We start from the raw sequence: 266,018 nt of genomic DNA, 5'->3' as shown, positions 1-266,018 counted from the left end.
GCAGAGAATACCTCAGTTTTTAAATCATTCTCGTCCAGGTGGACATGGGGCAATGAACCGTGTGGCAGAGACACTATCTTGTATGTGTGTGTGCCGTGTGTCCGTGGGGTCAGTTTCCCAAAGTGGGGCTCCTCGTTCACAGGGCAAATGCAGTTTGATTTTAGCTGACGTTTGGAGTTTGCCAGTCAGATTGGTACAAGAATCTTGCCATGGTTTAAGCTGCCTTTTTCTCATTCAGCTTTTTTTTGTCTGTTTGGTCATCTCTTCGTTCATGCCCTTCGCCCGTTTTTCTGTTGGATTGCTTCTTTTTAAAAAATGACTTATTAAGGCCTTTTGTGCTGTAAGCATTATTAGAAATGTGTTTTCCTAGTTTGTCACTGGTCTTTGATGCTCCCCTGGGGTGTGCTGGCCGTGCGTCTGTATTTTTCTCTAATGCCGTCTATCTGCTCCCTTCCAGTGCTTTCTGATTTGTAGAATATGAGGCGGGGAGTCCAACCTGACCTGTTTTTCGGATGGTTCTATCCTTGTCTGAATACAATTTACTAAAATCCCACGGGATTGATGGGCTGCTGTCTCCATGGGCTGACCCTTCTCGCGTGTTCTAAGCAGGGCAGTGAGTCGTGAGCTGCCGCTGCCCAGCCAGCACCCACCCAGCTCTCTCACGCAGCACGGCGCTCGTTAAAGAGGCAAGCGCTGGGTCTGGGGTTCCCTGGTGGCGCAGTGGTTGAGAATCCGCCTGCCAACACAGGGGACACGGGTTCGAGCCCTGGTCCGGGAAGATCCCACATGCTGTGGGGCAACTAAGCCTGTGCGCCACAACTACTGAACCTGTGCTCTAGAGCCTGCGAGCCACAACTACTGAGCCCACGTGCCACAACTACTGAAGACCGCGCGCCCAGAGCCCATGCTCCTCAACAAGAGAAGCCACCACAATGAGAAGCCCGCGCACCGCAACGAAGCGTAGCCCCTGCTCGCCACAACTAGAGAAAGCCCACACGCAGCAACGAAGACCCAATGCAGCCAGAAATAAAACAAATAAATAAATTTATAAAAAAAGAAAAGAAAAGAAAACGCTGGGTCCATCCCCCAACCCCTTCCCTCACTGTTGGACGTTTGGTGGATAAAGAATAGCACAAATTTTCCCACAGCTATTCTTCCACGTGATGAAGTGGTGACCAAAGCTGTTGGCAGTCTGTCCACTGATGCTTCTGGGATGTATACTGTGTGCCTGGTTTAGAGATACACACATGGTAAAGTGGTGACCAAAGCTGTTGGCAGTCTGTCCACTAATGCTTCTGGGATGTATACTGTGTGCCTGGTTTAGAGATACAGTTGTGACCAAATACTGCCCGTAACTTTGGGGGGCTCGCCAGCGAAGGGGGGTCAGGCCACAGTAGCAGACGCTCACCAAGGAGTCTGAGGGAACCTCGGGTCTGTGGAGTCAGAGGTCAAGATCCCTGTTGAGCGGTGGCGTTTGCTATGCTCTACTGTCTGGAGAGCAAAGCAGACAAGTATTGCTTTGATGTGGAGAGGTCCGGCTGGGGAGCAGTACCTCATTCTTGCACCCCAAACACCCTGCCCCTTGCCCGCTCCCAAGGCCAGTGCCTGGGGGCCCCTTCCCGCTTTTGTAGATTCCTGCGCCCCCAGTGGCTGAGTCCGGCTCACCCCCCAGCCCCCTTGCTCGGCACAGATGCAGTAACTGCAACGTGGTATCCTTGCCCTTTCGCAATAGTTATCACTGATTGAAATCTGGCCTCCACAGTCGGTTGGTGCCCCGCTGACTCGGATTCAGTCCAGCTGTTTCCATTTATAGGGCCTGGAGGCCGAATTCCATTCCAGCCTTATTTTTCCTGAACCGACCCTCCTGTAGTGACCCCAGAGAGCCAGCCCCTCGCCCCGCCTGGATCACTAGCTCACAGTGTGGCTTGGATAAGTCACTCCTGGGCCTGGACAGTCCCACCAGCTGGGCCCTGCGAGCAGCCGGTGGGGGTTTGTCCCCTCCGGGCCCCCAGCGGGGACAGTGCCGCCCTCCCCCGCCCACCCTCATCTTCACAGACAGAGCGGCCACAGGCGCGTCCAGCACCCCCGTCCTCAGGTGTCCTGGGGAGCCGAAGTGCTCGGGAAGAATTATCTGAGATAAAAGGTGGAATCTGATGGCAACTTTCCGGGACAAAAGGAAAAGAAACAGAAAGTCCAGAGCAAGCGGGGGAACAGGGTTGCCCGGCTCTCTGGCCTGGCTGCAGGGCTTCCCTCGGGAGGTGTGGGCGGCAGCCCAGCTCTTGGCTCCTGGAGAGAAGCCCCCCGATTGCCGGCCCCCACCCCCAGATCCCTGACACCCAGCCCGGGCTGGTCCATGCGGCGCCTCGGAGAGCCCGGCTCTGCGATGGCAGTGCCAGTGCAGGCTGGCCTCCGAGGCTTCCCGGGGTCTCAACAAGTTCTGTCCCCCATCGGGGGCTGCTCACCCCTCCCCTCTGTCATGCTGCTTTGCCCTTTTCCTGTCACATCTTCCTCCCATGAGAAGGACGTGTCAGGGGTCTCCTGGGCCTGGCATTTCCGTGTGACGCCCTCCTGCGTGGAGGGCAGGGCAGTGTCCCAGGGTGACCTCAGGGCACACAGCCCCCTCGTGCCCCTCCTGGATGAGGCACACGTCCCCGCGAGGGGGGTCCCTGCACTGGTCTCTGCACCGCCTGGTCTGAAGCTCCCCTGCCAGCTGGGTGACCTCTGCAGGGCATTTGGCACCCATGAGCCCATCTGTGAAATGGGGCACTAATTAGACCCGCCTCCAGAGGTGTGACCTCCAGGCCTGTGAATGTGACTGTGTTTGGGAAAATGCAGGTGTAATCAGGCTGGCACGGGCATCCCTGGGGGCCTGGCTGGTGGGGAGGGAGGGGGCGGGTGACTGGGTTTGTGGGGTGGGGGGAGGCCAGCCTTGCGAGGGGCTGCGGGGGGCGGGTAGCAGGGGAGGACTTGGGCTCTGACTGGACCTGCAAGCAGCCCTGGGGCGGGGCCCAAGTCCAGAGCCGCTCTGCCTCGTGTGGGCCCTTTCTCCCCCTGGCTGGCGTGGCCCGCAGCTGGCCCCTTGGCCTCCCGGTGCCCAGGGCAGGCGCAGGGCTCTAGGCTTTGTCTTCCTTGTCCGCCAGACTGCAAAGTGCATCCTGACCTGGCTGCTACCTCCTGAACGCTGTCCTTCACATTTTCCTAGAGAAAATCAGCCCGTGACCCTCAAAGCTCCAGGGACAGAAGTCCAGTTCTCTGAGTTTTCACTTGTTCACACATGACGCGACCATTACGTAGATGAGACATGACACGTCTCCCCCAGAAGCTTCCCTTGCGCCCTCACCAACCCACAGCCCCTCCCGACCATCCCACCACCCGGGTTACCCATCCCAGGACCCGGCACCCAGGGACCAAGGCTGAGTGTCCTTCTTCACGGCATTCAGCCATGTTGATGTGTGTCCACGGTTCCCGTTCATTCTGTGTCATACTGCACGCGTGGGCGCGCCGTAATCTGTGGGTCCGTTCGCCTAGGGGTGGAGGTGTCAGCTGCCCCCTGTGCTACGGTTGTGACCGCTTTGTTGCGATGCAGCTCGCGTGCTGTCTGCTATGCACTGCATGTTTATGCACATCCCCCCTACGCCTGACAAAGCGGGCTTGAGTCAGTAGGCCCTCTGCTGTCCTTAGGGTTTGGTCCAGACCCACTGAGGCCCGTGAGGCCCCTGCCGGCCTCTGCAGCTTTCTCTCTCCCACATCTCTGCTGTCCTCTGCCTAGAGCCTTCCTCCCTGGCCACCTGCCCTTCGAGATTCAGCTAGCTTGTCTCCTCCTCCAGGAAGCCTTCCTGTTCTGCAGTTTTGCCTGGCTGCCCTGCTGTCTGCCCTACCCACTGCCATCCAGGAACCTGCAGCTCCGAGCCATATGGCCTGGGTGCGTGCCGCCCGCGCCTCAGTTTCCAGGGCTGGGAAAGGGGGGCCACACCTGTGCTGCCCTCCGGACCCTCAGAGTATGCAGGGGGCTGCTCCACAGGCATGACCTCCGGGCAACACCACGTGGCCCGACCGGCCACCAGAGGGCAGCAGTGGAGGGGCGGGGGTGGGGACAGCTGCCAGGGCCACCTGGGGCCCATGTCACGGGGTGTGGGTCTGAGGACCACGGGAGGCCCTAGGGGGACCTGAGCCCCTGGCCTCACCCCCGAGCGTCCACCAGCCTCAGGCTGAGCTTGGGGCTCCCGGCCTGTTTCACAGACAGGACAGGGCGGCCCTCACACAGCGCTTAAGAGACCCTGAGCATTTTCACACGAGCGTCTCCTTCAAATCTAGAGGGTCCCTGTGCCGGGCACCATTCTCCCCATCCTACAGTTCAGGGAGGGAGGCGCCGGCCCCAGCGGGAGGCCCTCGCCTGCCTGCCCTGCCCTGGTTCAGCCCAGTGACTACCCTGCCCTGGGGCGCGGCGGCCGGGCCACGGCTTCCCTATTGCCATGCTGGACAGGGAGTGTAAACGGGCGGCACCCCAGGACGGGGGCCTCTGCAGGGACAGGGATCTGCTGAAGGAACAGCTGGCGGGGCCCCCAGACCTACCCACCTTGCGGAAGGCGCTCCCAGCCTCGGGATTGCCTGTGAGGCCCACAGGGAGGGTGGCCTGGCAGCCCCGGGCAGGGCCCTCGGGCACTGTCTAAATGTTCCTGGGATGTCTCATGCTCAAATACAGAAGCCCACCAGCCAACAGGAGACCCGGTGTCCCTCACAGGAGCTCATCCAGTGGCCACAGGCTCAGGAGGGGAGGAGCCCGGAGGCCAGCCTGGAGGAGGGAGCCCACTGGAGGCTGCCCCCACCCCTGTGCCCGCCTTTGCTTTGCCGCACACTCTGTGGTCCTGGCTTGTCCTGGAAGCTGAGGACACACCAGAGAGTGAGACAAACCAAACCTAGTGAGGATGGGGCCTCGGGGGCAACAAACGGGGAGTCCCTGCCCATCACACATCCTGCCAGACCGTGGCAAAGGCAAGACTAAGAATGTCAGCGAGCGTCACACAGCCTGTTTCTGACTGCGAGCCACGCGGCCTCTGTCTGAGCCTGGCAGCCCTTCCCAGGCCCCAGCAGCCACCCTGGGACAGATGGAGATGTCCCCCTGCCAGGCCCAGGTGCCGGCTCTGCGAGCTGGACCATGCTGGCCAGCGTTTGGGGGCCCAGGGCGCCCCAACCCCAGAAGGAAGGGCAGCCGGCCGTGGCGGTGTGCGCCCTTTGACCCCAGGCCTCCTGAGGAAACCTCTCTGAGGGGCGTCCCCCGGAGATCACTGCTGACTCACCCATCTGAACGTTATGTTCCCCAGGCCCAGCCTGACTAGGCGTGGTTTCTCTCTGGGGACTTTCAGAAGGACAGATGTGTCCCCCAGGGTCACAGGTGTGAAAGCAGGAAGGGTGCAGTGTAGTGGGCGTGGCTGCACACACTTGCCGGCAGTCCCTGGGCCCCCTCCCTTGGGGACTCCTGACCGGTCGGCTGCACGGTGGGGGTGGGGGGAGGGGGGAGCCTGAGCCTTCACGTAGGGTCTCACCTGGCAGCCCCGCGAACGGAGGGCCCTAAGGGGCCCAGACCCCCATCTCTGTGCAGAGCCCGCTTGAACCCTCTGTTTCTGGTCTAATTAACTTGAGTTTTCCATGTTAATGCGCGTGCCAACATTTTCAAGCAGCACAAAGAGTAACAACGCCAAAAGCAGAACTCTCCCTCCCACACCCTGCCCTCAGTGCCTCTGGCCCTCCGGCCGTCCGGCTATGCCAGGGCCCGGGCAGGCCCAGTGGGGAAGCTCTGCTCTCCAGCCTTGGTGCCCCAGAGTGGTGGAACTAGGGCGTCGCCCTCCAGGGAGGGGCTGCACCTGGCTGCCTCCCCCGGCCCAGGTCCGCAGTACCCGGGGGGCCACTCAGCCCTTCGCCACCCTGACCTGGCTCTCCTCCCGGGCCCTCCCCTCCCGGTGCCGTTCACCCCGCACCCGGGAAGGGGAGGGTCGAGGGAGTGGATTTCCTCCAGAGCCTCAGCAGGGGGCCTCCTAGCTCCGCAGCCTCTGCTTAGATCCCCACCCCCTCCTCACACTCTGGATCTCCTTGAACTTTGAGGTGGGGAGAGCCCCCGACCCGGGCCCCACGGCCACGTCCCCTTCCTCGCAGTTCTGGTATATGAGCTCATCACAGCACTGCCCCGACTAGGGGGCTGTCCCCACTCAGAGTCGGCGTCTGCGGCCCAGGAGGGGGCCAGGGCAGAGGGCAGGCGGGAGTGCGGCTGTGCACGCCCCACTGTGCCCCCGCCCGGGCTTCGGGGAGCCAGGGTGCGCCCAGCTGTGTGTGCCCTCCCCGGATGGCGATGGGACTGCCAGGTGCCTGCCAGTGCCGACCGAGCTCTTCCCCACCTCCCACGCTAACCGCAGAACCCTGAAACCAATTAGCGCAGCCAGCCCCCAGCTGGGCCGGGTCACCACCCAGACCTTCCCCTGGGTTTGGAAGTCCCGTGTCTCTGCCAGAGGACATTCCGATCCCTGACTGCTTCTGACGCTCCTGTAGCTGGGGATGTTACATACATAGAAACCAGGGCCCAGCCTCTGGGCCCCGCTGCGGCCGAGGATGCCTTCCAGCCCTGAGACACAGCGGTGTTCCCCCCAGCAGTGAGGGCGGTGGGCAGGGGTGGAACCCCGGGCCCTCAGGTGACAGGCTGCCCGCTGCCTGGGATGCTGTGCGCCAGGCGGGAGGGACCCGGGGCCCAGGTGTCCCCCGTGAGCCTCCTCCCCACAGCTCCTAACTCAGCCCTCCCACCGATGCCAGCAGCCTGCCGGAGGCGGCCCCCACCCCCGACCGCCCGGCCCGAGGCCCGAGGCCCAGCCCGAGGGTCAGAGGGCGCTGAGACCCGGTGGGCCGTGTGTGCCGGGCACGCCTGGCTCACGTGTCTGCGGAAACGCGGACCAGCTGACACGTGTGCGGCATTCGGCCCTCTGTCCCGTGCTCTGAGGTGTGTCGAGAAGGCCCCCGGGGGAGCTGCTGTTCTGTGTGAGGGAGGTGAGGCCGCCTGCGGAACTCAGGGGTAGATGGAACTTGAGAAAAACGGAAACAAAGCCCCAGGCCTCGCGGGGAGCCCGGCGCTGTGCTGTCCGGGCTGCAGGATGGCCGTCTCCTCCTGCCACCGCGGGCCGCCTGGGTCAGGGAGCTGTGGAGAAGCTGGTGGAGAAGCCACGAGCCTGAAGGCCACTTCCGGGGGCTGGGTGGACGGGGTGTCGTCCGTGAGGAAACTGGGCAGTAGGATCTGGGGGCAGAGGTCCCGGTGGTGGCTTCATGGCTGGGCGTGGAAGGTTGAGGGGCCTGGGGACAGCCCAACCCAGATGTAGCCGGGTCGTGTGCCAGGCTCTGTGGGTGGTCACGGGCCGAGGGCATGGCTGCCGGCCCCGAGGTGGGCATGGGGGCCGGGTGGGCACAATGACACAGATACAAGGGCGTCTGCAAGGCTAAGCATGTGTGTTGTGTGCTGCGTATGTGACAGGACAGGCCTGGTAAGAGTGTGTGTGTGTGTGAGTGTGTGATCACATCTTTGTACTTATGTCTGAGTGTGTGTCTGAGTGTGTGATCACATCTTTGTACTTACATCTGAGTGTTTGTGTGATCACATCTGTGTACTTATGTCTGAGTGTGTGTGTGTGTCACATCTTTGTACTTACGTCTGAGTGTGTGCACTTATATTTACATGCTAAGTATGTGTGTCTCTGTATGTGCACGTCTGCATCTCTGCATATGTGCTGATCACATGTACAAGTCTTCATGTGTGTACTTGTAAGCATGTGCTGTGTCTGCACACGCAGGTGTGGGACATGTCTGAGCATTCTCGTGTGCGATGTTCAGGTGCGTACGTGTGCAGGTATGGGGGTCACGGGTAGGTGTGTCTGCACGTTCTCTGTGTTGGTGTCTCTGGGGGCACAGGCGTCTGCACGCAGGTGGTTGTGCGTGTACACCTGTGTAACTGTGCATTGGATGTGGGTGTGCTCTGTAGCCTGGGTGGGTGTGTGGTTGGCTGTGTTGCACGTCTCTCTGTATGTTTGCTCACGCACATAGCGTGTGTATTCCTGAGGGATGTGGGCTGTGGACTCAGGCCCTCCGTGCTGCTCTGGGCTGTGCCGGGGCCTGGGCTCTGGTCCCTCCTGGCTGGTTGACAGCCCAGCCCACGTGGGTGGGGGCAGTTTCGGTGGACCCAATCTTGGTCCTGGGAGCTCGGGTGAGCGCCTGGCCTGCCGTGCAGGGGCCTCGGGTGTGTGAGGATGCAGCTGGGCCCTGACTGCTCCCCGGACGCGGAATCTGCCGCCTCTCTGTGGCTCTGGGCGAAACTGAACAGCACTGTTTAGTTTTTGAGTGTTTATTTTCCGGTGTTCCTTCTGTTTACGGCAAGTGACGTTGATGTTTCCAGTTAATAATATTATTCTCCTTATTTAAGTAAAAAGTGATAATGCTTTAAAGCAAACTATTAAGCGGCCCCGCTGAGAGCTGAGCTGGCTGCAAGCCTCGGGCGTCCTCCCAGGGACCCGCCGGGGAGAGCACGTGTCCTTGGCCGCCACCCATGTGGGGCTTCTCGTTACTAAGGCGACAGTGGGGTGCAGCCACCTCCAGGAGGCCGAGGCGGTTCGGCTTACTCACCCCATTTTACAGACCAGGACACTGGTCACCGGCAGTGGAAGAAGGACCAGCAGGTCAGCTCCCCGCCGCCGCACAATACGTCCTCGGCGGGCTCCCATCGCTCACGTTTCCGGGCCCGGCGGGGCCAGCTGGTCTCTGGCCCGCGGATCCGGCCTCAGCCAGGAGCTGGCAGGGGGGCCGGCGGTCAGCCAGCCGGCAGGGAGCTGGGCTGGTGGCTGTCTTCCCGACGGAGTGTCCAGCACAGGAGCCAGGCGGCAACATGGAAGTCACGCCTGCCGCCTTCTCTCTGCGCGTCAAGCCAAGTGTCCCCCCTCTTGGCGGACAATTAGGAGGGCGCATGGATGGAGACGTGGGGGCTGCTGGCTCCGGAAAACGCAGTTGGCCACACGGGAGTTTGAACCCAGGGTGGCCTGGTTTCCAAGCTCGTGCTCTTAACAAAGCCTGTTCCCACCTCCTGAGAGCCAGTCTCTGAAATCAAAGGACCTGGGCCAGGCCGTCGGGCCACGGCTCTGTCCCTGAGGCTCACGTCCCTGGGTGCCAGCTACCAGCACAAGAGGAAGAAACAGGAATTAGAAGCAGAAGCCCTGTGAGAATCCTCCATAGCGACACCCACTGCATCCTCGAGGTCAGAAGGTCGGCCTGGGATGGACATTTCCTCGCCATGTCTGTCAAGGTGGGAGGACTTGACTCAAGCAGAACCTGCTGTGTCAGAGAAAGGCAGGACCCTCAGCAGTCAGGTTCAGCCTGTCTCTGGGGATGAGAAGCGGGACGGACGTGGCCCCTTCGGGAACATGTACAGAGGGGGCGGCAGGTGGACAGGGGGCAGCCACCCAGCAGGAATCGGAGAGGAACTCGGTTCAGACGTCATGGGAGGGGGTGGGAGTGAGAAACGTGGCTGAAATCGGGCTTGTGGACGGCTGGATCGTGGACCAGCTGACCCCCAGCGCCCAAGTACCCAAACGCACAACCCTGGTTGGCCCACGGCCAGGCTGACTCTGGGGGAAAAGGCACCAGTGGGTCCTTCCCTAAAAGACCATTTGTTTTGAGAATCAGGGCTGCTATTGACATGGTCATGTTAGATGCTGACATTAAGGGCCCCCACTGTAATGGCGGCCCCCCCTTGAACCTGGGAGGCTGCCCGTGTATCCACAGGACAGCAGCCTCGCCACTGCTACATCCTTAATTATTACGTTTGAAGTGACAAAGACCTCCAGCTGGTTGAGGACAGCCTGCACATGCAACAAAAGGTCCAGATAAACAATGGAAAAAAAAAAAGGTCCAGAGGAAACAAAACTTCTCACTGATATCAGACAACATGGCTTCCGTAACAAGAACAAGGTGCAAAGGAAAAAAAAAACCCACCACCAACAGAAACACAAGAAAGCACTCTTGGGAGATTAAGTGTATAATTCCTGAAAGAAAACTTTGGATAAAAGTGCTCGAATTCAGAACTGAGGAAATTCATAGACTAAATTCAAAGAACAGAATTTCTATTCTATTCATAAATTCACAGAACAGAAACGCATAGAATAAAAGCACGAGGAAACCTAAAACAGGAGAGAAAAACACAAGAGACAAAAAGGATCAACGCGGGATGTCCAGCATCTGACTGAGCGCCGTGCCCAGGAGAGTGGGCAAAGAGGATGCAGGAGAGAAGGGATTCCAGGGCGTGTCCCGGGACCAGAGGCAGAGCTGGTGAATGTGGGTGCAGGGCGGTCGGATGAAACAGAGTCTCCAATGAGGCACGACACTGAGAAAGTGCAGAGCCCACGGAGAAAGAGGGGATTCAAGGAGATTGTGCAAGAAAGCAACACGCCGCCTACAAAGAACTGGGTTCCCGACAGCAGTGCGGTGCGGACGGCCCCAGAACGTTCACTTTCTGAGAGGAAACGGTTTATGACCCTGAACTGCATGGCCGGTAAAACTGCTGCTCAGTTATGAGGGCATAATAATGGCACGTGCAAACGCTCCAGGACTTGGAAATCCACTTCCCGCATACCCACTGCTAGCGGTGGTTTGGGGACCAGCTCTACCAAAAAGGACATAAACTGAAAGGCAGAGGGCTCAGGGCAGAAATCAAGTGGGAACCACAGACCCGAAGCCAGGGGCGGTGAGGTAGGAGGCCCAGAGCTTGGAAGATTGTGAGGACACGGTAACAGCACCCAGTGGAAGGAGAAAAAGACAACCAGAGACCCCAGACTCCAGAGCACACAGGTTCAAGGGTGATTTCGGGGGCCTGACCCGCGAGTCCATAGGGTGGCGATCCCAGCAGGAGGTACCACGGTGACTTGTGTTCCAGACAGACGCTGCGGCTGAGGAGCGTGAGCACTTACACAGCAGCCCGACCCTGCGCGCCCCGGCCAGCCGCAGGCTGTGAGTCACCGGAGAGGGTGTGGGACAGACGCTGCACGGCCCGAGCCCTCCTGGACGTGGACTTGGGCCCTCTGGGTGTCATGTTCCGGGGCCGTCGTCCTGGACATCCTCTCCTGTTTGAACAAGGGTGCACCCAGCCTTGAGTCTTCTCATGCTCGGGTCACCCTGGGAAGTGTGGTCACGCCCTCAGCTTAGCTCCTAGAAACGCCGGCCTCTGTCACCAACTTGCAAGAGAGTCCTGCAGCTGATGTCACGAAACCTAATGTGAATGGCCCGGTGAGACCAGCTGTGCGGAACCGCGGGGGGAGCTGGGACCAGAGGAAAGGTCAGATGTGGCCTTGACTCTATCTAAAAGTTCCACATTTCGTTCGTCATGGATTTTTTGGGGGGCCAGGAATTTTTGATTTTTAAAAATATTGCGTTAACATACTAGTTACCTCCATGACTGAGGTTCCTAGTGTCCCCGCTTTGAAATTTGCCCCCAAGACGGTGCCTCGCTCTCCCTGCCCTCGCCCGGCCCGGGCACCGGAGCTGCAGAGGTGGGAAGCTGGGGCCAAATCTCACCACAGGGAGGAGAGAGTCCGTAGGTGACATGCAGAGTGGATGGTGGGGGGCCCGTCCCTCGGTGACACGGCGACAACGAGAAAATAACACTGAGAGTCCCCCTCCCGCAGTGCAACTGGGCCGTGGGCCCCTCCACTTCCTTCCTTTCCAGTGGGCTGTTAAATGAATGAAGTATTACAGAGGAATGAGCAGAGAATTTAAAATCCTTTAAGCAATTAAATGAATTCTGAATTTAAAATGAAAAGAAGGTCAAAATTAAGTGTCTGGGAGATTTAAAGAGACAAACCCATGGAGCCCCCTGGGGAGGGTGGAAGGGGTAAAGGAGAACTTTACCCTGGCAGACCTGGAGGGCCCGCGTGCTCACAAAGGAGCAGTCAGTCTGCCGCGGGGACCCCTCAGCCACGGAAGCAGACACGTGGATCACACAGGATGCCACTATACCCAGGGAAATGGCCGAGGAAGCGCCGCAGACAAATGAGAAAGAAATCAGAACACATAGCTCAGGAGAGGAGGAGACAAAGTATACGAGACACAGCAAACCTAAGAAAATGTGTGGTTACATGTAAATGAGTGTCACGCCCCGTGGGCTGTACTCCAGTGTTAAGGAGTTTATATGTTGAAAGAGACACACAGACTTAAATACGACTGTTCAAAGTAGGAGGGAAGACACTAGCAAAGTAGCGACACGCAGAGGCACTTCCTAACCATGGTAGGAAAGGAATCAAAGTAACACGAAGAGCACGGCGGAAGCAAGAAACGGGAGGAGCACGGCCGGCCGTCGCTTGGCAAGTAGCGAGGCTAAGGGGGGATGCAGTGCTGTCACCGTCGTACTGGCTTAAACGGTCACATTTACAGACAGAGGCGCTCAGATGAGGTGAAGAAATAAAATACAGTTATATGCTCTTGCAACTTCCCTGGCGGTCAAGGGGTTAAGACTTCGCCTTCCAGCGCAGGGGGTGCTGGTCCCATCCCCAGTCCGGGAGCTAAGAGCCCACGAGCCTCGCAGCCGAAAAAGCAAAACGGAAAACAGAAGCAACATTGTAACAAATTCCACAAAGACCTTAAAAACGGTCCACATGAAAAAAAAAGGAAAATTAAAAAATATACAATTACATGCTCTTAAAAAAAGCCAACTCTGAAACAAAAACGATAAGGGGAAAAGGTTGAAAATACGTAGAGTCAAATGGAGCAGGCCGGTGTGAACAAGGGGGGACGTGTGCTCACAGCCATGTCCGAGAGGAGGGTTCCGGGGAGAAGCCCCCCAGCTGCAGACGGGCATCGCCCACCACAAAGCAGCAGCGTCGGGTCGCAGAGACAGGCCGGGGAGGTGGAGGGGGCTGGACACAGAGCACGGAGGACCGCCGAGGTGCTGGGGCCATGGGGACAGTGCGAAGGGCAGACGGGGTCCTGGCTCGGGGTGGCGGAGGGACACACTCGGCTTTAAAGCCCGTGTCCTGGCCCAGCACCTGCTGGGCCACGGTTCCCAGGCAGCGTGGGCAGAGTCCTGGATTCCTCACTCTTCAAGGGGGTCTTTTGTGCACAGAGTGGTGAAGAGGGTGGAATCCCAGGGCCTGGCACCGAGGATGCCCCTGTGGGGCAAGTCCTCGATGGGGTCTGGGGCCGGCGGCCTCGTCCCCGAGCATCTGGGTGGAGGACGCCCCGGAGCCCCTCCCCCCGGGGTGATGGTGGGTGGAGGGAGGGAAGGTAGACAGCTCCCCGCTCTGCGCAGTCTCCCCTGAGAGCTGCCGTTTCAACAGGAGGGAAACGGGGCTGGAGGCCCAGGCCCCGGGATGCAGAGCTAATGACGGCAGAGCCAGGGTTCGGACGTGACCCCTTCCCAGGCGGGAGGAAGGGCCTGGAGCTGGGCCCGTCCTGTCCTTGGGGCCAGGTCGGGGCTCGGGGAGGCCACCGGCCTGGGACCTGGGCTCCACAGGGCAGTTCTGCGTGAGGGTCCAAAGCCATCCAGGGACAGAGGTGCCAGGGAGCCCAGCGAGGGGGTAGGGTCTCCACAGCTCAGCTGCCCTGAGGATCCAGAGTGGGCTGGGGTCACCCAGGTGCCCAGCAGAACCCTGGATGCTGGCCCAGCCCTGGGGCCGGGATTCACGATTCACTGGGCCCGGCGCTGCCTGGGCATCGGGTTCTCAGAACCGTGCCCCCCACCCTCCAGCCCCTGCCTCCTCCGGGAGACCTGAGTGTGCGCCCCCAGCTCTAAGGAAATGCAAACGCTCTAAGCTTCCGACCCCAAGCCCCAGCATCCAACAGGCTCGGTCAGAAGCCTGCAGCCGGAGCGCGGGTCAGTGTGCAGACGCCCCCAGCACTGCAGTGGAGTGTGGCAGGAGTGCCCCTGCCGGGCTGTGCTCCACCTTGCAAGAAAAGTAACAAAAAACTACAGGCAAACAAAGGGATACATTCAAGTACGCAAAACTGAATCTCGTTTGTAGACCTCAGACACCGGGTCCTGGGGGCAGGACACAACAAACACTGGCGGCCCCTTTCCCTGCGCTCGCCCATCCTCTGCCCCACTTCTGGGCACCAGTCCCGCCCCTGGGGTTTTACCACACTTGGCCTGGCCCAGACAGCGACGCCCAGCCTCAGGGGCTAGGAACTCCCATGGATCCACCCTCGCGGGGAATGTGCTGATTACTGATAAACAGGGGAGGTCCTGGCAGCAATCACCTGGACCAAAGCCCTCTGTCTTGTGGCGCCCAGGAAGGCGGGTCAGGACACACGCACAGGAGCAGCAGGGGAGCGCATCCCTGGGGACCGCGCCATGTGGGCCAGCTGGTGGTTCTGGCCCCTGGTGGCCGTCTGCACTGCGGACCAGTTCCGGAACACAGCGGAGAGGATCATGCAGGGCACGCCTGTCATTGACGGGTAAGCAGCCCCCCATGTGACGGCCCCGGGGGTCCGGGCGGGGGGCGCTAGGGTCGAGGCTCATGTGCCCTTGACCTGAGACAGGAGCTGCCCTGTCTCCAATGGGACTCAGTTTCTCCAACTGCACTATGGCCTTTGCCCTTTGCTGGACTCAGTTTTTTTGTGGGCTCTCTCAGGGCCCCAGAGACTTCAGTACATGAGGGCCTGTGGGGAACGCGGCAGGAAGGAGGTGAATAGTGAGGCCCCCAAGGCCTCAGCATCTCCCGGGACAGCCCACAGCCTGGACCCCTGGGGGCTGGATCCCAGCTCAGAGTGGGGCTGGGGCTGGGGGCCGTTGGGGCCTGGCCCAGGGTCCTGTGTCACAGGAAGTGCAGGTGAGGGTGGTGTCTGCTGTGGCCCTTGGGGGACCCTCTCGTCAAGCCCACCCCTCGCTCCATCCACCTGGGGTGACCCCATCAGGCCTGTGCGCCCGGCTTGACCTCACCGAGGCATCTCACGCTTCAGTGCCCCAGACCAAGCTCCTGGGTGCCCACTCCCCCTGCCCCTCTTCCAGCCAAGACCCTGGTGACACCTTGTCACTCTCTCCCTGATGTCACAGCCAACCTGGCCGCGCCTGCCCCCTTCACTTACCCTCCACCCCCGCCCCTGTGCCTCTGACTGCCCCCTCCTGTCCCTGGCCTGAGGTCAGGTCTCCGCACTGCAGCCAGAGGAAGTCTTGGAGACACAAGTACCAGCCCCTGCCCTTCCAGCTCCAACTCCCACAGAGCTCAGAGCAGTAGCCGGAGTCCTTCCAGCGGCCCCCAGGGCCCCTCGATGCTGCAGGCAGGCCTGGCACTGCCCTTGCCGCTCCCGCCCCCAACTCCTCGGGGCTCTCCCAGCCCTGGGAAGGACGCCACCTGTACACACACACTCCCGCCCCACCTGCTCTTTCCCACCGGGTGCTGGGAAAGTTGGGGTACCCACTTGCCCAGGCTTTATGGGACAAAAGCTCTGCAAGAAAAGCAGAGAAAACAGGTGTCTCATCACATAAGACTGGCAGGGAAATGAGGGGCAGCCCTAGATAAGGAAGCAGCCATCAGGGGTCAGAGTGCACCCTTCCCTCCCTCCCTCAGTCCTCCCCTGGTCCCTCCCCTCCCCCTCCTTCCTGGACCTCCCATCCCCCTGCCTGCCTCTGAGGGTCCTCACATGGCTGGGTCTCCTCACAGGCATAGGAAGTTTGCTGCAGAGGCCGCTGTCCTTTGCTCGCATCCGGGAGGCCCTGCTGTCTGGCAGGTCTGGGCTCAGGGACCGGGCATCCCAGGTCAGCAAGGACAGGTAGAATATGCCAACAAAATGAATGTTCCTTCCTTCCGGGGGACTCAGGGTGGCTGGGCACACGGAGAGGGGCTCCGAGTTTAGGTGCTGGGAGCTGTCCAGATGTCCATGTGAGGGGTAAGATGGCTCAAAGAGCCCAGACAACCAGGAGTACTCAGGAAGCTGGGATTTGGGGAGCTGGGATTATCCAAAGTCTTAGAAGGCCAAGACTAGGCTGACAGAATCAAAACCAGTTAGTATTAGCTACTCCTGTGGGTAAGAGAGACCCAAATAAGTAGCTTCAACAACAGAGCAGTCTGGACGGAGTCCTGGCATGGCATTCCATAATGGTGTGGCCACCATTCCCACAGTTACCTCATGATTTAATACGGCTCCAGCCATCACATCTGTAAGCCGTAGCTGGCCTAAGTGTGTGTTTGGCTGTCGTTTCTAGCACTTCCCAGCACTCGGAATCCTCCCCTCTCCTCTTTGGGCAGGGTCCTCTGTCACAGCTGAGGATGCTACCCAGGCCACACAGATAAGGAGGGCAGATCCGTCAGCCTCCAGAACAGACTCCAAGATGTGGTGTTGACCTTAGCGCGGATACCTACAAAGGGAGGACAGGCTGAGGCGAGGAGGGAAGAGCAAAGCGGAGGCAGCTGGAGCGTGGGGCTGGATTTCCTAGAGGGGCAAAGGAGTGAAGTCCTGCTCAGCGCTGCCTTGGGGACAGTGACCAGGGCCAGCCCCCCCCCAACTCTGCAGTGAAGCAGTGACCTCGCCTCCCTGGAGCTCATCCACCCCTCAGTCAGCAAAGGCGTCCTGACCACCAGCCCATGCCCAGCAGTCAAACCTCACACCGGGGGCCATGGCCACCTTGCTGTGGAAGAGCCCACCCCAGGGGGCCGGACGACGTAGGCCGTCACGGCGTTAACATTGTCAGTGAGCCTCACAAGGCAGCCCCGTGTGTGTGTGTGTGTGTGTGTGTGTGTGTTACAGATGAGGAAACAGACACCGGGGAGGGAGCCAGGGCTGGGGGTGGGAACTAGGTGTGGGCGAGGGTCCTGGGGAGAGTGGGCATGGCTGCTGGGCTGGGGAGGAGGGGTGGATGGGAGGGCCCGCAGTGGGAGCAAAGCCCCCTCCGGGCTGTCCTCACAGCCCCCTTGTCACCAGGCTAGGCATCCGCTGGTCGGCTCCCTGCACGTCCCGGGCGTGTGTGCCCGTTGGCTGGTAAAGCCAGATGCCGACTGGTGGGCCAGGGCTGGGCCTGAGACTCTGAAATTCTAATCAGCTCCCAGGGGCCGAGGCCCGTGCCGGCACCTGGAGCTCATGGCTCCCAGCAGTCTCTCCCCTTGGGGCTGCTCCTGGATGCAGGGAGGAATGTGCCCCACGGGTCCTGCCCCGGAAGACCCCCAGCAGCTGTTGAGAGCCCTCCCTGTCCCCTGCCCCTCGTCCTGCCTGTCTAGTCCCCTCCTCCCCTCTCCCCGCACCTCACCTCCTCCTCCAATGCACTCACCGCCTACCAGCTCCTGGGAGAACTTCAGAGGGCCTGTCCTTTGGAAGCACAGAGGGATCTTCTTGGAAATGGTGCAGGACTGTCCCCAGGGACAGAGGCAGCAGAGGGCCTCTGGGGCCCCCAAATCCCACACTGGTGCCCTGCTCCCATGGCTGCCCCCCAGGGTAGGCCACGCCCCACACTTCCCCACCCTCTCCTTGCAGCAGAAGCATTTCATCTTTTTTTTTTTTTTTTTTGGCTGTACGCGGGCCTCTCACCGTTGTGGCCTCTCCCGTTGCGGAGCACAGGCTCCGGACGCGCAGGCTCAGCGGCCACGGCCCACGGGCCCAGCCGCTCCGCGGCACGTGGGATCTTCCAGGACCGGGGCACGAACCCGCGTCCCCTGCATCGGCAGGCGGACTCTCAACCACTGCGCCACCAGGGCAGCCCAGGATTTCATCTTTAATCTGTGAATCTCCCTCAGGCCTGCACTCAGCAGCCCCACGTCAACCAGCCTTGTTCGTGGAGATTGTTTCAACTCCAAGCTCCCCCTCCCTCCACGATTTTGAAGCCAAGCCGGCATCTGCCCTCCCTCTCCCCCCAGTGAAAGGCTCCGGGAGGGAAGACCTGTCCACTTAGGGCTCAGTTCAGTGGCCTGGCCTGGGGGTGCAGCCAGCTGAGAAGCTCACCTGTGCTCAGGTGTGCTCAGATGACAGCAGTCACCCTGCGACCTCCCTAGTCTTCAGCCCATGAGAAGAGGAGCTGGAGAAGGCACAGCCTGCCCGGGAGGCAGCTCGGGGGGCCCGGGTCCAAGGGGCCTCCTGACCTGCCCCTGACCCCTCCGCCTGGCCCCTCCAGGCACAATGACCTGCCCTGGCAACTGCTGAAACTGTTCAACAATCAGCTTCAGGACCCGAGGGCCAACCTGACCAGCCTGGCCCACACGCACACCAACATCCCCAAGCTGAGGGCTGGCTTTGTGGGTGCCCAGGTATGGTCGGGCCTGGAGCCTGAGGCGCTGGAGCCTATCGCCTCCTCTCTTGCTGCCCCTCCCTGGTGGCGGCGTACGGCCCCGGGCCCTTAGAGGGGGCTCCGATAGCCACTCAGGCTGTGGGGAGGGCTTCCGTGGCTAGAGGGAAGCCAGAGCTCGTGTGCCTGGGGCCCAGCTCCTGAGCTCCCAGCACCTCCCCCCGTGACCCCCCCAGTTCTGGTCTGCGTACACGCCCTGCGACACCCAGAACAAGGATGCCGTGAAGAGGACGCTGGAGCAGATCGACGTCATCCACCGCATGTGCCAGTTGTACCCCGAGACCTTCCTGTGTGTCACCGACAGCACAGGTGGGTGCCGGCGCCCACCAGCCCCGGTCCTGAGCAGGGGCTGCTGCACCGCTCTGCGGTTTGTTTCACGTGGAAGCCAGTCCCCACACCCGACACCCAGGCACACGTGTCGCCCGGTGCCCACTGCCCCTGGCCGGGCTCTCCTTGCAGGCATTCGGCGGGCCTTCCGGGAGGGAAAGGTGGCCAGTCTGGTCGGCGTGGAGGGCGGCCACTCCATCGACAGCAGCCTGGGCGTCCTGCGGGCGCTCTACCACCTGGGCATGCGGTACCTGACTCTCACCCACAGCTGCAACACGCCCTGGTGAGCAGCCCCGGGGGGCCGGCCGGGCGGGAGGGTCTCAGAGCAGGGACCGCCCCGGCACCTGTCTCTCCTCCTGAGGGTCCTGAGGTGGGTGGGCCCGGACAACCACTCTGCCCCTCGGGCGCCTGCCCTCTGCTCTCCCAGGGCCGACAACTGGCTGGTGGACACGGGAGAGGACGAGGCCCGCAGCCAAGGCCTGTCACTCTTTGGGCAGGTGAGTGGGGGGGCGGGGCCTTGGTCACCCTCAGAGGACCCGGCCTGTCACCTGTTTCCTCAACTGTGAGATGGGCCAGCAGGACGGGCCTGCCACTGGAACCCACTGGTCATTAGAGTGGCCTCCAGTCTTTCAGCCCCTGAAGGGCTTGTTGACACCTGGCCAGTGCCCTTCCCCACACCTGGACTTCCCAGGCGGCCGCCAGAAACCCCAGAAGGTCGTGTGAACCCAAGCGTGCACGGCACAGCCTGCCTGGTCCCAGGGTGCTGGCTGAGACCCTCCAGGCTGTGCGGGTCCCCTGAGCCCCGTCCCCCCTCAGAGTGTCGTGAAGGAGATGAACCGACTGGGCATCATCATCGACTTGGCCCACGCGTCCATGGCCACCATGAAGGCTGTGCTGCAGCTGTCCAAGGCCCCCGTGGTCTTCAGCCACTCCTCGGCCTACAGTGTGTGCCAGCACCGGCGCAACGTGCCCGACGACGTGCTCCAGCTGGTGGTGAGAGGCTGGGCCGGGGCCGTCCGCTCCTGGGCTGGCCCCCGCGGCCTGGCCGCCCTGCCCACGGTGCCGCCCTCTCTCCCGAGCAGAAGGAGACGGGCAGCCTGGTGATGGTGAACTTCTACACTGACTACGTTTCCTGCAGAGCGGAGGCCAACTTGTCCCAAGTGGCAGGTGGGCGGGGCTGAGCGGCCGGGGCTCCGGGCCGGGACCTCTCGCAGGGCCCTCACGTGCCGCCTCTCCGCAGATCACCTGGACCACATCAAGAAGGTGGCGGGGGCCGGAGCCGTGGGCTTGGGTGGGGACTACGATGGTGTGTCCAGGTGAGGCGACACCCCCTCCACGTGCTGTGAGGGGCGGGGTGGGGGCGCCCAGGCCCTGCCCCCCGGGATGCCGAGCCTGGCTTTCTCCACCCGCATCTCAGGCTTCCCTCGGGGCTTGAGGACGTGTCCAAGTATCCAGACCTAGCCGCCGAGCTGCTGAGGAGACAGTGGACCGAGGCAGAGGTCAAGGGTGTCCTGGCAGACAACCTGCTGAGGGTCTTCGAGGCGGTGGAGCAGGTGAGCGGCCCCGCAATCCCCGCGCCGCTGACCCCCTCCTGCCCTCAGGCAGGCAGCTGACCTGCATCTTTCCCCAGGCGCGCAGTCACACACAGGCTCCCGGCGAGGAGCCCATCCCCTTGGGCCAGCTGGAGGCCTCCTGCAGGACCAGCTACGGCTACTCAGGGGCCCCCAGCCTCCACCTCCAGCCGGGGGCCCTGCTGGCCTCCCTTGCACTCCTCGTCCTCTGCCCGTGTCGCCTCTGACACCCTGGGTGCTAGAACGGCAGCGACTCCCCGTGCGCTCACACTGGCCTGTCCTGGGCAGGCACCTGCGCTCCCCTGGGCGGCACAAAACACAGGCACGGCGGGACCCTCAATAAAGTCGCCGATCCTTTGAGTCTCGTGTCATCAGCACCCTGGACCTGGAGGGGGCTCCTGGCTGGACACCAGACACAGGAGTGCCTGAGTCCTGAAGGTCAGGGCCAGAGGGGTCAGGGTCTGAGAGGCTTTGCGTGGACGTTGCTGGAGGGTCTTTAAAATAACACACAGTCCAGGCTCCGGCTGCCACCTCCCCACGCACATCTGTACACAGGTGCGTGCACACACACAGGCACGCACACGTGTGCACACCTGCACCCCATATCCTCATACCGGTGCACACCCATGCTCTCACATATACACACCCACACACACACACGCTTGTGCCCACGGCCCACCCCTTGGGCCAGCCTCTCTTGGCAAACAGGAAAGCAAGGTCCGGAGCAGGGAGGAACCCAGCCCTGCAGGGTGTCCTCACACACCATGAACAAGGACTCTGCAGGGCAGGGCTCCGCCCAAGGGGGGCTCAGTAGCGTTGCCCCTGCCACCGGTCATCCGGTGCATGTGTCTTGAGATGAATAACTTGGTGACAGACCCTGGACAAGACCCCCAACGCATCCCTCCTGGCCCCTTTCCAGGCCAGAGCCCCTGAGGATGCCCCTCTGCGCTGTTACCCACTGGTGCCTGCCAGCCTGGGCCGTGGGAGCCAGCGAGGGCCTCTGGGCTGTGGCCCTGCCTTTCGCTCCCAGCAGGCACTCTCTCCAGGGATACCTAAAGCCACCAGCAGGGACACTGTGGGTATTTGCTGATCACTTAGGATCAGTTTAACGTTAAAGGAGAAGAAAGGGTTTCTGTCCTGAGTTGGCTGAACCCTGCCCAGCACGCCAGCCTGCCATGGCTGGCTGATTTATCAGGGCTGGAGGGCCCCCTGGTGGGCCGCAGGCGGGCACGCCTGAGTTTGCTAACTGGGAGGGATTTTCCCATAAGAAACGCTGTAATATTCGTCTGAAATAATCTTAACCACGTTAGAATCACACCCGAGGCCACACCTCACGTGTCATCCCCAGCATCTGGTTCTGGGGACCCGTCTGCTCACCCCTCATTCACCCTGGGAGACACAGGCCTGCAGGCCTTCCCTGGGGGGCCTGGTAAGGGGCTCCAGGGAGGCGGGTGCCACACCCGGGCCCACCCAGCAGCGTGGAGCCTGCTCAGGAGCCCCTGGAGGGCTGTCTCCCCAGGCAGGGCCCACATCAGCGATTCTCCAACCAGGCAACAAGCGGCCCCAGGCCCTGTTCAAACCCAGACGTGCTCGGAGGGGACAAGGGGGGCCCAGAGCCACAGGTGGTCACTCTGACAGGCGGGCTGGGCACAAGGGGCATGGACCCCACTATGGTTCCGACGCTACAACCCTGGCCACGGATCACACGCCCCAAAAACCTGGTCAAGACCATCCAGGCCGCGAAGCACCAGCGTGAAACACAAGGCAAATAATCTAACAGAGACGACACATCGAGGGGCCCAGCAAGGCCTGCGACAAACCCAGTCCTCTGGTGGGTAAGGGCGTCTCTCGGGGGTGGGGGCAGCCAGCAGTGCCGAAACTAGAACTTTGTGTGGGGAGCAGGGGCTGAGAACCTGAAAACGGGGTTTTCCCTGCCCAAGGAGTAACCCAGAGGGGGAGGCCTGACAAGTGCAAACCTGTGGTCCCCGTGCCCACGGGGCGTGTGTGTGTGTCGGTGTGTGTCCGGACATAGTTTCTGGTGCACACAGTGGGGTGCCCGGACGTAGTTCCCGTGAGCACAGAGGGGGGCCCACAGACGTGCTTCGTGTGAGCGGTGGGTTGTGGGGAAGGTGGCCGGACGTACTTTCTGGTGCACGTAGGGTGGTGCACCAACATGGTTCCGGCGCGCTGACGTGGCTCACGTGTCCAGAGAGGGGCGCACCGACGTGGTTTCCGGTGCACACAGCGGGGTGACCAGATGTGGTTCCCGTGAGTACAGAGGGGCGCCCGGTGGTAGTTTCTGGGGGCACACAGGGGTACGCACGGATGTAGTTTCTGGTGCACACAGCGGGGCACAGGGACTTGGTTTCTGGCGCACACATAGGTTGCCCGGAAGCGGTTTCTGGGGCACACGGGGTGGGGGGCGCCCGGACGCAGTTCCCACGAGCAAACCGGTGCAGACCCACTGGCCTCGAGACCGTCCCGGTCACGTAGAGAAATGGGAGGGCCTGTGCCACGTTCGGGGCTGGAGGGACCACAGGGTAATAATGTGAGGGCGGTTTCCTGATTTGGTCGGTTCTACGGTAACTAGGTTGACGCGAGGGAAGCTCCTACAGGGAAGTATACAGAAGTTGTGCACTTGGTTTGCAGCTGTTACATAAGTTTAAAAGTATTTCAAGGTAAAATCGTAGAGGAACTGTGGATCTGATTCGGCCTCACCGAGCAGGGCCTGGGAATCCCACTCCTCACAGCACCCCAGCTGCCCTCCTTCAGGAACCCGTCAGCCTCCTACTGGCGGGCTGGACCGCAAGCCGACCGTCCCCTTAAGGCCCCCACCCCACCCCAGGCCACTAAAGCAAAGATGGAGACAGTTCTCGGGCATCAACCTCTTTATTCACAACAGCATTTCAGGAAAAGGCAAACTTCGCCTGCTGCCCTTTGATGCAGTGTGGCCTCTGCCCCCAGCGGGCGTCTCCGTGGAGCTCTGCACCCCCTGGGGACCTTCTCTGAAGCCCCGGCACGTGGGAGCCCCAAGGGATGATGGCCAGGGAGTCAGGCGAGGTCGGCATCACAGAAGAAAAACCAGGTGGCTCCTGAAGCCCATTCTCTCCGGCCTCACACCACAGTCCAGCGCCCCAGGCGGCCCACAGCACAACTTCCTGTACAGAGCACCCAAGGGCTCCAAGTCCAGGAAGAATCAAACGCAGAGAGCCAGGGAAAGCTCTCCCACGTTTCTGTCCGTGACAGCCAGCGCTGTGAGGACAGACGGGCAGCCAGAGGCCTCTGGCCAGCGCCGACAAGCCGTGCTCTCCAGCTGGCGCTGGGGAGGGGCTCACACCAAACGCTCCCGATCTGCTTGCTCCTTCTGTTTGGCAAAAAAAAATCCCTGGAAGCTTCAGGAAAACGAAGTAAACTTCAGTAATTGGAGAAAACAGAAAAGTGCAGCCTGTCTGAAGCTCCCCTCAGGCCGGCCCGGCACGGCGTCAGAAGCACTGCCACTGCTGGCCCCACTGAGGGCGGCTCTTCCATCAGCTGCTCCAGCTTCAAGGTCAACAGCGTGAGCCCACAAGGCAGCGAGAGCCAGATGGGGGAGGCACCCCATCATTTATAGTGACAGGAGCAAAGCATCCCACCCAGGAGGGGGAGGCGCCTGCTCCTTGGCTGGGAGGGGCCTCAGCGTAGACTCCGGCTCCCTAGAGGAGAGTCCGCAGGGCCCGAGCCCTCCAGAGGCGCAGGGGAGAGAGGATGCAGACCCCCGGGGGCCCGCTGGACTGGGAGCTAGGCGCCTTACACTGGGGAGCCCGAGCGGGGCCCATGCAGCTGGCAGGACCAGGTTCTAAATGGAGTCGGGGGGCCTCCAGGGGTCCCTAGCAACAGCCTGCAGCCCTGACCCCCACTGGCTGACCACTCCCAGTGCATGTGCCATCACATGGAGTCTGAAAGCCCCCATAGCGACGTGGCAGCCACCAGCCAGTCCCTGGGGGTTTCTCAGTGGTGGTGGACGGAGGGGAGCCTGCAGATCGCCCAGCTGGTGGCCCGGAGTCACAGAAATTACCCACAGAAGTCAGAAGTTTGTGCAAACTCGCCCAGCCGGACACAGACCCACACCCGTGCTCAGAGAAGAGGCAGAGTCCCAGGCCTGGCAGGTGAGAGGGGCAGAGCAGTGGGGAGGGGGCAGAGGCGGCCTTCCCAGCCCTTCCCCTATGAGGCCGGGAGGGAGCACGCTGCCGCTGGGCTCCGCTAATTCCTCAGGGCGGCCAACCTGCAAAGGACAACAGGATTCCCTGAGGCCCCGGCAACAGCTCCACCCCGGCTTTCCCAGGCCCTTTTCCAGGCCGGCGTAGTCCTGTCCCCCGCCTTCTAGGGGGAGCTATAGACGGTGAGCAGGATCTGAACCCGGGGCGGGGACTGAGCTGCTCCTGGGCCTGCAGGCACCGAGGCCGGGGTTTCTGCGTCCCTCCCAAGCTCCCGCCCAGCACGCTGCCCGCCCAGCACAGGTGCCCCTGGCCCACCTCCGAGACAGCTGGTCCTCCTGGCTGCGCACGGAGCTCTCGCCCACGGCAGAGGCGCCCTCGGGCAGCTGGCTGAGCTGGTCCAGGACCTCTAGGCCATTCTCCTCGGCGATTTGCATGATGAGGCTGTCCACCTGCTCCTGTGGTGTGGTCAGCGTGGTGGCCGAGCTCATGGAGTCCTCCATCACCTGGGGGTCGTGTGCCGGGCGGTCAGGGCTTCCTGTGGCTCCCTCCCCCCGCCAGCCCCCTTGTGGCGCTCTCTCCAGCGCACTCCCTCTGGCGTGCTGGTCCTGGGGCACAGCTGCCTGCACGTGCACCCATCCCCGGCCCCAGGCCCCCCTCTCCCCTGCTGGACCTCTGCGGGCCGGTCTGGACTCCCCACGAGGAGCCAGGTTCCCGGGAGGGGAAGGGGCCACACGCCTGGCCGTCACCCGCACACCCGGGCCCTGGGCCGACGTACCGACGTGTGCACGTCCAGGTTCTGCACCTGCTGCTCAAATCTGTCCATCACCGCAGAGACCTTCTGCAGGTCCATGGTGCTGAGGGCCCGGTCCAGGGCTTTGGTCACCTGCGCCATGTTCTTGGTCACCTGGCAGAGGCGGGAGTGAGGAGGCAGGCAGGGCCCTCAGGGCCCCCGCACCCCCGCCCCCGGCATGGCACGTCCCCAGATGGCGCCGTCAATGGAAGGACGGACACTGGAGAGAGCCTTCGGGGTGCGTCTGCCGCTCTAGCACCGCCCTTACCGTAGGGAGGGAATGCCGGCCTGACCGCTTGCACCGGGCCACCCCCTCGACTCTGCCAGCAGGAGCCGGCCCCGGGCACGTGGCGCCCGGCCTAGCACTCACCCCCTTCATGGTCACGGCCGTCTGCACCTTGGAGGCCACGGCATCCACGCGGGACGCCATGCGGAGCCAGTTCACACCTTCGTTCTTCTTGCGAATGGCGTTCTCGGCGTACACCCGCGCACACTCCACATTCTTCTGCTGAAGGGCCTGAAATGCAGGGGGAAATGCCAGCTGGGGCCCGGCCCCGGCCAGTCCTGGGGCGCCGTCTGCAGCTGTGGGGCAGCCCCTTCTCAGCCTCTCTGCAGGTTTTCTCATCAGAAATGTCTCAGGAGTGAGGGTGTCCAGGGGCAGGGCCCCCAACCAGCCCTCAGAGAAAGTCAGACGAGAGAGCCGGGCTCAGGAAAACACGGCCACCTTTCCAGGCCTCTCCACTCCCACCGACACACTCAGCTGCCCTCACACGACAGCTCCGCCTGGAAGCAGCAGAGCTTGAAAAGCCAGCGCAGGCAATGCTGATTCCAAAGGAATCACGACTATGGCGGTGACGTGGCTTCAGACTGGGATGTCGGCTGCGTTCCCCTTCTGCCCTGGGAGCCTCAGTCTGGCTGAGGAGTCATCCAAACCCAGCACCCCAGGAGCTACTCTAGCCGCTAACCAGCTGTAAGAAAGCCCCCCACGGAGAGCACAGCAACCCCAGGAGCCTCCAGCCCTGCCCCGCCCCACAGAGGGGTTCGGCCTCTGCCCAGGCCCGAGGAGCACAGGACCCACAGGAGGAAAGGCCCGGCCCGGCGGCAGCGCCTGCACTCACCTTCTTCACCTTGGCCTGCTCCGCCTTGGAGTCCTTCTCCGCCTTCTTGGCCAGCTTCTCCAGCTGCTTTGCAGTGAACTGACGGACAGGAGGCTGGGTCACCACCCGGCCTACCCCCCATCCTGCTCCCCGCCCTCCTGGGCTGTAAGTTCGTTCCGAGGGTGGACATCACTGATCGCTCCCGACTGCTGCCTCTGCTGGACAATCCGCTGCCCACTAGGACGTCGGTGCCCGTCCGTGCGCTTGTGCCCCTCTACACAGCCCAGCTCCCAGTGGCCTCAGCCCCTCCTTCCACCAGCCTGAAGCACGACACACCGGCTCCCTGATCCACGGGTCAGCAGCTGGGGGCACACTGAGAAACTGCCCACAGGCCTTGGCCAGCGTCACACAGATGCTGCCACCGTAAACCCCTCCCTCTTTGACCGCCTTGGTGTCCAGGCCTCAGGCTAACGTCTCCCCTGCTCCCGTGGTCCAGCCTCTGTGCAGATCAACGCTTCCCTAACCTCAGGCTCACGGGCACAGGGCGCTCTCTCCAAAGTCATCCCCGATTCCCGGTCATCAGACACAGTTCTGAGGGGCCTTTAAATCAATGTCTGCAGCACCTGACTCGCTGACCATTTTTTCTTCCTGCACGGTCCAGTGCAGTAGCTACTAGACACACGTAGCTACTTAAATTACCTAAAATTAAGTGAAAGTAAAAATTCAGTCCCGCAAGCCACATTCCAGGTGTCTGATGGGGCCGGTGTCAGGCATCGCCATGTCGGGCTACCCTAGCCCGGCTCTGCGCCCAGAGCCCCACTCCTGCCCCACCCACACGGGGCCGCTCATGTCAGAGGCTCCGTGGCCTGCTCTGTCCTCTGCCTTCTGCGTCCAGGCTTGCCCAGCCCCCCGCCCACTGCCCTCCACACACAGCCTGAAGTACACACTGGGTCACCATCCACCACCTCTAAACAAAGTCCACCACTCTGGCCAGGTGCCCTGGGACCTGCTGCTCAGCTGCAGCAGGGACCGCCTGGCATGACCTCGCACACCCCAGCCCTGGTCAGTGGCCCTCCACAGGCCTCAGGTGACCAGAAGCTGGCAGGGAGAAGACTCAGATGACCCAAGGGAACAGCAGCCTTCCAGAGGCCAGTTTCCTAACTCTGGTCCTGTCAACACTGTTCTCTCGGCCAACGTCACTCACCGACCTGGGAGGGTCCCCAGCCCTCGGGCCCCTCCCACAGCCCTGGGTGCCCCCATGCACTTGGGACGTTTTGTTGTGGAAAAAAGCTTTCTTGTCTGTCCACCCCGACCAGCTACGTTCCTCAGGGAAAAGTCCAGATTTTCCTGACCTGGGAATCTGGCCTGGAGGCCCCACAGCAGAGGCAGTGCAGCTGCTACAGTCGGGGGCCGATGCCCGTCACTCCTCCCGTCCTTCGGAACCCACCATGGATGGGCACCTAGGAGGGCCCTACGGGAACTGGGGCAGGGGCTTGCCGACACCACCCCGGGCAGGGGGACTGCTCAGCTGCCCGGAATGCTCTCCTGCACGTGTTTCTGAAGGACTCGAGGCAACCGTTTTAAACGCCTCGTGGAACATTAAGGGACGCACACACGCGCGCGCTCATGAATGAGGCCAAATGATCTGCTTCCGCTCAGCCCGAGACAAGCTAGCACACCACCTCCCTGACCCCTCGGTCATCAGTCTGGCTGAGCACGATCCTGAGTGTGACTCACACCATCTGTCCCCACTGACAACCAGCAGGCCGGGATGGGGTGAAGGGCCACTCAGTACATACCTTCAGCTGCAACAGGGTATCTGCAAAGAGAGGAGATGGTTTGAGGATTTTAAGAAATGTGAGAAGCAACGCTCCTAACCAGCTGGTGGGGGCACTACGACCCTCCTGGACGTGAAGAGCTGGAACAGAACTGGGGCCTTCAAGGAGGCCTACTCACACCAGCTCTGCCCCTCCTTAGCCTCCCTGACTCTCCAATTCAGGAAAACACCAGGATAGTACCAGCTGACCTTAAGGGTTAGCGTGCGGGGGAATGTCATGGGTGCAGCGTGGGGCCCATGGTGAAAGCTCGAGATGGTCTGTAATCAGTGCAGCTTTCCAAAGGACCCTTGGGAGCCCCCCCCAATTTAACGAGGTTTAGTACTCGACAGTCTATTCTTTACGGATAAAACAGCACGGCGATGACTCTTACGCCATAAAAGAGCTGGCCCACAGAGACCGCTCTCCATGGGAGCTGCCATTTCTGAGCCATCGAATCAGGCTCAGGTGCCCCCGCCCTCAATGAGGAACTGGAGACCTGTGTGTGTTACTGGCTAAGTCCCTCGGTATCTGAACTTGCCCGAGCTCAAGAGCTCGGTAGATTCTCCTTCATCTTTAAACTATCTCAGTGTATATCCCACTCCTAAATTGGGGGAATGATTTCTGAAAGGGTGTACCACACTAGCCCGGAATGAAGAAACGAAGTCCTGCAACCAGAATCCAGGACCACAAAGGTATGTGAAGGCTCCCAGCTGCGAGCCCAGTGGAGCTCCGTGCAGCTCTCACCTGTCACTGCGGGCCCTAGTCAAGGCCAGAGCTGTCTGCATCTCTGGAGAAACAGGTGGCAGGCAGTGTGCTCACTGCCGGGAAAGCAAGGCTGGGCTGGGTGTGGCCCAGACTTGAGTGGGAAGCACAGACTCTGAAGGGCAAAACCTAACCCCGGAGAAAAGGGATACAGGCAAAACAATTCCCTGGAGAGCTGAAGCCGAGTGAGCTGTGAGGCGAAACCCAACGTGCGCGCGCGCACGCGTGGGGTGGGGGTATAGCTGTTCATCTTCTCCCTGAGGCAATCTGCATAGGATTTCCTTCATGACAATAACACTGCACAGCCTTTCTACCACACTAGCACTTAAATATCCTGGCAAATGTCGGTATCTTCATTTTATCACTGATGCTTCCTGTTCTGGAGGAGAGCAGGGCAGAGGGCCCTGAGGGGGTGCTGCAGGCAGTGGAGGACCAGGGCTCCTGGGGCCTGTGCCTGCACGGACTCCTCAACCTGTTTTCCCATCTGCAGAATGGGCGCATACGGTTCCTATCTCAAGAGCTGTTGTGCCTGTACGTAGTGAGGGCTTTCTGCCAGAGCTCTTATTTCTCTTAGCGGTGTTCTGGGGGCAGTGGTGCAACTGTCTCCTTTTCGGGTGCCCTCTGACCCGGCATCCCAGGGCCCCCAAAGGCCGATGTCCCTCACCAGTACCGCAGGGGCAGGTGGGGCAGGGGCAGACGGTGGCTGAGGAGGGCCGGGGAAGGGGGTCGGGGATCAGGGAAGGGGATCGGAGTCCTGGGTCGAGGCCCCGGGGTCGAGGTCGGGGTCCTGGGTCCCGGGGTATGGTGTCGGGGATCGTGGTCCCGGTGGAGACCCCGGGATCCGGTACCGGGGATCGGGGCCCAGGGTCCGGGATCGAGGCCAGGGGCACCCGCCTGAGCCCCGCCCACGGGAGAGGCGGCCCCGCCCCGCGCGGCCCCGGAGGGCGGCGGCCTCTCACCGTCCATGGCCGGTCCGGCAGCGGCAGCCCTGGCAGAGGCGGACGGACTGGATCTCCCGGCGGCGTCAACCGAACCGACCGGCGCGGGCTGGCGGGCTGGAGGGCAGGTACTGCCGGGTCGCTGCCGCTTCCGGCGGCCGGGAGCTCTCGCGAGAGGACGGTTCGGTATCGCGGGCGGTGGCGTTGCCGTGGCGACCGCGCGGGCCAAGGAGGCGGCGGCCGGGCCTTCTGTGAGTCAGTGGGCTGGGCTCCCACTGAGGTGCAGGGTCCGCGCCTGCGTCGCGGGGCAGTCACCTATGGGACTTTCCAAAAGCAAACACAAACTCCGAAAAGGTAAAGGGCCGCCGCCCCGCAGTCTCCACGGCGCGGCCCCGCCCCCACAAATCCTCCTGCGCCGGGTCCTCTCTGATGATCTTGCCTCGGGGACCTTTTCATCCGGGGAATATCCACGTGTAGGGAAATGGAGTGACCCAAGTCTTTCACGCTATCTTATTTCATTCCGGACCAAAGCAGGCGACTGAAGAAGGATGGAATCCTTTGCCCTAGACTCAGTAAAATATAGGTCTAATTAATTACCCATATATTTCAGGTGAGGAGCCAAAGTCGGGGCGCGCCTGTTCAATCCCAGAGGCTACGGAAAGGCCGGTGGACAGGCCTTCACAAGAGTCTGAGAAGCCTCTAGACACCAAGCCTGCAGAGAGCTTCCATGAGAAGAAAGGGGCAGCCAAGCGGCAGTGGCCTTCATCTGAAGTGGAAGGTAGGACACACCCAGGAGGGTACAGAACCTGAGGTGCGTTTGGGGATGGGGCGCACAGGAGCCTGTGGTGGGATGCTAGTAGCAGGGGGCGTGCCCTAACGGTGGAGGGGGTTTTAGGACCTTTAACATCAGAGTTCTAGTTGGAAGATGTAGTAAGTTTAGTCAAGGTTTAGGTGAGTTCCCACGTGGTAGATGCGGAACACACAGTCAAGAGGGCTAAGCAGTGCGCAGATCCCAAGCAGGCCTGCTGTCCTCCCGAGGGCTGGACGCCTTTGGCCCCAGTGTCGTTCCTTCGGCATTCCACAGACTGGGACAGAGCCTGGGAAGCTGCTCCCCTGCGGAGCACGGTCCCGTGGGAGCCCTCTGCCTGGCCACAGAGATCACGGAGGGGATAGGATGTTGGTGAAACAGCTGGGCAGAGTTACTCACCGTAACAGCCTTTGGGTGTGGGTCGGGGTTGAAGCCACAGAAGCAGCAGAATGTGAAGTTTTTCATCAGTTTTATCATGTCGGTCGTGGAGACGGAATTGTTAGGTATTAAACCAAGGGAGGAACGATGGGGTTTGTGTCTCCAGCACAGAGGCCTCTCACAGGCCCATTGCTGTAACTGGGTAGGAACCAGTGAGGCTGCGGCGGCGGGAATTGCCGAGTGATAGGGCGTGAGGGCAAAGCAGGGAGCCATGGCCGTGGGCTTCGGTGACTGTGAGGACGCATGGCCGGTGGGTCAGACAAGGAAGGGCAGGATGGATGCCCGCCTGGCAGGGGAGAGGAGCTGGGCACAGACAGCTTCAGACCGAGCCCCCTGAGGGTCACCAAGGGCAGGAAACGTTTGAGATGAGGGCGTTTGCCTTGGGGGCAAGGCCTGGACTTCAGATCCCAACTTAAGAGCCCTTACTTGAGGGCTGAAGAGTGCAGGAAGGGCCAGAGTCCTGGGGGGACGTTTGGAAAACTGCTACTAGTCTGTCGGGAGGCTTTTGGCTGTCAGTCACAGAAAAGCCATCCAGACACAGCTTTAGTGCTGAGGGGCTCGGTACCCCCCAAACAGAGGTGAGGTCAGAGGTAGGGCCCTCGGCGTGGCAGCATCACAGGCTGTGTGTCTACCCTCTGCCATCCTCTGTGTCCACGGTCCGCAGAGGGCTGGACGGCTCTTGGTGTTACACACGTGGGACTGCGTCTAGTTTGTGAGAGGCGTTACTTCTTGCTTCGTGTCAGCAAGGAGAATCTTCCCCCAGAAGCCTTGTGTGCCCGGTGTCTCCAGGATGGGCTGGACCTCTGCCAGCAAGGGAAGGTGTGGGCAGGGGACTCCACCAACAGTGTGTGTCATGCTCTCACTTCGGGGGTGGAGTGAGGATGGAGTTTCAAGAAAGCGAGTGGAGACTGCAGTCACAAGGAATGTGCCGCCCTGTGTACGACGCCCGAAAGCATGATGCGAGTGAAAGAAGCCAGATATAGATTCCTATTCCATTTATATGAAAAGTCCTGCAAAGGCAAATCCATATGGAGGGAAGCCTGGGCTAAGGGTGGGCACAGGGATCGGTCACAAGAGGGCACAAGGGCCCTTTTGAGGGTGATGGAAGTAGTCTCAAAACTGAATCAATGGTTGCCCAACTTTGAAAGTTTACTGAATTCCATTTAATTGCATGCTTTAAACAGGTAAATTTTGTGGTATTTAAATTGTACTGAAGAAAGCTGTTAAGAAAGGAGAACTAGCTGGCAGTGTTGAATGCTGCAGCGAGGTGGAGTAAACTCAGAGAAGACTGTCGACTGAGACCAGCAGCTGGTCTTGCTGGCCTTGCAGCGAGAGGCACTGGGAGTCGGGAGTGAGGACAGGACCTGGTCTGCCAGGAGCAACACCTCAAGTAGGGCAGGAGCATCTTCTCTTCCACATTCTGGTTTTAAAGCTGAGGAATTCCCCTATTAGATTTGGGAAAGTGACAACTTTCGGAAGTCACGTTTCTTTAAGTCATCCTAATGCCATAAAAGCCTCAGAGAAATAGAAAGGTCAACAAGTCAAAAATTCTGTGTGTTATACAATTTAAAAAGTAGGTTTTACCACTGTTGGGTAGAAATCAGAAAATGATTGCTGGGCTGGGGCCGGGGCAGGCTAGCTGACTGGAACAGGGCCCGTGGGAGCTTTGTGGGGTGGAGGAAAGTTCTGCATCTCGTTTGCGTGATGACACGGGTGCGTACAGTTGTGGAAAACTCTCCCGCTGAACAGTAAGGACCCTGCGTTTTGTCTAGTGTGAGTTATGCCGTGGACAACATGGAATACGCATGAGTCCTCGTCTCTTAGAGCCGCACCCGAAGTATTTTAAGGGCAAATGGACGTGCTGGGTGGGGATTTGCTGCCACGGGAAGGGGTGCACCTGTCTCTGCAGGTGCTACAGCCCCTCTCAGCCCACGGGTCCTGTGGTGTGACCTGGGGGTCTACGTCCCATCTCCAAATCTCTGAAGGCCTGACACTCTCCTGTAACCAGTGGAGTGGTGGAAGTGACTTGTGGGCTGGGCGGCCTGGCCGGGCTCACGGGGACGCTGGCTGTGCTGGGAGCCACTGTGCTGGGAAGTGCTCGGCTGCTGGGCAGGCCATAGGGGAGCCGCAGCCCGCGGTCCTGATCTCGCAGCCCGTCCAGCCCAGGTGCCGGGCTTGTGACGAGCTTGTCGTGACTCCAGCCCCAAGCTTGGAGTCTCCCTAGCCGAGCCACTGCACAGCACGTAGCAGCCCTGCGAGTGGACATCCACGTGTCCAGCCCAGCTGAGCCTTCAGACAGCATCTGACTGCAGCCCCTGGGAAACCACAGGTGACAACTGCAGTAGAACCTTTCCTGAATTCCTGAGCCATAAAACGGTAAGAAAATGGTGGTTTCAAGCTGCTGAGGTCTGGGGTGAGCCACTACTCAGCCGCAGTAACCAGCACACAGGGTAAGAGCTGGAGTGAGGTCAGCTTTGCCTGGGGTTTATGAGGACTTTGGCAGTTGGGCGATGAGTTGTATTGTACCATTCCCACTGCTTCTGTCTGTGCTTCAAATTTCGCATTACAGAATCCACAAACATACATTATACAGACCGAACACCACGAGCTGGCAGTCAGCCAATTCCAAAACGCTGCAGATTCTTCTGAAAAAAGAACTCTGATTTTTCTACAAATAAATGACTTGCAAAAAAGGTGGTGTCTTGGGCTTCCCTGGTGGCGCAGTGGTTGAGAGTCCGCCTGCCGATGCAGGGGACACGGGTTCGTGCCCTGGTCCGGGAGGATCCCACATGCCGCGGAGCGGCTGGGCCCGTGAGCCATGGCCGCTGAGCCTGCACGTCTGGAGCCTGTGCTCCGCAATGGGAGAGGCCACAGCGGTGAGAGGCCCGCGTACCGCAAAACAAAACAAAAGAAAGAAAAAAAAAACAAACAAAGACCATGGGCTGGGGGGCTTAAACAACAGACTTTGTTTCTCCTCGTTCTGGAGGCTGGGGAGGCCCTCAGTCTGGCTGTGCTCCTGTGAGAACCCCTCCCTGGCCCGCAGACAGCTGCCCGATTGCTGTGTCCTCACGTGGCCATGGCCTCATCTAAACCTGATTAATTCCCAAAGGCCCCACTTCTAAATACCAGCACACTGGGGACTAGGCCTTCAACATATGAATTCGGGGGACACAGACTTTCCGTCACAGCAGAGAGGGCTGTTAGAAGGGGCCTTGGGAGACCTATGAGCAAAAAGCCGTGCGTGTGTCTGGGCTGCGCCTTCTGGAGAAATCCAGTTGGGCAGTAGGTGATAACAAAGAATTGACGATAATACCCTGAGGTGTGAGGTGAGCATCCTCATCTGATTGAAGTACTGCATTTCTTGTTTGTGTGTGTGTTTGGTTTTTTATACAGCAGGTTCTTATTAGTCATCAGTTTTATACACATCAGTGTGTACATGTCAGTCCCAATCGCCCGTTTCAGCACACCACCATCCCCACCCCCCCGCAGCTTTCCCCCCTTGGTGTCCATACATTTGTTCTCTACATCTGTGTCTCAACTTCTGCCCTGCAAACCGGTTCATCTGTACCATTTTTCTAGGTTCCACATACATGCGTTAGTATACGATATTTGTTTTTCTCTTTCTGAAGAAGTACTGCATTTTTTTTTTTTTTTTGCGGTACACAGGCTTCTCACCGTTGTGGCCTCTCCTGTTGCGGAGCACAGGCTCCGGACGCGCAGGCTCAGCGGCCATGGCTCACGGGCCCAGCTGCTCCATGGCATGTGGGATCTTCTCGGACCAGGGCACAAACCCGCGTCCCCTGCATCAGCAGGTGGACTCTCAACAACTGCGCCACCAGGGAAGCCCGAAGTACTGCATTTTTAACTGTCAAAAAATATGCTGAAGAAAGCCAATTTCAAAAGGTCACATGCTGTACGATTTTATTCATGTAACATTCTCCAAATGACAAAATGATACAGATAAGAACAGACTAGGGACTGCCAGGGTTAGGGATGGCGGGGGCCGGGGGTGTGACTTTAAAGTATAGCATGAACGTGATCGTTGTGATGCTGGAGCAGTCCTGTGTCTGGATCGTGGTGGTGGTGACATGTGATCACATGGCACAGAACACACACTGTGCCACACGGAGCCTTATTTTTATTTTTTTATGTAACTTTTTAATATCATACTTGAGCTTTTTTTTTTTTTTTTTTTTTTTTTGGCAGTACGCGGGCCCTCTCACTGTTGTGGCCTCTCCCGCCGCGGAGCACAGGCTCTGGACGCGCAGGCCCAGCGGCCATGGCTCACGGGCCCAGCCGCTCCGCGGCATGTGGGATCTTCCCGGACCGGGGCACGAACCCGCGTCCCCTGCATCGGCAGGCGGACTCTCAACCACTGCGCCACCAGGGAAGCCCACGGAGCCTTATTCTACTGCAGTTACTTATGGTGCTACCACTGAGGGAGAATGGACGGAGGTACGGGGATCTCTCTGGACTACTTTTGCAACTTTCTCTGAATTTATAATATTAAAGTAAAATGTTTTAAAATACATCAGGGACTTCCCTGGTGGCACCGTGGTTAAGAATCCGCCTGCCAATGCGGGGGACATGGGTTCGTGCCCCGGTCTGGGAGGATCCCACACACCGCAGAGCAACTAAACCCGTGAGCCACAACTACTGAGCCTGCACTCTAGAGCCCGCGAGCTACAACTACTGAGCCTGCGAGCCACAACTACTGAGCCCGTGTGCCACAACTACTGAAGCCCACACTCCTAGAGCCTGTGCTCCACAACAAGAGAAGCCACTGCAATAAGAAGCCCACATAGTGCAACGAAGACTAGACCCCACTCCCCGCAACTAGACAAAGTCTGTGTGCAGCAAAGAAGACCCAATGCAGCCAAAAATAAATTTTTTAAAAAAGATGATTCTTTAAAAATAAATAAATAAATAAAAATACATCAGAAATTATAATAATTAAAATAACATGATTCCCATATAAGAATAGCAGGTCATTGAAATAGAAAACATGGACAAGAGTGTGTGTGTATGAACATTATGTATGTTTATATATAATCAGAATACAATACACCTGGCACCAAAAGTAAGTGGGAAAAGGAAGGATTATATAATAAATTGTGCTAGAAAAACGGTGTAACGTTTTAAGAGAAAACGTAAGCTGGATTGTAACCTCCTGCTATATGCTCTGATAAATTCCAGATGGTTTAAGAGTGGATATAAAAAGTGATTACATGTACATCAACTATACTTAAATTTTTTAAAAAGGTAGACTTACTATCAGCTGATACAGGTGACTCAAAGGGTAGAGGGAAAGAACGGCTAGAACCATCTTCCAGATGACAGTGTGTGGTCATCTAAAAAAAAATTTCCTTGCTGGAAAAAAAAGGTGGCTGCAAAAAATAAGACGTAAATTTTATTGATTCCTCAAAGCAAAGATATTACAGAGCAATGTTGAAGGATTTGCCTACATTAAAATGTAAAACATCTCCCTAAGCCCTCTATAAACAAATGTAAAACAAATGGTAAGCTCAAAAAGTATTTGCAACAAAAACGAGAGGCCAGAGAATAACACATGATAGACGGAGAGCCTGGACACACTGTTGGTGGAAGTCAGACTCCTTCCTGAAGGCAGTGTGGTAGCATGGAAGGCAGCATTCCAGAGCCCCATCACTGCCCTCTGAACAAGGCTGTAGGAGCCTCTCCCTTACATGTGGGCAGAGCCTGTGAGTAGGAATGGGCTGGGCTCCTGGGATCAGGGTAGTAACCCGTTGGTTTTTTTTTTTTTTTTTGGTACGCAGGCCTCTCAGTGTTGTGGCCTCTCCCGTCGCGGAGCACAGGCTCCGGATGCACAGGCTCAGCGGCCATGGCTCACGGGCCCAGCCGCTCCGCGGCATGTGGGATCCTCCCAGACCGGGGCACGAACCCGCGTCCCCTGCATCGGCAGGCGGACTCTCAACCACTGTGCCACCAGGGAAGCCCAACCCGTTGGTTTTGACTTAATCAAAATGGAGCTTCTCCTGAGCATGCCTGACCTCATCAGAGAAGCCTTTGAAAAAGGTGAAAGTGTCAGAGACGTGGCTGTGAAGAAGTCGGCTCCCATGATGTGAGAGCCGCCAGCCAGCAAGGAAAGGGGCTTCGTCCTTGGCACACAAAGAAAGGAACTCTGCCTACAACCTGAGTGGCCGTGGAAGGTCCCCAGGTCCAGATGAGGGCGCGGCCGGGCCGACAGCTGGATTGTAGCTTAGACTCCAGACACGTGGAGCCAGAGGTGATGTGTGCGCTGTTTTAAGTTGGCCACTAAAATAAGGTAACTTATTAGGCAGTAATTGAAAAATAGTACACGTCCTGTGTATTAAGAACCCTAAAAGGATTCATGTTTCTTATTTTATTTTTACTTTTTATATTTATTTATTTAATTTTTGTTTTTATTTTTGGCTGTGTCAGGTCTTAGTTGCGACACGCGGGATCTTCGCGGTGGCACGCGGGCTTCTCTCTAGTTGTGGTGCACGGGTTCCAGGGTGCATGGGCTCTGTAGTTTGCAGCACGTGGGCTTAGTTGCCCCGCGGCATGTGGGATCTTAGTTCCCCGACCAGGGATCGAACCCGCGTCCCCTGCATTGGAAGGCGGATTCTTTTTTTTTTTTTTTTGTCTTTTTTTTTTTAATTTTTAAAAAATTTATTTATTTAATTTTGGCTGTGTTGGGTCTTCGTTGCTGCGCACGGGCCATCTCCAGTTGCGGCGAGCGGGGGCTACTCTTCGCCGAGGTGCGCAGGCCTCTCACTGCGGTGGCTTCTCATGTTGTGGAGCACGGGCTCTAGTGGCGCTGGCTTCAGTAGTTGTGGCTCGTGGGCTCAGTAGTTGTGGCGCACGGGCTCAGCCGCTCTGCAGCATGTGGGATCTTCCCGGACCAGGGCTCGAACCCGTGTCCCCTGCACTGGCAGGCAGACCCCCAACCACTGCGCCACCAGGGAAGCCCAGAAGGCGGATTCTTTACCACTGGACCACCAGGGAAGTCCCAAAAGATTCATGTTTCTTTTTTTAAATAAATTTATTTTATTTATTTATATTTGGCTGTGTCGGGTCTTTGTTGCTGCGTGTGGGCTTCCTCTAGTTGCAGCGAGAGGGGGCTACTCTTCATTGCGGTGCGCAGGCTTCTCATTGCGGTGGCTTCTCTTGTTGCGGAGCATGGGCTCTAGGCGTGCGGGCTTCAGTAGTTGCAGCACGCAGGCTCAGTAGTTGTGGCTTACGGGCTCTAGAGCACAGGCTCAGTAGTTGTGGTGCATGGGCTTAGTTGCTCAACGTTATGTAGGATCTTCCCGGACCAGGGATTGAACCCGTGTCCCTTGCACTGGCAGGCAGACCCCCAACCACTGCGCCACCAGGGAAGCCCAGAAGGCAGATTCTTTACCACTGGACCACCAGGGAAGTCCCCAAAGATTCATGTTTCTAAATGAAGAAGCTTTAAACCTCTGAGGAAGATAAAAGGGAGTCTTGTTTTGGATTAGAAAGTCTCAGTAACATAAAGTTGTTAATTCTCCCTGATTCTAACAAATCAGTATGACCCCAAACAAAAGAGCACAGGTCGATTTGGGAGCCAGACCAAATTATCCCAAAGGTCACCTAAGAGGATAAAAATGTAAGAATGGCAGGAAACATCTGGAAAAGCAGAGGGATCGAGTCCTCTGACATGGAAGTGTCTCTCACAGTGGTGAACACGTAGCACAGCATGCGTGCATGGGGTCCCAGAGGAGTGCCATGTTGCAGACATGGGGGAAAGACGGAGGTTCCCCGAGTGCTGGGGCAACTCAGTCGACAACTGAGAAAACAAACAGTTAAACATGGAAAGTAAAACTATGAAAGTATGAAATGGAAATGAGTAAATGTTTTTATAAGTTTGGAGCAGGGGATGCCTTTTCCAGTCTGACAAACTCTAAAAGCCATTAAGGAATAGATGGATGAATCTGTTGCAGAAAGCGACAAAGGAAGCTAAAAGCCAGGGGCTACTTGCAGTATAAGTCACTAAGGGTGAATTTCCCAAATATAAAAAAGCTCACCAAAGAAAAAAAAACAGTCAATGTAGAAAATGCGGAATGACATGCATTCACAGGAGGATACGTGCCACGGGCCCATGAACGAGTGACAACGAGATGAGATGCTCAGCCTCCCCATGGCGAGGGTGCCCAAAGCTCAGGGAAGCTGGCGGTGACCGGTGACCAGCGGGGGCGGAGTCAGCACTTCCACTGTCAGTGTAACCTGGGAAAAGGTTTAGAAAAGTGAGAAGCAGGAGAGTGTGGAGGAAAGTTCTGCTGATAGCCTCCTAGAGGAAAGATAAATTTATATAATCTTTTGGCTGCACAGGGTCTTTTTTTAAATAAATGTATTTATCTTGTTTATTTATTTTTCACTGTGTTGGGTCCTCGTTGCTGCACGCAGGCTTCAGTAGTTGTGGCACAGGGGCTCAGTAGTTGCGGCACACAGGCTCTAGAGCACAGGCTCCGTAGTTGTGGCTCACGGGCTTAGTTGCTCCGCGGCATGTGGGATCTTCCCAGACCAGGACTCGAACCCGTGTCCCCTGCACTGGCAGGCGGATTCTTAACCACTGCGCCACCAGGGAAGTCCTGCACGGGGTCTTAGTTGAGGCACATGGGATCTTTGTTGTAGCATGTGAACACTTAGTTGCAGCATGTGGACTCTTAGTTGCAGCATGTGGGATCTAGTTCCCTGACCAGGGATTGAACCTGGGCCCCCTGCATCGGGAGCGTGGAGTCTTAGCCACTGGACCACCAGGCAAGTCCCAAAATTGATATAATCGTTATGGAAAACAGTTTGACAATATTTGCCAAAATTTTCCTAGTAACTTACCTGACAGATAAAGCTCCACAAGTGTATAAATACATAAATGCAGGAATGTTCATTGCAGCATTGTCCAAAGAAGAAAATTGGAAATGACCTAAATTATGTCCATCAAAGGGAGCTGGTTACGCACACGATGGGCCTCCGACAGTGAACTGCAGGCTGCCGTGGAGGAGGGGCCGCACCTGTGTGGATGTGGGGCTCAGCCTACTGCGTGGTCACTGCAACACTCAGCCTTGCACAGCGTGATCCCAGCTGCACATATGCATGTATGAAGTGTCCGCAAGGAGAAGCGTCATTCCATGTGCAGTCTCTAACCAACATGTATTATTTTTATTTTGAAATTATTTTTTTAACTTTATTTTTTATACAGCAGGTTCTTATTAGTTATCTATTTTATGCATATTAGTGTATATATGTCAATCCCAGTCTCCTAGCCCATCCCACCCCCATCACTTTCCCCCATTTAACCAACATGTATTATTTTTAAATTAAATATTCATAACCTTTTAAGTAGTCTTAACATATAAAAATGCTTGAACATTGAAAAAATGTTGAACATGAAAAAATGATCTCAATTTAAGTTAAATTCAAAAGGGACTTCCCTGGTGGCACAGTGGTTAAGAATCCGCCTGCCAACGCAGGGGACGCAGGTTCAAATCCTGGTCTGGGAAGATCCCACGTGCCACGGAGCAACTAAGCCCATGAGCCACAACTACTGAGCCTGTGTTCTACAGCCCGTGTGCCACAACTACTGAGCCTGTGTTCTACAGCCCGTGTGCCACCACTACTGAGCCCCTGTGCCACAACTACTGAAGCCTGCACGCCTAGAGCCCGTGCTCCGCAACAAGAGAAGCCACCGCAATGGGAAGCCCATGCACCGCAACGAAGAGTAGCCCCTGCTCACCACAACTAGAGAAAGCCCGCGTGCAGCAACAAAGACCCAACACAGCAAAAAATAAATTAAATAAATAAATTTTAAAAAATAAATTAAATCCAAAATACGACGAAATGCACATTTGGCTTAATGATAAAAATGAAAAGAAAGGATACTGTCAGTGCTCAGTGCAGGCCGTGGGCCATCGGCAGCGGGTTAGAACGACTGAAGCCATGCTTGCAGCGCTGAAGGTCGAGGTGGCTCTGGACCCGACTGCCTGGGACCCGGCGTCTCCCTCTCCCACCAGCCCTGGGCATGGGACTGAACCAACCCTCTGTGCCTCAGTTCCTCCGTCTGTAAAACGTAGGTCTTAAGAGGACCTACCTCAGAAACGTGCGGTGGTTATTCTAGGGCTCAGAGCAACGCCTAGCACGGGACGGGCACCTGCTCATCCCCCGTATAGCTGAGTTCCTGGGGTGTTCAGTGTTCTAATTCTGTGCAGTACACGTGTGTGCACACGGGGACACACAGGCCTGAACGGAGGGAGCAGGCCGGGAAGTGAGGCAGTGGAGGCAGTGAAGGGGCTTCTGCTTTTGTACTTTGTAACGTTTCACACGTCCCGTGTGTTCCTGGTAATCCTGACAAGTTTGAGAAAACGCTGTGGCGTCCATTTCTAGAGTGCCCTGCCTGATAAAGCTCTGTGCAGAGAATCCTTTGCACACTGTGTGTCTGAACCTTCACCTCTGGGGCAGACCCTGCCTTTCCCAGGTCTCGCTCCTGCGTCTGTCACCCTGGCTGCCCGGCAGCTCAGGCTTTCCACGGGGATGGTGCGGGTGTCTGTCCGTTCCCCTCCTGGAAGGAGGCCTCTAGGGTCACCACTGCGTGGCTGCGTTGCCGGTTGGTGTAAGCTTTGGAATGTTCACTTACGGTTTTGACTGCTTTCAACCTCACCCATTTCTTTTCCTGAGCCACGAACCTAATTGCTTTGCTCTGGCCCTAACACAGACATTGTCTGTTTTACAGAAGAGTTTTTCCACAGACTTATGAAATACCCGGATGTTTCCTTCCTTCTAGAGAAACCTGATGTAAATTCAGAAGAGAAGAAATTTGCCATCCCCCGGATTGTCATCACCACAGCCTCAAAAGAGACTCTGATCAGCTACGGTTCCACAGGAATGGAGGAGCAGAGGACCATTCGGGAAAGGGCTGAACCGGGCCCCTTCTACCGACACAGGAACCCCAGTACGGTAGACGCCTATAATTCACAGACCGAAGAATAAACAGGCACCCCAGTAGCTGCAGTCACTCCCTGTGCTCTGAGTCTCAGAGGTGATGGCAAAGGGCTGCAGGTGCCCCTTCAGTAAACAAGGCTCTCCCCAGCTTCTCCAAAGCCGCAGGCAGCTTGGCAGAGGGCAAGAGTGACTCTGGGGTCATCGGTGAAGAGATGACCCTGTCGGAGCTGTCTGGCTGTGCAGAGTGATGAACTGGTAGCAGGCAGCATCTCTTGCTGACTCTGGATGCGCATTAGAACCCTTCCTGTTCGCTTCTGAAGGAGCGTGGTGTAAGCACTCAGCAGTTACAGTGGAGGAGGTGTCCCCCACCCTTGAACAAAAGGTCGGACTCTGAGGATGAAACCTTAAGGTGGTTAGGTCCCAGAACAGGGAAGTGCACAGTCACCTTGGAGGGTCCAAGGGCTCCTAGCTTGAGTATTAGGGATGCAAGGTATTATAGGATCCAGAAGAAGAATGTGGATGCAGGAGTGGTGGCAGCCATGGCACTTAGAACTGTGGAAGTGGCTTTGTCAGAGTGCCCTGGGAGAAGGTGAGTTGAACTGACAACTTCCCCTCTTTCTGGCTGTGTTTGAGGGCTCCTGGTGGGGAGGGGCTGTTCAGGGGACCCCCAGCCTCAGCTGTCCATCCTCACCGGCAGCCCTTGGGTCAGAGTCCATTCTCCTCCGAGGTGGCTGGAGAGAGTGCCCTGCCCGTCCGAGCGCAAACGTTTAGTCTGATGACAGTATATGTCAGCTTCCTTCGTTCCTGGAACGATCAGCAGGCCGTACACATGGTCTGTCTATTGATGAGGGTCATATTCTTTAGTAGTAAACAGTACAAGTGACTTTCAATCCATAAGTTTTGGTATAACCCAAGAAAAAAGAAATCTCATCTTGACATTGTTTACTAACATATTATCAACATCCTTATTTGTATTTATTTAGTATGTTTATTTATGTATCCTGACTGCCATGACTAAATATTTATACAGAAAAATCAAGCCCATACAAAGGTGAATTTGAACCCATTGGGTCAGCATGCCTCGCCTTCTCTATAAAGTTTCTAGTAGCTGTTGCATTTCTATTATATGACCTAGAAACTGCCCTCCTCCTACCCCTGCCCTGAGCATCTCAAACAAATAATCCCCAAACTATGCTTGCCATGGCATTCATCCTAATCTCATTATTAGCCGTGAGCTTAGCTTATCAGAATTCAAAACCACCAGAATGAACTGAATGTGGTAATTAGTTTAAATACTTTTGACTCATGATTATTTAACTTCCTAATTATCAAACGCCCTGAACTTACATTCGCATCATTTTAGCATTTACAGTATAGTCCCCGTGACAGGAGAAGCTGCACCCCTCCTCCTACACGGGCCACTCACTGCCCTGCCTCGTTTTTCTCCTTAGCACGCCGTCTGCTTTACTTACCTCGTTTACCGCCTCCAGTTAGAATGTAAGGTCCGCCAGGGCAGAGCCTGACAGGGCCGAGCACGTACTGTGTGCTCAACACGGATGTGTTAGGTGACGCTTTGGTCCCACAGTCCCTCCGTCGCCGCGTCCTGTCAGTTCTTTAACAGCTCTCGGACGCGCCCTCTGCTCTTGGTCCCCACTGGCCCTGCCCGAGCCTCCTCCCTCCCTGGCTCCAGGTCAGCCCTCCAGTATCCCAGGGAGAGCTCTACAGCACAGCTCCCGCGGCCCCGCGGCCGCCACGGCCCCCGCAGCCACCCCGCAGGCCACTGCAGCCCCCCGGACTTCGGCCTCCTCCTCCGGCGGCCGTTACTCAGCGCCCCAGCGCGGTCACGTGCCCGCACTTAAAACTGAAGTAGGGTCTCCCTGGTGGCGCACTGGTTGAGAGTCCGCCTGCCGATGCAGGGGACGCGGGTTCGTGCCCCGGTCCGGGAAGATCCCACATGCCGCGGAGCGGCTGGGCCCGTGAGCCATGGCCGCTGAGCCTGCGCGTCCAGAGCCTGTGCTCCGCAACGGGAGAGGCCCCAACAGTGAGAGGCCCGCGTACCGCAAAACAAACAAACAAAAAACTAAAGTAAAGCTAGAACCTTGGTAGTTCGAGTGCATCGTAGGAGTTGAGGTCCTCGTGGGTGGGGTCGGGTCTTCGGGAGGTTTCCTTGGTAACCGTTGCTGAGGAGGGGACGCCCCGGAAGTAGGCCATGCGCTTGCTCCGAGGAATATCCGTCTGCGCCTGCGCACATGGGAAGTGGGGGGGGTGGGGTGGGGTGGGGTGGGGCTGAGCTCGGCATGGGGGAGCCGGAGCCGGAGCCGGAACAGATCCGTCTGAAGTGTATCCGTAAGGAAGGCTTCTTCACGGTGCCTCCAGAGCACAGGGTGCGACGACGGGCTGCTCGGGGTAGATGTGTCCTCGCCGGCGGCAGGGCGGAGCCGAAACGCACTGGGGCCCTCAGTGTCGCGCTAAAGCGCCAGGTTTCCGGCGAGAGCGGGAACGACAGTCCCAGAGCTCCTCGCGACAGGCGCGGAAGCTGGCGGCGGCCGCCCGGGACTCCGGTCCCGGCCGGTCCGCAGACCCCGGGGCGTGTGACGCCCGCGCGAGGGAAGGGCCGGCTCTCTGGCCTCCGGCCGCCTAGGCCAGAGCGCGCTGCGGCGCGGGCGTTTCTTAGCTTTGTGCCGGGGACGGGCGCCTTGTGTCCGGAGACAGTAGCCATGGGAAGAGTTGGAGGCGTGTCTCCCACCGGGCTGTGGGTGCACCGTGCGCGGGGCCCCACCTGTGACCCGGCAGCTTCGTTTGTGCCTTGCTCCGTGTGGGGCCTCTGCGTGTGTAACTGTCACTTAGTCTTTTCGGGGACCCTTTGTAGAGGTGAGGAGGGTGAAGCTTAGGGGCGTTGGGTGGTTTCTCCAAGGTAGACGGCTCGTGCAGGGGCAGGTGTGAACCCTGGCGGCGGATTGTTTTAAACACTTGCTGGTGCTCTGAGAGGCCGCCTCAGTGCCCAGTAAGGATCCTAACATACTGGCTGAGTGAGCGCAGGACCCCCCCCTTGAGCCGTCCGCCGCCGTCGTTCATCACCGAGACACGCAGCAGCTGCTCTCAGTGGGGAGTTAAGACATACCCGGACGAGGACAGTGCACAATAGTAGGTGCTGTGAGACGAAAGTGTCGGGATTTTTCAGAGAAAGAATGCTTTCAGCTGGGGGCCAGGAAGCAGTTTTGCAAAGCGGTAGCATTTCTGCTGGGCGGGTAAGTGTGAGTGCGTTTTGGACACGCAGAGACGAGGAGGGTTCTTGCCAGACCTGGGCAGCAGCAGGAGCAAAGTCCCGCGAAGCACAGAGCGCACAAGAAGCACCAGGGGGTCACGGGAGAGAGAGGACAACTAGGTTGAGCTGAAACCGTGGAAGGGCTTCAGTACAGGCCAGGTGACTCTGACTCCGTTCCCCAGGATGGCGGGCAAGATACATAGAGGCAGGGAGTCCAAAGAAGGGCTCTTAGAACTTGAACCTTGCCGCACGTGCTTCTCCGACCCAAGGGGAGGTGCTCATTGATTCTGCTACAACTGACGGTGTATTAGGGTACAGGCTCTCTGCTAGAATATGGAGACCCCAAAATACAGTGGCGTAAGTACAGGACTTTATGTCTGGCTCCCCTAACGCCTCACAGGTGGGCCAGGCACTCAGGTTTTCTCTTTGCTTCACTTGTGCCCCACCCAAATCCCAGCCTGCCTCAAGGGGCAGGAAGGTGTGAGCAGCAAGCAGCCTCCTTTGATTAAAAAGTTGCACTTGTCCCTTCTGCCCGCATCCCATTGGCCAGGATTTAGTCACATGGTCACACCCAGCTGCAAGGGAGGCTGGGAACTGTGGCCACCAGCTGGGTGGCTATGTGCCCCTGGGCAGTTTCATAACCCAAAGGAAGAAGTAATGTGTGGATGACTGAGACAGTTTTTGCCGCAGAAGTGTTTCCACTGTGCTTGGTAGATGCTTTGAGAAGTTCTTCAAGCTTTTTCCACGTCCAGAGCTTGCTTGTTTCTTTCTTTCTTTATTTATGGCCTCTCCCTGCAGCTTGTGGGATTTCAGTTCCCCCAGTCAGGGATTGAATCCAGGCCCCCGGCACTGAGAGTGCGCAGTTCTATCCAGTGGACTGCCGGAGAAAACCCCAGAGCATAATTTAGAGCGGTGCTGTTCAGGGGACTTTCTGTGATGGTGGAAATGTTCTGTTTTCTGAATCGTCCAGGATGGTCACCACAGCTGCGTGGGGCCATCGAGTGCTTCACATGGCTTATGCAGCTGAAGAAATGGACTTTTACTTTCATTTTAGTTAATTTTAACCAAATGTGGCTGGCAGTTCCTCCTTTTGGGCAGCACACATCTGGACCATGGAATTGAAAGGGAGTGGTTAGACCGTCTTTGATATCACATTCAAAGAGGCCAGCATCATCACCCCATTTTCTCACCTGCAAACCCAGGTGTGTGGTGACCTTTCTGTTTGGTGAGCAGGACACAAGCTGGCTTTTTGGTACCAATTGCGTGTCCATATCCATCTCTGGTGCCATTAGCTGCCGGATCCCCTCACCGCCAGCACCTCTCTCTTTCAGCTGGGACGGTGCCGGAGCGTGAAGGAGTTTGAGAAGCTGAACCGCATTGGGGAAGGCACCTACGGCATTGTGTGTGAGTGGCCACGGTGGGAGGCCTGGGCGCCCAGGGACTGTCCCAGCAGTAGCTGTGGCGGGGCTGGAAGGAGGGGACAGGTGACCTCTAATCCCTGGTGTAATTGCCGTAGATTTCACACCACTCCTGAATAAACACAAGCATCAGGTTGCTAACGTGTACCCGTGAGTAGAGGTAGCTGGTATAGCCAGAGCTGCATCCACAGTAGCTGGGACATTGGTGTGCGTCAGACTGCTACGGGTTTGGAAGATGCACAATTTAGCACAGTGCTTTGGGGAGCCAGCTTTGACAAAATAAGAGTTCCTTTTTCAAGATAAGCTACCTTATTTGCTGTTAGAACATAGTAACCACAGAGCACAAAGCAGTGATCTGCATACCAGCTCTAAGAAGGAAAACTTACAGGGAGCTTCTCACAACCAGGGGCCCTGTACCAGCTCAAGCCAGAGGACTCCCCAGGGAGCACATCTCGCAGGGTCGGGTGCTGCTTGCGAGGAGTGTGGACGGGCTGCCACAGGGTACCCAGCAGTCAAGGGGGAAAAGAAGGGAGCCCCTGTGGGGCAGGAGGCCACACGGTGGGGTCGGGCTTGGAGCCTATCCTGGAGGAGTTTCCATTGCAGACAGGGCCCGGGATACCCAAACGGATGAGATTGTTGCCCTGAAGAAAGTGCGAATGGACAAGGAGAAGGATGGTGAGCGCGGAGGGGCCGCCGGACCACTCTGAGCTCACGTGGGAGGGGGAGGAAGGTGTGAGTTGCCTGAGGCCCACCCCCGAGTCACGCCTGCTTTCCCAAGGGTGTCTGCATGATGGTCAAAGGAGGCTGATCTCTGGGGGCTGCAGCCTGGCCCCTGCCACACAGTCTAGGCCTCAGCCCCCCTAAGCCCTGTGCGGTTCATCCCCTTCACCCTCCCATTGGGTGACTGCCTCATCTTCTGTCTCAGCTCAGCGTCACCCCTCCACAGGGCTTTCCCACCCAAGACTGAGCCGGCAGCACCTGTGTGCTCCACGCCGCCCTGCCGACAGCCCCGTGGCTGCCTGTGCAGGCAGGGCTGTGCTGGGCGCACTGGGGGCCACCTGCCATGCACAGGGGTCAGTACAGGGTGCTGCTTGCATTTGATGAAGGAGGGAAGAGTTAAAGGTGCTGGTTAGGATGGCCTTGCTTCTCCCTGAAGTAGCAGGCAGAGCCCTGACAGCGGCGGGCATGGGGGTCCCTGAGAGGGGATGTAGACAGGGGTTGGGGGCTCACTGAGTAGCTGGCTGTCAGGGGTCCCTGTGTGCAGGGGAGCGTCACAGAGGCTGTCAGGGGTCCCTGTCTGCGGGGGAGGGGTCACAGAGGCTGTCAGGGGTCCCTGTCTGCAGGACTGGGCGTCACAGAGGCTGTCAGGGGTCCCTGTCTGCAGGACTGGGCGTCACAGAGGCTGTCAGGGGTCCCTGTCTGCAGGACTGGGCGTCACAGAGGCTGTCAGGGGTCCCTGTCTGCACGGGGGGGGGTCACAGAGGCTCTCAGGGGTCCCTGTCTGCAGGGGGCGGTCCCAGAGGCTGTCAGGGGTCCCTGTCTGCGGGGGGGGGTCACAGAGGCTGTCAGGGGTCCCTGTCTGCAGGACTGGGCGTCACAGAGGCTGTCAGGGGTCCCTGTCTGCGGGGGGGGGTCACAGAGGCTGTCAGGGGTCCCTGTCTGCAGGACTGGGCGTCACAGAGGCTGTCAGGGGTCCCTGTCTGCACGGGGGGGGTCACAGAGGCTGTCAGGGGTCCCTGTCTGCAGGGGGCGGTCCCAGAGGCTGTCAGGGGTCCCTGTCTGCAGGGGGCGGTCCCAGAGGCTGTCAGGGGGTCCTGACTGCAGGGGTGGGCTCGCTGAGGCCGCGCTGGGTTGCAGGGGTCCCCATCAGCAGCCTTCGGGAGATCACGCTTCTCCTTCGCCTCCGCCATCCGAACATCGTGGAGCTGAAGGAGGTGGTTGTGGGGAACCACCTGGAGAGGTGAGTGGGCCGCTTGCTGCCCCCGCATTGGGTCCTGCCCGCCCCTCCCTCTTACCCTTCCTGCTGCCCCAGGAGGGTCCCTTGGCCCACTTGGGAGGAGGTGGGAGGTGGCCTGCGTTTCCCCCTCTTCTTTTCAGCATCTTCCTGGTGATGGGTTACTGTGAGCAGGACCTGGCCAGCCTTCTGGAGAACATGCCGACACCCTTCTCTGAGGCGCAGGTTTGAGGCTGCGGGCTCTGGTGGCGGGCTTCCCACGTCCTTGCTCGGCGCACTGTGGCAGACGCAGGCTGCCCTGACCCTGCATCCTGGCCCTGTACAGGTCAAGTGCATCGTGCTGCAGGTGCTCCGGGGCCTCCAGTACTTGCACCGGAACTTCATCATCCACAGGTGGGCGGGGTTCACGGGCCTGGAAGGGGGCGGGGCCTCAGGAAACATTTTTCCAGAGGAGTGCTGGTTTGTGACATGGGGGAAGTGTGACTGCCAGTACTGACCCAGTGCCAGTTGACGTTGCCCAGTATCCAGGAGAGGAGCAGGCACAGCCTCGATGCAGTAGAGGTTCTGTGACTGCTCCTGGCGGATGGTCCAAGAGCAGATAATACCTGTTTTCTCCTCTGGGGGGCCGATGGTGTGAGCGAGTCAGGCTCTGAGAAGTGCTGCGTTGGAGAGAGCCTTACTGGAAGGCAGGCCAGGAAGGGCAGAGACTGGAGGGGCAGAGGGGAGGGTCTTGCAGGCCTGGGCAGGACCTTGCAGGCAGCAGTTCCGTGTGCCCTCGGTGGCTCGTATGGCCTGGGTGGGGATCAGACACAGCCCTGGAAGTCAGACCTGGGCTCAAGGCCGCCTCTGCCAGTTTCTCAGAAAGTTACTGAGAGCTCTCTCTGGTGTTCCCAGCTGCCAAATCGCCTTGCACTGCCTGCCCTCCTTATTTTTAAGAAGTGCAGGGACTTCATGGCGGTCCAGTGGTTTAGACTTTGCCTTCCAATGCAGGGGGTGCGGGTTCGATCGCTGGTCGGGGAGCTAAGATCCCACATGCCTCGCGGCCAGAAAATCCAAAGCATAAAAAAGAAGCAGTAGGGCTTCCCTGGTGGTGCAATGGTTGGGGGTCCGCCTGCTGATGCAGGGGACGTGGGTTCGTGCCCCGGTGCGGGAAGATCCCACATGCCGCGGAGCGGCTGGGCCCATGAACCATGGCCGCTGAGCCTGTGCGTCCGGAGCCTGTGCTCCGCAATGGGAGAGGCCACAGCAGTGAGAGGCCCGCGTACCGCAAAAAAAAAACCCAAAAAAACCCAGAAGCAATATTGTAACAAATTCAGTGAAGACTTTAAAAATAGTCCACATAAAAAAAATTAAAAAGTGCAAACAGGGGCTTCCTTGGTGGCGCAGTGGTTGAGAGTCCGCCTGCCGATGCAGGGGACACGGGTTCGTGCCCCGGTCCGGGAAGATCCCACATGCAGTGGAGCGGCTGGGCCCCTGAGCCATGGCCGCTGAGCCTGCGCGTCCGGAGCCTGTGCTCCGCAACGGGAGAGGCCACAACACTGAGAGGCCTGCGTACCAAAAAAAAAAAAAAAAAAAGCGCAAACAGGAGGAGACGTATGGGGAAATGTTCTAAGCATCACTGCGACGGACAGGAGGAGACGTATGGGGAAATGTTCTAAGCGTCACTGCGACGGTGACAGCCTCTTTCCCCACGCAGTTTCCTGGGAAGCACTGGTGGTCTCTTTTTGTCACAGGGATCTGAAGGTCTCCAACTTGCTCATGACGGATAAGGGCTGCGTGAAGACAGGTGGGTGCAGGTGCTGGCTCTTTGGTGGGGGCCTCCATGAGCGCCACCTCGACGGGGCGGCAGGCCGGTCCCGATAAGCACCTGCACGCTACAAGCTGGTTGCAAACGTCAGTGGACAGTCTTCACTGGGTGACACTCTCCCTCCCGTCTGTCCAGCGGACTTCGGCCTGGCCCGGGCCTATGGCATCCCGCTGAAGCCAATGACCCCCAAGGTGGTCACCCTCTGGTGAGTCCCTGGGGACCGTGGGAAGTGGGGGGGTCACGCTGAAGCTGCCCAAGGACCTTGGAGGATTTTAGGCTGTGGGGCTGCACACACTCAGAGGCTGGGTGTGGATGGCTCTGAGGCCGAGCAGGGCTGCCACCGGGAAGGACCTGCCCCGTCCAGACGGGGTGCTGCTCTGAGCTGCTCGGAAGGGGCGGTGTCTCCACCGACGGGAGGACAGAACAGTGCATGTCCTCTGTAATTATTTCTCACTCGACATTTTGAAGAACGGGGTTGTGCTTTAGGGCAGGATGCTTTCTGCCGTGTGTCACTCAGCCCCGACCTGTGTAGAACGGGCCAGCACAGGACACTGCTGCACGCGGGAGCCATCCAGTGACAGCAGCTGCTGCCTCGTGTGCTGTGTTTGTCGGGTTTAGTGGAAGGGACAGCCGAGCTGGGCTTCATGCTCCATTGTCCAGGCTGACTCTGGCTCTCAGGGCCGGTGGTGGCCGGTGGGTAGGCTGGTGCAGAGCCACGGTGCCTCGTGGAGGCCGGGCCAGAGGAGAGGAACTGCCAGACCCAAGGTGGGGGCTCCTGTTCGCAGGTACCGAGCCCCTGAACTGCTGCTGGGGACCACCACGCAGACCACCAGCATCGACATGTGGTGAGGGGTGGATGCACCCGGGGCCTTGGGCAGGGCGGGGTGGTCTTGTGGGAGCTGGCGGGGCAGGAGTGGGGCTGGGGTCTCGCCAGCCTCCCAACTCCCAGGAAGGTGGGCCTGCGCCTGGGGTCCCGAGAGGCAGTGTAAGACGGCTTCGGCGTTCACGGCTCCCATCACTGAGGACCCGCCCTTGTGGCCACTCAGAGAGGCCTGCTGGTGCCAGCTCACGTGGCCCGGGGGGAGAACCCAGTGGTCACCTGCCTTCCCGTCGTGGCCTCCTCCCAGCTCTGCCCCCGTCCTCTGACCCCAGCGCCCGGGAGCCGGGGCCCGGCGGAGTGGTGCTCTGCGGGGCCGGAGGAGCTGAGGCGAGGCCCCGTGCTCCCCTGCAGGGCCGTGGGCTGCATCCTGGCCGAGCTGCTGGCCCATAAGCCCCTTCTGCCCGGCGCTTCCGAGATCCACCAGGTGGACCTGATCGTACAGCTGCTGGGGACACCCAGTGAGAACATCTGGCCGGTGAGTGCCGGCCCTGCCCTCCCCTCTCCTGCCCCCTGCCGGCCGCCAGCCTGCAGCTGCCACTCCCCCTCCCCCACACAGGGCTTCTCCCAGCTGCCACTGGTGAGCCAGTACAGTCTGAGGAAGCAGCCCTACAACAACCTGAAGCACAAGTTCCCGTGGCTCTCGGAGGCCGGCCTGCGCCTGCTGAACCTTCTCTTCATGTACGACCCCAAGAAAAGGTGCTGACCCGGCCTGCGGGCGGGCAGGGGCGCCGTGACTGAGAGGGCCCCTCCCAGACATGCCTGTGAGGCCTGGGCCTCTGCCCGCCCAGGTCATGAAGCCCTTTCTGAGGCTCCTGTCGGTTTCTGGGCCCCCGGTCCCTACCTGCCACCCAGCTGTCTGCCGTGCGGGGCAGGTGTGAGGGAGATGGGCCAGGCCCCATGAACGGCAAGGCCTTCTCTCCAGGGCGACAGCTGGCGACTGCCTGGAGAGCTCCTACTTCAAGGAGAAGCCCCTGCGTGAGTCTCCCCCACCCCCTGGCCAGCGCTTGGCTGGGGTCCCTGTCCGGGCCGGGGCCGCTGTTGGGCAGGTGGGCAGTGGGGCCCGAGCAGGCACGGGCTGCTCGTGCCGCAGGAACCGCGTGCAGGGCCAGGAGGGGAGCAGAGGGAGGCGTGGGGGGCCCTCCCCATCCGGCGCTGAGCAGCCCCCTCCCTGCAGCCTGCGAGCCGGAGCTCATGCCCACTTTCCCCCACCACCGCAACAAGCGTGCTGCCCCGGCCACATCCTCAGGCGCTGAGAGCCAGAGCCGGCGCTGCAAGCCCTGAGGGCGGGGGCCCCTGCGGCCCGGCCTGTCCCTCGGCCAGGACCGACCAGCTGCTCCAGCTGACTGCACCGCTTCCTGCACCTCTGCCCACCGCTGCCCCAGAATGGCACCGTGTGGACATGGGGGATGCCGGTGGGTGCGTCCTGCAGGCCCAGACACCCTGCCGGGCGCCACCTGGTGGCTCTGTCATCTCATGGCTCTGCCATCTGGTGGCTGGGCTGGGTCCACCTGTTGCCAAGCCCTCAGACCCTCACTTCCCAGGAGGAAATTTGGCTGGGCCTATCTCAGGAGGTGTCTCTGGCTTGGGACAAGCAGACCCCACGTGGTCACTTTTGTCCCCACTTGATCCCCAGGGTCGGCCTAGGAAGGGAGAGGCTACAGTGACCCCCCCGCTGGGGCTGCAGGACTCAGAGTGGGAAGGAGGGGTGGGGTGTGGGGTGTCGCCAGCTTGGTGGACTAGGGTCTGGGCAGCTCTGAGCCCACCAGAGGGACAGCCCCTGGATTGGGGGCTGTGCCCTGTGCCCACTCCCCACTGAGGCTCCTGGGGAGGGACATGGTTGGGCCTCGGAGAGATAAACGCTTTCCTCACAGACACAGCTGGATCCAGCGTCCTTTAATGTACTTTGAGGTTGTGATTCGCGTGACAGGTGTGGGGGGAGGGGCCACACACAAGACTGGCCCCACCCCAGGCCCAGGTGGGCAGACCCACCCCCTCCAGCCCTGTGAGCGGGCTGGCGGCTGGCAGCTGGTGCATCTTCACCACGGGACCCAGGTGGGCTCTGGGGTGGGAGCCTTGGAGATCCCTCACCCTGCCTTCCGAAGCCGGACAGCAGGAAGATGTAGCAGGGAGGCTGCTGGGGTACTGATTGCTCAGAAGCCCCCACGCTCCACCCGGAAGTGGGGTGACAGCCTCTCGGGCTCCGTGGCTCCCCGTCTCCCGCCTGCTGTTCTCTGGAACTCTTGGGCACTCACTCTGGCTGGAGACTAGATCATTTCTCTTCTGTCCTTGGGTCCAGCTTCCCCGCCCAGCTCTGACTGGAGCCCATGGGGCTGGTCTCAGGCCAGCACTCAGCTCATTCAGTGCTGGTCTGTGACACCCATGGGGGACCAGGTCCCCTCAGCCGGGTCAGCCATGCACCTGGCAGAGCCCCTAGAATGGTCTTAGCAAAGCTCCAGGGCTCATGAGGTCACCTGAGCCCCCAAGGACACTCCTCTGTGGAGCACCCCTTTGGGCACTTGCAGGGAGCAGGTCAGGAGCTGCGGCGCTGGGGCCAGTGGTGGGGCCGGGGAGGGGTGGGAGAGGAGGGAGAGGGTGCTCCCTGGGGGCGGGCCGGCAGCTTTCCGAGGAAGACGGCCCCCACCTCTCACGTAGCGGGGTTGAGTCTCCATGCCCCCCTACCTGCTGCTGTGCTCAGCACCCCTGGGGGGCAGGAGGGGCAGGGTGGCCAGTGGCCCGGGTCTGAGGAGGGATGAGGCCCAGAAAAGCACCACGGAACATGTCTCCAGAAAGCCCTGGGCCTAGGGCCAGGCGGGCCTAGGGGCATCGTAGAGCAAGGTGTCCACCTGGGCTCGCTGCAGCCACAGGCGCCGCTGGTGGTTTCCGTGCAGGGCGCGCAAAGGGTGGCCCGGGCGGCAGGTGGCCAGGGTGGCACAGTGGGAAGTGTGCAGCTGGCGACACGTGTCACAGCAGAGGGTGGGGAGGGCGCCAGGGCCCAGGCAGCTGTGTGTCTGGTAGCCGGGGGGCTCGGGGACTCGGGGGGGGCTGGCCTGCTCAGGGGCTCCAGGGGCTTGGGGGGCGGCCAGGTCTCCGGGCCGACTGAGCAGCTCTTGGCGCAGTGAGAGGAGGGAGAAGGCCTCGGCCTCGGGCTCCTCCTCCGAGGCCGGGCTGCTGGCCTCAGCCTCCCAGGCCCCGCCCCCCACGCCCCACAGTCTGGCGCTCTGCTCCCAGAACAGAGGCTGGCAGGCTAGCTCCGAGGGGGGTGAGTCGGGGCCTGGCGAGGGTCCCCCGTATAGGCTGGTCTCATCTGAGCCCTCATCCTCCTGCAGGTCCCGGTACAGGTCCAGCCGGGCCTGGCACCGGGCCGGGGAGCCACGGGGGGGAACAGGTGGCGGCTCTTCTTCGCGGGCTAGTCGCTGCTGCAGCCAGGCCACGCAGGAGGCCACATCCGCGCTGGCCCGCCGTGCCTGCAGCAGCTCCTCGGCTGGCAGCATACTGGTGCCCAGCTGCGCCAGCACCTCGCCCAGGATCTCACACTCCAGCCGCAGGGCAAAGCAGCCCAGGGCCACCTGCACAAGCTGGCGGGCGGGGGGCAGGGCAGCCACCATAAGGCGGTGGTCGTCCCTGCGCACATAGCCCATCTTCTGGAAGCTCTGGATGAGGAGGTCCTCCGAGAGTGCGCCCTTCAGCACGTGCACGTAGCCCCCTGAGAAAGTCTGCAAGGGAGGGGGCCGGTCGGCGGCAGCCCACCCTCCCGCAGACCTGCCCCCGCCTCAGCTGCACTCCCTTGCTTTGGGGGCCACCATCCTCACCCCAGGGGGCGGCATGGCCCCAAGGCGGTCTGGGATGTGCTGAGGCTCCCTCCAGAGGAGCTGTTTAAAAACGTACATGCTGGGAGTTCCCTGGTGGTCTTGTGGTTAGGATTTGGCACTTTCACTGCTGGGGCCTGGGTTCAGTCCCCGGTCGGGGAACTGAGATCCCGCAGGCTGTGCGGCCAAAAACAAAAAAACCATAGATGCTCAGGGCCACCCCCAGAAACTGATCTCACTGGCTGAGGTAGGCCCAAGCATCACAATTTTTTAATCTAACACATTTCACCTGGGTCATAGAACAAACTAAATAAAGAGGCCCTGTTGAGAAATCTCGCTGCCCTCTGGGTCCCCTCCACCTCCTCTCACCTGTGGGGGTTTGCTACTTTAGTTTCCCGTGTACCTGCTGAGTGGTCATGCAAACACACAAAGAATACAGGTGCTTATTTGCTCTGAGCAGGTAGCCTCCTAAACGCCTCATTCTGAACTCTGCTTTTCCAGTTTCTGAGAGCTTTCCCTGACATGACAGAGGCCTAGCCATTCACTTCTCCAGCTGTGCAGCTTTCCACCACACGGATGGAACATCTGTAGTTTTTGGAGGCTCCAGGCTGCAAAGGAACTAGAAGCGTCCCTAGGATGGCGATAATGTGTCTCTCACGTGTCTACAGTTCCTTGATCCTGGGACCCTGTGAGTGTACCTTTGCTTACAGCTGATGAGAGTACCTCCACAGATGGGGTACTGCTGTAAGACTGTTCTCAGGGCTGGGCTTTCACCCCTCACAATGGACCTTGCGCTAGACTGTCCTCGTGTTTGCTTCATGGAGGAAGGAATGGATTCCAAAAGATTAGGTAACTTGCCCCAAGCCACAGAGCCGGCAGAAGCAGACCCCATCCAGGTCTGCCCAGTGCTGAAGCCCGTGAGCGTGTCAAGATCAGGCCTGTCTGTTCTGCTCTTGGCCCCCCATGGGGCTGCATCCTGCCCTCGTCTGAACGGATGAATGAAAGTCCTAGAACCTCAGAACAGCAGGTGTCCCAGTGGAGCAGTGGGCTCCACGGCTCACCTCACTGAGAGAGGCTGCTGCTGCCATGGCAACCAGTGGAGGCGGACGCCCACGTGCCCAGTGACATCATTACCTTCCCACTCTTCTGAATTAGCTCAGAGCACAAGACAGCCTGCCCCCTCCTGCCAGCCTGCAGCTCACCTGGAGGGGCCCGGCCGGCCCTGGGCCCAGCTCTACCCAGGCTGTGGGGTGAGCTAGGTACTAGTTTAGCCCGGCTCCACTAGGACATGCAGGGGCACCCCCACCCCTGCCTACTTCATAGGGGATAACCATGTCATCTTCCACAAATGGAGCCACAAATCTCTCCTGGAGAGATTAGGGTGACCCTGGAATGCCCAGTCCTTCCTGTGTGTCTGTCCTAGGATTTCTATGGTAACTGGGGCCACAAGGCTACTTTGGGGAGGGCAGTGATGCAAGCTTTAAGGACCAGGATCCCCCTCGGAAGGCAGGTATCCAAACGGGTGACCTCCACCCACCCCATGTTCTCAGCCCCAGGAGTACAAAGGGGAACCTCGGCCAAGAGATGCTCCAACACGCCCAGGACCCTTCAGCACACTGAGCTCTCTGAAACCTATCAGCCTCTGAGGACACGTGAAATCCCTTAGGCCCGACGGTAGCCACCGTCCCGATGGTAGCCAACTCCCAGTAGCCTGGGCAGAGGCCCCCACTCGGCTCGGCGCCCTACCTTGATGGTGGTGAACTCTTTCCTCCAAGGCAGCAGATACAGGTGCACGGCGGCTAACTCCAGCAGCTCGAAGGCGCGGGCCAGGCCGCGTAGCGCAGGGGCCAGGTCGGCGCGGCCCCACAGGCCATCGGTGAGTAGTGCCAGCGCGTCATCCTGCAGCGCCCCATGCAGGTCGAAGTCTTCCACCAGGATGTGCCAGAGCACGGCGCGTAGCGATGGGTCCCCGCACACGCCCGCGCGGCCGTGCCTAAGTTCGCGCTCCAGGCACAGACGGTAGTCCTCGGACAGCGAGCTGCTGCCCATGCTGGCGGGCGGGAATAGGGTATCAGGACGCAGAGGCCCCTCCCTGCCCGCTGCGCGCCTCCAGAGCCCTCGCCTGCATCCACAGGTCCCCCACCAACTGTGCGCCCCTGGTATCTACAGCACCCCCTTCCCTGGAGACGAACGCCACCTGAGTTTCCCTTCCCGAGCAGAGACCCCTTTGCCCAGCAGATCGTGCTGTGGGCCCGGAGGACGACAGCCCTACCTGTCTCTCACCAGCAGTCCCCGAGCGCCCGCTGCTCTGTTCGGGCCTCTCCAGCAGCACCTCGCTTCCGTCGGGCCGGCTCCACCCCTCGGCCGTGACGTTAGGGGCGGGGTCTCTTCGGGCACCGCCCCCTCCGCCAACGCGGACAGGGCGGGGCCTGGTGAGGGCCCGGGAGCACGAACTTCCACGGACTGCGGAGCCAAGGACAGGGGGCACACCGCGGACGCTCCCACCGAGGCGGGCGCCGACCTCCTGAGCTGGACCCTCGGGAGCGCCAGGGTGCCGAGGAAGCAGGTACCGTGGCTCTTCGTGCGCCTGCCGGGAGCGGGGACCGGACGCGGGGCGGGGCAATCTCCTGGGGGCGGGGCTACCCCAACAGGGACAGGACCCTTCTCGTTGCCTAGCGGGATTGACCAGATACGGGAGGGAGGGAGGGGTCGAGCCGCCCTCTGGCGGGGCCAGTGCTCCAGGTGGAAGCCGGCCGGGCGTTTCAGCGTCATTTAAAACTGCAACCTCAGGAGACTTTCCTGGCGGTCCAGTCGTTAGGACTCCGCGCTCCCACTGCTGGGGGCGCCGCACCCTCCTCCCCCCACCAAAAAAACCCAACAAATCAGCAACCCGGGCCTCTTTGAGGCGGCGTGAAGGCGCTTTTCTGCCTAGGTCAGAGTCGCTTCCAGGTGCCGGATCCGACGTTCTGCTCTGTATCCAGCCCTGCTTCTCCGCTCCTGCTCTGAGTGCTGTTTGCGTGGCCCCAGGTGTTTGCTGTTAACTGTTGTGTGCTACTCCAGGGAGCATGGCTCTGTCTCAGTGTGCCACTCGAACCTGAGCAGGTCTTTGCACCGTCCTCCCTTAGAGGAGTAGTCCCATAGAAGACCCGTTGAATGGAAGTGACGTTGCATGGCTTTCCAGGTTAAGTCATAAAACTGCCTTGCTGTCTTGAGACGCTCAATCTTGGGACCTAGCCACATACTGGGAGGAAAGCAGCTGCATGAAGGGGCCGAATAATGAAGGCTGAATAATGTCCAAACTCCATGGAACCCGGGAATGTGAACATATTTGGAAATAGGATCTTTGGAGCTATAATCAAGTTAAGACTAAGTCAGACTGGATTAGGGTGGACCCTAACCCCTGTCAGAATGACGTCTTTGTAAGGAGCAAGGTTACGTACTTCGGGAGGAGGCATATGATGGATGCAGAGGCTTGCAGCTACAGGCAGACACTGCAGGAGCCCCCGGAGCTGGACGAGGCAGGAAAGGGTTCTCGTCTAGCACTCTGCTGGGCCACGGCCCTGTGGACGCCTTGACTTCAGACTTCAGGACTTTGGGAGTAAATTTTTGTTGTTTTAAGCTCCCCAGTAGCTAGTTACAGGAAACGAATGCAGGCCTCCCACGCCACGGCTGTTCCCACAGCCGAGGCCCTCGCTGATGGCAGACGTGTAGACAGATCTCCAGATGACTCCAACCCCTTGATCTTGGGTCACCCCAACTTGGAAGCTGATTTAGCTGATGCTGCAGGTGGGGCAGAGACAAGATGTCCCCACTGAACCCTGCCGAGGTGGGAGTTTCACAAGCAAAGCAAATGGCTGTCGCATGTTTAAGCCAGTGAGTGGGCTGGCTTGTTACACAGCAGGGGGGCGGATTCCACACTGCCTCAGCGCCAGCTGCGTAGGGGTCCTCCTGTGACCCTGGGCTATAGCCGGGCGGAGCAGATGGGTGGCAGGGTCAGTTAATACCTACCTTGGCCAGGACCGCAGCTCCCTGGACCACCGCCCAGCACACTGCGCGGCTGGGTCCAGTCTCCCAGGCAACACCCCTCTCCTCCTCATCCAGATTTCTCATCTTCACCAGTTCAGCGCAAGGGAAGGTCTGTCTTGTAAGTGTTTTAATTTGCATTTCTTGATTTTAAAAATGACTTTAAACACCTCTTCTTATGCTGATGAGCTTTTTAAAGTTCTTCTGAAGACAGCCTGTTCACAGCCTTTGCTATTTTCCTGACTGGGGCTCCTGCCTTTTTCGTGTTGATCTGGAGGATTTTCTGTGTGAAGAATCCATCACTCACCGTCTTAGGAAAGGCTGTAGGCTGGGAGAGGCTGAAGGACTGGCCCAGAGCCAGCAGCAGGAAGGCCGTCTGATCAGCGCCTCCAGAGAGCTCCCCAAAGCCAGCAGGAGCGCCCACGGTCAGGCTTTGCTCCATCGTCCACCTGCTCTATGAAAGGGGGCTTAAAATCCCATCCTTGAGACCGCCAAGGCCTGGAGCAGGGGGTCATCCTCCCCAGGCTTCATGGCTGGCTGGGCCTCGTGTCCAGGACTGGGGGGCTTCCTTTGGAGAGGGCAGGGACTCAGGGACTGAGAGCTTTGAGGGCAGGGCAGGGTGAGCAGGCGGGTGCCTGCCTGTCGTTCCTGGGGTGCTGGTGGGCAGGGGACCCCTGCCCACAAAGGCTCCCGAAAGAGGCAGCTGCCCCCGGAACTCGGGTTGGCCTTCCCTTGGGGTCACATCCCCGGCCCCCTCTGGCCTCCGGAGTCAACGTGCTGGGCTCGAAGAGAGCTCTGCCACCGGGAGCTGTGGCCTGGAGAAGGCGTCTCCCCTTCTGTGCCTCACTTTCCTCACGAGGTTCCCGCACAGCCTTGGGACACTGCGTGCACAGAACACACAGTCAGGTCCAGCTGGGCCTTCCCCGGGGACCCACACGCTGCTCCCACACCACTTTCTGCCATGGTGACACATGCCGCCTGGGGCTGGGGCCGGGCCACCTGCATGTGTTCCCCACCTGGAGAGCAACATGACTCCTGGGAACCCTTCGGGAGGAGTGGTCCGGGCTCAGATCCTGCCCAGTGATGACCTCTGACCCTGCCAACCTGCTAGGCCCCCCAGAGTGTGTCCAGTGCTAGAAGGAGCAGCCCCACAGATCCCACTCCTGGGCAGAGGTCTGGGAGGTGGGCTGGGCTTGGCGATGGCCCCAGGGGCCTCTGGGACCCTCTGGCTCTGGCTGGTTGGCTGGGAGTGGCTGTGCTGCCCAGGCCTCCGCCCGGCCAGTGGGACGGGGAGCAGGTGAGCCGCGCTGACGGAGACACCAGTGACCTCTTTATTTCCAGCTGGGTCAGTGGTTGCCCAGGGGCCTGTAACAGTCAGGGTGGGCAGGTGGTGGGGCTCCTGGCAGGCGCCGACCCTTGGGTTCACACCGACCCTGAAGTGGCTGAGTGGGGGTGGGGATTCGCCAGCGGTCTCAGGATGTCCGTGCCCATTGCCAAGGGTGGGAGTGTGGCTCAGAGCTCCCACACATGGGCAGGTGCCCTGGGGACACCTGGGTCTTCAGGACAGAGTGATCAGTGACCAATAAACAGCACAGTCTAAACCCACCTGGGCCCCAGGCCTCTTGTGGGGTGACAGGCTCTCTTCTCAACTCAGACAAGAACCTGGCTCAGGGAGCTCCGCGTGTCACGGGGGACGGGAAGGGAGAGAAGCAGACCTGCCCTCGGTCAGGCCCATGGCCCCTCTGTCCTTGGGCTTGCGGGGCCTGCAGGGTGTCAGCGGACTGAGCCGTTGGAGTGTGCAGGCCCCAGGGGCGCCCAGTTTCCCTGCACGGGGCCTCTCACAGGTGGGGACAGGAAAGAGAAGGGCCTGGTTCCTGGGAGCTGACTCGGGTCAGCCCCATCCTATCCGGAGCAGAGGGGCCTCCTTGAGCCCTAGGGGCTGATGTCAGGCGGGGGCGAGAGCCCCACCTCGGCCAGCCCACCGCCCCATGCAGGTGCCTCTGGGCCAGTCCTTGGCCAGCCCGTCCTCTGCTACTTGCCCAGGGCCCGCCGGGGCAGCAGCTCCACGTAGCTCAGGGCGCTCTGCAGTGACGTCAGGCAGTAACCCTCCTCTCCGATCAGGTACCTGCACGGCGGTGGCACAAGCATCTGTCACTGGAGGGATGCAAGGAGACCCCGACATTCTGGAAGGGGCACCTGCCCTTGCGGGGCGGAACCTGGATGCTGAGGGCCCACGGGCTGTCAGGGCGCTGGGCTGGGGGACGGCCCACTCCCCAGGCAGACGCTGCTCAGGGGATGGCCCCCTGGCTCCTCTGGGCAGTGTGCTGGGTGAGGGGCAGGGAGAGGGGCCGTGGGCCCCGTGCATGGGTGGGAGCACGAGCTCAGCCCCCACGCTGGCCCGAGGCTCCCACCTCTCGTGGATGAACTCCTCCAGGGCTGCACACTCCGACACCAGCTGGGGGAGGCCACTCCTCAGCGCCACAAAGGACAGGATGGGCAGCAGGTCGTCGGCGCCACTGTTGGGGAGACGCAGAGCCGGCGAGGAGGCTCCAGGGACCGGGGGCGCTGCTCCGTCCCCACAGCCCTGAAGCCTCCCAGCTAGGTCCCTGGAGCAGCTTTGGGCTTGCTGGATGCTGTCCCCGTGCCTCTCCTGCCCACCGGCCTCAGGGGGCTGGGGGTGGGCTTGGGTCAGCGTGACAAAAGACCACCTGGGATCGCTGAGGCCATCCTGAACGGGGACCCTGTGCCGCAGAGCCCAGGGCTGGACCAGGGAGGCCCCACAGTGAAGCTCTCCCGTGAGCTGGCCCGAGCCCGGGGACGGGAGGACGGAGAGGATAGCCCGTGTCCCAGGCAGCCTGCTCACTCCTGGGATCAGGGTCACTCACGTGCCACTCCAGGTACCCCAGACCCTCCGCAAGAGGCACCTAAGTGAGGGAGGGAGGCCCTGAGGGATGCTCAAAACCCTGGCGAAGGGCCCACGGGCCAGTACTTTTGGCGAGGAGCACGGAAGCATACTGGTTTGAACCTGATGACCAACCAGGGACTCCTGCCCCCACCTCCCTGGGTGCCACACACCTGCAGGGACACACAGCGCCACCCCCCCCCCCCCCAGCTCCTTGGATGTCCTGAGGAGAGAGAGAGCGCTAGCGCGGGGTTGCAGCTGGGACTCGGAAGTGCTTTCAGTTCTGGGGCCCTTTCACCTGCTGCAACTTTTTCGGAGACCAGGTGGTACAATAGTGATGGTGGCCGGTGAGAGCCAGGTGGGTCCCCCGGCCTGACCCCGCAGCCCACCCAGCTGGCTGCAAGGACAGGTGCTTTCAGGGCGACCCCGGTCTCTGGCACAGGGTGAGGGTCGCCAGCCCCAGGTGGGCGCCAGGGCCAGGGCAGGCTGCTGGCTACAGGCTGGTGCAGGTGAGATAAGGCAGAACCCAGGTGGGGAAGACCCCTGCCCACCTCAGGAGGCTGGGGCAGGGGCAGTGCAGGAACCCCAGGCTGGGGCTCAGCACAGGGGACGGGCTCTTCCCCAGGACAGGACCGGGGCGGCTTCCCCAAGCATGCACCTGAGGGGGGCACACGCCACCGGGTTAGCGAGGGGCCGGACCGCGTCGTCAGCAGGGCTGGAGCCCGGGGTCTTTGGTGGAAATGGGCCACACTCTCCTCAAGGAGAAGCAGGGCCAGGCGCCGGGCGGGAACCCGAGGCGCCGGGGCCGGGGCCTGGGTGGCAGGGTGCCCGCTCCCCTGGCCTCTGAAGGCAGCCCCTCCCGCCCAGTCCCCACCACAGGCCGTGGCCTCCTGGGACTCACATGGCGGCGATGCCCGGCTGGGCCGCAGCCTCGCGAGCCCGGGAGTAGTCCTCCGCGCAGGCACAGGTGACCCGCAGGGCCCGCACTGCGTCGCAGAAGCCAGGCTTCGGGTGAGGGGCTGGGGACCTCGTCCCGGTACGGCCCCGGGCGCCGCCCCACCCCCATCGCGTGCAGGGCTGGGCAGAGCCTGGACCACCACCACTCATGTCCCACGGGACACACACCCCCCGGACTGGAGAAGGGCCTGCCGCTGAGGGCTGAAGGCGCAGACTCCAGTCGCCCTCCGGGACGGGACTCGACTCTGTCTCATCTGACTCCCTTCTCCCTTCCCTCCAACCAAACCGTCCCCCCTCACCAATGCACTCCAGCTTCTTCTGGGGGCAGCTCTCCAGGACCAGCAGCCCTAGCTCCTGGGCGGCAGCACAGTAGGGGTAGGCGCCGCCCGCCGTGGCCTCGGGGTCCCGGGGGAGGAGCTTGGTGGGGACGCCGACGGCCGCCGGGGGCGCGTTCCCGTACAGCTCCATGCTCCTGCTCAGGGCGGCCTCCCGCAGGCGGTGAACGCTCCTGGGGCAGAGAGGAGCCAGGCTCAGAGGCCCAGGGCCCCGCCCGGGAGGGGACAGGGGCGGCGCTGGGGAAAGCTGGCCACGCCCCGAGCCGTGGGAGGGTGCGCGTGGCACCGCCTGCACGCGCGCAACACCTGAGGGGACCTGGGAGGAAGGCAGCTCAGGGACGCACACGCGGCGGGGCCGTACCTGTACACGGCCAGCAGCAGGGGCCACAGCGGGGAGAAGAAGGGCTCCTCGATGCAGGCCAAGCAGCGGTCTTTGGAGGCGGCCGTGTTCAGGCCTTCAAAAGCCAGGAGGGTCAGCGAGAGCAGCCTGTCTGCCGGGAGCAGAGCCGGTACAGAGGCACTGTGGGGACAGCTGGGACCTCTAGCCCCGCTGGCAGCCCCTGGAGGCCTCTCCCACCCGCAGCCAACCTGGGGTGCCCAGGCAGGGTCCCCACCTGCCTGCCCCTCCCTGCCGCCCCAGAGCCAGCTTGGGATGGGCAGAGCCACAGGTAGCTTCCCGGCTCAGCAGGAGGGGCTCTGCCTGGCCCTGCCTCCCGCCACTTCTGAACGCTACGGCCCAGGTCGGTGCAGGGAGTCAGGGCCCTCATCCCTAGGGGGTCACAGGGTCATATGCAGCTCCGCCAGGGGGCCAAGGAGACAAGCCTGGAAGGGAGGGCATAAGACAGCTTCTTTCTGAAAAGGGTCTGTACCCCAAACTGGGGCACCCAGAGGAATGTCAGGAGCATATCTGAAGACAAGAAATCTGAGGTCCAGGGAGATGAAGGAACCCGCCCCCCACCAGGGAGGAAGGGGTGCTCACCCAGAGTCTCCCAGACAACACAGGCCCTGACTGCTGGGCCTCTCGCTGGTTCTCAGGAAACCCTCACAGCCTTCCTCCTTGGAAGGGACGTGAAGTCCCCTGCCACCCTGGGCTCCTTACGGAACACAAACTCGTTTCTCAAAATGGAAAAACTAAGATGAGCCGCCACCAGGCCGCACAGACCTAGAGCCCTGGGTTTGGAAGGGTGGGGGTCGGACCTAATGGGGCAGCTAGGACCACCTGGCAGCCAGAGGCCCTGACGGCAGACCCTCCCCCAAACCCAAGACTGAAATGGACCCGGCTGTCCTCCCTATGTGGCCCCGTGAGGAGACAGCCAGGGATGGAGGGAGACCCTGGCCACTGCCAGCCCCAGCTGCTCTCTGGGGCAGGGTGTGTGCCTCTCTGCTGAACTGGACACGTGGCCCCAGGGGAGGGCTCTGCAGAGCAGGGCCGGCCTGGATGCCACCCCACAGGAAGGCTCCGCTGGACTGGGCCCATCCCAGGCCTCTGACAAGCTTTCCGAGGACGTGGGCTTCGGACAGCGCAGTTCCCCCACCACCCACCCGGCCTGTGGCGCGGACCTCACCGATGGCGTCATGTATGTCCTGCACGGTGCCCTTCAGCTGCTCCAGCAACGGCTCCTTCCTCACCCCTGGGGGCTGGGGCTCAGGCTGCCCCCCAGGGCCCCGGCCCCTCCTCTCAGGAGTAGCCAAGAACTGTTCCAGGTCCCCGAAGGAGCTGTCGTTGCCCGGCAGGTCGGATGAAGTGTCCGCCAGGGGTGAGGGAGGCCCTGTGGGGCTGCCGTCTGCCCCTCTGTCCGGGTTGCCGGGGTGGGGTGGGGGGATGGGGGCGCTGGCGGAGGCGCCGTCTGTGGGCCTTTGGGCTGGGCTGGGCTCGGGGGGGGAGGGCATGCAGTAGAGGCTCTGAGAGGGCCGGAGCCGCCGGCTTCCAGGAGCCAGCAGCCCGTCGGCGTCGGGGGGCAGGGAACGGCAGCCCAGGGCCGAGGCAGCGCCCCTGCTCACGATGGGGTACAGCGCCCGGTACACGGCGCACTGGAGCTTCTTCAGGAGCTGCGAGATGGGGTGGTCGGGGACGCTGTGAGTAGGGGGAGAGGCAGTGTGTGAAGGCAGCCCCGTCGGGCTGGGGCTGCAGTCCCCTCGTTGGGTGACCCGGGGGCTGAGAAGGCCCGCCAGCCCTGCGAGGCCCTTACCCGACCCCCACCCAATGGCCACGTGGCCCTGCTGTGAGGGATTTCACAGAAGGGACGCATGGACTAGTCCTCTCGGCTGAATGTTGCTGGTAAGGCCTGTCCCGCCCCTCTGAGAAGCCAGGAGGCCCGTGAAAGGCCATCCGCGGACAGGAGACCCCGGGGTCACAGGCGGGGGCCTCCGAGAGAGCCAGCGTGGCCTGCTGCCCGTGCGGTCACCCCAGACTGCCTCGCTCCTCTCTCCTTCTTAATCCTTTCCTCCGCCATCAGCCTGCAGCCGGGGGAGGGGCCGACGCCCGGTACCTGAGCAGGTGGGAGACCAGGCTGGTCACCAGGGACAGGTCCCCTGGGCTCCTCTTGAGCTTGGCCTTCCAGCGCTTTGGCCAGTCCTGCAGGACAGGAGACCTTGGGGGAGAGCCCGCGGGAAGGCCCTCCCCCAAGCCGAGGCCGCGCCCAGGGGCCCAGGCCTCCCTGCGGACTCCCCGCCCCGCGCACTCACGTGGTCTTGCTCGTACTCGAGGATGGCGGCGTAGAGGGCCCGCTGCTCCCGGTCCTCGGGGGTCAGGGCAACCTGGCTGCAGAACCTCCTGGGAGAAAGGACAGGTCTGGGGGCCTCAGGGCTGGACAGGCGGGCGCGGGAGTCCCCACCTGGCCCCCCCAGTAGTCCCGGGACCGAAGGCGGAGATGCACCTGTTGGCGGCCTCCTGGAGTCGCAGCCGGCGCTCCTCCATCTTCCTCTGCAGCTGGGGCGGCAGAGTCAAGGCCCTTCTAACGCGGCGTGCACGAACCCCCCGGCGTCCCAGCGCCCTGCCGGACACGGGGCCCGTTGGGATGGGTGGGAGGAGGGGCTGGGCCAGAGGACAGGCCCACTCAGGGAGGGAAGGCAAGTCCTAGTCGACCTGAGGGGTGGAGAGGAGTCTGTGGGTGCTGGGAGGGGCAGGGTGGCCTGTGCAAAGGCCGGGAGGCGAGAGGAAGCGGGGCTGGGCAGGAACCACCCACTGAGGACAAGTGTCTCTGAAACTGGAGGAACTCTGTTTCCACACCTGAACCCTGGCATCTTTACTTCCCTGTCCCCTCCCTCAGCTGAAGCCTCTGCACACTAAGGATGGACAGAAAGGATACTGTCTTCTCCCGGGCTTTAGCGATCACCAGGTTCTCCATCATCTGCCGCTGCAGGGACAGGGTCTAGGACGGGAAGGATGGAATAAGGCCTACTGCCCCCACCGGCCTCACTCCAGACCCTCCTGGACTCCGCTCACCAGGGATGTCTTCTGCATGGCCTGGCTGGGGTCCAGACGGGCCATCCGGGCCTCATAGGCAGCCTTCAGCTTCTGATTCTGCAGGGAGGCCTCCTCCAGGGGTGTCAGCTCCCTGGAATGGTGACAAGCTGCTGTCCAGGCTCCAGGAAGCCCAGGAACGCTCTGGTCACCTGAGGTCCCTTCCTGGCCCCGCCCTGAGACCGGAAGGTGAGGAGGTGGTGATGGGGGCAGGCAGGAATGTAAAGGAGGGAGGAGGTCTGGGGTGGGCGGGAGACACCTGCCTCCCTGAAACATGGCCCTACTGCCTGGATTCCAGACCTTTATGCACACCAGTCACATGTGTTTATTAACAGCATGAAACTCTGTGAAGGCACCACGTGAGCCAAACAGCTAGATTAGTTTGCAACCCATGAAAGAGGGGTAGGGGTGGGGGGTGTTTCACAGCTACTTGGTAACAGCCACCAACAGCCCCCTCACCATCAAAACTTATGGTCCCACGTCTTCCTGCTTTCATGGGTGGGAGGAGGTAAGTCGTGGGGACACAAGACTATACTGAGATGGAAGTCTGGTGCCTGGCCCTGCCCCAGAACTGCACTTGGAGAGACAGGGTGTAGCTGTGGCTCAAGGCCTGGCAGCAGCAGCAGGAAGAGCCCATCCTCTTGCTTATCCTGCTGGGATTCTGGCATCTGTGTCTCAGTGTCTTTCACCAGTTCTAAAAAATTGCTTTCATCTCCTCAAGTAACGCTCCTCTCGCATTTTTTCTCATCTTTCTTTGGAATTCCAATAACCCCTTAGACCTTCCATGTCTTTTTGTGTGTGTGAGCCATGCAGGGTATCTTTTAACCTTTTATCCAGTTCTCTAATTCCGTCTTCAGCTGGGTCTACTCTGCTGTTTTAAACTTGTCCCCTTCTTTTTGTGTGCATGTGTGTATGTTTACAGGAGGATATAATTTGTTGTCGTTTCTGATTAGTGTTTAAAAATAATTTCAGTATTTTTGTTTCTACTTGGTTCTTATTTGGCCCCTATTATAAATTCTATTTGACCCCTATCATCATAAGTCAGATTTTATAGCTTCTTGTTCCCTGCAGGTATTTTCAAACTTGCTTTTTATTTCTCTAAATACAGAAAGCATGTTTGTATTATAATCTGTGTCTCATAACTCTATCTGAAGGCTTTGCAGGTCTGTTTCTGCTACCTCTCATTTACAGTTTCTTGATTCTTTCTGTGCTTGGTTATCTTTGACTATGTACCACTCATTTTATGAAAGTTGAAGGTGCTTTGCTCCAGAGACAATTTGCATTTGTTTCTGCCACGCACCAGGTATTTCCATTCTGGGATCCCTTCTGACTAAATCCACCATGGTTAGCTCACTTTGCCTCTAAACCCAGGCTTAGCCCACCTTCTGTTCTGACCCATCTTACTTCTTAGAGCTTTGTGACTCTACAGCCTGAAGCTTCTGGAAGATCTCAGGCGGCAGAAATGGAGAGAGCTTCCCTCCCTCATCTGAGTACACCCGGCGGTGTCGGCTGGTAGGAGAGGGGACGGGGGCAGCCACAGGCATGGCTGGCCTCAGGCATGTTTTCCCTGTAAGACATACGTAGCCAAGGGTCTGCACGGGGGCCTGACATTCCACAAAGGAGATGCAGACTTGGGACTTCCCTGGTGGCTCAGTGGTTAAGAATCCGCCTGCCAATGCAGGGGACACGGGTTTGAGCCCTGGTCCGGGAAGATCCCATGTGCTGTGGAGCAACTAAACCCATGTGCCATGACTACTGAGCCTGCGCTCTAAGGCCCGCGAGCCACAACTACTGAGCCTGTGTGCCTAGAGTCTGTGCTCCGCAACAAAGAGAAGCCACTGCAATGAGAAGTCCGCGCACTACAGCAAAGAGTAGCCCCCACCCACTGCAACTAGAGAAAGCGTGTGCACAGCAATGAAGACCCAACGTGGCCAAAAAATTAATTAATTAATTAAAAAAAAAAAGAGATGCAGACTTGGGGGGTGGGCTTTCTGCCGGACACCCACCAAGTTTGGCAGCTGTCGACTGGGCCCTCTCCAGACACTGCTCAGCCAGCTTCAGCATCTTCGAGGTGTCAGGGGTCACAGTCTCCCCGGCTTCTGGGGAGCAAGCGACAAGAAGGGTGGTCACCACCGCCTCTATCACTAGTCAGATTCTTGCTGGGATAGAAACAAAGGAGAGCCCACTTCCTCCTCATCTCTGACCATCTGCCCTGGGTTTACCTCCTGGCCCTGTGTGTGGCTGTCCTGTCCTCTCGCCTGGACCATCAGAGCCTTCTCTATAACTAACTGGGCCTTTTCTCCTCACTGGCGGCTTCACTTTAGTTACAGCCCCTCCTCCAGGTGGGCCCTGCAGTCAGCACGGCTGTTTCACAGAAACAGTTTCAAAACCCATCTCCCGCCCCCTGGCTGTGTCCAAGCTCACCCCTGGTGCAGCTAGAGGACTTCTGTTCTGCACTCCCTCTGGGAATCGCTCCTATCAGCAAACTCACGGTGTAGGAGCTGCCACCTGACACTCTCCCCTGGACCCCACCAGACCTGATCCACCCCCGCTCCCGTGACGGCCAGACCCTCACCACACCCTCGTTCAGCCACGTTGCTCCCATTGCAGTGGCCCTCACCCACTCAGTCCTGCCCTTCTCTGAGGGCTCCCTGACCTCGCAGGTCTCTCCTCTAGGACGACCCCTCGCGGCTGCTCCCACCGTGCCCTCCTCCCAGTGCCCAGAGCTCTGCTGAGCTCCCTAGCTCCCCAGGGTGGAGACTCCCACCTCTCCCTGACTACTGTCGGGCTGCTGGACACCTCGAGCAGAATGTGCTCCTGACAGAGCCCTCAATTCCTCCCTCATGTCTGCTCCTGCCACCTCCCGCACTGCCTCCTGTGCTCCCTGGCCCTCCCCCGCAACTCCGGGCAGCTCAGTGTCCGCTTAGAATGTCTGGTGAGGCCCATCTTTAGAGGACATGCCCCAAGCCCTTCACTCCTTCCACCTCCAGGCAGTCCCACCACTGCTGTCCTCACTGTGGGAGCCTCCTGGAGGATCTGCTCCCATGCCGGCCTCTCCCCACAAAGCCTCCACGAGCTTCACCTCGTGCCAGAACAACCCCAGGCCCATCCCAAGGGCCGGCCGGCCCCAACTGCACCTTCCCCTCTCCAGCCTGCCTACCCTTCTTGTGTCTGGAACCCTCTCCCTCAGGGCCTTTGCAGCGCCCTCTGCTGGGATGCTGCCCCCAGCCCTCAACCATCGTGCAGCTCACTCGTCCCTGGACTGAGGTTCAGCGTCCAGTCTTTGGTCACGTCCCAGCCCATCTCCATCCCCTCAGTCACGGCAGCCGGCCCTTCCTGCTCCCTGCTGCGCTCATGCTTACTGAGCGCTCAGCCGTCCACCTTCGACTAATGGCCCGGCAGGCAAGACACAGGACACCCCCAGGCCTGGGGCCCTGGGACCCATCAAAGGCTAAGCTGTCCACGGTCTGCCCGGCCTGGGAGGAGCTGTACCTTTGGAGGTCTCCACTTCTTCTAGCAGCACCTGGGAGATGTAGTGGACGCTCCTCAGGTATTCTGTATATGCCTCCTGTGCCCAGGGAAGAGAAATGGCAGCGGTCAGGCCAGTACAGGCGCATAATTCCATCATGCCTGCTCGGTGCCCTTGTGGAAACACAGGAACAGTGGTGCCTGCTTATCTGTGAGATACACCTGCAGTGGCCGAGCCGCTTCACTGGTAACTGCTCTGCTGGGGCATGGAGAGTACCCCTCTTCTCTAGACTTGAAGCTGGCATCACTGCCTTTCTCTCCAGTACAGGAAGGAACGGAGGTTCTCTGTCAGTGGGCCAGGGTAAGGAGCCTTGGCAGGTGCTGCCATTTTCCACTCTATGCAACAAGTTCTCTTCCTGTGTAACTCAGGGGCCATTCACTCAGTGGCTTTAGAAAAATATTTCTTGGAAGGTGAATCAGGGAGTGTGTTGTAAATCTCAGAATGACTTTCTGACTCGGATTCTGGGAAATCCTTTCCCGAACCCCAGAGTAAGTATTCCCTGGGCACGCAGCAGTCTGACACTAGAATGTCAGTATTTTCAAAAGGGTGACCCTGCCATCCTGTTCAGGGCTCCCTGATAGAGCTCAGGGCGTTTGGAACCATAGCATGGTGCTTTGCTTTTTGTTTGTTTCGCTGCATCCCAGTTCTCAAATTACCCACCTTTAAGTCTACACCTCAGATAAGGATAAAATGGGTTCCGGGAAGGATTTCTGACTTGTGGGGGCATTTGCTGCCCTAGGATCCCGACTTGGGGAAGGCAGCGGATGGAAGACCGGAATGCCTTTCGGAGGCACCCGCGGCCTCCTCCCCTCCTTGGGCGGCCCGGTGTGACTCAGCCGGCTTTTCCATGCGGTCGCCACCCTTAGGATTAACACCAGTTCTTGGAGACAAGCCACACCCCTCCCCCGCCGGCATTTCCTTCCAAACAAGCGCTGAAGGCGACTGGAAAGCCGCAGCTAACCTCTTACGGATACCGTCCCCTTCGGGAATCTGACTAAAGCTACAGGGCCCGCCCCCAAACTATACAAACGCACGGGATTGTCTGCCAGATACACTTTGGAGGGCTGCTTCACGGACCCTCCTGAGTCCCCTTCACAAATGAAAACACCTCTTCTCATATGCCCGACTTAATGAACAGACGGGAAAACTGAGGGCAGGAGCCCGCGGGAGCTGTCCAAGGTCACGGCCGAAGCCCGAGCCCGCGCCCCGGAGCCTTCGGAGAGGCCTGGAGGCGCCCACCCCGCAGCCCCGCCCTCGCCCACGCCCACCGGGCTGGCCGCGGGTCGGCTACCGCCCCCGCCTCGCCCCGCCCGCCTCACCCGGGGCCGGTTGCCGGTGTCCAGCTCGATGGCCCCGTTGGCCAGCTTCATGGCGCATTGAAGCGGTTTCACCGCGCCGTCCCCGACCGCAGCGGCCATGGCGCCGGCGGGGTAGGCCGTGGCGGCCGAGGGGCGGGGCGGGCGGCCCGGATACCGGAACGCGGCGTGCGCGGGCTCAGGTGCCGCCCGAGCCCCGGACCGCCGGAAAAGGCGGTACCGACGTGAGGCCACTTCCGGCAGCCCTGCCTCCCGACGCGCGGCGCGCTCCGCTCCTGGGGCCGAAGGGGCGGAGGTGGGGGGGACGGAACTCTGAAATAACCTCCTCCCGCAGTTGCCACGACAGTGTAAGTGCAACTACCGATGCCATCACTCCTTGTCGGTGACAGGTCAACCGCGTACGCCCCCGCCCCTTGCCCTCGTCGTGCCGTGCTGCCCTGCCCTCCTCACTCCGCCCCTCCCCTCCTCAGTCCGCTCCTCCCCTCGTTGCCCCGCCCCTCCTCGTACGCTTCTCCCATCCCCTCCTCCCTTTCTCGCCACTCCCCTCCCGCTGTCAATCCGTCCAATCCCTGTTTCCTCACCCTCCTCGCCCCCATCACTCGCCCCGCCCCTCCCTCCTCGCCCCGCCCCGCTGCCAGTGAGTCCTGCGGAGCCGAACGGCGGAGTCGAACTGAACGAGCGAGCACAGTCCAACCTAGCGGACGAGAGGCTCCGGGCAGAGCAACACCTAGCCCTGCCTCTTGGCCCGGCTAACCGAGCGGGGCCGAGCGGGGCCGAGCGGGGCCGAGCGAGGAGGAACGGGGCGGAGCGCCGGGCCGAGCAGGGCCGGGCGGGGCCGGGCGGAGCCGAGCGGGGCCGAACGGAATCGGACGGGGCGGAGCTCCGGGGCCGAGCTCAAGCCGCCGCCACAGCGATGAAGCGGGACCGGCTCGGGCGCTTCCTGTCGCCCGGGGTGTCCGGGCAGCGCGGGAGCTCCGGTGGCGGCAGCTGTGGCGGCGGCCGGCCCCGGGGCCGCCCGTCCCGCAGCGGTCCCGACGTGGCCGACGCGGCGGCTTTGGTGGCTGCGCGGCTGGGCTGGGGCCCGACGCGGGCCTGCGCGGACGCGGGCGAGGACGGCGCCGACGAGGCAGGTGGGTCCTGCCGTCCGGGCTCGAGGGGCGGCGGGCGGGGGCCCCTCGTGACCCCCCCGGCTCCCGGTGACTACCCAGCCCCCCATGAACACCCGTCTCTCCGCGACCACCCGGCCCCCGGGGAGCACCGGCCCCCCGAGACCACCCGCTCGCCCCCGCCCCCCGCGACAACCTGGCCCAGGGTGCCTTGGCTCCTCAGAAAGCGGACTAGGCCTCCCCGCCTGGAGGGAGCGAGGCGGTCTCCGCGGCGGACGCCGCAGCTGCGCGGGGTGATGTTTCGCAAGACAGCTGTTCCGACTCTGAGCTGGCGCCGACTCTGAGCTCGCTGAGTAACTAGTCCTCAAGTCCTGCCGTCTGTCGGGCAGGCCTGGGTTTCAGTCGTGGTCTTGCCCTGTGCTCTTCGGATAATGGCTTCATCTGGTCTGGGCCTCAGCTTCCTCTTCGTTAAAACAGAACCAAGAGGGTTTAAGAGGGTTAAGTGTAGGAGTGCCGGGGCCCCCTCCTGGCAGGCGGTATGGGCGTTAATATGCACTTTGCCTTCGTGTAATGCCTTTGCCCCCTCGAGGAGGACTTCACGCTTCTCTCATGTAGTCCTCCCCCGGGGCAGAGAGGGAGGTGGCATCATCTGCACTTGCAGACCGGAGACCCCCGGAGAAGCAGAGCATGGACGTGCTCTTTCAGTTCTGGTCGCAGGAGGGTGATGTGAAGAGGAATGAAGTTTCCAGCTTAGTTTATGAAGTGCCGTAGCTGTGGAGGCATTTATTTATTTACTCATACTTTCTTTTTTATTATTATTTTTTGGGGGGGGGATTTTTTGAGGTATAATTGGCACATAACATGATATTGGTTTCAGGTGTACTAGGTAACATCCATCACCACTTGTACTTAGAAGTTGTTTTCCCTTCTAAGTTCTCTAAGATGAGAACTTTTAGGATCTACTTTTAAGATCTCAGCAATTTTCAAATATACAACGCAGTATTGTGCTGAAGTATCTGTAGTTACCGTACTGTGTAGCACATGCCAGGACTTATAACTGGAAGTCGGTACCTTCTGACCACTTCATGCCTTTCACTCACCACCCCACTCCCCTTCTCTGGCAACCACTAATATGTTTTCTGTAACTATTAGTTCAGGATTTTTTCTTTCTTTGGATTCTACGTATTAGTAAGATCATATGGTATTCATCTTCCTCCATCTGACTTACTTCACTTGGTGTAATGCCATTAAGGTCCATCCATGTTGTTGGAAATGGCAGAATTTTCTCACCTTTTCGTGGCTGAGTAAATATTCCTTTGTGTATATGTACCACAGTTTCTTTAAACATTTACCCGTTGGTGGACACTTTGGTTGTTCCCATACCTTGGCAGTTATAAATAATGCTGCAGTGAGTACAGGGGTGCATATATCTTTTCAAGTTAGTGTTTTCATTTCCTTAGGATAAACACCCAGCACTGGAATTGCTGGACCGTGTAGTAGTTCTGTTTTTAACTTTTTGAGGAACCTCTATACTGTTTCCATAGTGGCTGCACCAATTTACATTCCCATCAACAGTGCGCAAGGGTTCACTTTTCTCCACACCCTCACGGACACTTGTTATTACTTGACTTTTTGGTGATGGCCATTCTGACAGTTGGGAGTGATATCTCATTGTGGTTTTAATTTGCATTTCTCTGATGATTAGTGATGTTGCGCACCTTTCCATGCACCTGTTGGTTATCTATGCCTTCTTTGGGAAGAGGTCTCTTCAGATCCTCTGCTCATTTTTAAAATCAGATTATTTGTGCTCTTATTATAGTGTTGTATGAGTTCTTTACATATTTTGATTATTAACCCCTTATCAGATACATGATTGGCAAACTGTTTTTCCTATTCAGTAGGTTGCCTTTTCATTTTGTTGGTGGTTTCCTTTGCTGTGCAGAAGCTTTTTAGTTTGACATAGGCCCATTTGTTTATTTTTGCTTTTGTTACCTTTGCTTTTGGTGTCAATCCAAAAAGTCATCTCCAAGACCCATGTCAAGGAGCTTACCTTTATGTTTTCTTCTATGAAGGAGTTTTATGCTTTCAGGTCTTTGAAACCTGTAATACATTTGAGTTTATCTTGAGTATGGTATAAGGTGGTGGTCTAGTTTCATTGTTTTGCATATGGCTGTCCAGTTTTCCCAACACCATTTTTTTTTGAATTTTATTTTTTTATACAGCAGGTTTTTATTAGTTATCCATTTTATACATATTAGTGTATATATGTCAATCCCAATCTCCCAGTCCCAGCACCATTTATTGAAGAGACTGTTCTTTCCCCATTGTATGTTCTTGGCTCATTTGTTGTAAACTAATTGGCTCTGTACACATGAATTTATTTCTGGGCTCTCTATTCTGTTTTATTAGCTTACATGTCTATTTTTATGTTAACACTGTACTGTTTTGATTACTGTAGCTTTGTAGTATAGTTTGAAGTCATGTCTCTGTGATCATGCCTCCATATAGTTTGAAATGTTGCCTCCAGCTTTGTTCTTGTTTCTCAGGATTGCTTTGGCTATTCATGGTTTGTTTTTTGTTTTTTTTTTTGGTTCCATATAAATTTTAAGATTTTTGTATTTTTGTGAAAAATACCAGTGGGATTTTGATAGGGGTTGCTTTAAATTTGTAGATGGCTTTGGGGAGTGTAAACATTTTAGCAATATTAATTCTCCCAACCCACGAGCATGGACTGTCTTTATTTGTGTTTTCAGTTTCTTTCTTCAGTGTCTTATAGTTGTCAGTGTACAGGTCTTTCACCTCCTTGGTTAAATTTATTCCTAAGGATTTTATTCTTTTTGACACAATTATAAATCCGGTTGTTTTCTTAATTTTTAATAGTTTGTGAGTATTTAAAAGTCAGCCGATTTTTGTATACTGATTTTATATTCTACAACCTCACTGACTTTGTTTATTCTAACAGTTTTTTTGGTGGGGTCTTACAGAGTTTTCTATATATAATATCATGTGCAAATAGAGGTTGTTTTACTTCTTTCTTTATGATTTGGGTGGTTTTTATTTTTCTTGTCTAATTGCTCTGGCCAGGACTTCCAGTACTATGTTGAATAAAAATGGTGAGAGTGGGCATCCTTGCTTTGTTCCTGGTCTTAGAGGAAAGCTTTTAGCTCTTCACCATTGAGTATGATGTTAGCTCTGGGCTTGTCATATATGGCTTTTATTATGTTGTGGTACTTTCTGTCTGTACACAATTTATTGAGGTTTTTATCGTGAATGGATGTTGAATTTTGTGAAACATTTCTTCTGCATTTATTGAGATGATTGTATGATTTTTATTTTTTACTTTGTTAATGTGTGTCACATGGATTGGTTTGGGGAGGTTGAGCCAGCCTTGCATCCCTGGAATAAATCCCAACTGATCATTGTGCATGATCTTTTATTTACTTATTTATTTATTTATTTAATTTATATATTTTTTGGTTGCATCGGGTCTTGGTTGTGGCACACGGGATCTTTCGTTGCGATGTGCGGGCTTCTCTCTAGTTGTGGCATGCAGGCTCCAGAGTGCATGGACTCTGTAGTTGTGGCACGTGGGCTTCAGAGCGTGTGGGCTCTGTAGTTGTGGCGCTGGGCTCAGTAGTTGTGGTGTGCGGGCTTAGTTGCCCCATGGCATGTGGGATCTTAGTTCCCCAACCAGGGATCAAACCCGTGTGCCCTGCATTGGAAGGCGGATTCTTAACCACTGGACCACCAGGGAAGTCTCCACGATCTTTTAAATTAATTGTTGAATTCAGTTTGCTGTTATTTTGTTGAAGATTTTTACATCTACGTTCATTAGGTATATTGGCCTGTAATTTTCTTTTCTTGTTGTGTCCTTGTCTGGTTTTAGTATCAGAGTAATACTGGCCTTGTTGGGCTTCCCTGGTGGCACAGCGGTTAAGAATCTGCCTGCCAAAGCAGGGGACACAGGTTTGAGCCCTGGTCCGGGAAGATCCCACAAGCTGCAGAGCAACTCAGCCCTTGTGCCACAACTACTGAGCCTGTGCTCTAGAGCCTGCAAGCCACAACTACTAAGGCCACGTGTCACAATTTCCGAAGCCCGTGTGCCTAGAGCCCGTGCACCGCAATGGAGAGCCGCCCCCGGCTCGCTGCAACTAGAGAAAGCCGTGCACAGCAACAAAGACCCAACAGAGCCAAAAAAAAAAAACAAACAAAAAACTGGTCTTGTTTTGGAGGCATTTAGAATTCTTTGAAAGGTTTTCTAGCCCAGAAGGCTCTCCACTGGCCATTCTCCCCAAAGGCTGTGTATTCGCCTCGGAGACCGGAGCCAGAGGCCTGCCTTTGGCCCAGACCTGCGCCTGTGTTTAAGGGGCATGTCTGGGTAGGCCCCGCTCCAGGAGCTGGGAGGCTGGCGGAGTGTGGGCCTCACCTCCCCTGGGAGCTGTCTTGCATGCCTGACTTCATGTTTCCTGTGCTTGCCCAGGAACGGCCCGGGCCCTGGCCATGGGGCACTGTCGCCTCTGTCACGGGAAGTTCTCCTCCCGGAGTCTCCGCAGCATCTCTGGCAGGGCGCCTGGGGAGAGCTCAGAAAGACCGGCCCCTGGGGACCGTGTTTTTGTCCGGGACTTCCAGCGCCTCCTGGGGGTGGCCGTCCACCAGGACCCGGCTCTGTCCCAGTTTGTCTGCAAGAACTGCCACACCCAGTTCTACCAGTGCCACGGCCTCCTCACGTCTTTCCTGCAGAGAGTCAACGTCCCCCCCACGGGCCGCCGGAAGCCTTGTGCAAAGTAGGCGCCCTCCCTCGTTCGCTGGGGGCGTGCAGGAGACCCCACAAGCGGGCCGCATGGGCACAGGGCGGCCCGGGTGGGAGCCTCCGCAAGGGGAGCCCATCATGGCGGGTGAGGCAGACGCTCGTGAGCACCAGTGCGACGGGTGTGTGGGCGGGGGGCCCAGCGGGCGGCCTCGGAGGAGAGGGCTCAGACTGCACGCGGAGCGGCGGGCCCACTCCTGCTCTCAGTGGGCGGCGCTGCTCCTTTGCAGGGTCGGTGTGCAGCCTCGGACGGGGGCGGAGGAGGGAGCGTGTGTGGGTGAGTGCACCCCCGGGGTGGGGCGCGGGGTGGGCGGGGTGGGAGGTGCGCGTGCTCACCGGCCATGGGCTGGCGTCTCTGCCTCTCCTCAGTGGACCTGATCGCTTCGAGCCCCCAGGGCCTGCGTGGCTTGGTGGGGTGGGTGCACGGACACGCGGCCGGCTGCGGGGCCCTGCCCAGCCTCCAGAGGACCCTGTCCTCCGAGTACTGTGGCATCGTCCGGGCCGTGTGGGGCTGTGACCGAGGGCACGACTACACCATGGACGCCGACTCCAGCTGCGGGGCCCTCTTGCTGGACGGCACCTTGGGCGTCAGGCGGACGTGGGACAAGGATTTGGCCCCAGGGCTCCCCCGGCATCGGGGGTCCAGCCCCAGCGGGGCTGCCCCTCAGAGCTCCCAGGGCAGAGCGATCGCCGCCGGGGCCGAGACCGAGACGCTGCCCAGCACGGACACAGCCCGGCCTCCTTCAGATGGCGACCCAGTGGGGCCTGGGCCAGGCCCCCCGCCTCAGCCAAGCCTCCCCCAAAGCGGGGCCCCAGGTAGGAGGCGCCTCTGGGCTGTCTGACCAGGATTCCTAGTCCTGGGCCAGGCAGAGCCCTCGACAGGAAGCGTGTGTTGGGGCGGTGGCTGCGGTGTCGTGCGTGGAGGGGCCAGGGTAATGCCGGGGGCCGCCTCACGGCCATCTGACAGCAGAGAGGCCGAGGACCCTGTTCCAGCGCTTTCTGTGACGGCACACTCGTCTGCCCTCCAGGCTTCCTCTAAGCCTGCATGGGCCCAGGGCACAGAGGGTGGAAGAGGACGGGGGCCTCGTGGGGCCCGACGGCGGTTGGTGTCTGAGGCTGTCCTGAGCCAGCTGCAGGTCACTCCCTGGGCCTCAGCCGGCGCCCAGTGGGACCAGTGTGGACAGGCTGCTCTGGGCGGCCCCTCCTTCGGGGCCCGATCCCACGGCACTGTGGGTTGGGCGCAGCTGTTCGCAGACGTCGTGTTCGGAGGGCCAGGCTGGCTTCCGACCGCGTCCCTCGGCCTCCATGTGGGCGCCTGTTGCCGTGTGGGCACCAGGCTGCCCCGTGTGCTGACCCTCAGCCACCGGACGGCTCAGAGTGAGGGCGACGCTGGTGTCGGAGGGGAGAGACTTGTGCTTCACGGTTCTTAGAACTGCTTGCGTTTCTAAACTGTGTGCCTGCAGTACTTGGATAACAGTGATTTTTTTAAATGTCCCAAAACATCCACAAAGTACAAGGCATCCCATCCCAAAGCGGCTGGATCCGAACCCCTGGGGAGGGGCTGGGCTTGCTGGTGTTGCTACTGTTGGCTGGACATGGGGGTGGCCCGGCGCTGGGGCCACCCCCATGTGCGGGATGGGTTTGGGAGGTGAGTGACTTGGAGGCAGGGGGACCCCAGGCTCCCCATCGTCCTTGCGGGGAGCACCCCTGGCTGTCTGGGGGTGACGGGTGACTGGAGTCTTGTTCTTTGTTTCTCAGGGCAGTTGGGTGAGAAGCAGGTTCCCTCTCCAACCTCGGATGATCGGGTAAAAGACGAGTTCAGTGACCTTTCTGAGGGGTGAGAGAAGAGCGGGTTTACATAGCCTAAAATTCCTCCTTGGAAACCAAGCGCCGCCATCCCGGGGCCGGCAGCCTGGGTCTCGGCCGGCCTCCCCGCTTTCTCTGTTGGGAGGAGGGGAGCGGCGGGGGGTGCTTCTAGGCTTCCGTTCCTGACTGGGGGCTCCTGGGTCCCCGGGGCACCGCAGACCTGATGGAGCTGCAGGGGGCCTGGCCAGGGTGGTATGGAAGTTACTCTGCTCAGATGGTCCTCTGGCTGGTCCTTTGCTGCTGCCGCTTGTCTCGCCCTCCAAGGCCTGAGTTTTGAGCCAACCCCAGACATTACTAGAACAGAAGCCAGCCTCTGGCCTCTATCATGATGTGCTGGTGACGTGGGGGTGGAGGCTTCCTACAGGAGGACAAACTTTCCTGGAAGGGGCACCTGTTTGCTCCTGGGGCCACCCCCCGGGCTCCAAGACCAAACCTTTCGGGATGGAGGCCGCACGCCAGCCAGCCTTCCCACCCTGCCCTGCGAGCTCTGGCTGGACTGCAGATGCACTCTTGTCCAAACAAGTAGAAGGACAGCGTGACTTTGGTGCCAGTGACGGATGACCCAGGTGCTGGAGGAACCCCACCGTGTGTGCCACAAACTCCCCCGGGGTCAGGAGGCCGTGGCTGTTCCGTAGCCACCAGCCAGCCTTGGGCCTTTCTCTGTGGGGAGTGTGGCAGCTGGGCTCTGTCCGCTGCCCAGCAGAGCCTGTGTAGTGACTCACACTTCAGGGTAAAGGTTACAGACGTACAGATGTTTTTTTGGCCTTTGTGACCTTTGAGATGACTGACAGCTGATCTCTCATCCTGGCAGGTGCTCACAGTTATGGGGGTGAGGTGACATTCTAAAAGCCCACTTCCTGAGAAGCCCGCCTCTTCTGAGGGTCTTCACCCCCTGCCTCGGGCCCCAGTAGAGAGGCTCTTTGGGAGATCGGGGTCCTGGTGTCATGATGAGAAGTGTGGCTTACACGGGATCGTCAGCTTGTGACCCTGGCTGGCGTGCCCTTGCTGTTAGGAGATGGGATTGGAGACTTGGGAATTTTAGGCCTTTTGAGGAGAGCTAAGACGTGCAGTGTGGGGATCCACAGGGTGCCTTTAGACAGGAAGTTTCACTGGCTCCGTCACCGGCCCCAGAGCTTTGCTAAAGGTTCTCTCTTCTCTCCTAGAGACTTCCTGAGTGAAGACGAAAATGATAAGAAGCAGAATACCCAGTCCTCAGACGAGTCCTTTGAGCCCTACCCAGAAAAGAAGTAAGGGGGACAGTGGTGCTGTAAGCTCGCGGGATGTGGGAGGTGTCCAGTGGGTGACTGGAGACGTGCGTCTGCCCTGGGGGGCAGCGGGGACTGGACGGAAGCTCGCTGCCCCCGTCTGCCTCGCTCAGCACATGCTTTCTGCTTCTCTGATGGCCTGACCTCCCAAGCTCGGCACAGTGTGGCTTCTGGGTGACCCGGGAGGACCTGCCCAGTTCAGCGCAGGGACCTGGCCTGGCGTCACCCTGGGGGGCAGCAGCCAGCTGTGCGAGGAGCCCTGGGGATGTGACCCCGCCACCCACCTGCGTCTGCTGTCGGCCCCACTTTCCCGGCTCATCATCTGCTCTCGGGTCCGCCTCTGGCTCTGATTGCCACACCACTTCCTCGTTGAGGCAGCCTGCCCCCTGCTCGGCTTTGTGTCCTCTCTCCATTAGAACACGGGGTCGTGGCAGAGAAGGCCGTTTTCACTTGTGTCACCCTGTGCCCAGGAACACCCCAAACACCTCCAGTTAGTAGATGCCCAGCCTGGGCCTCTGACGTGGAACAAAATCTCAGGAGCACCACACCATCAGCCGGGAAAGCACAAAACAAAACAGAGAAGCAAAAGCATGGCTTCCTTTTCTGCTTTAAGCTCCCGTGTGGGCAGTGTGGGTAGAGAGACAGGAGAGGAGGCGGCTCAGGAGATCCCAGTCAGCGTGTGGGGCTGGCTGAGTCACGAGCCCTCGAGCAGGCCTGAGTGGACACACGCTGCCTGGGGCCAAGGGGGGCGTCAGGCGGGCTAGGTTGGGGAGACCACACCTGCTTCCACGGTGCCGCCCGGGGCTGCGGCAGGAGCCCCCGCTCCCCACCCTGAACTCCACGAACCCACCTCTTACGTACTGCTGCCCAGCAGGCCTGGGGCCACTGGTGTGGGGACGGGGACACCTGCCGTGTCCCTGGGTTTCCAGGAGGCCCCTGGGAGGGCACACAGACACATGCTGTAGGACAGGACACACAAGGTATGTGTTCAGAGGCCTGTGGGAGGTGGGACTGGGCGGCAGTGGGCTGGCGGAAGCTCTGGGCTCAGCCCTGACGGCCTCAGGTGCCATGATGTGAGTGCCAGCTGACGTCCTAGGATGGGGCCTCTGAGCAGCCGTGGTCCATGTGACCTTGCAGCAGCCGTGCCTGTCGGGGTCCGCAGCCAGGCGGCAGGGGCCAGGGCTCCAGCAGGAAGCGGGAGAGAAGGAGCCTGAGCGGCGATGGGAAGGAAGGGCGCCGGCAGCCCCGAGTTGGGCGCTGTGAGCACGGTCCTCCTGCGTCTGCAGGGACCTCAACCCCTCGTCCTTCACGGACTCACCTGAGACACCTGTGGGCTCTCTGAAGCCTCCTGCTCTCAAGAAACGTGTAATCCTCTGCAAGCACTGGTTACGGTTCAGCTCTGACTGGGTGCCCAAGCCACACAGCAGAGGAGGAGGGTGGAGGCCAGGACCGTGGCCAGGCCGGAAGAGCAGTTATTAGACAAAAGGAGAAGCAGCCTGTACAGTTGTTGAGAAGGTTCTTGTTAATGCACTGTTTAAAGAGGAGGACAGCTGTTTATGTTTTTTATTTATTTATTTATTTTTGCTGTGTTGGGTCTTCGTTTCTGTGCGAGGGCTTTCTCTAGTTGTGGCAAGCGGGGACCACTCTTCGTCGCGGTGCGTGGGCCTCTCACTATTGCGGCCTCCCCTGCTGCGGAGCGCAGGCTCAGTAGTTGTGGCTCACGGGCCCAGCCGCTCTGTGGCACGCGGGATCCTCCCAAACCAGGGCTCGAACCCGTGTCCCCTGCATTAGCAGGCAGACTCTCAACCACTGCGCCTCCAGGGGAGCCCTGTTTATATTTTCAATTGTGGTAAAATATACGTAAGAACATATACTGTTTCACCATTTTTAAAACTCGGTGGCATTTAAGTGCTTTCACAGTGTTGTGCGACTGTCACCACTATTTCCAAACTTTTACTATCCCAAGTAGAAACTCTGTCCCCATGAAGCAACGACCTCCCCTCTCCTCCCCACAGGCCCTGGCAACTCCTAATCTAGGTATCCATTCTGGGGACTTCATACAAGTGCAATAACGTGTTATGTGTCCTTTTGCTACGGGCTTCTTCCACTTAGAATAATGTTTTTGAAATTCATCCATGTTGTGATGTGTCAGTTTGATTCCTTTCTATGACTTGAGTAATATTCTATTGTAAAGGGACTTCCCTGGCAGTCTCGTGGTTAAGACTGCACTCTTCCACTGCAGTGGGCATGGGTTTGATCCCTGGTCGGGGAACTAAGATCCTGCATGTGGCATGGTGTGGTCAAAAAAAAAAAAAAATTCTATCGTATGGATGGACCACGTTTTGTTGATCCATTCATCTGTCAATTTTGGTTGTTTATACTTTTTTTGGCTATTGTGAATCATGGTATAAAGACTGTTGTAACAAGTATCTGAGACCCTGTTTTCAATTCTTTGGGTCATATGGTACTTCGAACTTTTTGGGGAACTGCCATACAGTTTTCTACAGCAGCTGCACATTCTACATTTCCTACTAACAGTGTACAGGGGTTCTGATTTCTACACATCCTCACCAATATCTGTTATTTTCTGGGTGTGTGTGTGTTTTAATAGTCATCCTAATGGGTGTGAAGTGGTATCTCGTCATTTTGATTGGCATTTCCCTAGTGATGAGTGATGTAGAGCATCTTTTCACATGCTTGTATCTTCTTTGGAGAAATGTCTATTCAAGTCCTTTGCCCACTTTTTAATTGAGTTGTTTGCTTTTTTGCCATTGAGTTGTATATATTCTCCCTTTTTTCACTCTCTTCATAGTGCCCTTTGGTGCACAAAAAATTATTTTGAAGTCCAATTTACCTGTTTTTACTTTTGTTGGCTGTGCTTTTGGTGTCATATTTAAGAGAAACCATTCCCAAACCTAAGGTCCTAGAGGATTTACCCCTAAGAATTTTAGTTTTAGATCTTTGATCCATTTGAGTTAATTTCTACGTAGGGTGTGAGGTAGGGATCCAGCTCCATTCTTTTGTATGTGGATATTCGGTTGTCCCAGCACCTTTTGTTGAAAAGACTGTCCTTTCCCCCGTGAGTGGTCTTGGCACCTTTGTCAAATCAGTTGATTGTACTTGCAAGGGTTTATTTCTGGTCACTCAATTATTCAGTTGGTCTGTATGTCTGTCTTTTTGCCAGTACCACACAGTTTTGATTATTGTAGCTTTGTAGTAAATTTTGGAATCAGGAAGTTTGAACTCTCCAGTTTTGTTGTCTTTCAAAATTGTGTGGTTATTCAGTGTACCTTGAAATTCTATGTGAAAATTTGTTTTTTTTGTTGTTGTTGTTTTTGTAAAAAACACCATTGGGATTTTGATAGGGATTGAATGTATAGATTGCTTTGGGGGATAACTTCCATCTTTACAATCCATGGGTATGAGATATCTACTTATTTAGGTCTTTAACTTCTTTCAGCAGCATTTTGCAGTTTTCAGTGTACAAGTCTTTCACCTTGGTTAAGTTTATTCCTAAGTGTCTTATTCTTTTTGATGCTATTAAAAATGAATTGTTTTCTTAATTTCCTTTTTGGACTGTTCATTGTTAGTGTATAGAGATAGAACTGGTTTTTCTGTGTTGATTTTCTACCCTGCAATGTTGCTGAATTTATTTTTCTGTGTGGGTTCTTTAGGGTTTTCTACATATAAGATCATGACATCGTGAAGAGGTAATTTTCTTTCTTTTCTAATTTAGATGCCTTTTCTTTTTTTTTTTTTTTTTGCCTACTTGCTGTGGCTAGGACTTCCAGTGTTCTGTTGAGAAGTGGTGAAAATGAGCATCTTTGTCTTGTTCTTGCTTGGTCATCACCGCCAACAGCACGTGAGGCCCACCACCCCCTCTCTCTCTGTTCCTGATCTGAGGAAAAGCTTCCAGTCTTTGACCACCGAGCATGGTGTCAGCTGTGGGCTTGTTGCTATGGCCCTAGAAGTTTCCTTCTATTCCTGACAGATTTCCTTAAACTCCTGGATCTAGAAAGAAAAGTGTGCATGTATCTTTAAGTCTTTGAAGGACACCACAGGGCGGCGGGAAGTTACTGTGTCTGGCCTGGTCCTCTGGGGCCTGCGAGACTGGCTGAAATGCATGACCCCATGTGTGGAGGACAAGGTCCCCGCTGCCCAGGGGCTGTGGAGTGGGGGACGGCAGTGGGCGCAGAGCTCTCTCCTGGCTGCCGTGAGTCTCCCAGCAGGTTCCAGAAGAGTGGATCCTGATCTTTTCTAGCTTAACGATAGTTTTGTTGAGGGACTGACCCCCGAGTCTCCCCTGCCCCACCTTTTTCCATGCTGTCTCCAAAATTATGGTGTTGATATTTCAGACAGGGAGTGAAAGTTGTCATGAAGGCCCACTCCTGTGTCCCGAGGGGGCAGTGCAGCGCCTCCACCTCCCCGAAGAGCTGTTCTAGCTTTGGCGGCCAAGGGTCAATTTGAGGGCCAGCCAGTCAGCACGGGGACTGAAGCAGGTTAGCCCTGGAGGCCCGAGGAGACCCACCTCCCGCAGTGCATATGCAAACAATCAGAAACATCACTGACTGGTGTCCTTTTTCCCCCAGGATCTCTGGTAAGAAGAGTGAAAGCAAAGAAGCCAAGAAGTCAGAAGAACCAAAAATTCGAAAGAAACCTGGGCCCAAGCCGGGCTGGAAGGGCAAGCCGCGCTGTGAGAGGTGAGGGGCCGGGGCCACGCAGCCCGTCGGGGCCACGCAGCCCGTCGGGGCCGCAGCTCCACGTGTGCTCTGCATTGCAGGGAGGAGCTGCCCACCATCTACAAGTGTCCTCACCAGGGCTGCACGGCCGTGTACCGTGGGGCTGACGGCATGAAGGTGAGGGCCCCGGCCCGTGAGGATGGGGGGGAGGCTGGACAGGCCTGCAGTGCTGGGATCTGTTCCTCTGGGGAGAGGAGGGTGCTGAGCGGGGCCTGTGGGAGGGAGGCACGTGCTGTGACCAGGGGTGTCTGCCAGGCCGAGGCACTCAGGTCCCCGGTCCCTCCCGCAGAAGCACGTCAAGGAGCACCACGAGGAGGTCCGGGAGAGGCCCTGCCCGCACCCCGGCTGCAACAAGGTGTTCATGATCGACCGCTACCTGCAGCGCCACGTCAAGCTCATCCACACAGGTGCGTCCCCCCCACCCGCCCCCGTGGACAGGGCTGCCTCCTGGGAAACCGGCGCCGAAGAATCCTGGTGCCTCTCTGTGGGTTTACTGTCGTGTCTTTTTAAATCACTACTTTAAGAAGATGACGTGTGCTTTTTGGATTACAAGTGACCCGCATCCGTTGTAGAAACTGGGGGAGGAAGCACAGTGAAGACAGTGCCCTGCCCTGGTCATCACCACCACCAGCACGTGAGGCCCAGCGCCCCCTTCTCTCTCTGAACATGCGTTCATACCTTGGACTCTTACGTGCCTGGTGCGCGTCGTCGCTGCTTCTGCACAGAAGGCAGCTCTCCCAGACCGCACCCCCTTCTAGATAGATTTGTTCCATCTGTGTCTATGCCTAAGAGAGAGTTTTTCTTGTTTTGAACTTTGTAAAAATGAGTTACTTCACTCAGAATTGACCGTTTAATTGTTGGCGCACATTACTTGTTGGTTCCACAGCGAAACAGTTTTCCTTGTGTTTTTTTGCTCCAAGTGTTCTTGTCTGTGTCTCTAACAAACACAGTAATTCTCTTGGGTTGGGTCAAGCTGTTCTCAGTCTGGATGCCAGTGGTCGTGACCACAAGCAGTTTTTGTTTTTAACACAAAAGAGGTTAGATGTGTGCTATGGGGACGGTTGCCCCTAGTGAGGGAGGAGCCTGCCTGGGAGGCTGGTTCAGGTACTGGTAGATGAGCAGTGGGACGTGCAGTGACGTGGGGCAGGAAGCGTGTGGCAGCTGCCCCACTGGCACGGCCTGCAGTGGAACCACTGGCGTGGGGCGTGACGGTTCAAGTTCTGTTCAAGAGCGTTAAGATTGCCTTTGCAGTGGGTACCCCGCAGAGGGCCCAGCGTGGCGGTGGGTCTTAGAGTAGCAGCAGCTGTCATCAGTCATCTATGAAACCTTGCTCATTTGGCTTCCTCTAAAAATTTGTGCTCAAGGAAATCGGCCTAAAGGGCAAGAAAACAGGCTCCAGGTGAAATGTACACAGTAGCTGGAGAGGAAGCTGCAGCCAGGTGACAATTTCAGGCGACCCGGAGGGCTCTGTATCAGAGCTGTGGCACCTGTAAGGCACTTGGGCACCGAGGGGAGGGTGTCAGGGCCTGTGGTCACTGCCTCTCTGGTCCCCAGAGGTGAGGAACTATATCTGTGACGAGTGTGGGCAGACCTTCAAGCAGCGGAAGCACCTCCTGGTCCACCAAATGCGCCACTCAGGAGCCAAGCCCCTGCAGTAAGTGGGGTGGGGGGTTGGGGGGGGGGGTTCTCCCACCAGCGGTGCCCTGGCTCACCTGCCCCCGGCCCCCAGGTGCGAAGTCTGCGGGTTCCAGTGCCGGCAGCGGGCATCCCTGAAGTACCACATGACCAAGCACAAGGCCGAGACGGAGCTGGACTTTGCCTGCGACCAGTGTGGCCGGCGGTTCGAGAAGGCTCACAACCTCAACGTGCACATGTCCATGGTGCACCCCCTGACGCAGACCCCGGACAAGGCCCCGGAGCCCCCGCCTGGGCCCGCAGCGGGGCAGGCCGTGAAGGCTGAGCCTACCTGAGGGCACACCCGCCCCCGAGCTCAGTGGGCAGTGATGGGGGTTCAGGCCTGACGGCACAGCTCTGCACCCCGACGAGCCTCCACCCCGTGTGCTGGGTGGCAGGGGCTCAGCACACAGCTCACGGGGCCTTGTGGCTTCTGCTCTGGGACCGGCAGTTTCTTCTATAAACAGAGTGACTTGGGGCCAGAGGCAGACTTCAAAGAAATGATTCCTCTTCCCCGCTAATGCAGTCGAGGTTTGTAACCCACTTTTCAGGGCAACGGAGAGCTCCACGTTAACGCTTGTAATAAATTATTTACCGAGGAGTTGGGCTGTGCCCTGCACAGATCCTGTCAGAAGAGTCGGGGCTCCTGGTAGAGGTCAGGGTCCAGCATGGCCTGCTGCCTGCTGAGGAGGGCGGCACGCACTTCCGGGTCACAGTCCGCACTCGCACCCAGCAGCTGCAAGAAAGCCCGTGTGCTGGGCCCGTGCTGCTGCCCATGGCCCCCAAACACCCAGGGCCCGGGGAGATGCCAAGTGCTGGACGCTGCATGTTCGTTTTCCCGAAGGCGTTCAGCACCCTCACAGTGAACAGTGATGGGGACTTAAAGACAGACAGCAAGGCGAGCATCTGGGCATTACCTCTGCCACGTCTGAGAAGCTCCTTTTCGGGCACCGAGGTATCGACTGCAGCAGAAAAAGACGAGCGTTTGTAATCAGGCTTACGGGGTCGCCCTGGAGAGAAGACAGAGCCGCGGTCAGGGTGCCCACAGCTGCACGCTGCGCCAGGAGGGGCTGCACAGGCCCCCAAGAGCTGGCCGCCCGGGTCCGTCTGGAGACAGGCCTGGCCCTGCACCTGCCTGGGCCTGGAGGTCCCCACTGTGGGCCAGAGTCCAAACCGCACCAGTCTCCCCAGCCACGAAGAGGCCCACGAGCTTCAGGTACATGTTAACAGCAACGTGCAGGAAGGCGTCTTCCTGGAGGAGGGCATCCTTGTCAAAGTAGGACAGGAGGCTGAAAGCAGAGACGGATGTCAGGTGACCCGGCCCTCACTGACCTCACTGAGGCCGGTGCAGGCAGCAGAGGAGCAGCCTTTCCCATCTCAAGGGAGCCCCGCCGCCCCTCCCCTGACCAGCAGGCCCCGGGGGTTACCTGTAGAAGGCGACCGGCAGCAGCCTGACCTGGTGGTCGGGGGCCAGGCGGAGGAGGGTGCGCCCCAGGCCAGCATCTGCAACACAGAGGGGCTCCGTCAGCAACGCAGGTGCCTCCCTGCAGGGTCAGGGTCTTCACGGGCGTCGTGTGCCTGGTGACGCAGGGGTGATGTCCTCATGCTGCAGAGTAGAGCTTGGGGGCCGGGGTCCCTGGGATCCTCGATACTCCACTAAATTATTTTGCTTAAATGAGTCTGCATACTTACCAAGAACAGAAACTTGCAAAACTGAGTTTTCAAAGTGAGCCCCAAGGAGAGGCTCATGTTTAACCATCTGAAAGTTGCTTCTGAAGAGAAGGACTAAAGAACGGGGCCGCAGTCTGACCCTGCCGCCCCCTGTGCTCCCGGCAGAGGGCTGGGAACCAGGACAGACACAGGTCGGCCAGTCGGTCTCCGGATTTCTCACCCGTCTCCGTCAACTGAAAGAGCGGCAGCCAGGAAATCCTCTTCCTCTGCAGACACCCCAGGACCTCGGCACAGACGTCCAGAGGCTTCAGGGAGCCAGCGGCCTGTTACCCACAGGAGGAGGAGGAGAAGGACCCTAAGCTGACAAGTGCGCAAGGAAGAGGTGTCCACCTGGGGCCTCTGGACATAAGACACCAAGAGGCAGGCCAACAGCCTGGGGTTTTCTCTCCTGAGAAAGCCTTCGACACAAGGGTCCCAGGTGCACCCACCCCCACCCCCACCATGAGACCCTAACTCAGGAGGTCTCGGGGGAGACGGGGAGACCCATGGTTTCAAGTGCCCTGGGGGGTCGTACCAGCTGCTCGCTGCCCTGCCCACGGCGGCAGAGGGTCTGACCTACCTGTGGGGTCAGATGTGAAGAGAGCAGGCCCATCAAGGAAAAAAAAAACAGGAAAACCAACAGCTGCAAATAAAAACAGGTCCACTGACAACATAAAACTACCTGTGCTCCGTTCCCTTAAAGTAATTCTAAATGGGGAAAGAACACATTCCTCGTTAACTGAACAATTTACAGGCCTGGGTTATAAATCTCTCTTAAGTGGATCTCCAGAGAAAGAAAATTTTCCAGTCACTCTTAAAGAGAAAATTTAATGGGTTATAAACTATTACTGCTTGGGGACCTGTCTCTGCTGATCCCCCAGGCCAGAGCGTGAGGAGGTGACAGTGGCCTGGAGGCTCTGGAGCCGCTAAAATCCTTCCAGCAAAAACAACCTGAAAACTCTTAAAATAGACTCTCCCTGGTAGCTTCTTCCTTTAAATTATAATCACCAAAAACTCAGCTCAGCAGCTGTTCTCAGGCAGGTGGGTATGGCCTGAGCTACTGCGGGACCCTGGCTTTCACAGAACCAGGGGTTCAGCTGGGGGAGACACAGGGGAGCACGCCACAGCTCTGGGTAGGGGGCCCTGGGGGGTCCCACAGCTCCCAGTGGGGCCACCAGCCTGCCATCCGAGCAGCCCTCTGTCCACCCTTGGTCTTTGCCAGCAGCTAACTGGGGTGCGGGTGCCTGGAGGCTATGAGAAGGAAGGTCCCGCTGGACAGCTGACAGCCAGCCCTGACCCCCCAGCCCCGGGGGTTGCGTTGATAAACAGGCCGAATAAAAGCACTTGAGAATGAAATGTAAAGTACCCTTTTTATCAACAAACCTGAGAACCTAAGTCTTACTAAACCTACAAACCCAGTAAGTTTTTGCTTCCAAATAAAGTTACAAGCACCCCAAACTCTTGTCTGTCCTTGAAAAGCACAGTGTGGTTGGAACCCTGAGAACCAGTGAGGCTGCTGGGAAAGGACACGCAGGGAAAGGATGTCACTCTTACCTCCTCTCCTTGGCCGTCCAGCTGCCCCAGCTCCCGCCGGATGCTCTCCTTCCCGGCCCGTCGAATCATAAAGTGCAGGGCAGCCGCGCAGAGCCAGGCCGGGCCAGGTGTGGGGGGTGCCGCAAGGGGGGAGAGGACGCTGCCGCAGACGGAGGTGTGTGTCACCACAAGAGCCCCCCGCCCGTCACAGCGAGAACCCAAAGCGCACCCCCCCCCCCCGACCCCCGGCCTCCACAGGCTGGCCCTTGGCTGTCAACATGCCCCTCTGCCCCGGACACAGGAAGCGGTATGCCTGGAGGGGGCGCCCGGTCCCAGCAGCCTCAGCTTTGCAAGGAGTCCTCCCCCCAGAGTCTGCACCCGCCTTCTACTCAGCCCCCACTCCGACTGCACTGTGATGTTCACGGTTCTCCAGAAGGTTAAAACTGGGCCGAAAGTTAAAAATGGAATATAATGCAGTGATTTAAGAAAGTTCTCTGCTCTTTGCAGAATTAGACTCAGTGGGCAGACTTGGTTTCTTCGTTTTCTGAGATTTCAAGCATCCTTGACCCTTTGTGGGGGGGACACAGGTGCCTCGGATAAAAACGGGTCACAAAGGAAGATGTAGGGAGGCTGGATGGGGCCAGCAATCCCTGCTGTGACCTCCGAGGACAGCACCACTCGGATGTGCGAGGAGACGGGCAGGTGGACCCCGGATGCCAGTCTGACGGGAACGTGTCCGCTCGGCTCTGCTTCCCCCTTCCACACGTGGGCCTCACAGAGCCTCCCCAGGGCCCCCTCCAGCTCCCGAGACACCATGCACGTAACCCAGAGTGGGTCCCGCTGCCCGCACTCACCTCCCGGCAAAGTGCCGGGCCTCCTGCAGCCTCCGCAGCTCTGCAGGCAGCGGGCTCTGGGAGCATCTCCTCCAGCAGCGGTGAAGCTCGGGCTCCAGGTGCGGCCACCACAGCTCATGGGAGAGAACGGGCACCGACAGGTCAGTCCCCCCCCCTCACCAAGAAGATCGGGAAGCCTCGGGCGATGCTGGCGATCTGCGTGGGCAACGTCTGCCCGCAGGCCGACACCCCCAGAGCCTGTCTCCCGCTCATCAAGTGCTTCATAACCGCAAGGACAGCGTCTCATTTAAGGCCCAAAGCAGCTCCGTGAGGCGTGCTCATCCTCATCCGCGGAGGACGCAGGATGTGGACAGAGGATGGCCCGGTCCTTGGACGGCCCTGCTGAGCTGCAGAGCCGTGAGCCAGAGGCCACAGCCGCCCAGGGAGCCAGCAAGGAATGCGCTGTGTCCTCCCTCCCGACAAAACTGAGAAGGGGTGAGAAAGCCCGCGTGGGAGCCCCACCCGTGGAACGTCACGAGAAGGCCGGGCCAGCAGGGGCTGGGGCAGCAGCCGGACCAGCAGAGCAGCAGTCCCCGCTCAGCTCCAGTCAGCACAGAGCAAGTAGGAGTGTGACCGGCTCCGGGCACAGAGACTCCCGAGGAGCCCCACCCCAACTCCTGTGGTCTGTCCCAACTGCTCCTGGTGCAGCTTCCCCTGAATCACGCTGCCAGGAAGCCCTGGGCGGACCCCGGCTGCGCCAGGTCCAGGAACACCCCTGAAAAGATGGGGAGCCTACCAGAGCAGAGGTCAGAAGCAAGGGGCACTGGGTCTGGCAGGCAGTCAGGGTCAGGTCGGCTGCCAGGGAGGGGTCTCTGCTTCGTAAACAGGCGTTGAGGAGCCCCTGCGGGGAGACACGCCCGCACGCAGGGTTTGCACGCGGACCAGGGCCCCGGGAGCTGCCACGCACCAAGGGCCCAGCCCTGGGGTCTGAGTGAGCAGCGACGCTGGAGGGGCAGAGGGAAAGGAAATTACCCTGAAGAAGTGGGCCGTGATGTCGTGGGTCAGGGCGCCGTCGTGGGAGAAGTTTCTCTGCACAACGGTAGAGGCCAGTGAGGAAGCACGTGCAGGACAGGGCGGGCAGCTGCTGGGGGCTCCAGCACGTAAGGACACGCGGCAGGATGGTACCGCCACGGTCCACGGAGGGCTGGCTCCGTGTGGCTTCGCGTCCACCCCCGTGCCCGCCAGCCGTGGCGCAAACCCCGTGGGCCCAGGCGGGCGGGCCAGGTGCCGTCCCTGCCGTGTCCTCCCTGGCTGCCTTCACAGGCCGTTCTCAAGGCTCGAAGGGAAACAGCCTTTAGAACGAACTTAAAGAAAATCTCATTTCTGCTGCTTCCCCAGTTACCTTTTAAAGTTCCACACAAATGAACAGAACCTCAGGTCAAGCTCTAGTCACGTGTGCATTTCTAAAAAGCGGGAACCCATCTTTGGTGTAGAAGCCTGCTCCCTGCAGGGGAGCACTTATGCACGGCACCTCCCTGACCCTGACCGCGTGCAGGTCACAGGGATGTCACCCTTTGGAGCCCCTGACAAGAGCTGGGGCACCATCTGGCTTCCGTGCCCCCAAAAGAAACCGACGGAGGGGAGGCAAGGTGGGCAGGATGGTCTGCACATGCAGGGCCCAAGCTGGTCACCCTGGGGAAGGTTCCGTGAAGGAGTTGTGCTCCGGAGGACGAGGTTGCCCGGTCGCTAGCCTCGCAGGCCGGTGCCGAGCCAGGTGAAGGGCTCACCCGCAGCTCCGAGCGCCACGTCCTACCCTCAGAGACCCGGCGTGGGCAGGCAGGACATGCACTGAGGCGTTGGCTCCACGTGACCACGGATGCGCTGGTGAGTTTTACAGAGCCAGCCTGAGGTGCCCACGTAGCCCCTCAACCCCACAGCCCAGCTCACTTGCCCTGCGCCTACCAGCTCCGAGTTGACCAAGTGGAAGAAGTCATCGCAGTCAGGGGCGGCCAGCTGCTCCAAGCGGGGGCTGCCGACAAGCACGGAGGGGGGCAGGCCGAGGAGGATGCTGGGAGGCGGAAGGCATGGACAGTGACCCCGAGAGCTATGCTCGGAGCACAGCCAACCCTCCCAGCCCGCTCGGAACTGGCCCTGGTCTGCGGCCTGTTGCCCTGCTGGGCCGACGGACACTCACTGTGTGTCCCCAGACCAGGTGTGATGTTACACGATGGCCAAGGGCAGGGAGCAGCGTGTTAACCAACCAGTTCACGAGACCGGGAAGGACATCACGGCTCAGCCGTGATGCAGTGAGGACCCTGAGCGCACATTCCACACGAGGTCTTTGAACTGAGGGGTTTCTGAAGCCCAGGAGGAGAACTTTCACCCCCAGTTGCTTTCACACCTCTAGACCCTGCTCTCCAGGGGACCCAGGGAAGATGCCGTCCCAGGCTGGGGCGGGGGCCAGAGACGAGCGACTAGTGGGAAGAGACCCCAAAGTGAAGACAGACCCTGGGGCACCAGCCGTGTTACCGTTTGCACATGAGCAGCTCCTGCTGTCGCTGCAGGCGGCTGGCCACGTCCCACCCTCGAGCCAGGGCCTGGAGGCGTCTGCAGAAAACTCCAAAGAGGAAGTGGCCCCGGGGAGCAGCATGGCCGAGGCGCGCTGGGCCCTGCTCCAGGCCAGCAGCCATCTCCTGAAGAGAGCACGGCCAGAGGCAGAAACCCTGGGGCCTCTCACTCCCAGCAGGGCCCCGAGGTGGGGCCAGCGGAGTGAGTGCAACTAGCCTTTTCACTTGGAAATGACTGAACAACTGCAGGATTTTGCAAAAATGAAGAAAGAACAGTGCAAAGAACACCCTTCCCCAGACTCCCCATGGCTGACACTTCACCCGTTTATCACCTGCTCCCCTGTGCAGGTGGGGGGTGTGCACAGCCTGAGGGTGAATCACACAAGTGAGGCGCGGACACAGCCTGCAGGCACACGTGTGCTGTCTCACCCCCCAGATGCACAGCACCCGTCTCATCATCACCCCGTCATCTGTGACCCCAACCCCACGTCTCCCGCTGTGTCTGCCCTCACAGGTCACCTTCTTCCACGTTCAGTTATGACGGACGTGGAGGACAAAGGTCAAGATGACGGCTTGGGGGACTCGGGTCCTTTCTCTGTGGGATGCTTTACTCATTTTTAAGTACATTTTCCCAGTGCTCCAGACCACATCCTCCATGATTTCTCTTTCATTCCCCACATGTTCTAAAGTCAGGCACTTTTTTAAGAGTGACAGCGGGAACACCGAATCCTATTATACAGAATTGCACGTACTCTTCCAAAGTTACAGACCCCCAGTGCACACTGTGGACGAGGATGCAGGATGGGGCCTTGCTCTGCACTCTGACCCCAGAGTTCACGCTCAAGAGATCTGGGGAGAGCAGGATGCTGACAGAAACGCCCCTTTCACTTCAACGTGAGAAACACGGTTTCTGCACTCTCCTAAAAGTGCTCCTGCCTTGCTGCCAAGTGACCCGGGAGACGGGAGAGTCTCCCAGCCTCCGACATCTGCAAACTCCTGATCCTCGGCCAGGTGGAGGGTTATTTATGTCAATCCTCAGAGCCTGACCTCCCAACGCAGCACCAGGAGTTACAAAGCAGAGAACAGGAGTAGCAGCCACGCTGCTGCCAAAGTCAGTATCTTTACTTCCTGTTCTCAAATTTTAAACGTCCTAGAGCCTGGAGATGCTTCCCATATTACAGTTTTCGTTTCCGTGTTCCTGTGATGTTCACGGTGAGGTGAGTTCACAGAGCACGTGGCCTCTCTGGTCTAAGCCATTGTGTATGTGACTCAAGCTTTCGTTCTGGTCAGGTTCCTTAGGACTCACTGGATATTCATAATAAATATCTTAATAGCACGTGGCTTAAATGCAGTGGACACACTTGAGTTTTACATCTTCTAACTCACCTGCAATCTGGAAAAAATATCGCGATTTCCTGTGCAGCCACCAAGAACCAAATCAGAATTCTCTGAGTGATCATAACTCCTTGAACTGAAATGAAAACACAGTGAAAGCCTCCTAAGTGTCTCCTAACTGTGCTGGGCTGCCTGCTTCTCCTCCTGCCTCCAGAGTGGCCTGTGGTCACAGGGCCAGGACGTACCCGGAGACTGCAGGACACTCACGGTGTGCCAACAACAGCAAAAAGCCAGCAACCAACTCAAGCAACACATCAAAACAATTACATGCCACGACCAAGTGGGATTTATCCCAAGAATGCAAGGTTGGCTCAACATGCAAGAATCAATTAATGCAATAAACATATGAGTAGAATAAAAACCAAAAACCACACAGATAAAGCATTAAATTAAATGCTATACCCTTTCATGATTTAAAAACAAACAAACAAAAAAAAAAAAACTAGGAGTAAAAGGGACCTTCCTCAACCTGTCAAAGGGCATCTATGAAAAACCCTCAGTTCACACCGTACTTAATGATGAAAACTGTCCTCCTAAGATCAGGACCAGGACAACTGTCCGCTCATACCACTTCCAGTCAACACTGCCCTGTCAAGTTCTGGCCAGGACAATTCAGCAAATAAATAAATCAGTACAAATAAGGCATCCAGATTGGAAAAGAAAAAGTTAAACCATCTCTACTGGCAGATTTCAAGACCTTTCATATAGAAAATCCTAAAGAATTCACAATAAAAAACCATCAGAGCAAATAAGTGAAATTAAAGCAATGAGCCTATGGTGCTAAAAAGAATAAAATACTTAATAAATTTAATCAGGGAGATGCAAGAGTTGTGTGCTAAAAACTATAAGATATTGTTGAAAATATTAAAGATGACCTTAATAAATGGAAAGCCACCCCATGTTCATGGATAGGAAGATGGCAATGCTACCCAAACTGATCTACAGATACAATGCCGTCATTATCAGAATCTCATCTCATTTTGCAGAAAGTGATAAGTTGATTCTAAAATTCAGGTGGAAGTGCAAGGGACCCAGAATAGCCAAAAACAATCCTGAAAAAGGACAAAGTTGGAGGATTTCACATTTTCCAATTTTTAAAATTTATTTATTTTTGGCCATGGCACATGGCTCGTTGGAACTTGTTACCCGACCAGGGATTGAACCCAGGCCCTTAGCAGTGAAAGTGCAGAGTCCTAACCACTGGACCACCAAGAAATCCCCACATTTTCCAATTTTAAAACTTACTACAAAGCTATAGTAATCAAAATGGTGTGGTCCTGGCACAAGGATAGACATATAGGTAAGTAGAATAGAATCAGGAGTCCAGGAGTGAACTCTCACATGTATGGCTAATGGACTTTCCACAGGAGTTCCAAGACCATTCAACAGGGAAAGGGCAGTCTCTTCAACAAAAGGGGACAACTGGATATCCACATACAGAAGAATGGGGCCAGATCCCTACCTCACACCATATAAAAAATTAATGCAGAATGGATCAAAGGCCTAAAAATAAGAGCTAAATCTAAAAATAGATGAATAAGGCTTCTTCAAAATTTAAAACTTTTGTGCATCAAAGTACCCCTTCTAGGGAGTGAACCGATGACTCATGGAATGAAAGAAAATATCTGCAACTCATATATCTGGTAAGGACCAAGTATCTAGAGTATATAAAGAACTCTTATGACTCAATAAGCAAATAACCCAATTTTAAGTAGGCAAAGGATCTGATTAGACATTTGTCCAAAAAAGGTAACACAAATGGTCAACCAGCACGTGAAAAGATGCTCAACATCATAAGCCATCAGGGAAAAGCAAATCAAAACCATAATGAGGGGCTTCCCTGGTGGCGCAGTGGTTGAGAGTCCGCCTGCCGATGCAGGGGACACGGGTTCGTGTCCCGGTCCGGGAAGATCCCACATGCCGCGGAGCGGCTGGGCCCGTGAGCCATGGCCGCTGAGCCTGCACGTCCGGAGCCTGTGCTCCGCAACGAGAGAGGCCACAACAGTGAGAGGGCCGCAAACCGCAAAAAAAACCATAATGAGATAACACGACGTACCACCTCGACACAGCAACCACGAGGACGATGAGAAAAACAGGCCACGTCAGAAGGCCACACCTGGTACAGCCCATTTGGTACCAGGAACGCCTGCCTTTCATGGCAGGCAGTCCACGCCAGTGCTCCCTGCACTGTGGGTGACAACACTGGCGCCCACCACTTGCTTGACCTTTTATTCTCATCACATTTGCTAATAACCCTGATACCAGGAGACAAAGCAGAAAGACCAGGTCACTGCCACTGGCAAATCTATGCACAGAGAGAAAGCTGATTCCGGAAGCTTGCCTTTATCTCGAAAACCCAAACTTGCGATCAGGATATGTTCAACTGTGCTCTGTATAACACAAACTGGACTGAGAGAAATAAAAACGTTCTTAGAGCTACCAAAATCAAAAGACAGACTCTTCGGGGCACTAACATTCCTAACCTTTGGCAGAAGTCCATGAGCACGTCGACAAGCGTGGCACAGGCGACTTCCAGGTCTCCATCGCAGCCCCCGGTGGCAGAGGGCGCGGGGAGGAAGTGCTGGTGGATGGCCCACTGGTGGAAGTCCTGCCTGCAATGCAAATGCCAGGGTCTGTGCTGAGGGAGGCACGGGCCAGGGTCTGCTTCAGCCAGGGGTGACAGGGACTGCATGCAGGTCCACAGCTGCTGAGCTGGGGGTGGAGCGGGTGCCTGCACTGTCCCAGGTCCACCAGCAAAGCATCCACATATGGACCAGGCTCCGTGGTGCTGAAACCACAGCACAGACAGCCACCAACACTGCAGTCTGTTCCTGCAGGAATAACAGGACCCAAGCAGGACCTCCCCATGTGACCACGAGGGGCAGGGAGCGAGCCGCCAAAGCCTGTTTGGAACTGCAATCAGGAGACGGAAGGAGGCCCTGAACAGGACCCACACCATCAACACACAGTGACCTGAGGGTGAGTTAAGAAGGGGTCCTATGGAGCCGCAGGCCAGAAAACTAGTTCCTTCTTTCCCTCCTGGCAAGGAAGGAAGCGCACAGGAGGCAGGCCGCGCACAAACCTGAAAGGTGGAAGCGCCCACTGAGCTGGGAAAGGAAGCGGGTCATCCCTCCCATTGCCCATCACTGTCCTTCCTTATTCTACTTGTTCCGTCAGATTCTGACACCACGACACAGCACCCCCGTGTTCAGGGATGTCTCTAACCACTCCAAGTACGGTGGCTTGAGGACAGCCACCTCTGGCTTCTGCACCCCCTGACCCACCCCCAAACCCACGGCCCCTCAGCACCTGCTCGAGGCCAGGATAGCACAACTGACGTCTTGGCGGTCTCAGTCACCAGCCCCGGGACTCACATGGGTCTCAGACTCTGATTCGCTCACCCCTGGTGCCGCGCCTCAAAGCCAGCACTCAGCAAGGCGCTGCCCACCCTCCCCTCTGCTTCCCTGGCTGGCCGACACCAGCTGAGACCCTCCAGGGCTTCCCCACTGTGGCCCTCCCCAGGCGCAGCCTTCTCTGATCCTTGCCCGCCGGCACCAGCTCCCAAAGCCCCATCTGGTGTCTTCAGTGCCCTCTAATCCACCTTATTTATCACCCTGCCTGCCCCCAGGCTCACACAGGGCCCGGTTCTGCACAGTTCCTGTGAAGAACGGCTTAGGGGCGTTGGGGCAGAGTGCAAGTGGGAAGCCCTGTATGTGCCTCGTGTGCCCCATCTGTCTTGTTCACACTGCATCCCCAGCTTCTAGAACATTCTAGAAGTGTCTGGCAAACTGTAGGTCAATAAATGTTTCTCAAATAAAAGAATGAATAAAATTGTACTCATACACTTATGTTAAACTGAACATTAAACTGAGGATACAATGACAAAACTTAGACTTAAGACAGTGTAGAAAACTGTATTAACATTTTAAAGGGTAGATCCTTTCAACACTTACCTTTCTGTGTCTGAAAGAGAATCAACTTCAGGCTGAATTTCTAGTTCCAGCTGTAACCAGTCTCTGTAAGTCAACTGAGAGAGAAGGACCACGTGACCACCACAGCAAGGACAGAGCACAGAAGCCACAGGTTGGGGCTGTGACGCTGCCCTATCTCATATTAGCTGGAGATCTCCTGTGTGTCTGTCAGAAATATCGTCCTATGCCATCTCCCAGGGTTAGACTGGGAGGCTGGCACCAAGCCCAGATGAAGAATCAGTCATTTAACTCTGAACGTGAAGCTGACCAAAACTGTTCAAACTGGTATTTAAACTCAGTGCTCAACGCTGCTGCCTGGTCCTGGACAGCCCGCAGCATCTGCACAACAATCACTTTCTAGCTCACTGAGCTGTGCAAATGACCAAAAGATAAACTTGATGTGACAACATGCTTCCAACAGTCACAGCTCCAGGCGTCAACATAGACTAACCTCAAAACCTCACACCGCTGACACAGAGAAGGAAGGTCTAGTACATGTTGGGAATTAGGAGCAAGAGAAATATAAACTAAATGCACAAAATATAAAGTGTAGCCGTGTCTAGACACCATGTTGTATTTGAATAATTTTTGTGCCAATAAATGACATCAGAATTCAAAAACAAAAAAAACCTCACACTGTGTGTAACAACGTGTCTCAGGGACACGCATGCAGCACACGCAGTGTGTGTAAACGCCGGGGCTGCGCGGCACCAGCAGGGACGTGTGTGTAGACAGTGATCGAGGCACGGCTGCTCCTGCCTCGTTGCTCCTGGCATCAGGCAGATGGTCAGACCTACTCTCGCATGACTGATTATTAACAATAAAAGAGCTGAAAAACATATACAATAAAACGACACAACTTCTTCTCTAAAGACCAGAACAAGCAGGCAAACATCCAAGAAATAAATGAAAAGTTATGAAGAGGTGGCAGAAACAGTCACATGGGCACGTTGTCTGAGCGGCCAAGCTTCCGGTGACTGTGCTTGGAGACGCCCGGCCCCAGCTCACGGCCTGGCAGGCGTGTGTCAAATCTGACGATCCCAGGAGTGATTTCTGTCGGGTCAGGCCCGCCGCCCATGTCCTGCGCCCACGGAGCCCAGAGCGTGGAGGAGCAAAGCAGCGGAAGGGACAGTGGGACCTACATGGAGTCCCTCCTGCTTCAGCAGTTCCCGCAAGGTCCTCTGCTTCCACAGGCAGAGAGCGGCTCGCTGCCAGTCCACGGAGGGCAGGCACAGGGGCCGCCAGGGAGAGCTGGCCGGGTCTTCCCAAGAGGGAGGGTCTCGGGCCTCTGAGAACCATCTGAACATCATGAACTGGAACTGAAAAAAGACAGTGGCGTGTGTGCTGTGAGACTGAGGAAACACGCAGGGGCCTGGCTGTGCCCGGCTGGCAGCGAGGAGCCCCTGGTCTCGGTGGGCAGCCAGCCCTGACCACACATCTCTGAGCTGCCACGCCCTGCAGCCGCGCACGGCCGTCACGCGCGACCCGCGGGCACCGGCATTCTAAGAAGTGTGCTCACTGGCTACAGGAGATGCTCCCTCAGTGATGCACTGAGCCGCACATCTTTGCCTTAGGAGATCGCACCCCCACCCTCATGCTGACAGAGCCACAGGCTGCTCGAGGGGACCTCGGGGAGCTTGGGACACAGGGCGAGGACTTCCTCTTCTGGGCCGCTCCTCCGGATCTCTATCCCACACTTTAAAATGTCGGCACCTGGGACCGGGAGCACAGGGGCACCTGGACCCCAGGCTGCTCCTGACGCGGTGGAGCTCCCAGCAGCGCCCAGGAGCCCGACGCGGAGCCTGGAACTCTGAACCAGGCTCGAACCTCATGGGAGACGTGCCCTAAAGCTCTGCAGGCGCAGCAACACTGGTTCCCGCTGTGACGGCACCGCCGCCTTTGACGCTGAGGATTCTAACGTGCGGCTTCCCAGGCCGTCTTCAGAGGAAGCGCAGGGTGCTTCTTTAAATGCTGACACACTTTCTATGAACGTCAATCTTCTAACTTGCCTACTTCATAAATAAGGAGGGACATCTGTAGCTGTCACCTGCCAGCCCCTCCTCTTAACTCAGATGGAAGGAAAAGGCAGTGTTCAACCCAAGCAGACGGCAGGGTGGCGCCAGGAGACAAGTCTGCTACGAACGAGGCCGGTGCCGGGATGGAGGCGACACAGGCTTCAGGCCAGAAACCCGTACAAGACTGGAACTTACAGGAGAGCAGAAAAAGGAACCCACAAGACTCACCTTTTTTATAAGGCCTGGAGACAAACAGCTGTACGAGATGTCACGTGACTGGGAAGAAAACTTACACAAAGAATAAGAAATTGCCGCTGTACAAAATCTGAAAATAGAAAACAGATTATAACACAGAAATGGGATCCACGCAAAACAACAGGTGGAAGAAGAGCGTGAACTGCACAACGTGAACTGAGGGCCTCCCAGCCCGACGGCCGCTCGGCGCTCAGCCTCAGGCCCAGCCAGGCCGGCTCCTCCGAGCCCTCGGGAAGAGCCCCCAGTCAGGCCGTCTGGCCTGAGCTCTTTCCACGTTGACGAGAGACTCAGAAAACACATGAACACGCAGGCTCTGCACGTAAGGGCTTGCTTTCCCAGCGTGTCAAGAGCCACGGTCAGAACCAAGGGAATGAAGTGAGGAGGTGCAAGGTGGGTGTTCCCCGTGTGATTGCGTAAGGCTCTCGTTCATCTGCATGATGGCAAATTATTCACTGTTCCCGCCTAAAAGAACCTCAGAGCCAGAGTGAAGCGTGTCCGGTTTCCAACTCAGCCTCTGCCTGCCCATGGCGGGCTGTGACGTGTGGGAGGGAGAGGCTGCCGAGAACAGAGGTGACCATGAGGCCCAGAGAGTCAGGACTGTGGCGAGGAAGGGGCCCGACTCCCAGTGCGGACTTGTCAGTGGTGCTGCTGTGGATGGCGCGGACAGCTGGCGGGCACTGGTCCCAGGCCGCGTTCCTGTGCTCAGCTCTCCCTGTCTCTCCTAATGCCAGCTCAGTCCGTGAGCCGCGACCCTGGTCCCAACATCTCCCACCGGAGCCTCCGGCTTCCGTCCTGACCTCAGCAGCCACAGGAAGCCCTTCGGGCCTGAGTCACACGTGGACTCCCCAGGGCTCTGCCCATGGGATGGCCACTCTCACCCAACCCCCGCCCATCTCTCACAGCCGCCGACCCCAGGCTACGGGCTCCCTGCAACTCACCAGGTCCCGGGAGGGGGCCTAGCACGCAGTGTGCAGCGAGTGGATGAGCACGTAACTGGACGATGGTCTCAAAACCCTCTGGATGGGACAGCTGTGTGTGTAGAAACCTCCCCCAGAGAAAGCTGTTCACCACAGGGACCCCGGAACCTAACCTGAGGGACAGGTCCAGCCAGCTGCCGGCCACCTGACCTGGAGAAGGGCACCTGCAGCCCACTGTGAGCATCTTGAAAAGCAGGTAGCAAAGTAGGGTGATCTCACTTTTCTAACTGAAGATACCAACACACACATAAATACACCCAAGACAAGGTTCTGGAAGGGTACAGACCAACACGGTAAAGACTGGTCATCTGTAGAGCATGTGTGTCTGTGCTAATTTTGTCTGATGAACGTGTGTTACTTTTGACAAGAGGGACACTCACTTCAGACACAGGGCTGAGGACTCCTGGGTCCTACAGGGCAGGAGGATGTCGAAGAGCTCGGGGACGGGCAGGCCCCTGGCAGGGGTGGGAGGGCCCACATGCACCTCCGGGAGGGCAGACCTGGACTCGCCGAGGTGCACGGCCAGGGCAGCCAACCCCACCACATGTGAGGCACTCAGGCTCGGGCCCTAAAATAGGAAAGAAGAGTGGTTCAGGGACTTCCCTGGTAGTCCAGTGGCTAAAAACTCCGCGCTCCCAATGCAGGGGGCCAGGGTTCAATCCCTGGTCAGGGAACGAGATCCCACATGCCGCAAGTAAGAGCCCACATGCCGCAACTAAGAGCCCGCGTGCTTCAACTAAAGATCCCGCATGCCGCAACTAAAGATTCTGTGTGCTACAACTAAGAGCCCATGTGCCGCAACTAAAGAGCCTACACGCCGCAACTAAGAGCCCAGATGCCCCAATGAAGACCGGGCGCAGCCACATGCATACATACGTACATACGTAGATAAATACAGAAATATTTAAAAAGAAAAGAGGTTCAGCGTTGTGGGGGCTGGAGGAGGTGGCAGCCCTACCTGGTGATGGAGCAGTTGGCAGAGCCGGCTGAGCAGAGCCGGCAGGAGCCTGCGTCTGCACAGGGTCCTCACGAAGTGGGCGGCCCAGGGGCCCTGCCTGTGGGGACAGCCACAGAGAACAGTGGCAGCGGCCAGGCCTGGCCCTGCACTGCCCGCCTGGAGCCTGGTGGATGAGCAGTCAGGCACCAGAGACTGAAGAAAGAACCAGGCTGTTCCCCAACCAGGAGGGTCTCCTGTTGCGACGCTGACCGTCGCCACGCCCCTGCTGGATAAGTCAGCCCCCCCCCCCACCCAGGCCCTTCCCCAGCGCAGCACGAAGTCGGGGGGCAGGACCAGGGCCCCAGGCTCAGAGGTGGACCAGGAACGACGGCCACTCTCATCACGAGCACCCAGGCCACCCCAGGACAGCTCCAAACCACCCGGTGAGACCGCCTAGCCTCTACCTGTCTGGTGGGGCAACGCTGGAGGCCGCCATGAGGTTCTGACAGAAAGACGTCAGCAGGAGGTCCACGACCTGAGAGAGGAGAGGTCTCAGGGCCGCAAACCCACATCACAGCGTTTCCACCCTGGACGTACAGGGCCACAGTGGAGCTGACGAGACTGGAAAACGAGCCCCCATCCGGAGAAGAGGCTGCAAGGCCTCAGCACAGGAATCCCCAAACCCTGGGAGGGGCCCCCAGGGGTCATCACGGAGCTTCTCAGCAGAGAGCAGGGTCAGCAAACCTGCCCACAAAGGGCCACGAGCAGCCTCTGCCACAACTTCCTCCCAAACACAGAGTCTGTACGCAAACGGCAGCACCGGCCCGAAACCCTCAACTCACATGTGGTCTCCCTGGTGCCCCACACTCACCCTCTGCTCCCACGGCTGCAGCTTGGGGGCCCGGACGCTGAGCTGAACCGGGGCCCCCTCGAACTCGCTGTCATCCTCGCCGAGGCCCAGGGCGGAGCGGAGCTGTTCAGAGATCACTGCCATCTGAGCCAACAACGCTGCAAGGCAGGGACCGGCGCCATAAGCAGGGGCGCCACCCACCACCTCAGGGGCCACACTCTCAACTGACCCTGGGGCCGCTCTCGTCCCCGCCCGGCCAGCAGCGGAACCACTTTTCTGCAGTGCAGGTGGCCAGGCTTCTCCAAGGGGCTGGCATAGCTCTTCACGTCACCACAGCCCCTGTGTCTATACCCCGCGCCCCTCGCCCCTCGCCCGCCAGCCACCTCTGCACACACTGACGCCCGCTGCGGCCGCCCGGCCCGGCCTCAGCAGCTCTGCCAGCACAGGGACTCACAGGCCTGGCTGGCTGACCATCTTGCGGCAGCGCTGGGGCCCCACACAGGCCTCGACCTCCCCAAGAACCACGTACTGCAGGAGCAGAGTTTGGAAGGGTCACGCTGACCATGAGGGGACATCCTGGGCCCTCAGGACGACCACGGTGGAGGCAGAGCTAACAGTGCAGAGCTGGGGCTGCCGACCCTCCACCACAGGTGAAAATCTGTGCGTAACTTCTGACCCGAAGCTTAACTCCTCACAGCCTTCCGTGTATTTTGCATGTCATGTGAATCTACGTGTATTTTATGCATTCACGACATACCTAATTTTCTCAACATTTCTAGGCAATGTGGTTTATCTGAAATTTTTGCAATTGTCATTTATCTCAAAAAATTTTCCAGTATATTTACCGAAAATAATCTGCATATACTGAGTGGACCCACACAGTTAAAAACTGTGTTGCGGACTTCCCTGGTGGCGCAGTGGTTAAGAATCCGCCTGCCAATGCAGGGGACACGGGTTCAAGCCCTGTCCAGGAAGATCCCACATGCCGCGGAGCAACTAAGCCCCCGTGCGCCACAACTGCTGAGCCTGCGCTCTAGAGCCCGTGAGCCACAACTACTGAAGCCCGTGTGCCTAGAGCCCGTGCTCTGCAACAAGCAAAGTCACCGCGATGAGAAGCCCGTGCACCGCAACGAAGAGCAGCCCCCACTCGCCACAACTAGAGAAAGCCCACGGGCAGCAACGAAGACCCAGCGCAGCCAAAAATAAATTTAAAAAAACCGAACTGTGTTGTTCAAGGGTCAACTGTATTTCCTCCGTGAGACTCTCATAGGAATTAAATGAATTCATAATAAATAAACATCTACTGAAGTTACTAGGTAAAACATGCCTTATGTATTTTAGTTTCTGCATTTAGCATAGCAAAACTCTAAAAACACCGGAACCTAACATTTTACTTGTGGACCGCTATGGCCACTGAGCGCTTTGAACTGCTCACGCCTGTCCTCCAGGCCCCTCATAGGAAACAGTCCCAGAAGGAGAGGCCCAGTGCTGAAGAGCACAGCCACCCAGGCAGTAAAGGAAGGAGACAACGCAGCTTTCCTCCTCTATGTCTCCTGTCCCACCGAGACGCCAGGTAGCAGAATAACCATATTCTACCCAGACATTGGGACAGCCTGAGTGTCAGAAAGGAGGCACGCTCCACACCCACCAGGCCGTGGTCAGGTTCACTACCAGATGCTGAACTGCAGGGAAAATGCACTGACCACTGCCACTATGGGCAACAGAGCAGCCTCAAGCTCTGAGCACGTCAGGACTGGCCTGTGCACCCACGGGCACCCACTGCGGACGGCCCGACCCACAGCCCTGTCCTCACCGTCACGCTGGGTGGGATCTGTCACTGAGGCCCTGAGCTCTCGCAGGGCAGTTGTGAGCAGACCCAGCGGCTCCTCCTTACAGCTGGGCTCCACCTCCCTCTGCGAGGCTGCATCTGAGAGACAGGAGATAATTTTAACAATTAAACAGGTTAGATCAGATAGGAAGCACACGGAACTGACGCTGTCCCTGGCTTCTCCCTGCAGAGGGCACACAGAGGACTGGGGCCCTATGAGGAGGGAAGTGAAACGCTCTCCCTGGACGGCAGATGTTAATGTCCTATCAAAGTTAAAACATTCATAAGGAAGATTAAGAAAAACCATGGTTCTATACACACTATCGCCACAAGTGTAAAAAGCAGGTATGTAATGAACAAAGACCAAATGCATGTGGAGGGAGGCTGGGCGGGGAGAGCAGAATTATGTACAGATGATGGTTTAGTCCCTGTTTCTCAAACTTTTAAGTAACATTGTGATATTGTTTTTTACAACAGGATGTTAAAATCAGTATATTAGAGGTGATTACCAGTCCTCAACACACATTTAGCAGGTTTACTAAAAAATATTAGCCCTATGAGATACAGCATTAGGAAACATTCTAGAAGCCCCAAAAGCAGGACCATGGGGTTAGGAAAGGAGGGCAAGGCCTCACTCAACGGTGGACACAGCCCTACGGCCCCCTTGGCATCCTGTCTGCAAGATGTTTCGATACTGGTCCAAACAGGTGTGGGTCTCCCTGGCTGTCAGAAACCGTGGAAGATTGTGCAAGGAGGGTTCTGGCAGACAGAATTAGAAAACAGAGCTGCAGTTGCTCATGCAGCCTAACTGGCCCTGCAGGCATCAGAGGGATTGACCAGCAAACAGCTGCACCATTTCAACACCGACAGACCAGGCCCTGTCCGGATGGCGCCTCGTTCCTGGGGCGATGGGGTGCGGACAGCCTGCCCAGCTGCTCCAAGCAATGATGCACGCTTTCACACACTGGCCCAGGTCTACATCACTGTCCCCTAGAAGCAGAAAGATCCCCAACCGTCCAAACGGCCAAAGAGCCAAGGCAGACCCCCTACTAGGACACGGTGCAGAACAAGCACCACGGGCCTCGGGCCTGGCTGGTCACCTGACTTTAAAGCTCGAATTCAGGGCTTCCCTGGTGGCGCAGTGGTTGGGAGTCCGCCTGCCGATGCGGGGGACGCGGGTTCGTGCCCCGGTCCGGGAAGATCCCACACGCCGCGGAGCGGCTGGGCCCGTGAGCCATGGCCGCTGAGCCTGCGCGTCCGGAGCCTGTGCTCCGCAACGGGAGAGGCCACAGCAGTGAGAGGCCCGCGTGCCGCAAAGATGAGAAATGGTCAAGTGGATTTTGTGCTGCATGTGTGTTCAGGGAATGACATCACAGGCAGCCCTCCTGGTGTCACAGCTGTCCCAGGGCTGATGCTGGGCAGTCTCTGAAGCCACAGCTGTGACCAGACCCAGCATGACAGAAGCAGACCAGATGGACCAAGGTGCCACCGACACGTCTCGTGGTCAGGGAAGTGGAGGTGAGATGTGGGCACGTCTGGGGACCAAGCGACCCACTGACCTTACCTTCTGGCTTCTTCTCTCCGACAGTGGAGCAGGCTTGGCGGTAGGTGGAGTATAAGGAGGGGGGAATTTTATCTGCTCTGGATCAGAAGAAAACATTAAAATAGTCAACTATGACTCAAATTAATTCTCAAGCTTACAATCCCAAAGACTATCATAAAACAGAAATATGCAACAGAGTAAATCTAAACAAATTATACAACACCCCACAGCACGACCCTATGTTTAGGAAAAACATTGTCCATATGGACTTAAACGGTCCTGACTACTTCATACGTCCTATATAAACATCTCCCAACAGTGGGTTTTGTTGTGTAGTGAGATTATAAATGATTTTCACTTCTCTCATTCAAGTTTTGGTAATTCCCAAATTTTAAAGGTGAACTTATATTACTTTTAATGAAAAATGCTAACTAAGGAAAACATCCAATTAATGTCATTAAAAATACAAGTCCTGGGCTTCCCTGGTGGCGCAGTGGTTGAGGGTCCGCCTGCAGATGCAGGGGACGCGGGTTCGTGCCCCGGTCCGGGAAGATCCCACATGCCACGGAGTGGCTGGGCCCATGAGCCATGGCTGCTGAGCCTGCGTGTCCGGAGCCTGTGCTCCGCAACGGGAGAGGCCACAACAGTGAGAGGCCCGCGTACCGCAAAAAAAAAAAAAAAAAAAAAAAAAAAAAAAAATACAAGTCCTGTGATGAGGACATGGGGCATCTACAGGGCACGGACACGGCTGGCACATTGTCGTGGCACAGCAGTAAGTACAAGGACGAGAGCCACAGAGCATCACCCCCCCCCCCGCCATCAGTGCTGCAAACCGTGACAACGAGATTCAAGTAGAAGAACAGAGACGTAGCTATGGTCCAGAGTGAGAATCCACACTGGGACTGGAGGGAGGCAGGGAATCTGGCTGGAGACTAGGAACTGAGGGCACCACCCACTGCCCTGGGGACTGGAAAGCCTTCAGTTTAAAAAACAGAAACCAAAAAGAAGAAAAGAAAAAACAGAAACCAACGCAAATAAAAAGAAAGAACAAATTCAAGGAAACGGAGAAATTTACAGAAAAGAAACTGTCAGTCTTCACTTTTATTAGTATCTTCAGAGAGGTAAGACAAAACACTGCAGCTGTGAAACAAGAATGGACTGCTAGGGGCTTCCCTGGTGGCGCAGTGGTTAAGAATCTGCCTGCCAATGCAGTGGACATGGGTTCGAGCCCTGGTCTGGGAAGATCCCACGTGCCGTGGAGCAACTAAGCCCGTGCACCACAATTCCTGCACTCCAGAGCCCACAAGCCACAACTACTGAGCCCAACTGCCATAACTACTGCAGCCCGCACGCCTAGAGCCCATGCTCTGCAACAAGAGAAGCCACCACAGTGAGAAGCCCGCACACCACAACGAAGAGTAGCCCCCGCTCACCAGCAGAGAAAGCCTGCGTGCAGCAACAAAGACCCAACACAGCCTAAATAGATAAATTAATTAAATTAAAATTTTAGAAGAAGAATGGACTGCTGTACAAAGGAATATCTGATGACAGAAATGAAACACTCAGTAAAAGAACTTGCAGATAAACTTGAAGAAATCTCTCAGAAAGGAGAGGAAAAACAAAACAAAACAGATACGCAAAATAGGACAAAAGAGAAAAAAATCAGAAGACAATACAGGAGATCTAATATCTAAAACATAGCAGTTCTAAGAAGAAAAAGGACATAAAGAGGACACATCTGCAGTGAAATAAACCAAGTAGAAGAAATCAGCGTCTGGGATTTGCTTCAAAATAATCCAGAATGCTGGGTGGGTAAGTGAGTTTGAAGGCTACAGATGAAACAAGATTGCCCATTTATTGGTAACAGATCTGGGTGATAGATTCTATTCTGCTTTTCTGTCTTAAATTTTTCATAAAAAAAAAGGTTTTAAGTATCCAAGAAAATCCCTTAGTACTGAAGGATATCAATTTCCAGAGTAAAAAGCCCACCATGTGCCCAGCCCAGAAATAAAATTAGACCCACAATGAAATACACTGCTATAAAATTTCAGAACACAGGGAACAAAGAAAAGGCACTACAGGCCTCCAGAAAGAAAAACACAGATTCCCATGCAAAGAGTCAGAAACTGTAAGTTTCTAACATCTCAGTCGCAACAATGGAAGCTAGAAGTCAATGGAGTGACTCTTAACAATTTGAGGGAAAATAATTTCCAACTTAGATTTCTATACCCAAACTACCTATCAAATGTGAGGGCTAAATAAGGTGTCGAAAAATCTACCTCACACCCATCCTTTTGTAAGAAGCTTCAAAAGGGTGTTTTCCACCAAGACAAAGGAGTAAACCAAGAAAGAGGATGATCTCGGGCATAGAAAGGAGAAGCCAGCACAAGCCAGAGCAAAGGACGTCAGTCTCCAGGTGACGCTGAAGGAAGATACAAGGGTGACAGCAGTCTTAGAGGCATAACAAGCTAGTGGGTCAGAGTGAAGCAGGTCAGAAGGCTCTAGAAGAGATTTCCCAAAGATACAACCATTGGGATACTTGATTCTGAACAAGAGAACATTTAGACAACTGGTAGAGTTTCCAGTGAATCATGATATGTACAAGGAAAACTAAGATAAAACAAAGATAATTATAAACTCCAGAGAAAACAGAAAGTAACGATTCCTAATGATCAACTCGGAATACTGTTTAGATAGCCTTAAAAAACAGGGGTTTTTGTGGTTGTTTTTTTTTTTTGCGGTATGCAGGCCTCTCACTGTTGTGGCCCCTCCTGCCGCGGAGCACAGGCCCTGGACGCAGCCAGGCTCATGGGCCCAGCCGCTCCGCGGCATGTGGGATCCTCCCGGACCGGGGCACGAACCCATGTCCCCTGCATCGGCAGGCGGACTCTCAACCACTGCGCTACCAGGGAAGCCCTAAAAAGCAATTTTTCAAAACCAACACAGGAAGGGCAGCTATGTGTATTGGTAAAGGAAAGAAAACTAAAACAGAAAAATTAATACCAAAATAATAATGTTATATGGAGATTCGGGGCGAAATATCGAAAAATCAGTTGGGTTGAAAATGCTTGCTTCCAGAAAGAAAGTGAAGTGGGAGGGATGGGTGGGGAGTGGCTATTTCTCTCTCTCTTCTTTTAAAAAATAAATTTTTTTATTTTATCTTATTTTTGGCTGCATTGGGTCTTTGTTGCTGCACACGGGCTTTCTCTAGTTGTGGCGAGTGGGGGCTACTCTTCGTTGTGGTGAGCAGGCTTCTCATTGCAGTGGCTTCTCTTGTTGGGAGCACGGGCTCTAGGTGCTCAGGCTCAGTAGTTGTGGCACACAGGCTCAGTAGTTGTGGCTCGTGGGCTCTAGAGCGCAGGCTCAGTAGTTGTGGCGCACGGGCTTAGTTGCTCCGCGGCATGTGGGATCGTCCCAGACCAGGGCTAGAACCCATGTCTCCTGCATTGGCAGGCAGATTCTTAACCACTGCTCCACCAGGGAAGCCCCTGGCTATTTCTCTTAATAAACTTCATAGAAGTATCTGACTCTTTAATCTAACTTTAAAAAAAAAATTTATTCAAGTATAGCTGAATTACAATGTGTGTTAATTTCTGCTGTACAGCAAAGTGACCCAGTAATACATATATATATATTCTTTTTCATATTCTTTTCCAATATGGTTTATCACAGGATACTGAATATAGTTCCCTGTGCTATAAGTGGGACCTTGTTGTTTATCAATTCCATATATAATGGTTTGCATCTGCTAATCCCAAACTCCCACTCCATTCCTCCCCGTCCACACCCCTGCACTCCCCAGCAACAAGTCTGTTCTCTATGTCTGTGAGTCTGTCACTGTTTCATTTGTGTCATAGTTTAGATTCCACACATAAGTGATATCATATGGTATTTGTCTTTCTCTGTCTGACTTACTTCGCTTAGTATGATTATCTCCAGGTCCATCCATGTTGCTGCCAGGACTCTTTAATCTATACCTATATTTAACTCTGACAAAACTCGTTTTTAAAGATTAGAAATAAATATGTCAAAAAATTAGGGACTTCCCTGGTGACGCAGTGGTTGGGAATCCACCTACCAATGCACAGGACATGTGATCCCACATGCCGTGGATCAACTAAGCCCGTGAGCCACAACTACTGAGCCCATGTACCAAAACTACTGAAGCCCGCGCGCCTAGAGCCCATGCTCCTCAACAAGAGAAGCCACTGCAATAAGAAGCCCACGCACTGCAACAAAGAGTAGCCCCTGCTCTCCACAACTACAGATAGCCTGCGTGCAGCAACAAAGATCCAACGCAGCCAATAAAAAAAAAATTAAGAAGGCATACCATACAAATACCAAAAAAAAAAAAAGCCGGTTTTAATAGCAGACAAAACAGAAACTAAGGTAAAAAGCCTAACAGAGACATTACATAATAACAAAGGGAAAAACACCCAGCAAGAGAAGCCTGTATTTTAACAATTACAAACTTTCTTGCAACAAGACAAATCTGACAGAATTATAAGGAGAAACTGACAAAATCACAACCACCTCCACAATAAACTGATAAACCAAAGACACAGAAAACTATTCAGGATACAGAAAACTTGAGAATAAGCACAATTTAACAGACAGACCCTACAGTCCCAAACTGAAGGACATGTGTTGTTTTCAAGGATGCGCGGAATGTCTGCAAATTCCAAGCAAATTCTGAAAGGAAGTCTTGACTAGTAGAAAAAACTCCATATAAAGTGAATCATATTCTTTGTGAAACATGACATTAACATTGGAATTCAACAATAAAAACTCATGGGCAAACACCTAAATGTTTAAAATTTTTTAAAATTTACTTAAAACTAACTTACAAATTATGAGAAAATCATAGCACAATGGTTGAGTATTTATTTAGAACTGACCGACAGTGTAAGAACTACACATTGAAACTTTTGGAAGTTGGCTAAAGTGATATCTGGAGGTAAATTTATTAAAATATGCCTGTTTTAAAACACAAGTTATAAAACAATAAATTAAACCACCACTTTAAGAAGTTATAAAAGGAACAACATAGTAAACCCAAAGAAAACAAAAGGTAAATAATAAAGTTAAAATCTAAAAACAAATAGAAGATTTTTTTTAAAACAGCAGGGAGGGGCTTCCCTGGTGGCACAGCAGTTGAGAATCCGCCTGCCAATGCAGGGGACATGGGTTCGAGCCCTGGTCCGGGAGGATCGCACATGCCGCAGAGCAGCTAAACCCATGCACCACAACTACTGAGCCTGCGCTCTAGAGCCCGCAAGCCACAATTACTGAGCCTGTATGCCACAACTACTGAAGCCCGCGCACCTAGAGCCCACGCTCCACAACAAGAGAAGCCACCGCAATGAGAAGCCTGCGCACCGCAACGAAGAGTAGCCCTGGCTCGCCACAACCAGAGAAAAACCCATGTGCAGCAACGAAGACCCAACGCAGCCAAAAATAAATAAATTTATTTAAAAAAAAAAAAAACAGCAGGGAGGGGGTTTCTCTGGTGGCGCAGTGGTTAAGAATCCGCCTCCAATGCAGGGGACATGGGTTCGAGCCCTGGTCTGGGAGGATCCCACATGCCACAGAGCAGCTAAACCCATGCACCACAACTACTGAGCCTGAAGTCTAGAGCCCGCGAGCCACAACTACTGCAGCCCGTTTGCCTAGAGCCCGTGCTCTGCAGCAGGAGAGGCCACCTCAATGAGAAGCCCGCTCGCCGCAACTAGAGAAAAGCCCATGCACGGCAGCAAAGACCCAATGCAGCCAAAGATAAAAATAATAAAATAAATAAATTTATTAAAAAAACCCAAAACAGCAGGAAGGACACAATATTAAAAGCTGGTTATGTGATAAAATTAATAAAACAGACAAGTCTTTAAGTAATGAATGAGTCATAAAAAAAGGCAAAGTTAACACTAGCATGAAAACAATTTTAAGGGATGAAAAATACAGATGAGGTAGACAAATTTTTTAAATCACAATAGAATATCATGAAAATGATACATCAACAGATCTGCAAACTTAGATGAAATGGACAATTTTCTAGAAATATATATAAAAGCTAACAAGAGAATAAAAAACCTGACTAAACCAATAACCATTCAAGAAACTGAGTCAGCAGCCAAAAGTTTCGCCTCCACAAAAGACACCAGGAACAGATGATTTTGCAGCCAGATTTTACCAAACCTTAAGGGACACATGATCCCGGTGTGACAAACTATTTCAGGGGACAGGAAAGAGGGAAGGCTACCCGGTTTGTTCCATGAGGAACCAAATACCTTAATGGCAAAGCAGCCAAGGTGAGTGTAACAAAATGAGACACAGATGCCTGAACTCTAAATAAAGTATCAGTAAACCAAATTCAGCAGTTCATAAAACAAAAAACTGTTACCAATTAGGGGGTATTCCAGGAACGCAAAGACAGTGGAAAAACCTATCAATGTAATTATCACATAGCCGATGACAGGAGAACAGCACAATCATCTTAAGGGTTGCCAAAAAAAAAAAGCATGAATTCCTGCTAAAAGTCCTTAGCGAATTCACAGAGGGAACTCTTTTAATATGGTAAGGAGGATATATATATATATATATATATATATATATATATATATATATATATATATATATATAAATAAATGGTAAAACTCTAGAAGCAGTCCTGTTTCAGCCAGGAACAAGACGCGAGGCCAGCTTTCACTCCTACGATTGCTCATTATACTAAAATCCTACCCAATACAGTGACAAACACCGAGAGGCATAATAATCAGACAGGAGGAGGCAAACTTGATCTTGTGGACAGCGTGACTGCATAGAAAATCTCACCACCCACTGGGAGTAAGTTCAACAGTTAACGGAAACAAGGGCACCTACACCTCAGCAACAGCTGATGAAGAAGCCAGAAAAGAACATGCAGTTCACAACAAAAGCTAGGTACCGAGTAGCAAGGCTGACAACAATTTACAAGAGTTTTATAAAGAAAAAACACTAGTAAAAGACTTGAATAAACAAAGATGTACTGTGTTCCTGGAAGGAAAAACTCAGTACCATAATAAAGCCAAATACCTCAAGCTAACCTATAGAATCAATGAAACTGCACTCAAAATTTTGAAGCTTTCATGGAGATACAGCCAAGGGTGTTCACTGAAGCACCGCTAACAGAACATAAACGTGAAGTAACCCAAGGGTCCAACTCCAGGGTGGTGAGTGCATCTATTTATTCCGTAGGCATGTGGCCTGCACCCGGGGGGGTGCGACGTGGCAGTCTGCAGACACAACAGAACTCCACACAGCATTAAACAAACCAGAGCACACGACCAGCGGGGGGAGTGAAAATGCAAGTCACAGAACAACACACACTGCTATCAAATCCACTTTGAAAACACACAAGAGCACACTGTGTGGTGTGTTTGTGTGTGGACACGATTTACAGTTATAAACATATAAAACAAAGGATAAAAAATAGAGGAAAAATTTATGCACCAACTTCAGGATAATGATTTTCTTGGAGGAAAAGGGGAGGGGATCAGAGACCTGGGGTAAGATGTATCTGGACTATTTCAAGGAAAAAAGGAAAGATAGCAAAAATATTAATGCGAATGGGGCATAGGGGTGTTTTTTTACTGGTCTCTTTACTTTTGGAATATCTTATGCCAAAAACAAATAGAAGTAAGGATCCCAGAGAATGGCCTAATCATAAGATGAAAAAGCTTGTTTTTACTTTCTAGGCCCTTTATCTTTTCAATCTTCTCACAGGACCCATCACTTCCCATAAGACACTGGGAAACAGGGTTTATCGTTTTCTGTTTCTACCACCTCTCTGCTCCTGGAGGTCCTCAGTGTGAGCCGGGGGATGGGACCCCCGTTCTACACGTGGTCTCCACTCTCCCCAAATCATCACAGTGGAAGGTTTTCACCTCTCCCTTTTCCCTCTTTCCTTAAATTCTCCTCCTTTCCCAATGATTATGTAGCAAAAACACTATTTTCTTTAATTCCCAGACTAATCATCCTAAAAGTTCATTGAAAAATGCTAAGTTGTGATATTCAGAATCAAAGAAATTTTCTTTTTAACATTTTAACCGACTAATTTTGAGCCAACTTTTTATAAGTAAAGCATACATGTGACAAAACACATTTCTCTACAGAAGAGCCACAGCTCCTTGCGCTGTTAGCCCCCAGACGAGCCGCGCTGCCATGCATACCTCCTCAGGGACTCTATGAGAGCGGCCCGGGAATCAGGGACCCTCGGGAGCTGAGAGGGAAGACAGGACTTGGGTGAGACGCCAACAGGGACCCCGCTCTCTGCCGACCCAGCCCCACATTCACGGCGACGTGTACTGACCACTCGCGGTGTGAGCAGGGCGGGGAGAAAGTGGGACAGGTAGTAGGACCTCCGGAATATGCTGCAACAGAAAAGGCCAGGCTCAGGGGTGCCCCACCTCGACCAGAGGACCCTCAGTGAGGGCAATGACCGTCCAGGGCCGTCCCTGCAGGCCAGAGCGTGGGCCACGTGGTGTCACGTTTCAAGGCTATGACATTGTATCACGTTTTCAAGTTTTCTTTCCCACTGTTTTGGGATATTTCACACAAAGGGAACTCTGTGCTGGTGACCTGCACCCTGAGAGTCTGGAGGATTCCAGATGCACGGCCCTGGAACCTGGGTTCATCCGCGGCCACGAGGTCGACCGTGGGAGCTGGAAGCTGTGAGCGTTTCTCAGAGGCAAAGCCTTAAGAAAGCTACCCCACAGCTACCCCGTACTGGTAGCAACCAGAATTCAACGTGTTTTGGCGTCACACCAAATTCAACAAAATTTTGCTATTCAACTCCCTGTGCTGGCTTCACACGGTCACCGTTGAAGCATGAACAAGGAAAGTCATCGTGGCCACAGGGAGGGCCTGTCTGGTCCCTCTGAACAGTCTGTGCTGCGGGGCGCCTGGGCTTTCCGCAAGGGAGCTCATGTCACAGCAGGGGCTCAGCAGCACCTGCCCACCAGCCCTTCCGGCAGCGTAACCCCACCTGGCCTCCAGGACGGCGGCGGGAATCTTCCCCGTGTGTTCAAACACCATGATGGCCTTCTCAACATCCTGGGCCGCTTGGCAGCGGGGCTGGCTCCAAGTGGGGAGGACGGAAAAAAACAGAAGATTTAAAAGAAAAGGCAGGAGCAGAGCGGGGCCACGGTTCTGTGGTCAGGCGAGAGGCATGACAGAGCAAGCGGACATGCAGACAAATGCCCTGATACCAGCAAAACCACAAGGAGGGGTCAACTGCTGGCCCGGCCCCAGAGAGCTCAGCACCTCTAGGGAGCCACGGCCACCCCCAGGTTCCATGTGTCTGTGCACTCCACCCCGCTTCCTGCTGCCCTTCTGGGAAAGACAAGGATCCCAATGCAAGATTTTCAGGTGGGAAGGTGCCAAGACCTAATTTTTGAGATTTAAAAAAATTATGAAATGGCAACTTGTGAACAGCGATAAATCTTAAATAGAAAACTTAAAGTATTCGCCTAACAGTCCAACAGCAAGGGCTCTCCAGAGACTCGCAACTTTGAAGTAAGAGTGTCTTAGGAAAGCACACACACACCGCATATGGCCATCCGACATCTGGTCTACATAAATATAGTTCACACTTTTTTCTGTAATTCCTAGAAGAACATGACACCGCCCTTCCCCAACTGTTTTACAGACCACTTTGTCCGTGAAACCACGGGAAGGGGGACCTCCTGGAAGAAGCATCCCTGTAAAAGGTGACCCTCGCTGCTGCTCTGAAGAGTGTGGATACGACCGGACAAGCCCTGGAGCACAGCTCACCCCGGCTGCCGCACACGCACCAGGGCCCAGACAGAAAAGGCTCGGACACGCAGAGACGCTCAGCAACAAGCCCGGGACATTACCTCCGTGACGTCCCCAGCTGAAGACAAATCCTCATAGAGCCCCATGTTTTCTACAGAAACCTGCAAAGACACGGGCGCATGTGAGGACCCAGATAGGCACCGGCCTCCGTGGAGACAGAGGAGGGGCAGGCAGCAGGGGAGGCTGGGACTCGCCTTGAGGTCGGCCAGGCGCGTCCTGGCCAGCGCCACGTAGTCGGTGAGGAGGCTGCGGTACTTGCTGGGAACCAGTGGCGGGTGGAGGATGTGCACCTGCGGGCAGAGGGCGGAGCAGGTCCATCAGCCCGTCAGCTATCCTGACTTTCTGGGGGAGACACTCGTACTGACGGCAACAAAGTTGAAGAATTAGCCAAAGACTCCAGGGCCACAGCTGGAGGTGGGGCAGACGGAGTCCTGGGTGAGGGTCTCGGCACGGGGCCGGGAGGGGCGGCAGGGACTGAGATGCACGGGGAGACCAGACTCCAGGCTGCGTGAGTTACGTCACGTGTATTCTTTGAAATGAAATACGCATTTCTTAATTAAAGAAAGAAGGTGAGATTCATCTTCCAAGTGCCCTACCCCTCAAAGTGGATGCTGGTTATAGTCATCTGATTACAAAAGAAAGCTCAATGCAAGGCGCTTTCTAAATCATGAGACTAATGTACATGGTGATAAAGAACGTAAACTGGAGCGTGAAGTCTTCCACTCCCAGAAGGAACGTCCACAGCCACTGGGGGCAGATTCTTCCAGATACATAAAAATATATCATTTTTAAAAACCAACCATGGGACCCAGGGCACTCGCCGGCTTCGGTGTCCGTGGTATGGGGCCCCCTTTCTATGCAGGCACCAGGCCCCCTTTGCTCACTCACCAGCTCCTAGGACCACATGCAGCTGGTTTCTGGGCATTTACTATAAGAAACATGCCTCCCCAGGAGTGCACCAACACCCCAGGATGGCGTTTGCATTCTGTGACTGTCACTTGCGGGGCTTCCCTGAGCTGAACGTGCCGCCGGCCTCTCACCTGCAGGTACCGGGGGGCCTCAAAGGGCACGAGGTCAGACAGGAACTTGAAGAGGAAGACCAGCGCCTTCTTGCTGGAGCCGTGGAAGCCCCTTGCGCTCCCGAAGGTGGCCTGTGGGGAGAATGGGCATGAGGTGGGGGCGACGGGAGGACTTGCCGTGTGGTGGCCGTGGCTACACCCCGGCCTCAAAAACAGCAGAAAAAGGGAAGCAAAGCCATTTCAGTTCATTTTTCTTTAGGACGGCATGGCTGTGGCCTAGCTAAACAGATGGACTGAAAATTTATTTTAAAAATTAAAAATATATTGCTGGAGAAAATGGTAAATATGGTGCCTTTCTATGAACATTAGAGACAGGATTTGTTAACCACCCTGCGAGAGTCCCTTCCTCACAGGTGAATTCATTCCACTCCAGCTCCAAGCCCGTCTGAGCGGATGAGATCCCTGCAGGGGTGGGCCCTCAGGCAAAGTGCCCAGGCCACAGCAGGACAGTGGACTCTTATAGAACCCAGGGCACGCAGGGGTGCCTGGGGGTGCCCAGGGCAGGGAGGTTCTGAAGAGGTGTCGGCCCTGAATATGTCCCCATGAGCCTGCAGAGACCAGCACTCGCCTCATGCCAGCCACAAGAGGCCCACCTGCAACACCACGAGGCCCACGGAAGCTCCTCCTCCAAAGCACACCCTGTGGTTCTTCTTAACAATTGTGCTGTCTGACGACAGGCACAAAGTCATCAGAACGAGCACACAAGGCCGACACCACTGGACCTATGCTCGGAGCACCGAGTGGACTCTGGTAAGTCCCTCAGTGCCAGGACTGTGGACGCAGTCACTGAGTCCACGTGTGTCCAGCAGGAGCCCCTGGCCCGCTGTGTGGAGCTGGGGGAAGCGCGGGGCCGGGAGGGAGCTTCATTCCGTGAAAGAAAGAGCCACGCCCACCATCTCTACGGCACACCAGGCACAGAGCCCGGTGGATGCAGAGAGAGGCGGGCTCTCCAAAGAGGCCACAGCTACACCACCCAAAGCTTCTGCAAAGAACAGGGCTCGTAAACCCAAATCCACACACGCCCAGCCGTCAAAGCTGATGTCCCAAAGATGCCCCCCAGGCCCGGCCAGGTTCAGCAGCCTGGGAAGAGGGCAAACACGTGCAGGTGGAGGGAAACAGGGAAGAGAGGCGGGCGCTCCCCGACAGACGCGGCACCAATCACAGCGCAGCACACTGTGCAAGAAAAGGCAGCTGTGTTCGCTTTCACCCTTTCCTGCTGGATTTCACTCATTTTCTCGTGAGAGACGGCAGGAGGCTCAATGAGGCAGATGGGAATCTGAGCAGCCTCGGCAGAGCCGACCCCAGCGGGAGCGCAGGCGGCTCACCTGGAACCAGGCGGCATAGGACGGGAAGGCAGCTGGGCCCTCCAGCGCAGCCTGCCGTGCAACCAGGAACGCCAAGACCATGCTGTCCAGGTCACAGCTCTCGAACGCATGAGTCAGCAAACGCGACACCCAACCTAGGTGAGAACAGTGGCACGGCTGTGGACGGGGACTGGGGCGGGGGTGCGGGGGCAGGCAGGACAGTCCCCTCACCCAACACCGACCCCCAGGCCCTGGGTGGCGGCCCACACGCAGCCGAGCAGCGGGTACACGGGCAGGCCGACAGCAGAGGGCGGTCCAGAGGGCAACGGCTGGGTAGGCAGGAAGGGCTTCCATCCTCACTGAGCCAGACACAGCGATTCCGCCTGCAGGCTCGCCCCAACGCCGGTCCACGGATCACACGCACGCACACGCACGCACGGAACACAACGGGGCTCCCATCCCCGCGCACCATTAACGAGCTGCTGTGCGTCTGGCAAGCAGATCACCAGTGTGGACACGCAGGACAGCACGTGCTGCCAGTTCACCTCCTGTGTCTCCAGAACCTCTTGCAAGTGGCCCACCAGCTCCTCTGGGCTCAGGATCACGAAGAGCTGAAACCGAAGTGTCAAAGCTGGACCCCCACTCCCTCCCACTCCGCATCGGACCCAGCCTAGACTCGAGACGCCTGCCCTCCTGACCCCCACAGCCAGCAGTGGCTGCAGGGAGTTCTCATCTGAGGACAAGGTGCTTTGCCCAAGTGAAAAGTTCGGTCTCTGCACCCGGACGGCGGTCCAGCCATGGACGGCCGTGGCTGTGGCATCTCCTGGGACCCACAGAGCCCGTGCAGCAGGTCTTGGACCCCACCCTGTGCACTTACCCTACGGTACAGGCCACTGAGCAGAGGCGGGGTCCTTGCAAAGCTCCACTCTCTCTGCATCTGAACGGCGTCGGAAACTTCATTCAGGAGGAAATACACATAATGTCTCATCAGTAATCATCAAAAAGTTCAGTATCAATAAAGTACCTTGTTTTAATTTGCACTTTTCCAAATGTATGTGAACTTCACCATTTCCCCATTTTCCAGCCATTTTTTTATGTCATGAACTGTCTGTCTTTGGTAATCCTTGATCGTATTTGCTATAAACATCCTCCAACCCATCAGTTACACTTTAATTTTGCTGCTTTTAAACTTTCACTAAGAATAAGCAGTCAGTGAGGACGTGTTGAAAGGACACAGTTGGAAAGCACTCATCAGCCAGGCCAGGCCCTCCGGGAGAGCAGCAGCCTGTGCCGGGGGCTTCCGTGCACCCCTGGACACAGCACCACAGAGAAGGCACCATGAGGAGCCTCGCGGACCGCCCAGCCCTCACGGGACAGTGCGTCAGGCAGAAGATGACTCGGGTGTCGGACACCCTTCAGAAAGCCACGCACCCACAGAAAATGCTGACGTGAGCCGCAGAAACAGAACCTTGGAATTCACAGTACGAGCACTGTTTTAAAATCCTATTTAGAAAGACAGGAAGGGCTTCATATTAAAGGTATTCTACTTTGGCAATAATGGGTGACGCTTCTTTAATTCTAAACTTTCTTTACGGGAAAGTGTTGCTTTCAAATGAGAAGATATTTAATGACAAACGGACTATCCTCCCAGCATTAACATCCGTGGCCCGAGCTTCTGTCAAGGGAGGCACCCAGGGCACCAGGACCCACCTTTCAGCACAGGCTTGTGGGTGAGGATCTGGGTCAGAGTGTGACAGAAGAACCTCTTTGGAGACTCGGTTGAAATTATACTTCCATACATGTGTCCACTGAACACACCGAACCTGCAGAAGCAGCAGAGGATCTCAGGGGAGGAGACCCCTGCAGGTTTCCGCCACTCAACAGAGTCAGCACCTGACAGCGGCACCTCACACACGAGGAGCGGCTCGCTGGCAAAGCAGCCAGGGACCTGCAGGCCCCCGACTCCAGACCCCCAGCTCAGGCTCACAGGCTCACAGGCTGGCCCTGCCCACGCCTCCCCAGCCAGGCTGCCGTGCCACAGATGGAAATGGAATCCAGGGGAGCGTCGCTTCAACAGAACAGAATCAAAGGCAATGGAGCTGCTGTCACACGGAGAAGCTAGAAGGCCAGAGTGAGGTCACAGGAGGCTGGGCCTCGCAGGAGGTGACGGAGGCCACGGTGACGACCGCCAGTGGCTGGACCCAGGCCCAGCACAGTCGCAAAGCCTCAGTCTCCCCATCTGTGAAATGGGAACCAGAGGTGGCAGGGCCATGGTTCCCACTGAGCACCTGATCCTGCCCCGGCACATGGAGGCTCTCAACCCCACCCGGAGCCAAGGACGTCCTTCTCCCGACAGGAGAAGCAAGAAAAGGAGAGGGAGCAGGATGTCACTGACAGGTCAGGAGGGACAAAGGGAGACCGGGGCCGACAGCGGGCTGTCATGATCAGCCCCACCCGACCCCTCAGGGGAGAGAATCCGGGGCCCTAGCAGCCACGTGAACTGCCCATGTCACACGTGCAGTGCGGAGGCTCCAGGCAGGATGGCCACCCAGACTGGGAGGGGACGTCTGACTCTAAGTGCTGGCAACTAAATAAAAATCGTGAAAAGTCGTGATCTGACTCTCGGGACAAGTCTGAGCACGGACTCAGCACATCGTGAAAATGCATAAAACATAGAACAGAGCAGTGTTTTATATGCTGATGAGTAAAGTACTCACCCAGCAGGTTTGAGGACGATTAAAGTAATCGTGGAGAAGAGGTAATCAGCAGCAAAATAATGGAAAAATGGAAAGAGTGACAAAGCCTGGAAATGCTGGGAAATCTCCTGGGTTCCCAGGACAGAGCCAAGGTCCAGGTGGCCTCACCCCATGTTACTCTGAAGCAAACCCGACACCCCAACGTTCGGTCCCCAAGTACCTGGATGTGCCTCCACAGAACCAAGGAGAGCAAGCGGAGGGTCCTGCGGGGCAGGCATGACGGGCAAGGTCTCCCTGGCTGGGACCCCTCAGACCCCCTCCCCTCAGACCCGGAGGTGGCATGGTTCCCACAGGAAGGGCCTCATCTTCAGAGGACTTCTAGTGCTTTCCAGCTCCTGATGTCACCACAATGGCAAAGGATCACTGGGCCTTCAGGGGCGACCAGCATTCCTGGGACCACTCAGCTGGCAGGCCCACCCCCAGAACTTACCAGCAGCTCACTGCCTTGTGTGCTGCGGACCCCTCCTGTATCCCGGCCGCCAAAGCTTCAAGCGCGGCTGAGGCAGAAAAGAGACATCAGCACAGCATCACCGTCCATCATAAACAGCCCCGACCAACTGCTTCTGGGCAAGTCAGGTAATGGACACCTTGCCATCACAGGCCTCCTAGGCCCCCGAACCCCCCAACGCACAAGCCCTGCAAGATCCCAAGTGTCTCAGTGGTACCAGACTTAAGCCTTGAAAGTCAAGCACAATATGCAGGCAAGAAAACGCTTCCCTCATGAACCATTCAACTGGTCACCTCTGCTGCTCTGGAGATCAAGTGTGAAGCCACCAAAACTGACAGCAGGAGAGAAACAAGCAAGTTGGCGAGTTCAGACCCAATCACAACCGTGAAAGAGGCCTCCCCGGAGCAGCACTGAGCTGCAAAGGCGGCGAGCCACAGGAAGCCCTAAGCAGCAAGGGAGGCCATTTGCCACCCGGCCACAGAGCCACTCACAAGCCAGCATCCTCTCGAGAACAGCGCCGGCCGCCTGCGGGGACAGAACGCTGCAGTTACACAGGGGCACAAGCGAGCAAGCCGTCACCCCGAAGTGAAGCAAGACTCGGCTTCACAAAGAGCTCGTCTCCAGACCCCCCGGCACGGCCCAGGATCTGGGTCGCGGGGAGGGCTTTACCCTCCAGAGCTGTGGGGGAGAGGCCACCGCCCAGGCCCGTGCCCGTGTCCTCACATCTGCACTCAGGGAGCGCCCTGTGGCGACAGCAAAGCGCACTTCCCCGCATAGAGCTGACAACTACAGCGTGGGCCCCTCGTGTCGCAGCCGCTGCCCCACGAGGCCCGGTGTCCTCCCACCTGGGACATCCACTCCGGGCCCACGGTTCCTCTCACATCCACGTTCTTCTGGAATCCCCTCGAAACAAGCATTTGCACAAAATCTGAAACCCACAAAACCAAAGCATTTACATACACTGTGGTCTCTGAACAGCTGTGAATCACACAGACCACCAGCTTCAGAGGGGCCGGCAGAGTAAGGACCTGCATGGAGCTGAGGAGACACTGGCTCCTGGCCCCAGGGAGCCCACCGACCACACCACCGAACCCAGCCAAGGACAGCCTCTTCCCCGAGCCACACTCTATGCCAAAAGGAAACACAATCCATCAAGTTTATAGGAAGGATTTTCTCACTGAAAACAAAAAAGTATCTACTAAGGGTTTCACGTGGCCTTCCTCTCAGCCAATCTCCTACACCAACCATACAAGGACGGTTCTAGGGCTCGGAAGCATTACACTGTGGGAAATGAGGCAGGAAATGGACTCATAACTTCTGAAAAGATTACGACCAATGGCACTGAAATTAAAAAGATTTTGTCAAATTTCAATTTAAACTTAATCTGGGACCAGATTACAGGATTCAGGAATTGGAAATAATTCACATCACCAGGAAAGTTTTAGGAAAAAGGAATGCACCTTTTGCAAAGGAAAACAGTCCACAAGCCAACTAACTGTAGGGAACCCCTCCCATCTAGGTTTCCGTTTACTTGTGGACTGCATTCCTTCGGTATGTGTGACGGCGGGCCTGCTGACTCGGAGAGAAAGGGAAGGTGACAGAAGAACAGGGTGTGGCGCTGCCCAGGCGTCCACAGCAGGGCAGGCCTGCTCACCCACAGTCCCCACATTCAAATAAGGATTCCTGCCCAAGCTCCCACTTTGCTTCTCCCGGGCACCTTGTAAAACTACCGCCTAGAATTGAGCCGTGGAAAGCCAGTGGCCACCAAACAAGCACTGGTGCCTTCTGCTGTGCTCTCTCCTGCTCGCTTGTGACCTGGACGGAGGACGGCCCATCCCCAGCTCCCTGGGATATGTAAATAACCCATCTGTGACCCTACGTCCTTTGCGCATTGTCTAGGAACTGCGTCTTCAGTCAAATCAGCCCTGGACTCTCGCTTCCCCAAAGTGGGAGCTGGGATGCCGGGGGAGCCACCTGCCTCTGCTAGCAGGTCACAGGTGCACATCCTTAACACACCAGCTCCGGCCCAACCCACCGGGTCAACAAGCTGACATTTCCACAACTCAAGTTCAATGCAAACCCACAACGACAGGTATGGACTGCAATGCCTTCCTGTTGGAGTGTGTCGGCCGCTCTGCTTCCCACAGATCGTCACAGCAGAAAGCGTTCCCACTGGTCTAAAGCAATTGTACCCAGGAACCCACCTCTGCCGTGAACTTACCAGCAAGCATAGCCCTGGCGACGTCGGCGTGCTGACAGGGTGCCTCTGTCTGCTCACACAGCAGGCGCAGGTCCCTGGAGAGCCAGGCCACCACGGCCTGAGAGTCGGCATGGCTGGGGGCACAAGCACACAGTTCACCTGACCCCATTATTCCACTTTCTTTCACACTCACTCCACTGACAGCGAGCTAGCGACTACCTCAGCCTTCCCGTCCCAAGCCACAACAGGGCCAGCAGATGTACAAGGGGCATCAGGAATGGCTGCCACTGATGTTAAAAATCATCCCTTTTGGGCTTCCCTGGTGGCGCAGGGGTTGAGAGTCCGCCTGCTGATGCGGGGGACGCGGGTTCGTGCCCCGGTCCGGGAAGATCCCACATGCCGCAGAGCGGCTGGGCCCCTGAGCCATGGCCGCTGAGCCTGCGCTCTACAACGGGAGAGGCCACGGTGGTGAGAGGCCCGCGTACCGCAAAAAAAAAAAAAAAAAAAAAAATCACTTTTTTCAAATAGTTTATTTATTTGGAGTAGCTTACTATTCTTGGGAGAAAAAAGAAATTTCAGTAATAATAAATAGCGAGAGTAGCGATAATGGGCTCTAGACGTCAGCAGTGCAGCAGCCCTGCAGGACAGTCCTTGTCTGGGCGCAGAGCGGGGTGGGGGAGCCCTCACCTGTCACATTTGTATTTCCCTGGAGAATAAGGGTGATGAGCATCTTTTCACGTGCTTGGCTATTTGTAAGTCTTCTTTAGAGAAATGTCTACTGAAATCCTTTGTCCATTTTTTAATTGGATTATTTTTCTTCTTGTTGAAGTTTAAGAATTCTTTTATTCTAGATACTAGGTTCTTATCAGATATGTGATTTGCAAACAATTTCTATGCATTGTCTTTTCATTGTTTCGATAGGGCCGACACACTAAAGTTTTAAAACTTGATGAAGCCTAAATGACCTATTTTTTCTTTTGTTGCATGAGTTTTCGGTGTCATATCCAAGAAACCCCTGCCTGACCCAAGGTCATGTAGATTTACCCTCAGATCTTCTTCTAGGAGGTTTATGGTTTTAGCCCTCAGGTTTAGGTCTCTGATGCACTGAGTTAGTTGCCATCTGTAGTGTGAAGTAGAGTCCAACACCACTCTTTTGCATGTAGATGTCCAGTGGTTCCAGCACCATTGTTGAAAAGACCGTTTTTCCCCATTAAATGGTCTTAGCACCGTTGTCAAAAATGAACTGACCATAAATGTGTGAGTTTACATCTGGATCCTCAATCCTACTGTTTATCTATATGTCAATCCTTATGCCAGGACTGCACTTTCTTGATAATTACAGTCTTGTAGTAAGCTCTAAAAACCGGATGTGTGGGGAATTCCCCGGCATCCCAGTGGTTAGGACTCCACACTTCTACTGCAGGGAGCACAGGTTTGATCCCTGGTCGGGGAACTAAGATCCTGCATGCCTCACGGCATGGGCAAAAATAATTAACTAATTAATTAAAATAAAAACAGGATGTGTGGGGCTTCCATGGTGGCGCAGTGGTTGAGAGTCCACCTGCCGATGCACGGGACACGGGTTCGAGCTCCGGCCCGGGAAGATCCCACATGCCGCGGAGCAACTAAGCCCGTGAGCCACTACTACCGAGCCTGCGCTCTAGAGCCCACAGGCCACAACTACTGAGCCCAAGTGCCATAACTACTGCAGCCCGCACACCTAGAGCCCATGCTCTGCAACGAAAAGCCACCACAATGAGAAGCATGCACACAGCAACGAAGAGTAGCCCCGCTCACCGCAACTAAAGAAAGGCCTCACGCAGCAACGAAGACCCAATGCAGCCAAAGATGAAAATAAATAAATAAATTTATTAAAAACAAAAAAAAAGTCTATTGCTTAATTCCCAATATTATGGATTTCCCAAAACTTCTTGTTGATTCTATGCAGTTCTTTTGTGACTTGAGAACACGCCGTGTATGGTTTCAACCCTTGTAAACTTACTCCAGCCTGGCTTATGGCCTGAAGCGGGTGGCCTCCCCTGGTGCTGGGCACCGCCGGGTGGGGCGCTCCGCGGGCACCAGCTGCGAATGCTGCTCTCTCTCGTCTCCGGTCGTTGCTGGTCTGAGCAGGTGATCCACCCCTTACTGAAAGTGGGGGACTGAAGGCTCCAATGACCACAGTTGAAAGTCCATCTCTCCCTCCAATTGTCAGGTTTTGCTTCATATATCTGGAGCCCTGACATCAGGCATGTATGCTGGGAGATACGGTTTTCACGTAGTCAAACTGATCAATCTTCCACGACTTCTGGATGTGACCCACGTGTCATGCTGCCACCGGTTTCAATACAACATTTTCAACTGTGCTTGACAGTCCCCCAAACTAGACATTGTCTGTTTTCCCTGACCAGAGAATAAACACGTAAAGCTCCAGCCTTCTGTCGACCAGGGGAGGACTGACTGCCTGGCTGCCTAGAGCAGAGAAGACAATCCACCTCCAGCTCCATTTGCTCCTCATGTGTGTTCTCAGTCAGCTCATCCTGAGCCCCCCTCCCCTTCACCCCCTCACCCAGAGGCACCCGGCGCCATCGCACCGCCTGCTCACTTGCTAAGTCGTTCACCACCCGTCCCTCCGCCTCCTGCTTCTCCTCCCCTAGACTCTCCCAACCTTATGGGGTTATTCCTTTTATAAAACCCCCTTTCTGACTGTTGGTGGGATTTCAGGAGGTAAGAGTTGCACACATTCTATCACCCATATTTACCTAAATGTCTCTTTTTTAGCTTTTAAAAATATCTTATCGCACTGTACATCTTATACAAAGAAAACATTACCAAGTCTGTGCATGATGAAGACTTCAGTTATAACAAACGTTCTCTTTAAATAATAAAGCAACTGCTTCTCTAGGTGATTTTTGGTTTTACATATAAATAAATCATACTAGATTAGAAAAAAATAAATCATGTAATATTAATTAAATTTCATGTTACATAAAATTTTAATTTTTAACTTAAATGTTTGATTTACTTTAATGGTAAATAATCACTGGTATACCTTTCCAGCAGCTCTTGGAGGCTTACAATGTTTTGAACATGAAGGCGCCACACAGCTTCAAGCAGCAAAGAATTCTGCAGAAAATGACAGGAACTATGAGTCAGTCCTTCACGCACACACTTTCCTACAAGACGTTCAGCCTGTGTGCTTCAGCACGTGCTCTCCTGAAAACCAAGCCTCTCAACACTCACATCCCCACCTTCATCCTGCCCCCCGCCACTGCAACCAGGTTCAGGCTCAGGCTTGCTCTCTGCCCAGCCTCTAGCTTAGTCCACCTCCAGGCCTTTCTCCACTATGGCCAACACAAGATTCCAAAATGTAACTGGCCAGGCCAATCTCTCCTCTTCTTTAGAACCCTTTCTGTGGCTCCTCCCAGCTTTCAGGACAAAGTTCAGACTCTCGTCTGTCCTCCCAGGGAGGCCCTCCAGGCTATAGCACTGATGTGCCCACCCCCTCGAACAAGGAGCCCCCGTCGGACTCGGCCCCAACACCCACAGTGCCCTCCTCTTCACCCAGGAACTCATGCCTCACACCCCACGCAACTTCCTTCCAGGAAGCCCTTCCTAACCACCCAATCAGCCATGGCCGCCCACTCTTCTCTGCTACCTGCAAACATCAGGGCCATTTAGCTAGTTACCAACGGGCGCAGGGGCCATACCAACGCCTGATAGTCAACCGAGCTCTACACTGTATGCTGGATAAAAGGGGGGAAAAAAAACCATGAATGCACCATCATCTTGGTTTTCTTCTTTCCTTCTCCTATATACTTAACTGATCTCATTTAGTAACTAAGCAATAGCTTGAAGTGTTCAAAAATCAGTACATCAACTACACTCCAACATAAAATTAAAATTAAAAAAAAATCTGTAGGCCTACTGAATTCAAAATGTTTCAAAACAGAACAGATGAGGGAATTCCCTGGCAGTTCAGCAGTTAAGACTCCACTTGCTCCCAATGCAGGGGGCCCGGGTTCAATCCCTGATAGGGGAAATAAGATCCCCAAAGCCACACAGCACGGCCAAAAAAAAAAGAAGGATTTTAAATCACATTTTTCTAGTTTACTATGCTACCCTGGGAAATCGTTCATCATAATATACCTAAGAAAGCAAAGCATGATGTTTCTGTGCATAGTCTATTCTAATAAATACTACTAATGATGGGTGAATACTGACAAATATGGTGACTGATGGTCCTGCTTTCCCATCCACAGAGGCACCCCAGTCTCTGTAATTCATGCGATGCTTGCTGGGATTCCTAACAAAGCCTGGGGATTTTACTGGCTCCACCAAAATCAACAGAACACTGCTTGAAAACCCTAGAGTCGGAGTTACAGTCTCAACTTTACCTGTACTTTCCATAATTCTTGACAGAAGGAAAGACGGGAGAACATGCTTTGTGCTAATAAATTCTGCGCGATCTCAAACAAGGAAGACAGTTTCTTCTGAAAAGAGAGATTAAATCTTTTCTAAGAAACAGTATTAAATGTCCAACTTTCCCAAACAGCTGAATAGCAACTCGTGCTGTGTCTTACCCTCTGGTCCGGCGTCAGCAGCACCTTGGGAGGGGGCACCGCATCTGCCTCACAGACCCGCACGAGGCCAGAGGCCACCACCTGGCTGCACAGGACGGCCGCTGGAACACCCAGCTGCGCGGCTCGGTCGCGCAAAGCAGAGCCTTAAAGATGAGACAAAACACAGACACACACAACAAAATGTACAACTGAAGTAGTACATTGGTACATTGGTTACATTGGTTACATTGGTACATTGGTTAAATGCCTTCTCCGAAGCTCTAGCACCACAGCAAATTGCCTTTTGAAGGGGAGAAGAGATCTGGGGGGAAACATGAGGTATGAAAGTAAGACAACTTCAGTCTGATTGAAGAAGCTCACGAGAATCAGGGCAGCACCTGAAGCCCATGGTTGCAGACACACATCTGTGCGTTTTGTATGACAAAAACAAGGGAGCTTGGCAGATACATTCTGACCAAGAACTTTAGCAACTCTTTCCAAAGGAGCACAATAAATTGAGAACTTTTAACAAATTTCAGTTTTTTATAGTTACCACTCCCACAACCGTACGATGATGTTTGACTGGACACGGGTCTGGCTTCCTGATGCCAGCCACACACATGGCGGGCATCGCATGCCACGGATGTGCCGGTCCCTGGGCTGCCAGGTGGAAGCTGGGCCCACAGGCAGCCACCTGCCCCCTGAGGACCAGCCCCTGGTCTGCACTCAATAGAGAGAAATGCTGCGCAGCCTGGAAATACATGATGCCACCAGAAAACTGTTTCCTAGCTTATTTGACTTCCAAAACTAATTTAAAGAAACCAGGAAACTGTATCACATGCCCATTACCTTCAAGGCTTTGAAACACAGACCACTACAGAAGTGAAAACACGTGCAACAGTTGTAAAGGTTCCAAGTGACAGTACTAGATACTATCCACCACTGTGGTCAAGAAATAACTCACGAAAAAAAAAAAAAAAAAAGAAATAACTCACGGCAGAAATGTAGAAAATGCTCATTTCTAGCCATTCATTTCCAATTTGTGCCCATGGGAAAGTTTATTCCTGTTTTTATTTACAAGGCTTTTATTTTTATACAAATACCAATACGTATGGTAGCCACCACCTTCAGCAGGAGAAACTGAAAAATTCACGAGTTGCAAGTCTACTTATATTTCTGTGGTCAAGGTGAAGAGCTTCTTATCTAAGTTCTTATGCTCTGATCCAAAAGTCCACACAAGAGAGTGTGTGGATGAGCTGGCTCCCTGCACCGTGCACAGTCTGTGAAATCCACGTACAATTCCGGCCGAGAGAAGCAGCACTGTGGCCTTCAGGGATCAGCTGCCGACGTAAGCCTGGGGTATAGGGTTCTCAGAGTAGCAATTGAAAACAAATGAGTGAATTAGTTAATACAGTCGTCCCTCAGTATTCCAGGGGGGACTGCTTCCAGGGCCACCCGTGGATACCAAAATCCGCAGGTGCTCAAGTTCCTTACACAAGATGGCGTACTGTTTGTATATAACCTACACACATCCTCAAGGACACTTTAAATCATCTCTAGATTACTTATAATACCTAAAGCAATGTAAATGCTGTGGAAATAGTTGCTGGCACACAGCAAATTCAAGTTTTGCTTTTTGGAACTTTGTGGAATTCTTTTCCCCCCTGAGTATTTCCATCCAAGGTTGGTTTAATCCACAGATGTGGGACCCATGGATACAGAGGGCCGACTGCATCTTTCTGAAATGACAGTCATTACATAATAAAAATGTGAAAGACCAGAAAATAACTTATTTTTGTTATTCCCACAGAACTCTCCCTGTCTCGTATTCTCAAAGTGGGGTGGGGGACCTAGAAACAGACAAGCAGACCTCGATTTATCGCACTTTGTAGACATTGCCTCTTTTTACAAACTGAAGGTCTGTAAGCACCCAGCAAGTCCATCAGCACCACTTTTCCAACAGCACTCGCTCACTTGGTGTCTCTGTGTCACATTTTGGTAATTCTCACAATATCTCAAGCTTTTTCATTATTATCACATTTGTCATGTTATCTGTGATGCGTGATCTCCGATGTTGCCACTGTAACTGTTTTGGGGCATCACTAACTACACGCACAGATGATGGTGAACTTAACCCACTAGCATCCTGTGTGCGCTGACTGCTCCACCTCTCGGCCGCTCCCCTGTCTCGCTCCGTCTCTCGGGCCTCCCTCTTCCCTGAGACACAATACTGAAATTAGGCCAATTAATAACCCTACAGTGGCCTCTAAGTGTTCCAGTGAAACGAAGAGTTGCACATCTCTCACTTTAACTCAAAAGCTAGAAATGACTTAGCGAGGAAGGCATGTCGAAAGCTGAGACAGACCTAAAGCCCCTTGCACCAAACAGTTAGCCAAGCTGCGAAGCCAAAGGAGAAGTTCTTAAGGAAATTAAAAGTGCTACTTCAGTGAACACGTGAATGATAAGGAAGCCAAACAGGCTTATTGCTGATATGGAAAAAGTCTGAGTGGTCTGGACAGAAGATCACACCAGCCAGAACATTCCCTTCAGCCAAAGCCTGATCCAGGGCCAGGCCCTAACTCTCTTCAATTCTGTGAGGGATGCGAGAGGGGAGGAAGCCACAGAAGCAAAGTCTGAAGCCAGGAGGAGTTGGTTCATGAGGTTGAAGGACAGAAGCCATCTCCACAGCACGAAAGTGCCAGGTGAAGCAGCAGGTGCTGATGGAGAAGCTGCAGCAAGTCCTCCAGAAGCTCTAGCTCAGATCATCCATGAAGGGGACTACACTGAATCACAGATTTTCAATGGAGAGGAAACAGCCTTCTACTGGAAGAAGACGCCGTCCAGGACTTTCATAGCCAGAGAGGAGAAGTCAGTGCCTGGCTGCAAGGAAGAGGCTGACTCTCCTGTTAGGGGCTAATGCAGCTGGAGACTAAGTGGAAGCCAATTCTCATTTACCATCTGAAAATCCTTGGGCGCTTAAGAATTATGGTAAATCAACTGTGCCTGTGCTCTAAAAAAATGGAAAAACAAACCGGTATGACAGTACATCTGTTGACAACATGGTTTAGTGACTATCTTAAGCCCACCGTTGAGACCTACTTCTCAGAAAAAGAAGAGTCCTTTCAACTGCTAGTTGACAATGCACCTGGTCACCCGAGAGCTCTGTTGGAGATGGGCAATGAGATTCATGCTGTTTTCATGGCTGCTGACATAACAGCCATCCTGCAGCCCATGGATCAAGGAAGAATTTCAACTTTCTACTCTTATCATTTAAATAATACACTTCGTAAGGCTATAGCTACCATAGACGGGAACTGCTCTGGTGAATCTGGGCAAAGTGAATTGATGGCCTTCTGGAAAGGATTCACCATTCTAGATGCCATTAAGAACTTAAGAACATTTGTGATTCATGGGAAGGATATATCAAAATCAAAATGTTGACATTAACAGGAATTTGGAAGAAGTTGATTGCAGCCATCACGGATGACTTTGAGGGGTTCAAAAATTCAGTGAGGGAAGTAACTACAGATGTAGAGGACATAGTAAGAGAGCTAGAATTAAAAGTGGAGGCTGAACACCATTTACAATAACCCAAGCAATGTAAGTGCCCATCAACAGGTGAATGGGTAAAGAAGATGTGGTACATACACTCAATGGAATATGACTCAGTCATAAAAAAGAATGAAATAACGCCACTTGCAACAACATGGATGCACCTAAAGATTATCAAAGTAAGTGAAGTAAGTCAGACAAATGCGGTATGATATCACTTACGTGTGGAATCTAAAAAATTGATACAAATGAACCATTTACAAAACAGAAACGGACTCACAGACATAGAAAACTTACGGTTACCAAAGGGGAAAGGGGGGCAGGGTGGGATAAATTAGGAGTTTGGGATTAAAATACACACACTACTATATATAAAACAGATAAACCGGGACTTCTCTGGCAGGCCGGTGGTTAAGATTTTGCCTTCCAATGCAGGGGATGAGGGTTCAATCACTGGTTGGGGAGATAAGATTCCACATGCCTTGGGGCCAAAAAACCAAAACATAATACAGAAAAAATACTGTAACAAATTCAAGAAAGACTTCAAAAATCATCCACGTCAGGGACTTCCCTGGTGGCACAATGGTTAAGAATCCACCTGACAATGCAGGGGACATGGGTTCGAGCCCTGGTCCAGGAAGATCCCACATGCCACGGAGCAACTAAGCCCGTGCACCACAACTACTGAGCCTGCACTGTAGAGCCTGTGAGCCACAACTACTGAGCCTGCGTGCCACAACTACTGAAGCCCATGCACCTAGAGCCCATGTTCTGCAACAAGAGAAGCCACCGCAATGAAAAGCCCGCACACCGCAACAAAGAGTAGCCCCGGCTCACCGCATCTAGAGAAAGCCCACGTGCTGCAACGAAGACCCAATGCAGCCAAAAATAAATACATAAAAATAAATTTAATTTAAAAAAATGGTCCACATCAAAAAATCTTAAACAAAAATCAAAAAAACACAGATAAACAACAAGGACCTACTGTATAGCACAGGGAACTATACTGGATGTCTTGTAATACCCTATAATGGAAAAGAATCTGAAAAAGTGTATCGAGAGAGAGGGAGAGAGAGCGCGCGCTATCTATATGTGTATAACTGAATCACTTTATTATACACCTGAAGCATTGTTAAGTCAACTATACTTCAATTTAAAAAATTACAAAAATTGAAAAAAAAAGTAGGGCCTGAAGAAGTGACTGAATTGCTGCAACCTCATGATAAAATTTGAAGGATGAGGAGTTGCGTCTCGTGTCTGAGCAAAGGATGTGGTTTCTTGAGATTGAACATACTCCTTATGAAGATGCCAGGAAGACTGTTGAAATGACAACAAAGGATTTAGACTATTACATAAACTTAATTGATAAAGCAGCAGCAGGGTTTGAAAAGACTGACTCCAGTTTTGAAAGTTCTACTGTGGGTAAAATGCTATCAGCCGGCATTGCAGGCTACAGAGAGAGGATTTGTGAAAGGAAGATACAGCAGACTTCATTGCTGTAATGTTTTAAGAAAAGGCCACAGCCCCCCAGCCTTCAGCAACCTCCACTCTGGTCAGTCAGCAGCCATCAACACTGAGGGAAGACCCTCCACCAGCAAAAAGATTACGAATCTCTGAAGGCTTAGATGATGGTTAGCATTTTTAGCCATAAAGTAGTTTTTTTTTTTTAAGGTTTTTTGTTTTTTATTTTATTTATTTATTTTTGGCTGCATTGGGTCTTTGCCGCTGTGCGCAGGCTTCCTCTAGTTGCAGAAAGCAGGGGTTACTCTTCATTGCGGTGCACGGGCCTCTCATTGTGGTGTCCTCTCCCGTTGCGGAGCACGGGCTCTAGAGCGCAGGCTCAGCAGTCATGGCGCACGGGCCTAGATGCTCCACGGCATGTGGGATCTTCCTGGACCAGGGCTCGAACCCATGTCCCCTGCATTGGCAGGCAGATTCCCAACCACTGCGCCACCAGGGAAGCCCCAATAAAGCAGTTTTTCGAATTTTAATAATAGAGCATTTTTTAATTAAGGTATGTACATTTTTTAAGACAATGCTGTTGTACACTTAGTAGACTACAGTATTTATTGTGTAAACATGAAGTTTATATGCATCAGGAAACCGAAACATTCGTGGGACTCGCTTTCCTGCAATATCCGCTTTCTAGCAGTGGTATGAACCCAAACCACGGTCTCCCCAGGTCAGCCTGTATCTCTGGCTGCCTGCTGCACTTCCCTACCCAGCAGAGCCTGTTCTCACCACTTCCAGAAACGAGGGGCATGTTTCTGTCCCGTTTTTCCAAGGGTAACTTTGGTTCCTACTGCTTCTGAGTCCGATGCTGAGTCACTGTTTTTAAACAAGAGCCCCATAACAAACCTCCAGCAAGTCACAAACGCTTGTGGCTGGTGCCCGCACATATAAGCAGAAAACCACGACCTGGGGGAATCTACACATCTGCTTGTTACAAGCAAAGCAAAGCCACTTTACGTACAGCAAAAACTAACACAACATTGTAAAGCAACTATACTGCAATAAAACTGTTTTTAAAAAGTCACTTTACATAAAGCTCTTCCGTAACTCAATCTGTTGAGAAAATGAAGCTCTAACTTACCTATCAATGAACTGGAAAGGTCAATGTGGGCCCCAGGACCATCATAATCAATCAACCGGCTGAGACACAGCTGTTTACCGGGAGGACCTTCTACCTAGAAACCAAACACCAAGCACTCCATTTTAAAATTCAAGCCACGTCCTGAAAACACCCAGAGCGTCCACAGTGCTTGCCTGCTGCGCTATTCCCAAATATTCCGAGGGAAAGCAGCATTTTAAAAGGTGAAACTTACTGAAGCCTGTGAGAGCTACCAGATTCCTCTCCGGACTGTCTCACCTCCAAATAGATGCGTGCTCCCGGTTACCTTTCTCACCTGGACAGCAAACTTAGTGCGTGCTTCTCCCAGATGCTCGCGAGGCTTGCCAGGTGTCTCTCATGAAGATGCTCGGCTGGGCTCAAAATCCCCAAACCCAAATGTGCTGGCAAAGGCGAAACCAACTTCCACTCACCTCCAGCACAAGGTCACCCAGGTTCAGGTGGCTCCTCAGGAGGCGCAGAGCCGACTCCCTGACCTTCTGCTCACCTTCGGGACCCAATTTCTGCCTCTTCACCCTTCCCGCTAGGGGGGAGAATCAGTTTCAAAAAATTACAGCATTCTTTAAAAACTCAAGCAAGGAGACACCGCGACGCCCTGTACCCCTGCAGGTGACGCACCCGGGAATGTCACTTCCATGGGATTCCTGTCAAAACCACACAAGCTTAATCTAATCCTGAGACACATCCAACTGAGGGACACTCCTCCAAACATCCAGGTCGGGAAGACCCAGGAACTGTCACCCTCTGGAGGAGACCAAGTTGACGGGAGTAACTGCCACGCGGGAGACTGGTCAGAGAAAGGGCATTATGGGGAAAACTGGTGAAACCCGAGTAAAGTGTAGTATCGCTGGCAGGATGGTACCAACGCTCGTTTCCTGGGATTGATCCTTTCAAAGAGGTTACGCGACGCTGGGGCTACGCGGGGCTGAACAGTTACTGTCATCCAGGCTACTGGGGGCGGGGGGCAGTGAATCTTAACTCCCTACCTTCTGGAAACACCCCTCTTGGCCACTCGTTGGACAGAGTGGACAGAGGGCTGCCAGGAGGGGACAGCTTGGGGTGGGCGTGGGGGAGGAGGAGGGCGGGGGGATTGAGGCGGGACGGGCGGGGATGAGGTGGGGACAGGCCGGGCGCCGGGATTGGGGGGGACGGGCGGGGGTCGGCGTGAGGCGGGGACAGGCCGGGAGTCGGGGGTGAGCGGGGGACGGGCCGGGGGTCAGGGTGGGGGGGGACGGGCGGGGGTCGAGGTGAGGGGGGGACGGGCGGGGGTCGAGGTGGGGGGGACGGGCGGGGGTCGAGGTGGGGGGGGACGGGCGGGGGTCAGGGTGGGGGGGGACGGGCGGGGGTCGAGGTCAGCGGGGGACGGGCAGGGGTCGAGGTGAGGGGGGGACGGGAGGGGGTCGAGGTGAGGGGGGGACGGGCCGCGATCGGGCGCAGTGGGGGGGGACGGGGACGGGCCGAAGGAGGCTGGGGCAGGAAGGGGTCTTGGGGCCCCGCGCCCACCTACCCAGCAGCTCGACCCAGGCCCGCCTGCAGCCCCCGTGCCCCGGGTCCGAGGCAGCGCCCCGCGCCTGGGAGGCCGACATGTCGCGAACGAGCCACGGGCGACGTCTCTCGGCTTCTGGCCCGCGTTTCCTCCCCATTGGCCGCGGACAGGCGCGCGCGCCCATTGGCTGCCAGCTGCCCGGCCGCACCCTTCAGGGCGGAGCCTCGGTAGCCATCTTGGTGGCGCCGCACGGCGGCCATCTTGGTGGTGGCGGGAGCGCGGTATGACTGACGCCTGGGCGAGGTAGGTAGCACTGACGTTGGAGGTTTGCGGTGCTGATTCAAACGGCGTCACGGGCGAGAAAACTGTGCCATCCCTTGTGCGTTAGTCCTGTCGAGATGACCCAGAGCTGGGCATGAAGAAGCAATCCGACAAACCCAAATCCAGGGAGACGCTAAAACCGCGCTGCCAGCTGGAAACCGTGTAGGACGAGTCTGCGCCCTCGTCTCCCGCGGAACCCGGGGCGGCGGTGTTACTGCGGAGCTGAGGCTTGCTCTGCCTTGACTTCAATTAAGTGTAAACGAGAGGCCGCCTGGTGGACAGCGCCGCTCACCCCGGCCGAGCACAGCCAGGGGTCGCACCCACAGGGGTCACACCCACAGGGGTCACACACAGGAAGTCCTTTCCAGCCCCTCTCCCCTCTCTGGAGGATGAGGGGGAAGGAGGGCTGAAAATCCCAGGCTTGTAAGCATGGCTTGGCCTTTCTGGCCTTCAGCCTCTGTGCCGGAGCCAACCAGGAGCCCACCCAGTGTCCACCTGTTAGAGAAAAAGATGCTCCTAGCATTCTTCCCACTTAGGAATTTACAGGGGTTTCACGGGGTCTGTGCCACGATAGGCACAGAGACCGACATGCATTTCTGTTATCTCACAATCACTGTGCAGCCCCGTGTCTCAGTGTCCGGGTTTTCACACAACATGGTCCCATCGGCCGTGAAGACCTTGCGGGTGCAGGATGCCCTCAAAGAGCACCACTGCCACCTCCTGAACTGCTTCCACGTGGCTGGAAACTCCAAGTTTTCAAGTTTGCATGCACGCCATGACCACCCTGCATAACTGCCGCTGCCCAACCCAGGTTGGGGGCTGCTAAACTTGCGTAAACAAGGGTCCACTGGAGGTGGCCCTGCTAGACAGCACGTGGCCCTTGGGGATTGCAAAAAGCGGCCACGAGTCCTCCCCCCCATCTCCGTCCCTTCCGTTTGGGCTGGTAATGACACAGGAGTGACGTAACACAAACAGGAGTTTGAAAAGAGATGGTGCTGAGAGCCAGGTACCTCCAAGGAACACACGTGAGCGAGCCGCCTGCTGAGGACCACCCACGTGGAGGAGAGGTGGCCGCCCAGCCAGCAGTCCCATGCCCTGGCCAGCAGCCTGCCTGCTGCCAGACCTGGAAATTAGGCCATCACAGGCCGTCCAGCTGCTGACTACCCAGCAGTGAGGTAAACAAGGGGAAGAGGCTGGCTGAGACCAGAGCTGCCAGAGACCACACGACTGCACACTAAGCAGCAGCTTAGGAGGGGAGGGGAGTACCCACGTGGTCTTGTAAGCGCTGTGAAGCCCTCGACCTCCGCACCAAGGGAGCAGGGCCCTGGCGGGTGCACATCACGAGCTATGCAGCTGGTTGAAAAGAGACTGTAGGGAGGCAAAGGCAGGGCACAGAGGCCAGGGGGATGGCCTCAGGCCATTATTGGGCAACGGACAGGGGGCGTGACCAGCGCGGGGGTCATGAGATGGAGAGAAGTGATGAGCTCGGTTCCTACTTCGAAGGTTGATCTGCCAGGTGAGGAAGAAGTGCAGAGTTTTCTAACCCGAGCCATTGGGAGGGCAGAGATACACACCATACAAACATACATCATATACACATACACGTGCATCACACACACATATACATACACACACCATACATGCCTCATACATACACACATACAAACATACATCATATACACATGCATCTCACACACATATATACCATACATACACACACCATAATGCATCATACATACACACATACAAACATGCATCATACACACATATATACCATACATACACACACCATACACACACGCATCATACACATGCATCATATACACATGCATCGTACACACGTCATACACACACATACACACATCATGCATACATCAGATACACATGCACGTATCATTCGCACATGTCATATGCACACATACATTGCACCCACATGCATCATACAAACACACATCATATGCATACATACACTGTACACACACATCATGTACATACATCCACATATCATATACCCATGCATACATCATATATACACGTGCATCATATACGTACACACACGCCTCACCTGAGAGGTGGAGACACTGGGAGGACGGTTTGAGAGGCAATAACAGGAGGGGCTCAGAGTTCAAACGTGAGTGTGTCAGATTCAAGATGCCAGACCCCTGGATGGGGCTGCCAGGGGAAGTAGGTCGTAGAAGCTTCAACACCCACGTACGTACATACACCCACACACGCGTACACACGCCCCAGGCACACCAGAGCTATCCCTCCTGCCCATCATCTCAGTCCTCATCCTTCTGCTTCAAAGAACGATGAAAAGCAGCTATTTGAAGCACATCGAACATGCCATTGTCATGACCTGCGTGCCTCCTGTGCCGGGTGAGACCTTCTATCAGAAATCAGCCATAGCTCAGTGTTTCCAAAACATCGCTCGTGCATGTGCCTTCCCAGCGTCCACTGATAATCAGCATTATTTAGGGACTATTTTCCGTTACATTTAATCACTTCTTAAAAACCAAAATCTAATTTAAAAGAAAACTGTATGTGCCAATATAAATGGAAATACATTATTCTCCTGTATCATAAACTAAATATGAAACAACTTGAAGAAATCTGTTTAAAATTTGCCTTTGTTTCACCTGAAATCACCTCGCGAATTTAACTTGCATCTAGGATGTGGAAAGCTTCAAAGACCATCGCTGAGGCTGGATTGGGACAACAGAAAACACCGCTCCCATCACCACCAAGCTAACAAGTGCTGAGTGATAGTAACAGCAGCCACCACTCCGGGTGAGGCCAAAGTGTGCAGAGACAAGGAAGGCTGTAAGCGGAGAGTGGGCAGCTGCACTGAGAAAACCCCTCAGCAGCATCCCTCATCCCCACCATAAGCACAGGGCAGGGCTGAAGGAGTCTCGTGTGGAAGGTGGCCACAGCACACTGAAACACAGATCCAGCTCCACTCCAGACCAGACTGACTCACCCCCCAACCCCACTAATGACCGAGCAGAGAAGGAGGCATGAACACTACCTCAGACTCTCCTGTCCCACACACAATGTTGGGCATGCAATCAAAAATTACGAGACAGACAAAAGAAGCAAGAGAAAAAAAATCAACCCATCCCTAAAAGGCAAGGTAGGTAACAGAACCAAACCCAGATGTGGCCCAGATGTTGGAACAGTCACACAGGGAATTTTAAGTAACTATGGTTCATATGCTAAAGTCTCTGGTGGAAAAGGTGGGCAACGTGCATGAAGGAATGAGGAGATTCAGCAGACACGTGAAAAGTATGAGAGAGAAAAACATGGTCACAGAGATAAAGAGTGCCTTCAATGGCTCATCAGTGGGCTCAACACAGGTGAGGAGAAATAAAAATTACTCTAACAGGAAAACAAAGAGGAACTTAAGAAAAAAAAAGAGCACCGGGCTTCCCTGGTGGCGCAGTGGTTGAGAGTCCGCCTGCCGATGCAGGGGACACGGGTTCGTGCCCCGGTCCGGGAGGATCCCACATGCCGCGGAGTGGCTAGGCCCATGAGCCATGGCCGCTGAGCCTGCGCGTCCAGAGCCTGCGCTCCGCAGTGGGAGAGGCCACAACAGTGAGAGGCCGCGTGCCGCAAAAAAAAAAAAAAAAAAAAGCACCTAAGAGCTGTGGGATACTACCAAATGGTATAACATACATGTCATAGGACTCCCGAAAAAAGAAGAAAGAGAAAACAATGCAGAAAAAGTATTTGCGAGGTAATGGCCAAGAATGTTCCCAAAATAATGAGACAGCAAACACCAGATCTAAGAAGTTCAGAAGACACAAAACAGGATAAACATGGGATGAAACACACACACACACACACACACACACACACACACACACACACACACACACACGGACACACGCACCCCATATTCAAACTGCTGAAACCAAAGAAATAGAGTCCTGAAGGCAGCTAGAAAACAAAGGTGCCTTAAATGCAGAATAACAAAGATAAGAATTACAGCAGGTTCCTCTTGAGAAACTATGCAAACAGAAGACAACAAAGTGACATATATAAAGGGTTGGGGGGGGAAATCAACCCACATTTCTATACCTAGCAAAGACATCTTTTTAAAAATAAAAAGCAAAATAAAGACTTTTCAGACGTGAACAAGTTTATCACCAGACCTGCCTTAGAATAAATATTCAAGAAAGCTCTCCAGTCAGAAGGAATGTATCAGACGCCTGGATCTACACACAAACGAATACATTGAAGGTAAATATAAATCACTCTAAAAGGTAATTGTCTGTTTCAAGCAAAAACAGTAGCACTGAATTGCAGGTTTATTGCGTATGTAAAAATAAAATGTATGCCAGTGCTAGCCCAGAGGATTGGACACAAGAACTGGAAGTGAACAGTTGTAAGGGTCATGGAACGTATCAATTGTGGCAGTGGTTATATGACTGTGTTTGTCAAAAATCATTAACATATACATTAAAAGGGGTGAATTTTACTGTCTGTACGTTATACTTCAATTAAAAATTTAACTCTCATGGGGGAATCACTGAAGATGGCAGAGCAGGAAGACCCTGAACTCACCTCCTCCCAAAGGCACTCCAAAATTACAACTATTTACAGAGCAGCTATTGATGAAAAAGACTGAGCCACTAGAAAACATCTTCCACGACTAAGACATAAAGAAGGAACTTCAACGAGATGGGTAGTCACGCGGGGTTGTGGGTTAGCCAAGACCCACATCCCCAGGTGGGCAACCCACAAACGGGAGGATAATTACAACTGCAGAGGTTCTCCCTAAGGAGCAAGGGAGCCCCACATCGGGCTCCCCAGTCCAAGGGTCTATACCAGGAAGACAAAACCCCAGAGCATTTGGCTTTGAAGGCCAGCAGGGCTTATTCTGGGAGAGCCAGAGGGCAGTGGGAAAGAGAGGCTCCACTCTTAAAGAGCTCACACAAAACCTCGCACGCTCCAGGATCCAGGGCAGAAGCTGTAATTTGAAAGGAGCCTGGGTCAGACCCACTGGCTGATCTTGGAGAGCCTCACGCAGAGGCGGGAGGCACCTACAGCTCACCCAGGGGACACAGACCGCTGGCTGCGGTCACTGTGGGAGCTCATTCTACCATGTAGGCTCTGGTGCTGGTAGATGCCATTGTGGAATCCTCCTCTAGCTTATTAGCCTCAGGACCCAGCCCCACCTGGGCCCACCAGCCCGTAGGAATCAATACTGGCCAAGCAGCTATCTAGGCAGGGACGCGGCTCCATCCACCAGCAGACAGGCTGCCTTATGACCCCGAACCCACAGCCGCCCCTGGACACATCCCTGCCCACCAGAAAGCCCAGGACTTGGCCCCGCATACCAGTGCACGAGCACTAGACCTTATACCCCAAAGCCCTGCAGCTGGAGAGCCTGGGACCCAGCTCCACCCACCAGTGGGCGGGCACCAGCTCCGGAATCCCCTGGGCCCAGGCCCCGCCCACCAGTGAGCCTGCTCTAGACTGTGGACCAGCCTCGCCCATCAGTAGGCAGACAGCGGCCCCGGGACAACTGCGGCCCCACAGCCGGCCTTGGTAGGCTCGAGCCCAGCTCTGAGACACCTTAGGCCCCTCAGCTAGCCACCTAGGACCCAGCCCCACTGTGCAGCAGGCACAAGCTTCGGGACATCCCCGGACCCCGCAGCCAGCTGGGTCAGGAACTGGCCCCATCTATCAGCAGCCCGACACCACCTCTGGGACCCCTGGGCCCTGCAGCCAGACCTCAGAGCCTGGCTCTGTCCGCCAGTGGGCCTGCACTAGCCCCAGGACCTGGCTTCACCCATCAGTAGGTGAAGCCCCGGGGTCTCCTGGACCCTGCCCCTGCCCGCCAGTGAGCCGGCACTAGACCCAGGTTCCGCACCCAGCCACCTCGTGACCCAGCCCCGCCAAACACTCATTGGTGAGATTTCCAAACATAAAATGGTCTTTATGCGAATTGATAGTTCTTTTCTAGTAAGCTATTCCATGCGGGTAGCTTGTATTTGACAATTTATAACACTGATCAGACAAGGGTAGGGAGATGTTTACGTCACAGAACAAGGTGATTTTAGGCAGTGTTCTCAGTGTGTCCAGACTAGCAGTAGCCTCAGCATCACCCAGGTTTTGTTAGACATGCAAATTTTCGGGCCACACCTCAGACCAAATGAGACAGAAAATAACCCGGGAAGGGTTCCAGACACCTAGGTCTCAACAAGACTTCCTGTGGATTCCGATGCATGCTAAAGTGTCAGAGCCATTGCTCTAGGAATATAAAATAATTGTGATGATCTGCAATGGTTAACACAAAATAAATTTTACCCGAATGGTCAGGGTCATCACTAAAAATGTGCTGTTGCTTTGTGAATGAGGAAAGGTCAGGTTTATTTCATTCACTGCTATACCCCTATCAGTTAGAACACCGTCCAGCATTCAGAAATGCATTGATAAATACTAGTTGAGTTAAATAATTTTTTAAAAGAATCTGTTGTTCAACTTCACTCCAATAAGAGAAATGCAAATTAAGCCATTTTTCACACATCAAAGATACAAAAGTTTGATCACACCCTGCCTCAAGGGAGCTTAGGGAAATAAAGACCCTCAAACATTACTAGTGGGAGTGTATAGTGTGCAGCCTCTGTGAAGGGCGGTTTGATAATATTTATTAAAATGACAGATTTGTATATCCTTTGCCCCAGCAAGTCCATTTCTTAGAATTTATACTGCACAAGTATCAGCTGTGCTCTTACACTGTCCAAGATACTTGGGGCAGCAGTAATTAAGCCAACAAAATCTATGCCCTCACAAAGCACTGCGTACAAAGTTATCCATTCAAGACTGGAAAAAACCTATTCCCCCTGCCCCCTCCGCCCCCGGCGGGGATATGCAGCTGTACAGAGAACGCAGAAGCTCTTCACATGCCGATACGAACCATTCCCCACCCCCCACCCCCACTGATGAGTAAATACGCAGAGCACAGGACAGGGTGTATGATGTGCTGACCTCGGGGACATGTGTGTCTGAAACAAGCATATGACTAGAAGTTCTAGAAGGATAAACAAAAAGCCAGACACAGTGACTACCCCTGGGGCCAGTGTCTGGTGGAAGATTTTGCAGTTTATACCTTTTTGTACTTTTGAACATCGATCCATGTAAAATTAGCCAACAGCAATTTACACAGTTATTTCTACAATCTTACCAAGTTCAGGCCCCAGCAAGCATTTGAGGCTCACCCCCCCATCCAAGATCACATGTCAGCTCTGAGGTAAAGCTTGCTTCACTCCAGTCTGTGCAGCGGAAGACATGGTACGACAGAGAAGTTGATACAGCAGCTAGTGTGTGTGTATATTTGGAAAACGTTTGATTCCTTTTTAACTTCCCTGCATTACCTGTTCAAAACATTGTTGACCTAAAACAATGAAACGGCCAGTTATTTTACCAGCAAAATGGGTTTACTCAGGAATAGCAAAGAATTGCAATTCAGGACATGCAATCTATGGCGAACCCCAGGCAAGTCCAGAGGACAAAGCAGAGGAACTTCTTTTATAGAGGAGAGAAAGGCGTTTGGGGAGAGGATGTTGTAAACAAAGGGTCCATTGGAGGAAACTGGGACTTGGAAGTGTAGTGGCTTTTCATTGGCTGAGCTGTGGTGGTGTCTCATTGGCTGGGCTGTTGCGGGCAGGGAGAAATTCTTCCTTCCCCTGATGGGTAGGAAAGTAATAAGCTTCTTCCTCTTGGGTCTGTAGTTGAGGTGGGGTTGTAGGGCGTGAGTGTTACCCCTTCTGGCCTCCCGACTCCATTTTAAATGAGGCTTCTGTTAATTTTCACAACATAAATACAACTGCAAATGACCGCCAATGTCATCAATGGGGAGCAAACAGTGTTCTCGAGTATTTTCTCGGCTCCTGATCGGGAATCCGGGGTAAGCATGTAAGTACTCCTCGTTCCCTCCTTCACAGGACAGCCCTGTCTGCCTCCCCTCCTCTTCCCATCATCTTGTGGGATTTCCTCTCATCACCTGGGCTTAGCTGAGCTCTGGGTCCCCGCCTCTTCTCCTGTCTCCACCTCTTCCTAATACCAGCCTAGAAATCCTGCAGCCATGCCAGTCCCAGAGCCCTTTCCCCAGAGCTGTACTGGGCTCCCTTTTAGAGATCAAGCACAGCCTGGGCCTATCTGGCATCCCTGGGGATTCATGGGCTCTATCATTATCCCAAAATAATCCTAAAGCACAAAACCACAGCCTCTCGAGTTTCAGCTTTTCCTCCCGGACCCCTGAGCCCTGCCTCGCTGCAAGGATCGTGACAAAGACAGCATTCAGGGACCTCTGAGTCGTGGACACAAGGGCCTCGTTGCTCACAGCGTTCAGTGTGCAGGTCCCTTGGGAGAAGCCGACCTGTTTTTCAAGCTGAAGTGGAATTCAGTGCAGGCTGAGAGCCTCTGCCTTCCCCTCACAGCAGGTGAAGTGGTTCTACCTGTGTCTAGGGGAGTCCAAGGGCCTTTCATCTCAAATTGTCTTTGATGTTTAACCCAATCGCTCATACGCCTGACTCACTCTGACCTTTGTCTCAAAACCCTCAGCGTGCTCTCAGTGTGGTACCTTGGACCCTAGAGCCCTACACCCTCCCTTCCTGCAATCAGGTAACTATATTCCACAGGGCACCTGGGCTTCCAGTCCTAAATTATCTTTTTAGCTTCCAGGGGCCAAAAATTAGGATCCTTTAGTTTCTGTGTCCGCAAAGATGCTCAGAGGTATAATTCCTGGAGATCTGAATCTCTGGCCAATGGCAGTCATGAGCCAACCACCCCTCTGATTGCACTGCCCTGGCATGGACATGATCTCTAATTCCCTCAAAGCATCAAACACAGAGCATGGGAAAACACCAACATAACCAGTGGGGTTATGTAGCCACCTGTAGCCCTTCCCCGACTGCAGAGACTGTGTTTCCTCGTGGCTGTTTCCCCCTGAGAGACTGGTGGATCCTTGGGAGGACCTGGGAAGGTTTTTCACTGGTCTTTCCCAGGCATAAGACATTAACGCCCAGTGCTCAGCAAATACGTGTGAATGAACAGCCTACACTGTAAGATGAATGTTTGGGGAGTGTGTTTGCTAATGCGATAACTTGAGAGTGATTCTCCAACTCCAAGCACAGCCTCCCTTCCCCGGGCCTTCCTCGTGTACTGGAAATGAAGGCTAAAGGACGTGGCTTCAGGAGTGGTCTATTGATGATCCCGTCGTGTAGAAATGACCTGGATCCAACGCTTTCCAGGTTGGGTCCATGACTGACCATCAATTTCTATCACGTTTCTCTGTTGAGACTCTGAACAGCTGGAAATAGCCTGTTTCATTTCTAAACTCCAAGGGGCAACTTCAAGTCATGGAAGAACTAACATCTCTTTGACGCTGATGTTCTGTGTTGCGTACTTGGCAGACAAAGACCTCCACATATTAACCTGAGAGCCACTTCCCACTGGGATAAACCCCATGCCTACTTTTGTGTGTATGTGTGTGTGTGGCCCCGCCCACGGCATGCAGGATCTTAGTTTCCTGACCAGGGATTGAACCCGTGCCCCCTGCATTGGGAGTGCAGAGTCTTCACCACTGGACGGCCAGGGAAGTCCCCCCGTTCCCATTTTAACCAGGCATCGTCTGCTCTCCCTCAGTGTGTGGAGCCCAGACAGCTATCAATTTACCCACACCAGTTCCTCATGGCAGAGCCCTCAGTCTGATTTAAAATATTGACTCGGCTTTTTAAAGTATGGCTGTGCCTGGGCTGTACTCCACCCCAGGAAGGAAGTGATTACCTTGACTCTGACTTGTGACCAATGGGTGGAACTTGTCGCTATACCCAGAGCTTCTAGCAACCAGATCAGAGCCTGCTGCATCTGGTCACTCGAGTCATGGGCCCCTTTGATCAGTTTTGGTTTGGTGAATTCACTTCCTTTCCCTTTATTGACTTAGATGCCACTCTCGGGCTCCCAATCTAAGAGCTTGAAACCCCTCTCACTGCCACCACCACCTGCAGGCTGTTACTTCTCACCTTATGTCCATTTCTAGATCTCATCTAGGACATTTTTGGGAGATGTATGAATAAATGACCTGGCAGGGAAAAACGAAATGGTTTCTAGGAGCATCTAGGGGGCCGACGGATGCTTCTGCTTCATTATTTGCTTGTGGCTAGAGGGACAAACCTTCAGATACCAAGAGATATGGAAGTAGAGCCTACCTAACTTAAAGTTTTTTTTAGTAAAACCCCAGTGTTCTAAATCTTGCTGGCTGAAGTGCACAGGGATCCCTGAGAAAACAATTAATGCCAGATCAGAAAGGGTATCATACGTTACACAGGTGACCTCAGGGCCCCTGCATCAGGCAGGTGCGAGTCATCACTATGCCATCTACAAACTGACACTTGCCATCTACCTCTCCGAGGATTAAATCATGAGGTGCTTCAGCTGCTGAACTTCAACACCCCCTGAAAGGAGTTCGGGGTGGAAATCAGGAAAGAGGCCCTCTGGGCACTGGGAAAGACTGGCACAACAGTCCTTCAGATAGCCAGATATTTTCACAAGAAGATTTTATGAGCCCAATTCTTGCATCTCCTTGTATCTAGAAAAGCACTAAAATCATTAATGGTGACATCTGCTCCTCGTGACCTGCAGCAACTCTCTGCAAAAAAATGGGCTTGGGGCTTCCCTGGTGGCGCAGTGGTTGAGAGTCCACCTGCCGATGCAGGGGACGCGGGTTCGTGCCCCGGTCCGGGAAGATCCCACATGCCGCAGAGCGGCTGGGCCCGTGAGCCATGGCCGCTGAGCCTGCACATCTGGAGCCTGTGCTCCGCAACGGGAGAGGCCACAACAGTGAGAGGCCCGCGTACCGCAAAAAAAAAAAAAAAAAAGGGGGCTTGACTGTACATACCCCTGTTCACCAAAATCATGTATATACTGACCCCCCCCCCGCTACCCCTTTGGAGCAGTTGCTCAGAGCTCTCTGAAATGCTGTCTCCCGGGCTATAGTCCTCATTTTGCCCCAAATAAAACTTAACTCACAACTCTCACGTTGTGCATTTCTTTTAGTCAAGAACTAGGTCCTTACCAAGGCCCGTGGTCATCAACTGAGATCCTAAAACCGTCTGGTCAGTAAGGGAAACCTGAGGCCCTTTGAAGAACAAGGAAGGTACTTCTGGCTACAACCCAACCCGCTTCCAATTAGAGTATACCACCTTCCGCTCTGGGGCCAGGGTGCCCCTCCTGAGATGCTCCCACCACCAGGAGTCAGAGGGGTAGCTCGGCCTACAGTAGGAGCAGTGACCCTAACTTCGGTGAGCTGGTAATGTTTCAAGTGGAAGTCTTTATCCCCACGGAATCTGAAAGCAAAAAGCACCCCTTGCGTGGGCCCATCAGGAACCACCACGTGGGGGAGGACAGCTCTGCGTATCACACATCCCTGGCACTGTGTTGTGAGTTAGGGCCTTTCCTAACCACTGTGTGGGAACTCCCCACTGTGGGTTTCTCGCTGTCGCTCATCTAAGACAGACCCGGAGATTCTCCCTTCCGTCTACTGACAACAATGGATGGGGGTACCAGAGTGGGTAAACATTAGGCGGGAAGATTGACCTGAGTCCCAGGTGCCTGCGGTTCACTCCGGAGACTGCAAGCCCCAGGCTCCAACTTTCCATCTGCAAAGTGAGAGCGCTGCTGCGATTTTGGGCTGCATAAACGCCGAGGGCCAGGAAGGCCCTGAAAGTGTCCGGCTGCTGAACACCAAAACTTTTGATACAATTCATCTTTACCAAACTCCTTTTTGTTGGAAGATTAAAATTCCAGATGCGGTTATCTGACAGTAAGGAATTCCCAGGGAACTTTCAAGTTCCAAGTTCCACCTCAGACCTGAAAATATCGCCAGCATGGAGAAATTTCCAGGAATCTGCACGACATCAGCTCCCCAGGGGATCCAGGGTCGGACCCTTGCCTTTTTGCCTCTTACTTCCCAGGGCCGTTTGGCCGTGTTATTCTGACCCGGTACAGCCAGGGCTGAATAGGCCTCGCCTGAGGCTGTGAGCCGGTGCCGCCTCCCGCGCACGGCGAGAGGCCAGCCGGGTACGAAGCGCTGCTCCACCGCCGGTGAACTGCGCCTCTGCGCATGTTCCACGGAGACACCGGGGCTCTTAACGCTGCCGCGTGTCCCCGCTGGAAAGGGACGCCTATTAAGTGCTTCCTACTCGGGTCTTTCTGCCTCTCATCACCCTGAGTGGTGGCTCCTGAGGTCACTCTGCCAGCCGGCTCTGCGGCACCGTCTGCTCCTCCTGCAGTCACGGGCCTCCCGGCTCTGCCGCAGCCCAGAGTCCAACGTGCCGGGGCCCCACTATTACCGCGGTGGGTCTTGGTCTGGATGCTGGCCTGGCACGCGTGTGAGAGCCTGGCGTGGGTTCGCGGGCAGGGCGACGAGAACCGCGTCTCAGTACGCGCCTCCCTCCAAGCGTCCCTCTGCGGGTCCCGGCTCTGCACACCGCCCCCCGTCCCTTCCACCTTCCTCACCGCGCCCCCTCCCCCGGACCCTCCCCCCAGCAACCGGATCCCGGCTTCTCCACCCCCTCCCACCTGCCTCACCCTCTCCACAGGCCTCCCCGCCGCCCCTCCCGCCCCTCCCCGCCCCTCCCCTCCCCGCCCCTCCCCTCCCCTCCCCTCCCCGCCCCTCCCCTCCCCCTCCCCCGCCCCTCCCCTACCCCTCCTCCCCTCCCCTTCCCTCCCCCTCCTCTCCCAGGCCTCACCTGCGGCCGCTCGCGCTGGGCGGGGCCCGACGATGACAAAGCAGCGGCTGGCGGCGCGGGATCCGCCCCCCGCGCTTCTCGGGCGCGTCGGCCCTGGCGCGGCTGTTATGGAAACGGGCTGGGCGCGCAGGCGGCGATGATGGGGCGGCCATGGCCCGGGCCGGCAGCTCCAGCGGCAACGCGGCAGCGGGCGAGCGGGCCGGGGGCGCTGGGCGGCCAGAACCGTGGGAGCTGTCCCTGGAGGAGGTGCTGAAGGCGTACGAGCAGCCCATCAACGAGGAGCAGGCGTGGGCCGTGTGCTTCCAGTGCTGTCGCGGGCTGCGGGGCGCGCCGGGCGGCCGGCGGCGCATCCGGGACACAGCGGACATCCTCCTGCGCAGGGACGGCTCGGTCAGCGCGCAGCGGGAGCCCGGCGCGGCTGGTGAGGCCGGTGGCTGGGGGCGGTGTCCGCTCGCGGGGAGGGGCTGAGACCCTCCCTCCCTTTGCTGGACCTGGACCCGGACCCGGCGCCCCGCTTCTGGCGCCTTCCCTCTCTGGACCCGCCGACCTCTCCCATTTCCGCGCCCTCCCTCTGCCGCACTGGGGGCCCCTCCTCCGCCTTCTCTCTCTACGAGACTGGAAGGCCCTCCTTCCTCCTCTCCCCTTTCTGGATTGGGAGGCCCCAGCAACTCTCCGCTGGGACGCGGACCTCCGCCCCTTGCCCCTGCTTTTCCTCTTTCCCTCTGCTAGACATAAAAGTCACTCTCTCGACCTGGGAACCTCACCCCCCCTTTTCCTGGATTCCCCCCACCTGAAACCCATCTTAACGTCAGGGCCCGCTGCTGGCTGGAGAGGAGGGAGGGGGCTTTGGCTCCTTGCCTGAGGCCCTTCAGCAGGGAGACTGGACTCTGCCCCTCCTACCGCGGTTCTCCCCACCTGGGCTGCTTCCTTTTTCCTCTGGGGGTCTGCAACCCTCAGACCTTCCCACCCAGTGACTGGTGGTGTGGATCCTTGTTGGACTGGTAGGTACAGGACAGGCGCTTAGGCACGAAAGGAAACACGTTTTCCTCGGGCTCGTTTTCCGTGGGTATGAGGATTTAACAGAGAATGTGTAAAATTTGGGAACAACTTGCTTAGTGTTCTGCTGTGAACCATGAACGGGAACCAACAATGAAGCCCTTGAAAGGTACTTGAAGTCTATGGAGAATGATGAGTTTAAGTGATTTGTAGCCTCTTTAAGAAAAAAGTTTTCTTCCTGGAGAAGCAGAGTGCTGGGACGGAGCATATGACGATATTACCCCCCAAAGTGATACCCTTGGGGAAGCACACAGGCCAGCTGTGTGTGCTGGAGGGGGTGGGTTTGCAGAAATCCATGGGCAAACTCATGGAGGTCTGGGAAGGACCAGGGCAAAGCTAGCCAGAAGCGACAGCTCCTTTGGTAACAGGGAGGGGTCCGCGGAACCTCTCCCACCCACTACGACCGACACTATTTCTCCACAAGCTCCTTCTCATCTCTGAACCCTGCTCCCACCTCCCTTAACACCTCAGCTGTGTGACACTTGAGAGTTGCTCTATTTTCCACAAAAACACTTACTTGACAGGAGAAAATAATAAGAGCTGGACCCAAACAGTACTGTTCCCATTTTACAGTCGGGTAAGCTGAGGCTCAGGCTTACCCATAGTCACACAGGAAGCGGCAGGATTTGGATTTAGCCCTGATTCTCTCAATGCCTGTGTCCACTGTCTTCAAAGGCTGGGCTGAGAGCACGATACAGGATGGCCTCTCGTCATCGGGGGGGCCCTGGAGTCTGCATATTCACCAAGAGCTTTTCTCGTAAAGCTGTATGTCCTCCTTAAAAGACCTTCCCTGTGGCCCTCCTCATCCCTGAAGGCACACAGTGTAACCCAGGGGGTGGCTTCTGGCACCGCAGAGCAGTACAGGACTATAATGGGCCTGCCTGGTCTGACCCTCTGATTTTAAAGATGGGGAAACTGAGGCACAGAGTGGTAAGTGGTTTGCCACCAGTCAGGTGCAGAGCTGAGGGGTCCCTGCATCTCTGACTGTGGGGTCAGTACTCTCCACAGTGGACCACAAGGGCCATCCTCGGGTGCAGCGGTCATCTGGTTCTGTCCACTTCTCCAGCCCCGGCGATGTGTCAGCCCCTTCTTCCTGGTCCCTGCAGGCCCAGCGGCGCTTGTGCTGCCTTCATACAGGTCGACTGGAAATCCAAGGCTGCGCTTCAAAGCTCACGTGTGGCCACTCTCCACTGACCTGTATGGGGACGTCCCAGCCCACGACACAGAGGGGCCCAATTTCATTTTCCCTTAGACAGGATCTTTGGTTTCTGTCCATAAACACGTCTTGTAAAGGTGGATGAGGTTTTTGACTTGCTGCCTCTTTAAAGGTTAAGAAAAATAGATTACCCTGAACTTTCTCTTCTGTCCCTGTTGAGCTTTTGTGAATCAGCTGAAACTTTAGACCAGCTGTCTCCCTAAGGTAGCTAACCCAGCGTTTCTCTGGGACTTGAGTGATTACTGGATTCACTGAAAGATGCGTGTTTATCTCGTGCTGTAATCGCAGTTGAGAAGAAGGTTCCCATCCTCCCTCAGGAAGTTCTGGTAAATGTAGGCATTAAGTCAACGTTTAAAATAACTTTAAAGAAAGCAACAACCAGGGACTTCCCTGGCGGTCCAGAGGTTGAGACTCTGTGCTTCCACTGCAGGGGGAGCAGGTTTGACCCCTGGTCAGGGAACTAAGATCGCACATGCTGCGTGGCCAAAAAGAAGAAAAAAGGAAAGACATCAACAACCAAACTAAACCTGACTTGCGGGGGGCCGGAGGTGTGGAGGAGTACTATTACTTTAGCATAGGAGTGGGAATACTTCCCACTTCCAGCTAAGCAGGGGAAGCTTACTCGAGTAAACTTCCTAGTCGGCAAGTCTGAAGACTTCTTCATAACTGCTTGGAAGCCCCCTTTTTCAAGTGGGAAAATGGAAAAACATGTTAACAGTGAAGTTATTTTTTTTTAATATTTTTTAAATTAATTAATTTACGGCTGCATTGGGTCTTCGTTGCTGCACGCGGGCTTTCATTGCGGTGGCTTCTTTCTTCGCGGAGCACGGGCTCCATGTGCGTGGGTTTCAGTATTTGTGGCTCGCGGGCTCAGTAGCTGTGGCTCGCGGGCTCTAGAGCGCAGGCTCCGTAGTTGTGGCACACGGGCTTAGCCGCTCCGCGACATGTGGGATCTTCCCAGACCAGGGCTCGAACCCGTCCCCTGCCTTAGCAGGCGGATCCTTAACCACTGCGCCACCAGGGAAGCCCTAACAGTGAAGTTATTTTTAAGAGGCCATTATTAAAACCTCCTGATGGGGAAGGGTGTTTTGTTTTGTTTTTAAATTGAGGCAAGAAAGTCCATCAGGCATCTCTGCAGTGCGTGTGCTGACCGTCCTCTGAGGCAAAGCCCGTTCATGCAGCGTGGCCAGTGGTCAGTGGTCCTGGGACACTTTCAGTGGCATTTGTCTGCCTGATGCCTCCAGGGCAGGCCCGCCAGGACACTGCCTGCTCCAAAGCATCTCTCGGCTGTCACCTTGCCTGAGACCTCCCATCCTCCCAGCCGACATTTGCGGGGAAACAGCATACTTTTCTCCAGGCACCAGGCTCTCCACCGTGAAAACCCCCTTGGGCAGGTGGAGGGTGGGCGCAGGGTGTCGATGGGGTTCCTTTCACCTCCGGCCTTCTCTACTCTGCTTACGCTAATTTACACATTGCCCTGCTTTTCTGGGGGTTTTTCTTGTCAGTTTTGATGCTGGAATTTTTCACAGGCCCCTCTCTTCACGCTTGGGTGCTCATGCGACCTGTCCGCCAGGTCACACCTGCCCCTGCACCCCTCTTCCCACTCTGCCCTTTCCTGCCTGTAGTTCTGAGGCCACTGGCCCTTCCAGGCCCGCCCCCCTGACACCAAGCACCGGGCCCTGTCTCCAGGGTGAAGCTTCCCCCGTGCAGCCCACCGCTGCCTAGAGGCGAGGCCTTCCCAGTTCACCTCGCGTGCAGCCCTGAGTGCCAAACACCGAGACCATTTAGTTTGTCCTGTGTTGGACCTCGGCACCCCTGTGTCATGAGCTTCATGGGGCCCGGTTCTCTATCTACCTCTTTACCTCCAGCCCAGTAGGTGGAGAAGTAGCAGTGCTGGGGCCCCCACTTCTCCTGCATAAACTGGGCTGAGAGTGGCACATGCCCAGGGAGTGGGGAGGACTCATGAGGGAACATCAGTATGGAGCCCACATCACCCTGGGCCCAGGGATCTGTGCACACAGACACAGAGACACATGTGCTGCTGTTTCTGCGCTGCTGTCACTGTGTGTGTACGTGGGGCCGTCTGTGCTCACTGGAGATGCCCCTTCCCACGCCTCCTGGCCCAGCACGTCCCTTCCCAGGAGCTGAAGGGGGACCCCTGGTGTTCCAGGCAACCCTGCGTGTCCTGTGGGCTCCGGGCCCTCAAGGTGGACTTGCTGGGCCTCACTGGGAGATCGCCTCCTGAGTGACCAGGGACTGTCTTTATAGCTTGCCTATATATTTTTTTAAAATTGTATTTATTTTTGGCTGCGTTGGGTCTTCGTTGCTCTGCGCGGGCTTTCTCTAGTTGCGGCGAGCGGGGGCTACTCTTCGTTGCGGCGCGCGGGCTTCTCATTGCGGTAGCTCCTCTTGTTGCGGAGCACGGGCTGTAGGCACGCAGGCTTCGTTAGTTGTGGCACGTGGGCTCAGTAGATGTGGCTCGTGGGCTTTAGAGTGCAGGCTCAGTAGTTGTAGCGCAGGCTCAGTAGTTGTGGTGCACGGGCTTAGCTGCTCTGCAGCATGTGGGATCTTCCCAGACCAGGGCTCAAACCCATGTCCCCTGCATTGGCAGGCAGGTTCTTAACCACGGCACCACCAGGGAAGTCCCACCTGTGTCTTTTTAAGTGGCTCTCCACACAGATGGACATACAGGTGAGGGCTGAGTGTCCAGCAGTGAGAGGAGAGTAGGGGCTGGCTGGAAAGATGAAATCCTGCTTCCGAGGAGAGCATACTTCGCTGAATCTCCTCCTGGCAGCCAGAGTGTTTCTGGTTGAAACATTTTCTTTGAACCAGGTCCTTCCCGTATGGCTTTTGTCTCCTGCTTCTTGACCCCCCCCACCAAAGCTACCACGCACCCTTGCTGTCACGCAGGGTCCTCCTGGGCCCTTTGCCCCCACCAAAGCTTGACCCCCCCACCAAAGCTACCATGCACCCTTGCTGTCACGCAGCGGTCCTCCTGGGCCCTTTGCTCCTGTGGGGTCACACAGTTAAGATATGGTCCGGGATGCAGCGGCTCCACCTTGCCATCCTGGGAGACGGGGAGCGAGGGAAGCACTGCTGTGAGCCCATCCTACAGACGAGAACACTGAGGCTCAGGAAGCAAAGCAGCCATGCAGTCACCCTCGGGGAGAGGTGGGGACGGCGCTGGCAAGTAGACTCAGCCTTAGCTTGCGTCCACCCCTGCCTGACCTCGGGAAGTTACTTAGGCCTCTGGGTGCCTCAGTTTCATTCTCTGTGCAGTGGGGCTTTGATAGCAACTGCCCCAGAGGCCATGTGGATGTTTGGGGAGCCTTGGGGCATACCTGGCCCCGGAGGCACTGGCTTGTGGGCTGTGATCCCGGTCCCCTGTGCACCTCCCCAGACACAGCTAGGGAAGCAGCTCCTGCAAGTTCACGTGCTGGGCCCAGAGCAGGACTGCGGGAGTCAGGGGCCTGGGTGCTGCTCCACTGCACAGTTCTTGATGGGAAACATCCTCCGCTGCAGAGAACACCAAGCACCCCCTTCAGAAAATGGGGCCGAGGGCTGAAGGCACTGCATGGGGCAGGTGGGCGTGCGTGCGTGCGTGCGTGCGTGCGTGTGCAGGCGCGGGCAGGGTGTGACTGTGTGAGCTGGTGTGCTTGTAGATAGCATGGAGATTTAGTCTCACCTCTGAGCAAGGATTACCTCACAGGAAGGCAGTCCCTCGACAAGCTGTGTTCCCTGTTGGGACACCTGTGAGATGCCTATGCCTGGGGTCCCATGACAAATGACCCCACGGTACGCTCAGCCCACCCGGCCCTTTGCCAGTTCTGCCCCATGCTTCTAGGAGAGGCTTCAGGTCTTTGGGGTCCCTGGGGGACCCGTGTGCCCTGGAGGCTTCGCTCATGGGGTATGCAGCCCAGCCTCTCTGCCACTGTAGGGCCCCACTCCTGCTACCCAGGTCTTCATGCAGAAGGGGTCCTTGGTCCCCGGGACAGCATCAACGGTTCAGTGCCAGGGCCACGCTGTGGGGGCCGAGGTATTAGTGTGGCTCCCACAAACGGAGCACTGGGCACTGGTTACTCTGGTCCCAGGACGTGGCCATCTAAGCAGATATGCCAGTGAGTGTCAGATGCTAGGGTTTCGCTGCGATCCTGTTAGACTCCTGGGAGGGAGTTTGGCCTCCGGGTACGGCCCAGTCAAGGAGGAGGTGGCTTGGAGTTGGCACCCCTGTAACTGGGCAGATGGGCCTGTCCTGAGCCCAGGGCGCCTGAGCACAGGGTGCCCACCACTGTGTCAGCTCCGCCCGGAAGCCCCAGCTCCACCTTTTGTTAGCTGTGTGGTCTTGGTAAATCTCTGTATCTCTCTGAGCTCCAGTTTCCTCCTCTGTAAAGAGGGAGGCGTGGCGCCAGCCTCCACGAGGAGTCTGTGCCGGCTGCAGCCACGGTAAGTCATCTGCTAGCTCTGCAGCAAAGCGCTGGGCACGGAACCACCGTGGGGCCCCCCAGTCCTTGCGACTTAAAATACAACTGGGCTGGTGAACACTCACCTTCCAGACTGTGCTGGGTTGTGATGGGCGCTGAGGGTTGGCTGCCCCCTGCCCCCTTGAAATCAGGGAAACTCGGGGCCCTGGCACCTCCAGGAAGCACCTTTGTCAAGTGTGATCCCTCGCACCTTCCATGGCCGCCGTTCACAGCTACAGGCTTTTACTGACCATCCAACACCTGTATACGGCCAGCTGCTCGCTGGGAGTTAATGCTCACTGTTGCACTAACTCCACTGATGCTGGGCTGCAGTGTCTGCCATTATTTAATGGACCAGCCCGACACAAACGCCCTTTGTCTTTGGCGATCTTCCTGCCTTTTGATGGCGGTTTGAAAATATTTGCAGAGTCAGCAGGTTTGCTTAGCAGAGAATTTCACGGTTTGGGTTTTTTTTGTTTTTTTTTTTGCGGTATGCGGGCCTCTCTGTTGTGGCCTCTCCCGTTGCGGAGCACAGGCTCCAGACGCGCACGCTCAGCGGCCATGGCTCACTGGGCTCACATGGGCCCAGCTGCTCCGTGGCATGTGGGATCTTCCCGGACCGGGGCACGAACCCGTGTCCCCTGCATCGGCAGGCGGACTCTCAACCACTGCGCCACCAGGGAAGCCCAACGGTTTGTGTTTTTTTTCCACCTCAATTTAAGGCAGCTAAACTTCATAGCCTAACACAGTTCTGCGTGCCTTATTCAAGGAAGGTGGTGGAAGGAGGTGGGTTTTCTGTGTCTCGTCCAGCCTGGCCTCTTGGGAGGCCCGGGGGTGGCTCAGGGAGTGACTGGAGCATAGATTCTGGGGTCCCCCAGCCTGGCCACAGCTGGCACCACCACTTACTAGCTGTGACAACTTGGGGCAAACGAGCTTACTCCCTTGGGCCTCTGTTTCCTCATCTGTGAAATGGGTACGAGAACCATCTACCTCCTGGGCTGTATACCGGTTACACAACTGAGTACTTGTAAACATGCCAACTCAGTGCCATGTTTAACGATAAACCTAATAAAATACTTAGAGCCCAGTTCAGCACCTGGGTTTCGTCCCAGGGACTCTGAGTCTCTGGCAGAGACAGTCTGCGGAGAAATCCCCAGAGGTGGTGGCCAGACGCCAGCTGACCCAGCGCAGCTGTCGGGAACTCTGGAGCAAGGCCTGCCCTTTCCACTGCGTCTGGGTTTCTCATCTAGCTCTGATTTGGGGGTGTGCGGCTTCCGACCGTGAGGGCTTTCCCTGGGCCTGGCTGACCCGAGCTGGCCCCTGGCTACTTCCTCTCTCCCCTTTCACTCGTGCCCCCAGCCTTGCTTCCCGAGGGGGCAGGATGGACTCCGTGGCCCTGTTGGCTGCCCTCTCCGAGTGGTCGCTGTGCAGGGCGAGCAGGGGCTGTCTTTGCCAGCCGCCCCTCCGCCCCTGGGGCAGGGCTGCACGGCTCGCCTGGTGTCCAGCCGGGAGCTGGGCCTTGTTGGTGTCCGTCCAGTGACTGACGGCTCAGCTTTCTGGTTTCTGATGGAGACCTTGGGCGATGCGCTGTGTGCTCCTGGTGGGGGGCCAGTGGGGGGTGGGGGCCGGCCCCGTGTGTCGGGTCCCAGGGCCGCTGACGCTGGTCCCGACTGCCTCTTCTTTCCCCTTGCAGAGTCCACAGCGATGGTGTCACCGGCCAGCTCGGAAGCCCAGGTACTTTAAAAACAAACTCTACACGTTAAAAGTTAGGTGTCTTGTATAACGCACTTAAAGTTATACAGTTGTTCCCATGAGGCAGGACGCAGATAAATGCTCAGTGGCTTAGTGGAAGGGCTTGATAGGGAGATTGAGCCCAGAGGGCAGGCGGTGATGGGGGAGCCCGCCAGGGTGGTGTGGACGCGGTGGGCCCGAGGTTCAGGGGGAGTGATGTACCTCCCTCCCTCTCCCCTGCGACCCCCGGGCTCCTGGAGGGGCCTCACACTGACCCGAGGGAGGAGGAAGGGCAAAGGTGATGTGGTCTCCGGGGCCCCCTGGTCACAGAGTGTTGGACAGGAATTGGGTCTGGGGGACAAACAGGAAAAGCAGCCCACAACCAATGTCCCGGAGCCCCCATCCAACCCAGAACGCAAACCTCACCGGCAGGACCTCTTCCTGTGTCTCCCGTCCCATCCGCCCGCCCGCAGGTAATTGAATTTGATGTTTATCATCCTCCTGCCTTATGAAAACCAGTTTTGTGCAAGTACATATTTATATATTAAACACAGTGTTAGAGCAAGGGTGTGGGCACAGGCCAAACGAGGCTGTGTGGTTCGCTGTGTAGAATGCAGAGACAATAAAACCATCCCCAAGTCTTCTGACATTTGCCCGTCGCCCCATGCTGGCCATTCTTAATAATGTCAGTGATAAGATACCCCTCTGGCTGGGGTGGGTGCCCTGCTGTTTACACAGCATGGATTTCCCGTAGGATTGCCGTGAACTCTGTGCTATACAGTTTTCTGGAATTTGAGGGGGAAAAACCCAGCCATGCGTTTCCAAGAACCGATTTCACTGCTTGCCGGCTCCTGCTGCCGGGGCTGCCCTGCTGCCCGCAGGCCTCGAATAGACTTGTGTTCACGACCTCCCGCTCCAAAGGAGGCCTCTTGTTAGCAGTTTTGAAACTATTTACAAGGAACTCTGTATGTAGGGGTCTAGTCTGCACCGTTCTGCCTGGAGCCTCATCAATCAGCCTGAGAGCCCCACCCGAGGAAGTGGGGCAGGGCAGTCTCCCATGCGGTTTGCCTAGATTCTCACACTGGCCCTTCGGTTACTCGGGCCGGTCCCTGGGGCTGGCCCACTGGGCCTGCGGGTGCCTGGTTCCCACGCTGCCCGGGCAGGCGGGGTTCAGGGTTCTGAGGCTCTTGGCTGGCTGCCCAGGTTTTTCCTTATGGGGAAGCCGGTGGTCTTTGCCTCTGAGAAGCTTTTAAGGAGCAGCTATCAGATAAGAGACTGCAGTGGAGTTAACCCTTCCACTGATGTGATGCCGCACGGGCCTGCGACCAGGACCACGGGGGAGGCTGGGTGGGTGGCCGGCTGTGCTGCGCTGGAGCAGGGGAGCTTTGCTGCCTACCCCACCCATGGGGCACAGGGGCCTCCCTCGGAGAGACCGAGTCAGGGCCACCCCTGTGGTTGGCGGGGGCTGTGAGGTCCCCCCGGGGGGGTGGGAGTGGAGTTCACTCCCCCCTACCATCTCCTTCCTGGCCCCTACCTCTGAGCCAAGAAAGGACCGCTGGAAACTTGTGTAAAGTGGGGCCCTCGCCCACCCAGCGGTCCTGAGGGGCATCCAGGCGCTTTCTGGAGATCCCACTGCCGCAGGGACTGCACCAGCCACGGCCTGGCCCTTCGGTCACCTGTCAGATGTGGCCGGCCTTCGGCCTTTGGGCCTCTGACTCATGGTTCTAGGGCGCGACTTGGAGCTAGGTCTGACGCTCGCCTCCTGAGGCAGAGATAAGACATCTCCAGGCTGGGAGTGTTGTTGACTTTTGCTGGAACTTTTCTCCCACTGGGCCCTTGCTCTTCCCACGCGTCCAGTGTCCCGAGCCAGGCTTACGCCCCTAGGCCCCCTCCAGGCTCAGGGTGTCTTCGGAGGCGTTTCTGCAGGACAGGGAAGGCCTGTTCTCGTGCCCTGTCCCCTGCACAGCACTGACACTCGCGCCTGTCCTTCAGCTCTGCTCCAGCCCACTCCCTTGGGGCCCAGGGGGGTAGGATCTCAGGAAAGAAGAGGAGAGGCCAGAAGGGCCCCGGAGGCCAGGTGGCCCGCACGTGCCTGGTGAGGGTGCAGCTCTGTCCGTGGCACAAGGTCTGGGCACCGGCTGCAGGCCAACCCGACCCCCAGGCCAGCGCGGCCATCCTGTGCCGTTCTGTGTCTCTGCCCCACCTGTGAAACCAGAGGTTACCTCAAGGCTTGTGGCAAGGTTGAGTGGCAAAGAGCTGTTGTCATCTTGGCATGTGTGTATGTTCTGCATCATTGTCCTCAAGGGAAACCACGAAAGCAGTTTCAAACACAAAAACAAAGTGCGGTGCACACTGGATGCAGCTTCCTTAGTCTTTTTTTTTTTTTTTTTTTTAAGGATTTATTTATTTATTTTTGGCTGCGTTGGGTCTTCGTTGCTGCGCGTGGGCTTTCTCTAGTTGCGGCGAGCGGGAGCTACTCTTCGTTGCAGTGCACATGATTCTCACTGTGGTGGCTTCTCGTTGTGGAGCACGGGCTCTAGGCGCACGGACTTCAGTAGTTGTGGCATGCGGGCTCAGTAGTTGTGGCTCGCGGGCTTAGCTGCTCCGCGGCATGTGGGATCTTCCCGGACCAGGGCTCGAACCCGTGTCCCCTGCATTGGCAGGCGGATTCTTAACCACTGCGCCACCAGAGAAGTCCAGCTTCCTCATTCTTATTTCTTAGGCTCAGCTGCGCCACTGGCTGGCGTGGAACTGCTTTCCCCTTGGTGCCTCCCTGTCGAGCAGACCCGCGTCCCAGGGCCACTGTGGGGTGCACACGGCACTGGGACAGATGACTGTCTTCCACAGAACCTGGCTTCCTAGATGTTAATGGCAGTCTGTGAAAACAGGGTTCCCCACCAAGTAAAATTGAAAGCAGAGTGGAGAGGTCTCTCTACCGCAGGACTCATGTTTCTAATATGCTAATCCACTTTTTAAAAAACTTATTATGGGGCTTCCCTGCTGGCACAGTGGTTAAGAGTCCGCCTGCCAATGCAGGGGACACAGGTTCATGCCCTGGTCTGGGAAGATCCCACATGCCGTGGAGCAGCTAAAGCTCGCGAGCCACAACTACTGAGCCCACGTGCCACAACTATTGAGCCCATGTGCCACAACTACTGAAGCCCGCGTGCCTAGAGCCCGTGCTCTGCAACAAGAGAAGCTGGCACAGTGAGAAGCCCGCGCAACGTGACTAAGAGTAGCCCCCACTCGCCGCAACTAGAGAAAGCCTGCGCGCAGCAACAAGGACCCAACGCAGCCAAAAATTAATTGATTAATTAATTAAAAAAAACTTATTATGGAGAAAGAATTTCAAGCATATACAAAGCCAGCAGAATAGCATGGTGGGCCCCCCGCAGCTAAGGACACACCTGTTCCCTGCGGGCCCCGCCCCTTCCCACCCCACCCTGGTGACCCCACCCTGCTCCCCGTCCTCAGGTACAATTACTTTTTAGGTTTTTCTTTTTCAGGTTAAATTTACATACACTGAAATTTACATGCAGCTTAAAATACTGAAGGGAGGGGATCTTGCTTTTTGTGAGTTCCAGTGTCAAACTTTATCGAATAAGCTAGTCTTTCTCTTCTGATTTAAAATATACTGTTACAGCATATGAAAAGCTAATGTTTCACTAGGTTGCCTGTCTTTTTTTAAACAAAGCCGTTGGGGTAACTCACATTTGGTGAGTTCTGACCAACGTGTATACCATGTAAGCGACACTGTACTCAAGAACACAGACCTTTTCCAACGTTCCTATGCTGCTGCAACCTCCACCCCCCATGCCGGCTGGGAGCCGTGGGCCTGCCCTTGGGGACTGTAGATTTGTATGCGGAGCCCAGCAGCCTGGAGTTCTGGCTCTGGGCTGTGCACGGGGGTCAGGGCTCCACACGGCTGCCCAGCTCACGACTAGCGTGGATACACGTTTTTCCTCTCTCTTGGTTCAATTCCCCAGAGAGGAGCTGCAGTCCCGTGGCAAAAGCGTGTTGGATTACAAGAACTTGCCACACGGTTTTCCACAGTGGCTGTGCTGCACGGGGAGCACCCTGTTCCCCGTTTGGGTGACCCTGGGCGCATCCCCAGGGAGGACAGCTGCTGTTCCATTTCACCATTAGAAGCCGCGCGGTGGTGACCTTCTCCTGCGGCAGCTGGGACCCCGGCCCGCCGCCGGCCCCCTACCGGCACCCCTCCAGTTCGTGTGTGCCCTCCCTGCCTGTTTGTGACCGCGGGCCCCTGTCCCGCAGGTGGTTCAGTCGCTGGGCTTCGCCATCTACCGCGCGCTGGACTGGGGGCTGGCGGAGCACGTGGAGCGCGAGCTCAGCCCGCAGCTGGAGCGGCTCATCGACCTCATGGCCAACAGCGACTGCGACGACGATGGCGGTGGCGGGGCAGCCGACGAGGGCTACGGGGCCCCCGAGGAGGAGGAGGAGGCCGAGGGCGGCCCCCGCGCCGTGCGCACGTTCACACAGGCCATGCGCCTGTGCGCCGCGCGCCTGACCGAGCCCCGGGGCGCTCAGACCCACTACCAGGCCGTGTGCCGCGCACTCTTCGTGGAGACGCTGGAGCTGCGTGCCTTCCTCGCCAGGGTCCGGGAGGCCAAGGAAGTGAGTGGAGACTGGGCGACGCCCAGGCCGTAGGGACCAAGGACATGGGAGCGCCTAGCAGGGGCTGAGGGCGAGGCAGACGGGGCACGTGGGGGCGGGTGGAGCAAGGGGTGGGGCCGTGAAGGCGCCTCCACCCGCAGAGGCGGGGCCAGGAGGGCGGGGCCAGGCTGTCCCTCCCCAGTCCCTGCCTCCTTCCCTGTGTCCCTCTGTCCGTCCACAGGGGGTGGAACTCCTCGGCTCGCAGCTCGCTCTGTGTGGGAGTGCCCTGAACGCTTTGTAGGTTTTAGCTTAACCCGCACACCTCCTGCGTACCCGGTTTTGCACAGGAGGGACCTGAGGCTCAGAAACTTATATAAGTGGCACCTTTGCCACGTGACCTCACTCCTGTTGCCTCTAAGTTAGTTATTAACTTCTCGGATCCCCATGTTTGCATCTGCAAAAGGGGCTGTGCCTCCTGCCTCCGGCTCACCTGCCCAGGTGATGGTTCCTTCCGAAAATAGGGTGCAGAGGGCGGCCCAGGACCCATGCAGAGGTGCCAGCGTGCTGGAGCTTTGGGGAGGTGGGCAGTTCAGTGAGAGGACAGTCGCCCAGGTGTTTGCCCTGCTGGTGACAGTCTGCTGTTCCCCTCTGCCTCCCTCCGTGGTTATCACCCTTTTTCCGGATGAGCAGTTGGAAAGCCTCTGAGAGGCTGTGTCCTTGCCCCACGCCACAGCTAGTACAGAGCAGAGGGGGCCTGACCCGGCTCCCAGCTGGCCTTCTCCCGGGGCTGCTCTGCTTCTTCGTGGTCTCAAAGTCACAGGAGGTGACAGTCTCCGCCCCAGCTCTCCCAGCCTCTCCCTTGGCAGGAACTGAGGTGTTTCCTTGAAACGGGGGTCACAGCCCACAGGGACCCCTGCCTTCCACCAGCATTTCACAGATGAGAAAAAGCAGAGATTTTTGGAGAGGTCGGGAGGTATTTTTGGAATTAACTGCTGCTGGTCCCTGATTCCACCCTGGCCCTTTGTGGGCACGTGTCTCTCGTTTCCTCTGACCAGGAAGCGTTCCTGCACAGCTCCTCTGGCTCTGAGCTCGAGCAGGCTCTCAGGGTTGTTTTGATCGATGGGCCTGGGACCCAGCGCAGGACAATTCAGATGCTCCTTGAGCCACTTGGCCCTCATCTACAGCCCAATCGTAGCCCAAGGGGGGGTGGCCCCTCTGCACAGCCTGTGCCTCCGAAGCCCCATCCCCCTTCTTCCCTCCCCACGCTTCCCCGGCATCTCAGAGATGTCCTTCCAGTGCTCTCATTGTGGATGGTCCTAATGCTTTTCTGTCACCTGTCCTGTTGCTGAGGTCAATTCCTTACCCAAGCAATAAAAGCTCTTTGTTTTAGGAGCAAACAGCTCTAGACTTCAAGCAGTTGACCCAAGAGAAGTCTGGGAAATTGGAGGAGGTGGTGAGAGGGAGGCTGTTGGTGGGGCGCAGCTGGGCTGGCATTTGGGGCAGAAACAGCCTACTCAGGGGGCAGGTAGAGATACTCCAGGAATGACAGGAGACCCACCTTCCTGCCCTTTGCAGAGACCGCCAGGTCACACGCAGGTCTATTTTTAGAATCACACACCTTGTGCTTCTCAGAGACTTGGCAGAGTTTTCTAGAGCGTCCAAAGCAGTTTGGCAAGTGGCTTGGGGTGAAAGCCAGGGTAACCGGTTCTGTCTGATTTGGGGGATGGGGAGGGCGAGGCTGTGCGCCAAAGGCAGCTGCTTCTCCAGGGAGGAAGATTGGAGGAAGAAAGGCAGCTGCTGCGAAGATCAGGGCAGCGAACCTAGCAGCTTCTTCCCAGATTCTCAGCACAGAACAGCTGCCCCACGATCCCCGGCATCCTTCTGGGGCCTCACCGTGATGGCAGCATTTTCCCCAGGCCGTGAAGTCCATCCCTGTGACTGTTTGCCTTGGCCTGCTGAGTAACTCACCCTCTCGGCTGTCCACCCACCCATCCAACTACCCATTTATTGATTCATTTATTCATTCAACCAATGTTTAAGACCTAGCACGTGTCTCACACAGTGCTAGGAGCCAGAAACACTAAGATAAAAAAACAAAAGCAAAAACAGAAATCGTGGTTCTGGCCTCATGGAGCCAACCATTCAGACAACAATCAAAGCAGCAGATAGAGGTACAACTGCAGATGGGATCCTGTGCAGAGAAGCGGCCGAGGGTGCCCCATGAGGGTGGGTGTGCGTGGGGCCCGGGGGCCCTGTGAGCTGAGGCCTGAAGCCCTCAGTGGGGGGGATCAGTGAGGGAAGGGGGCAGATTCTACTGCAGCCAGGAGGTACTGTGGGTGCTACGTGGAGGTTGTGCTTTCTCCCCTGCCCTTGCCTGGGAGATGCGGCCACAGATAGCCAGTGGGACTCCAGTGTTCCCGTGGGGCTCCAAGGCTGATGGCCTGGTTCCCCCAGATATCTTTCTGAGCCCCAAAGCCTTGTCCAAAATGCCCACTTGTCCCTTTTGTAGCTGGTGGACCAGTAGCCCATGTGGGAGACAGGCCAGCAGGGCCCACATCCCCACAGCTGCTCTTCTCCCCTTTCTCCTGGACTTACAGATGCTGCAGAAGCTTCGGGAGGATGAGCCGCAGTCAGAAAAGCCCCTGATGGAGCTCGACAGCCTGGGGCGCACGGACTGGGTAAGACGTGGCCCCCGCTGGCCGGGGGCACAGCCCGGGAGCCCTGCCCGGGGCTAAGGGCCATTTTCATCTTCTCGGGGCCCCAGGCCCGACTCTGGGTCCAGCTCATGCGGGAGCTGCGCCACGGAGTGAAGCTGAAGAAGGTGCAGGAGCAGGAGTTCAACTCCCTGCCCACAGAGTTCCAGCTCACCCCCTTCGAGATGCTGATGCAGGACATCCGCGCCAGGAACTACAAGCTGCGCAAGGTCATGGTGCGCCCCTCAAGGTCATGGTGGGCCCCTCAAGGTCATGGTGGGCCTCTCTAGGCCATGGTGTGCCCCTCAAGGTCATGGTGGGCCCCTCAAGGTCATGGTGGGCCTCTCTAGGTCATGGTGGGCCCTTCAAGGTCATGGTGGGCCTCTGAAGGTCATGGTGGGTCTCTCTAGGTCATGGTGGGCCTCTCAAGGTCATGGTGGGCTACTCAAGGTCATGGTAGGCCGTGTTGAAGGGGGTCCACGTTCAGCCCCCCTCTGCTCGCTGGAGCCCCTGCTTGGTGTGCTGGCCACTGAACTGGGGCAGACGTGGCCCGGAGTCACGTGGTGCATGGTCCTTTCAGGGACACAGTGTGACAAGGGCAGGGAGAAGGGGACCAGGGGCAGGAGCTGAGGCTGCCGGATTGTCGCATTTAACGCTCACATAGCCCCTGCTGTGTGCCAGCATCGCTGAGAATCTTAAACGTGCGAGTTAATTTCATCGTCATGACAACCCTTTGAGCTGGTGCCACTAACCCCCATTTCCACATGAAGAATCTGAGATGCAGGGAAAGCCTGTGGTCAGGCCTTGAAGGCCACGGCCGCACAGCCACTGAGAAGGAGGCTGGAGTGAGGCCCAGGCGCTGCCCATGGCTGCATGAGCCCCTCTCAAGGCCACAGCCCTGGCAGGTGGGCCCTTAGCCTTGCTGCCCTCACCCCACACACAGGTCAACGGGGACATCCCTCCCAGGGTGAAGAAGGATGCCCACGAACTTATCCTGGACTTCATCCGCTCCCGGCCTCCGCTGAAGCAGGTACCGGCTCCCTTGGGGCGTTTGGAAGGTTGGTTCTGGGGCGCTCACTGCCCCAGGAGCACACAGGGCCTCCATGTCCGACCTTGTGATGCCGTGGGCTCCGGATTCCTCATGCAGGGTTCCTCCCCAGCTTGGGAGTCGGCCCCCACCTGGCGCTGCCACACCCCCTGCAGGTCTCAGAGAGAAGGCTTCGCCCCTTACCCCAGAAACAGAGAACGCTGCATGAGAAGATCCTGGAGGAGATCAAGCAGGAACGCAGGCTGCGCCCCGTGGAGGACAGGCACTGGGATGGGCGTGGTGAGCGGGGTGAGCACGGGACACCCCCTCCTCTGCCCCTTGCCTCCCCTCCACCCCCCAACCCGTCCTGTCCTGTCCTGCCTTACCTGCTGCCTGCCCCAGGGTTCGGCTCTCTGCCCTGCATCCTCAACGCCTGCTCTGGGGACGTCAAGTCCACTTCCTGCATCAACCTGTCCATCACGGATGCCGGGAGCAGTGCCCAGCGCCAGCGGCCCCGGGTCCTGCTCAAGGCGCCCACATTGGCTGAGATGGAGGAGATGAACATATCCGAGGTCAGAGCCCACGGGTTCCTGAAGAGAGACTGAGGAGGAGGGGGGGAGGGGGAGGAGGAGGGGAGGAGGGAGGGGGCAAGGACACAGCCAGCGTCCATCCGGCGTCCAGCTCTGTGGGGCGCGCCCTGCTTTGAAGCCGGTGTCCTGCTGTGGGGCTGGGTCTGCCCTGGGGGCAAGCATGGCCGGGCTCAGGACCCTTTCCCATCTTGGCGGCTCAGAAGGGTCACTGGGACGGTGGCCTTGGACCACTGTGGCCTCTGCACAGAAAGGTCTAAAGCAGAGTGCTCCGTCCTCCTGGGGCTGGGAAGCTGGGCAGCCCCCCTCAGAGGTGAAAAGCCAGCATGTCCCAGCGGGGCTCTGCATCCTGGCTGCTGCCCTCTGAGCCCAGAGACCAGGGTGGTGGCCACGTCCACGGGCCCCACCTGCCCCCCAGACCTGCCCTCCCAGGACTTTCCAGGAGCCGCAGACCAGGGTGTGGTTTTTGAGGCACCCGCCTCCCCCTGGCCTGGGCAGTGTGTAGTGGAGGCCCCTGTGCCTGACACCTTGGTCCAAGGACCGGCAGGAGGCGCTGGCGGGCAGAGAGGTCAGGGAGGTGCCAGCTGGCGTGTTCGCAGGAGGAAGAGTCGCCGTGTGGGGAGGTGACACTGAGGCGAGACCGCTCTTTCTCGGAGCACGACCTGGCCCAGCTCCGGAGCGAGGTGACCTCTGGCCTACAGCCCCCTGGAGGCCTGGAATGGGCTCGGCCGCGTGCGGACAGCGTGCAGTCCTGGACGCCCAGCGCCCAGGAGCCAGGTGGGTGCTGCCCTCCCTTCCCTGGGCACCCTCCTGCGGGCGCCCTTTGCCCCTGCCCGGTCCCAGCGGCTTCAGAGGGTACAGGGAGCTCACACCTGCAGGAAGGGTATTTATCACCCCAGGCAGCCATCCCCCACCTTTTGAAACTTTATTAAATTAGTAATACATACTCATTGTAAAACTTTAAAAAAAAGTTCCCGTCATTCTATTACCTAGGGATAATTGCCGTTGACATATTGGTGTATAGAAAGAAAGCTGGATGGATGGACGATTGACAGATCCTTCTAGTGTTTCTGTCAATGGAGACGTGCCCACAGAGTAGCACACACCACTCTGGAGCCTGACCAGTGCCCTGGGTTTTGTCACGAGCCCCGCCCTTTCCCCATCGGTCAGCATGCAGGACGGTACGGTTCTGCTGGCCATGCAGGGTTAGTTGGTCCCCTCCGTGGTGAAGGCTGGGCCCCACCAAGTTCCCCGGGTCACAGGGTTGCCACCCTGCCCAGTGCCTCCCACCAGGCATGGCCAGGCCCTTCTCTCCCCTCAGGGTCACCTTGAGCCCCTGTGTTGCTTTCTGGCCCCTCTCGGGATGGTCTCATGTGGTGGCTATGACTCACTCCTGGTGTGAAGAGGTCCAGGCCAGGCATTCCGTACCTCACTGTACCCCCATGGTGGAGGTGGACCCCCTCTTACCCCTCCGACCCTCTCTGCCCCTCTGGGTCTCCAGGCAAAGGGTGGTGAGGGGCGCTGACCAAGGCTGCCACGGCCCCATCATGGGGCTCAGATACGGGCCCCTCTGGCCTGCCGCACTGCATAGGCCCTCGATGTGGGTGATGTGTCCTCTACTAGACCCCTCACCCCCAGAAAACCACCGCACCATCACCTCCTGCTGCCTGGAGGGCCATCTCCCCCTTCCCTGGGCACAGCTGTCCAACGCCAGAACACCTGCAGGTTGTCCTGACAGCCCCCGGCTCTTCTACCAGGTTCTGTCAGCGTCCAGTCCCGGCATGACCCCAGCTCCCCGCCACGCAGTGACCTGGGCTCAGTCGAGGACAGGCCTGGGGCCTCCGAGTGGCTGGTGAGTGACGAAGGCGCGGTGGTCCAAGGTGGCTGTGTTGGGCTGGTGTGCCAGCTGGGCTCAGGAGGGGTGAGGGCTCCCCTCAGTGGTGTGCGGGCTCCGCGCTCCAGCCACCCAACCTGGGCAGGTTGGGCTTTGCTGCCGCCCCCTGGACCTTCTGGGTACTGCGGCCCCCGGGGCCGGAGAGGGGCCTTGCTAAGGGGACAGCCCAGTTCCACCTCTGGGGGCTCAGGACAGGTGAGAAGCCCATCGCCCTGTGCCTGGAAGGCAGCCTGGTGACACTGGAGAGCACTTTCTCAGGTCTTGACTCTGTGCCGCTCCCTCTCGGCGCCTCCGTTTCATTGGCTGTGAATTTTGTCTGACTTTTCATTGTGAAGAGCTAACAGTGGCTGACGTTTTGAGGTCCCCACTTGGACCTGAACCCTGGTGCATGATTTTATCAAATGCGATGAGAACAGTGAGGTGCCTGGGGGGCCACAGGGCACCTTGCTGATGCTTTGAGAGACGGAGTTCTGTGCTAAGAACACAGGACTGTTCCCCTGGGGGCTAGGACAGGGTGTACTCATCATGGCGGCCCAAAGGGCCGGGCGCTTATGACGAGGTGGACAGGTGCAACCACCTGACTGGCAGACCCGGAGTCGCAGTGGATGGTTGGCGCTGGGAGGGAGGTGGGAGCGGGGGAGGGTTCCAGGAGGAAGGGCAGTGGGCATTGGGACTCTGGCTGGCTCTGACTGGCCTGGTGTTGGCAGGTGGGGAGCAAGGCTGGAGGCAGATGCTTCAGGTCTGGGAGCACTGCGGACGAAGGTGGGATGGGCTGAAGGGTTACGTGTGCAACGAGGCCATCGACGGGCTGGGGGTTGGCCGGTGGGGTGGGCGGGGCCAGGTCAGAGAAGCCTTGCCTGTAGCCATGCACAGAGAAGTCCCAGGGAGCGGTATGGCTCCCTGGCGTGGCCGAGCTGAGGAGCGGGGCGTTTTATGGAGCTGCTGGGCTTGGTGGACCGAGGCCAGGGAGGTGCCAGGGTCCTCCGGGAAGAGGGGAACTTATGGAGATGCCCTGAGAGCCTGAGACCGGCCCCTCGGGCCTCCTGCCATAGGAGTTCAGCCACCCCGTGGAGAGCCTGGCTCTGACGGTGGAGGAGGTGATGGACGTGCGCCGTGTGCTGGTGAAGGCCGAGATGGAGAAGTTCCTGCAGAATAAGGAGCTCTTCAGCAGTCTGAAGAAGGGGAAGGTGAGGGGCCCGGGGTTGGGGCAGGCGAGGGCAGGACCGGGCCTGGCGAGTTCTGGACAAAACTGGGCTCTAACCAGGGCTTTCCATACAGATTTGCTGCTGCTGCCGGACCAAGTTCCCACTGTTCTCCTGGCCGTCCACCTGTCTCTTTTGCAAGAGGTGAGTGAGCCTTCTGAATGCACCTTGGCTGTGAATTAACATGGGAAGGAGGGGTAAGAAGCCTCTAGGCTTCTGTCTAGTAGAGCTTCCTGCGATTCTGAGGACGATCTGTCAGGCACTGAGTTGTGCAAGGAAGGGACAGAATTTTTTATCTAATCGTAACAGCTGAGCAGCCCCCACTTTCAGCCAAGGTGGGGTAACAGGAAGCAGAACAGGCATCTTCCGCATGAAACAGCCAAAAAGAAAGAAAAAAAACCCTCAAAGACATGAAACACTGGTTCTCAAGACATCGGGTATCAAGCAACCAACGGGAAGCAGACAGGGTGAGCTCTATCCTAGGACGGCTTCAACTCTGGACTCGGAGCCTATTCAGCTCCTGGGGTGGAGGAGCTAAAGCTGAGAACGAGGGCACCCGGGCAGCTAGTGTTCTCCCCTCTGGAGAGAGTCCTCCAGGAAGCAGGTCTCAAGAGACCTGCAGAAGGTCCCCCTTGAGTGTTCAGAGTTCTGATCAGCACATACACGCAAGGAAATTACTGAGGGTTTGGAAGGAATCATCTTGAAGCACAGATTGGCAAACTCCAGCCCATGAGCTAAATCTGGCCCACTGCCTATTTTATAAATAAAGTTTTTTTGGAACACAGCCACACCCATCTGTTTATTATTCATTTAGTCACACCTAAAATGTTGACTATCTGAGCTTTTACAGGAAAAGTTGACTGACCCTGTCCTAAGGGTTTAAAGGAACAGTACCAGGAATAGTGTCTATTCCCACCAGCCATGGTGGAAAGTTGTGATTCATGGCTGCTGAGTGGAATACACAGGAAGGTCTTGCCTCATTAGCGAGAATAAGTGCCCCTAGACTGAGCACTGCTCCAGAACTAACAAATCACAAAAGCAAGACCAGAAAGGACCAAACTATTCCCAAGTATCCTGACGGCTTCCCAGAGTAGAACTCAAGAATAGGAATAAAAATATATCCAGCAGCCAGCAAGATAAAACGCCTGGCATCCAATCAAACATTACCAGGCATGTCAAGAAGCAGGGGAACATGACCCATGACCCACATCACCCAGAACTGACACACATTTTAGGGTTAGCAGATAAGGACATTGGAAGGTTTTTTGTTTTTGTTTTTTTGGCCACACCGCACAGCATGCGGGATTTGAGTTCCCCAACCAGAGATTGAACCCCGCGCCCCCTGCAGTGGAAGTGCGGAGTCTTAACCACTGGACCACCAGGGAAGTCCTGTGGACATTAAAAGTTTTGAACTGCATTTCATATGCTGCCAAAGTTAAAGACATGGAAAAGGTAAAGGAGAGACAAATCGAACCTCTAGACATGAAAGCTGGAATGTTTGGGATGAAAATTACACTGGATGATTTATAGCAGGTTAGACATTCAGAGGAATGTGCAGAAGAAAAGATTAGTTAACTTGAAGACCTAGCAATAGAAACTATCCAAAACAAAATTATCCAAAACAAAAACACTGAGAGAAAAAATAATTTGAAAATGAAAAATGTGTTGGCAAGCTGTGGGATAACATTAAGAAGCCTAATATAGGTGTAATTAAAGTTCCCAAAGATGTGGGGGCAGAAAAAGTATTTGAAGAAATAACAGCTAAAAAGGTGTTCCAAATTTGATGAAAAATATAAACCTACAAGAAACTCAGTGAACCCCAAGCACAAGAAATATGAATAAAATCACACCAAGACACATAATAATTAAATTGATCAAAACCGGTGATAAAGAGAAATTCCTAAAGTCAGTCAGCAAATAAAGACATGTTATGTACAGAGAAAGAGAAAGATGACTGCAGGTTCCTCATCAAAACATTGCAGGCAAGATGTCAGTGGAACAACATCTTTAAGGTACTGAAAGAAGAAGAAAAAAAAAACGGTCAATCTAGAATTCTGTACCCAGCAAGAGGCAAAAGTAAAGATTTCCAGAAATACAGAAGCCAAAAAAATTCTTCACCAGCAGACCCACACTGGAACAAATGTTAAATGAGGTCTGCCACGTAGATGGAAAGTGACACCAGATGGAGACCTGAATGTACACAAAGCAATAAGAGCACTAGGAACAGCAACTCCTAACATATAAGATTATCTTCTTATACCTCTTTAAAAGGTAAACCAATATCCAGCACCCAACAAGGTAAAATTCAGTGTCCATCATCCAATCAAAGATTACCAGGCATGCAAATAATTAATAAAAATGTATTTTGGGGGTTATCACATATCTGTAAGTAAAAAAATATAACAGTAGCATTAAGACCAGAGATGGAGGACTGTAAGTATGCTGTTATAAGTTTTTATATGAGATGGTAAAATATTACTTGAAGGAAGACTGTGATAAGTTAAAGACTATCCTATGAGCCCAAAAGCAACCACTGGAATGGCTTGTATGTCAACAAAGAAGATAAAATGGAATCATAAAAAACACTCAATACAGAAAGCATAAACAGGAAAAGGGAACAAAGAACAAATAGGACAAAAAGAAAACAAATCACAAGATGATAGACTTAAACTCAATTATATCAACAATTACATTAAACGTAAATGGTGTAAACAATCCAATTAAAAGGCAGAGTTTCTCGGATTGAATAAAGAAAGCGAGACAATCTGCTGTCTACAAGACATGTAATTTCTTTTTAATTTAATTTTATTTTTTGGTTACGCTGCACGGCTTGCAGGATCTTAGTTCCCCGACCAGGGATCAAACCCAAGCCCCCTGCAAACCCAAGCATGGAGTCCTAACCACTGTACCGCCATGGAATTCCCAAGACATGTACATTAAATAAAAGTCACAAACTGGTTGGAGGGAGGTGGGTGGAGAAAGATACACCACACCAACATTAGTCTAAAGAAAGCTTGACTTGATATATTAATATGATACAAAGTAGACTATGGAGTAAAGAGTATTATCAGAGTTAAAGGAGTTCATTTCATAACACTAAAAGGAGGAAATAATCCTGAACATTTTCCACACCTAGCAAGAGATTCAATATACATGGAACAAAACATTGACAGACTGCAAGGAAAAATAGCTAAATCCATGCTTATAGTTAGAGATACGAAACCCTAAGGGTCTAGGAGGTTTGCATGACACTACCACCAACTTGATCTAAGCGACATTTAGAGAAACTAGCCCGAACAGTGCGATGTATGTTCTTATCAAGTGCACATGGAACGTGCACCAAAATTGACTATTCTGGGTCAAAAAACAAGTCTCAAAAATGCGGAAGGATTCATATCATACAAAGTATGTTTCCTGACCACAGTAAAATAAAATCAAACTACTACAGAGGTTTGTTGATGGCGAATTAATTATGGGACATCCATGCAAGAGTGCATGGTCCCTTGTTTTAAAAAATGAATTTGGGCAATTTGTACTGATGTGGAGAAGAGCCCTGGTGTATCTTTATACGATAGTACACATGATACCCCATTTCATTTACTGTATTTTTACTTTAAATGTATGTTTTTGTTAATTTATGCTTAGATATGGAGAATGGAAACTGCTGATAGGAGGGATCGTCTCTAGGATGGGCTTTACAGGAGAGGACTCGTGTCTAAACTAAAATTCTCTCTAGTGTTTGAATTTTTACAACAAGAAGGCATTTACTTTTGAAATCACGTATGGGAAATAAACACTGTTAATCACTGCTTAAAGATGGGCATCTCACTTGAGGGCCCTCTGGCTCTGACAGTGCTTGTGGAGAGAGGGGTCAGGTACCCTCCACTCCAGACCAGATGCTCCCCAGCAACAGCGAGGAGGGGCAGAAGTATTTTGGGTGCAGAGCTGAGTAAAAAGAAAAGCAAGATTTGGGAGTAAAATGAAAGTAAAGCACTGACGTGGCCAGGGGTCAGGCGGGAGGCAGTGACAGCCTGGCCTCGCCTGTGTGCCGGGCGGGTGCTGGATCCCTCACAGCTGACACTGCAAACCCTCTTCTTTTCTCTCCAGAGCTGTCTGCAGTTCCTGCAGCATAAAGGTGAGGACCACCTGGGGTCAGAGCGAGGGCCCACATCTCAGGTGTCCTGCGGCCCGACCGGGCCTGTCCGGGGGTGGGCAGAGGCTCTGCTGTCTCCTGTCGGGTGATCCCTGCTCACTACTCACCTCTTCAGCTCCTTCCTCCAGAGCGATCCACTTCTACACTTCCCAAAACTGCAGTTTTTAAAGCCCCTTGTAAATGGTCCCTTTTTTTAAAAATTAAATATTCTGTGTTAGTAGGCCAGTGCCAGGAGACCCGTCTCTTTCTCTAAAAGTCCTCCTTCTGACACCCCAAATTCCTTGAGTGTTTTTGGAAAGGCTCATTTTATAGCAGCTTGGGGTGTCTGCATACACGCAGGTGTGCACAGAGGTAAAGGATAATATTTGGAAGGATGTCACCCCTTTACACCTCGTCCCAGAAACAATCATCTGTTTGAGGGATTTTTACCACCACTATTTTCAAGCCCTTACTTTTCATGCTGCCACTTGGCTGTAGAGAGACCACCTCGTCAGTGTTAAGTGCTGATTACATACAGGCCGCAATGCTCCATCTTGTGTGTTGGCAGCTGCTCGGGGGGACCAGGGTGCCTGGAGTGTCTCTCTGTGTTGCAGATGAAGATGCCGTCTAAGAAGTTTGCACACATTCCCGTGTACACGCTGGGCTTCGAGAGTCCTCAGAGGGTGTCAACCGCCAAAGTCACGCTGGCACAGAGAAGAGACGCCTTCCAGTGCGTGCCTGCCCTTGGTGACGTCCCTGTGGTGGGCAGGTGTCACAGTCACCTGGAAGCTGGGCGGGGGCCTGTGTGCTGGGGTGGGGTGGGGCTGAGAGGTCAGAGCCCAGGACCCAAATTCCTCCCAAGGAAGAGCTGCTGCGGGATGGACTTTGCTCTGCCTGATGTGGGCGCGGGGGGATGTGGAGACTCGGGAGGACCCCTGACGGCCCCGTCCTGCCCCAGACCCCTGCAGGGGCCCCACTGGCGGAGTGTGGAGGAGGAGTTCCCGCACATCTACACCCACGGCTGCGTCCTGAAGGACGTCTGCAGCGACTGCACCGGCTTCGTGGCGGACGTGGTGCGCTCCAGCCGCAGGAGTGTGGACGCCCTCAACACCACGCCCCGCCGCGCCCGCCAGACCCAGTCCCTCTACGTCCCGAACACCTGGACACTCAACCTCAAGTGATGGTCGTGGCCCCCTGGCCGCCTGGTCCGAGGCTTTTCGGGGTGCCCGGGTGGCCATGCTTCTGGGGAGGAGCCAGGCTAGTCCTGGACCAGGCGGAGAAGCCCCCGTCCTGGGGCACAGCGGCCCCCGGCCCTCGTGACGTGCATGTACATATATACATATACAGATACGTTTATATAATATATACACACAGCATATATATTTATATTCATGCTTCCTGGCCCCAGAGTTCATTTGGGGTCAGACTCACTCCAGGACCCTCCCTGGGGGAGACTGTTTCCTCTCAGGATTCCTTGAGCAGAGCGGGGGTGCGGTGGGGGTGGGGCGGATGGGAACAGGTCTTCTCACTCAGATGCAGAGGGGGCACGTGGGCATACAGCAGAGGGGCTCTGGGGAAGAAGGTCCTACCCGCACGTTTTCTTTTCCGGCAGCTTCCCCTCCCTGGGTGGATGTCCAGGCCGGGACAGGGGTCCTTGGTCCCCAGGGGGCTTGGAGCACCCCCCTCGCACCTGTGCTCTCCTAGCAGGGCCGTGGGCTGTGGAGGCACCTGGGAAACCTCTGAGTGGGCTAGGATTCCCCTGTTGGGCATCCCAGCCCTCCATGTGGAAGGTCTAAGGCCAAGCTCACTCCCGGCCCCCACCTGACATCCGTACCCTGGCCATCTGCCACGCAGCCAGTATCGCTGGCCTCCCGCACTCAGAGGTGCAGGGATGGTGCTGGCCTGGGGGCCCTGGCGATGCTGGCGGTCCTGGTACGGGAAGGAGCTCTGTAAATTGTACACAAGGCCACTCCTGGCCGAATAAATGTGGTCTCACAGTCTCCTGGCCGGGGTGTGCACTGAGAGCTCTGCAGTTGCTGGGGTGGGCCTGTGCTCCAAGGGCGGACACTGGGCTCTGAGGGGCCACCTGCCGCCTGGTGCCGTCATGACACGAGCGTGCTCAGGCCCACTCCATGATCTGGCCATCTTGGTCCTACAGCCGACAAGGGCTGTGTGTGTCTGTGTGACAGCCGCACAGCCTGCTGCCTGTCACCTCCCAGCCTGGGGACCCTTTGGCCTCATCCGCCACATCTCTACTCCTGTTCTCCAGGCAAAGGGTTCCCTCAGGGCCGGCAGGTTTGGGGGAAACGTGTGGGTGAGCACCCGGGTGCTCTGCCCACAAGGACGGGGGCTTCTGTTGTCACCCCCATCTTACAGATGAGGAAACTGAGGCTCAAAGAGGTGAGGGAATTTGGCCACAGATGCACAGCTTGCCCAGGATCTTCAGCCAGGCCTATCGGATGCCAGGCTCTAAGGCCTGGCACACAGATATGGGCCCGGAGGAGGCCCCAAGGGACAGAACTTGTAACAGACGGGCCTACGGGTGAGATGCTTTCTTCAGCTAGGGTCCAGGACCCTCAATAACAATTAGAGCAGCCAGGAGAAACAGCCCGTTCCCAGCACTTGTTCTGAGTACTTCATGGGCAGGCAGTATTGTTATCCCCATTTTAAAATGAGAAAACTGGCACAGAGAGGGTAAAGAATTGTCCCCGGTCACACAACCAGCAAGGAGAAAGCACTTCCAAGGGCAGATAACCCTGCAGGTGCGGAAACAGGGCAGGTGACACTAGCAGGGCCATGCTCCCAATAGGGGGAGACCCAGGTTCTAATCCTCACAGGAACACCTTGAAATGAAAGCCCATCGGAAAACAGAATAAACCCCATTCTGGGGCAGCTGGGCTAAGCCAGGAGGGCCCACATGGCTCCAGGGTGAGGTCAGGAGGGAGGGTCCTGCTGTCCTGGCTGCTGGGGCTCACCTCCCGCCGACCCCAGGCGCAGAAAGCTGTAGTGCTGGCCCAGGGAACCCAGCCCTGCCTCCACTCACCTAATTTAGATCCTGACAGGTGGAGGTCGCCCGCTCTAGAACTGTTTACAACCAAGCTTCTCGCTGAGGAACAGGCCTTCGGGAGCCCAGGGAAAGGCTCATGTTCAGAGCTGCCTGTTCAAGGAAGGCACCCCTCACAACCCCCCGGCTGCCAACTTAACAGACGGCAGGGCAGGAAGCAGCTCCTGGTGACACTCTCCTCGTTTCCATCCACAGGTGAGGAGATAAGCCTACATAAGCTGGTCACACCTTGGAACAGCAGTGACACAGAATCTATTTAACAACTAGCCTGATCCCTGAACAATCAGAGTTTTTAGGAGGATGGTGCCCTGGAGATCCTGTATGTGCTGAGCGTGAGGCTTAGTGGCTGGATTGTGTGTGTGTGTGTGTGTGTGTGTGTGTGTGTGTGTGTGTGTGTGTGTGTGAGGCAGCAGCCACGTGCCAGCCAGCGTGAAGCAGTTCAAGATCCCGGTGACCAGTATGGCTGCCAGGCCAGCAGTGCGAGCACTGGCACACACACCTGATTCCCTTCTGGGGCTGTGCCAGCAGCCTTCCTCATCTCAGCTCTGGAACCACAGACACAAAGGCAGACCCACATTCTACCTGGGCCATTTCCTTACTCTCTGAGTCCCAGTTTCTTTACCTATAAAGGTGAGGACGTCTACCTTCCACGGCCAGGTAAGAACTCAGGACAGGGCTTGGCGCCACAGTGAGGGTCGTCCGCGACCCTCCTCCGTCTGGGTGGGAGGGCCCCTTCCCCACACCAGACCATCCTGCCCTAGCAGGGGTTCTCAATCTGCCTGTACACTCTAAACTCCTGAAGACCTTTTTTTAAAAATGTCAATGCTAGACCCCACATTGGAATTTCTAGGGATGAGTCCTCGACCTTCACTGTAAAAATCCCCCCAGGAGATGACGACACACGGTAACGGTGGCGAGCCTCCACCTTAGACCACGGATTCCCACACCTAGATGTACAGGAAAATCACCTGGGACGCACTAATGACAAAAAGCAAACGCCCAGGGCGTACCCTAAGGGTCGGTTTCAGCCTGCCGTGGGAGGGGGGTCGAGATCCGCAGCTTTGGGAAGCTCCTCGGCTTGGACGCGCCTACTTTTGATGAGGACAGAACTGCCTCGCCGGCAGCCCCTGGAGGCGGCCTGCAGCGGCTGGGCGCACCCCTCCGCGACCCGCCCCCAGCTGCCGCCTGGCCCCGCCCCCGCCCCGCCCCCGCCCCGCCCCCGTCCCCGCCCCGCCGGCCCGCACTCGCTACTGGAGGCTCGGAGCCCCGCGCCTTCCAAACGTGTCTCGCTGGCGCGCCTCCAGAAAACCCGAAGACACCGCCCAAATCGCGCGAGAACTCGCACGGAAGTCCCTGCGCCTTCTTTGATGCCACCGCAGACAGAGAGGAAGTTCCGGAAGGCCGCAGCGCGCAGACGCGACACGCCAGACTCGCGCCACCGCGCCTTAAGTGCGCAGGCGCGCTGTCGGCTCTCTTTTCCGCTCTTCCTTCTGCCAGTCTCTAGACGTCAGCGGCTGTTGGGTCCTATGTCGCGCCGGGCCCTCCGGAGGCTGAGGGGGGAACAGCGCGGCCAGGAGCCCCTTGGGCCCGGCGCCCTGCAGTTTGTCCTCCACGATGACGATGATGTGGAAGAAGAAGGCCCAAAGCGGGGGCCCGGTGGCCGGCGCCCCCGGGGCCCAGGGAAGGAGGGCGTCCGAGTCAACAACCGGTTCGAGTTGGTGAGGCGTCGGGCTGCCCGGGGTGGGGGCCCGGGGTGGGGGCCCGGGGTGGGGGCCCGGGGTGGGGGCCCGGGGTGGGGGCGGCATGCGAGGAGGGTCCGTGACGTCACGGGGCGGGGCGACTGGGGTCTGGGCTGCAGTGGGGGCGGGGCGAAAGGAGTGGGCGGTGGCCTGAGGCCGGGGGCGTGGCTACGTTGGCTTTGGGCTGCGGTGGGGGGCGGGGCCATACGTCCGGGGGCGGGGTAAGTGGGGTCCTGGCTGCAGCTGGGTGGGCGGGGCCTGCCGTCTGTGGGCGGGGCCTCAGCTCAGTGGGCGAGGCTTCGCTCCCAGGGTCTGGGGTCGCCAACCCTCATTTCAGGGTTAAGTGTCTCCCTCGCGGTGCCGTCGCAGGGCCTTCGCAAACGATCTCGGTTGCTCCTCACAACCCAGGACTCGGTGCCTCGCTCTTGCCCATCGCTGCGTCCCCGTAGCAGGTGTCTGGCACAGAGAAATAACGCCAACCCCCCCCACACCCCCGTCTCCGTAGCGCTGGCCTCAGTCTGTAATTTTGCACGTGCTCGTTCTCGCTCCCTTGACCGCCCCGAGCGGCAGGTAGCGTGTCTGCTTTGCGCACCGTGTGTCCCCAGCACCGTGCGCCCGGCGCACACTAGGGCGCGACCGCGGTTGCCGAGTGATTGGAGGAGTACCAGTAGGTGTGAAGATCGTGGAGAACACCAGCTGCCGTCTGTAAGGTCTGTTAGTCTGGCAACCGCTCCCAACTTCACAGGAAGTTGGCAGGTTAGGGGCCCATCCTAAGACTGGGGCGTGTGGGCTGCCAGTCTGGTAGCTTGGTTTAGAGATTGTCCACGTTCCTCCAAGGTAAGAGGCAGCCTCACCCTGTAGTTTCTGCTGGAAGCGGGACCAAGTCCGTCTTCAAATTCTCCAGACTATCCCGCCACCTCTTCAGAGCCTCCCCGCTCCCTTGTTTCTTGCCATTTCTTTGTTTTTAATTTTTTATTATGGAAAATTTCAAACACATGCAAAAATAGAGCAGTACAAGTAACCTTCACGGGCCCCCACCCAGCTTCCACGGCTCTCCACACATGGGCGGTTTTTCCCCAGTGCTCCCATCACATCATTTATCCCTAGGTTTTCCAGTCTTTTTTTTTTTTTTTTTTTTCCAGTACGCAGGCCTCTCACTGTTGTGGCCTCTCTCGTTGCGGATCACAGGCTCCGGACGCGCAGGCTCAGCTGCCATGGCTCACGGGCCCAGCCGCACCGCGGCATGTGGGATCTTCCCGGACCGGGGCACGAACCCGCGTCCCCCACATCGGCAGGCGGACTCTCAACCACTGCGCCACCAGGGAAGCCCTCCAGTCATTTTTTGACTTCTTTCAAAACCCTCAAGGCTTCTTTCCATCCCACTTGTTAACAGGCTGAAATGGGTTTGTGCTGAAGTTGGCTGTTTTCCTTGACCGTCTGTCAAGTGTACTTTCTCCTTATTCTGACATCCTCCAGGTTTAGTCTTCTTTTTTTCTCAGTCTTAAACAATGGTAACTCATTTGGAAAACGTTCACACGTTCCAGGCCCTGCTGCGATGTCATGTGTCTTATGGTCTGGGAAGGTCATGTTGTCCCCATTGTACAAATGAGGTAGTAAGTGACACCCACAGTGAAATCCAGGTTCTGGGCTCTTTTTTTTTTTTTTTAGTAAATTTATTTACGTATTTATTTTTGGCTGCGTTGGGTCTTTGTAGCTGTGCGCGGGCTTTCTCTAGTTGCAGCGAGCGGGGGCTACTTTTCATTGCAGTGCATGGGCTTCTCATCGTGGTGGCTTCTCTCATTGCGGAGCATGGGCTCTAGGCACGTGGGCTTCAGTAGTTGTGGCACACAGGCTCAGTAGTTGTGGCTCACGGGCTCTAGAGCACAGGCTCAGTAGTTGTGGTGCACGGGCTTAGTTGCTCTGCGGCACGTGGGATCTTCCCAGACCAGAGCTCAAACCCGTGTCCCCTGCATTGGCAGGCGGGTTCTTAACCACTGCGCCGCTGAGGAAGTCCCTAAAATTGTACTCTTAACCATGCCCAGGTGTTTGTCTCTGAAGCAAAGTTAGCGTTCCTTTTGAAGAAGAAAGGAGGATAGATGGACAGTGGGCCAGGGTGAGGGGATAGATGAAAAAAAAAAAAAAAAGCAGGTGCTTCTGTGTGTGAATAGAGAGAAAAGGTGCTTTTCTGGACTCCCTGTGGTATCGGTCAGGTCAGAGGGACCCAACAGCTGCCCCTGCTGAGTGCTGTGCTGTGCGTATCCTCTTCTGCTCTCCGGCAGGACCCTGGTGTTGCACAGACCTCCATCGTAGTCTGTGGATTCAAACGCCATCTTTACATCATCTCCTTTAGGTGTCTCGCAGACATCTCAGGCTCAGTGTGTCCAGACTTTAACTGCCCTCTCTGCCTCCTCCAGCCTTTCCTGTCTGTCGAGGGCAGCTCCACTCTTCCTCTTGCCAAGGCCAGCAGCCTGGAATATACCCCTGACCTTTTTCTCTCACACACCACATGCAAACCCTGGTGAAGTCGTGGGCGGCTGCAGGTGTAGCACCTGCGGTGTGGCCGTTGCCTCTGCCTGGATACTTCTGACCCTGTCCCGCTCGTCCTCTTGGCCTCTGCAGCCTGTCTGGGTGCAGCAGCCACAAGGATCCTGTTAGGCCCACATCTGCTCTCAGCCCTCCTTTCTCACAGCCCCCCAGGGCCCGGATCGCCCGCCTCATGTCTCCCCGATCTTGCCCGCTCTGCTCCAGCCACAGGCCTGGAACGCAGGTCTCCCCGCTGTCCCCTCTACCCGGAACACCCCATGTTCCTGTGTTGCTTCCCCCGCTCAGGCTTCGCTCAGATGTCACCTTCTGAGTCTTGCTTACCCTCCCCAGCGATTTAAAGTTACAGCCCCTCTCCCCGTTCTTCTGATCTTTCTCCTTTTTCTCTGGAAGTTATCACAGAACAAACCCTACAAGTTACCGACGTGTTCTTTTTATCTCGTGCTGCTTGGCCCCCACTGCCGGAGAGTATCAGCTGTGTGAGAACAGAGACTTTGTTGTTCCCTCGCGTATCCCCACCCCCGGAACAGTGTCTGTTCTCGTAGGTGTGCGGAGAGGTCGCGGCATGAGTCAGTGTTTCCTCTGAGGACAGAGTGTGAGTGAGCGTCTGCACACGGGCTTTGCATCCCAGCTCCGCCTCTTCTTACCTGTGAGAACTTGGACAGGGTTCCTAGCATACACGTCGGCTCCCCTGTTTCCTGGGGATGATGTTACTTACCTCATGGGGTTGTCACGAAGAGTCAGTGAACTAACGTGTACAGCCCTTAGCCCATGCCAGGCGCACAGTACTCAGCAAATGTTGATATTACATCGTGTTGACAGCCAAGAACTTCAATAGAAACGTGTGACTCTAAGTGGATTAGAGGCGTTTCTAGGGGCTGGTACACCCCTCTCCCCCTGGGGAGTGGGAAGACACCCTTCTGTGACTTAATGGCTGGGACTGTCCTCTTTGCTGGCTCTTGGGTGAGTTTCCTTGGCCTTAGATTAGAAATCATCTTTCCTACCTCATCCAGACTGGTTTTTGAAAATCGGTTTTATTGAAATATAATTTATATGTAATAAATGCACCTGTTTTAAGGGTATAGTTTGAGTTTTGCAGCATAACGTACTGTGCAACTGTTAAAAATGGTGTTGTAAAATAGAATTTATTAGTGTTTTGGGGTCAGGGACCACTTTGACAATCTGATAGAAAACCACATAAGCTTTTAAAAACTATCAGGATTTATTCTATATCATTGAAAAGTTTTAGCGAGGAAGATTGTTCTTCTCTGAAGATTACATGTTTATGTCTCTCTGTTTTCATGTACAATATAGTGGCCAGTCTCTGAAATAAATCTAGATTGGAAGAAATCTAAATTGTGTAATTAAATAAAAGCAAACTTGTTCCGAAGTAAAAGCGTCATTGATGAGGTTGCTCTTGTTTGACTGGAATAAGAACTGGACGTTGTTTGGTGACCGTCGACTCGCAGACATGGGTCATCTTCATGTTTGATGCCCAGTTCTGCTGGCAGCAGCAGCCAGACCCTGGATTCACATTCACAAACGCATTTGGTAACAGGTGGTATTGGAACCCCTGTAGATTTTTTCACTGCTCAAGGGCACATTTGGTCGTGGATTACAATAATGTTCTAAGATTCTTCAGGTTAGCTTCACGTCACATCACTTCTTTTGTCCTCAAGTCTGTGAGAAAAGCTTTAGCAGAGGTGGCCTCATCCATGGCAGTTTCTACCTACTGAAAGATGGTAGAAAGATGAGGCTTTGTCATCCCCGACTGCACGCCAGAGAAGAACTTCCTCAGTAATGTAAAGTTTTAATGTTTTCCCTCTTTTAATAGGAAAAATAACTTTTTTTTTCCAGTAGCACTCTTAGGGGCCCTAAAACGAAAGATGTTTTTCGTTTTGTTTTGTCTTTTTCGGCCGCACCGTGTGACTTGTGGGATCTTAGTTCCCCGACCAGGGATCAAACCCCGGGCCCAGCAGTGAAAGTGCCGCGTCATAACCACTGGGCCGCCAGGGAAGTCCCCGAAAGGCTTATTTTTACAGAGCCAAAAACAATCTCTCAGTAAACCAAGCAGTGGATGAATGGAAACAAAAGTAAGATTTCAGCTTCTAGCCGTGGCAGAATAACTGGTACTCGAGCCGCCTTCTTGCCCTGAATAACTATCAAACTAGCAAAATGCATGAGTGAACTGTTTGCAGACATTAGACCACAAGCACTGCAGGTCCGAGGTCCCCTAGCCCCCTGTGCTGGCTTTCTGACTGGAGACACTCTCCAGAGATGAGCACAGGGAGGCTGGCCCAGCAGATCGTGGAGCTCATGCTGAGCCAGGGAGCAGGTCAGATGTGGGGTGTGTAGAAGTGGCTGGAGTTAAGGGGGAGGGTGCTGGAGAGAAGGAGTTCCGGAAGCCTGCTCGGAGTCTTGGGCTCGATACTAAGGTGTACGGGGCCAAAATGATAAATAAGTAAATTTATTTTAAAAAATTATAAAAAAATCGTAATACAGTACCCCTGTGCACCCACCAGTATGGCCAAAATGAGAGCAGCTCAAGGCTGCTGGGGCCAGCAGCTTTGGCGGGGGATGAAATTGTCCGACCGTTGGAAACAGGCCTGGCAATTCAGCATAAACCTGACGCCTCACACCCCAGCAACCACTTGTGAACACTTACCCAGAAGACTTCACAAATCTTCACAGCAGCTTAATCCACAGTAACCCCAAAACGGAAACAAAAGACTCCCAGTGGATAAACTTTATGTGGTAGAATCCATGCAAAGGAATACTGGTCACCAGGAACCAGGAGCTAACGCCTAATACAAGAGCGGGACAAGCCTCAGAAGCCGTACACTCCAGAAGACACTGACCGTGCGGGCACGGCGTCCTGGGACAGGCAAAGTCACAGTGGTGAAAACCCTAGGGTTCGCCAGCATCGGCAGGAGGCTTAGCTGGGGGTGGAATGAGGCCTGTATTTCTGGCATAACAGGAGAGTTTTGTCTCTTGATAAGAGTATAGGTTACACAGCTCTGCCAAAACTTGCCCTGTACATTCATTTCAAGAGTTGTCAATTGTACCACAGTTTGGTTTTGTTTTTTAAAGAAAAAGCTTCCTACCCCCCAACAGAGATCCAGCCCCTCCCCCCGTCCTCACCGAAGTGTTCATGGTGCCTTGTCCTGGGGATTCCAGAGAGCACACAGGCAGCAGACACGACCCTCTGGAAATAGGGACCCGTTGGGACCTCAAAACTGATGACCATGGCAGCTCCTGGATTGCAAGTCAGATCGACGTCAGGACGCTGGACAGCTTGGGTAGCAGCGTGGGTGGCAGCGAATCGTGCTTCTTCCCAGAGCTCTTGCCAAAGCTCCGCAGGATCCTGCGTGCAAGAGTCAGAGTTTTGCTGTCCGTTGAAGTTGACCTTGGCGTGGAGCTCCTTATAAACTGGGATTTCTGGAAACACCTCAAGCTTCCACAGGGGGCTCAAAAATGAGAATTTTTTTTTTAAGGATGTGAGCATGACTTAATAAAAGTAAAGCAGTCCCGGGCTTCCCTGGGAGGCGCCACCAGTGCTGAATGCTGGACAAAGCGTGGGGCTGTTCCTCCGGGACCCCTGCTGTGGAAAAGAGCCGTCCGCGGGGCCCTCACTGCAGCTCCTCCCTTCGCACCGAGGTCCACGGCGGGGCCTGGCCTCACGGTGCTGTCCCCATCGCGGTCTGCGTGGTGCTGTCGTTACAGAAAAAGATCTGTGAATTTGCTAGACAAGCAGGCGTCACACAGCCCTGAGCTTCATCCTTGCCGCGTGGGAACCTCCGCTGGTGAAGATGCGAAACCAGGGAGCACAGACGTGCATGCGTCCCTTCCCTTGAGACTAACGTCAGAGCCCCGGGCCCCGCGGGGACAGGCATTGGCCAGTCGCTGAGGACTTCGCCCCAGTTTTTTGTTTGTTTGTTTGTTTTGCGGTACGCGGGCCTCTCACTGTTGTGGCCTCTCCCGTTGCGGAGCACAGGCTCCGGACGCGCAGGCTCAGCGGCCATGGCTCACGGGCCCAGCCGCTCCGCAGCATGTGGGATCTTCCCGGACCGGGGCACGAACCCGTGTCCCCTGCATTGGCAGGCGGACTCGCAACCACTGCGCCACTAGGGAAGCCCCCCAGTTTTGTTTGGAAATCATCTCAGGGTTCTGGGGTTTAGAGTGGATTTTATTTTTATTTTTTTAGCTTTATATTTTTCGGATGTTCTGAATCTTTTATGTAGTTTTTAAAATTTATTTTTGGACCTCGGTGAACCAGGTTGCATCCCTCTGATCTGGCCCGTGAAGCGTGGTGTTGGTACTGCGTGTCGCCTCCTTTGTTTGCTGATTCATTTACTAGCAGAAGGGCCAGAACTTGTCCCGTGACTTGTCCCTGCCCCGTCTCCTCCAGAGCGAGGGTGTGAGTCTCCTGGGACCTTCCTTTCTGCATCGTGTTCCTGAGGCCTGCGTGTGCACACGAGCGTGGTTCATCCCTGTTCACCACTGTCTAAGGCTCCCCTGATGGATGCGTTACCATTCTTGTTACTGAGTATCTCCTGGGCCTTGTCTTCCCCCAGGCACTGGTCCTGTCTGCTGGTGTAGAACAGCTGGCCGGAGTCCAGGTGGGAGGAGGGAAGAGTGAGGCATTAGCTGAGCGTGTGTGTTTACTCTGGGGTGGTGCTTGGTAGGGGGAGAAGTTGTCCCGTGTGGGATTCCTCATCATGTCACCCTGAGGACAGATCCCGTAGCCACACAGCGCCCCAGTGTTCTCTGGGACCATGACTGAAGTGGCCCTGGCCCCGCGCTGCTGAGAGGGGAGCGTCGTGGCCACTGGGCTACTGGACATCTGTGGTCCTCCCTCTACAACCTCAGCGACCTGGAAGGTGCCCGCCCACCTTTCCCTGCAACACGCGTGCATCTGAGAGTCACCTTTTCATTTGTGACTAGGACGCACCCGTAATGCCCTTGCTCCCCCGTCTGTGTTTCCAGATAAACATCGAGGACCTCGAGGAGGTGCCCGGGGTGAACGGGGACAGGACCGACTGTCTGCTCATTGACGCCGCAGCATCGGGGAACAAAAGGAGGGCCCAGCGTGGACACTCAGAGTCCAAGAAGGATGGCGACGTGACGGACGCGGCGGTTCCCCCCGAGCAGGTGCAGCTCCCCCTACACACCCCGTTGGCATTCTCTGAGGGCCATTTTGTGAATTGCCCGGCTGCCCCCAGACTTCCTTGGGAGCCCTTATCAGATTGGCTTGGAGTCCTCAAGACTGGGGGCGGCTGGCGAGGGGCCACAGTCCGGGTCCCCTAGACACGTCTCCCTGGCACGAGGCCTGCCCCCTCTGTTTTGGGAGAGTGCCCTTCTGCCCAGGTTGGGTGTGTTCTTTGCGACTGTGTGTCTGCAGCTCGGGCCGGGTGGACCAGGGCCCTTGGTGGGTGCCCTTGAAGAGACACATAGGCCAGGTCAGGGTTGGGTGTGGCTCCTGAGCAGCACGGTGAGGAAGGGGGTCCCTGTAGGAGGCTCTTTGTCACTCACCCAGCAAGTGCTCACTGCGAGCCAGTCTGTGCCCCCCAGGGACCTCTGGTGCAGCTGGGCCCTCGACTGGTCTTGGGGTGCCGGGGGGCTTCCTCGAGGACCTTCACACTGATGGAAGGTGGTGGCCGGGGGAAGGCACGAGCGGTCTTGAGGTGGGGGGACTGCAGGTGTGGCGGCCTGCGGTGCGGAGCCCTGGGCTCCAGGCCGGCTGAGTGTGGCAGAGAGTGGTTGACACGGTGACGGGTGAGAGCGGAGGGCAGGTGGGCGGAGGGTCCAGACCCCGTGAGTGGTCAGGGAGACCTCAGAAAGGTGGGGGCCAGCCAGAGTCAGGGAGACCAGTGGGAGGTGTCAGCTGCTGGAGAGAAGTGGATGTGTTCATAGGACATTCAGAAGGTGGACGGCAGGGCGGTGGGCCTGTTGCTCTGTCTTCCTGCAGCTGGCTGTCCCTCTGCAGCTGGCTGCTCTAGTTCTTGGATTTAAGATGTCATTGTGTCTTTCCGTTGACCGAAATGAGCTTCTTTTGTCAGTCTAATACAAGTGGCAAACTCCGCAAGAAGAAAAGGAAACAGAAAAATAAGAAAAACGCTGCAGGAGAAAGCTCGGTATGTGTGGCTGGTGGATTTGCTCTCTGTGTTCTTTTCGGAATGTTTCTTGAGGTGGTGTTGAAAACATTTCGTTTTTTCTTGATATTTTATTTGACTCATTCAGAGGTCAGGGGAAGTTACCAAATTTGTTCCCTTTGATCCTTGAGGGTTAGAGCCCATCTCCGTGCTTTCCATTTTCTAGCAAACGTCTGAAATGATGCTCTTCCGTTGGCAGAGTCCCTTCCTGGTCTGTGATTCTGACTGTTCCTCTTACGAAGCATCTCTTCTTTTTTCTAAATGTACGTGCAGTACAGGGTGTTCAGATTGGACTGTCTTTCAGGAAGGAAACACAATATAATACTTGTTCTTTGTAAGAGTAAATCTTGCTATTGATGGTTACTTATAAAGTCAGTAAGTCAGTGTGGTAGTGAACATGTCATTTGGGGACTTGCAGGAGAATGGGCTGGAGGACATCGACCGCATCCTGGAGAGGATTGAGGATGCCAGCGGCTCCAGCCGCCCAGGCCCGCCCCCACTGAGTGCCAAGAAGCATGTCCTGTACGTGGAGCACAGGTGTGGCTTCGCCGAGTGAGGAGCGCTCGTCTTCGGGGACAGAGGGGAGGGGACGGGGCAGCCCTGACCTTCCAGGACCTTTCTCTAGCTCTGCGTGTCTGGGAACGTTCTTTCTTGAGCTGCATTAAAGCTGCCATTCGGGGGTGAATTTTCCACCTCCTGTTCCTGTAGGTGCTTAATGAAACCCTGTCCCTACCGCAGACTGTTGCCAGCATTCAAAATCAGCCACCTTCCTTCCTAAGGCAGTGAAGACCCCTCGATCTCGTGCCCGGGCTCACGCTGCTCTGACTCGGCCTGGCGAGTGGTGGCCGGTCTTGGCCACGGGCCGTGTGGTTGCAGAGAAATCAGGCCTGCTGGAGAGCCGCTCTCCATGCTGGGTCCTTATGTGACTTTCTGACATTCTCAGGATCGTTGTTAACACACTCAATTTCATTTTTCTCTGTAAAATTTTCAATTCTCTAGACACTTGAATCCAGACACGGAACTGAAAAGGTATTTTGGTGCCCGAGCCGTCCTGGGGGAGCAGAGGTAAGACCAACACTGCTGTGTTCTCAGCTGAGGGAAGGGAAGGGAGGGTGTTTACAGCCACAGTGAGAAAGGAAGCCCACGGGACCCGAAGGGGAGTCGAGGAGAAGTCACGTGGCCTTGTCTGTGGGTGTCGGGCTCCATCACGCACCGCCTGCTCTCCCCCGCGAGTCCTAGTTTTACAAAGATTCTGAAGTTTGAGCTTCTGGCCTTGAAATCTTAGCCAGATTCATTTTTGCTTTTCAGTTGAGAGCAATACCGATGTGGGGTTTGGGTTTTGCGATAAGTTTGACCTTCGTGCACGTGAGTTCTGGTGGCTGGTGCCGTGCAATCAGCGCCGCGGGAGCGTCCGGGGCATGGGGATCCCAGACCTCCCGTGGGAAGGGGGCTCTTCTGCCTGGGCTGCTCCCTCGCAGGGCCCAGCCCCGACTGTGGAGCTTTCCCTCGGCAGAGGCTTATGAAAAAGAGCTGCTTATTCAAGCAGTTCCGAGCCGCCACCCTTGCCTCCCACAGATAACCCTTCAAGGCTGTTTGCTGCGCCTCCTGGGCCCCGTGCACATGTCTTGTTTCCTGGGGCCGTAGGGTTCTTCTATCTCTCACACGCCTGGTTTGCAGGCTGGGTCCTGAGCACCATTTACCCTGCACTGCTGTGCCAGCAGCAGCAGCGCCAGCAGCATGGGGGGAGCAGGCGCCCTGGGCACAGGTGTCGGGGTGCACTTGGCTGCAGTGCCTGCTGGCTCTTAGCGTGAGGGTGCCCGGGAGGGGTGTCACCCGCTGCCCCCCGTCTGCGTGCTGCTTCCTCCTCGGATCCTTGGCAGGTGTAGGAGGCTTTCAAGTCTGTCATAATGTGAAGACGAAGAATAGTCTCCATGTGTTTGTGTTTTTGGTCTTTTTTGAATTGGGGTGTAGTTGTTTTACACTGTTGTATAGTCTCCACGTGTTTGACTTCCGTTGTTGTGTTGTTTGGGCCGTGCCGGGCGGCATGAGGGATCTTGGCCCCTCAGCCAGGGGTTGGGCCCATGCCCCCTGCGGTGGAAGTGCAGGGCCTTAACCGCTGGGCCGCCGGGGAAGCCCCTGGCTTCTATTTGTCTGGCTTTGAGTGAGGCTGGGGAGTCTCCGTGCCACTCGCCCACCCTGCCCTTGTGCCTCTCACTGCATTTGCTGTGTGACTTGCTTTTATGTTTGCTGTAAATTTGCTCGGGACACAAGGGTCTCTGGCTTTGTCTTCTTCTTTGGAATATTAATGAAAAACACTTTAACTCAAAATGTTCCCCTTTTTTACCTGTATTGCCCTGGGCTGGACCTTGCACCCCAACCCGCCCTCGCTTCCTTCGCATCTGCCTGGTCTGTCTATACATGTTCGCCTGGTCTTATTTCTGTGCATATTACACTTATTACTAGTAGTTAGTTCATCGTAACTGCACTTACTGTTTTTCGCAGTGTTACTATAGTTGTTATTTATCATGTTTCCTTCCTTAAACAATGAAGTCCTGTGCATGGGCTACCTTGAGAAGCCGTGGTCCCTCCTCGTCCCCTCGGGATCTCCAGGTGCCGTGTGTGCTGCTCTCTGCCGGGTCCTCCCATCTGGACCTCCTCTGCCACTGGTGTCTGCTCCCCCGTTGGTGCCCCACCTCCCAGTGGCAGCCTCTTCTGCATGGACGGCTCACTGCAGGGCTGGACCATCCCTGGGATTCCAGACAGGACAGTTCTGAGCATCCAGTTAACTCTCCTTTTTTTCACAATTACCAATTACCCAGAATCATCCCACATTTTAGTTTCCTTCAGATTTTGACCATGGTTTTCTTGAAGAGTTGTTTTTTCTCCTGCAGTTTTTTACTTTTATTTCATCCCATTCCTAACACAATCCAGATTTTTACTCAATTTTTTTCTTAATGAAATAGTTCATATTATCAAAAAAGGTATACAGTGTAATATACATGGGTCCACTTGGCCACTACTCAGCTCAAGAAATAAAGCATCAGTGATAGAGCAGAAAGCCCTCGGTGTGACCACGGCTGTGGGGAGGGGCTCGCACCTGCAGCAGAGACCCCCGAATGAGAGAGCCGCGGCACCGAGCCTGGGGGAGGGAGCTGGGCCGGCCCCGCTGCCCGCTCGTGCTCCTGTGTCTGGCTGGCTTTCTTCCAGAAGTGTGTGGGTGTTTGCTGCTGATGCCCCATCTCCGTTGCTTGTCGGGGTGGGGCCTCCTGAGAGGGCAGATGAGAAGGGCCCTCTGCCCCGCGCAGCCGCATTGTCCATGGGAAGGCAGCTCATTTGTGTCCGCGGGTCACCGCCGGCTCGCTCTCACCTTGTCGTCTTCACGTTAGGTTCTCACCTTCTGTTTCTTTTCTCCCTTTCCTAATGTTTTGCTGGACTACGGGTTTCCTGTTTTTCTTCCCTCTTCCGTGGTGGTTTGGTTGATCGGATCGCAGTCTGCCGTCTCGTCCGGCAGGGTGACGGCCGTTGTCAAGGCGGTTTGCGTTCTGTCCTTGTCCTGCCCTTGCCCGCAAGGGTCCGGCAGCACGGAGGTAAAGCCGTACCCTGTTTCTCCTCAGGCCGCGGCAGAGACAGCGCGTGTACCCCAAGTGTACGTGGCTGACCACCCCTAAGAGCGCCTGGCCCCGGTACACCAAACCAGGTGAGGGCGCGGGGCTGCAGGGCCACGCCTCTGCGTGTGCAGAGCCAGCGTGCGTGTGTGCGGCCGAGGGCCCTGCGTGGGGCTGGGGGGAGCCCCCTGTCTGGGCACAGACCCCACCCGCCGTGTGTTTTCCTGGCCACGTGCAGTCCGCGTTGCTCCACCTTCTTCCTTTGTGCTGTGGCTCCTACGCCATAGGAAGCAATCGAGTTCGTTTGTAAACGGTGACATTTTATATGTTGTTGCAAACTGGAGAGTGATTTAATAATTAATAATTTAAAGAAAATTACCATTCGTTTAATAATTTAAATTAGTAATTTAAAGAAAACCAGCAGCAGTGCAGAAGGGTTTGGGTGCAGGGTCATGCCCTGCCGGGGGGGCTTGGCTGTGTGGCATCCAGGATCAGGGGGCCCCGGGGCCTGGGATGCCCTGCGAGACCCCCTGTGCTCAGCGAGGACACGGGAAGCCATGGCCCTAGTGGGCATCTCACCCTCCTTCTCCTTCACTCCCATGTTCCCAGCAGCGGCCCCTGAGCACAGGCAGAGAGAGGGGCTCATTGCCACGGGGTCCTGTAGGGCTGCCCCTTTAGGAGGGTGTCGCCAGGGGCGTCCGGGACCCTGACCGGTCTCCTGAAGGTGACGAAGGGAGATGAAGTTGTCAGGCTCCTGAGAAGACCCTGGACCCCGTCCACCCAGAGTCAGCGCAAGAAGCAGAGAGAGGACGTCGTGGCTTAGCAGTCCCTGTCGTCTCGAGGCCTGGCAGCGGCCCCTGCGCCCTGTCGCACGCCCGCCTGCATCATGGCTCTAAGCAGACAGTGTCTGGGGCTGACCGGATGGGGTGGGGGAGGCGGGCTGTGCGTGTCCCCTCCCTGTTGTCCTGGGATGTCGCTGCTCCGTCCACGCTCCTGGGGGGAGGCACGTCTTCACAGGAAAGGTGTAGAGGCGCGTGTTGCTGGTGTGGCCCAAGCTGCGGGCAGTCCGCCCTGGGCATCCTGACGCAGGCACCCCCCACCACCCCAGGTCTGTCGATGCGGCTGCTAGAGTCTAGGAAAGGCCGCTCAGCCTTCGCCTTTGAGCACAGTGAAGAGTACCAGCAGACGCAGCACAGGTTCCTGGCCGCCGTGGAGTCCATGGAGCCCAACAACATGGTGGTGCGCGGGCACCCTGTGGGGTCGTGGAGGCGCGGCGCGAGCCGAGCTGCCGGAGGTGGGGCCGGGGCCTTCCTGGGCCTCGTCCCATCAGCTTCCTCCTGCCTCACAGGTCCTGCTGCAGACCAGCCCCTATCACGTGGACTCGCTCCTGCAACTCAGTGACGCCTGCCGCTTCCAGGAGGACCAGGAGATGGCGCGGGACCTCGTGGGTAAGGCCTAGCGGGCGGCCCCACCTCAGCTGTTGGGGATGTGGTGGGTTTGCCAGGATGTTCTTTAAGTAACAGCTTTATTGAGATAAAATTCATCTACCGTGAAATTCGCCCCTTTAGAGCCTACAGTTCCTTGGGTTTTAGTATATGCAGACTCGTACAGCCTCATCCGTGTTGCTTCTGGGTCACTTCCACCATGTGCGAAAGAAACCCGCCTCCCCTAGCCCCTGGCAACCGCCGGTCCGCCCTCTGTCTCCGGACTTTCCTGTAAATGGAATCACGACACACGTCTCCATCTGGCTTCTGTCATTTACCGTGATGTTCTCAGTGTTCACCTGTGTGAGCCGTGTGTCAGGACGTCATTCCTTTTGTGAGGATGTATGGTCCACGTCTCGTGGCCTGTTTCCACCCTCGGCTCCTGAAGATCAGCCCCTGGGGGTGCGTGGGCTTCAGGGGAGGCATGTGGTTCCTCCGGCCGGAGCGGGCGTGGCCAGGTCACACCTCTGTGGTTGACGTGATCCCCGTGGGCACGTCCTCGCCCGTCACTTTCCAACTCCTAGTCTCGTGGCCACCTCCCTTCTGGAGCTTTCCTCAGGAGCCACAGAGGACGGGTTTGCAGCCACCGCGCAGAGGCTGACAGCCGCCCCGTGTCTGTCACCTGCAGAGCGCGCGCTGTACAGCATGGAGTGTGCCTTCCACCCCTTGTTCAGCCTCACCAGCGGGACCTGCCGGCTGGACTACCGCAGGCCCGAGAACAGGTGAGCCGGCCACCCAGCGTTCACAGGCGCACACCATCTTCCCTCGCGAGTGTGTCGTAGGCGTCACAGGTGATGTGGGTGCTAGGGTGGGCGCACGGGGGGCAGGTGCCACGGGACTGTCCACGAGGGGTCCCGCTGGGGTCCCAGGGCTTCGTGCTGTGTTTAAAGCTTAAATGCAGGAGGGCTGGACCTGAGGGTGGACGGATCAGGCTGGCCTGGGGTTTAAATTTGTCCACGTTAGGAGGGAGCCTCGCCAGCCACCTCACCGCCATGGGACCTGTAGTCGTGTTTCCTTGCGTGTTTGGACTCAGTCCGCAGCCCACGCGTTTGGGATCCTCGGGAACGCCTTGCGGGCAGCAGCGTGAACACAGCCCCACCGTGTTCCTGTCACGCACGCCCGTGGGACCCTCTTCCTGCAGACTCTCTTGCCCCGAAGCCCCTGTTCTCAGCAGCGCAGGCCTGAGCGGATACCGCGGCCTCACTGCTGACCTCAGCCTCTAGCCTCTCACCCACCGCCTGCTCCTCAGGGCCTTGCGGGCCTGGGCACGCTCTCCACTCCGGGCGCCCCCACCCCCCCCACCCCCCGTGGTCTCCGGCCATCCTGGGTCGTGTCCCTTGTAGGATGTGTTCTCCGGCTTGGGGGCTGTCGTGGGCCCCAGGGCACAGTGACCCCCACTGCACAGATTGTCTGCAGGGTGTGTGGGGTCTGAATTTTCTCTCTTGCTTCTAGTTGTGTGAGCTTTGTCTCTCCAATGAAATTCTTAGTTCTTTGCGATGCTATAAAATACTAACGTTCCCAGGCATTAACAGGGCAGGGAGCCATTGATCAAAACGGCAGTCCACCAGGATAAATCTAGATGGTCGATACAGCAGCAGATTCTAACTCTCTTCCCTTAAAGGATAGTTTTTTAAAAAAATGCCCAAGAAGATGCAGATCTCCACGAACAAATAGGCTTGGTTTTTTGCCCGTGCACACACATGTGACCGCAAACAACAAGCAGAGTCACCTTCTCTGCAGACAGGACCCTGGCGAACGTTCACGCTGATTAGGCCACACGGGAAATGCCGGCGAAGCCCGCGGGCAGAGGGTGGACGCAGTGCCGGACGAGGCGCCAGGCGACGTGCTCTGCTGCCTGCCGTGCTCTCATTGACGAGGAACTGTCTTGGGTCTAGGAGCTTCTACCTGGCCCTCTACAAGCAGATGAGCTTCCTGGAGAAGCGGGGCTGCCCACGCACGGCGCTGGAGTACTGCAAGCTCATCCTCAGGTAGGGCTGCCGCCCGCGCCCCTCCCTCCCGGGCCACGGCCTGTGGGCGTCCGCACCCGCCCACTGTGGGTTCTGTCTCCCTCTGCTCGCCGTGCTGCCTCCGGAAGCCTTGAGCCGGACGAGGACCCCCTGTGCATGCTGCTGCTGCTCGACCACCTGGCCTTAAGGGCACGGAGCTATGAGTACCTGATCCGCCTCTTCCAGGAGTGGGAGGTGGGTGTGAGCACACACCAGGCCGGGCAGGGACGCCAGGGGAGGGTCCTGGGCAGACCCCAGGGGGCCTGCCTTGCCGCCTGCTTGCACGTGAGCGCAGGTGTGCAGAGGGAGCCGTGAGGTGGGGGAGGCCACCGCGGCTCGACCCCTGGACGCGTTGGTGCGCGTGAGGTCTGAGACGGGCAGGAGGCAGGCCATCGGCTGTCTCGTTAATAACCTGCATTTCGCATCCTGGTGGTGCTGTTTTAGATACGCGGGTTATAGATGATGTAGGAATGTGCATTTCACCGGTTTTCTTCTTAATCTGGCTGCTGTAAGATGAAGGCTGGCGCTGTGCTCCCGTTGGGTGGCACCGTCTCGGGGACACGTCTAGCGGGGGCGGGGCGAGGAGGGGACAGCCTTTTATTTATTCTGTGCTTGAATTTCTTCACGGCACGTGTTGGCGTGTAGTTGAAAGACAGCTACGTAAATTATTTTGAATTCTGGATCATGTGGCCTGGTTGGGTGAGGATTCCCCAGTGCGGGGTCTAGTTCACACAGGTTCCTGGAGTTCACAGAAATGCAGCTGCTGGGCGCCGCCCACGGTGGGGCTGCAGCAGGACGTCTGGGGGACGGGGGGGGGGGGGGGGGGGGGGGTTTGGGCGGAGGTTACAGAAGTCTCCAGAGACCGTGCTGTCACGTGACAGAGCATCGTGTCGTGTGCATCTGCGATGTAGGCGTGGGGAGGGAGGCAAGAGCAGACGTGGAGGTGGGCCAGCCCCACCCCCCAGAGGACCCCGGCCCCTGCCTGACGCTGAGCCGTTGGAAGGTGGGCGTCCGCTCTTCCCGCCCACCTGGCCTGGGTCTGGCCGCACACCCCCAGGTCCTTTTATCTGCCTTCTGTGCCCGGAGAAGGGGGGCCGCTCACCCAGGGGCATCCGGGCGCCCGTGAGCTCTGCCTTTCCCGTCTGCACGCCTTGAGACGCCCAAACCCCTTGTAGGCTCATCGGAACCTGTCCCAGCTCCCAAATTTTGCCTTCTCCGTGCCGCTGGCGTATTTCCTGCTGAGCCAGCAGGCAGACCTCCCCGGCCAGGAGCCGAGCTCTGCGAGGGAGAAGGCCTCTCTCTTGATCCAGCAGGCGCTTATCATGTTCCCTGGAGGTGGGTGTGTCCCCGCAGCCCCCCGCGGGCACGGATGGGTCCCAGCGCTTGTCCCAAGCTCTTGGGAAGATGCATTTTCCAGCGGGGCCTTCAGGCGCTAACTTTGCTGTCAGAGCACCTGGAGGTTTTAGGGTGTCCTTAGATATTAACAGTTCAAGTAAAACTTACCACCTGAAGTAGACGCATTTTCTCTGGCGGTGGGCTGGGTGTGAGAGAAAACGGGGCCAGGAGGGGCCAAGTCAGCAAAGTGGGTGTCTGTCCTCGTCCTCGAGTCCCAGTTCTCACTGGGGTGAGGAGCTCAGAGTTAGGTTCGTCCTGGGTCCTCTCGGGTGACCTGCTGGTTAACATGGGCCCCTAAAGTTGTGGGTGTGTGGACGGGAAGAGGGCTCACGGCCCCTGTGCTGGGCGACATTCTCAAAGGGTCTGTGACCTGAGAGAGGAGCCCACTGCCCTCTCAGGCCCTGGTGGGGCTGGGGTCAGGACCGCGTGCAGCTCCGCAGGGGCTGGGCCGTGCAGCTTGGGCCCTCGGGCTTCATCCCTGGTGGTGAGCCTCCCTGTGGGCAGCCGGGGTGACGCCTGGTCGCTCGGGGCTCCCGGCAGACAGCGTCCTCAGCCAGCCCCTCCCTATCATCTCAGCTGGGCTCCATCCACACAGGGGCTGCGTGTCCGGCTCTGAGCCATGTTGGCCCTTCCCGACGAGGCCCCTGACGGGGTGTTAAGGCCCTGCACGGGGGGCTGTGGCCGCCAGCAGGGCCTGCTCGCCAACCCAGAGTCTACCTCCATCATCCAGGAAGCTCCCTGTCAGGCCCGTGGCTTTTAGTGGAGCCCGTCCCTGGGAGAGCGTTGGGGCAGGGGTTCTCTATGATGAGAGCATCCAGTGCACGTGCTCAGGGCTCCTGCGTGAGTCCCCTCGGGTGCAGGTGGGGCCGCAGGGCAGCGGGACGGACAGCCCTCCGTGGCGGCAGGGGCCCCTGGGCTGGTGTGGGAGAGCGGCCTCCCCTGCCCCTCAGCCCTGGCCTTGCGGGCGTGACGGTCCTGCTTCCCCCGCAGTGCTCATGCCTCTGCTCGAGTACTGCAGCGTGCGCCCCGACGCCACCGTGGCCGCACACCGCTTCTTCGGACCTGACGCCGAGATAAGGTACAGACTGGTGGGCGCCCTGGGCAGGGGGCGGGCCTGGGTGGCGGGACTGTCCTCCCTGCAGGGGCTCTGGGGCCCTGGCCATGTGGGCATCAGCCTGGCCTGTTGGACACAGCGGGGGCACTGGGGCTGTAACGTCCTTGCAGCCGTGAGTGTGGTTCAGACGCCTGTATTGGCACCTGCTGCCTTTTAAAATTTCTCATAAAACGTGAAGAAAAATGTGGGACTTGGGAGCCAGCCACCTCAAGCCCGGTCAGGAAACCGGGGCGGGCTCTCCGGTGTCTGTGCGCACGGGTGTTTGCGTTCTCCTCGTGTTTAGATTTTGATCGAGGAACTTGTTCTTAGTAAGGACGCTGCACAGAAGCAAATGCCTGTGTGCCCTGCCTCGGGGTCCCTTTCCCTTGTCGGCAGCCCCCTCTGGGCAGCCTCTTTCCCCTCCAGGTCGCCAGCACGCCCTGGATGCCCACAGGCACCGGCGGGCGCGTGGAGCCTGGGCCCGTGGGGGTCTCACAGGCCCCACTGCCCACAGCCAGCCCCCCGCCCTGAGCCAGCTGGTAAGCCTGTACCTCGGGAGGTCCCACTTCCTCTGGAAGGAGCCGGCCACCATGAGCTGGCTGGAGGAGAACGTGCACGAGGTCCTGCAGGCGGTGGACGCCGGGGACCCTGCCGTGGAGGCGTGTGAGAACAGGTGAGCCTGGGGCCGGGGTGTGGGCACTGCTCTCAGGACCAGGCCCATCTTGCGGGCGGCGCAGGGCTGTGGCCGCCTCCACCACTGCCCCTCGTCTCCCTGGGCCCTAGGCGCAAGGTGCTGTACCAGCGTGCACCCAGAAACATCCACCGCCACGTGGTCCTGTCGGAGATCAAGGAAGCCATTGCCGCCCTACCTCCGGTAAGGGAGCAGGCTGGACTCGGGCTTCTTCCTGCCGGCAGCTCTGCCCCCGGGTTGGGGTCACGGGCAGAGGCCCCTCCCCTCACAGACACTCGCGTTCTGAGAGGCAGAGCTGAGCCTGCAGCTTTCCGTGACCTTATGGGGCTCAGAGCGGTGACCTGGTGACTCGGAGCCCCGAGGCCAGTAGCTGGCAACCTGGGAGTGAGGCCCTGACATTTTGCAGGGCGGTCACAGCACGTGTGAGCGGAGGTCCTGTGGTTCCCACGCCCGCGCCGGTCCCTGGGCTCATCCCAGTCCTCTGAGCGGGCCGGATGAGCGTCCTGCTGGAGGAGGGGCCCTTCTCCCCCTCGCCCAGGCTTTTAGTACGGGGAACGCAGCCTCGCAAACAAGGGCCGTTCCGTCAGACCGTTCCCACTCCCAGCAGAAAGGCCTGGTGCAGAGTGGAATCGGCTGAAAGTCGCCCCTCTGCTCTCTGCCTTTCTGAAGGATGTGAGCACGCAGTCTGTGCTGGGCTATGACCCTTTGCCTCCCTTGGACACCATCTACTCCTACGTCAGACCAGAGAGGTACTTCCTGCCCTGCTCCTTTGCCCACACGGCTCCGAGGTCAGTGCTGGGGCTCGGGGGGGTCTTGCTGCCTCAGAGTCCAGCCCTCAGAGAATATGGTGATCTGGGGTCACGGATCAGCTGTTGCAGGCCATGTGTTTTCACTTATTTGTCCAGCTAAGGCCATTCCTCTGTCAGGTTCGGGAGCAGGTGGTGGGGATAGGGTAGGAAGCAGTTGTAGAATCCGGCAACACATGTAAAATCAGAACTGCAGTAAGAATCTGCGAGGAAACAGCGGGTGAGCCTGACATGTGAAAGGCGGCTGGTGTCCAGCAGGAGCCTCAGCCTGTGCGGAGGCCCCGCCAGGGACGAGTGTCTGGCAGTCAGGCCGGGACGCAGAAGGCCCCGAGGCCCAGCCAGGAGAGCAGGGGCGGGCACCGCGGTGCCGAGTCTGCAGGCTGCCTTCAGAATTGGCTCATACGAATGCTTTCTTCCCCCTTTCCTTCCGGCCTTTAAAGCGTTACGTTAAGTAATTGCTTTACTTCACGTAGAGCCCGTGGTCACAGAGTCACCGACCTGGGAGAGTCACAGACAGACTTTCTCGTTTCCAGGCTTCAGGCGGACGTACTTTGTAGAATGAAGTCCTTTTTATTCTCTGCTGAATTATAAAAGTTAAGAGTGCGCATTCACGGGGAAATATAGTCCCCAGTTAAATTCTCAACAGGTTAAGATGAAAATTATTAATGATCAGTGTCTGTGGCTTCAACACCAAGCTGACGTGCTGGGCGTGGTCACACTGAGGATGGCTGGGTGCTGTGCTGGCTCCAGGCGCCCGGAAAGTCCAGGAGGGCCCCCCCCACCCCCGACGCATGCCCTAGAATCTTCTCTCCACTCCTCAGCTCTGAGCGAAGGACACTTTGAAACAGCTTTTCTCAAGAGCGAGTGGGGCTTGGCTGCAGCGGCCCCACTCTCCACTCAACTGGCCACGTTCCGAAGGCCAGCCCCATGCTGGACCCCCTGCACCTCGGGCCTGAGCCATCCCCCTGCCGCCCCCACCCCCTCTCTCTCCAGCCGCCGTGGGGGCTGCCCACGTGGCCCCGCCAGGGCCTTTCTGACCGTCCTGACTCCCCTTCCAGGCTCAGCCCTGTCAGCCATGGAAACACCATTGCCCTCTTCTTCCGCTCCTTGTTGCCGAACTACACCGTGGAGGTACGTGGAGCCCAGCACGTGGGGGCCGCCAGCCTGAGACCGGGTGTCGGGTCCCGGGGCGGGGGGCTGGGCGGGGGCTCGTCCTGGCAGGCGCGGCTCAGATGAGTCTCTTTGCCGCAGGGGGAGCGGCCAGAGGACGGAGGGGCCGGGGGTCCACACCTTGACCAGGGCTTGAACAGGCTGATGCTGGCCTTGCGGGACATGATGGCCAACTTCCACTTCCACGACTTGGAGGTGCCGCGCGAGGACCACCTCGAGGGCGACGAGTGGGACTGAGGCACGGGCGGGGCCCCAGCGCTGTGCAGTTATGTTCCTGATTGTGTGCTGGTCGGATCGGCCAGGTCCCCGACCTAGAAGTGCTGCTGTGTTGTCCACCTGCCTCTGCTGTTCTATAAACGTGAACGGGTTGCGCTCTGCCCGGCGTGAGCTCTTCCTTCCCGGCGCTGCGGTCGGCGCCCCCAGATCCTCACACCCCCCAAGGCTCCCCCGGAGTGTGCCCCGCGGCCACTCACGGCAGAGCCCCAACCCTGGGCAGGACCTCCCCGCCGCTGCGCTGCTGGCCCGGGGCATCGCAGAGCCAGAATCCATGCTCGCTTCAGTGAGCGCCGTCGGTGGGGAGGCTGAGAGGTGTGTTTTGGAAAGAACGCTCGTCTTGGCAGCTCTGGGGGGTGTACGTGGCAGAGACTGGGGGGCACTTGATCCAGGGGTGAACGGACCGCAGGCTGGGGAGGGTGAAGGGGTGGGACCTGGTGCTCTTGAGTGACAGCTCAGAACCACACGGGCTGCCTGTGACTAAGGATCCTGTTTGGTTCTGGAATGACCCAGGCCACCAAGGTTGTGAGCCCCACGTGCTACCCTGTGCACTGGGCACCCTCCCAGCCCTGACCTCCACCCACAGAGGCTGCCCGTGTGCTCCAGGGTGCGTTTGGGGCCCCAGGCCGGTCAGCGTGGCAGGAAGTGTGACCCAGCCATCTCCAACGTGCACCCAAGTCCTGGTCCGTCGGCCCATCTTCCAGGAAGTCTGTGGCATCCTGATCGTGATGTGGGGTCACCTACTGCAGAGGCCTGTGAGGTCATCCTTCCAGCTGTTCCCGAGTCGGGGGCGCCTCTGTGCCTTGAACACCCGTGGCAAGGACAGGGCCCTGCAGACGTGGTTACCCCTCCCACCATCCACAGCCAGCTCGGAGACCGAGCCTGCCCTAGAACCACATGGTCCCCACCAGGGTGGCCTGTGATGAACTTCAGCAAGTAAGACAGTTTGCTGGGTGTCTTCTGGGAAGGGGATTGATCTCTGAAAATTACAGGCAAGCAAGGGGAGCTTGGCGCCCTACCTCTTCCAACCTTAAATACATTTAGGTGAGGGTGTGATGTGTGGCGCTACGGCAGCCATCTTGCAACCAGGAATCCAACTTTAAAATGAAGAGCCAGTGTCCTGGGGATAGTGAAGCAGAGGCTGGGCCCAGGAGGTGATGAAACTGCTCACCCCCCAGGCCTGGTGCCCACCCAGTGCTCTGTCGTGCTGCTCCGTCTAATGGGGGTGAGAAGACAGCCAAGGCCCTCACATCTAGGCACCTGCTGTAAAGGCTCAGCTGACCACTCAGGCCTTGTGCTGCTCGTGCATTGCTGATGGGTTGTGCTCTTTCCCATCAAGTCACACCCCACCTCAGGTCTTCAGCATGGGCACCAAAGGGTGGGCACAAAGGCCCCTCCTTTCCCTGCGTTAAAGGAAACTAGACAACCCTGGAACCCAGACCCTATGACCCAGCTCTGGGCTAGGTCTTCCTGAGATCTCTCCGTGGTGAGGGGAGGGGGCAGGGGCGCTGGCTGCACTCCCCGTGGCTGCTGTGAGGGGACCCCCATCGGGGGACCCCCATGAAGACAGGCCTACCCGGTGTGGCCGTGGCTAGACAGGGGCGCCCCTCGGCTCTGCAGGCAGAAGCTCCTCAGGCTCCAGCTCCCACGAGCTCCCTCACATGGTGAGCCTTCGTGTGCTGCGGGCCTGACCCTGTTCTGGTGCTGGGGACCCAGCACTGAGACAGTTCCTGCTCTCACAGCCTCATGAGTGGTCGGCACGTGGTCTCATGTGGTATGTCCTCTGAGGAGGTGGCCGTCCCCCCCCACCTGTCTCTGGCCAGTCCTCGCTTGCTTTCTTCCGGGGGCACTGGAGGTCGAGTGGGTAGGACTGGCTGCAGGGTTAGCTGTGGTTTCACGTGGCCGTTTCCCAGGACTGTGACCAATCGCAGCTCAGCTGTACCTGCTGTCCCCCTCCCTCGGGGTGAGAACCAAACAGGGAGTCTCGAGGCCTCCCCAGGAAGAGGGCTGTGGTCTCATGGCAAAGGCCGCCCAGTTCTCCTGGCCTTTGAAGTCTCAGGCTGGGGGCGCTGGGTCTGGGGAGGCGCAGCAATCTCAAAGGCCTCATTTATGGAGCCGTGATGACATGTAAGCTAGAGGCAGGACACTGCTCGCCCGGCGGCCAGGGAGTCCTGGGACTCACGTGACAGAGACACCAGGGTTCAGGGCAGCGATGCCAGCACTGCCCCCACCGTGGCTCTGCCTCATGGTCCTGCCCTGGGACCCTTTGCTCCCTTTGGGGTTCTCCACCAGGACGTGGGGCGCCCTGGTTCCTGTGGAGCCCAGGCGAGGCCCTTCCTTCCACCCTCCTCTACGTGGCGGGTGGGGGACTCGTGCACGGCCAGAAACAGGCAAACGGGTCCACCAGGGTGTAAAACGGTTTGGCGGAATCTACCGAAGCTGAAGGTGTGCCTCTGACCATGCGGTCCCACCCGTGTGTTACCCAGCAGCAGTGTCTGTGACAGACGGGGGCCACCCAAGCGCCCACGTGACCTGCGCGTTAACGACCGCTGCGTGCGTCCGGGAGGGTGCCTCAGTGCTGAGTGAGGAAGGGTCCGGAGTCCACGCGTATCAGGTTCCAAAACAGGCAAAGTTAACCGATGGTCGGGGCCGGGAGGACACCCCGGAGGGTCTGGTGCAGTCGGTGTTTGATTGATTGGGTGCTGCATTCCCGGCTGTATTTGGATGCGGTGTGCACCAACCTGCATGTTTATGATTCGTGTACTCTCATGTACGACGCGCTTCAATAAATAGCACCAACAGAGGCAAAGGGGGAAAGGGCCGTGTGAGTCGTCAAGGGCAGGGAAGGGAGCTGACGCTGGTGAGCAGGTGCGCCCTCCCCCGTCTGCTGAGGGGCACAGGACGGACCCAAACAGGAACATCACAGCCCAGCGCCTTCAAAGCACCAGACCCTCGGCCGGCCTCTGACTTCCCCCACCCGTGAGGGGCCGGCCCTGAGGTCCATGCCCACCCCGCCCTCAGAGGAGGCTTTGTCGTCAGCACCGGGCACTCTTTAGTGACAGAGTGCTGGCTCGGCTGCGGTGACCTTTTGCAGAGGCAGTGGGGGCCGTCGGGGGAGGTCTGGCAGCTCTGTCCCCGCCCCTGCCCCGGGAGGAGCTGGAGCGCAGGAAGCGGCTGGGGGTCCTTGGGGCAGGACCGCCTTCAGTCCGCGTTTAACGTGGGGCAGGCTGGTGTGTGTGCATGCGTGTGTGTGTGTGTGTGTGTGTGTGTGTGTGTGCGCGCATGTGCGTGTGTGTGTTCCTGAGGCAGGATCCGACGGCTTCAGGGAGGAGGTGGTGGTCTTGCATCGGGCCTGGAAGAGGGCTGGAAGTCTCCGAGGCAGGTCCGGAGCGGGACCCCCGCGCCCGCGACACCTGGAGGGGAGGTGGGCTGAGCACAGCGCGGCTGGCCAGACTGCAGTGGTCTGAGCGCCAAGCTGCCGGGACAGGCCCGGATGGAGCTGCGCCATCTAGCGGCAGCCCTCACGCTGCAGCCCGGGCACACGCCCGTCGCGGTGCCGCCCTCAGGGGGAGGGGCTCTGCGGAAGACTTTAAAGGTCCTGAGAAAGGCAGGCGGTCTCGTAGGACCGAAGGTAGCAAGAGGGCTAGAAATGTCCGGATCTGGGCGACCGCGCCTCCAGGGAAGAGGGGAGGTGGACTGAGGACCAGGACAGAGACACTGAGCCCGCAAGGCTGGCAACTGGGAGCTTGGGGTCCTGGCTGGGAAGTGACGACTAGTGGAGAGGCCCGGGGCCGTGCCTGGGCCGACATTTGTCCAGCCCCGGAGGACGGAGTGTGAGGGGCCTCCCGGTGGAGCCATGAGCTGGGCGGGACCCTGAGAGCAAGGACCCCTTCCTGCTCCCTGGCAGGACGATGCCTGTGCTCGGCCCCCAGAGGCAGCTGCTGAGTCCCCTCAACTCCACGTCCCCAGCCACCCCCCGCCTCGGGCTGGCCACCAACCAGACGGGGCCCCAGTGCCTGGAGGTGTCCGTTCCCGAAGGGCTGTTCCTCAGCTTGGGGCTGGTGAGTCTCGTGGAGAACATGCTGGTGGTGGCTGCCATCATGAAGAACCGCAACCTGCACTCGCCCATGTACTACTTCATCTGCTGCCTGGCCGCGTCCGACCTGCTTGTGAGCATCAGCAACGTGCTGGAGACGGCCGTCATGCTGCTGCTGGAGGCCGGCGCCCTGGCCCCTCGGGCCGCCGTGGTGCAGCAGCTGGACGACGTCATTGATGTGCTCATCTGCAGCTCCATGGTGTCCAGCCTCTGCTTCCTGGGCGCCATCGCCGTGGACCGCTACATCTCCATCTTCTACGCCCTGCGGTACCACAGCCTCGTGACATTGCCCAGGGCGTGGCGGGCCATCGCGGCCATCTGGGTGGCCAGCATCCTCGCCAGCACCCTCTTCATCGCCTACTACAACCACGCGGCCGTCCTGCTCTGTCTCGTGAGCTTCTTCGTAGCCATGCTGGTGCTCATGGCGGTGCTGTACGTCCACATGCTGGCCCGGGCGTGCCAGCATGCCCGGGGCATTGCCCGGCTCCACAAGAGGCAGCGCTCCACCCAGCAGGGCTTCGGCCTCAAGGGCGCAGCCACCCTCACCATCCTGCTGGGCACCTTCTTCCTCTGCTGGGGCCCCTTCTTCCTCCACCTCTTGCTCATCGTCCTCTGCCCTCAACACCCCACCTGTGTCTGCATCTTCAAGAACTTCAACCTCTTCCTCACCCTCATCATCTGCAACGCCATTGTGGACCCTCTCATCTATGCCTTCCGCAGCCAGGAGCTCCGGAAGACGCTCCAAGAGGTGCTGCAGGGCTCCTGGTGAGCTGCTGGGCAGAGGGAGGAGGTGCTGTCGTGTGGCCCAAGCCCTGGGTGGCCGGGGCGGTCCCTTGGCGGAGAGGACGGGCTAGGCCATCGCTGAAGGTGTGGCTGCACAGACCTTCTGGGGCCCGGGAGGGGAATGGCCCGAAGCTCCAGGAGGAGATGTGGGGGATGGGTGAGGCTGGGAGACTGCGGGGCACGGCCCCCCCGTCCACTGGGATGTGCAGGGTGGTGGCAAAAGCTGTCGGCAGCACTGCTCCAAGGACTTTGTGACCAGCAAGGAGGAAGGCGTGGAGCCACCGTGGAGGGTGGGGCTTCTCTCTTCCAAGGCTCAGTGGTGACCGAGAGCCAGGGCTCAGCCCATCTGTCGACACCGCACGCCCCCGGCGGACAGTGCCGGCCAACACCTGCTCTGGGTGAAGCGGGGGCCATCGGCCTGAACTGGGGACCAGTACCCAGGCTCCTGGGCCAGGAAGCAGCCTGGTAATAAATTCTATGCTTGGTGCAGCCTCCTTGCCATCTGTCTTGCCTCCTTCCAGAAGCTGCTTGAAGCTTGAGGTGGAGGAGTGGGGGCGGGGCTGAGGGGGGAAGGAAGGAAGGAAGTCCCAGGAGCCAGCCAGCAACCGTGGCTGGGCTGCCCAGGTGAGGAAACCACAGCCCCACCTGGGGGAGAGCGCGGGAACCTGGCCGCACCCACCCGATCCTGTGCCTTTGCTTTCTCTGGGGTGCAAACCCCCGCCCAGAGCAACTGGAGTAAGGGCAGCAGCTCCCCTGCCCCCAGCCACCACCATGGTGACAAGACCCCAGCACTTGCCAGGCGCCCTCAACTGCAGCACAAGCAGGACCACAGTGACCCATGTGTGACCCTGGCCAGAACGTGGCCCTCTCTTGGCCCAGTCCTGCAGCCCCTCGTCCGTATCCCTGCCTCATCCAGCGGCAGGGTGGCCTGGAGGCTGGGGTCTGCTCTCTTCCAAGTGCTGCCCTTCTGGGAGGAGGGTCAGGGCTCCACCAGCCCTGGGGGGGGGTGAGGCAAGGCCCCCCAGAAGGCCGTGAGGCTGTCCAGGGGCTACAGGGGTGTCCAAGCCCCAGGGGAGTGGGCCTCTGCGGTGGACTGTGCTGACTGATGCTGGGAGCCCTTGGGTCCTCCCTCTGCTGCAGCCCTGGGCTGAGTTCCCACCTGCTTCCTCCACAGACACAGCATACATTCGACCCCCTTCCTGGTACAGGCTCAGTGGAGGAACAGTGATGGTATCAGCCAACTCCAAGGCAGGTCTAGTAATGCCTGCAGCCCCTGCCGCCCCCTGGCCAGCCACCCGAGCCCTGTCCCGGCCAGTTCCTGCCCGCCCACCACTGGCAGCTCCAGCCCTGACTGCTGACCTCGGGGCTGGGAGCTGGTTCCCAGCAGGGCCGGCTTTTGCTGGGAGACGGGATGATGAGTCAGCCTCGAGCAGGGCACCAGAGCCCTCTGGGGATGGAGGGGGAGCTGGCCTGGCCCGATGCCACCCTGCAGGGCGGCAGGGCTGGTGATGGGTCCTGGTCAACGGGATGCAAAGCTTCTTCCTTTGCTCAACAGGGAGGCGCAGCCAGCTCCAGGGAAGAGCCAAATGCTCCCCAGGACCCCCTGAACGGGGACAGGGAGGGGCCCCAGGCGGCTGGAAGCCAACCACAGAAAGCCACATCATGGACGTGTTGTGAGGGAGGGCGTCTCTCGAGAACAAAAGGCCCATTTCTAGACTTGCCAAACTGGGGAAGCTGCAAGAGGAGAAAGAGAGGGGCGCGCACACAGCTACACCACACAAGCAGTGTGACCGCACACACAGGAACAGGTCCGCACGCTGTGGCTGAGACCCTTCCTGAGGATTTTGTTACTGAAATATCAGGAGGACTTGATGATAGGCGGTTTCACTCTAACGTCTGACCCCAGCAGACTGCTAGGCCAGTGGGTCGTCCAGCCTCTGAACTGCGTGTCCACTTCACCGCCTCCCTTCTCTCCCTTATGCGCACACCATCTCCCTACGTAGCTCCCCCAGCCCACCGAATTTCCTTAGCCTCACTTGGACCAAGACTCCAGGGGTACAGGTGACATCAGGGAGAGTGAGTCAGACAGAAACCACTGCCCTCCCCCCACCCCACCCCCAGTCAGTTCTGTGCCTGGCTTGTTTGTCTTTCTGACAATTCCTGACACCGATGTTCACTGAGCAGCAGCTACATGCCAGGTGCTGTGCCTGGCAGGGGTACAGAGCAGCCCCACCTGCTAGGTCCGTTTGGAATCTCATGGCAGCCCCCTGGGGAAGAAGAGGCAGGTGGCATCCCCCAGTGCAGAGAAGAACAGTGAAACTCAGAGCTGCCATAGCAACCCACCGCCCCCCTCCTGCACTCACAGCCCTTCTGACTCAGACGTTTGGGAGCCCTGCCCCATGATTTCTTTCTTCTGGAGAGAAGTCGGTGCCCGCTGCAGCCTTTTCCTGGCTACCCCACCATTAAGGGACCCGGCAAAGCTCAGAGTACCTGGTCCGCCCCTTCGCGACACAAGACAGGGAGCTGGGAGGCGTCCATGTCGGCCTTTCGGGGTGGGAAATGGGGTTGGTCCCTACACAGGTGTGGACAAGAAAGACCCTCCTCGCAAAGCCGAGGGGGGAGGCTGCCGCTGGGGTGGGATAGAGGCGGCAGCCGGGGCGGGGGCCGAGGGCCAAGGGGGCTTCTATTGTCCTCCCTGGAGCTCGCCAGCCCCTCCTTTCGGGTGCGCGGTCCCCAGACCCCTGGGGCGGCGGGAGGAGGCGCTGCAGCGCGCGGTGGAGCGGGGATGCGCGGTGCTGATGCTGCAGCCCTGCCGCATTCTGCGGCGGCGTCCCCGGATTGGCCGCGCGCGATGACGCCAGGGCGGGCGCGGCGGGCGGGGCCCAGCCTATAAGAGCGGGCGGCGGGGGCGGCAGATCCTCCGCAGCCAGCCCCGGCCCCAGCGCGTCCGCCTGCGTCCCGCAGCCGCCCGCCACACGCACCGAGCATGAGGGAGATCGTGCACATCCAGGCCGGCCAGTGCGGCAACCAGATCGGGGCCAAGGTGAGGCCGCGCGCCGCCCCCCTGCGCCGGGCTCCGCACCCGGCGCGCATCCCGCGTCCCCCGCCCCCTCCTCGAGCCGGTCCCCGGGGGGAGGGAAGCAGGGAGGCGGTACGCGCAGAGCCGCACCCCGAGCCTCACTCGCCACTGCGAAGCCTAGAAGAAAAGGATGGGCTTGCCCTCGCTGCGGGCTGCCGGGACGCCGGGTCGTCCCCTCTGCCATTTCCACCCCCGCCCTTCCGCTGCCCCTACCGGGCTTACCTCGGGCCTGCGGGAGCACAGCGCAGGTCAGCCGCTAAACTCCGTCCACCCGCCGCTGCAGGTGCGGGGAGGCGGGGGGGCGCTGGCTGGGCGTGGCCCTCTTCTCTTGGGTCACAATGCAGCCTCAGGCGAGATGGGTGGGGTGGGCAGGTTTGGGTGGGGCTCGCCCCGAAGCCATATGATCCCCCGCCCCCGGCACGCCAGTAACTTGGTACCCTCCAAGAGTCCAGAGCCGCCCCATGCCCCCACCTAGCTTTGACCACCCTCAGCTTCCTTTTGGAAGCTGGCCGCACCCTTTTCCTTTGTTGGGGGAGGAATTGGGCCCGGACTCGGGATGACCTTGGTTGAGGACTGGACTCTCCCTCAACGTAGCCCTGCCTGGGCAACCCCTGGCCCCTCGGCACAGGGTTGGATCAAACCCACGTAGGGACCGCGAGTCTCGGGGTCGGACGTGGGAACAAAGCCGGGGTGGGCGGGTGGGGTCGAGAGCTACTTCACCACTAGGCCCCTCCCCTCCATTGTTAGCCCACCTCACAGATGTTGGAACTGAGGCGGGAAGGGGATGGCGTCATCCCCAGCCGAACCCAGGAGGCAGGTGTCCCATCCCTAAGTCCAGAGAAGCTGTCCCTTGCCCAAGGTCACATAGCAAGTGGAGACAGAGCCTCTCCACCCTCCGGCTCTCAGTCTCTGCAAATGCCCAGCGCAGGGCTCAGGCTGGGTGGGTGCGGCCTGCTGCCCCCTGTGCTCTCCTCAGAACAATATAGGGGAGGGGGGGGCGGGTGGCTTTGTCAGCACCAAGGCCAGGGACCCAGAGAGGGCTGGTGTCGAGCTGGTTCCCTAAGGAGGCAGTGGGAGGAGACAGGTCCTGGAGGGGAAGGGGCCAGGAAAGGCTTCCTCTGGAGGCTGTTGCCATGGAAACCGGGCAAGAACAAAAAGCTAATTACAACAGGGCTGGGGCAGCCACGTGGCTGACATGTAAATTGCAACTTGGGCTCTAGGGTGGAGGCGCCTCACATGGGGGGGAGGGCGTAGTGGGGAGACACCCTAATCACCGAGGAGACAGCTGTGCCTGCCTGAGGAAGGGGCTGGGGGAGGGGAGGCCTGGGGGACCAAGGCCTCAAATTAAATCAGGGCTCTGGGGGCTGTCACTGACAGCTGCCCTGGACGGGCAGAAGGGGCCATGGGCTCATTAATGTGGTCACAGGGGCCAGGCCTGCCCTGAGCATCTGCTCCTCCGAGAGTCAGGGGTCACTGAAGGGAAGCAGGGCAGCCTGAGTCCCACCATGAGCCTGGGGGAGTGGTGATCCTGTCACGGGGCTTCCTCCTATGGCTGGACCGGCACTGATCAGGCAAACGCAGGTTCATGCCCAGCTGCAGCCCCCATGGGTGGAGGGCAGGGCAGAGGCAGCGGCCCGAGTGCTGGACAGTGGCCTCCGCAGAGATTTTTTTCCTGCTTCAAGGCAGTGGCCCTTGGGTTTGCTCATTACTTTTTATTCATTTTGGCTTAATTTCCTTAACTCTTGTTTGTTTTTAAAACTAATATCTGATCCTTTTTAACAATGCAAAAGAGAGAGTGGTGGATTTGGGGGGGAGGGGGATCGTTTCTTCCTTTCAACCGCTGCCCTTTGCAGTGACCAATGGAAGCAGTCTAGTGGTTTCCTTCCGGCCTCCCAGCCCTGGAAAATCTCCAGAACCAAACTGGACGCGCTCACAGCGTGTGTGGGGATTTGCCTGCCCCGGCACCCAGCACCTGCCCTGTGGACAGGCATGCGTTCCTTGGCCATTTTTGTTTCCAGCTTCCGTACTGGTTGTGACCTCCTGGTGGAGGGAGAGCAAACTTTTCTCGCCCATCACCAGCAAGCAGTAGCTGACTGGGGTGGGCAAGAGGGGCTGCTTCCCCTGCTTGGGGGCGGGCCGCCCGCTCGGGAGAGGGCCTGGCTGCGGGTGGGGATGGGAGTGGAAGTTATGGAGGGAGGTCAGGGCGATCGGGGCCAGGAGAGAGCAGGGCTCTGTTGGGCGCTGCACTTCTCGAGGCTGCGGTGGGATTGGGTGTCGCCCTTCCCCAAGGATAAAAAAAACGCCTGGGATGGACAGAGCAGGAGTTTGAATCTAGGCCTGTGTGGACACATCAGGATGGGCAGGGAGACCCCAGCTCCCACAGTGGGGCGAAGAGTCTGAGGACCCCACCCTCCGCCCCTAGGGGGCAGGGCCGTCCCGGAGCCTTTGTCTGCGGCCAGCCTCTCGGCCGCTGGGCGGGGTCTCGGAAGGGCGGGGCCTGGCCCTGACAACCAATGGGAAGAGGAATTTCCTGGTTTCAGCACCCCACCCTCACCCCCGCCCCTCCCAGTTGGGTCCAGCTTAACACCCCCCCCAGTCGGCCAGCCCTCCCTCCCGGGAGCCACTGCACCCCTCTTGCCTTGGGCTCCTGCGCGCGCCCCGCCACCTCCCCCGCCCACGAGCGTAGGCGCCGCAAAGGTCAGTACCACGGACAGCGCCGCGGCGCACGCCCCCAGCTCGAGACAAAACCGTGGGGTCTGAAATAGGAGCCCTGGCCTGGACCCTGGGGTCCGCGCGCCACCTGGCAGTTTTCTCATCTGTAGTGATGATCATAATTATTCTTTAATTTATAAAATAGTATTTTGTTATTTATTAAATGTTATATGATCTGTATATATAATATATTCTAAGTTTTATTATTTTAAATCACAATTCGTATTTGTTTTTTTTATTTTTTATTTATTTTATTTTATTTATTTTTTTGTTTTGTTTTAACTACAAAAGCAATTATTAACGTATTCTCCTTCTAAAAAGTTGAAACATTGCAGATAAGGCTAAAGTGCCCATGTAAGCACCTCGCCCCTCTCCGTCGCTCTCTTCAGGCAGGACAAGTTATTTTCCACTGTTCTAGTCCATCTTCTGTGCATAAGCACCTATGTATAAGAAATATAGCATCTGCTGTGAGATGCTTGCTTTTACTCTGTATGTCATTGCAATGCACCTTTTCCCCTAAGGGTGTGCCTTGGAGATCTGCTCATACCAGTGGTGATCTCTTATTGCAACACAATATTCCAAAGTATATTGATTTTTTTTCAAGTATCTTTTATTTTATTTATCAGTGAATATGACTTTACAAATTTAACTAATATCTAAGGCCTTTTAGTTTTGTGAGGCCAACATTTGCTGACTGCTTTTATGTGTCAGGCCTTGAGTTGACCACTTGAAGTGGGTATCATATTATGCCCACTTTACAGATGAGAAAACGGAGGTCCTGAGAGGTGGAGTCACTGGCACACACTGGCCAGTGCTGGGGTCTGCACTCACTCTGGTCTGCTGCCTCCTGGAAGCCTATGCATGTCATAGAGCGGTCCAGAGAACTTTCCATAGATGTGTTGGTGGCTCGGTAGCTGAGTCACTCTCTCCCCCTCCCACACTTGCCATCTCAAGCTCATCCCTTCTCTACAGGGGCTGTGGGTATCTCTGAAGCCAGAGGTCTGGGGTGTCCCAGGGCTGTGGGAACCAAGGCCCCCGGCTCACACTGTCCTGAGGAGGGCATGGGGAACCCAGCAGTGGGAGGAAGCTCTGATCAGGCCCTGAATGCCTCAGTGACACCTCTAATTACAGCAGTAATGCACACTTAATGCAGAAAAAAAGAAGAAAACTTACCAATGACAAAAACACACAAAGGAGGAAGAAGTCCAGCTCCCGCCCTTGCTGAGAGCTGACCTCTGATAACAGTCTCTCTGGGTGAAATGCCAAGATTCTTCTGTACATTTTATAATAATGACAGTTCATACTTCTCAGGTTTAAAAATGTTTTTATTTTTAACTAATCTTTTTTTTTTTTTTTTGAGAAGTTAACATGTGCACGTGACAAAAATTCCAAAAGAACCAAACGGTGTGCAGTGCCAAAGCCTCTCCCCCAGCCCCGGACCGCTCTCAGGCACGGCTGCCTCCCCCAGCCCCGGACCGCTCTCAGGCACGGCTGCCTCCCCCAGCCCCGGACCGCTCTCAGGCACGGCTGCCGGGAGCAGATTTTTGAATGTCTGTCAGAGACATCTATATATAGATACGCATGTGAAAACTGATTTCTAACTGCTTTTCTCACTGAGAAGTCTTTTCCCGAGCACATGACCCATGTGTAGAGGCCCTTTGCTTCTTGGGGCCTTCACACCCGTTCTTCTGAGTCACCCCAACCCTGAGGGGCAAAGGGGAGGGGCACTGGTAAGTCACACGGTGTGTGACCACAATCTCCGGCCTGCATGGGCAGCTGTGCTCTGAGACAGCCTGGAAGTGCCCCTGGGGCGAGCACAGAGCACTGCGCAGCCTTCCCTTCACCCAGGGCGGGTGTCTTTGCCTGCTAATAATCCCACACGGCACTCACCATTCACAGGCCCTGTGCAGAGTAACTTGCTTTATTCTCACAACAACCTGGCTTCATCATCAGGCCCACTGAACAGGTGAGACCACTGAGGCACAGAGAACCTCCAGGACCTGCCCAAGGTCACGCGGCTGGGAAGCGGTGGTCCTGCCCTGCCCCAGTCCTGAGAGAAGCGCGGTAGGTTCCTGCCCAGGGCGAGCAGGGCAGGAGGCCGTGGGGAGAGTGAGCCCTGGAAGCTGGGGCTGTGCCGTCTCAGCTTGGACAGGCTGGGTAACCCCAGGCAAGTGACTCCCCACTCCGGCCCCTGCGGTTCCTGTCGGCTGAGGCTGCTTGCGTGCTGGACGCTGCCAGGCCCCGTCACTGGACATCTTTGCCTCGACACCGAGGGGCACGTGTATCCTGGACCCTGTCTCCAGCACTTACCTTCTCTGTGCTTCAGCTTTCTCATCTGAAAGGAGGGAATTAAAAACGAAACACCCCAAGAGGGTGTTTATTACTCATTGAGAAGTAGACTCCCCAAGGCCCCTGGTCACCAAGGGCAGAGCTGGGTCTGGGGACCCGGGTCTGTGTCAGCTGAGCCCTGAACCACGCTGAAGGCTCTGGTCTCCATGGACATGCATATTTATTATGACAATTTTCTTACAGATGACACAGCTAGGGGTTCTTTTTCAAAGTCACTCAAAGGGACTAGTGCAGGCTTTGGGTCCAAGCCCCTAATTTCGTACCAGGGCTTCAAGGCTATGGGAGGGAAGGGGCCTGGTGGGGGTCACAACCACCTACTGACCCCTCCGTTCCCCCTGCAGTTCTGGGAGGTCATCAGCGACGAGCACGGGATAGACCCCAGTGGCAATTATGTAGGGGACTCGGACCTGCAGCTGGAGCGCATCAGTGTCTACTACAACGAGGCCTCTTGTGAGCCCCCATCCTGGACCAAGGGGTGGGGTGGGGGGACCTTGACTGCTGGGTCCCAGCATCTCTGCCTTCCTTTCGGTTGGCTGGCAGGTGCAACCAGAGACTCACAGAATAAAGACAGGGGATCCTAATAACCCTAGCGAGATTCAAATGTGTTTAATGGCCATGAGACACACGCACAGTCCGGTGGAATGGCCAGGGCTGGGCAGGGTCCCAAAGGCCCCTTCAGGAGGCCCATGGGAGGGTCCAGAGCAGGGGTTACCTGGAGAGGTCGGGCAGGGGCTACTCAGCAACTGGTGTGAAATGGTGTCTTTAGTGAACTGGCAAAATATTAACCTGCCCACGTAGACGTGGGATTTGGTCCTGGCTGTCCGGATGTCAACCATGACTCCCTTTTCACACGTGGCTCCTGCCTCTCTGACCCCAGAGTCTGAGCTCTTAGGGTGAGAGCATGAGGCTGGCAGTCTGGGGCAGGACTTAGGGGGAAGGAGGGGCGCCTAGCTTCTGTGACCCATGTAACCCACCCCTCTGCCCTCAGCTCACAAGTATGTGCCTCGGGCCATCCTGGTGGACCTGGAGCCTGGAACCATGGACAGCGTCCGGTCTGGGGCCTTTGGGCACCTCTTCAGGCCTGACAACTTCATCTTCGGTAAGTTTCCCCTGCCCCAGCCTCTCCTGGTGGACCCCACTGCTGGCAAACCCAGATCAACAGAAACAAGGGCAGAGTCACCCCTGCCTGTGACCCTGCAGAGCAGACCTGATCTCCCCAATCTGCAGCTTGGGACAGAGTCCCAGAGAAAGGGTTCTGTGCAAGGAACAGAAACCACTTGTGATTTCAAGCAGAACGATGTGTGCAACAGAGGCTTGAGCTCACAGGATCCTTAGAGAGATGGGGGTGGGGGCGGGGTAGGGGGCAGCAGCAGTGCCTCCAGAGGATACCGGCTCACGAGCACGCGACGTTGCTGTGGTCAGGTCAGCTGTCCTCACACCCTTGAGTCTGGTGGCAGGGCCCTGGGTGCTCACACGGTGACAGGAGGAAGGCCACAGCCCACTTCCACCCCCCAGCGCTCAGCACCCCAACTCATGGGCATGAGCCTCCTCCCGACCCCGGGCTGTGAGGGGTGCTGGGGCTGCAGTTTACCCTTCCAGCACAGCCGGCCAGAGGGTGGGTGGCCTGGAGGGGAGGGATGATCGACTCCCCACACGGTGTGGCTGGGATGGGTTGAGAAGGTGCGGGAAGCCCCGCTTCATGGAGGGTAAACAGGCACAGGGCTGCGTCCGCGGCTGCCATGAGGCAGGCACTGGAGGTCTGACCCCGTCCGTGTCCCCCTGTCCCTGTCCCAGGTCAGAGTGGGGCCGGCAACAACTGGGCCAAGGGCCACTACACGGAGGGTGCCGAGCTGGTGGACTCGGTCCTGGACGTGGTGCGGAAGGAGTGTGAGAATTGCGACTGCCTGCAGGGCTTCCAGCTGACCCACTCGCTGGGGGGCGGCACGGGCTCGGGCATGGGCACCCTGCTCATCAGCAAGGTCCGCGAGGAGTACCCCGACCGCATCATGAACACCTTCAGTGTGGTGCCCTCGCCCAAGGTGTCGGACACGGTGGTCGAGCCCTACAACGCCACGCTGTCCATCCACCAGCTGGTGGAGAACACGGACGAGACCTACTGCATCGACAACGAGGCGCTGTACGACATCTGCTTCCGCACTCTCAAGCTGGCCACGCCCACCTACGGGGACCTCAACCACCTGGTGTCGGCCACCATGAGCGGGGTCACCACCTCCCTGCGCTTCCCGGGCCAGCTCAACGCCGACCTGCGCAAGCTGGCCGTGAACATGGTGCCCTTCCCGCGCCTGCACTTCTTCATGCCCGGCTTCGCCCCGCTCACCGCCCGCGGCAGCCAGCAGTACCGCGCGCTGACGGTGCCCGAGCTCACCCAGCAGATGTTTGACGCCAAGAACATGATGGCGGCCTGCGACCCCCGCCATGGGCGCTACCTGACCGTGGCCACTGTCTTCCGGGGCCGCATGTCCATGAAGGAGGTGGACGAGCAGATGCTGGCCATCCAGAGCAAGAACAGCAGCTACTTTGTCGAGTGGATCCCCAACAACGTGAAGGTGGCCGTGTGCGACATCCCGCCCCGCGGGCTCAAGATGTCCTCCACCTTCATCGGCAACAGCACGGCCATCCAGGAGCTGTTCAAGCGCATCTCGGAGCAGTTCACGGCCATGTTCCGCCGCAAGGCCTTCCTGCACTGGTACACGGGCGAGGGCATGGACGAGATGGAGTTCACCGAGGCCGAGAGCAACATGAATGACCTGGTGTCCGAGTACCAGCAGTACCAGGACGCCACGGCCGAGGAGGAGGGGGAGATGTATGAAGATGATGACGAGGAATCCGAGGCGCAGGGCCCCAAGTGAAGCGGCTGAGGGGTGGGACGCGGCCGCGGCCAGGACCGACAGGTCTGTCCCCTGAGCCATGTAGCCACTGACACACCCCTGCCCTTTCCCCCACCAGGCCCCGTCATGTCACCCTAGGGCTCCCAAGTGTGTGTCCTTTAGTACTTACAGCATCCCCGCCCCGTGTGAGTCTTCTCCGCTGTCTTCCGCCATAGGTCAAATCCATTTTGCGTGGCCCGTTTGTCTCTCTGCTTTATCATCAGCTCCAGGCCTGATGTTTTATGGTTTGGTTCGTTTTTTTTACTGGTTTGTGTTTATATCTTGGGGGGATACTTAATAAATTTATTGCTGTCGGATACCCGTGCCTGGTGCTGGAGAGTTCTTCTTATTCTGGAAAGCTGGGGCCAGAGGGGCTAGGAGGGGCAGACAGGGAGGCCCGGTGGCGGGGGCAGGCCAGAGCATCATCGTCTCCCAGTGGGGGCTGACGTGGGCCTGTGCTTGGAACCTGCAGCTGTCCCAGGGTGCAGCCCCTGGCAGGGGAGCTCCTGGCGGTGGTGCTGGAGAAGGTGGCCATGGCTGCAGGAGGCCCAGGCGTGCTCTCAGGCGACCCGGCACAAGCCCCAGTCCCCTCCGGGTGACTCGTGCCGCAGAGTTTTCCTCTGGCTTATCCGGGTGCTAGACGTTAGAGGCAGGCAGCCGAGACCCAAAGGGGAGTCAGGAAGGGGGGACCTTGAGGACTCCCCCGGAAAATGTGGTGTGCTGGAGGGCTGGGGCTTGAGCCCTGGGGAAGGGCGGGTCTGGTCAGCGAGTTGTGGGCACAGCACCCCGCGCAGCCGGGCCGGAAGCGAAGTTCTGGCCCACGCGCCCCCTGGCGGTCGTTTCCTGTGGCCGCAGGGCGCCCAGGGTCCCGCTGGAAGGGGAAACCTGGCCGCCCCCTCCTCGTATAGGGAGAGAAGTGGAATCCCAGAGGCGCTGCCTGCCCGGGGCCCTGGTGAGCCCGTGCAGAGCTGCACGGGCCCAGACCCTCTGCCCTCGGCCTCCCCACACCCCACCCCTCGAAGCCAGGGTCTCATCAAGGCCAGCTCCCCCGGGACACCCCTGCATCCCACCCTTCTGTGTGGATACCCGGGCAGAGAGAGGCCGAAGGGGCTGATCTGGACCAGGGAATGGAAGCCCCGAGAGGGCCGGCATCCAGGGCTCTGGCAGGAGCGGATGCTTCCAGGCGCCTGCTCCGGGTCAGTCTAGCTCTAAGCCCGTCGTGCGGCTGACCCTGAAGGGCTGTGCTCGCCCACCTCACATGCAAGGCGGCCAGGTTACAGTGAGTGTGACTGTTTGTGTGTGAGGGTCTGAGCCCTGCGCTGGGTCCTCCTCTCTGGGTGGTGGAGGCCCCGACTCCACGTCCACGGCAGCTTCACAGGGCTGTGGCATCCATGCACTTGTGGGGGAGGGGTGTCCACAGCTCAGGTTCTCAAGGGGCTCAGTGACCCCCAAAGACTTGAGTCCCCCGCCAGGTGTTGACAAAGGTGCTCCCGATAGCCAGGTGCTCATGCTGGGTCCCCCGGTCCACTGTCTTCCCGGGCTCTCTCCTGAGGGGTGGAAAGCTGTGCCTTGTTTAACCCTTACAGTGAGGCCACCAGGTTTCCAGGCAAGAAACAAGGCTCAGAGACGTGAGTGTCTGCCCGTTGGCAGGTGGCACAGCCGGGGGTCCAGCCCAGGCTGTGTATCTCTCCACTTTGCTTCAAGCGGCCACAGATCCACCTCCCTCCTGAGCACCTGCACCTGTGAGAACTTCGTCCTGGCTCGGGCCACTTAGATGAAGCTGGCCTCCTTGGGCCGCCCTGCCTTCTCTGCCTAGACTGCAGCCCCGCTCTAGCACTCACGATGGCCTAGGACGCCTCTGTTGCTCCCCGGGGTTCCTCTCCTGCGGGAGGGGCTTGGCGCCTCCTTCCTCCAGCCCTCCCTCCTCTCCTCCTGTTGGGTCCCTCCGCCCCATCCCTTGAGCCTCTGGCTCCCTTTCTTTTTTTTTTTTTTTGCGGTTTGCAGGCCTCTCACTGTCGTGGCCTCTCCCTTTGCAGAGCACGGGCTCCGGATGCGCAGGCTCAGCGGCCATGGCTCACGGGCCCAGCCGCTCCGCGGCATGTGGGATCTTCCCAGACCAGGGCACGAACCCGTGTCCCCTGCATCGGCAGGCGGACTCTCAACCACTGCGCCACCAGGGAAGCCCCGGCTCCCTTTCTTATGAGGGGCCATTTAGTTCTCTCCTGTTTTCCTCAGTCCTAGCCTCACTCCTTGCAGACATGGTGGAGCAGAGACAAGCCAGCCCTGGGCTCTGCGTGAAGTCCTGACCCACGGCGTCCCTGAGCAAGGTGAATGGCTGTGCTTTATGTCAGCGCATTTCAGAGTGGTTCGCTGTGCACCTGAAAACAGGAACACACATGGAAAGTGGCTGGAACAGCACATGGCCCATAACAAAAGCCCTAAGTGTTAGCTCTTACATGCCTGTTATTATTGGTGAGGCGAGATTATTTGCAGGGATGCCTGGACAGGAGGGGGCAGGAGAAGCCCGCTCAGGGGTTACTCAGTCTCACCTGAACCTCCCCGAAGGGCTCTGAGGAGCCCAGTGCCATCCAGTATTGACACCACTGTTGGATGGCCTTTGGGGCCGCCTACCTCACGGGCTGTTTTGCCTTCAGCCTGGGTGATGGGCCAGGGGCATCCAGACCTGGGCACACTCCCGGCCCTGGCCCTGCGCCCTCAGCCTGGCATGCAGGGCTGCTCAGGGGCCAGGAGATGGCCTCACCCCCAGAGACAGGGCTGCCAGAGCAAATACAGGACGCCCAGTTACACTGGAATTTCAGATGAAGAACAAATAACATTCCACTTGGGGACATGTTTATACTAAGCAATTATTCCTCAGTTACAAAATCTGGAAATCTGAGACTGGGGTCCCCGGCAGCCCCACAGCTGGGCCTGTTCTGGGGGCCAGGCAGTCCTGAGCTCTTCATCCACTAGGTCACACGTCCCGGCACACTTGTGAGGCGGATGTTTCAGGGGAAGAGGCCGAGGCCTGGAGACAGGCAAAGCTGCCCAAGACCCCAGCCTCCAGGGGCAGGGACACAATTTGCACGGAGGATGCCGGAGCCGAGTCATCATGGATCCCACCACCCCTGGGGGACAACGACAGCTTGAGAAGGGGGGCAGTGAGTGTGGAATGGAGATGACCGTCAACTCTGCCCCTCTCCATGTGGCAGGGCACTTCCCCTCTCTAGGGCACCTTCCCCAGCTGCGAAGAACACGTCCACTCATATTTTAGGAGTCGGAACTCCGTATAGATTCAATTGAAAGAAAAGACTTAGGCTCTTAAAATTCTTTGAAAGCGACTTGCTTAGAGAATAATAAATGAGTGGGTACACATACGAGTGCAATAAGGCTCCGCATGTCGAGGCCACCACGTGCAGGGGCTGCTGCCAGCACAGGTGTGGGGTGTGGGGTCCTCCCCAGGAGAGGATGGGCCAGGGCACCGGGGCTGTGGAGGAAGGATGGAGCGAGGCAGAACTGGAGGGAAGTCACCGTGGGCTGGTGTGACAACATCCACCGCAGACCAGGACTGCGAAGCTGAGCAGGATCCCGTTTCCTGGGGAACTGCAGAGTTCAAGTATTAATACGCGTGGGACACTGGTGTGGGTGCTTCCGTATGCTTTTCTATCTTCTTCTCTGAGGGTTTCAGAGGAGGACTGTATTCTTATCCAGCAGGAACCATTTATAAGGTCAGCTGAGAGTCTCCCCGGGATTCCTCCACTTTCCAGCACCTGTCATACACCTAACATTCCTTCCAGCAGCCCTGGGGAATACAACGGCATGATTGTCAGAGGAAAACCAGAGAACAAAGATGAACGTGGTGGTGCTAACACTAGAATCGAGCCAGCATGTCCCAGATCAGTGGCTGCCTGAGGACAGAGGTGGGGACAGGGTGGGGGGGTGGCAAGGGGGCAGGAGGAAGCCTTTCAGGAAGAGGAAGGATAGGGTTACCATCTTAGTCAGCGCCATAGTTTCTCAGGTGTATGCAATTGTCAAAACTGATCAGATGGTGCACTTGAACATGAAGCTTGTGGTATGTCAATCACACCTGCATAAAGCTGTTAAGAAAAAGGAAACTTCCAACAGCTGTCATCTCACCGCAAATCAAAGGCAGTGTGTTTACAAGGACCCGCAGCCCCTCGCCTCTCCCGTTCCCCTCCTCACCCTTTGCCGTTCACCAGACTCTGGCCACGGGAGCCTGCTCCCTGCTGCGCTGGCACACAGGCTCTTGTGGCGCCTGGCGGCCTTCGCAGGTGCAGCTCCTGAGCGCTGTTTCCCAGCTGTCCTGCGGTTCTCTCCTTCTTACCCTGTGGGTCTGGAGCACGACGTCCTCCTCCCAGACCTTGCTTGCCACCTTGTCATCCTGTGTATTTTCTTCCTGTGCTTCACATCTCTTACTGATTTGCATCTTTGCTTATTGTCTGTCCGGCTCCTTGAGTTCTGCGGCCGTGTCTGTCTTCTCCCTGCTCTGTCCCAGGGGGAGTGGGCCCCTTGCCAGGTGGAACATTCTTCCTCTCAGGGCCAGTCTCACTCAGGACTGGCCCTTCCTCAGTCCCTGTAAGTAAGTACCTATGTGTCTAGGTACTGTTCTAGGCCCCAAAGAGTGAAGAAAGCAAAAAAAAAAAAAACCTTGTCTACAGCCTTTATTTAGTGTCTGGTGCGGGGCAGGGGGTGGAGGCGGGGTGGAGACAAAAATCAAGTGAAAATGTACAAGACAGAGGACATCAGGCCGTGACACGAGTCATGGAGAGAAACCCAGCAGGCGCCCCTGGAGAGCAGCAATTATACTGGTTCCCACAGACACAGACTTCTCCAGCTCCCGCCCCCATCTCCACTGAGCAGCCCCTAGTCTCACTGTGCCTCAGTTTCATCCTCTGTGAAATGGGGTAGAATTGCAGTGCTTCCCTCTCTCACCAGTTGTGAACATGGGTGGAAGGAAGTACAACCATCTGCTGCTTGCAGTGATTCCCTCTTCCTTTTTTCCCCCCTGAACCACTGGGGTTTCAAAGAAAATTAGGGGACTTCCCTGGTGGCGCAGTGGTTAAGAATCCACCTGCCAATGCAGGGGACATGGGATCGAGCCCTGGTCTGGGAAGATCCCACATGCCATGGAGCAACTAAGCCCATGTGCCGCAACTACTGAGCCTGCGCTCTAGAGCCCGCGAGCCACAACTACTGAGCCCACGTGCCACAACTACTGAAGCCCGCACGCCTAGAGCCCGTGCTCCACAGAAAGAGAAGCCACCGCAATGAGAAGCCCATGCACTGCAACGAAGAGTAGCCCCCGCTCGCTGCAACTAGAGAAAAGACCGCGCGCAGCAACGAAGACCCAACGCAGCCAAAAATAAATAAATTACAAAAAAAAAAAAAAGAAAATTAAATACCAACGTTTAAAAGAGTGTTTGGTTTCGACTTAAACCAGGACTTTTGTGATTACGGAAAATCTAGGCAATGCCGTCCCCTGCCTATACCATTGTCGACGAAAAATCAATCAGTTGATCTAAGGAAGAAATGGAAAATTTTATTCGAGCCAAATTTGAGGATTATAACCCAGGAACACCATCTCAGTAAAGCTTCAAGGACTGTTCTGCCATTAGAAGTCAAGTCACAGTTATACAGGTTTTTTGAGACAGAGGGCTGGACATCAAATGACATATTATTGACAGTTTAAACAATCTAGATCTAAGCTCATCCTGGCCCCTTACAAGATCAGGAAGGAACCTTATCTTTTTTTAAAAATAGATTTTAGGGCTTCCCTGGTGGCGCAGCGGTTGAGAATCTGCCTGCCAATGCAGGGGACACGGGTTGGATCCCTGGTTTGGGAGGATCCCACATGCCGCGGAGCAACTAGGCCAGTGAGCCACAACTACTGAGCCCGCGCGTCTGGAGCCTGTGCTCCGCAACAAGAGAGGCCGCGACAGTGAGAGGCCCACACACTGCGATGAAGAGTGGTCCCCGCTTGCCACAACTAGAGATGAGCCCTTGTACAGAAACGAAGACCCAACACAGCAAAAATTAATTAATTAATTAATTAACTCCTACCCCCAACATCTTTTAAAAAAAAAAGATTTTAAAGTATTTATTTAGGCTGTGCCGGGTCTTTGTTGTGGCATGAGGACTCTTAGTTGAGGCATCTAGTTCCCTGACCACGGATGGAACGGGAGCCCCCTGCACTGGGAGCGCAGAGTCTTACCCACTGGACCACCACGGAAATCCCGGAACCCTATCTTTTAAGCAGCTGTCGTGGATGCCAAGAGAATGCTGCTCTCTGTGGTTGGGCAGGCGTTTCTGCCGATGGGGAGGTTTGATCGATGCATAAATGCAGATACAGATGCACAGCGGGCCGAGAGCAGGCCAAAGGGCAGAGAAAATTTTTATGTTTAAAATTTTCTTGTCTTGCCATAAAACATGAATTTTATTTCACACCACCTTGAAGAGCTGGGATGAAGTGTCGCCCATTTCCTGGAGCGGGAGGTGGAGGCCTCCGGGCCGGGGGCGGGACGCGCAGACTCCGCCTGTGCTGTGAGCCTCCGGGCCGCAGGAGGCAGCAGCGGGCGGGGCGGATACAGCGTATCGAGGGCGGCGGTGGATACGATGTAACGAGGCCGGCCGGCCGCACACAATGTAGCGAGGGCTGCGGCGGTCAGGTGAGCGGCGGAGCGGGCGCGGGCGGGGGTCTGGGTGGAGGAGACGGGGACGCTCGGGCCGCCGCGGCCCGGAGCTCGGAGAGCCCCCTCTCCCGACGCGGACCCCGCGGCGCAGGGGGCGAGGGACCCGCCCGAGGCCCCGGCCCGGGCGCAGGGCAGGATTCAGACCCGCGGGTCCTCACCTGGGGCCAGAGGGATGTGGAGACCTCAGCCGCGCCACCCACCCGAGCAGGGTTCAGCGGGGAAGGCGTCCCCCGGCAGATGACACTGTCACTGCTTCCGGCTGTCGACACTCTGTCTGTAGGATCCGTGAGGCCCGAGGGGTCGCCGTGGCTGTGCCGCCCTGCGCTGGGGCTGGACCACTCTGAGCCTCAGTTTCCTCATCTATGAAACGGGCGGGCGTGGTGGAGGAGACCTGCCCCTGTGCGGAGCCAGTTAGCGAGGGTCCCCAGAGTGTCTGTTGTTGTTGTTGTTGTTGTGGGTGAAGGTGGGGGAGGCCCGTTTGGGGGCGGCGTCTCCCAGACGCCGGGGTGGCTGCCGCTAAGCTTCTGCCGCAGACAGTCCTTCAAGGGACAGTAACTGTGCCCCTGCGGGGTCCTGGCAGGCCTCCTTCCAGGTGCGAGCAGTTAGGACGTACCTTCGGCCCTGCCCCCTCCGGGGAGAAGTCCAGGGGCCTCTGGTGGCAGCCGGGGTGATAACAGGTCCTCTTGGTGGCCGTGCCTCCCCGAGAACAGGAGAGGCCGTTTCGGGCACATCTGAGCTTCAGCCCCATGTTCCTCGGGGCCCTGAGACGTCTTGGGCTTTGTTCTGAGCTTTCCTTTCATTGCAAAGACGTGGAGTCCGCAGCCCCCGTGAGAGGAGGTCTCTGGAGGAGGGTAGACAGTGCAGTAGCGGGCTTCCTGCATGCCTCTCAGTGCCCACCTTCCTGCGTGCTCCTCTCTGAGGCCAAGCCTGAATTCCGGGTGCAGAGCTCTCTGGGGGGTGAACCTGGCGGGGAGGTGAGGGTTGCTGTCACTTTCCTCAAAGTCAGCTGCCGCGCACTACATCTGCCAGGCCCCTGTGTCGGGACATCATCTGTCTGCCCTCGGCAGCTCCCCTCCCACACCCCCAAATACGATTCTCCAGCTTGGCCGGAGAGAAACTGGGGCTGAGAGAAGTCAGGTGACCCCACTCATTCACTCACCCGCAGCCTCTCTGCCAGGCTTGAGATTGGCACTGCCCATAAGGGGGTTAATGAGAGATGCTTTTTCCAGGAGAGCCTGTAGCCCAAGGAGGGCTGCTGGGAAGAGTGGAGGTGTTCCTGCCTTTGAGCTCCTCCGGCCATATTTTATTTTATTTATTTATTTTTCTAGGTAGGGCCTGAGAACCTGTGCTTTTTATTTATTTATTTTTTAAATTGAAGTACAGTTGGTTTACAACGTTCTTTTAGTTTCTGGTGTACAGCAGAGTGATTCAGTTAAATATATAGATATAGATAGATATATTCTTCTTCATATTCTTTTCCATTATGGTTTATTACAGGATGTGGAATCTCGTTCCCTGTGCTGTACAGTAGGACCTTGTTGTTTATCCATTCTATATATAATAGTTTGCATCTGCTAACCCCAAACGCCCGATCCAACCCCCTACTCCTTCCCCCTTGGCAACCACAAGTCTGTTCTCTATGTGAGTCTGTTTCTGTTTCATAGATAAGTTCATTTGTGTCATATTTTAGATTCCACATGTAAGTGATATCATATGGTATTTGTCTTTCTCTTTCTGACTTATTTCACTTAGTATGATAATCTCTAGGTCCATCCATGTTGCTACAAATGGCATTATTTCATTCTTTTTTTTTTGAGATTTAAAAGTGATTTCTTCATTTCCAGTTCTTACTGATTTCATTTCTCACATACACTCTTTAAGAAATAAAGGACGAAGTAGGAAATTAAAGTACATTAATAAAGACACAGCAGTGTTTACAACACACACCCATGTCATCACATCCTCTTGTTAAGTGCTGTATGTTTCCCATGCTCAGGCCTCACTGGACAAATTCCGTTTGAGTCTAAAACAGTAAACTATCACCCTGTGGTCCAATAGATGGGTGAAAAAAAATACTTTTGCAGTTCCCTGGGGACAGGACAGGGTTATACACTGGTTGAGCCACAGCATCCAGGCGCACAGGTAAAGAGAGAAAGGGTGGGGTTGGGTGGGATGCCAGAAACCAGAGAGGTGAGGTGAAGGGAGTACAGGAAATACCTCCTGAGGGAGGGAGTCTCCACTTTCAGACTTTTTAATTGGAGTAAAATTGCTTTACAATGTTGTGCTAGTTTCTGCTGTACAATGATGTGAATCAGCTATATGTATACCTATATCCCCTCCCTCTCGGACCTCCATTCCACCTCCCCCCCGCATCCCACCCATCTAGGTCATCACAGAGCACCAAACTGAGCTCCCTGTGCTATATTGCAGGTTCCCACTAGCTATCTGTTTTACACACGGTAGTGTGTTTATGTCAAACCTGATCTCCCAATTCATCCTACCATTCCCTTCTCCTCCCCGTGTCCACACATCCATTCTGTATGTCTGCATCTCTATTCCTGCCCTGCAAATAGGTTCATCTGTGCCATTTTTCTAGATTCCACAAACATGCGTTAATATACGATATTTGTTTTTCTCTTTCTGGCTTACTTCGCTCTGTATGACAGACTCTAGGTCCATCCACATCTCTACAAATGACCCAATTTCACTCCTTTTTATGGCTGAGTAATATTCCATTACATATATGTACCACATCTTCTTTATCCATTCGTCTGTCAGTGGGCATTTAGGTTGTTTCCGTGTGTTGGCTACCGTGCATAGTGCCGCTGTGAACATAGGGATGCATGTATCTTTTTTTTGTGTGTGTGTGGTACGCGGGCCTCTCACCGGCGTGACCTCTCCCTTTGCGGAGCACAGGCTCCGGACGCGCAGGCCCAGAGGCCGTGGCTCATGGGCCCAGCCGCTCCGCGGCACGCGTGATCCCCCCAGACCGGGGCACAAACCCGCGCCCCCCGCATCGGCAGGCGGACTCCCAACCACTGCGCCACCAGGGAAGCCCGCCTCTGGCCATCTTTGAAAACGCTGGAAGGTTTCTGGGGCGAGACCCCGGGGGTGGCTCCTGATCCTCCAGTCTCTTGGGGGTGGGCTGATCAGCAAGTGATGTCACAGACAGTTTGCTCTGCAGCGACTGCGGGTTACAGGCTTAACTGTCACGCACAAGTGCTTAATCCTCACCCCCCCTCCCACCCCGCCCCAGGAGGCAGGCATGCTCCCTTATTTATGGGCAAGAAAATGCTCTTCGCTGGGGAAGGCAGCATTACATCAGGCCTGTCTGATTCTTAATAGTAACAGCGATAACGATAAGTTGCAGCTGGTGTTTATTTCTGGCCAAGGTAGTCAGAACTTTGTATTGACTAATTTAATCTTTAACTCTACACAGTGGGTACTGTTATCATCCCCACTTGAAACAGGAGAACTCAAAAGCACAGAAAGCCTCAGGCATTTGCCCAAGGTCACACAGCTGGAGCTGACAGCTGGGATTTGAATAGGGCCAATTTGTCTGCTGACCACAGGGCTGTTAGGGTGATCAGTCAGGATCTGTGTTGGCTGCAAGAGACAGAACTCCTCCCAGTAACAGTAGTTTAAACAGAAGTTTCTTTCTGTCTCACGTGAATGAAGCCTGGCGGTGAGCAGCTCGGGGCTTCCTCATCACTCCGGAAGAAGGGGTTAGTGAATGTGGATCTCGCTTGTTTGTGGCAACTGGGTCTCCCCTGCTCTGGGGGCTTCCTAGGGCCCTGTGGCCCAAGCTTGCCATCTTGGGTGGTGACCACCCTGTGTGAGCTGCCCAGAGACATCAGGTCATAAGGGAGACTGTGACTTGGGCCCATGGCGTCTGTGTCCTGCCCTGTTTTGACCTAGGGGCAGCTAGTCAATGGGTGCCACGTTCTACCAGGCTGGAACTTCCCCACATCCCACCACAGAGACCAGAGAGGCAGGTGAGGTCCCGGGGCTGTGTGAGAGTCCCTGCCCAGGTGCAGGGCAGCAGTGGGCAGGGTGGGGTGGCCCTGGGCCATGCACTCTGGCTCAGTTCTCCTTTCATGGGGTGGAGGGCAGATAGGAGTCAGAGGATTGCCTTGTATAATAACAAATTATTTCAGACGGTAACCAGGTATAAGGAAAGCATAACCAACATCCATGCCCTTACTACAAAGTTTTAACAAACATCTGTCCAACCTTCTGTGAACTCATTTGGCCCTGAAGCAGAGAGAGGCTAAGGGATGTGGACCCGCTAGTTAAGTGGGGGGCCCTGGGAGGCAAACCCCACCAAAGTCCCTTCCTCTGTCTCAGGAGCACCAGCCCCGTGTGTTCGCGGTTTGCTGAGCTCTGCGCAGGGGAAAGCAGTGCCAGGCTGTGGACCAGGCACTTCCTGCCTGTTTCCTTGGGTCCCGAGGTGTGGGACTGGGCGTGGGCTCTGGCCACATGGGGCATCAGTGCAGCGCCAGCCTGGGCCACACGGCGACTACACAGCGTTCGTGGGCCCTCCCCTTGGGGCACCGGGAGGTGGGCTGTGCCAAGGCCACACTGCAGGTGGCAGAGCAGGCCTGAGCCCTGGCATCAGCACTGACCCTTCTGCTGGGTGGGGTGGGGGGGTGGGGAGGGCGGGTTCTGCATGCTCTGACTGGAAAGGAGCACCTTGGGTCCAGGGCCAGAAGGGAGGAACTGAGTCCCGGCAGGTGTGATCCTGGGAGCCGCACAGCTTTGGCGCCTCGGTGGACAGGGAGGGCGTGGCTCTACCAGGGCAAGTGCGGCAGGCGGGATCAAAGGGGCCCGTGCTGGAGGTCTGACTGGGCGCGCCCTTCTGGCCCTGCCTGCGCCATCAGCGGCTCGGACATCGCTGCTCTTTGTGAGGGGGCTCCAGCAGTGGGCGCCGGGGTGAGGGGGCTCGGCTGGTTTGGGGAGGGTCTGAAGGGGGTGGCTGTGGTGTGGGGATGTTTGGCCCGGACCCTGCTGGGGAAGGGAGAGGGGCCAGGCCTCCCCTCCAAAGCTCCAGGCACTCAGAAAGGGGAGGGGACCGCAGCGAGCCCGGGAGCCGGACGCCCACCTCTGCCCCGCCCGGCCCGCCCGCCCACAGGTGGGGTGCTATGGAATATGACGAGAAGCTCGCCCGGTTCCGGCAGGTCCACCTCAATCCTTTCAACAAGCAGCTCGGGCCCTGGCAGCATGAACAGGGGCCTGGCAAGGAGGCCCTGCAGGTCGCTTCTGAAGGTGGGTGCTGGGGGCTGCTGTGCGGGTGGTCTGACCCCGTCACACCGGCCCCCCCTCTACAGGGTTCCTCCCGTGGACACGCGGGGACCCCCCTCTTCTCTGCAGCACAACCCGCTTTCCACCTGTTGCATCCCCTGGGGAATGAACACTCCCCAGGGCAGGGATGTGTGCCTGTCTTGTCACTGCTGTGTCCCAGGGCCCAGCGCACAGCACGTGCTCACTTGGAGAACGCTTGGGGCGTGAACTCAGCGCCAAGATCTGGAGGGTGAGAGGTCAGCAGGATGTGAGCCCCGAGACTGTGGATGGAGCCAACGGGGTGCCGGGGGCCCCGGGGGTGTGTGTGTGCAGAGGTGGCCGGTGTCCACACGGGGTTTCACGTGTTCTGGTGTGCTCCGGCGGCCCTTCTCGAGCCCGCAGATGTACTCACGAGGCGTGGGCCTTAGAAATCGGCATGTTTCTGTAGCATTTACTGTTTTTGCACGGCACTCTCCTGTCTGCACAAGGATTCGGGTTCCTTTGCAAGTGCAAACAGGGCCGATGCCAGGGCAGGGCCCTGCTTCCCTCGCCTCCTATGGGCTCCACGGCTTCCTCCTGGGGGTGGCAGGCTGACTCGTCTCTCTGCTGCCCTTCCCAGAGGCCCTGCCCGAGCTGCCCCCGGGAGAGCCAGAGTTCCGCTGTCCTGAGCGCGTGATGGACCTAGGCCTGTCCGAGGACCACTTCGCCCGCCCTGTGGTAAGGTTCAGGGTCTGCGGGCGGGGAGGGGGACAAGGTGAGCCCCCAAAGCGCGAGGAGCCGGCCATGTCCACCTCAGCAGGGGCTCCTGGGCCTGGAATCTGAGGCCCACGTGACACCTGGCTCCCACCCCCAAAACGTGTTTGCGGTCCTGTGGGGATGGGCTGGACCTGGGGTTGGGAGCCTGGGCTGCTGTTCTGAGCGCCGTTCCCTCCCCTCCCGGGTCCTGTGAAGCAAATGTGAGAGTTAATTCCACCTGGGGTCCCAGGGAATCCTATAGTCATGCTGTAGGGTGAGGGAGAGGACGGGAGAGGGGAAGCCCCCTGCCCACACCCGCTGCCCACTCAGCTAGGCAGGGCCACTCTTGTCTGTGCTATATTTTGTTCCATGGAAATCTTGCTGTTTCTTTTGTTTGTTTGTTTGTTTGTTTTCTAATAAAAGGGCTATAATAATTTTTTTTTAAGTTTGAAAATCTTCCCGTTTTATGCAAACTATCTCCAACTTTTGAGAGAAACGTTATAGTAACATTCAAATATGATTCTTAAAAAATTCACCTGGAGACCCCAGTTCTCGTCTGCTGTTCATGTTTGTTGTTCATGTGGCCTTTAAGCTTTGCGCTTTGCTGCTGCAGATACCTATTTCATTTATGTGCTTTGCATCTTTATTATAACATTTCTGAGCCCCTCCTATGGGCCACACACTGGTTTCCAAGAGAGGTGTCCCCTCCTCTTTGCCCGGAGGCTCAGTGTACTGCGGGGAGGAGCACGGCTCCTGAGGGCAGTGACACTGCTTTCCTGGGGCAGGATCAGCCCCAGCTCTGAGCCCCAGCTCTGAGCCCCGGCCTGTCTCCCTGCCCCTGAGTCTAGGGGCTTTGTTGGGCCCCGCCCCCGGTCCACCTGTGAGGTGCTGGGGCCAGGGGCAGGTGGGTGCCCGGGGTGTCTGTGAGCTTGGTGACCGAACCAGAGGCCACTTCCTCTCCTTGTCGACAGACGAGTGTCATTTCCCGGCTTTCCTCCAAGAGGAAGTTTTGTAGAAGTAAGCGAAATAGCATAGCCAGAAAAGCGATTGGATTTCTAAAAGAGGGAAGTTGTGTTTCGAAAAACATCCTGAATTAGGTCTCCAGAGGCCCGTGGGTGGACAGGTCCAGAGAGGGGCAGGTGGTGTGGTGCGGCTCCTGCCTCTGCTGCCCGGGTTCCCGGGCCTTGAGCAGGTCCTCGGCCACCTGGGCCACCTGGGTGAGCAGGACCAGGGAGGTCTTCTCTGGGCCCAACTGCCTATGAGGCTGGGCCTGGCCAAAAAGGAGAGCACGCAGGGGGCATCTGACCGTCACCGTCCCCAAACCCGCCACCTCCCGCCTCCACCCGAGCAGGGCCTGTTCCTGGCCTCTGACATCCAGCAGCTGCGGCAGGCCATCCAGGAGTGCAAGCAGGTGATCCTGGAGCTGCCGGAGCACTCGGAGAAGCAGAAGGACGCCGTGGTCAGGCTCATCCACCTCCGGCTGAAGCTCCAGGAGCTGAAGGTGGGTGCCGGCTGCCCCCCTCCAGGCAGCTGGAGCTGGGCTGGGGCACGCACGTCCGGAGGCCGGGCCGCCTCTGGGGCAGCGCGGCTGAGGTTCCACCCTCCGCACCCGACTGGCTGAAGCTACCCAGGCAGGCGGGAGAGAGATGGGCCGTCACCCCAGGTGCAGCCTGTGTCTCTACTAGTCTGATGGTAATCACAGTCCTGGGTCATGTGTCCACCCACTGGAGCAAGTGGGTCAGTTAATCCCACCTTGAACCACGTGACCCAGAGCAGGGGGTGGTTTGCCGAAGGTGACAACAGAAGGGCTCATGGATCCTGGAAGCCAAACACCACAGGGGTCCATCATGTAGTCCTTGAGTCTGTGCCCTGTTTGACTGGGGCCCCACCGCATCCCTGCACTGGTTCCTGAGTCCCTGGGAATATAGAAAGTGGAGTGTTCTTTACAATATAGGTAAGGCTATGGCACGAGCTAAGACACCCCCAAATACAGTGGCTTAAAGGAATTGGTTGTGTAGCTTTACTCATGTGGAAATGTTGTAGGTGGCCCAGGGCCCATCCGGCAGCTGTTGGTATCGGAGACCTCAGGTCCTCCTTTTTCGGTGCTCTGCCAGTCCCTGGCAAGTCCACGACAGGCCCCCACTGCCTCTGGGCCTGCACCCAGCCAGCAAAAACAGTGTGGGAAGGGCAGCGAAGGCCCTTTCACCCCTGCTCACGTGCCACCTAGGTACAAAGGTAGTCTGTAATCTGGGTGGTCCCGGCCTGACCAATCACTGTGTTCTATTGTAAGGGAAGGGCTGTGGCACTGGGGTAAATTTCACAACCTCTGCTACACGTGGTTACCTGGGAGACGCAGTCAAGGGGCTCGTGTGACGGGAAAAGAGCTGCTGCCTGGCTCACCTGTGACCCCTCCCTGGCCCCCTCCCCAGGACCCCAGTGAGGATGAGCCCAACATCCGAGTCCTTCTCGAGCACCGATTCTACAAGGAGAAGAGCAAGAGTGTGAAGCAAACCTGTGACAAGTGTCACACCGTCATCTGGGGGCTCATTCAGACCTGGTACACCTGCACAGGTGGGCCGAGACCAGACTGCTCCTTCTGGCCTGGCACTCCAGGCCCCAGGGGAGGGGGACTTCTCTGCTGTGTTTTCGGTATTTACGAGCCCTGCGGCATGGGGGGGATGGGAGGTAGAGCCAGGGATGAAAGACCCAAATATCTGCCTTCACCAGGCTCACATCACTAGCCATGCGTGGCTATTCGAATTTCAGTTAATTAAGGTAATAACTAGTTGCTCAGTGGCACCATGCACATTCCAAGTACACAATAGCCACATGAGGCTGATGGCCACCCATTGGACAGTGCAGACAGGACGTTTCCATCATTGCAGAAAATTCCATTGGAGGTGCTGTTCTGGATGAAAAATCAAATAAATAAATGAAATGGTATGTTAGACATATAGTGAAAAAGAATAAGGGAAGGGACTAGTATGTGTTGGGGAGGGGGATGGGTGCTACGTTAGGGTGAAATGAAAAGGCATCATGTGACATTTAATAGAAAACTTGGAGGTTGGGGGCAAACCAGGAGTATATCTAGGAAGGAACATTTCTTCAGGGGAGCTGTCTGTGCAAAGGCCCTGTGGTCAGTGTGTGTCCAGTGTCTTCGAGGAGGAGCAGAGAGCAGTGTGGCTGGAGCACTGTGTCAGGGAGGAGGCATGGTAGAGGTGGGCTCAGAGGTGGCTAGAGCCTTTTGCGTAAGTGCACTGGGGCCACGGGTGAGTGCAGGACATACTTAGGTTTTAACTCCGGCTGCTGAGCTGAGCATGGCCTGAAGGAGGGAAAGTGATGGACTGTGACCAGGGTGGGGCATTCGGATGAGAAGGGGCCAAGTGCAGCCCTAGCTGAAGGACTGGGATGACGTCTCAGTAGGTGGAAAGATGGAGGCACTGAAACCTGAGCTGGGAAGACTGGGGTGGGATTGGTAAGGAAGAGCTGGATTCCACTCAGACAGCTTGGGTTTGAGCCCTTTAGGCACCCAGATGGGAATGGCAGGTAGGCCCCTGGCCCTTTGAGTATGGAGTTGGGGGGAAAGGTCTGCACGTACCTTCAGGGCAAGACTTGGGTGGGGACTGAAGGGACCTTTGACATTTGGGAACCTGCAGTGGTGCCTGGAGAGGCTCTTGCGTTGGTCTGGGAATCGGAGTACAGGCCCCTGGGGGTCCCGGCAGCTGAAGGTCAGCCTGGGCTGCAGGGTGACCACCCTTCTAAGAGGCACGTTGTCGGGCCCCCAACCAGGGTGTTACTACCGCTGTCACAGCAAGTGTTTGAACCTCATCTCCAAGCCCTGCGTGCGGTCCAAAGTCAGCCACCAGGCCGAGTATGAGCTGAACATCTGCCCCGAGGCAGGGCTGGACAGCCAGGATTACCGCTGTGCTGAGTGCCGGGCACCCATCTCTCTGCGTGAGTACCCCCGGGAGAGCAGGGCACAGGGCGGAGGGGAGCTGCCTGGGCCAGGAGCCCTGCCGACAGCTGTATGAGAAACTTGGGTGCGTGCGATGGCTAAGGGTAGCGTGACTCCGGGGCACGAGTCCTGCTCCTTTCCTGGGGGAGCGACAAGGGGCTGCTCTGGGTGCCTTTTCACTTCCCACCCGGGCAGAGTGAGGTTGCCACGTGTGTCCCCTAGGAGTCCCTGCGGGGTTGGGCTGCACTCAGCCTCCCATGTGTGGCCCCATTGTCACAGAAAACCCACCTCGATGGGGAAATCCCGCAGCAGTCGCTCACAGGCTGTGTATCGGGCCTTCTTCCCAGAAACATACTGCCTCTGGCAGTCGCCTGGCGGGAGTCCTACTATTGTCCCATTTTACTGGTGAGAAACAGGGAAGCAGGGTGGCCTAGAAGACGATGAGTCGGGTGTGGAAGGTGGAACCCTTGGCCCCGCTGGTTCTCGTCCTGTGTGCCGTGGGCGCAGCTGGGGGAGGGACCTCGCAGGTCTCCCAGACTTTGTAATGCTTTCCCTCTCCACAGGGGGTGTGCCCAGCGAGGCCCGGCAGTGCGACTACACCGGCCAGTACTACTGCAGCCACTGCCACTGGAACGACCTGGCCGTCATCCCAGCGCGTGTGGTGCACAACTGGGACTTCGAGCCGCGCAAGGTGGGTGGGGAGCGCAGCGAGGTGGAGCGAGGGGCACGGCCCTGGGGTACAGCCCCCGCTGGCTGGGGATTGGGTGGGGAGGGGGCGTGGCCTTGGGGCGTGGCGCCGGAAAGTGCCCCCCACCCCCACCCGCAGGTGTCCCGCGGCAGCATGCGCTACCTGGCGCTGATGGTGTCGAGGCCCGTGCTCCGGCTCCGGGAGATCAACCCTCTGCTGTTCAACTATGTGGAGGAGCTGGTGGAGATCCGGGTGAGGCTGGGGAGGGGGCGGGCGTGGGGCGACCCTGCCCCCCCGGGGTGTGGTGGATCGGGGAGATGCCGCCTGCTTAGCTGGGCCCCGCCCCCGTCCTTTAAGTTAAAGTCGCTAAAGCAACTGTCCAGCCACAATATGAAACACAACACAAGGATCAGAGGCAATCTGAATTTTTCTGGTAGCCACATTAGAAAAATAAGCAGCAGGTGAAGTTCATTTCAGTGATGTGGTTTATCTAACCCAACCTATCGGTGTACATTACGGAGATACGCTGCACTGCTTCTCTTTCTTGCACTAGTCTTTGCGTCCCAGTGTGTATTCTCTACTTAACCACGTCTGTGTGCTCAGGTGCTGGACGCACCTGAGAGTGGTGGGGGCCACTCTCTTTGCCATTCAGCAGGAGGCCGGGGTGGGGCACGGGCAGGTGAGGGTGCCTCAGGCTAGTGCTGAGAGGGGTGGGGCTTGAAGGGGAGCGGGCTGAGGCACGGCAGGCTGAGCTGCCGAGATCCCGGGCTGAGGAGGGGTTAGACTGGTCAGTCTCCATCGATGGAGGCAAGCTCAGATGCGCTCGAGGTCTGTGTGCACGTGTGGAGCTGGGCTCGGGGGAGAGACTGCGGACGAAGGAACCTCAGGGTCCTGCCTGGCCGAGAAGCTGTGGCTTGAACTTGAGCTTGGCTGGAGCGCTCAGATCCGGGGCTGTGCTGGGGAACGGGAAGGTACCTCCTGTCCCCTACTGACCCAGAGCGTAAGGTGACATGACTTCCTACAGAGCCAGAGCAGGGCCAGCCCCTCCCCCACAGACACACCAGGCACAGCCCATGCCCCCACCAGGGATGCCCACCGGCCCCTCTCGTCCACAGAAGCTGCGCCAGGATATCTTGCTCATGAAGCCGTATTTCATCACCTGCAGGGAGGCCATGGCGGCACGCCTGCTCCTGCAGGTCAGCCCGCCTGCCCCGGGGGTGGGGGGAGGGGATCTGTCGGAGAGGGTTGGGGGGAACAGACCAGGGCCGTGGGGGGATGGCTTGATGCCTTGCGTGTGTTGTGCTGTTAGCAGAAGGTCTCCACACTGTCCCCGGGAACACTAGGTCTGCCGTAAACAAACAGGCATTGTACCCACAAAAACCTGCTGTGATTCCATCCCCGTGAGGGGCGCTGAGAGGAGCGGGTCTCATCCTGCAGCCTTCATGGGAGTCTCCATGGAGTGGACCAGGCACGGGCCAGCCCAGGAAGGGCTGACCACGAAACACTTTTCAAGGCTCATCTGTTTATTTGTTCCACAAATACTCACTGGGCGCCTGCTGCAGGCAGACAGTGTCTGGGTCCTGGGGGGCAGGGAGCGGAGCAGTGCCCTTCGGGTTGGGCAGAACAGAAAAGTAGGAAGCAGCGTGGCGGGGGGTGGCGAGGTGTGTGGATGAGATACAGTGGGGAAGGGGGCCCAGCTGCAGGCGAGCCGGGGGGGTGGGCAGCGCGAGGGCGCTGGCCCGCCACCGGGGTCACGCTGGCTGGGCCCGCAGCTCCAGCACCGGCAGCACTTCGTGGAGAGCGACGAGATGTACTCCGTGCAGGACCTGCTGGACGCGCGCACGGGCCGCCTGGGCTGCTCGCTGGCGGACACCCACACGCTGTTCGCCAAGCACATCAAGCTGGACTGCGAGGTGGGCCCCCCCGCGGGCCAGGTGGGGAGGGCGGGAGGGGGGCTCTGGTGGACGTGCCCCCCACCCTGGGAGCGGGCACTGACCATCCCACCTCGCCGCCAGCGGTGCCAGGCCAAGGGCTTTGTGTGTGAGCTCTGCAGAGAGGGTGACGTGCTCTTCCCCTTCGACAGCCACACGTCGGTGTGCGCCGACTGCTCCGCCGTCTTCCACAGGTCGGTGCTTGAGACCCTGACCCCCGACCCCTACGCTGACCCCCACCCCCTCCGATAGACACGGGGAGAGGGAGGGAGGGAGACACTGGGGCTTGATCTTCGCCGCCGGGTTTCAGATCTCTTTGCCTTGATCCTGAGATGTGGACTTAGACCCTGATGGTGAGACTCAGCTGAGTTCCGCTGGGAAGAAGCCCCCGTGGGCTGGGGAGGGGTGCGCAGCCCAGACCCCGCGAGTGCGCACATATCCGGCTGGCTTCCCTCCTCCACCGGGACTGAGGTTTAGCTGAGGCCAGGGCTTCCTAAACTTCTTAGCTCTTGTGATTTTTTTTCAAACGTTCCCTAGGCCACAAGAAATACCTAACATTTTTGTGTATGAAGTACTTAGGTTCAAACAACTTAAGCATTTGTGTCCTAAAGACTTGTGGATGTTTGGAAGAATGATACACAGAAATCGGAAGAAAGATGTGTGAATTCGTTAAGCACAGTTACCAATAGGCGCGCGCCTGCTGGGCCCACACAGCTTCTCACACTGGGCTCAGGTGGGACCTCGCCACCCCTGTTTCAGTCCACACTGGTTTTTCCTGGCACTTGGAGTTCCTCAGAGCCACCGCCGACCTCATAGGTCTGCAGAGCTGGGATTGCGGTCGCAGTGACTATAGCAGGAGCTGTTGTTAAAACCGTGAGCTCCCTCGAGCTAGCAGTTTGCATGGTGTCCTGTCAAATACCGCTACGCCCCCTTCAAACATTTAAACTGCCGTGGGGACCGTGTGCACCTCCGCAGAGCCCTGAGTGGAGGCTCTGCACGGCAGTGGGGACAGGTCGGGGGTCACTGAGCTCTGAGCAGAACCCTCCCTGTCACAGGGCCACAGGTAATAGGTGTGGAGCCGTTAGGAAGGGCCCGCACACAGGGACAGGACAGCAGGCCTGGCAGGCACGCCTGGGTGCAGCCCTCTGCACTGACCCTTTGGGAGAAACTCTGCTTCAGTTTCCCCGTCCATCTGGGGGGATACTGGGACCTGACTTAAGGAGCTTGTGAAGAGTCGGTGGTAGATGTCTACGTGCAGGGAGCCATGCCCCTTCCCGGGCTGACCCTGTCTCCCTGCCCCCAGGGACTGCTACTACGACAATTCCACCACGTGCCCTAGGTGTGCCCGCCTTACCTTGCGGAAGCAGTCACTCTTCCAGGAGCCTGGTCCAGACGTGGACGCCTAGAGCAACGGAACCCCTCGTGGGCCTGTCTGGGGCCCGCCCTGCCAGTCGTTGCCGAAGTCAAGGTGTTTCTTGTGCTCTGGAGACCCTAGGCTACAGCCCCTGGACCTCTCCCCAGCACCTCGGGGACGATGGTAAGCTCTGGGGGATGACTGGCCTCGTGGGGCATCACAAGGACCATCACCCCCTAGCGCTTACCAGGACTTGGGGCAGCCACGCCTGGCTGTTTTCCGGCTGCTGTGTGGGCCAGGATGTGCACCCCCTCCCCGAACTGCAGAGCTTTAAGGGGAGGGGAGTAGGGGAGGGATTCTTCTCATCTCCCCTTGGCCAAGAGCCCCCCACGCCCTTGGGACCAAGGCTGCTGGGCCTGGGCCACCCTGGAAATCCTGGAGGGCTTCCGGGGAGTGGCCGACAAGACTGAGGATGCCAGCTGCACACACTCAGCCTTGGCCTGAGTTTTATCTGCGGTGGATGGTTTGGGTTCTACGTGGAGGCTCCCTCCCCCAGCCCCTTGTCTCTCTGGGGACCTCTGGTTGTCCCTGGCTGGGGCTGTTCATAACTATCTCCCAAGGGCCCTGCCCCTGCCTCCCACCAGGGTTCTCTCTCTGGGTCCTCCTCTGGCGGGCCAGTCCAAGGGTTACTGGCTTTTTCTACACAACGTGGAAGGAAGGGGCCACCTAGCTGTCACCGCTGGGTGGACTGGCCGCCGCTCCTGCCTTGGCCCAGCCCAGCTTACCCTGGTGTTCCAAGCTGGGGGGCTGGGGGTCCCACCCAGAGAGGCTGCCCTGCTTCCAGGTGTGGAGCAGGGACTGTGCCCCCGGGGGAGGTCAGGGTTAGGTGAGAGGGCTGGTGACAGTAGGCCTGGGACCCAGTGTGCCGAGGAGCTGCGTCCTGCCACCACGGTGCCTGCCTGCAGAGACCTCGGAGACTCCGACCGGAGGCCTTCTGTTTGGGGGCCTGAGGTCAGGCGCCAGAAATCTTTGCTCCAGCAGAGGGAGCCCGGGATGCAGGACTGACCCCCAGCTATCCAGTGGGGGAGCTGCGTTTGCGGGGACCCTTGGGAGACCCTGCCGTCCAGGGGAAGGCCCGTGGGAGGAGGACGTCTCAGGACACGGCTGCGCGGTTCTGCCCTCCTCCCCGCTCTGGAGTGTGCTGACTATTGACGCACAGGTGGGCGGTGGGCAGGGGGTACAGCCACCGGGGCGTCCATCACCTTTGGGAAGCCCGAGCAGAGGCTCGGCCAGCAGAAAGGAAAGGCCAGCCTAGTTAGCTGGTGGGCCGACGTGGGCGGTGGGTAAAGACAGCGTCACCCCCTCCTCACCCCTCTGCACCCCAGGGAAGCCCTGTCCGGTGGCTTTAGGCGATCCCCTCCTTCTGTGCTGAGCACAGTGGGAGGCTGGCCCCCATCGGGACCCCTTTCTTCTCGGGGTTGAGCGGGGGTTAAAGGCTAAGTGCCCTCTTCCTACACCCCAGATCTGCACACGTCTCACCGCAGCATCGCATTTCTGTCATAAGGATATTGGCTGTCCCCGAATTTACCGTGTCATCAGCACACTATTCCAGTTACTATCACTGTGTCCATAAGAAACGTTAGTAGCTGCCATTTGTTGGGCAAAGTTGGCTCTTTTTTTTTTTTTTTTTAAACTACCCCCATTACCTCTGCCCCATCTCCCCCTTCTGGATGACAAATTCTTTAAACAGAATCATGTGTGGGTCTTTCTGAGTCCAACTCGTGGTAGCAAGAACCCACCAAGGAACCAGTTAGCATGGGCAGGCCCTCCCAGGAGAGCTGTGTAATGGGCTGCAGCCCCTGTCTCACTAAATCTGTGTTCTCCAGACCGTGGTATGTGTGCTGAACTGGGGACAGGGCAGGGTTTGCTTGACATATGAATCAAACACAGGTTTAGCCACAGCCCACAGCCCTCCCCATCCAACGGGGTCGTCTGTAATCTGGGCATCGTGCCTAGGCCTCAGTGTGCTGACCCCTCTAAGAGACACTAAAACACATCCCTGGTGGGGCTGTTTGGGTGCCAGAAAGCGCCGGGCACAGCCTGGCACACGGAGAATGCTCAGTGAGTAGAAGCTATGTCTTCTCTGCATAACCCTCCCGGTGGAAAGACTGTCTCGTTAACGCACTGTAAGTAGTGCAGGCCCCAGGTCTAGCTCCTGGGAGCCTCTCGCGTCTTCACAAGCTGGACCCTCTGACAGGGCCCTTGGACTTCAGGAGAACCCTGCACGCCCTCCCAAATTACATTCAAACCTCTGTGTAGGTACATGGCTCTAGAGATATGAGCCCTGGTTTTGACCAGGATCTCAAAGAAAACATCAGGAATGTGCTTGAGAAGGTGCCTTTATCCAGCTACATCCAGACAGGCTGGTAGACAGCAGCCCTACGGCCGAGGAGACCTGAGAGCTCGATGGGGGCACAGGCAGAGGGTGGGGGAAAGGCGTGTGAGGGGTCCGTGGGCCTGGTGCTGGCACCCCCAGCTTCAAACAGGTAAGGCTGCACGTGGGCATCACAAGACACAGCCTCCACCCACCCCCTTCAGGTATGAAAGAGTACTTCCTTTTAACCTTTTAATTTTGACAAATTTAGGTTTACAGAAGTGTTGCAGAAACACTCCCAGGTACCCATCTCCTGGATTCCATAAATGTTAACATCTTGCCCCATTTGCTTCATCCTTTCTCCACACTCTTGTGAACCATGTGGCAGTTAAGTTGCCCCTTTGCCTCTAAGTAACTCGTGTGTTACTCCCAAACAAGGACGTTGCCTTCCACGGCTGCGGTGCGGTCATAACATCAGGAAGTTGACATTGATTTGGGACCATAAAACCTACAACAAACCGTATTCAGATTTTGCCATTCAGTTGCCATGTCGTTTTAGCTTTTAATCTGGAAGGGTTCATGACACTGACATTGAAAAGCACGTCCCTGGTGGCGCAGTGGTTAAGAATCTGCCTGCCAATGCAGGGGACATGGGTTTGAGCCCTGGTCCGGGAAGCTCCCACATGCTGCGGAGCAACGAAGCCCATGCACCACAACTACTGAGCATGTGCTCTAGAGCCCGTGAGCCACAAGTACTGAGCCTGCGAGCCACAACTGCTGCTACTGTGGCAGCACAACAACTGAAGCCTGTGTGCCTAGAGCCCCTGCTCTGCAACAAGAGAAGCCACCGCAATGAGAAGCCCGCGCGCCGCAAGGAAGAGGAGCCCCCGCTCACCACAACTAGAGAAAGCCCACGTGCAGCGACGAAGACCCAACGCGGCCAAATAAATTAATTAAAAAAAAAAAAAAAGGAAAAGCACAGGCTAATTATTCTGAAGACTTTCCTTCAGTGTGGGTTTTTCTGATTGTATTTGGGCTTTGCACTTTTGGTGGGATTTTCACAGAAGTGATGCTGTGTCTGTAGTGTGTCATCTGTCCTACTCCTGGAGATGCTTTGGTCCCCGTCTCCTGTGTCCTTTTGACATGTTCCTGGCATTCTTTAGGCATTTGCTTCCTTTCCAGCGTAGCAAGGTATTCCAGGCTTATTCTGTAATTTCCCCAGTCCCAGCCCTGGAACCAGTCATGTTTCTGAGGAGCCCCAGAACCTTCTGGTGGAGCATGGCACTCAGGAAACAAGATGTGGTGGTTGGTTACACTCATGGCTGGGGTAGGAAATAGTACTGCATGTCCATTTCCTTATTGGTCTATAAACATATTAAAAACCATGAGTTTACACTGATACTTCCAATTTCAAAACAACACAAGAGTCATTCTTTCCCTTTTTCATATTTGCAATTCCCTTGCTTGACAGTGAGACACCCGGCTCCATTATCCATAATATACTTATTTGCTCAATCCTAGAGTACACACAAAGCACCTTCAGCATTGCTCACCTATGCTGGTGAAAAACAAGGCTACTAACAAGCGTTTAATATTTGTTTAGATTCTTTTTTGTCTCTAGTCTGAGGGCATATAGTCAAAATAAGGTGTTTAAAATTTACTTGGGTGTTTCTCCCCCTTCGTTGTGGATACGCGATTCATGCGCAACACAGTTCCGTTCATATACTCCACTGTTTTATTTCCCTACCCTTGTTTACTTTTGTTTCTGCAATATGTTAACATGGTTCCCCAATCAGAACTTCCCAAAAGGTACAAAAGTTACATTTCCCCCCCATCCCCATAACCAATCTCTTTAGTCTCCGGTTTCTCCTTCCTGTGTTTCTTTTCGTACAGGAGTAAGATACGTGTGTATTTTATTTTCCCTTCTTTCTTCCACAAAAGGTAGCACACTCTACTCTTGCACGTTGCTTTTTTTCAATTAATAATATATCCTGGAAACCACTCCACATCAGCTGAGTTCTTCCTTATTCTACTATTATGGTAGCTATCATCATTTACAACTGTCTTACATTCCACCGTGTGGAGGTGCCATTTTATATGTGACTATTTCACTCGAGACTCTTCAGGCTGTTCCGTAGCTCTTGCAGTTACAAACAAGGCTGCAACAAATAATCCGTGCACATACATTTTCTTTTGTTGTCAGTGTATCTTTAGGGTATAATCCTAAACGTGGGATTGCTAAATCAAAAGAAATATATTTTTCACTAGGGTTCAATGCCCCTCGGTAAGGGATGTGCAAACCTGCACTCTCACCAGCAATGAATGAGGGTGCCAGTAACGCCACAGCCACACCAAGAGAATGTGCAGTCACACTTTTTGATCATTGCCGATCTGAATGATGAGAAATGGTATCTGTATAGCTTTCATTTGCATTTCTCTTGAGGTCAAGCTTATGTTTCAGGATCTAGTTTACTTACTTATGAATTCTATGTTTTGCCCACTTTTCTATTGGATTTTTGGTATTCTCAATCTTTAACAGTCCTTCACTTATGAGGGGTATTAGCCCATTATCTGTAAGAAATTTTCTTCCAGTGTGTCATCTGCCTTTGACCTTGTATTTTATCCTCATAGAAAAGTTTTGTTACCTTTTCATATGGTTAAACTGATTAATCTTAAATTTCCTCTAGATTTTGAGTCCTAGAAAATCTTCCCAACACCCAAGTCAAAGACATTCATCCGTGTGTTTTGTAGTACTTCCATGGTTTCAATTTTTCCATTTAGATCTCTCATCTGTTTGTTTATCCTTGTGTATGCTGTGAGTTATGAATTAACCATCTTTTGCCAAATTTTAACCAGCTGTCCTGCACTATTAAAAAAAAAGCCTATCTGTATCTATTTCTGGACTTTCTATTGTATTCTACAGGTCTGAATACCTCCCTGATTCAATCAGAGAGGTTTTATAGTGTGCTTTAATGTCTACCGGGGATAGTCTCCTTGTAGTTTGTTTTAAATAACTTTTCCTGGATTTTCTTTCATTCAATCTTCTTAAAGCACATATTTAGGTAAAATTTTAATGCCAAAATTGATGCTCGTAAGTGTCAAAATGAAAATACCAGAAGCAGGGTTTCCAGGGATGTTAAACACCTGAAAGCAGAGGCTTGGCTGGGCCTCACCCGGGAGGTCGCCCCGTCGCGTCTGGTCACACGCCGAGTCGCCTAGGAGAGCTGCTTTGAGCGCCGCTCCTTCTCACTGTACAGGTCCCTATAGCAGCTTATTGCATCATTGATTGCTCTCGAAACTTTCAGGCTCCACGCATCATCAGGGCTGTTACTGGTAAGGACCTGCAAGCCAGCCTCGAAATGTGAGAAGGCTGCTGACAGCTCCCGCGTGGTTAGTTGGCGCAGGGCAGGTGCAGCCTCTTCACCCTCCTCCTCCTCTCCTGCCGGTTCCTGCTCCAGCTGCACCAGCTCCTCATTTGAGAGACCCTCCTTGTGGGACTGCAGCAGCTGGTCCACGTCAGCTTCTCCCACCTCTCCGAGGGCCACACTCTTGGCAAGGGTCACAATATTTTGTTGAACCTGGGCAATGTTGTCTGTTTGGGAAACACTCTGGAACTGAACACACTCGGGCCAAATCTTCTTCCACACACTGTTCATTGTTGCTGGCCTGAGCTCCTCCCAAGCTATTGCAATGTTGTCCACGGCATCCATGATGCTGTACTTTCTCCAAAACTCCCTGATCTCAGCTGTATCGTCCCCATCTGTTGCTTCTAGGATGTGCTCAAAAGTCCTTCTCAGGTAATGAGCTTTGAAGGTAGAGGCCACACCTTGACCCATGGGCTGGATGGAGTCAGCTGTATTGTCATGAAGATATTCCACTCTTACATTATCAGACAGATCGCTCAAATTTACTGGGTGGCATGGTGCATTGTCTAAGATGAGCAGTGCTTTGTTGGTGAGATTATTTTGGGCACAGTATTTTTCAATGGCAGGGCAAAAAAAGTATGTGAACCACTCATGAAAGATGCTCCTGGTTGCCCAGGCCTTTTTATTGGAACGCCAAATCACAGGCAAATTGGGCTTGGAGTACCCCTCCAGAGCCTTGGGGTTTTCTGAGTGGTACACCAATAAGGGCTTCAACTTAAAGTCCCCAGCTGCATTGCCGCCAAGCAGCAGCATCAAGCGATCTTTGGATGATTTAAACCCGGGCTCAGCTTTCTCTTCTACCGAAATAAACGTTCTTTCAGGCATTCTTTTCCAATAAAGCCCTGTCTCATCTACATTAAACACTTGCTGGGGGGTGTACTCACCTTCTTGGATGATGCTTTTCAGGATTTCTGGATATACATCCTCCTTACCAGGAGCTGCGCTGCTCATCTTGAAGTGGGGCAAACAGTGGCGTTCCTTGAATCTCACAAACCACCCTTTACTTGCACTGAACTTTGCTGTTTGAGAGCTCTCCCCTTGTTCACGCTGTAGGTCATCAAACAAACTCTTAGCCTTCTCCTGAATAACGGTAACGCTCAGGGGCACGTTTCGCTGGCTCTGGTCTTCAAGCCACACATGCAACAAACGCTCCATCGTCTCCATGACTGCACTTCGGTGGCGAGTCAAACGGGAGGCTCTCAACGGAGTAGCTATTTGTGAACTCGCTTTGATTTTTTCTTTGTTATCTCGGATTGTCGCCACTGTAGAGACAGCAAGGCCTAAGGCCTTTGCGACCTGGCTGAGCTTTTCACCCACTTCAAACCGTCTTAACACTTCTAATTTCACGTCGAGGGTAATTGCTTTCCGTTCCCTTTTGGCACTCGGGATGGCCGTCGCGTTTCGGGGCCTTTTCCCAGGCATCTTTGCCTCCGGAATGTACTAAAAGAACAGCAGTCCCAGGTGCGAGAAAGCCTGTGGTTATTCTATGCCCCCTTGCAGAACTTGGGGAAGAGAAAGTGGGGCTTCGAGGAGGCGCAGGCTGCCGTCCCGGGGGACGTGGAAGGGTCAGCACAGGCCGGCCCACGACACTGCCCAGTTTCAGGCCGGTTCATTCTGGGCTCCAGGGCGCCCAGCGTGGCCCTCTGGCGTCGATCAGAGCGTCCACTTCCCTGGACAGCACGCGTGGGTTTCCGTGACGCAGAAACAACTCGGTGAGCGGCAGTAGGCTGCACAGCACACGCAGCCCCAGTGCTGTGCTTCCTCCCGGAACCGGTTCCCAGCGCGGCGCCGGGACCACCAGGAGCCCCCGGGCTGGGCCTGGCGGGCCGGCGATCGCTCTTGTGAGCCGCTTCCCATGGAGGACCCCGGAAATACCTGTCCTTGGAGACGCCGGATTTAAAATAAATCTAAAGGCGCTGGATGTCCCCTCAGCACCTCCCTCGCGTCGGTCACCGCGGGCCAGGGCGGCGCGCAGGTTGAGATCCGCGTCAGGCCGTAGGGTAGACACCTAAGGAGAGGTCCCCGCGCCGTCGTCTTGGCCTCACCGCGCATGCGTCAGGCACCCGGCGGTCGGCTGGGGGTGTGGCGCCCTATGACCTATTCGCCGCTGCACTGGATGTTGCAGTGGCTGGTGGCGGCGGCCGGCAGCAGGGCGGTGGCCGTGCCGCTCGCCGTGCTGTGGCGATGCGGCGGTGGCTCACGAAGCGGCAGGACGGCTGGGGCAGGCGTGAGGGCCCTCGGAACCGCCCAGCAGGTGAGCGGGGAGGCGTTGCCCTCCGGTTCTGGGCGGCAGGGGCGGTGGCTGCGCTCGACGCCGCGATGACGCCATCCAGCTGCGCCGGCCGGCGCGGGGACCGGGTGTGGGAACCGGGACACCGAGTAGCGGGGGTGTGGCGGCGGCTACCACATCCCCCGGCCAGCGCGGGGGAGCGGGGCGCGGGAACCGGGTGCGGGAACCCGGGCACCGAGAGGCGGAGGCGCGGCGGCGGCGACCACACCCCCGGCCGGCTGGCCCCGGGGCTCCAGCCCATCCCCGCGGCTGAGCAGGCTGACGCTCGCCCGAACCGGTCTCCGTCTGTCCTCCGAGCCCCCGCCCTTTTCTTCGAAAGTTCCCGCTGCCTCTCAGCGCCCTGCCCACTGCCCGCGCGTCCTCATTCCGCTCTCCCAAGAGCCGCGTGCAGCGAATTGCGTTCAGGCCTCGCTCCGCTGCGAACCTACCGTGTCTCCTCGGGCGCCCGCTCCGACCGCGAGGTGGTTTCCTCCTGGGCTCAGCGGTGATATGACTTGTGCACTATCTCGCAGGGTTGCTCTCCGTTATGATGACGGACGTGAAAAAGTTTTGTCAAGTGTTATGTGGTTTTTATTCGAACAGCATTCGTCCAGTCCAGTTCTGCCACTCTAATCATAACTAACATTTTTTGAGGGCTTCCGTGCTAAGGGCTTTACGGGGACTGTCTCCTTTAAGTCTTATACCCGTCCTTTAGGTAGGAGCTGTTCTAACTCTATTTTATAGGCGAGGAAACGTAAGGCCACAACTGGTCGGCATCTTCGCTTTTAGATACTCCTGTATTGTACGCCTTCCCGTGGGTTAGATACTCTGAAATACACCATATTTTAAGGTTTGTTTTTGTACATCCCAGGGAGCAGTGATCACATTGAATTCTTTTCTGAGAGACTAATGTGGAGCCTCCGGATTTTGATCGGAGAAAGTTATCTTGGTTTTCAGACAGTATTGAAAGACAGAGAAGGGTTCCATGGGTTCATTTTCTGTCCTGTCTTAAGGAGTGAACTTTTCCCTCTCATCTCTGTTCATTTCGGAGCTGGTGCACGTCAGTTTCAGGTTGTTTCCGCAATATCAGTGAAAGCAGAGCCTTTCACCTGTGGCCACGTGGCACTCAGCATTGCAGGGGGCTGTTCTAGTTGTTAACCGGGTGGAAGGCAGTAATTGACGGGGTGCAGCACAGGTGTGTCATGAATTCCGTGGACCTCAGTGGCTTTAGTTATGAAGGGAGGAAGTTGCATGATCTTTGGGTTCCTCCCCAGACTGAGCTGTTCTGTTCATCTGTGGAGTCTGCTAGCCAGGGCATGTCACAGGGAACAGGACAGGCGAGGGCTTTGCCCCATGAGCTGCTCTCCTTTGAGGGCTTGGTGACTTGTAGGCTGAGGGGGGCATGTGAAGGCTGGAGATGAAGTAGCAGACTGCTTTATAGTTAAAAGATGTGCCCTTTCAACTATAGTCAGCACTCCTCAAGGGGAATCTTATGTTCTGGAAGTTTCTAAGAGTTATTTTTTCATTCAATGAGCTTCCTACATGGTTCCTGCCACACAAGACAACAAATGTGTCGGTAGCATGTTAGGCGGTTATATGAGGTATGAAGGAAGAGGAAGCAGAACAAAGGAAGTAGGAAACGAAGAGAAGGGGTGGAGGAGGGTAAATGTCACGTTATCTTAGGCGGGGTAATCGACTTCTGAAGGAAGTGAGGATTGAGCTGCGGGCAGATTCACAGGCGCCTGGTGGGGCTGTACCTGTGTGCCAGGGTCACCTGATTTGTGATCTTACAAAGAAAGGACCGTGGTACTTTGCTTGTTAAAGGGAGACTTGCTGTGCACAGCTTCACGTGTTGGCTTTGCATATCCAAACACCAAGAATGGGTGGTAGACCCCTGTCTTTGAGAGCTGCATCTGACCTAATGTGGTCCCCTAACCAAATCAGAAAAAGACTAAATTATAAATTAAAATAAAGGAATTGGATATTTTCTCAAGTTTTGGAGGCCTGAAGATCATACTTTGTCCTTCTAGGGCTGGAGGCCGCCTGACAGCGAGACTGGGCGCCAGAATCCTCGTCACACACCTCCAGCTCCCAGTGACCTTACCTCAGGCGCTTACCAGCCTCTCTGAACTTCTGCGTTCCCACCCCGCAGGGGGATGGCAGCACCTGCTTCCTCAGGGTGGGCACTGAAGAGCGGAGGAGGTGACCGAAGCGCCTTGCACCCAACCAGGGCCCAGGACCACCACCTTCTCTGTGCCTTTGCCTAGACTTCCCCTCACAGTGACAGCCTTTGTGACATCAGGTTCTGGTCCCCTTGTGCGCGGTGACTTGCGACGGTGGGGAGGTGGCATTCATGGCGCAGAGGCTCCAGGAGCCTCATCACTGTTAACCGCCATGTCTCCTTCCTGAGCCTCCCTGTTTGGAGTTTTCCCTGATTTTAGTATCTTTCTCATAGCTTTACCTTACTTTTTAGTGCTCTGTGGCCTTTGATAGGGATGTGTGAATAATGTGGCTTACGAGCAAATTAATAATCACTAGGGAATGAGTTTGCTTTGGGGAATAGCCTGCCTCACCATGAAAGATGGCACGACTGGAATAACGCAAGTGTCGTCACCTGTGGATCCAGTTTCACTGTAACAAAATATTGGGAACAATCCAAATCTTTGGTTAGGTTGGGGTTTTTTTGGATACAGTTAGTAGTAGGTTAGTGAGTGTGCTTAGAGCTTGTTTTTTAGTATGGTGGCTTTTATTGTGCTCGTTTTTGCTGTAATGGCTTTTGACCTGTGATAGTGAAAAACCGAAATTGTCTCTAGTTCTGTCCTGAATTGATGTTAAGTATTGTTAGCAGCTTATGGTAAAAAGTGTTGTTTTCCTCTTTGAGAACTATAGAAAATACAACGTCTAGGAAAAACATTTGCTTTCCTGACAAAAATACTAACCTGTGGCTGATCAAAGATAAATCATAATACTCTGCTTTTTAAATTTCATATGATTTTAATGTTAGAATAATGTTTGTTTTTGAGGCTGTAAAAATTTCAGTGACTAAAATTGCCTCAGGCAGGAAGTGATTAGTTTTGTTTTGTTTTGTTTTTTGACAGCTGTAGCTATAAAAATTCTTCATGGGGCTTCTCTGGTGGTGCAGTGGTTAAGAATCCGTCTGCCAGTGCAGGGGACATGGGTTCGAGCCCTGGTCTGGGAAGATCCCACATGCCGCGGAGGAAGTAACTCCGTGCGCCACAACTACTGAGCCTGTGCTCTAGAGCCCCGTGCTCCACAACAAGAGAAGCCACCGCAATGAGGAGCCCGTGCACCGCAACAAAGAGTAGCCCCACTCGCTGCAACTAGAGAAAGCCCAAGTGCAGCAACGAAGACCCAACGCAGCCAAAAATAAAAAATAAATAAATTAAAAAAAAACTCTTCGTGTACCTCTGCATTGCATTTAGTTTCTTCTTCTCCTGTTTGAATCATATTTTTAATGAGATAAAGCAGATAAAGGACTTAGGTTTACACCCCAGCCCAAATCCTGGTCCCTTTGCGCCTGTAACTGCCGCTGTGAGAAGATGCCCCATCGGATTGCAGGGGAAGCTAATTCTCTTTCCCGTTTCAGTGCCTCCTGGGAATCCGCTTTCAGCAGTTGGCTCTGTGGAAGAGACAGACGTCAGTTTCCCAGTGGCTGTGTTCAAAACCACCCAAAGGTACCTGTCTTTCTCTTACCATCGTTGGCAGCATAAGGTCACAGGAACCGAGGTGAGTGTGGCTTCCTTGGTGTCCTGCATCATGGGGAGTGGGGACAGGGTGCATGATGGCTCAGGAGGCCTGGACCTCTCGTTTTCTGGCTTCCACATTCAGTCACACTTAGCTCTCCCCATTTCTGGGTTACCTGCCCCACGCCTTTACAGTTTTGATCTATCGGTGTAGGTGGTGAAAGAGAAACTCTTTTCAGTAGGAAGTTGCTGCTGGGTGAATCTTTGGCGATGCATGGGAACAAACCTTTGTTTCTGCACATCTGAGGGCCAAGCTGAGTCTCATGTTTGGAAAGCAGAACAGAGATCTCGTGTAGACTGCAGTTAGTTTGGGGCACGTGTGCCCCCGGGGGCGGGCTGTGGGCTGTGCTCAGCGCTTCTCGGGAGACCCTGTGTGCAGTGCAGAGCAGAAGGCAGTTAGGACGTGGCGGCGCATGCTGGTCTCACCAAGCTGAAGTCAGGAAGAAAACCCGCTTCTGCCTTACTCTTCCTCTCCTGGGTTGACAGTATGGCTGCTTTTGTGAGTGTGGTGTGTGCTCTCAAAGTACCAGAACCTCATCATTTTGTCCCAGTGGGTTTGAGAAGTTCTTTAAGAGGAGTAGAAGAAACACAGACTCAGAAAACCAACAGCTCCAAAACAAAAACAAAAACGAAAACAAAATGGTAAAAGGGACACTTGACAAATCAGATTGTCAAAATTGTACATTTGAGAATTTTTTAATTCTTTAATTAAGTTAGGTAATTAATTTATTTTTGGACACACGTGCAGCATGTGGGATCCTAGTTCCCCGACCACGGATTGAACCCTTGCCCCCTGCAGTGGAAGCACAGCGTCCTAACCACTGGACCGCCGGGGAAGTCCCCACTGGAGGATTTTTTTTTTTTTTTTTTTTTTTTAAAGCGTTCATTGATTTTGAGTTAGTCTGGGGAGGTGAGCGGCCGGTGGCCCGTGCGTGGGTGGGCCTGGTATTTCCTTCCCTTCACTCGTTTGTGGACGTGGCCTCCCTCCCTCCCTTTGTCTTCGGGGCTCAGCACCTCCATAGCTTGTGTGGATCTGAAGCCTCGACAAATCTGTTTGTGAAGTTACAGCGTAGTTTGGTGATGTGGGTGGGTGAAGTGAATATTCAGCGGGTGTGTTTCTCCTGGGAAATGTCTCCTGTTCGGGTAGCCAGGAGCAAGAAGTGGAGCGGGGCCCATGAAAGCTCGTTGGGAGGAGTGCTTACATGATTCGCTACCAACGTAAGACTTCTTTGAAGGCTCGTGTTTTGTCCTTAATGTTTATGCACATCTTCCCTCTATCCTATAATATGTCTGGCTGTTCCTGGGATCATTCTGGCCTTCGGGCTTCCATGGCTTTGCGTTGGGCTTGCTGCAGTGGGGCCATGTGCGTCGTGGGGCGGCTCGGGCTTTTATCCTGAACTGGTGTGAATGTTGTGCTCGGGCCCTGCGTCTGCTCTTGTTGGCTGGCTGCGGGTGGGTCGCCTCGTGGAGAAAGTGATTTTTGTCTCAAGCCTCTGTGTGCCCACCTTTTCTTTACTCGGGGGAATGCTTTTTTTTTAATATTTATTTGGCTCTTAGTTGCAGCACGCAGGATCGTCATCGCCGTGTGCTGGATCTTTCTTAGTTATGACACTCGGGCTCCTTAGTTGCGGCACGCGAGCTCTTAGTTGTGGCATGTGGGATCTAGTTCCATGACCAGGGATCGAACCCGGGACCCCTGCATTGGGAGCGCGGAGTCTTAGCCACTGGACCACCAGGGAAGTCCCAGCAATCTTCATTTTAAAACAGCATTGTTTTTTTTCCTGGTTACAGATGTAATACATGCTTGCTGCAAAAAAATTTGGGGAAATAAAAAGTATAAAGAAAGAAATCACCATCTGCTAACTCAGGCTGGCCTTTTTTTTTGATTCTCCTGGCCAGTCTGAAAGCAGAGCTGCTCACTCCTTTACACCCTCTGTCTGACTGTCCTGTTGCACACTCCGGCAGTGGTGCACCGCGCTGGGGGAAGTGTGAGGGATCAGCTGGGCAGGGGTCCCACGGGGCAGGGAGGATGCGCCATGTCTTCGCCTCCATGAACCTGAGAGCTGGCGGGGCCTGGCTGGCTGGGGCTCCGCGTGCTGGCGGAGAAGCCAGGGCGGGCAGTCGCCTGGAGTCCTGTTTGCCGTGGTTTCAGCTGTGTTACAGGCGTCGGGTGGTAGTGAGGTTCCACACTCAGGATCGTGTCCTTGGCGTGCAATCCTCAGTTTTCCCGTTGTTTCCAGGAGGAGCTGTGGTGTTTCCAGTGGTTATGGTGGTGTTGACAGCAGGCCATGTCTGAAGCTCCCCAGAGGGCTTGTGCCTTCTGGGCAGCGGGCTGTTTAGGCGACAGCAGCTAGCAGGCCTTGGCGCTGCACTTTCATTCTCGTCGGCACTGTTTTCTTGTGGTGCCTGCTGTCCGACCAGGGATTGAACCTGGAAAGCCCAGAATCCTAACCATTAGGCCACCAGGGAACTTCCCTCCTTCAGGATTTTTTTTTTTTTTTTCTCTTTTGTGGTACGCGGGCCTCTCACTGCTGTGGCCTCTCCCGCTGTGGAGCACAGGCTCCGGACGCGCAGGCTCAGCGGCCATGGCTCACGGGCCCAGCCGCTCCGCGGCACGTGGGATCTTCCCGGACCGGGGCACGAAGCCGCGTCCCCTGCATCGGCAGGCGGGCTCCCGACCACTGCGCCACCAGGGAAGCCCTCCTTTGGGATTTTTAAAGCCAGTTTAGAGGCTTAGTGCTCAGATGTGCCACATTTTAATCCCTCTTCTTGCATTGGTTCTTGTTTATTAAAATAATCCCAGGCTAAAATTGTCCATGTTAGTAGGAAACAAAACCAAGACCTGTCCTGCGGAGTGTGAGCTGCCCTCGGAGAGAGGCGCAGCCCGTGTGTGTGAGGCTCATCTGAGGAAGAGGCCCAGGGTTGCTATGCCGTGCCCTGCCTGGGACCTCAGCTCTTCTGACTGCTCGTCTCTTTTCTAGGTGGACCGGCTGGAAGTTGTGAACAAACAGTTTGTGGGTGTTATTACTGCCCCTGGGACATCGTCTGAGGTGAGGGCTGGGTTCAAGGCCGGTGTCCTAGACGTAGGTTTTGGTTTTAGCGTAAGGTGTAGTTTTCTGGGAATTCCCTCGTGGTCCAGTGGTTAGGACTCTGAGCTCTCACTGCTAAGGGCGCAGGTTCAATCCCTGGTCGGGGAACTAAGATCCCGCAAGCCTCGTGGCCAAAAAGAAGGTATAGTTTTCTGTTTTTTTTGGAGAAATGCCTTCCCTGGTTTCACTTTCCAGCACCCACTTGTGCTCGTTTGTTTTGGTGACACGACAGGAACAGTCTTCCGCGTAGCGCAGGACCCTCATAAAGCTATAACAGTGCTTCAGTTTTGCCGAGTAACACGTGCCAGCTGCCAGCTGAGATCTGGAAGGGGGAAGAATAAAATGACGGAGGAAGACGACGTCAGCTGTCGATGGGCATTTATACTTCGACCTCAGACCTGAGCCTGTGGTTTGGGGCCAGGACAGGTGGCCTGTCAGAGCTGCTCCGGGCTTTGCTGGGAGAGGCGCTGGGGAGGGGTGGCGGCTGTGGGGGGCACCCCCTACAGCGCCTGGCGCCTTGGTCTCTGTAGAAGTTTGTGTGGTTCAACATCGGCAGCGTGCACACCTTCGAGCGCAACCTGGAGACCGTCCACTGGGAACTGGGCATCGAGCTCCCGGAGCAGACGGCCGTGGTCTACACCACCGAGAGCGATGGGTGAGTGGGCGCAGCTGGGCCCGGTACTGGCCACGCAGCACTTCCTGCTGTACCCGCTCAGGCGTGTTACAGGCGTTCTCCGATAGTCACGGTGTCTGTGGTGGAAGATAAATTTGTTGGCTCTGTTTTTATTGAGGAAAGAATTGACCGGGGAAATGTTTAGCTAGGCAGCCTGAGGACTGTGCAGTGGGCCGGGAAGGGTTCAGCTGCGGGGAGGCTGTGCTGGGTCTGGAGGGGTTCTGAGGGAGGGGCCGCAGCTGCCCTGCCCGCCCCACAGGTGAAATCGAGCAGGTAGGTGTGCGTGGATGGGGGAAGCTGCATATACAGGTTGGCACATTAAAAAACAAACTGTTGGGGCTTCCCTGGTGGCGCAGTGGTTGAGAGTCCGCCTGCTCATGCAGGGGACACGGGTTCGTGCCCCGGTCCGGGAGGATCCCACATGCCGCGGAGCGGCTGGGCCCGTGAGCCATGGCCGCTGAGCCTGCGCGTCCGGAGCCTGTGCTCCGCAACGGGAGAGGCCACAACAGTGAGGGGCCCGCGTACCGCAAAAAACACACAAAAAAACCTGTTCCCTTTTGTGTAGCAAAACCAAGTTCTGGAGCCGTCCACTGTTCATGGCCTGGAGGCAGTGTTTCTGGCTTGTCTCTCAAGGGAATGTGACAGATGGTTTTCTTGGACTTTCTAGGTCTTTCTTGCGAAGCCTGGTGCCCACCTTTCTCCTGATCGGAATCCTCCTCTATGTCGCAAGGAGGGGCCCGATGGGGGCTGGGCATGGCAGGAGAGGAGGGGGCCTCTTTACCGTTGGCGAGACCACAGCCAAGATCATGAAGAACAACGTCGGCGTGCGCTTTGCAGACGTGGCTGGTTGCGAAGAAGCCAAGTTGGAGATCATGGAGTTTGTGAATTTCCTGAAGAATCCCAAGCAGTATCAGGACCTTGGGGCCAAAATTCCAAAGGTACTGATTTGAGAAAACATGATGCTCTGAGCTTCGCCCTGGTTCATTGTGGACAGAGCTGGGACAGTGTAGCTTTTGGTAATGATACTGTGTCTTATTAATCACAGTGGAGAGTGGAAATCGCATTTGCAGAGTAGTAAAGTGAAAATCCTCTTATCTGATCAGCTGTTTTAAACTATAAAACTGGAATCATAGGGACAGTGCACGCCCACCTGGAGTGTGTTTATTTCACCTTCAAGCGCAAACATACGTCTTTGTTGGTGTGGTGTCTCGTTTAGAGCACAGGCCTTCCTTTGAGTTTGGCCCCAGTGATCAAATTCTCTGTTAAATATCTTGCACAAAGCAATTAACGTCTATAGTTTTGTTTCTTTAAAATGAACTGAGAACGTAGAAGCAATCTGAGTGCAGGATCCTATATTTTTATGACTTTTTCTTACTCTTTCAGTTTTCTATCCATTCAGTTTGACAGCATTTTTCTTTAACAGTTTGCGTTTATTACTTTATTATCTAAAGCCTTCAACTTTGTTTTTGAAAAAACAGCTTTCTTTACCATTACTTATTATCAAAGTATATAATTAAAATAAGCACATGGAATTCCCTGGCGGTCTAGTGGTTAGGACTTGGGGCTTACCTTGCCGTGGCCCGGGTTCAATCCCTGGTTGGGAAACTAAGATTCTGCAAGCAGTGTAGTGTGGCCAAAAAAAAAAAAACAAACTATCAAGTACAACTCTCGTAAATGGGTCTGGGATCAGATGCAGCTGCCTCTCGGGAAGCCCACGAGCAAGTAGTGGGACAGGTGTGCGGTGTGGATGCAGGTTGGGGTGCTGTGCGGAGGAAGTGGAGCTACGGTGATTCTGGCCACTCCTCTACCTGTGGGTGCCCCTGGGCATCGACCTTTTGCGGGCCTGGCTGAAGCTGTGAGTCCTTTTCCCAGAAAGGTTTGCGTCTCACACGGAATAGATTCACAGACCCCTCGAGACGTCCCTGGGCCCTGGACCAGGCTCCGAGCTCTCGGGTGGGTGGTGCTCACCTCACTGACCTTCCTGGTGGCCCCGTGCTTCCCCCAGCGTGCCCTGAACAACAGGAGAGCATGACTGACCGCTGGGGCTTTGTGGGCAGGAGGTTTGTACTTCTGTCTGACCACCTGGTGAGAGCTGGCTGGAAAGCCGGGTGTGGGGGGCACGGAAGGTGCCCTGCCTTGAGGAGACCCTCTGCGAATCCGCATCCACGTTCACGGGGACGTGGGGCCCTGACGCCTTGTGGTTTTGAGTTTTGTGGCTCCCTCCTCCCTCCCTTTACGTATTTTAGTTTTGTCCTTAAAGACTTAAAAAAACAACCTTAGAGTCTCCTTTGAAATAAGTAGATATTAACCCACACCCTCGACTAGAAATGGAGCAATAGGAGCCCCGTTTAAATCTCTCCTCGTTTTTCACGTGTAATGGTAACCCCGAAAGGAGCACTGAGGTGTGTTTCTGGGGCGTGAATTATGAATTTCAACCTTAAGTAAGCGTAGAAAAAGGCAGGTTGTCGATCAGGAAGCACAGGTGCCAGTGACCACACACAGGTGCCGCCTTCACAGCTGCCGGTGGACGAGCTGGACAGAATCACGTGACCAGGTCTGGGGCGTGGGCTCTTGTTCGTCCTGGTGTGAGTTGGTGTGTTTCGTAGGGCAGTTTGGCAAAGACCGTTAAACATCAGACCGCGAGATCCAACGAGCCCTGCCCTGGGAGCGTTGCCTGAAGAGATAACCTGCTCGGCTGGACTGGGGGTGTGGGGGGCTTTCCCATGTCTGCAGCGTTTGAACATTTCATGGTGAACGTGCGTTCACTTTACAAGCAGGAAGTATCACACCGAAAGCAAACCTTAGCCGACCCGCGTGGAGCAGGCCTAGAAAACGCCTGTTCAGTAGAACGTGACTGTCTCCTCGGCTCCGTCTGTACCCTTTCAGAACCAGGCATTGCCTTTCTGTTTCAGGGAGCCATGCTCACTGGTCCTCCTGGTACCGCCAAAACGCTTCTCGCCAAGGCGACTGCAGGGGAGGCCAGTGTGCCCTTCATCACCGGGAACGGGTCCGAGTTCCTGGAAATGTTTGTCGGCGTCGGTCCAGCTCGGGTAGGTGGATGCGCCCTTGTCCTTGCCCTGGGCTTCGTGTGGGACCCTGGCAACAGGCGCAGAGCACAGATGTGCAGGGGGACCCGGGCGGGCAGGCAGAGCAGCTGAGATGAGAATCGAGTGCCAGAGGCGAGGGCTCAGCTTGGTGAGCTCTTTAGTCCTGTGTTGGTACCAGTGGCAAAGCAGACCCTGCGTGGACTCCTGTTTCACATCCGTGACGTGTATGCAATGGCCTGAATAAATGCTCCCTGTGTCTTGTTTGTTGAGGAGATTGACGCGATGGGCAGGAATTGCGGCCGTGGGCACTTTGGGGGCCAGAGCGAGCAGGAGAACCCCTGAACCAGCTGCTCGTGGAGCTAGACGGTGAGCGGCTGCACGACCGTCCCCCAGGCCTTCCTCTGTGCGGGACCTTCCCGGGCGAGAACCCCTGCTTGCTGTGTTTTGAGGAAGGCTGTTTTCGGCACACACAGTGGAGGGAGCTGCCCTCAGAGCTCAGCGCAGGACGGGGCCGACACCTAGGCTCCTTCCACGTTGGCCTCTGACCCGGGCCGCCTCCTGGCCCAGAACCCCTCTCCGCTCTCCCCCCTGGGGACCACTGCTCGGGGAGGTCCCAGCTCCGCGTGACAGCCCGGCAGCCCTGCCGAAGCTTCGCGGGAAGTGTCTAGGCGTTCTTACTAGTTTCCAGATTTGGAGAAGCTTTTGTCGGACCTTTGGCAGGTCTTGTCGTCGCTTTGGCTTTGGGGCTGTGTTGGGGTCCCCGACATGACCCAGGGTTTGGTGATTCGCCGGGAGGACTCCATGTTTAGTTGGATTCAGGACCACGGTTGAGTGGGGAGCAGGTGCCTGGTGGCCAGGGAAGCTGGTCACAGCCTCTGGAGCCCTGGAGTCACAGGATGCAGCTACTTCCGTGGCAGCAGGCTGGGTGACACTCGGGAGTGGGGTTTCCCCTGGGGGCTGGTCACGTGGCAGCCTCTGCCCAGTACGTGCTACGATCCCAGCCTCCCAGGAGGAAGGCAGGTGCTTCGCAGAAACCACACGTCTGCACGCACAGTTGAGGCACGGGGAGCCCCTCTTATCAGGGAGCGATCCTGAATCCCAGGTCCCAGAGGTGGCCGAGGGCCCCCGTGAGCAGGCCTTTCTGCAGATGAGTGCTGGGTGAGCTCAGGCCACCGCCGCCCCGCCTGCCTTCCAGTCAGGCTCCCTGAGCCCAGCAAGCCGTCCGGGGCCTGGGTGGAGGGAGGTCTCCGCAGCGGCCCAGGGCCCCGATGGTGGAGGCTCTGCCCGGCCCCTGCAGCTCGCCGCATGGTGTCAGAGGCTGGCCGTAATAGACCAGTAATGAATTAGGATGGGCGTCCGTGGCCTGAGGAACGTCTGGTTACCCACCAGTGCACGTGTGCCTCAGTCAGCATTGGGGGCCGCGGGGACCAGAGCCACTGGTTGCCTCCTGAGACAGGTCAGAGCTAGCCCTGGGCGTGAGTGTCCGCCCCACACTGAGCGGCCTGTGCAGTGGGCTGCGGGCCCGCAGGAGAAGCAGGCCCAGCGTGGGGCTTCCGGGGTGGGTGGCAGGGGTCCTGGGAAGACGGGGCCAGCTGCGCAGGGGAGGAGCCCTGGGAAGAGGAGAGTCTCCTGCTGCCTGGGCCCCCTCCTTGGGCTCACCTGCTTCTCATGTCCAGGGTTCAGCTCTACCACGAGCGTCATGGTGCTGGCGGGCACCCACCGCCCCAACATCCTTGACCTGGCCCTGACGCGGCCCGGCCGGTTTGACCGTCAGATTTGCATTGGTGAGTGTGCTGGTTGCCTGGGTGCTGAGGCTTGGCTTTTCCTTCCTTTGGGTTAAAAGTTGGGTTAGATCTTTAGCTGTGTATCTGGAGAAGATTTTGATCGGGGTCCTAAAGCCGTTAATACAGTGTTGTGAAAACGGTGGAGGTGCGTGGGTGCCCCCCACTTTGGGAAGAACAGGTGTACTTGGGGCTGGGGGAAGGTCGCTGCTGTCCATGCAGGTGGGAGCGAGGTGACAGACTTGGATCCTTCGGCTTTTACTTTCTGTGCGCCGTTAGCGAGGAAGCATTCACCCTGGCCCTTTCCACTGGTGAGGAGATCCTGGGAGTTTAGGACTTGAGTCCTGCGCGGACACCCGGCTGCCAGGGCAGCCAGAGTTTTGCTTGTGGTTGGGTCCCTGTCCTGGGATGGATTTGCGTGGGCCAGAGGCTCCACGGTCAGGAAGTTCTTTGATGTGTTGAAGAGCTGAACGTACGTGACCTGTGGGTCGTTTCTGCCGCAGGGAGCTCCCTGGCCCGGGTCGGACAGCCAAGTGTGCAGCACAGACACGCAGGGGAGGGCCCTTGCAGTGAAGTGGCTGCAGGTGGCCCCGCCCTGGCCCTCAGTGCCTCTCTCTCTGTTAGGCCCCCCTGACATCAAAGGCAGGTCGTCCATCTTCAGGGTCCACCTGCGTCCACTCAAGTTGGACGAGAGCCTCAGTGAGGACGCCCTGGCGAGGAAGGTTGCGGCCCTCACTCCAGGCTTCACAGGTGAGTGTGGCCAGGTGGGCCGTGTGGGTCTGGACATGTCGGTGGGTGGTATCTGGTTGTGCCACTTGGTCCTGGCATGTGCTACCCTTGTCCTTAGAACTTTTGAGTCTGACGGACATATCGGAGGCCTCAGAGATGATTAACCCCAACGCTGGCTTGTGCCTGTTTGAACTCCTGCCACCCCGGGAACATAGTGCAGTGACGTCTTGTCCCCTTGGCATGCTGCCCATTGAAGGGGTCATGATTCAGCACTTCCCAAATTGGATGACAGACCTGAGTCTCCACGTCCAAGAAATTGAATAAACTCCAAGTAGGGATAAACCCAGAGACGTCCACACTGAGATACAGTGTAATTCATGTTGGTCAGAGATAACGAGAGACTGTTGAAGCCAACCAGACAGAAGGGACACCTAGTGGGGACGGGTCTTCAGTAAGGTTAACAGCCGATTCTTCTTGGAGACCATGAGGCCAGAAGGCCATGGATCTGGCAAGACGGTTCTTCAATAGGGAAGGAGAAATAAAGGCATTCCTAGATTGTTTTTTAAAGTTGAGGGAACTTACTATATTTAAACCTGCCCTCCAGGAAATGCTGGAGTCCTTTGGGCTGAAATGAAAGGGCGCTGGCCAGTGACTCGAAGCTGTGTGGGGAAATAGCCCTGGGAGAGGCAACTGCATAGGTAAACGTAAAGGCCAGCATCCTGTGTGTTTATGGTTTGCAGCTCCTCTGTGTTCCCTTTATGATTTAAAGGGCAGGTGCTTAAACCCATAAAGACATGTCTGTGTTAATGGGCACACGACATAAAAAAAAAAAGTAACCTGTGAAGGTGGGAGGGGCTGTGTAGGAACAGAACCTTTGTACGTTGTTAAAGCTGGAAAGGGAAAAACTGATTCTAACCTCCCCGTGGAGCTTCCAGGGGACTGAAGAGCCAGCACAGTCTGTGCAGAGCAGAGATGGAAGACACACTTCCCTAATGCAGAACTTACTACAAAGCTCCAGCAAACAGAAGGGGGCTGCTGGCGCAAGGGTGGGTGTCGACCAGTAGAGTAGAACTGGGAGCCTAGATGTGCGCTTGTGCATCTCGGTCAGTTGTTGTTTTTTTTAATTTATTTTATTCATTTATTTTTGGCTGCGTTGGGTCTTCATTGCGTGCGGGCTTTCTCTAGTTGTGGCGAGCGGGGGCTACTCACTTTTTTTTTTTTTCTTTTGCGATACGCCGGCCTCTCACTGTTGTGGCCTCTCCCGTTGCGGAGCACAGGCTCCGGACGCGCAGGCTCAGCGTCCATGGCTCACGGGCCCAGCCGCTCCGCGGCATGTGGGATCTTCCCAGACCAGGGCACGAACTCGTGTCCCCTGCATCGGCAGGCGGACTCTCAACCACTGTGCCACCAGGGAAGTCCTTGGTCAGTTGTTTTTGTCAAGGGTGTGAAGACCATTTGATGGGGAAAGAATAGTTTGTTCAATCAAATGCGCTGGGACGACGGTGTCCACAAGCAAAAGGACGAAACTAGACCTTAGACCACATGCAACGGTCAAGTCAAAATGGATAAGAGACCTAAACTGTGGAGCTAGAACTATAAAGGTCTTAAAAGAAAATCTTCGTGACCTTGGATTTGGCAATGGTTTCTTAAAGCACAAGCAACAAGTGAGAAAACAAATTAGACTTTTGCAAAATTAAAATCTTTTGTGCGTCAAGGGACATTACTGAGGTGGTGAGAAGACAGCCCACAGAATGGAAGAAACTATTTGGAGATTATGCATCTCGTAGGGGTTTATAATCCAAAATATTTAAAGAACCCGATTTAAACATGGGAAAAGGATTTGAACATTTTTCCAAAGAAGGTCTGCAGGTGGCCAGAAAGCACATGAGCAGGTGCTCAGTGATGGTAGGAAAATGCACATCAAAACCACAGTGTGGTGCTGCCTCACGCCCACCAGGATGGCCGTAAGAGGCAGATGCATGAGTCGCCAGGGCTGTAGGGAGGCGGCCGTGCTCACACGGTGCTGGTGGGGATGTAAGATAGTGTGGCCACGGGGATCCACCTGGCAGTTCTTCCAGAAGTGAAGGACAGTTACCGTATGACCCCAGTTCCACTCCTCGGTATCTAAGAGAATTGAAAACATTTGTTCACACAAAGGCTTTACACAGATGTTCACAGCAGCATAATTCATAATAGCCGAGAGGTAGAGGCCACCCGTGTCCAGCGGTGCGTGACCGGATAGGTGTGTGTAGAGTGGGTACAGAGGGCCAGCTGTACTGGCCATGTTATATCAGGGACTTGAGCGTCCGTGGAGTTTGCTATCTCCTGTGGAGGCCTCGGGGCGGCTGTGCATGTGATGGAACCTCATTCAGCTGTGAAAAGGGATGAAATAACCAATACACGCTACGATAGCAGATGAACGTGAAAACACTGTGTCGAGTGAAAGAAGCACACAAAAGACCACCTATCATGTGATTCCATTTATGTGAAACGTCCGGAAGAAGCAAATCCATAGAGATAGAAAGTAGGTTAGTGGTTGGCTGGGCATGTGTACAGGAATTAGCCACATACGTCACATCGGTGATGGAAACGTCTGAAATGAGATCAGCGCAATGGTCGCACATCTTGATAAACTTACCAAAAGTGTTTGAAATGTACACTTAAAACGGATAGATTTTATGTTAAATAACTCATACCTCAGTAAATTGTTCAACCAAAATACTGGCTGAAAGCAACGGTGACTGACAGAGCAGGTCCCGTTTCCTTCCAGTCCTTGACCTAGTTTAGCTCTGGTCCCTCTGCTGGAGATTTTCCTCTAACAGTCCGCCCTGGGGCACTGATGGGACTGTTTCTCCTTTTCCGGGTCAGGTGCTGATATTTCTAATGTTTGCAGCGAAGCGGCCCTGATCGCCACCCGCCACCTGAGTCCTTTTGTCCAGGAGAAGCGCTTGGAGCAGGCGGTTGAGAGGGTCGTCGGAGGCGAGCCGGGCAGTGCTGGGGGGCGGTTTCCAGCTTTGACCCACAGCGGGCCCACCCTGGGGCCCAGCTTCACTTCAGTGAGCTGCAGTCGTGGACAGTTTTCCAGACCAAAATCTGGGACTTGGGATCTGCCAGCAGCTTTCGTGCTCTTACTAGAGCAACATTTAGAATTTCAAAGAGATGTAACCTCCAGGGCGCTGCGTCAGACCCAGGTTCGGGTGCTGCCCGTGGCCGAGAGGCAGGTTTTTTGTGTGCTTCCTTGGGAAGCTTCAGTGTGGGGTAGAGGTCTCCCGAGTGCCCTCCCAGGAACAGAGGTCCGGGAGGTGTCCGTGTGGCCAGCAGCTGTCCTTCATGATCCCGCCCCACAGCTGTGAGAACCAGCCCGTCTCCAGACAGCAGGTTGGCAGGGCTGCTTTGTCTTTGCTTCATGTTTTATTGAAGTGTGGTGTGCACAGACAAGTGTCAGTGACCCAAGGCAGTCGCCAGAGCTGCTCGACGCTGTCCTGGCGGCACCGCTGAGCTGACCAGCCCTGAAGCTGAGCTCACGCGAGTCGTGGTGCCTTCTCTGTGCCCTGTTCCCTGCCTGCAACTGGGTGTAGGCGGCATAGAGAGCGCTCCTGGTCTCCCTGCGTCCGGCTTCACTGCCAGTCAGGCCACGGAGAGTAGCTAACCCCCTTGGCTACAAACGGGCCCCCAAAGGCACCTGCCGCTTGCACGGTGGGGCAGAAGGCAGTGTAGCGTCTGGTGTGGAGGGACAGGTGCCTGTCCTGGGCGGACGGAAGCCCTGAGCAGCCCCCAACACACCCGCGGTGCAGAATGGGGCCTTGGCACCCACCTCTCAGCTGTCCGTTTGTCCTCTGCCTCTTGCCGTGAACTTGACTTGCAGGTCTCGAGAAGAAGACGCAGGTCCTACAGCCCAGCGAGAAGATGACGGTGGCCTACCGTGAGGCTGGCCACGCGGTGGTGGGCTGGTTCCTGGAGCACGCAGACCCCCTGCTCAAGGTTGGCCCATCCCCCTGCGCATCTGCGGTGTGGTTCAGGGCCCACTCCCCTCCCGGGGGTGCTGTGTGGGCACGGTGCATTCCAGGTGGCGGCCCTCTTCACTCTTTGAGGATGTAATCGTCTAGAATTTGTTACACGATTCCCTGAGGGGTGGGTGGGCGGGGGGGGGGGGTGCTGGTTCCAGGAGGGGTCTGGATGCTGGTCACCTGACACCTGGAGGTTCCACGTTAAACTCACCTCACTCTAAACTTTCCCCTGACGGCACGGCTCCTCCACAGCTTCCTGGGACGGCGGGACAGAGGGGGTTTCTGTGTTCATCCTTGGGGTGACCTGTCAGCGCTGGGGCCCAGGGTTTCCTCTCCTCCTCCGGGATACCCGGGGACCCTGGGGGTGACAGGGCACGCCTGCCGTATCTGGCAGGTGTCCATCATCCCCCGGGGCAAGGGGCTCGGATACGCCCAGTGCCTGCCCAGGGAGCAGTACCTGTACACGCGGGAGCAGCTCTTCGACCGCATGTGCGCCATGCTGGGTGGCCGGGTGGCCGAGCAGCTGTTCTTCGGGCAGATCACCACGGGGGCCCAGGACGACCTGAGGAAGGTCACCCAGAGTGCCTACGCCCAGGTAAGGCAGTGTCCGCGGGGGCTGGGAAGGGGGCTCAGGGCACCGTCTGCCAGGCTCACGCCCGCCCCTCGCCTACCCCAGATTGTGCAGTTCGAGATGAGCGAGAAGCTGGGCCAGGTGTCCTTCGACCTCCCCTGGCCTGGCAAGGCACTGGTGGAGAAGCCGTACAGCGAGGCCTCGGCCCAGCTCATCGACCAGGAGGCTCGGCGGCTGGTCAGCTCTGCGCACACGCACACCCTGGACCTGTTGACGCGCTCCCGGGAGCGGGTGGACGAGGCGAGTGGGGCCGGCCCGTCCCCAGGGTCGGGGCGGGGGCTCTGCGGGGCACCGAGCGGACGGCCTGACATGGCCCGGTGTGCAGGTGGGCAGGCGGCTGCTGGGGAAGGAGGTGCTGGAGTGTGCCGACATGGTGGAGCTGCTTGGGCCCCGACCCTTTGCGGAGAAGACCGCCTACGAGGAGCTCGTGGAGGGCACCGGTGGCCTGGAGGACACGTCCCTTCCCCAGGGACTGAAGGGCTGGTGCTGGGGGCCGGAGGAGGGCGGCACGGAGTGCCCCCTGCAGGAGAGCCCAGCCTAGCGCCCCTGCCTGGAGAGCAGCCTCCGGAATCTCCAGAGAGCAAATTAAAACGCGTGATAATCACAAATGGGTGTTTTCAGGTCAGGGTCCTCTGAGCCCACGGGGATTCCAGCTCCCAGAACGTGCCCTTCCACCGAGGCGGGGGCTGGGACCCTGTTCCCGAGTCAGAGGGGAGGGCAGTGGCCGAAACGCACCTGCCCCCTGGGGGCCTGCGTGTAGGACCCCCCTGGGCCTCCCCCGAGGTTGGTGGTGGGCTCATCTGCCGGGGAGAGCTGCCCAGCGCGGGGACATCGGTGCTGGTCACCGCACCTGCCCTGGGGAGAGACGGGGCAGGGGCTTCTGGCCCAGTTCAGAAATCCTCCAGGTCTGGTGAGGTTCGGAATTGAGGAAAGGAGGACACTAGCCAGGCGCCCAGCGCGCAGCTGTCAGGGCGGTGGAAGGCCAGTTAGTCCTTACGGAGGGGCCTCGCCACTTCCACAGGTGGGGTGTCTGTGGGGGCTGAGCCTCAGGGCTGCCCCAGCGGAGCCACCCCTGTTCTCAGGGTCGGGGCCTTGCCAACCCTGCGTCTCCAGGAAGCTGTGTTCCTCGTGGCCCGTGTTGTTAGGGTCCAGCCCGTGTTGTTAGGGGCTCTGGGTTGCTCCACGTGGTAGGACAGCCACCGGGGGCCGTAGCTAAGCTCTAGGGCTGAGCCTTCCATTCCCCGGTCGGTCCTGGAGCGAGACCAGGGCCCAGCCCCGGGGAGTCGGGGTTAGTGGAAATGGCCCCGCGGGTCCCCAGAACACGGCCAGCGCGTCAGAGTCGTCAGAATTGTGACAGTAGCAGCAGCTGCTGCCTTGCGGTGGGTGATGCGGGCTGACTGCGAGAGCAGGGGCACCGCCCCACGTGCCTGCCGCTGCTGTCCCAGCCATGGCCACACGCTGGGCCTCAGGGATGAAATTTTCCAAATCGTTTGGTATGTTTGCCTCAAAAATAGAGTTTCCAGCTTGGGACAAACACTTTCAACTTTGTTGCTTGTGAAATGTGTATTGCTGAATTTCTGAGATCTCCGGGGTTCGCCCTGTGACGCAGCCTTGAACACTCAGCCTCCGTGTGTTGAGCTGCTTTGCGTCCTGCAGGGGCCTGTCCTGGGGCTTCTTCTGGTGGAGGTGGGGTGCTCTCCTTGACCCCAGGAAGGACTCACGTTGTCCTGAGCCTGGGGGTCTGTTCCTTGGGAGACTGGGTGCAGGCCCTCCCCGGGTCCAGGGCACGCCCCTGGGGACAGCGCCCCTGCCTGCGTGCCCCGTGCCTGCACCCCCTCCAGTCTCCTCAGCCCCCCCTTCACCTCGCACCCTGTCTGGGCCATCGCCCCACCTGGGCCGATGCCTGGCCAAGGATCTCGGGTTAGGGAGGCTCAGCCCCGCAGGAGGAACCGCCCGGCACGGGGCACGCGGCCTGCGTCTCATGGTGGTTAAAACGGTCAGGGTTTAGGCTTCATCCTTGGTCTTCTGCTCACAGGCGGACCCTGCCTGGCGGCTGCCTCCCCAGGAACCTGCCCCAGGCTGGGAAGAGCCTCTCGGGAGTACCTCTGCCTCTTCCAGCCTGGGCTTGTGGAGGCAGGGTCTTCGCTTCTTTAATGCCTCGAGAGCCAGGGCGCTTGGCCCTGAGATGTGACCCAAATAAGAGCCCAGGGCATGTCACAGTGGAACCCCCAGTGGCTTTAGCTGGGGGAGGGCCAGAGCGTGGAGCTCCTGGAGGCCCCTAGAGCAGCCACCCCCGGCCCGCACGCCTGAGCTCCTACGTCAGCTGGAAAGGAAGAGACTGGTCGGCGAGACTTAGGACAGGGTGCCGTTTTAATCCTGCTGTTTGGAAATGAGATCTGCAGAAGCCATAGCGAGAAGGATGGGAACTCGGCCCGGGGGAAGACTGGGGGGCGGGGGGGCACGGCTGCCCTCACGGGATCCCTTTTAAGTGAAATTCTTGGTTGTGTCTGGAAGACACCTCCCTGTTGCTGCCCCTCACGTGCCCCTCCTGGCGCATAGGGCGACCCTTTTCCTGGCGGGACGTGCTGTAGCCA

The 266,018-nt window shown here is 56.5% G+C and overlaps 13 protein-coding genes and 1 long non-coding RNA gene across 23 annotated transcripts; 10 read left to right on the top strand and 4 right to left on the bottom strand.

Annotated features, from left to right (window-relative positions):
* Nucleotides 1-14,356: 14,356 nt before the first annotated feature.
* On the top strand, nt 14,357-20,399 carry DPEP1 (dipeptidase 1; the record flags this gene model as incomplete). The annotated part of the gene is made up of 10 exons (XM_082862041.1): nt 14,357-14,460; nt 18,104-18,236; nt 18,451-18,583; nt 18,734-18,884; nt 19,029-19,098; nt 19,418-19,594; nt 19,684-19,768; nt 19,842-19,917; nt 20,019-20,154; nt 20,232-20,399. The coding sequence occupies 10 exons, from the start codon at nt 14,357-14,359 to the stop codon at nt 20,397-20,399; spliced, it is 1,233 nt and encodes a 410-aa protein (XP_082718167.1).
* A 2,649-nt stretch (nt 20,400-23,048) lies between these two features.
* CHMP1A (charged multivesicular body protein 1A) lies at nt 23,049-29,800 on the bottom strand (the record flags this gene model as incomplete). Its single annotated transcript, XM_082863011.1, has 7 exons — nt 23,049-24,433; nt 24,684-24,871; nt 25,144-25,272; nt 25,529-25,675; nt 26,277-26,354; nt 28,055-28,074; nt 29,794-29,800. The coding sequence occupies 7 exons, from the start codon at nt 29,798-29,800 to the stop codon at nt 24,412-24,414; spliced, it is 591 nt and encodes a 196-aa protein (XP_082719137.1). The 3' UTR covers nt 23,049-24,411.
* Nucleotides 29,801-44,274: 14,474 nt separating this feature from the next.
* Nucleotides 44,275-53,166, top strand: CDK10 (cyclin dependent kinase 10; the record flags this gene model as incomplete). 2 transcript variants are annotated; one of them, XM_082862540.1, is made up of 13 exons in its annotated part: nt 44,275-44,361; nt 46,574-46,646; nt 47,264-47,335; nt 48,518-48,620; nt 48,758-48,839; nt 48,940-49,007; nt 50,348-50,400; nt 50,557-50,626; nt 51,207-51,266; nt 51,653-51,776; nt 51,858-51,997; nt 52,224-52,276; nt 52,476-53,166. In XM_082862540.1, the coding sequence occupies 13 exons, from the start codon at nt 44,275-44,277 to the stop codon at nt 52,580-52,582; spliced, it is 1,092 nt and encodes a 363-aa protein (XP_082718666.1). In that variant the 3' UTR covers nt 52,583-53,166. The 2 variants fall into 2 exon arrangements, with proteins under 2 accessions (XP_082718666.1, XP_082718667.1); XM_082862541.1 differs by having other exon boundaries at nt 44,277-44,323.
* A 901-nt stretch (nt 53,167-54,067) lies between these two features.
* SPATA2L (spermatogenesis associated 2 like) lies at nt 54,068-57,437 on the bottom strand. Its single transcript, XM_082862379.1, has 3 exons — nt 57,380-57,437; nt 56,854-57,157; nt 54,068-55,014 (listed from the first exon to the last, which is right to left on the bottom strand). The coding sequence occupies exons 2-3, from the start codon at nt 57,154-57,156 to the stop codon at nt 54,100-54,102; spliced, it is 1,218 nt and encodes a 405-aa protein (XP_082718505.1). The 5' UTR covers nt 57,157; nt 57,380-57,437; the 3' UTR covers nt 54,068-54,099.
* A 3,486-nt stretch (nt 57,438-60,923) lies between these two features.
* VPS9D1 (VPS9 domain containing 1) lies at nt 60,924-71,734 on the bottom strand (the record flags this gene model as incomplete). Of its 2 annotated transcripts, none has more annotated exons than XM_082861976.1 (15): nt 60,924-61,255; nt 61,542-61,646; nt 62,934-63,018; nt 63,289-63,497; nt 63,686-63,815; nt 64,860-65,398; nt 65,814-65,899; nt 66,010-66,097; nt 66,201-66,253; nt 66,633-66,695; nt 66,770-66,881; nt 68,192-68,354; nt 68,794-68,886; nt 70,280-70,355; nt 71,636-71,734. In XM_082861976.1, the coding sequence occupies 15 exons, from the start codon at nt 71,732-71,734 to the stop codon at nt 61,162-61,164; spliced, it is 1,995 nt and encodes a 664-aa protein (XP_082718102.1). In that variant the 3' UTR covers nt 60,924-61,161. The 2 variants fall into 2 exon arrangements, with proteins under 2 accessions (XP_082718102.1, XP_082718103.1); XM_082861977.1 differs by having other exon boundaries at nt 64,890-65,398.
* A 763-nt stretch (nt 71,735-72,497) lies between these two features.
* ZNF276 (zinc finger protein 276) lies at nt 72,498-87,401 on the top strand. The gene is made up of 11 exons (XM_082862279.1): nt 72,498-72,762; nt 77,219-77,522; nt 77,776-77,822; nt 77,915-78,361; nt 79,304-79,382; nt 80,575-80,658; nt 85,266-85,376; nt 85,457-85,532; nt 85,705-85,822; nt 86,970-87,069; nt 87,145-87,401. Exons 1-11 carry the CDS (start codon nt 72,546-72,548, stop codon nt 87,383-87,385), a joined length of 1,824 nt encoding a protein of 607 aa, XP_082718405.1. The 5' UTR covers nt 72,498-72,545; the 3' UTR covers nt 87,386-87,401.
* Nucleotides 87,402-87,716: 315 nt separating this feature from the next.
* FANCA (FA complementation group A) lies at nt 87,717-137,549 on the bottom strand (the record flags this gene model as incomplete). Its single annotated transcript, XM_082863010.1, has 43 exons — nt 87,717-87,825; nt 88,007-88,099; nt 88,225-88,378; nt 88,517-88,592; nt 88,981-89,083; nt 89,380-89,442; nt 90,354-90,492; nt 91,187-91,299; nt 91,962-92,066; nt 92,198-92,254; nt 93,128-93,233; nt 93,695-93,858; nt 95,119-95,203; nt 97,611-97,739; nt 99,081-99,154; nt 100,241-100,417; nt 101,342-101,438; nt 102,726-102,913; nt 103,304-103,400; nt 103,747-103,817; nt 104,154-104,290; nt 105,946-106,059; nt 107,525-107,601; nt 115,708-115,757; nt 115,848-115,908; nt 116,523-116,611; nt 117,394-117,453; nt 117,547-117,642; nt 118,393-118,503; nt 119,757-119,890; nt 120,205-120,346; nt 120,613-120,689; nt 121,446-121,558; nt 122,922-122,988; nt 123,431-123,464; nt 123,785-123,867; nt 125,161-125,273; nt 128,189-128,262; nt 129,534-129,629; nt 129,720-129,862; nt 135,844-135,937; nt 136,293-136,402; nt 137,387-137,549. 43 exons carry the CDS (start codon nt 137,547-137,549, stop codon nt 87,718-87,720), a joined length of 4,437 nt encoding a protein of 1,478 aa, XP_082719136.1. The 3' UTR covers nt 87,717.
* Nucleotides 137,550-145,397: 7,848 nt separating this feature from the next.
* On the top strand, nt 145,398-148,717 carry LOC309976704. Its single transcript, XR_014326998.1, has 4 exons — nt 145,398-145,609; nt 145,920-146,136; nt 146,258-146,317; nt 146,825-148,717. It is a non-coding gene; the product is annotated as an uncharacterized lncRNA (long non-coding RNA).
* A 1,853-nt stretch (nt 148,718-150,570) lies between these two features.
* Nucleotides 150,571-176,335, top strand: SPIRE2 (spire type actin nucleation factor 2). 3 transcript variants are annotated; one of them, XM_082862290.1, is made up of 15 exons: nt 150,571-150,865; nt 158,870-158,910; nt 163,183-163,542; nt 166,119-166,199; nt 166,286-166,450; nt 167,158-167,244; nt 167,418-167,541; nt 167,644-167,813; nt 168,428-168,605; nt 169,586-169,680; nt 170,775-170,909; nt 171,001-171,068; nt 175,032-175,059; nt 175,671-175,786; nt 176,015-176,335. In XM_082862290.1, exons 1-15 carry the CDS (start codon nt 150,595-150,597, stop codon nt 176,235-176,237), a joined length of 2,142 nt encoding a protein of 713 aa, XP_082718416.1. In that variant the 5' UTR covers nt 150,571-150,594; the 3' UTR covers nt 176,238-176,335. The 3 variants fall into 3 exon arrangements, with proteins under 3 accessions (XP_082718416.1, XP_082718415.1, XP_082718414.1); XM_082862289.1 differs by having other exon boundaries at nt 167,418-167,550; XM_082862288.1 differs by having other exon boundaries at nt 167,418-167,813.
* Nucleotides 176,336-179,595: 3,260 nt separating this feature from the next.
* TCF25 (TCF25 ribosome quality control complex subunit) lies at nt 179,596-201,179 on the top strand. Its single transcript, XM_082862278.1, has 18 exons — nt 179,596-179,838; nt 187,387-187,551; nt 188,460-188,534; nt 188,971-189,089; nt 189,552-189,617; nt 192,167-192,249; nt 193,266-193,396; nt 193,506-193,605; nt 194,270-194,363; nt 195,537-195,629; nt 195,737-195,842; nt 196,823-196,982; nt 198,033-198,120; nt 198,650-198,808; nt 198,919-199,009; nt 199,496-199,575; nt 200,691-200,763; nt 200,884-201,179. Exons 1-18 carry the CDS (start codon nt 179,647-179,649, stop codon nt 201,037-201,039), a joined length of 2,031 nt encoding a protein of 676 aa, XP_082718404.1. The 5' UTR covers nt 179,596-179,646; the 3' UTR covers nt 201,040-201,179.
* Nucleotides 201,180-204,986: 3,807 nt separating this feature from the next.
* MC1R (melanocortin 1 receptor) lies at nt 204,987-205,940 on the top strand (the record flags this gene model as incomplete). Its single annotated transcript, XM_082862149.1, has 1 exon — nt 204,987-205,940. One exon carries the CDS (start codon nt 204,987-204,989, stop codon nt 205,938-205,940), a length of 954 nt encoding a protein of 317 aa, XP_082718275.1.
* A 3,000-nt stretch (nt 205,941-208,940) lies between these two features.
* On the top strand, nt 208,941-216,964 carry TUBB3 (tubulin beta 3 class III; the record flags this gene model as incomplete). Of its 4 annotated transcripts, none has more annotated exons than XM_082862582.1 (4): nt 208,941-208,997; nt 214,436-214,475; nt 215,083-215,193; nt 215,889-216,964. In XM_082862582.1, the coding sequence occupies 4 exons, from the start codon at nt 208,941-208,943 to the stop codon at nt 216,962-216,964; spliced, it is 1,284 nt and encodes a 427-aa protein (XP_082718708.1). The 4 variants fall into 4 exon arrangements, with proteins under 4 accessions (XP_082718708.1, XP_082718707.1, XP_082718706.1 ...); XM_082862581.1 differs by having other exon boundaries at nt 214,436-214,544; XM_082862580.1 differs by having other exon boundaries at nt 214,436-214,622.
* Nucleotides 216,965-223,600: 6,636 nt separating this feature from the next.
* Nucleotides 223,601-239,520, top strand: DEF8 (differentially expressed in FDCP 8 homolog). Of its 3 annotated transcripts, none has more exons than XM_082863096.1 (12): nt 223,601-223,668; nt 228,824-228,957; nt 229,592-229,689; nt 231,059-231,208; nt 232,137-232,278; nt 233,497-233,661; nt 234,226-234,353; nt 234,489-234,602; nt 235,469-235,546; nt 236,123-236,263; nt 236,366-236,475; nt 237,585-239,520. In XM_082863096.1, the coding sequence occupies exons 2-12, from the start codon at nt 228,834-228,836 to the stop codon at nt 237,685-237,687; spliced, it is 1,353 nt and encodes a 450-aa protein (XP_082719222.1). In that variant the 5' UTR covers nt 223,601-223,668; nt 228,824-228,833; the 3' UTR covers nt 237,688-239,520. The 3 variants fall into 3 exon arrangements, with proteins under 3 accessions (XP_082719222.1, XP_082719223.1, XP_082719221.1); XM_082863097.1 differs by having other exon boundaries at nt 235,466-235,546; nt 236,174-236,263; XM_082863095.1 differs by having other exon boundaries at nt 235,466-235,546.
* A 6,030-nt stretch (nt 239,521-245,550) lies between these two features.
* Nucleotides 245,551-263,965, top strand: LOC309977087 (mitochondrial inner membrane m-AAA protease component AFG3L1-like; the record flags this gene model as incomplete). Its single annotated transcript, XM_082863009.1, is given in 17 exon segments — nt 245,551-245,688; nt 249,311-249,398; nt 251,433-251,455; nt 252,449-252,517; nt 253,087-253,211; nt 253,897-254,167; nt 256,142-256,279; nt 256,490-256,513; nt 256,517-256,610; nt 256,613-256,642; nt 257,953-258,060; nt 258,682-258,807; nt 261,655-261,777; nt 262,652-262,767; nt 263,188-263,388; nt 263,470-263,664; nt 263,750-263,965. Coding segments are annotated over 17 exon segments (2,085 nt in total).
* Between the last annotated feature and the right edge of the window lie 2,053 nt (nt 263,966-266,018).

The sequence above is a fragment of the Leucopleurus acutus genome (genome assembly GCF_964270905.1).
Source record: "Leucopleurus acutus genome assembly, chromosome: 20".
Classification (NCBI taxonomy): Eukaryota; Metazoa; Chordata; class Mammalia; order Artiodactyla; family Delphinidae; genus Leucopleurus; species Leucopleurus acutus.
This window is presented reverse-complemented; position numbering and strand designations above follow the sequence as displayed.

Bases quoted from the DNA above. Each gene is read 5' to 3' on its own strand.
- SPATA2L (XM_082862379.1), bottom strand. From the start codon at position 57,156: ATGGGCAGCAGCTCGCTGTCCGAGGACTACCGTCTGTGCCTGGAGCGC. The intron at 55,015-56,853 runs GTAGGGCGCCGA...CCTCCCTTGCAG, and splicing joins AAGAGTTCACCACCATCAAG to ACTTTCTCAGGGGGCTACGT.
- ZNF276 (XM_082862279.1), top strand. From the start codon at position 72,546: ATGAAGCGGGACCGGCTCGGGCGCTTCCTGTCGCCCGGGGTGTCCGGG. The intron at 72,763-77,218 runs GTGGGTCCTGCC...GTGCTTGCCCAG, and splicing joins GGACGGCGCCGACGAGGCAG to GAACGGCCCGGGCCCTGGCC. The intron at 77,523-77,775 runs GTAGGCGCCCTC...GCTCCTTTGCAG, and splicing joins CGCCGGAAGCCTTGTGCAAA to GGTCGGTGTGCAGCCTCGGA.
- SPIRE2 (XM_082862288.1), top strand. From the start codon at position 150,595: ATGGCCCGGGCCGGCAGCTCCAGCGGCAACGCGGCAGCGGGCGAGCGG. The intron at 166,200-166,285 runs GTAAGACGTGGC...TCGGGGCCCCAG, and splicing joins GCCTGGGGCGCACGGACTGG to GCCCGACTCTGGGTCCAGCT. The intron at 168,606-169,585 runs GTGGGTGCTGCC...CTCTTCTACCAG, and splicing joins GCCCAGCGCCCAGGAGCCAG to GTTCTGTCAGCGTCCAGTCC.
- TCF25 (XM_082862278.1), top strand. From the start codon at position 179,647: ATGTCGCGCCGGGCCCTCCGGAGGCTGAGGGGGGAACAGCGCGGCCAG. The intron at 187,552-188,459 runs GTGCAGCTCCCC...TTCTTTTGTCAG, and splicing joins CGGCGGTTCCCCCCGAGCAG to TCTAATACAAGTGGCAAACT. The intron at 196,983-198,032 runs GTGGGTGTGTCC...CTTCCCCCGCAG, and splicing joins GCTTATCATGTTCCCTGGAG to TGCTCATGCCTCTGCTCGAG.
- DEF8 (XM_082863095.1), top strand. From the start codon at position 228,834: ATGGAATATGACGAGAAGCTCGCCCGGTTCCGGCAGGTCCACCTCAAT. The intron at 232,279-233,496 runs GTGGGCCGAGAC...GCCCCCAACCAG, and splicing joins GACCTGGTACACCTGCACAG to GGTGTTACTACCGCTGTCAC. The intron at 234,354-234,488 runs GTGGGTGGGGAG...CCCCACCCGCAG, and splicing joins GGGACTTCGAGCCGCGCAAG to GTGTCCCGCGGCAGCATGCG.